General features: G+C 47.4%; 3 protein-coding genes across 3 annotated transcripts in view; all 3 read right to left on the bottom strand.

Moving 5' to 3' along the window:
• Positions 1-12,893: 12,893 nt before the first annotated feature.
• CRYBA2 (crystallin beta A2) lies at positions 12,894-22,848 on the bottom strand. The gene is made up of 5 exons (XM_056850958.1): positions 22,830-22,848; positions 21,074-21,242; positions 19,312-19,453; positions 14,524-14,666; positions 12,894-13,169 (listed from the first exon to the last, which is right to left on the bottom strand). Exons 2-5 carry the CDS (start codon positions 21,229-21,231, stop codon positions 13,022-13,024), a joined length of 591 nt encoding a protein of 196 aa, XP_056706936.1. The 5' UTR covers positions 21,232-21,242; positions 22,830-22,848; the 3' UTR covers positions 12,894-13,021.
• A 71,951-nt stretch (positions 22,849-94,799) lies between these two features.
• CFAP65 (cilia and flagella associated protein 65) lies at positions 94,800-239,481 on the bottom strand. The gene is made up of 36 exons (XM_056852046.1): positions 239,407-239,481; positions 239,016-239,200; positions 227,101-227,203; positions 226,307-226,473; positions 223,654-223,850; positions 222,063-222,208; positions 203,011-203,233; positions 202,087-202,352; positions 198,059-198,259; positions 197,224-197,586; positions 196,665-196,802; positions 174,088-174,333; positions 172,593-172,817; positions 172,136-172,294; positions 171,015-171,180; positions 170,801-170,929; positions 166,629-166,845; positions 166,279-166,407; positions 160,381-160,557; positions 152,670-152,736; positions 150,650-150,760; positions 149,240-149,431; positions 145,495-145,653; positions 142,689-142,832; positions 142,182-142,298; positions 141,034-141,171; positions 134,486-134,578; positions 131,457-131,543; positions 124,944-125,158; positions 124,311-124,475; positions 111,726-112,007; positions 110,818-110,955; positions 98,318-98,429; positions 96,715-96,912; positions 95,913-96,051; positions 94,800-95,155 (listed from the first exon to the last, which is right to left on the bottom strand). The coding sequence occupies exons 1-36, from the start codon at positions 239,479-239,481 to the stop codon at positions 94,800-94,802; spliced, it is 6,225 nt and encodes a 2,074-aa protein (XP_056708024.1).
• A 10,567-nt stretch (positions 239,482-250,048) lies between these two features.
• The window catches only part of LOC130479654 (motor neuron and pancreas homeobox 1-like), a 15,087-nt gene continuing 9,018 nt past the window's right edge, over positions 250,049-256,117 (bottom strand). The window contains exons 2-3 of the mRNA XM_056852047.1: positions 251,866-252,026; positions 250,049-250,360 (exon numbers count right to left, since the gene is read on the bottom strand). Of these exons, the coding sequence (XP_056708025.1) occupies positions 250,049-250,360; positions 251,866-252,026 (473 nt within the window). The remainder of the gene's footprint in view (positions 250,361-251,865; positions 252,027-256,117) is intronic.

Consider the following 256,117-nt stretch of genomic DNA (forward strand, 5'->3'; position numbering starts at 1 on the left):
AGAACTCCTGCGCTTGCCCCTTTCGGGTCCAAGCCCAGGTGTTCTGGGGTAAAAAGGGATCCAAGCGGCCACTCAACCCTGCAGTCGTACTGCGGCATGCGGGAGACACAGTCCGCCAGGCAATTCTCCCTCCCGGGAACGTGCTTAATGGTGAAGCGGAATCTAGAAAAGAAATCCGCCCACCTCAGCTGTTTGGCTGAGAGTTTCCCAGGATGGCCTCGTGGTTCCAGTGGTCCGTCCAAACCTCAAATGGTACCACCGCCCCCTCCAAGAACTGGCGCCAGACCGTGAGGGCATGTTTAATCGTCATGGTCTCCTTTCCCCCTATCGGCCAGTTGAGTTCGGCCCCAGAGAACTGCTTGGAAAAATAGGCACAGGGTCGGAACCTCCCCTGAGCATCCCTTTGTAAGAGTGCCCCCCCATCGCCCTGTCGGAAGCGTCCACTTGCAGGGTAAAGGGTTGGGAACAGTCAGGGTGAGCCAAAACGGGCCCAGTAGTAAACCGGCTCTTCAGCAGATCAAACGCCACCTGGCACTGGTCATCCCATGCTACCCGATAGTTAGTGGCACTGGCCACCTGGCCCCTCCCCTTGGTCTTAAGGAGTTCCGTGATCGGGAGGGCTATTTCAGCAAAGTCTGGAATGAAACCCCTGTAGAAATTTGCGAAGCCTAGGAATTGTTGAACCTGTTTGCGGGTCCGGGGAGGTTCCCAATCCTGGACCGCCTGGACCTTCTCGGGGTCCATAATTAAACCATTGGGGGACACCACAAACCCAAGAAAAGTAAGTTCATCTTGGTTAAAGGCACACTTGGATAGTTTGCCGTACAGGTGGTGTTCCCGCAGCCGGCGCAGAACTTCCCGCACCAATTTCCGGTGTTCCTCCGGGTCTCATGAATAAATTAAAATGTCATCTAGGTAGACGATGACCCCCTTAAACAACAGATCATGCAATATTTCGTTGATAAGTTGCATGAAGCAGGATGGAGCTCCAGACAACCCGAAGGGCATTACACAGAACTCTAAAAGCCCAAAGCAACACGAGAAATCAGTTTTAGCCTCATCCCCCTCCTTAATCCGGACCCGGTAGTAAGCTTCCGCCAAGTCCAGTTTAGAAAACACCCTGCCCTCTTGTAGCTGGCTGAGAAGGTCAGGGATGAGGGGGATGGGGTACGCGTTTGTTTCTGTAACAGCATTAAGCCCCCTATAGTCCACACATAACCAGAGGTCAGAAGTCCCCTTCTTCTTCACGAAGAAGCAGGGTGAGGAGAATGCAGCCTTGGATGGACGGATGAAACCCCTGGCTAGATTCTTATCCAGAAACTCCCGTAATACAGTTTTTTCCTGAGGGCTCATGGGGTAGACTCGGGCCTTGGAGGGTTTCATGTCTGCCGTTAACTCAATGGCACAGTCCGTGGTGCGGTGAGGGGGTAGTAAGTCACAGTCCTTCCCTTCAAAGACCTCCGTGAAGTCCTGGTATTCCGGAGGTAGCGTTATGGGAATTGCCATGGCGGCAGTCACCCTCCCCCCATCGGGCATGTCTTCCCTTCAATGCCACTTGCATTGGGGAGACTCAAACACTACTTGGCGCTGTGCCCAGTCGATGCTGGGATTGTGACCCGCCAACCAATTGCTTCCCAGAACCACCGGGTAAGCGATCCCCGGGGCTATGGTGAGGCTGATTTGTTCCCAGTGATCCCCCACCCCTAGCAACACCGGGTCAGAGCGCAAATGAATGGGGCCCCCCTGAAGGTCCCTCCCATCCATTTGACGGAAGCGCAAGGGCTGGTCCAATTCCACTGCCCCCAATTGTAATCGGTTAAATACGTCTTGGTCAATTAAAGTTCTGGAGCAACCAGAGTCCAAAATGCCCACTACTGCAACTGGATCCCCTCCCTGGGGATTCCTTAACACCACGGGCACCAGGAGAGTCTCCCCCTGGTCACTCACCCAGGTCGGAACCGGCTCGTTTTCTTGCAAAGTAGCCTCCTGTGCCGGTTCACTCACAGGTGTGAGAGTCCCCAACCTAACTGTGCTAACTTCGCAAAATCACTTGCTCAGACTTGGATGCAGAAACAAAGGATTTATTGAAGGCTTCAGATGGTACAAGGCAGACACGAGTTTAAAGTTGCAAGTGAGCTTACTATCAGGGTTACAGAATATATCTCCTACAGGGCACTGGGGTTCACACTTCTGTTATGGGAAGCTACAAGATAGATTGGTACATTACAGACATCAAACGGTCCCAGAGAGACTGTTAGGGCTATCAGATCTTCAAGGCCGAATCTGGCCCGAGGGAGTGAATACAGAAAGCGCAGCAGGGAAGGGGAAGGCGGCACCTGGGATAGACGGATGTGGCGCCTGAACCCAGGAAAGCGTAGGGAGGTGTGAACTGCTTTTACGAGTTCAAAGAATGCTGGGGATAAGGATACACAAAGGAGGGAGGGGGGTCAGAGGTACATGGCCCTCACATTCTGCCTCCCTTAAGGCCCCCCTCCCGCTCGGTCGGGCGGGCGAGGCTTATCAGGGTAGGCACAGTGGAATTCCTGAACCAGACGGGGGGCTGCCATGTGGGTGGCTGCCACCCATTCATCATGTGCAGGGCCCAGATGTTTCCATCGCACGAAGTAGAACAACTTCCCTTTTTTCCACTTGGAATCTAAGACCTTGGACACTTCCATGTGTGTGTCCCCGCCCACTACCGTAGGAACCTCTGGTTTGGGGGGGGAATGGAATTGAGGAGCGGCCACGTATGGTTTGAGCAAACTGATGTGAAAGACTGGGTGAACACCCCTAAGGGTCTTTGGGAGCTCCAATTCCACTGTAACCTCATTAATTACCCGGGATATGGGGAAAGGCCCTACATATCGATCATTTAGCTTTTTGCAGGGCCGGAGTGAGCGCAGGTTCTTGGTGGAGAGATAAACCTGCTCCCCTACCTTGAGCTCCCATCCCGGGGACCGATGTTTATCGGCCTGCCCTTTGTATTTGCGCTTGGCCCTTTCCAGGTTCTTTTGCAGCCAGGGCCAAGAAGATTGGACCACCTGCACCCAATCCTGGATCTCCTGAACTGCTTCAAGCTCAGGAGTGACGGGGGTGGAACCGAAAGGGCCGAAGTCAGTCCCGTACACCACCTTAAAAGGGCTAAAACCAGTGGAGGAGTGGGGGGCATTGTTGTAAGCATATTCGGCAAAAGGCAGCAGATCTACCCAATCGTCCTGGTGGTAATTGACATAACAACGGAGGTAACACTCTACCACGGCATTTACTCGCTCAGTTTGACCGTAGGTTTGGGGGTGATAGGCAGAGGAGAGACCTTGTTCCTCGACTCCCATGAGTTTCAGGAAGGCTCGCCAGAACTTGGCGACGAACTGGACCCCCCTGTCGGAGAGGACCTTCCTGGGAATCGAGTGGAGCCTCAGGACATGAGTGACAAACATTTTGGCCAACCCCTGAGCCGAGGGAAGTCCGGTACAGGGAACGAAGTGAACCTGTTTGGAGAAAAGATCTGTGATCACCCATAGAACCGTTTTACCCCGACTGAGTGGAAGGTCGGTGATAAAGTCCATGGCAATCACTTCCCACGGCCGGGTAGGCGTCTCCAAAGGCTTCAAAAGCCCCGGGGGTTTTCCCATTCTCTTTTTGGCCGTGGCGCAGATGGGGCAGCTACGAACGTATAGTTCCACATCAGCCCTCATACCCGGCCACCAAAACTGCCGCCTCACCAGATGTAGAGTTTTCACAAAACCGAAATGACCTGCCAGTTTGGCTCCGTGGACCAGTCCCAGGGTCTCTTTGCGCAGAGATACTGGGACGTACAGCTTTCCCCCCCGCACCCACCAGGAGTCCTGCTGTTCCATGCCGGCGGGGAGAGTCTGCTGCTCAGCCTCCTGCAGGGATGCGTCCCGGAGCCGTTGCTGAAACGCCTCCGGGACACCTCTGAGCAGGGGACTCTCCGGTTGGCGGGCCTGGGACCGGGTGGTGACGGCCAGTCCTGGAACGTCCCCCCGTTGCTCGGGGGTGAACAGGGAGTCCACGGGCCGGTCAAAGTCATTGCGATATTGGGGAAGTCGGGAGAGGGCATCCGCCAGGGCATTGTCCTTCCCGGGTACATGTTTGAGGGTAAAACGGAACTTGGCAAAAAATTGAGCCCACCGAATTTGCTTGGCGTTGAGCTTCCTTGCCCCCTTGAGAGCTTCCAAATTCTTGTGGTCGGTACATACCTCAAAAGAAACTTCCGCCCCTTCCAAGAAGTGTCTCCAGATGATGAGAGCATGCTTAACAGCCGCCGCCTCCTTCTCCCAAATAGCCCAGTTGATTTCAGACTGGGAAAACTTTTTGGAGAAGTAGGCGCACGGTTTCAAAGCCCCGGACTCGTTCCGCTGCAGGAGAGCCCCCCCCCCCATGGCCACATCCGAGGCATCCACCTGGACCACGAACGGTTTGTTGCAGTCCGGGTGGGCCAGTACGGGTTCGGACGAAAAGAGCAGTTTCAGCGACTCGAACGCCTGCTGGCAGGGGGGAGACCATTGCAAACGGGCGGAGGGTAGGGCGGCGTTCGCTCCCTTCCCCTTGGTACGCAAGAGGGAGGTGAGGGGCAGGGCCACCTGTGCGAAATTGGGGATAAAGTTGGGGTAAAAATTGGCAAATCCCAAAAACTGTTGAAGTTGCCGGCGCGTAGTGGGGGGTTCCCAGTCCCTTACCGCCCGAACCTTTTCGGGGTCCATTTCTAAGCCCTGGTGGGAAATCACATAGCCCAGGAAGGTGATGGAAGGTTGATGGAATTCACATTTAGAAACTTTAGCAAATAACTTATGCTCCCGCAGCCGCTGGAGGACCTCGCGTACCAGTCGGACATGCTCTTCCATGGTTTCAGAATAAATGAGTATATCATCCAGAAATACCACCACCCCCCGAAACAATAAGTCATGTAAAACCTCATTAATCAATTGCATGAATACACTCGGAGCCCCGGAAAGTCCGAACGGCATCACCAAATATTCAAACATGCCAAAACAACTTGAAAAGGCCGTCTTGGATTCGTCCCCCTCCTTAATACGGATGCGGTGGTAGGCTTCCACCAAATCCAATTTGGTGAAGATCCGGCCTTCCTTCAATTGTGCTAGAAGGTCTGGAATAAGAGGGAGGGGGTAAGCGTTAGACTGAGTGACAGCATTCAGTCTACGAAAGTCAATACACAATCTCAAGTCTCCCGTTTTCTTTTTGACAAAGAAAGCGGGGGCTGAGTACGGAGCCTTCGAAGGACGGATGAAGCCCCTTGCCAGATTAGTGTCCAAATAGTCCCGCAATACCGCCTTCTCATTGGGGCTCATGGGGTAAACTTTCCCCTTGGATAACTTGCCATCTCCCACAATTTCAATGGCACAGTCAGTCTCCCGGTGTGGAGGCAGTTCATCGCATTCCCGCACATCAAACACGTCTGCGAATTGGGAATATTCGGAGGGTAGATGGGGTGATGTGGTAACGGGCACGGGGGACCCCACCAAGGCGGCGGCCGGGGTCGGGCGAGGAGGGGCCGGTCGTCCGGAGCGGGATGGGCATTGCGAGGCGAAGTGACCCTTACCTCCACACACAAGGCAAACGCCTGTTTCAAAGCGCTTGCGGCGTTCGGCCATCGAAGGACCACCCCCGCCCTGAGCTCGGGTTCCCTGCTACCGCCAGGTCTGTCTCCTCGAGGTTTAAGGTCGCGGCCCGTGCGTTGTTTGGATAGGGTCAGGAGTTGCTTCCGATTTTCAATGTCAGCAGCATGGCGCACCCAACCCTCGACGTCCGGGGGGTTACCTTGCATGAAGGCCCAATGTTGTAGGTCCGGGTTCAAACCTTCCCTGAAGCATTGCACACGGGTTGCTTCGCTCCAATCCAAAATTCTGCTTGATAGCGACTGGAATTCACTTGCATACTGCGCCACCGACTTAGTCCCTTGGCGCAGTTGCATTAGAGTAGCCTTGGCCCGCTCCCCCAGGTTCGGGTCCTCGAACCGGTTTCGGAGCGCAATCATGAATTCGTCAAGGCTCCGCAGTACCGGGGAGCGGAGCTCGTACTGTAACACCATCCAAGCGGCCGCCTCGCCTTGGAGAAGGGAGGCCACATATTGGACCTGGGATTCCTCGGAGGTGAAGGTCCGGCCTTGCTCTCGCATAAAAATGTCCACTTGGACCATAAAGAAAGTTAGCTGGTCTCCCGACCCATCGTACGTGATCTTCAAGTCACGGCGGGCCGGGGTACCGGGAGGAGCGGGAGGAGCTGCCGGTGTCCCGTCCGGGGGATTGCCGGGGGGGGGGTTGCACCTTCAACGCATCCAATGCGGTGGCCATTTCGAACATTAGGGTCTGCATGGTATCCATGCGTTCCAACAAACCCTGGCGTTCCTCCTGCCATCGTCTCCGCTCCTCGTCCATCTGGAGTAGCGTCAGGACCTCCTTCCGTGCGGGGTCGTCCTCGAGCCCAGCGCTGGGGAACGCCATCCGGCGTGCCTTTGCCTCGGTCCGGGAGAGCGACCATCCCTTGGGAGAGTCCAACCAGGAGTTAAAGGTGGTCTTGGGCTTCGTACCCCCACCGCTGGGCACCTTTAGTTTGGTGTCACCTTCCGGCGGTTCGGGATCGGGTAGCTCCGGGACCGCAGGCTCCTTCGGTTTCTCGGGTGAAGAGGGTGTCTCCTCCTCGTCTCGCATGACTGTCCGGTAGGGTACAGGCGTAGAACGAAGAGGCAAGGACTTGCAACTTAATGTGAGAGTCCCCAACCTAACTGTGCTAACTTCGCAAAATCACTTGCTCAGACTTGGATGCAGAAACAAAGGATTTATTGAAGGCTTCAGATGGTACAAGGCAGACACGAGTTTAAAGTTGCAAGTGAGCTTACTATCAGGGTTACAGAATATATCTCCTACAGGGCACTGGGGTTCACACTTCTGTTATGGGAAGCTACAAGATAGATTGGTACATTACAGACATCAAACGGTCCCAGAGAGACTGTTAGGGCTATCAGATCTTCAAGGCCGAATCTGGCCCGAGGGAGTGAATACAGAAAGCGCAGCAGGGGAGTGGAAGGCGGCACCTGGGATAGACGGATGTGGCGCCTGAACCCAGGAAAGCGTAGGGAGGTGTGAACTGCTTTTACGAGTTCAAAGAATGCTGGGGATAAGGATACACAAAGGAGGGAGGGGGGTCAGAGGTACATGGCCCTCACAACAGGAAGCATTCGTCGTTTTTTGGCGGTGAGACATCTCTGGAACAACAGCGATGTTCACACGGGACAGGCTCCAGGTCTGCACTTAACGCCGCCGTCCAGCGCCGGGTGGGTGTCCCCTCCATCTTCTTCAGATCCGGAACCCGGTAGCCGGTTGGAGTTTTCTTGTCTGTCGCCTGCCTGGGCGATCCGCTGGTGCAATTGGCGGCAAAGTGTCCCATCCTACCGCAACATAGGCAGGAACCTTCCCTGAAATGGCACGCTCTCTCGTCCGGAAAATGGCCTCGATTCCCTTCGCCTCGGTGTACCTCTGTCGTAGCGTTCCCCTTGGTCGGGCCTCTGGAGTGGGGTTCCCTCCCCGGGCAATCCTTGGCGAACTGCAGGGTTAGCTTATGGTGTTCTACTTGTCCCGCCAGCCGGATCCAGCCCTCCACAGTGTCAGGGTCTCCCAGAGTCAGGCAGCCCTCCAACACTTCCCAGCGCAGTCCCTCGCGAAAGTGTTGGACCTGGGTGGCCTCGCTCCACTCTCGCACCTTGCACGCCAGGGACTGGAATTCCTGGGTATATTCTAGCACTGACCGGGACCCCTGCCTCAATCTGCGTATAGCGATCTTGGCCCTCTCTGCCCGGTGAGGGTCCTCAAACCAGCGGTGCAGGGCTTCCAGGAAATCATCGAGGGAGCGCAAAAGTCCAGGGTTAACTTCTGTCGCTGCCACCGCCCACTCTACTTCCTCCTTCTTTAGAAGCCCGATGGCGTACCACACCCGGGCTTCCTCGGAAGGAAAAGTCTCACCCTGATCGTTCATGAAGCCTGAGAGTTGCAGTAGGAAGTGGGGTAACTGGGTGCAGGTCCCATCAAAAGAAATCTGCAGGTCCTGGGTGACTGTGTGTGGGGGACGAACCGGAAGGGTAGTTGCAGCGCCGATGGAGGATCGGAGTCCTCGCACCGTCCCTGCTAGAGCCGTCATCTCCCTCCTTAGGGTCACCAGCTGGTCCTGAAGCTCCTGGTTCTGTCGGGTCAGGTCGTGGTTCTGCTCCTGCAGAAGACGGCGTTCCTCTTCTTGGCGGTACAGGGTAGAGGTGACTGCAGCTCAGCTTCGGAGCGGTTCCTCTTCCCTGGAGTATAGGTCCTCTAGCGGGCCTCGATACAGATGATCGAAGTTTGGCCCCGTGGTAGGTTGGTGGACATACTGTCCTGCGGTCCGTAGTGCCCCCTCTGCAACCTCTGCGGGGCTCCTTCCCGGGGTTACTTCCTCCCGGCTTGGGACTGTTCCTCTCGGGGCTGCTTCCCCCCGGGGACGGGTCGCTCTCTGCTATTCTGACAGGCAGAGGAGTTCGTAGCGCCGGATCAGTTCGGCGAATCGGGTTGACATCTTTCTCAAGGACTAACTAGTAGAAAATAAAAAAGATGTATTCCAGCCTAACGTCAGGCTTCTGCAAATAGACGGCGTTTCTGGTAATAGAACTTGAATCCAGGCAAAGCAGCGATTCAAAGATTTATTCCGAAAGTCAATGATTTCAGTAAGGAGGCAAACAAGGCTGGAATACATTACTGGGGTGGAGAGGATACATATATAGGACGGATACAATAGGGCTATGGGAACAAAGAGACAATGTAGTCGTTTCCTGCCGGTAATGACTTAAGTAACACTTAAACAGAAACCATTAAGAGCAATCAGTGGGGGAGATGGCCGAGCTCTCGGCTTTGTGCGCTGGACCAGATATCAGATGGAAGATTTACCCGGGCAGGTCCCAATACAAATGTAAATCCCTTGCAGGAATTCGTGTGCAAAACGGAGGGGAGGAGTGCATGGAGAACCCCATCTTGTTTGCGGGGAAACCATCTTGTTTGGGACTGGGGCTGTCAGAAGCCCTATCTGACAGATTGCTAGCCAGAGGAACTACTTCCTGAAGCCAAAATAGTAGATGCAGAACACCCAATAATTTTTAGAACCGCTGCATGAAAAAAGATATCCTGTTTGTATCGTGATTGAACCCAGGTCTTCAGGGACTTTTGCCATGGCGTCCATGGGCACGTGCCCTTTGTCAGGGATAAATGTGACTGTAAGAGCAATTGGAGGCTGTGTGTGTGCTTGTGGCCATTAGCAAGGGCATGCCATTTCAGTAGGGTTGCCAGGTCCCTCTTCACCACCAGCAGGAGGTTTTGGGGGCAGAGCCTGAGGAGGGCGGAGTTTGGGGCAGGGAGGGACTTCAATGCCATACAGTCTAACTGCCAAAGCGGCCATTTTCTCCAGGTGAACTGATCTCTATCAGTTGGAGATCAGTTATAATAGCAGGAGATCTCCAGCTAGTACCTGGAGATTGGCAACCCTACATTTCAGACTTAGTATGACCGGGAAGATTCAATAGGTTCCAAGGCTCACTCTTGAATCATGGCAGATCTGTTGTATTTGAAGTTAAATGACAATAAATAAATAGTTTTTAGTTGCAGCTGCTGAGATTATTTGTCAAGTATGTCTCAAACTAACTATTATGGTGTAATGGACCACCTTTTCTGATTCTGGATCATGGCCTTTGCCATGAATATCCCATGTGAACAGTTTATAATGGTGTATAGGACTTGTGAGGTGGCCGTGAATTCTAGGTGTTCCTCAGGAATAACAGCATGGCCCTGAAGCAGCAGGAGGATTTGGGCCTCCTGTGATGTCTCGAAAAAAGGCCCCTGCTCTGGCTCAATGACTGAATGAATCAGGGGAGGTTTGTGGCAGGGGGCTACTCAGAGAAGGTGGTTCCAGAGGGCAGAGGCCCATGTTGGTCTCCGCAGTTAGAAGAGTGAGATTTGAGTCCAGCAGCACCTTAAAGATCAATATGATGTTTAGAGGTTGTGAGCTTTCAAGAGTCGAGGGCTCCCTTTGTCAGATATCTGACTCTTGAAAGCTTATATCTCCTCCCCTCTCCCCCCCAAACAAAAAATTCTTGTTGGTCTCTAAGGTGGTACTGGACTAAAATATAGCTGTTCGGAGAAGATGCGCTCGTGGGGAAATGGCTCAGGGAGCGTGCCTCTACCCACATGACCCTCCCCCAGTGCTTAAGAAGGGGTCTGGCTGGTTTTAATTTTTGGAAACCCCATTGCCAACTCCTTTACTGAAAAGCAATATAAAATCTTGAAAAGCAAAATAGAGTTAGAACACACTGACAGACACCCGAGGCATCGCCTCACTGTTGTCAAGCAGTTTCCTCAGTTCAGGCATATGTGGGGTGCCCCTCAAGAGAATAATTGTGAGGGGGAAGCATGGAGACTCCATATGACCGCTTGTGCCACTTTTAAAACTTCCATTAATAAAAATCAATACATTGCAGGTACTTGGTAGGAATTAATGTATCTTCCTTCACTTGTTCAGTAGGGGTGGGGAAGATTTCTACTGTAGACTGGGCCTGTGACTGAGAAAGTTGAGTTGTTTTCAGTGAATAGCTGGGGGAAGGAGCTGCCTGTTTCCTGGGCCTGGCATTTTCTTGTCCCCTCCAGAATGAGAATGACAACGCTGCCGATGAAAGATGCCTCCCCTGCCGGATTTCTAGGCGGATGTGACTGCGTGGCTGCGCTTGGGTGGTGGTGGTGGAGGGTGGAGTCTGGCATGTTCTCCCTGCAGGGAGGGGCTCCGGCCAAGTCACAGGCACAGCTATGTAACTGTCATGCCAAAGTCACACCGTGAAGGTTGCTGAGGGAGGAGGGAACACACACACACACACACACAGAGAGAGAGAGACACACTTCCATTGTCATCCCAGATCTTTCCACCAGAGGCCAGGTTGGAGATTCTATTGTTTCTACTTTGTTGCAAAATTGAAAAAAATTGCTGCGGTATTTCAAAGGCTAATAATAATTTGTTTATTATGAATCCACCTGTGGCCAAGCTAGTTGCTAGAATCTATGGTGGCTTCAGTCTGTTACTGAGAACTGGTGGCTATAGCCAACATGCTCAGAGGCCGAGAAAAAGAAAAAGGACTGCTAATTTCAGAGCTGCCAGTTCAAGTTCCCCTGAAATTTTTCACAAGCTGATTGGCTGAGATCTGGCACAAATGAAGGAAGATAAAAGTACATCTGAATATCTGCAGAGGGCATTTCCCACATGACCAAGCAATTCTAATGTTTCCACAAGTCTAGAATTAGGGATAAGGCCCTTCAAGAAGGCTTCTGTCCGAGGGCTTCTCATTTTAGGGCTTTCAGCACAATCCTAAGCATGTTTATTAAGACATAGGTCCTATTGACCTGAGTAGGGCTGCTCCCCGGTAGGTCTGTTTGGGATTGCAGTGTCTATTGGCTGGAATTCCTGAGAGTCGGCTTTAGCCTTGGCAATCTCACTGCGGCACAGTATCTCCTACGGTGTTTTAATCTCCTGCAAAAATAGGAGGCAGCTCAGCTTGATGGTGGTATTGTTTGTTCTTTCCCAGATTGAAGCTTTATAAGCCTATTTCAGTTTGGATCGTTCTCATATTTCCCAGTTGGGGTTTTCATGAATAATTACCAACTTATCAACCAACCTTTGTCACCCTTCAAACAGCTGCTGGATGCCCAGGGCATTAAACCACCAGGGGAAAATCTTCACCCACAGACTGAGTGGCTTTTAAAGGTGCAAGAACAAGCCAGGCTGGGGGGTGGGGGTAGCTTTGGGAGAGGCCGGGGGGGTCTTTGATGGTTCAGCAGGTACACTTCTGTGCAAGTAGCTGTGATCATTAAACTTGTTGCTCACTTTGACCTCTTTGTACGAGCTACATGGATCCAGATCTTCTACCCTCCTTTTTGTAGTATCCTTTTTGTTTTGTTGGTTATGGGACATTTAATATAAGAAAGAAGACCCCCCCCCATAAAAGGAAGCCTGCACACAGACATTACAAACAAGGGTGACTAACCTTACCACTGACCACAGTAACTGCATGTTTAACAGCAATGAAATGTACAGGCAGTAAAAGTCCCCTCTGCAAGCACCGGGTCATTCCTGACCCATGGGGTGACCACATCACATCCTGACATTTACGAGGCAGACTTTTTGTTTACTGGGTGGTTTGCCAGTGCCTTCCCCAGTCATCTTCCCTTTACCCCCAGCAAGCTGGGCACTCATTTTACCAACCTCGGAAGGATGGAAGGCTGCGTCAACCTTGAACCGGCAACCTGAAACTGAGTCAGGATCGAACTCAGGTTGTGAGCACTTCTGACTGCAGCCCTGCAGCTTTACCACTCTGACCCTGCTGATCCCCCACACATCTAAAGGCTGTCAAAACCAGGCCTGGTCCATGGAGCTTCGTTGTCTTATACAAATTATGACTTTGGTGGCTCCCCCCCACAATCAATATAGAGAAACACAAGAAGCCTAGAGATAACTGTAAAAAATGCAGAAAGGAAATCAGCTTCCATTTAATTTGATGCCCTTTAAAGCCTGGGGTCCCAGGTGACCACCTATTTCACCTGTATGTTTGGGCTGGCCCTGATTAGAACCACAAAAGCAAGCCAAGACAGGCTTTATTTTCCTGGACAGTGGGCAAGCCTCTCATTAAGCATGGTGAAATGTGAGTGGCAAAGTTAGCCTTTGATTCTCATTGAAGGCAACATTTGGTGATGAACTGGGCCTGGCTTCCTCAATTCCCTGCTGATGGCCAAGCCAACCACTCCACAGCCAGCAACCCCAAACACAGAGGCTTCCACTGACAGATGACCAAAAAGAAAGCAGGGTTTGGTCAATGCCTTTATTGGCTACTGGGTGAGGGTCTACTGCTTGATGGGCCCTTAGGCAAATAGGCAGGCATGTCAGGGGATGGAGATGTCCAGGAGGATCAGTCATGATGCCGCTAAGACCTGGCTCAGTGCTGGACACGGCGGATGGACTGGATCTGGTTGGTGTGGGCTTGGGTGCTGTAGTCGCTGTATTTCTTGTATTCGCCATTCTGTTTGTCCCGCTCCAGAATATACTGGTAGCCCCGGTAGCCTGGATACTGATAGGCCACCCACCTAAGGCAAGAAAGCAAATCATTGGCAAGAATGGTAGCCCCAGCCCCCCCCCAGCCCCATTCTGACCTTCATTAGGAAAGGAACGAACAATGCATCATTACTACTGAATCAATTTTTGTGGTGCCAAGCCTCAGATGGGATGGGGCACAAGTGGGAAAGAAACAAGGGGCTTGCAGGGAAGCTTCTGTCTAGAAAAGGAGAAAGGTTATCTGATGGGAAAGACCCTCTGGGTTAGCCCTGTCCAAGTCATTGCAATATTTACACCTGCAGACAGGTGGAGATCACACACAAGAGAAGCAGCTCCCCTCCTGGGTTTGTGTCTGTGTAAAGGGGGGAGGACATAAAGGCAGGTACCCAACTTAGCATAGTTCCTTCCACGGAAGGATCACTGCACAGGCAGTGTCATGTGATCCTTGGGCAACCGTGAGCACTGACCGTTTACTTCCATCAAGTATCATTGCATAAATGCATTGTTAAATAAATGACTGTGGTGCAGATGCACAAACACAATCTGAGTCCACAACTGTAGTCCTTGCATTATGTCTTGTGCAGCTGGATATAACTGTTAGGATGCAATAAAGTTTTCACAACAGGGTGCCACAAATTTTTAAAAAGCAACACTTCCATTATTGATAGATAATGATGGGAAGCCGTGTTAGTCTGTCTGTAGCATTAGAGAAGAGCAAGAGTCCAGCAGCACCTTAAAGACTGACACAATTTCTGGCAGGGGGTGAGATTTTGTGAGCCACAACTCACTAGGTGCTACTGGACTCCTGCTCACTTCTCTTAGTGTAAAGGCAATTATGCTTGTGGAAGTGGTGGGCAGGATGCACATGCCAGAGTCACAGAATAACAGTCCTAGATTGGCCCCCAAAGACTCTAATGTCGTGACTAAAAGCTCAGACTGTCTGCCCATTAGACTGCCACAGAGCAGCCTGCACAATCCAGAGGGTACATGGCACCACAAATACAGTCAGGAGCACCCCAAAATGAAGCATGCTGAGCCTATGATTTGGAGGAAGATCACTCCTTTTGGTGTGTACACTCAACCTACTTTTGCATCTACTTAAAGTGTTTGGCAGGGTTTATTTTATTTTATTTTTTTGGCATTGTTTTAAAAATCTGCAAAGCCAGTTTGACCAGAAGCAAAGCCAGGACAAAAGAAATGTGTATATAAACCATAGAAAACAATGCCTCTCTTGTACTACTCCAAGAGAGCAATCCTGAGCAGGTCTACTCAGAAACCTACTCAGATATATTCAGTGAGGCTTACTCCCAGGAAAGTGTTCTCAGGATTGTACTGTAATTCTCTTTAAATGATTGTCTGCTCTCCAGCCCAGAAGGTTTCACTTACGCTCCAGAGTGGACCTTGATGGAGCCCACTTCCTTGTTGACCCAGCCCATGGCCTGCAGGGAGGGGTAGTCATCGCTGAGCTCAAACTTGCGTCCCTGGAAGTTCTCTGTCTCGTACAGGGTCACTTTGCTGTCACTGTGGTTCTGCAGTGTGGGATGAGGTGGAGGGTGAATCAGTGTGGGAATGTCAACATAAGCAAAATTCATTCATGCCCCACCTACAACCAGACTTCCAATTTTTGCCTCTCAGCCGCTCCCACCTCTTGATCCCATTTCACTATATGTCTAGCCTGTCCTTATATTCGAAGACACCCATGCATGCATTTGAAGGGAGAGGAAGGATCACCTCCCAAGTTGCATAATATAAATTATTGACTACCTTCCCTGTCCATTTCCCCTCCCAGTCTAGTGTTCTGCATGGAGTAGCAGGGGTCACTTTGCTTTGGGATTCTTTAGTGTCTTCCTCCCTCCTTATCTAAGAAGTGGCCCATATTTGAAAGAGTTGTCCTTAGAATATCACAACACAAGATCTGCCTCACTGGGTTGGCACCAGGTCCATTTTCATCTAACAGCAGCCAGCCATATACCTCTGAAACAGTGATCCCGAACACAGTGCTCACTTGCTTCTTTTATCAAGAATTTCTTCCCCAAATCAAATAGCCAGTCCTGGGGGTTCCTTGCACCTTGCTGGTGTGGGAAGTACTTCTGAGGACTGTATCTCTTTTGTGTCTGCATGGAGCATTCATTTGGAGACAGCTGCCTTTGTTATAGGATGACATCTGACTTGGAATTTTCCAACATTTTGCAAAGCTTCCCAACATGTTTTGATTGACTCCAACCCCCACAGCAGGTCATTCTGTTGTAGCACCCACACTCTCAAAAATCTGGAAGGGCCCACAGGTTGAACACCCCTGATCTAGAGGTTCATACACAGGACTTCAGAATGGTTACTACAGCCAGTTCCCATCCTCTAATGTTTAGAGTGGTATATTATCTCGATGCTGGAAAGTTCTATTTAGCTACCATGTGTGTGTAAAGGGCCTTCAAGTCGCAGCCGATTTATGGCGACCCCTTTTGGGGTTTTCATGGCAAGAGACTAACAGAGGTGGTTTGCCAGTGCCTTCCTCTGCACAGCACCCCTGGTATTCCTTGGTGGTCTCCCATCCAAATACTAACCAGGGCTGACCCTGCTTAGCTTCTGAGATCTGACGAGATCAGGCTAGCCTGGGCCATCCAGGTCAGGGCTTAGCTACCACAGCTAAAATATAATTCCACATGACATAGGGAACGCCTTTCTCAGAGTGGCATCAGAATGTCCCTTCATTTTGATCTGACCATCTTACCCATCAAGAAAGGACAGTAGGGTGAGTGAATGAGTCAGTAAGCTCCCATTAGGGAAGGCAGAGTCCCCATTTAAGGAGAAGAGATGGATGGTGGTCATTTAAAGCCCCAAGGAAACAAAAAGGAAGGAATGAGCATCCAGCCCCTTAACACTGGAGAACTGCAGTGAAGATCTGCACTTCAACTCTTCTTCTCTTTCAGCTCTTCTTTGCCACCGGCTCCTGTTTTGTTCCCTTGGCTGTTTCACTGCCAAGTTAGCAAGAGTATTTTGTTATTACTATATGTACAAAGGACAGGATTTGCTTTTAATGCATGACCTTTTGTCTTTGTGACCCACTTTCTGCATTATGGTACGTCATGCCTTAGACAGGTTTCTTTTTCATTCCTTAGTTTTTTTGTATTCCTTTCCAATTCTGTAATCCTAGTCCTACTGCATTGTTAACTGAGTATTTTATGTTGTCTCGATCAGATTCTTTTCTGTATTTTGTAATCCTCCTTGAGTGCCAGTGACAAAGGTAGACCATAAATGGTGTAAGAAAGTAAACAGAAGAGCAAGTTTTAGCAAATGTGGTTTCCTGCACAACAATCTGTACCAGTCAAAATCCCTCCTCTTGTTATTCATAGAATCATAGAATCATGGAAGGGGTCTTACAGGCCATCTAGTCCAACCCCCCCCCCCCACTCAATGCAAGATCAGCCGAGAGCACCCCTCTGGCCTTGCTCACCATTATTTTTCCCCAACAGATCCCACTGTATCCTTTTCTACAACCTTTGCTTTGCATTCCCTCCACCTTCTTAGCCAGCCAAAGGTCTCTTGCTCCCATAGACTCCCACACCCTTTCCCCCTTTCTGCCCTTATACTAGAATGCCCAGGGGGTTCCACCTCCCTCAAATCCCTCTCCAAAAACCCCAAGTTTCTGAGAAGCCCTTGGCCTCACTTTTCACTCTCCACTGAAACTAAACCTAAGAACATACAATTAAGTGGAATGCATGCTCTTCCTCTATTGATTCTAACCCCCAGCTCTTTATCTGTTGTCTCCACTGTGGTGAATTTTAGACTCTGTACTCCTTAAGGCAGAGACCTATCTTTTTGTTACTGTTACATAAAGCATTATGCACATGGATGGTACAATAAAATACCACAGTCCTGTATCCTTTTGTACCTCAATCACGGTTGGTGCATGAGGCCACCCAGTTATTCTGGTGTCTGGTTTAAGGACACTACCACCGGATCCTTTGCACTTAGAGCCCTTTATTTTCTCATGTACCTGCCAAATAGTTGTGGTAGATGAAGGTCAAATCACTCCATGTGCGCTTTCACGTGCCTGCTGATCTGGTCCCCAGAAAGCAGGAAAAAAGGGCTTGGAATTCTATGACTATAAAAGAAAAGTCCTCCCACCTTTCCAAGTAATCAGGATTTGTAAACTCCGGTTACCCCTGGACTGAAGGGGTTAAATTGTTTAACTTAAATCTGAAACTGGGCACAGCTGCCTCTCCCTCCCTCGCTCCTATCACCCATTCCTGCAGCCTGCGCTCCGCCAAGCGATCCTGCCAGCCAGGAACGAGATGGTATCTCACACCCCTTTATTAAAGTGCGGGCGTAATCTGACTGCTTGTTATTAAAGCCTAGAGCTTGGGACGTGCAGAGATTTTCAACCCTGGTGAGGAAAAGAAGCAGCCTCTCCTGAGATGGAGCGATATGCCCCACCAGTTATAGCCTCTTTGCAAAGTGTGTGATAGATTATGTCCCGATTGACTGTCACACGCCTCTCCCTTCCTTCTCCTTGTCCCTTCCCCACACCTCAACTGGCCCCCTGACTCTTCTGTCAATGTATTGAACACCCCCCCATTAAACACTCCCTTGCATTGCTTACTGATTTGCATCTGGCAGCTTTTAAATATATGCAGTTTTATAAATTGCTTTCCATCTTCTATTGAGGCTCTCCAGGCATCCAAAGACCAGGTGGAAACCTTACCTAACTGTCTCCCTTTTCTCTCCGAGGCTGGACTACCATGAGCACATAATCCTCTGCTAGGATTGCCAACAGGGCTGGAGAAAAATGTCATATCCCTTTAACAGAGGCTTAATGTGTGGAAATGGACAGCTGGAGCTTTTCATGGCAGGGAAGTAAATAGCACGATCTGGAAAATGGCATTCTATCACTCCTCTATTAAAGGAACAGGACATTTTTTTCTCCAGGCAGTTGGCAACCGTAGCTCTTGCACAATCTAAACCTGGCAGTTCTAACTCACATGAGCACAGGAAACTCCCTTAAACTGAGTCAGAGCAGCGGTCTATCTAGGTTAGTATTGTGTACTCTGACCGGCAGCAGCTCTCCAGGGTCTCCAGTAGAGGTCTTTCACATCACCGACTGCTTGACCTTTTTAACAGGAGATGTAACCTGGTTCCTTCTGCATGCAAAGTAGATGCTCCACCCCTGACACACAGCCCCTTCGCTTCTACTTTGACTGGCAGGGGTCCTCCAGGGTCTCAAGTAGAGAAAAGATCACCTACTACCTGATTCTTTTAACTGGAGATGCTTGAGACTGAAAAGCATTTGTAAAGTGTTTGCTCTGTTTTCTAAAGCCAGTCTCCTTCAGGGTAGGTCACTAAACTGAATGGGGCTATAATTGTGTTTGGCTTTATCCTTCCCAATATATAGTTAATTGCTTGGTTATATCCCTCCTCAGATTTGCCAGGTCATAACCTGGAGAATAAAACACCTTTAAACTCCTTAATGATGTAAGAAATTAGTTAGATTAACTTCTCTAATGTCTTCCTCCCCTGGCCCTTCTGACTACATTCTCCCCCTACATTCCACACTGGGTAGGATTCCCCCAGCTACATGTTTCACAGGCTATTGGCCATAATTCCCAGAGAATAAAACACCAAGAATGAAAAAAGCAGCCCACTTCAACTAGACCAGCAGGAGTGCGCAGGATATTGTTTACAGAATTTTTGAACAGCCTACAGAGTTCTGATTATGTAATTCAAAGGTTAGTTTACTCCTAACTGCACTTTCCCCATCACCCATTTTGCATCTGTAGGATGTCAACTTGTCAGTGGCCCTGTTAATTTCATTTTAGCACAGCTAATTTCACTCCCTCGGGCAATTTCATTTTAGCTTCCTTTGTCCTTGACATCTTCCCTGTCATGCTTCTATATAATTTATGATAAATAAATGAAATTAATATATATTTGTTAGGACAGTGTTTTCCGAAGGTTGGGTGTTTGATCGATGCAAGCTGGTGTTTGCCCATTGGACCTCATCATTTGGGTCTCCATTTGTGTAAAAACCTTACCAAACCCTGTTGGTTCCCCTTTACTTCGTGCTCTCTGGAAAACCACTGGGAGGAGATCAGGAGGTCATCCTTTTCAACTGAAAGGTGGGTCCAGAGAGTCCCATTCAGGTGTGGTTTAGAGGCAGGGAAAGCACACTGAACTCACAGCACACTTGATAGCCCGGAAGGAGAGAAGGTGCTCAGTCCTGTAGCCACTGTTTCCACTCCAGGCCTCCCAGCGGGGATAGTCCCCTTTCTCCAGGATGAACTGCTGTCCTTGGTATTCAGGATACTCAAATCCTATCCAGCTGCAGGAGAATTGGGCAGTGGGAGGGGGAATGAGAGGGAGAAGACCGTGAGTTCTGGAAGTTGCAAATTCTGAAATGAAAATCAAATCCTGCGCAGATCACAAAAATCCCCTGTATGGCTGGAGGAAGGCAGGCAAGGTCGCACACAGGGCTCCCCTCTAACTATCCCATCCCTAACATAGCAATTTTTTGGTATGGATTCTCCAGATTATAACCTTCCCCCCCCCCCTTCAACTGACTTTTAAACACCACATCTCCCTCAAAGGAGCTCAGGATAGTGTGCACACCTCCCCCCCTCCCCCCAAGGTGGTTTAGGCCAAGAGAGAGGGGATCGGCCTCCAGTCATCCAGGGAGCTTTATGGCAGAGGGGTGATTGGAACCCCTGGTGTCCACAGCTGAATCCACCAACAATTTTCTTTTCAAGACAGCTTTGCATATGTTGCTCAAAGAAGAGGGAACTTGCTGTGCCTTCTGATGTAGCTGTAGCTTTAAGAGTTAAATAGAAAGGACAGTCCCACTAGGTGCCATTTCCCTTTGCTGCAGTTCTCTGATAGGAAAAGCCACATGTGGTGAAATTCTCTCTTCTCTGCAACTCCTTTTTAAACCGACTGCTTATTTTTTTAAAAAAAAATACAGAGACCTCCCAGTTTACAAAGATATTATTCAAATATTTAAGTGATAAGTCTCATGTTCTCACAAAAGATGCATGGATCATATGCTCCTGGAAACATCTAAAGCGCCATTGATTAAATCATTTGAGTTGCTAAGTTTAAAAATTAATTAGTTAATTTGTTCTATTTAAATATTATTGATAATTTTCCCCATCCAAAATAACCCTGTAAGGTAGGTTAGACTGATTATTAACATTAGACAGTTAACTTTAGATTATTAAAAATTGGTTTTCCCCTGATCAAACCACTAAAGCTTTAATGAATTAGTCTTGCTGCTTGTAATTAATATACATTGTATCTCCTGGGAAAGTGCACAGCTGAACTTTTCTATCAAATGCATCTGTTGACTTTCAACCTTCAGCAGTAGCTAACCAAGCTATAACTAGTATAGTCCCAAATAATTCAGAATTATTGGAATTACCATGCTCTCTTTCACCAGACATAAAAAACATACTTTTAAAAAATGCTACTGTGTCCTGCAATGCTCGAGCTAGCCTGGTGAGTGGGAGACATGGAAGGGTGTCAGGCAAAAGGCAAAGGATCGCAGCAGCATCCGGAAAGGCCGCAGGCGAGCAAGGCTCCCGAGAGTGAAGCCAGTCGCACCCCTCCCGGGCTGTCCCGATTGGCACCACCAGATTGAATTATAATGCCCTTGCCAGGCAACAGCCTGATCTGCGCCCATGAAAATTCAGTTTGGGCTGTGCTGATTTTTTCCTTATCTCTCCTTGAGAGACAGGTAGGTTGACAACAGCAGCCCTGGAAGAAAGGTTGTGACAACAGCCCAGAAACTCCTGCAGGGGACAGCTAGACAAAGTCTTGGTCAGGGCTGAATACAGAGCAGTGAGGGGAAGGCATTCCTGGCTGTTGTGGATCGGGACTGAGGGGCAACATAGGACCAGTTTTGTCACAGGGGAGCCCTGGGTACCTATGGCTGGCTGGGGTCACTTACGGGCCACTTTCCACCTTGATGGAGCGGATCTTGCGGAAGCCTCGTTCCATGATGCTGTGACATTCCATCAAGAATTCGCAGCGCTTCCCTTGGAAGTTTTCCTCCTCCCAGACGGTGATCTTGTATTGACCTAAAGTCTCCATGTGCTGGGTGGTCATGGGCAACTCTCCTGTTATTAAAATAATTCCAGATATGTTAGGCTGTAGCAACAGAATAAAGCAGGAGGGGCAATTTAAAGATCAACAGAATTTATTCCAACCTTAATGCTGGGATGCCAAATCTCCCATGGAAGTTTATGCTAGAATAAATTTTGCCAGTCTTTAAGGTGCCACTGGACTCCTGGTTTAATCTGCTGTGAAAATGCAATCTAATGCAAACTGAGCATCTGCCAACACCATGGGGGGGGGGAATCACTCCCTCCTGTTCTGCCCATATTGCTACATGGTGCAATGGCTAAAGTACATCCATCTCAATAACCATTGGCTAGGATGCACCATGCAAGCTTGCTAAGCAGAGAAATGCATATAATCCTGGGCTCCTAGAATTCAGGTTAAGGCTCCTCTGGAAGGCAAAGTACTGGGAGAGCTGTCAAAATTATTAGGTGCTGAACAGGATGGCAGGGGATGGAGTGGGTTCCTAGAGGTGGAAAAGACTCTATGGCCTTCCTTTTCAGCCACCCTTCTTCCTTCTGGTCACCTCCTTCTGGTGCCACTTTCCCCATAGCCAGTCCAGACAATGGGGCACCTGACTAGAGGCTGGCTGGATGCAAATAGAGTTCCAAGGTGGCCAATGAATATTCTGGATAGATTACTTAACCCGACAGCGTAAGATAGCTCATTTCAAGGAGCAGGGCATCAGGACACCATTAAAAACAGCACGTTTACAGCCAGCTGTCCACTGCTCAGTTCACAGTTATACTTTTACTACTATGAGAGGTTTATTTGGATTTTACTCAGGACCCGTGATGCCTTCGGCTCCTCCCTCTCCCCATCCACAAATCCCACTCTAGTCCTTCCTTTCACCTGCATTTTACCCAGTGCTGCAGTATCATCTAAGAATTACAGGTCCCAAAGTTGCTAAGATCGCAATATTTTTACTAGAAGAGGGACGGGTATATGGGGACAATCAGCCGTTTCCTGGCTTTGTGGTAATTAGGAATTCAGAACTTCAAGTGACCCAAATTTCCCTGCCCCAATAATTTAGAGAACTATCCTTGTCATCTTTCATGTAAACACCAAAGTGCCACAGCCCCATCAATGAAATGCTCTGATGCCCCTCAATCCTCACCTGCAACAGGCTGTCTATGCTGTTTCCCACATCTCCACCAATGCATTCCAATTGATTCATGTATATCACTATTGCAAATGATGGTTATATGATACAAGTAGATGGGATCAAAGGGCCCTCTGATTCCATCTTCTGCACAAAGGTAGGAAAATCCACTCACCAATCAATCAATGCAATCCAGACCATAGTAAATCACAAGCAGAAAGCAGTGCAAAAAAAATTATGCTTACAGAGCAAACATCTCCAAATGGCTCATGGAAGTCAACCAAGCTATTAGGGAATGTGCTGATCCTCCTCTTGCCCTACACAACCACTTGCCGGCTGGCCCTGCAAGTGTTCAGAGAGAGATCCCTACCCAATCCGTCAAACAAGTCCAGCATACTCTGTGGGAAGCAGAGTCCTCTGGATAGCAAGATAACCAGAGTGAGCACACTGGGGGGCTGTTTGGGGGCAGGTTCCTGGTACTTACTTGGCTGGCAAGGCACAGAGGTGAGTGACCGTGCTGGGCTTTTGGGGGGGGCAGGGTTTCAGCAGCATTATATAGCCAGGCTTGGCCAAGTGTCAAATGAATGTGCACAAACAGATTGTGCTGAGTCAGCAGCAGCAGATGGGGGAGGAGAATCAGCCCAGGTCAGTTTGTGCTGTCCATGTCCATTCCTCTTAGCTATCCTGGTGAGATGCCTCCCCTCCCTGGAGGTCAACAATGGAAAACACTGAGCATGTTTGCTTAGCAGCTGAAGGGCACAATAGACAAAGGCCCTGACAGGCCATTTTCCTTTCACCCTCAGAACAATGTATCTGTTCAGCCAGAGGATTAAGAACACGGCCCTTTCCCAGGACACTGCCCGGCAAAGGCTGGCAGCCGTTCCATGGGCACAGGAGGAGCTGCCATTGGCACCATCAAAGGCAGGAATCTAGAGAAATTCCTTTCTTCTTCCACGATGCCTTGTCCTTCCCTTTCCCCAGCACCGTGCCTGGGGTTGCCTGGGGACTCTGGCATCTCCTGCTTCCTGCCGCCACAGAGGGGTAAGCCAGCAGAGCACACACTTCTGCTCTGGTTTTTTTGAATTTTTATTGCAGTCCAGTCACATCTGACTTATGGTGACGCCGTAGGGTTTTCAAGGCAAGAGACATTTGGAGGTGGTTCTGCCATTGCCTACCTCTGCGTCACAACCCTGGCATTCCTTGGAGGTCTCCCATCCAAATACCAGCCTGGGTCAGGGCTGAGAGTGTGTCCCTGGCCCAAGGTCACCCAGCAGGCTTCCATAGCACGAGTGGGGATTTGAACTTGAGTTTCCTAGGGGAAGGGAAGGTGATTGTAAGCTGCTCTGAGACTCCTTAAAGGTAGAGAAAAGCGGCGGGGGGTGGGTTCAGTTCAATGCAGCTCTTGGCTCAAAGTGCTTTCCCCTCTTGGCTCAGGGGTTCAAGTCACAGCCATCCTATCTGCTTTGCAAGGATGGGCTACCCTTCTCGATTTCACGTTACCCACTGTGGGAGCCGCACCCACTTCAGCATTCCACACACACACTTTCCGTACGTTTTCCCCATTCATATGAAGACTCTGTTGTGGTTATTGAGACTCCCGACATGTACCACTAGGGGGTGCAGGAGGGCAGGGATTGCGCTGGCCACTGCAAAAGAGGGAAGATCAGCAGGGGGTGTGTGGTCAGAATTTGGTAGTGGTCAGAGAGGTAGTTGTGGAAGTTGTAATCCTGAGTGGATAAGCTAATAGGGTTGTCAAACTAATAATTTTAGCATTGGTTATTTGGCTTTTAATCAATGAATTGCCTTAATCAATGAATCTACTTAAATAATGGTACATATTAAATTTGCCACTTCAAAAGATAAGGTACATAGGCTATACTGCAAAATATACTGCAAAATCTCAATGAAAATGCTTTTTTCAGGTTTGCAAAAGGATGGTTTCTTTTAAGAGTAAGGTTTATATCCAGCATTTCTGAGATTGCATTGTTTATGGGCAGAAATTGATATGCAGTTCTCAGAAGAAAAGATGCTTAGAAGATAACCCTGAGGACCTTCCCAGACCTCCCTGGAGGAGGGGTGGGATATGAATCCAACAAATATATACACTACTCATTCCAAAGCTTGTTGCCTTTTCAACTGGAGCACAAAGAGTGACAGATCTGGCCGGGGCTCTCTCCTCACATGGCTTTCTACAGCAGGTGATGTGAAGAGCTGCCAATAATGATGCAGCCATAGAGCCACTTCACCTGATTCTTTATGCTCACGCTGAATCTTCCTTTTCTATTCAGACTCCAAATAAGCTGGCAATGAAGTGATCATGGCATGAGTCATTTGCATTAAGAGCAAAGACTCCCTTTGTCCAAACTGTCCCTCAAACCACTTTTGGAATGTGTTCAGAGGTGTTTTATGGGTGATTGTAGCCCATGGGGAAGCCACCTTTCTGTGAGGCAGCCCCACATATTAGAATTAGAAGCTGTGTCCAAATAATGCAACCCTGCTGGTGGTAAGGATGTTTGAACACCTGTTGGTTCAACTCACATTCTGCTTGCTGGTCACGAGCAAGGAACAGGTTTTTTGCTGAGCCGTTTGGCTGTTTATGAGCAGCTTGAGCTTGTTTGGTGGGTTTACTATCTATGTATTCAAACAGTACACATTACAGTGCAATCAGTAGCATTTCGCACATGTATATTCTTATGCAGCACAGTGGGAGTGCTAGTCTCCCCTTCCCCCTCCAAAAAAAATCTGTAACCTCAGCACACAGCTCAGCAGCCATTTAAATAAAGAGTAAGCAAACCAGTCAGACAGTGATTGTAAGTAAAAACAGTGTTGTTGTTTTTTAAACTTACCTTTCCATGTTCATCTAAATCCATATGATCAACTATTTCATCCACAGCCTTAAGGGAGTCATACCCCCTCCCCCCCACACACACAATTTACACAACTGATTTGACCACCAATGACTCTTGGGGAAGAGTTGATTTCACCTACTGTGCAAGGGGGAAGTACTGAAACTCTAGCACAGCAATGACCACAGCCGCACAGTTGTTCAAGTCAGATGGGCAACAAGGAGATCCAAGCAAGGCTCAGCTCACAAGGAATATCCATGATTATCAAAAATGGTTATGCTCACCTCCCAAATATGCTCACCTTGATGCTCACAGCACCGCTAGCCCCAGGCAGGCAGTTCATGAGCCAACCATCTAAAGATCTACTAGACCATGTTGAGTTAAGGAGAACTCCATGTTCAGAGGTAGTATATCAGTGGATATCAGTGCTGGGAGGCAGCATCAGGGAAAGGCCTCGGCCTTCTGTGCCCTGCTTTTTGGACCTCCAGAGCAACTAGGTGTCAGCTGTGAGAAACAGGATGCTGGGCTAGATGAATCACTGGTCTGATCCAGTCACCAAACAATGGCACGTCAAGTGAAGAACATGCCTGTGTAAATAATCCACAAACCAATTTTTAGGCATTTTAAAATATTTTACTTTCCCATTAATTCAATTGTAATTAGTAGATTTGTGGCTCTTAGTTTTCCTTGGGGACAGAATGTTTGAAATGAACCCAACAGGGGAACAAGTGGATGATGATGATTATCCTGATGATAAAAACAATAATCATATTTCAAAACTCCAGTAACACAGCAATGCCCCAGAATAAGGTTGGAAGACACGTGAACTGGTAAACGTGCTTAAAGCAAAACAGGACTGCATCTGGTCAATGCCTGGATGGGAGAGCAGAGAATCCTGTGAACGCACCCTTGACTTCCATGATGGAAGAGAAGTGTGATATAAATTAAATGATTAATTTTATCACTTCTTCTGCCAAAAAGTTTTTTTTTGCCAAAAGTAGGATCAACATAAAATCGGTTTAGTGCATGGTAAAAATGTAGTGGTACAGCTGAATTAATTAATATTTTAGCACATCCCACCATGTTAATTTGTTCAGCTTATGCCTCCACACTTTTATCCTGCATTCGACCTATTTTTATGTTGATCCTACTATCAACTGTTGGGAGAGGTCCTCCCCTCTGAGTGGAGTGATTACAGTTTTGCTCAGATAGTGGTTTGAACTGGCCTTTTTGTCTAATGTCTCCCTTGTACCATGACCTTTTTGTTTCCTACAGCTTGCAGTCTAAATACATCTGTGAAATGGCCGAACACTTCTTGCATCTGATGCAGTAAATACGCTGTGGCTCTTGAGACTTGTGCTGGAATAAATTTTGCCATCTTTAAGGTGCCACTGGAGTCGTTTTATTTTTGCTGCTACAGACTAGCTACCCATCTGCATGAGAGATGGTGGAGGATCCATTTTGAGAATGTGCACACAGATGTGTGTTCATGCAACACAGCTTGCCTACAGCCCCCGGATTGGCATACTGAAAGGGTCCCAAATGTACTAACATGCCTCTCTCCGTGACATGGCTTACTTACTTTTGCCATTTGGACAAGTTTGTACTAAACGTATTCCCTGCAATGAAATCCTCAGCATTCTTACTTGAAAGTAATTTTCATTGAATTCCATGGGAATCACTAGTGTGAGAGTTTAGGACTGCAGAGCCACGCAATCCAGCACTGTATACTTTGGGTCCACCGGCTTTCTCTTGCTCCTGCCATTCTATGATTCTCTTTGACAGGCTGTTAATGGCTCAACATCACATTAGGAATGGCTTTGCTAGCTGGAGCCTAACCCCACTCCATTAGGATGCTGAAGCTGGTGTTCCTCCTAGCCAGTGAGGAGGGCCACAACTCACTCCACTGGGCTTGCCAACATCCAGGTGGGGGCTGGGGATCTCCCAGAATTGTACCTCCAGACTACAGACATCAGTTCCCCTGAAGAAAATGGTACCTGTGGAGGGCAGACTGTATGGCACTGCATCCCTGCTAAAGTCCCTTCCACCCCAAACCCCACCCCCTCTAGGCTCCACCCCCCAAACCACAGGAATTGGCAACCCTAGCCTCCAACGGGAATGCAGAGATGAGTCTCAGTAATTGTGCATCAGTGGGAAAAGGGAAGTGGGGAGGTGATGAAAAGAGAAGGCACAACCACGCTCTTTAGCCCCCTGAGGTGCTTCAGCTTCTTAAGACCCTGGAAGGGACAATTGCCTCTCCTGTCCGGCTCCCAGCTGTCTTTTGCTGGCCAACTGGGGCTGTCTCCAGGGGTTCTTAGCTAATCTGCCAGCCACACACCTGCAGGAGGGGGGGGTTACTGCAGCTGTTCTAGTTGCTGCCTCTCCACACAAAGTGTCCCTGCTGCATAAGCTAATTTGATCTGCCAGACTGTTCCATGCTGCAGTGACAAAGATCATGTTTTGCTGTCCCCAACAGGCACTGCTTAAATATCTTTTCCTTGTGAGGGCATTGGGACAATTTAGACTAAATACTGAAGAGATGCTACACCCTCAGGCAACCTCCACGTTGGTCTCCACCAGCATCTGGCCTGCTACAGCAGTTCAGGGTGGCCAACTGCCTTGAATTCAGTTATCCAGGATGATTCTTTCCTATGACCAGTCAGAGTCTGAAAATGAAAGTCCCTTTTGTTAGGAACAGCCCAAATGACACAAAACAGTGTACAAGCTTTCAGCGTCTCCAGAATTTTTCATCAGGCTGGATATTTAAACGGGGGGAATGTAAAAAAAAAAATCCAGGTCCACAAAGAGTTCTAGAGAACTCACAAGCTGTTTCATGCCATTCTGGTTGGTCCTAATAAAAATTATTGTGAGGCTTTTGGTTTACAATTTTGCTTTCGACCAATGCAACTGTTAATTCTTTCTAGAATCATAGAATCATAGAGTTGAAAGGGACCACCAGGGTCAACTAGTCCAACCCCCTGCACAATGCAGGAAATTCACAACTACCTCCCGCACACACACCACCAGTGACACATACTCCATGCCCAGAAGATAGCCAAGACGCCCTCCCTCTCATGAACTGCCTAAGGCCACAGAATCAACATTACTGACAGATGGCCATCTAGCCTCTGCTTAAAAACCTCCAGGGAAGGAGAGCTCACCACCTCCTGAGGAAGTCTGTTCCACTGAGGAACTGCTCTAACTGTTAGAAAATTCTTCATAATGTCCAGATGGAAACTCTTTTGATTTAATTTCAACCTGTTGGTTCTGGTCCTACCTTCTGGGGCAACAGAAAACAACTCAGCACCAAAACTGAACACAGTACTCTAGGTGAAGTCTAACCAGAGCAGAGTAAAGCGATACCATCACTTCACGTGATCTGGACACTATACTTCTGTTGATACAGCCCACAATCGCATTTGCCTTTTTAGCTACCGCATCACACTGCTGACTCATGTTCAGTGTTTGGCTACTAAGACCCCAAGATCCTTTTCATACACACTACTGCTCAGACAAGTCTCCCCCATCCTATAATTATGCATTTGATTTTTCCTACCTAAATGCAGAACTTTATATTTATCTTTGTTGAAGTGCATTTTATTCGTTTTAGCCCAATTCTCCAGCCTGTCAAGATCATCCTGTATCCTGGCTCTGTCTTCTACCATATTTGCTACCCCTCCCAAGTTAGTATCATCTGCAAATTTAATTACCATCCCCTCTATTCCTTCATCCAAATAATTTATAAAGATGCTGAAGAACAAAGGGCCCAGGACAGATCCCTGAGGCACTCCACTAGTCACTTCTCTCCAAGTGGAAGAGGAACCATTAACGATCTGTCAACCAGTCACAGATCCACCCAACAGTAATAGGATCTAAACAACATTTTCCCAATTTGTCAACAAGAATACTATGTGGAACCTTATCAAAAGCATTACTGAAATCTAGATAAACTATGTCTACTGCATTCCCCTGATCCAGCAAGGTAGTAACTTTCTCCAAAAAGGGAGATAATGTTAGTCTGACATGACTTATTCTTGAGAAACCCGTGCTGGCTCTTAGTGATCAGATCCATCCTTTCTAAATGCTCAAGGACTGACTATTTGATTATTTGTTCGAAAACTTTTCCCGATATAGAAGTCAAGCTGATGGGTCGGGAGTTACCAGATCCTCCTTTTTCCCCTTCTTGAAGATGGGGACAACATTTGCCCACCTCCAGTCTTCTGGCACCTCACCTGTTCTCCAAGACTTCTCAAAATAATGGACAGAGGCTCAGAAATTACATCTGCAAGTTCTTTGAGTACACTTGGACGCAATTAATCTGGCCCTGGGGACTTTGTTTCATTTAAAGAAACTAGGTGTTTGTGCACTACTCCAATGCCAATTCTAGGCTGCAAAGCTCCCTTCCCTCATCATATGTTCTGTTTTTGCCATGTTAAGCACTGCTTCCCTCACAAGAAAAGACTGAGGAAAAGTAGGAATTGAGGAGTTCTGCCCTCTCTTCATCTCCTGTTACAATTTCACTTTCCAGTCCCCGCAATGGGCTTGTCCTTATTCTTATTCTATGTACTCTGTACATAGGAAAAGAACCCTTTTTGTTGTGTTTAGCATCTCTCGCTAGCCTAAGCTCACACTGAGCTTTAGCTTTCCTAACACTCTCCCTACAAGCACTAGTTATTTGTTTATATTCCTCTTTTGTTATAAGGCCACCCTTCCCCTTCCTAAATGAGTCTTTTTTATTTCTCAAATCTTTAAAAAGCTGTTTATGGAGCCACCCTGGCCTCTTTAGGCTCCTCCCATTTTTCCTTCTCATAGGGTTTGTGATTGCGCCTTCAGTATTTCATTTTTAAGAAACGCCCACCTTTCTTGAACTCCCTTCTCCTTAAGTATTTCTGACCATGGGATTCTACCCAGCATAAGTTTAAGTTTGTTAAAATTTGCTCTCCTAAAGTCCAGCCAATATGTCTGACTACGTACAGTTTTTCCTTTCGCCAAGATTGTAAATTCCACGATTACATGGTCACTATTACCCAGCATGCCTACGACTTTAACCTCATCATCAAGTCTAAGATAGCAGATCCCCTTGTTTCCCTGACCACTTTCTGGAATAGGAAGTTGTCAACAAGACAAGTCAGGAATTTATTGGATCTTGCATTTTTAGCGGAGTTGGACTTCCAACAGATATCCAAGAAGTTAAAATCTCCCATGACCACCATTTCCTGTCTCCTTGAGAACTTTGTAATCTGGTCTAGGAGTGTGTCATCCAAGTCCTCTGCCTGGTTTGGTGGTCGATAGCAGAGTATTTCTTACTCCTTTTATTTTTACCCATAGACTCTCGACTGGACTTCCATTCTCAGATTCATGTACTTCTTCACAAGTGTACTCATCTTTGACATACAATGCTACTCCTCCCCCCTTCCTTATCTGTCTGTCCCTTTTAAACAAGTTGTACCCCACAATCGTAATATTCCAGTCGTGAGTGACATCCCACCAAGTTTCAGTAATGCCAATTAGGTCAAAATCCCCTTCCTGTAGTAGGGCTTCAAGTTCTTCCTGCTTGTATCCCATACTCTGCGCATTAGTGTACAGACATTGGAATCCATGGTTTATGTGCCTTGAGGTTTTCGTTTCTGAACTTACCCTCAAGTTTATGCTGCCTCACATACATGGCACTCCCCGCAAATCTTTATTGTCCTCATCTCCAGTTATTGTCATCATGCTAGGCTTTAAGTTCTTGTCTCACTCCCCCATAGAATTTAGTTTAAAGCCCTCCTTATCAGGTTGGCAAGGCTCTTACCAAAAACATTTTTTCCTACCCTCGTGAGGTGCAAACCATCTCCCGATAGAAGAGCTTCATCCCGAATGCGTAAGCCATGGTTCAAAAATCCAAACTTTTCTTGACGACACCATCTACGTAGCCAGTCATTAATTTGTAGTATTCTTCTTTCCCTTACTAAGCCACAACCTACCAAAGGAAGAACTGACAAAAACACAACCCTCGCCCCCAGGTCCTTCACCTTCTTACCCAGAGCCGCATAGTCTCTTTTAATATGTTCTGGGCTGTGTCGGGCAATATCATTTGTTCCCACATGAATGAGCAAGAATGGGTAATAATCTGTGGGCTTGATGAGTTTTCCAACCCTTTCAGTCACATCCTGGATGCATGCACCTGGTAGGCAGCAGACATATCAAGACAACAAGTCCAGTCGACACACTTTAGACTCTACCCCTCTCAGTAGGGAATCCCCAATTACCAAAACACGCCTCTTCCTAAACTGGGGAGCAGAAGATGGAGTCCTCTCATATGCAGGAGCCTGATAAATTTCTTTCAAGCATTTTTTTGGGGGGTAGCCCTTGTTCCAGTGGTCCAGAATCAGTATCTATGGGGAGATCCTGGAACTGACTGCTGAGCAACAGAGGATCAGAATGACTCCTGATTTTCCAGCTCCTGTGGGTCACATTCTTCCATGCACTTTCCTCCTGTGTTGCTTGTGCCTCCATTTTTTGAGATTCCTTACTCTCCTCCTGTGTTGCCCCCTCCTCTTGTTGGCTTCTCCTCCTGTTGCTTTGTAGGTTCGGTCCATGGACTCTTCACCCTCCTTTATAAAATGGAGTGTGGACAAGCGTACCTCAAGTCCCTGTATCTTCTCCTCCAGCAGGGCGACCAATTTACACTTGCTGCAAGTATAATTATTGTTACCCTCAGGAAGAATACAAACATGCCACAGACCTTGCATGTTACTGCCTCAGCTCCCTCACTAGCCACACTGCTGTGATCCATAGCTGAAGTTGTTCAGTGACTTTCCTGCACTTCCCTGATAGCTCCCCTTACAAACTGCCTCTCAAGACTCCCTGCTTGAGAAGCAAAAAACACTCAACAGATGTAAAATGTAGAAACTTGTCAGCTGCTTACAGGGCCCCCAGGCCAGAGCCCCAGGGCAAGAGTGAGAGTAGCCTTCTTAAATACTCTCAGCCCCACCCCTCAACAGCCAACAGCAGAGCAATTAACTTCAGCCACACCAGCCCTCCCTGACTCAGCAACAGCTAGATAAAAGAAAGAGAACCACTCAGAAACCCATTCAGAAACCCCTCTCCAGTAGGCTCCAACCACCCACTCACGCTCACACACAACCTCAACTACTGCTCCCCAGCCACTAAGGAAAAACAAAAACTAAAAAAACTTTCACTGACCTTTCTCTAAGCTCCTGCTGTGTCTCTCAGCCCAACTGCCTCTGTGGAGTGTCTCTGATTTGTTCTGCAGAGTCCAGCTGCTGTTTCCTTAGTGTCTGGCACCAGAAAGACATGGCCTGCCATGCAGAGGTGAGAAAAGTTGCACCCACCCAAATTCCTTCTTCTGCTCAACTTCTGAGAGCACAAGAGCCCTATCATCCTAAACAGCTGGCCAAAATATTTATTTATTTACTTTATTTATTTCATTCACACCACCTTCCTCTCCAATGGAGACCAAAAGCAGCTTACATTGTTCTCCTCTCCTCCATTTACACCTCACAACAACCCTGTGAGGTAGGTTAGGCTGCATGTTTGTGACTGGCCCAAGTTCACCCAGTAAGTACCATGGCAGAGCAGGGGTTCAAACCTGGGTCATTAGGGTTGCCAGCTCTGGGTTGGAAAATACCTGGAGGTTTTGGGGGGCGGAACCTAAGGAAGGCAGGGTTTGGGGAGAGGGTAGGACTTCAATGTCATAGAGTCCAATTGCCAAAGCAGCCATTTTCTCCAGGTGATCTGATCTCTATCAGCTGGAGATCAGTTGTAATAGCAGGAGATCTCCAGCTAGTACCTGGCAGTTGGCAACCCTATCGGTCACCCACACCCTTCTCTGAAACTCTAACCACTGCAACACAGGGAATAGTTATGAAGGTGGGCAAAATGGTGGGGGGGAGGGGAGATATAACGATCTAACAAGGTAATGAGTGGCTCCTTTCCCAGCAAAACCATGTGTAAAAAAAGATGTTATAAACATGAGGTGACACAGAAATTAGTTTGGCTGATCTAATTTGTGAATCAAATATGAACATTCATTTCAGTTAATAATTTTCCAGAGCATCTACAAAGAACCTGTCCCCATTAACTTTGCTTCATTTGCTGTTTTTATAACAGGCTGGAGTGAAATTAGTTTGTTGAGCAGCTAGATTGTTGAATAACCAAACCTGATCTTTGACTTCATCGGAAGACTCTTAATCCAATAAATGACCTCCATGACACCCTGTGACAAGAGGTCAAAACCTTCCCAACCCTCAAATGAATCATATGTTACAACAATAGTAAAACAGATTAATGGTGAATTGGGAGTCCAGGCAATTATAAGAAACACTAAACTAGATCAATTCACCATTGCGGTGATATTTTTAAGTCATCTGTCTGTTCCCTCCACCCAGCTGCATGGTAAGGTGGATTTGCTAAGAGTTGGTTTGTATTCCTTTACTTTGAGCGCCTCTTGCAGGGGCATTGACGGAGTAGGGGGGACTCTCTGGCAAGTTACATGACCACAGCCCATTGCAAAGTGCGGGCCCTGAGTCCCCACATCTGTGTGCCTCTCTGCAATCAGAGAGACTATTTTGCTCTCTAGCCCCATCTCCCCCTCCTGCCTAGAGCAGATGGAAGCAGCACCAAGCCCTGTTTATCTTGCCACCCGTTGCCTGGTGCAGTGTTTGCTCCAAGGACCGTTTCCTGCTGCAGGCGCAGACACAGCTGGGTTTATTTGCCAGGCCTGGTTGATTAGATCAGGTATGCCCTCCCCCCTTTCCATTTCATTTCACTACCAAATCATCCTGCACCCTTAGGCAGGGAATGCAAATACAACAGGGAACATGTTATTTTTCCCATTATGCCAGTGCGTTGGGGGGGGGGAGAGAAGCATTCCCTGCAAGGAGAGCTAGGAGATGAACAACACCCAGGACCATGGCCTGACCCCATTCCAGATGTCAGGAAAGCTGATGTCACTACAATGCCCTCCTTGAAGCCTACATTACCTATATTTGTATCTCTGCCACTAATGATCACCAGGCAGCGCTTTGCTGACATCCTCCTGGGTGCAAATTCACTGGAACCAAATGTTAAGGAGCAGCCAGGTCCCCCTTCCTGAAACACACCGTCTCAGGCTCCTGTTCTCCCCTTGCCTCCTCACCTTCAAAGCTTGTCTGAATTAGGGTTGTGCATAACAATATCCTCGAACTGAAAATAAACCTGAAATTAGCCGTTTCGGCAATATTTGGGTTTTGGGTTGACCGAATACCAAAACCTGGGAATCTTCCCGAAGCCAAATAGATATTCAACTTTTTCGGGTTCTGATGTGTCTCCATTTTGTGGCCCTTGTTGCATTTAAAGGAGAGCTTTCTTTGTAATCCTGCCCCCTAGCCCATTTCCAGGGCAGCAGGAGGGAGGAAGCAGGCATCTTGAAGTGGCTAATAGGAAGGCTCACTGGAGCTTCCCATGTGGCCAGCTGGTGCAGTCTACCTGGATTGCAACAGAGAACAATCTAGAGAGGGGACGAGAGGAGGGCCATGAATTCTCAGTGGCCAATAGGAACCCAGGTAAGAACAGTGTTCTTTCACCAATCACAGAAGGTGTTTTTGCCTGGAATTATTTTCGAACTTATCTGTGCTTGGCCAAATACTAGGGCTGTTGATTCGGTTCAGTCCAAACTGAAAAACAGCTGAATTTCCTGCAATTCGGCAGTTTTTTGCTTCGGACGAACCGAACTCAAAAAGGGGGGGAAACCGGGGAGCCGAATTCACCGAGTTCGAGGTGTTCCTGAATTAATTCGGTGAATTCAGCCCCTTTAAACAGATCTGCGCCTTCCAACTGGAAGGCGCAGATCTGTTCCCCCCCCCCCCCACGCGCCTCCAGGGAGCTTCCCTGGAGGCGCGCGGCAGGCCCTTTAAATAGATCTGTGCCTTCCGGCTGGGAGGGGGGGAGTCCCAGCTGGGAGGGGGGAGTCCCGGCAGGGCTGGGGGGGGGATCTGGAAGCCCTCTGTGCTGTCTGCGCAGACAGCGCAGAGGGTCTTGCCAGCTCCCCGCCAGCCCTGCCAGGAGTCCCAGCAGGGCTGGGGGGGGGTTGGAAACCCTCTGTGCTGCCTGCGCAGACAGCACAGAGGGTCTTGCCAGCCCCCCGCCAGCCCTGCCGGGAGTCCCGGCAGGACTGGGGGGGGCTTTAAATAGATCTGTGCCTCCCGGCCGGGAGCACAGATCTGTTTGAAGTCCCCTCGCACGCCTCCAGGAAGCTTCTATTTAAAGCCCCCCCCCCCAGCCCTGCTGGGACGTGCCCGTAGGTTTGCAGGAACTTTATCCGATGTACCGGATGATTCCGATGAGGAGGACCTATACGGTGGGGAGTCACTCTGGGCTACCAACCTACGGGCCAGCCAATCTCGCCCCACTGGCGGTGCCGGCGACGATGTGTTTCTGTTGCGAAGCCAGAATCGGGACCTTATGGAACAGGTGGTGTGCTTACAAGACCAACTGGCCCTAGTACTCCGTGATAACGACCAGTTACAATGGGCCCAAACCGCGCCCGTTGCCCCGGCTCCAGCTACGCCACAGCAGCCACCACAACAGCCGCCATAGCAGCCAGCTGCGCCGGTGGTTCCTCCTGGTGGAGGGCCCATTGCCCCTGGCAGCGGAGGGCCCGTTGCTCCTGGCGGAGGGCCTGTCGCCCCTGGCGGAGGACCCGTGGTGCCAGGTGGCGGTCCCGTTGTGCCAGGAGTCCCTGCCCTACCGTTGCTACCGGGTGCACCGGGAGTACCAGGGGCACAAATTTCTGGACACCCACCTGCACCCCCAATGCCATGGAGGCAACCCAAGTTGAAGGTTACTTATGATGGTTCAGTTGAGACTCTGCCCCGATTCTTGCACCATGTGGATAGTTACATGAGGGAGCAAAGACAATTCTTCCCTACCAAGGATAGCTGTGTCCGTTTCGTTGCCTCCCTACTAATGGAGAAAGCGGCCGACTGGATGATTCTCCAGTTCGATACGCGGTCCGGCTCCATTCGCTCCCTCAACAATTTTATGTTTGCCTTGAGGAGGCACTTTGAGGATGCCTTCATGGGAGAGAGAGCCAAAGTGTCAGGCTTCTTTGCTGTATCAGAAACACTTTCGTTTTTCACAGACTCTGTTCAAGGACTCTGTTGCTCTGCTGCCCGCATTCCTTTCCCCTCCTTTTCCCTTTGAAGCTGACAGGTGCCTGTGGGAGCCTCTCTGTACTGTTGAAGGTTATCTCATGAAACTGTATCGCCTCTGCCTTGCTAGTGTACTCATATAATCCAGTGTTTGCTACTTTTATTCCATTCCTGCCTTTGGGTTTTGTGCTCTGCTTTCCTGTGAAGCCGTTAAAGTCATCTCTTTTGAACTTAGTTTCCTGGTGTGACTCTGTGGTTCTTCTGGGGAACAAGTGCTCACATTAAGGCAGGAATAAATATTTCTATTACCTGCCTGGCTGGAGGGCTCGCCTGTTCACAGCCCCAAGCCCCCTGTGTGGAATCCTGGAGGACTTGGACCACTGGGCCCGGCTTGTGGGAACGTCAACTTGTCCTGACGACCCTACTCTCCTGCGAGATGTGCTACTGGAAGCTGTACGGACTGATGCAGAAATCAACCGCCTAGTAGAACTTATTCGGGTCCAGTGGCGGTCACTTGCAGCTGTGCAACCTTGGACCTCTGAGGACTTGGATCAAGACGCCTACCACGAACTTTTGATCCTGGACTGGCTTCTGGATGAAGTACGTGCTGCCCAGGACGACCTGGTCACCTTAACTTGCTTATTGGCGAGGTTAACTTTGCAAGAGGCTCAACAGCAACCTTTGGCAGCGGCCCCAATCTGCCCCGACGTATCCCAAGCCATGGCGGGAGCACCGCCGGAGGGTGCTCCACAGGTGCCAGATTCGGCTGAATGTCAAGCAGAGGCACAAAGGGTCGCTATCCAAACGGCGTTACTGTTTGTGGACCTACCCACCGATACCACGGTGGCCGATCTAACACGGTTGTTGACCCCAACGTTCGGGGTTGGAGCATCCGCACTAGCAGTCCAAATCCAACCACTACTGGGCGGGGAATCAACTCCGATCCTCGCCCTTCTGGAGCAGGAGCTCCTGCCGATCGTTACCACCACCGCCGCTTTGAAACTCGAAGCTGCCCAGACTCTTGCTGACCAAAAGAAAACAACGGAGGCGGCGGCCAAAGCTCAGGCCGAGCGGGACAGGGAACAGCGGTTGGCCGCCGAACGGGCGCGAGCGGATGTACGTCCCAAAGACACCTCAAGAACCGGTCCCTCGTTAGGGCCAACGTTTTCTCCGGTCTTTGCTCCCTCTCGCACCACACAACACGCATGGAGCCTTGCAGAACATCTTCAGGACTCCGATTGCTCTGACGAGGAAGACTTGTATGGGGACGGTTCCCACTGGGCCACTGATCTTCGAGTCAGCTGAGCGCGTTGTACGGGTGGTCCTGGGGACGAAGTACATCTCTTGCAGAACCAAAACCGGGACTTAAACTATTGTATAAACCACCTCCAGGACCAAATGGAACGTTTGTTCAGGGAAAATGACCGCTTACAACAAGCACTGACGACTCCAGCCCAACCGATTCCAGAGCAACCCGTTCTCCCTGGCCCAGGGGTGCCGGCTCAGCCACCTCCACCAGCTCTGCCCACCCCTGGGGCTCCGGTGGTGCCAGCCCCGGGAGTGCCGCAACAGCCACTCCCAGGGCAACTGCCGGCCCCTGGAGCACCAGGTATGCCAATTCCTGGGGCACCTGTGCAACCAGGACAGCCCATACCCATGCAGTGGAAGCAGCCTCGGCTGAAGACGACCTACGATGGTTCACTTGATACTCTGCCTTGTTTCCTACATCATGTGGACAGTTACATGAGAGAACAAGGACAATACTTCCCCACTGAAGACAGCCGAGTTCGTTTCGTAGCCTCCCTATTGACAGGAAAAGCAGCCGACTGGATGGTCCTCCAATTTGACACCAGGTCCCGATCCATACAATCCCTCAACTTCATGTTCGCTTTGCGGAGACGGTTTGAGGACCCCTTCATGGGGGAACGTGCCAAAGCAGAACTGTTACAACTCAGGCAGGGCTCCTCTCCGGTCCGGGAATTCGCGGACAAATTCCAGAGACTTGCCAGTAAAATAGTGGACTGGCCAGAAGCTACCTTTATTCATTATTTCCGGGAAGCCTTACACCCTGACATTTTGAACTGGTCATACACGCGGGGTGATCCTGAGACCCTTGAAAATTGGATTTTACTAGCAGAGGAGGTTGAGAGCCGCCGACGTTTCATTTCCCTGGTCCGGCAACGAACCAAAGAAAAAAGCAACCAAAAACCCCCACCGAAAGCGTCGCTTTCCAGCCCGCGGAAATCCACGCGGCCCCCTCTGGATCGCGAAACTCGGTTCCAGAGGGGTGCTTGTCTCGTTTGTGGTGCCATGGGTCACTTCGCGGCAACTTGCCCCCAGCGCCCCGTTCATCCCAGATCGGATGCACCACCTCGGGCTCGAGGACAACCCCAACGCAGAGGCACCGCGGTCGCCCGCAGCACAGCGCCGGGACGACCCACACCCTCTGCACTCCACATTGGGGAACCGTCCACCCTTTCTATGCTCATCAACCCCTCAGAGTCTCGGATTACAAGTGCCCCAGTTGGGGACAACTCTCCATCCTCAGATGAGGATCGTCATTGGGATTCCCTGGCTCTTAACCTGGAATCCCCTCTCGACCTGTCAAAAAATGAGCATGGTCTGTGGTGAGCAGAGCGTCCCCGCAGACCCATGCAGCTTCTTCTGCAAAGCCCAACGCTCCAGTTATGGTGAGTGAGGTCGAAAATACTGTATACATAGACGTGGTATTACAACACTATAAAATAGGCCCCCAATTACGTGTCAAGGCTCTCATAGATTCAGGATTCGTGATGGGGACGAACCCCTCACAGCCTTCTCGAGCTGCTTCGGAATGTATGAATTTCTTGTGATGCCTTTTGGATTAAAAGGGGCCCCGGGGGTCTTCATGTAACTCATTAATGAGGTCCTCCATGATTTGTTATACCGGAGCGTGGTGGTTTATCTGGATGATATCCTTATTTACTCTAATTCCATGGATGAGCATGTTGCTCTAGTCAAAGAAGTGTTGCAGCGCCTCAGAGACAATCAACTTTATACTAAGTTGTCTAAATGTGAATTCCACCAAAAACAACTGGCTTTCTTGGGATACATAGTTTCACATCAGGGCCTCACCATGGACCCTGCTAAAATACAATCGGTACTTGATTGGGCTCCCCCCTCTACCCACAAGCAAGTGCAACAATTTCTTGGCTTTGCCAATTTTTACCGCGGTTTCATTCCGAACTTTGCGCAAGTGGCACTGCCACTCACTGACCTAAAAACTAAAGGTAAAGGAGTCTCGGCCACATTGCCCACCGCCAAGATTCATTGGACTGCTCAATGTCAAGCTGCCTTTACAACCCTCTGTGAGGGTTCCCAACCTTCCTGTGCAAACTCCACAAAATCACTTGCTCAGACTGTCATGCAGAAACAAGGAACTTTATTGGAAGCTTCAGGTAGTACAGGCCTTACACTGGTAAAGTTGCAAGTGCTCACAGTTTCACAAAGACAGAATTATAACCCCTACAGGGAAGCAGATGTCAAACGTATGTTATGGGAATCTATGAGATAATTGTGCATGGTACAAAACATCAAAGAACTCAGGGAGCTTGTTAGTACTATCTACCCACCAAGGCCATAGCTGGTGGAAGGGAGTCAGTGAGAGCAAGGGAGGGACGTGGGAAGAGGGAAGAGACATTCCAACCTGGGGCCTGTCAGACGCCGTGCCTGAACCAAGGAAAGGCAAGAGGCCTGGACTGCTTTTACGAGTCCAGGGAGGGGGGGGAAACATACAAGGCAAAGGCCTTACCCAAGGTAAAGGCGTACAGACCCTCACATTCTGCCCCCCTTAAGGCCCCCCTCCCCCGAGTCTGGGCGGACGAGGCTTGTCAGGATAGGCAGAGTGAAACTCTCGAACCAGGCGGGGAGCCGCCACATGGGGAGCGGCCACCCACTCATCCTGGGCGGACCCCAGGTGCTTCCAGCGGACCAAATAGAACAGTTTTCCCTTTTTCAGCTTAGAGTCCAACACTTTAGAAACTTCAAGATGCGATTCCCCTCCCACAACTGTAGGAATTTCGGACTTAGGGAGGGGGTGGAACTGAGGGGCAGCGACGTACGGTTTAAGTAGGCTGATGTGGAACACTGGATGCACCCCTCGAAGAGACTTGGGAAGTTCCAACTCTACCGTGACGTCATTGATCACCCGGGTGATGGGGAAAGGGGCTTGTCACTAAGCTTTTTGCAAGGCCGAAGTGACCGTAGGTTCTTTGTGGAAAGGTAAACCTGCCCTCCCACCTTGAGTTCCCACCCCGGAGACCGATGTTTATCGGCCTGGTCTTTGTACTTGCGCTTGGCCCTTTCCAGGTTTTTCTGCAGCCAGGGCCAAGTGGTCTGCAGTACTTGTACCCAATCCTGGACCTCCTGCACCCCTTCAAGTTCAGGAGTGATGTTAGGAGAACCAAAGGGCCCAAAGTCCTTTCCATAAACCACATGAAAAGGACTGAAACCTGTGGAGGAATGGGGGGCATTATTATAGGCATATTCAGCAAAAGGCAGTAGGTCTACCCAATCGTCCTGGTGGTAATTGACATAACACCTTAGATAGCATTCTACTACAGCATTGACACGTTCGGTCTGGTCATCGGTCTGGGGGTGGTAGGCTGAAGAGAGTCCTTGCTCTTCCACCCCCATGACTTTCAGGAAGGCCCTCCAGAATTTGGCTACGAATTGGGCCCCTCTGTCGGAGAGGACCTTCCTCGGGATCGAATTATGCTTCACCACGTGATTAATAAACAGTTTAGCCAACTTCTGGGCCGATGGTAGCCCCGCACAAGGAACAAAGTGAACCTGTTTAGAGAATAAGTCTGTTATCACCCACAGTACAGTTTTTCCCCGACTTGGGGGCAAATCGGTGATAAAATCCATGGCGATCACTTCCCAGGGCATGGTCGGGGTCTCCAGAGGCTTTAAGAGTCCGGGGGGCTTTCCCATCCGTTTTTTGGCCGTGGCGCAGACGGGGCAGCTGCGCACGTACAACTCCACATCGGCCCTCATACCTGGCCACCAAAATTGACGCCGCAATAGATGCAAAGTCTTTACAAACCCAAAATGCTCCGCAAGTTTGGCCCCGTGAACCAGTCCCAGCACCTCTTTTCGGAGCACTTCGGGGACATAAAGCTTACCCCCCTGCAACCACAAGGAGCCCTGTTGGTCGAGATGTGCGGGGAGAACCTGCAGATCCGCCTCCCTCAGAGAAGCGTCCCGGAGCCGCTGTTGAAAAGCCTCCGGGACTCCCTTGAGGGGAGGAACATCCTGGCAGTGGGACTGGGACCGGGTGGTGACTGCAAGTCCCGAGACTTCCCCTCTCTGTTCAGGGATAAACAAGGAATCCACCGGCCAGTCAAAGTCATTGCGGTATTGGGGGAGCCTAGAAAGAGCATCCGCTAACGCATTGTCCTTCCCTGGCACATGTTTCAGGACAAAGCGGAATTTGGCAAAAAACTGTGCCCAACTAATCTGTTTCGCGGTGAGCTTTCTAGCCCCTTTTAAGGCCTCTAGGTTCTTGTGATCACTGCAAACCTCAAAAGGGATCTCTGCCCCTTCCAGAAAATGCCTCCAAATGGTGAGGGCATGTTTAACAGCAGCGGCTTCCTTCTCCCAAATGGCCCAGTTGATTTCGGATTGGGAGAATTTTTTTGAAAAATAGGCACAAGGTTTCAGCTGACCGGTCTCGTCCCGTTGCAAGAGGCCCCCCCCCCCATGGCGACGTCAGAGGCATCGACCTGGACCACGAAAGGTTTTTCACAATCAGGGTGCGCAAGAACGGGTTTGGACGAGAAAAGCAGCTTGAGCGTATCGAAAGCCTGCTGGCAGTCCGAAGTCCATTGCAACCGAGCAGAGGGCAAGGCGGCTCCCGCCCCTTTCCCTTTCGTGCGCAGGAGCGAAGTGAGGGGGAGCGCTACTTGGGCAAAATTAGGGATGAAGTTTCGGTAAAAGTTAGCAAAGCCCAAAAACTGCTGTAAATGTCTGCGCGTGGTGGGGGGGGTCCCACTCCATTACCGCCCGAACCTTCTCGGGATCCATCTCTAAGCCTTGATGGGAAATCACATACCCCAGGAAGGTGATGGACGGTTGATGGAAATCACATTTAGAAACCTTAGCAGTTTGTGCTCGCGCAGCCGCTGCAGCACCTTGTGCACCAGTTGTACGTGCTCCTTCATGGTTTTCGTATAAATGAGAATATCGTCCAAGAAAACCACCACCCCGCGGAACAGTAAATCATGAAGCACTTCATTAATTAATTGCATGAACACACTCGGAGCCCCCGAAAGTCCGAACGGAATCACTAAATACTCAAACATTCCAAAACAACTGGAGAAGGCAGTCTTTGGTTTGTCCCCTTCTCGTATGCGGACTCGGTGGTAAGCCTCCACCAAATCCAATTTGGTGAAGATTCGGCCCTCTTTCAATTGTGCGAGAAGGTCTGGAATGAGAGGGAGGGGTATGCATTAGACTGAGTGACAGCATTCAGTCTACGGAAATCAATACACAGTCTTAAGTCTCCCGTCTTTTTCTTGACAAAGAAGGCGGGGGCCGAGTATCGAGCCTTAGACGGGCGGATAAAGCCCCGCGCCAAATTGGTGTCCAAATAATCTCGCAGCACCGCCTTTTCATTAGGACTCATGGGGTAGACCTTCCCCTTGGACAATTTGCCATCCCCCACTATCTCAATAGCACAGTCCGTTTCCCGGTGGGGGGGCAGTTCGTCGCATTCCCGCACGTCAAACACATCGGCAAACTGGGAGTACTCGTTGGGGAGCTGGGGCAGCAGAATCCCGACAGAAGGGGCCCCTACGAGGGCGGCTGCGGGAGTGTGCAGTACTCGGTCTTTATCATGAAGTTCACACGGGTTGCGGGGAAAGGTGAGCGTCCGCTCAACCCAGTCTATGGAGGGATTGTGCCCCAGCAACCAATTCATCCCTAACACAATGGGTGCGGTGATGGGGGCAATGGTAAAATAAAGTCGTTCCTATTGCTCCCCTATAGCCATGACGACCGCGACGGTGCGGTGAGTTACAGGTCCTTTTTTAAAGTCACTGCCATCCATCTGGGAAAAGCGGATGGGTTCAGGTAGCCGCTTTCGCTTAACGCGCAATTGTTGGGCAGCCTCTTCGCTTATCAGGGTGCGGGCACAACCCGAGTCAACTAGGGCCGTAAATTCTAACATGGGCCCCCCTTTAGGCAGTGAGAGATTGACCTTTACATACACATTGTCTTCCTGAGCGCTTACCATCAGTGGAGCTCCTTGCACAACGTTCGGAGCGGTCTGCTGAGGAGCCCCCTTTACAGCAGACCGACGGCGTTTTTTGCTGGCATGTCCCAGTCCTCCTCCTCGCTGGAGGAAGCAGCTGCGGTATTTGTAATCCGTTACTCCGATGAGTCAAAGGCTTCATTTGTAATCCATGGCCCCGATGGGCCGGCAGAGTCCGAGGCTTCGACCTCGGCGCGTGCGTGCAAGGCCGAGGGTGTGCTCCGTCGGCTCGGTGCGCCGCTCCGGCGGCGAGGTTGCCCCTCGGGAGGGGGCTTCTCAGGTTCGGTCGTTGCCGGACGAGACGGTCCCGGACGTCCGGGTCGTGAAGGGCATTGAGAAGCAAAGTGTCCTTTCCCCCCGCAAACGAGACAGACCCCGCTCTCAAAGCGTTTGCGGCGTTCGGTCACGGAGGGTCCTCCCCCCGAGGGGGGACGAGAGTCCTTGGACCGCCGGGCCTGTCTCCACGGGTCTTGGTCTCCAGTCCGGTGCGTTGTCGGGACAGGAGCAGCAGTTGCTTTCGGTTTTCGATGTCAGCAGCGTGACGAACCCACCCTTCAACATCGGGAGGGTTACCTTGCATGAAAGCCCAGTGTTGCAATTCCGGGTTCAAACCTTCGCGGAAACACTGCACCCTGGTAGCTTGACTCCAGTCCAAAATGCGACTCGAGAGCGACTGAAACTCAAGAAGACTGCGATGTCAAAACAGTGTTACTGAAAGTCTGGAAAAGATATAAAAAGAGAATAAGTCCCTCTCCACCATCTTTAATGTCACCAACTGAAGCTTATCACGATAATGTTAAACTAAAACCTGGTGTTCACTTCACCTACAATGATATGATAGAGCCTACGGGAGAAATCAAAGATATGATTAAACTTCAAGAAAAATTCCAAAAGTTGAATTGGCTAACTTTTTTACAACTGAGATCAAATTTGAAGAAAGACTGCATATATCCACAACCATTCCGTGAACTAACTGAATTCGAGCAGTTAATATCTAAAAATGACTCACACATATTAGGAAAAATATACAAACTTCTTTTGAAATACGATACAGAAGAAGAACAAGTGAAAACAAACATGATAAAGTGGATGCAAAATTTCGGAGAAATGATTAACATGGATTCATGGGAAAAACTTTGTTCCTCCGAAATGAAATATACAGTCTCCCAAGAAGTGAAAGAAAATTGGTATAAGACTTTCTACAGATGGTACCTGACTCCCAATATGCTTTCCCAAATGACAAATCCAGGGAAAAAAGGTGCATGCTGGAAGTGTCAAGAATCAGACGGTTCTTATTTTCATGTTTGGTGGACGTGTCCAAAACTACAACTATACTGGAAAAAAGTTCATCGTGAATTACAATTGATGTTAGATATGAAGTTTATGTTCGACCCAAAATTTTATTTATTCAGTATAGTACCGTCAAATTTACCTCAAAAATCGCATGACGTATTTAAATACGCCACAACAGCTGCCAGAATAATCATAGCAAGAACATGGAAACAACCCCACATACCCGAAATTGATGATTGGAAAGAAAAACTACTGGAATATGCAGCAATGGCTAAAATGACCGACGAACTAAATCCTAAACTTAGTGAATTTCCCGAGCAATTTCAGGAAAAGTGGACATCTTTTTATACATATATGAAATCCAACTAACACAAATAATTTATCCTAAAATACCGTAATATTCTGTATATTCATTATCTCAAATAATTGGTAAACAAGAATAAGAATTTTTAAAATATAAAAGACTACTATCAAGTAAGAATAACAAACTAAAAGCAAAATATTGTCGAAGGCTTTCACGGTCAGAGTTCATTGGTTCTTGTAGGTTATCCGGGCTGTGTAACCGTGGTCTTGGAATTTTCTTTCCTGACGTTTCGCCAGCAACTGTGGCAGGCATCTTCAGAGTAGTAACACTGAAGGACAGTGTCTCTTCAGTGTTACTACTCTGAAGATGCCTGCCACAGTTGCTGGCGAAACGTCAGGAAAGAAAATTCCAAGACCACGGTTACACAGCCCGGATAACCTACAAGAACCAAACTAAAAGCATTTTGTAACTTTATTCTACTCAGAAAGCATTTTATAATACTGTATTGTTTTTACAATGTTAACATTTGTCCCTTTCCCTTTTTCCTTTCCTGTATCCCTTAAACTCTTAAAAGAAAAAAGAAAAAAAGAGAGAGAGCGACTGAAACTCGCTTGCATACTGCGTGACAGATTTAGTCCCTTGGCGCAGTTGTTGCAAGGCAGTTTTTGCTCGCTCACCCAAATGCGGGTCCTCGAAACGGTGTCGAAGGGCGATCATGAAGTCATCGAGACTTCGCAAGAGCGGGGAGCGGAGCTCATACTGCTGTACCATCCAGGCGGCTGCCTCACCTAGTAGGAGGGACGCCACGTATTGGACCCGGGATTCTTCCGAGGTAAAAGTCCGGGCCTGTTCACACATAAAAATGTCCACTTGCACCATAAAAAATGTCAGCTGGTCACTCGACCCGTCATACGTGATCTTCAGATCTCGGCGGGCCGGTGGAGCGGGACGGATGGGAGGTGCGGGGACCACGGGTGGGCCTGGTGGTTGCCCTCCGTCCGCCGGAGCCACAGGTGGAGTCTGAACCTTCAGGTCGTCCATGGCTTGGGCCATGTCCAGCATCACTGCGTTCATGGCATCCATCCGGTCCAGTAACTCCTGGCGCTCTTTCTGCCAGCGCTGCCGCTCCTCATCCATCTGGTGAAGCAGCAGGGCTTCCTTTCAGGCGGGATCGTCCTCGAACCCCAACCCGTGAACCGCAGTCCGTCTTGACCGCGCGTCGCTCTGCGGGAGCGACCAATGCCGGGGAGATTCCAGCCAGGTCTCCAAGCGGGTGGGCTTGGGCTTTGCACCCAAACCCGATCCTGAGTCAGCTCCACTGGGCGTCTTCCCAGTCGACTTCCCTTCCGAAGGGGCCAGGTCGGGCTGTTTGGGTACAGCGTCGTCCTTCTTGTCGTCGTCATCCCCGTTGCCTGCCATAGCTGTCCAAGAACGGTACAGGAGCAGGACAACGAGGCAAAGGACTTGCAACTTAATGTGAGGGTTCCCAACCTTCCTGTGCAAACTCCATAAAATCACTTGCTCAGACTGTCATGCAGAAACAAGGAACTTTATTGGAAGCTTCAGGTAGTGCAGGCCTTACACTGGTAAAGTTGCAAGTGCTCACAGTTTCACAAAGACAGAATTATAACCCCTACAGGGAAGCAGATGTCAAACGTATGTTATGGGAATCTACGAGATAATTGTGCATGGTACAAAACATCAAAGAACTCAGGGAGCTTGTTAGTACTATCTACCCACCAAGGCCATAGCTGGTGGAAGGGAGTCAGTGAGAGCAAGGGAGGGACGTGGGAAGAGGGAAGAGACATTCCAACCTGGGGCCTGTCAGACGCCGCGCCTGAACCAAGGAAAGGCAAGAGGCCTGGACTGCTTTTATGAGTCCAGGGAGGGGGGGGGAAACATACAAGGCAAAGGCCTTACCCAAGGTAAAGGCGTACAGACCCTCACACCCTCAAGCAGTTATTTACTTCTGAGCCTGTGCTGCAACATCCTGATCCTGACTAAATGTTTGTTGTATAGGTAGATGCGTCTGACGTAGCCATGGGAAGGGCTCTTTTGCAGAGGGGGCCAGATGGTCTCCTTTGCCCCTGTGCATATTTTTCTAAGAAATTTGCACACTCTCAACTGAACTGGCCAATTTGGGAGAAGGAGGCTGCGGTCATCCATCATGCCCTCACTACATGGAAGCAATTTCTGGAAGGTTCTCAGGTCCCCTTTGAGGTCTGGACCAATCACAAAAATCTAGAGGCCCTCACGGGGGCCCACAAACTCTCCGCGAAACAACAGCGTTGGGCTGAATTCTTTGCCCAATTCCGGTTTGTGCTCAAATACGTCCCTGGAAAGCAAAACATGCTAGCCGATGCTCTTTCCAGGCTTCCCCAATACCCGGTAAAGGTTGACCGTCCAACGGTCTCCTTATTCACCCCATCGCAAAGGGAGGCTCTACCAGTTTTGGCTGTACAAACCCGGTCCCAAACTCTGCTCCAGTCCCGACCCCACAGAGCAGATGGCACAGCCTCAGTTAGGAAGGACTCAATTCCTTCCCCGGACCCACCTGCGCCTCCTGCGCCTAGTACCACACAGCAATCAGCCCTTCCTCCCACCCCTTCGCCACTGCCAGCAGATCCCGCTACACCCCCCTTCACGGGAGGGGTGATCCTGCCCGACTCCTTCCTGGACTCCCTTTGCACCCAGTGCCTGGCCGAGCGCACTGCTCAAGCACTGCCCCCAGGCCTACTAGAACGGGGTGGTTATTGGTACAAGGACTCAAAATTATATGTGTCTAAGATGCTTTGGAAGGAGGTCCTCCAATTGGCCCATGGAGCCAAAACGGCAGGGCACTTTGGATTTTTAAAAACCCTTCACCTGCTGCGCAGACAGTTTTGGTGAGCAGGCATGCACACTGACATGGACTCCTTCGTTTGCAGCTGCCCCATCTGTGCCACTGTCAAACGATCCCAGGGTAAACCCCCTGGACTGCTGCAGCCGCTGGAGGTTCCCACCAAACCCTGGGAGGTGATTGCAATGGATTTCATGACTGATCTCCCTCTCAGTGAGGGTAAAACTGTTCTATGGGTTGAAACTGACTTGTTTTCCAAACAGGTGCATCTTGTTCCGTGTGCAGGTATACCCTCTGCCCCAAGGTTGGCCCGCCTCTTTATGTCACATGTTGTCTGTTTGCATTCCTTTCCACGTAAGATAATCAGTGACCGCGGGGGTACATACGTGGCTAAATTCTGGAAGGCCTTTCTTAAGTTGGTGGGGGTGGAACAGGGTTTGTCTAGCGCTTTTCACCCCCAAACCGATGGACAAACTGAACGTGTAAATGCAGTACTGGAATGCTATCTCCGTTGTTATGTGAATCACCATCAAGATAATTGGGTTGAACTGTTACCTTTTGCTGAGTATGCTTACAATAATGCTGTACATCAATCCACAGGCTTTAGCCCTTTTTATGCAGTGTATGGTCATGACTTTGGTCCTGTTGGTTGTGTTGATGTTGCGGGGGAGGAGGGAGGTGATGATGTGGCATCTTGGGCTCAAGCTATCCACACCACCTGGCCCTGGCTAGTGAAAAATTTAGAAAGAGCCAAATGCAAATACAAAGCCCAAGCAGATAAACATCGCTCCCCCAGCAAAGACTTCAGTGTTGGTGATCTGGTGTACCTGTCCACCAAAAATCTACAGTCTTCCCAGCCGTGTAAAACACTCAGTGTCAAATACATTGGACCGTATCCTGTTATTAACCCCGTCACTGTGGAACTGACCCTTCCTAAGGCCTTGAGGCGAATCCACCCTGTCTTCCATGTCAGCCTCCTCAAGCCTCACGTTGCCGCAGCTAACTGGCACCCGGAACCACCTCCCGAACAGCCAGTAATGGTGGGGGGGGGAGAACATTTTGAAGTGTCTAAAATCCTGGACTCCCATTTGCATCATGGCTCTCTGCAATATCTTGTTCGTTGGAAACATTTCCCCCCTGCCTATGACGAATGGGTACGTTCCCACGATGCGTCCGCCCCCCCCCCCGACTAGTACATGCATTCCATCACACTTACCCCGACAAACCCACCCCTCGCGGCGGGAGGGAGCCCTAAGGGGGGCAGAATGTCAGGCTTCTTCACTGTATCAGAAGCACTTTCGTTTTTCACAGACTCAGTTCAAGGACACTGTTGCTCTGCTGCCCGCATTCCTTTCCCCTCCTTTTCCCTTTGAAGCTGACAGGTGCCTGTGGGAGCCTCTCTGTACTGTTGAAGGTTATCTCATGAAACTGTATCGCCTCTGCCTTGCTAGTGTACTCATATAATCCAGTGTTTGCTACTTTTACTCCATTCCTGCCTTTGGGTTTTTGTGCTCTGCTTTCCTGTGAAGCCGTTAAAGTCATCTCTTTTGAACTGTTTAGTTTCCTGGTGTGACTCTGTGGTCCTTCTGGGGAACAAGTGCTCACACAAAACGGAACTTTTGCAACTCAGGCAAGGCTCCTCTCCAGTTCGGGAATTCGCGGATGAATTCCAGCAACTTGCGAGTAAAGTAGTGGACTGGCCCGAAGCTACCCTTATCCACTACGTCCGAGAAGCTTTGCACCCAGACATTCTGAACTGGTCTTATATGCGTGGCGACCCAGATACCCTTGAGGATTGGATTTTACTGGCAGAGGAAGTAGAAAGCTGCCGGCGATTCGTTTCCCTAGTCCGAAATCGGACCAAAGAGAGGGGCGGTCAGAAACCTCCCCCCAAACCTTCGGCTCCTAATCCGCGGAGACCAACTCGGCTCCCTCTGGATCACGAGTCCCAATTCCAGAGGGGAGCATGTCTCGTTTGCGGTGTTTTGGGCCACTTTGCAGCGGCTTGTCCTCAACGTCCAGAACTTGCTTGACCGGACACACCGCCCCAAGCCCGGGGATGACCTCAATGCAGAGGCACCGCGGCCACCCACAGCGCAGCGCCGGGACGACCCACACCCTCTGCACTTCATGTCGGGGAACCGTCTAGTCTCCCTGCACCTATCGACCCCGCAGGGTCCCGGATTACAAGTGCCCCATTGGGGGACAGCTCTCCTTCTTCAGACAAAGACCGTCACTGGAATTCCCCAGCTCTTAACCTGGAATCTCCTCTTGACCTGTCAAAAAACGGACACGGTCTGTGGTGAGCGGAGCATCCCCGCAGACCCCTGCAGATTCTTCTGCAAAACCCAAGGCTCCTGTCATGGTGAGTGAAGTCGAAAATACTGTATATGTGGGCGTAGTGTTACAACATTATAAAAGGGGCCCCCAGTTATGTGTCAAAGCCCTCATAGATTCCGGCTGCGGCCGCTCTTTAATCAATGAGGCCACTTTTGCAGCTCTTCAAAACAAGTCCGAGACTCTACCGTCTCCCGTCCAATTTGCCCAAATGGACGGCAGCCACTTTAAAGGGTGTCCGGTCGACCATCGCACACGGGGAGTAGCGATGGGCATCGGTTCCCATTGGGAGCAGATAGACTTTACCATAGCTCCTATCCGATAAGAGGTCATCCTGGGAATCAACTGGCTCAAAGGGCACAGTCCCTCCATGGACTGGAAGGCTGATACTATTACATTTACTGACCCTGTTTGTGACCAGCATCGACACGAGGTCGCGGTAGTCCTTCCACCCGCCTCGGCCTAAGCCTCCGATGCCCTGCCGTCAACCCAATTACCTGATGAATACCGAGACTTTGAGGATGTTTTTGATGTAAAAGAATGCAATGCATTCCCCCCCCCCCCACTGTGTGATTGAAGTGGTGGGAGACTGCAAACTGTCGAAAAGTAAGATTTACCCTATGAGCATTTCCGAGCGCGCTGTACTGCGAGACTTTCTGGATAAAAATCTTGCTCGAGGGTTCATTTGACCATCAACCGCTCCCAACTCCGCCCCCGCTTTCTTTGTCCGAAAGAAGACGGGTGACTTGCGCTTGTGCACTGACTTTCGAAAACTCAACGCAGTTACCCAAACCAGCGCCTACCCCATCCCTTTAATCTCGGATAACTTGGGACAATTAAAGGAGGGGCGCATTTTCACCAAACTGGACTTGGTCGAAGCTTATTACCGAGTCTGAATTCGGGATCGGGATGAACCTCTCACAGCCTTTTCCAGCTGCTTTGGAATGTATGAGTTTTTAGTGATGCCTTTTGGGTTAAAGGGGGCCCAGGGGGTCTTCATGCAGCTCATTAACGAGGTCCTCCATGATTTATTGTATCGGGGCGTAGTGGTTTATCTTGATTATATTCTTATCTACTCCAACTCCATGGAAGAACATGTTGCTCTGGTCAAAGAGGTGTTACAGCGTCTCAGGGACAATCACCTCTATGCTAAAGTGTCTAAATGTGAATTTCACCAGAAGCAACTAGCGTTCCTTGGTTACATCATTTCACACCAAGGCCTCACCATGGACCCTGCTAAGATACAATCGGTAGTTGATTGGGCTCCTCCTACCACCCGCAAACAAGTGCAACAGTTCCTCGGTTTTGCCAATTTTTACCGAGGCTTCATTCCCGACTTCGCTAAAGTGGCACTGCCACTCACTGATCTCCTTAAAACCAAGGGTAAGGAGTCTTCTGCCATGTCGCCCACCGCCAAAATTCAATGGACAACTCAATGCCAAACTGCCTTTGACCACCTCAAACGGCTATTTACGTCTGAACCAGTGCTAAAGCACCCCGACCCAGACCAGACGTTTGTAGTACAGATGGATGCGTCCGACCTGGCCATGGGGGGGGTGCTCTTTTGCAACGAGGTCCGGACGGTCTTCTTCACCCCTGCGCTTACTTTTCTAAGAAATTTGCGCACTCCCAACTGAACTGGCCTATTTGGGAGAAAGAAGCTGCAGCCATCCATCATGCCCTCACTATGTGGCGACAGTTTCTTGATGGGTCCCAGAGCCCCTTTGAAGTCTGGACAGATCACAAGAATCTAGAGGCCCTAACGGGGGTCCACAAATTGTCCGCGAAACAACAGCGTTGGGCTGACTTCTTTGCGCAATTCCGTTTTGTACTCAAACACGTGCCTGGGAAGCAAAACGTACTGGCAGATGCTCTTTCCAGACTTCCCCAGTATCCTGTGAAGGTGGACCGTCCTACAGTGTCGTTATTCACCCCACCCCAGAGGGGTGCCTTGCCTACCTTAGCAGTACAAACCCGGTCTCAGGCTTCGCTCCAGACACAGTACCAACCAACTGACCTTAGCACCCCGCAAAGGGGGGGGGGTCGTCTGCGCAAACGGTCGGCTCACCTCCCTCACCCAACCCTCCGGTGAGCTCAACTCTGCCAAACTCCCCACCAACACCACCGTCGGGCCCCGATTCACCCCGTCACCTGTTGGGATGGACTTGCCTGATTCTTTTCTAGACTCTCTTCATGCCCAATGCCTAGCTAAAGCTAATTCTCAGATGGTACCCTCTTCCCTGCAGGAACGGGGTGGTTGTTGGTACAGGGACTCTAAGCTATACGTGCCCAAAGTGCTTCGGAAGGAGGTCCTGCAATTGGCCCATGGAGCCAAAGCTGCGGGGCACTTTGGATTTTTGAAAACCCTTCACTTGCTACGTCGGCAATTTTGGTGGGCGGGCATGCGTGCTGACATGGATTCTTTTGTTTGCAGCTGCCCCATCTGTGCCACTGTCAAACGAGCCCAGGGTAAACCCCCTGGACTGTTGCAGCCGCTTGAAGTTCCCACCAAGCCCTGGGAAGTGATTGCCATGGATTTTATGACTGATCTTCCTCTCAGCGAGGGTAAAACTGTCCTGTGGGTGATAACTGACTTGTTTTCCAAACAGGTACATCTTGTTCCATGTGGAGGCATACCCTCCGCCCCGAAGTTGGCCCGCCTCTTTGTGTCACATGTTTTCCGTTTGCATTCCTTTCCGCGTAAGATAATTAGCAACCGCGGGGGCAGTTACATAGCCAAATTTTGGAAAACTTTTCTCAAGTTGGTGGGGGTGGAACAAGGTTTGTCTAGTGCTTTCCACCCCCAAACGGATGGGCAAACTGAACATATGAATGCTGTGTTAGAATGTTATCTGCGTTGTTATGTTAATTACCATCAGGATGACTGGGTAGAACTGTTGCCTTTTGCTGAATATGCTTACAACAATGCTGTACATCAGTCTACTGGTTTCAGTCCTTTCTATGATGTGTATGGTCAAGATTTCAGTCCTATTGGCCAGGTTGATGTTACGGGGGAGGTGGGGGTGAAAATGTGGCTTCTTGGGCTCAAGCTATCCACACCACTTGGCCCTGGTTAGTTAAGAGTTTGGAGAGGGCTAAACATAAATACAAAGCTCAGGCGGACAAACACCGCTCCCCCAGCAAGGACTTTCAGGTTGGTGATTTGGTGTACCTGTCCACCAAGAATTTACGATCCACCCGGCCGTGTGGTAAACTCAGTTCCAAGTACGTGGGACCTTACCCCATTGTTCGGATAATTAACCCAGTCACTGTGGAACTGACCCTCCCTAAAACATTGAAACGCATCCATCCTGTCTTCCATGTCAGCCTCCTCAAGCCTCATGTTGCCGCCCCAAACTGGCATCCGGGCCCGCTGCCTGAACAGCCTGTAATGGTGGGGGGGGGAGGAGCATTTTGAAGTCGCCAAAATTCTGGACTCCCGTTTGCATCATGGCTCTCTTCAATATCTTGTTCATTGGAAACACTTCCCCCCTGCCTATGATGAGTGGGTGCGCTCCTGCGATGTATCCGCCCCCCGCCTGGTGCGCGTATTCCATCACGCCTATCCCGACAAACCGGCTCCTCGAGGTGGGAGGGGGCCTTGACGGGAGCAGAATGTCAGGCTGTCTTTGAACTTTGGCTGCCTTAGCTGCCTTTGAACTTTTGTTTCGGTTCGGATTCCAAGGTTGCTTATCTAAACTGCTAGCTTCGCTATGCTTCCCAGGGTCGAGGAGGCTTGGGGGAGACTTGGTGCTTCTAAGCTGTTTGGTATTATCTCATGAGACTGTACTGTGCCTGCTTTTGTAGTGTTCTCATATAATCAAGTGCAATGCCATCCCCCCCCCCCATTGCTGCCTTTCGATTTCTAAGCTCTGCTTATCTGTGTTACCAATAAACCAACTCTTTTGGACTACTAGTCTCCTGGTGTGGCTATTGGGAATCCTATGGAACAAGTGCTTACACTTAGGGCTGTTGATTCGGTTTGGCCCGAACTGAAAATCAGCTGAATTTCCCCTGATTCGGTGGTTTTTAGTTCGGGAGGAACCGAACTCAAAACTGGCGGGCAACCGGGGAGGCCAAATTCAGCGAGTTCAGGAGTTCGCGAATAAATTTGGCAAATTCGGGGCTGTCAGTAAGCAGCATAACCGTCAGTAAGCAGCATTCTCCTCCCCCGGCCAATCGGTGGCCAAGCTGGGTCTTCTTCTGGCCAATCAGTCAGGATTGAGTACTGGAGGAATCAGCTGATGTGCGGCCCGGCCAGGGAGAGAGAGAGAGAGAGCGAAATCCTCGTGTGTGTGTGGGGGGGGTGCTTGTGCACATTTGCTCCTTTCTGTGGCTGCAGGGGGCGTATTTTTTGGGGTACAGACACAAAACTTTCACTGGAGCTTCAGAGGAAGCTTCTTAAGATACCCCCCAAGTTTTGTAAACATTGGGTCAGGGGGTCCCGAGATATGGGCTCCCCCCTTTCTCTTTCCATGGCTGCAGGGGGCGCATTTTTGGGGGTACAGATCCCAAACTTTGAACGGAGTTTCAGACCAGTGTTCTTAAGATGCCCCCCAAGTTTTGTAAACATTGGGTCAGGGGGTCTCGAGATATGGGCTCTCCCCCTTTTCCCTCCCCCCTTTTTCCATTTATGTGGCTGCAGGGGGTGCTTTTTTGGGGATATAGCCCCCAAACCTTTAGCATAGCTTCAGTCAATTATTCTTAAGATAATACCCAAGTTTTGTAAAGATGGGTTCAGTGAGGGCAGAAATATCGCCTCCCCCCTTTTCTCTTTCCATGGCTGCAGGGGGGGCATTTTTGGGGGTGCAGATCCCAAATTTTGAGCGGAGTTTCAGACCAGTGTTCTTAAGATACCTCCCAAGTTTTGTGAACATTGGGTCAGGGGGTCCCGAGATATGGGCTTTCCCCTTTCCCCTTTCCCCTTTTCCCTATTGGGATGAATGGATCAGCCGATCCTGTGCATCTCCAGAGCAAAACGTCCTGTGCCTAATTGGAATCATCTTGGATTACAAGTCCTCTTCAGCCCCTCTTGATGGAACAGAAGACAGCCACAGTAAGACCCCTTTGGGGGCTTTAATCTATAATTTTTCTCCTGTGTATGTGTGTGTGTGTGGGGGGAAAGCAGAGTCTGTGTGTGTGTGGGGAGGGAGCAGTTTCTGTGGGTGGGGGGGAAGCCAAAGGGGGCTTTCGTCGGTTCTGCCTGGGGTGTGTGTTCCCCCTCGAGTCTCTCGCTCCCTGGTTTGAGGGGGGAGGTTTCAGTTGTGTGTTGCAAAGGTGTTGTTTAACAAGGTTGTGTTGTTTTGCAGTTGATTTGCAAATTTCTCCGCTGTTGTCGGGGCTGGGAGCTTTGTGTGTGGGCGGCAAGCTCTGCTGAGAGATGCACATTAAGGGTGGGGGGACCCCTTTCAGGGCCCATATCTCAGCCCCTCCTGACCCAATCTTTACAAAACTCGGGGAGTCTTTCAATAAACGTCCTTTGAAGCTCTGCCGAAAGTTTGGGACCTCTAACCCCAAAAATGCCCCCCCAGAGCCGCGGAAAGGCGCGATTGTGTTTTTAATAGCTTTATTCGGCCGAATTTTTGTCCGAACTTTGAATTCCCGCCGAATTGAACGGATCCGAAGTGGGGGAGTTCGGACTTCGGCATATCCCAAATCTAAACGGCTGAATTCGGCCGAATCCGAACTATACCAAAAAAAATTTAATTCAACAGCCCTACTTACACTGAGAGAACGGGTTCTAGAGAGAGGGGGGAGGGGAATGCATATGCATCATAGAAGACATCGAAGGGTTTGAGATACCATTGTTTTCCTTTTAAACAAGTTGTTGTATTTGGGGCTTAATGGCTTGTTGGTTAGTGGTGGTGGTGGAGGGGGGGTTTGCTAGTTTGAGAGGGTTATTTTATTACCTGCTTCCATTTCTCCACTGCTTGCTGTTTCACAGTTCCACTGTTTGAATTTGGGGGGTCTCTCTGCCTCATTGCTGGCATTCACCTGAAAGGAGGGGGTGATTTGATTGATGGTTTGGAGGGGGGGACAGGACCTGCTTTGTTGTTGTCGTCATCGTTCTCATTGTTGCCTTTAGAGAGCTTTGCCACCGATGGCAAAGAGGGACCAGGCAACACTACCAGCTCCAGAGCCACCGTCCACCACTCCGGCCTGTGGCTGGAGTGGTGCGATGAAGAATCCACGCAGGACTCTCTTTGTCAAGGAGGCCTCTGGAGTTGCCCCACCTGCACAGGTGACCACAGGTGCTGGCACTGGGCAGGGGTCTGCTGCTCAGGCTCTCCCTCCTCCTCCAGCAGCAGCAGGAGGAGGAGGAGCAGCCTGGGCTGTCTTTGGGGCTGAGCTTCATGGACACGAGTCTTTCAGAGCTCACCCCAGGATCCAGGAGGGTGGTGGAGGAGCTTGCAGAGGTGCTGGGCCAACCATCACCTTCGCCTCCTTCACACCCCAGCAGTCCTTCCAAGGGGAGACAGGAGGAGAGGGTGGAGGAGGTGCAAGAGGAAGAGATGGAGGTGCACCCAAAGGTGCAGCCATCTCAACCCCTTATCCCACCGCCATCTCCCCCTGCATCCCCTAGACACAGTGTGTCTGCCCCGAGCTCCTCAAAGGAGGCAGCTCCGGTGGTGTCCATAGTTCTCAGCAGCACGGGTGCCCCCTCACATCCTCGGTCTGGAAGCGCTTCCAGGTGGCGGAGGACAGACATTGCACACTGTGCCAGCTGTGTAGGGCCCGGATCAGTCGAGGGAGAGATGTTAATAATCTCTCAACCTCCGGACTCCGGAACCATCTGACGAAACACCACCACTCACTGCTTCTTCAGGGGGAGGCTGGTGCGCTGGTGGCCAAGGAGCCAGGAGCCAGCCAAGGGAGGAGTTGATCACCACCCTCACCTCGTGCTCTCCCTGCTGCATGCAGCACAGGGTCTTTGGTAGGGAAGGGACCCCAAACAATTCTGTCCAAGATGCTTGGTGAGGGTGGCACTAGTAGGGTGCCAAGAGGTGGGAATAAGGTGGCAGCAAGAAGGGCCACTCATCTCATCAATGAGATGCTCACCCTTGATGGGCTGCCCTTCAGCGTTGTAGAGAAAGTCGGCTACTGACGGGTGCTCTGTGACCTGGCTCCCTGGTACACGCCCCCTGCTCATACCAAGAGGAGCAGGGTCGTGATACCCTCATTGTACAGGGCTGCCAGGGACTATGTTGAAGGCACAGATTTCCTGTGCTGCTGGGAGAACTGTGCACTTCACATCTGACACCTAGAGTAGCCCACAGTCCCAGCATGGGTTCCTCTCCCTAACTGCACACTGGTGGCAACCCGACAAGGTTCTGGGTGGGGGTGGGGGGAGCAACCCTAGGCAGGGTGAGGGCCAACGGGCCAGCTATTGCCAGGTCCTGGTCCACACCAAGCAGTTCAATGTGGCGTGTACGTCGGCCAACATCACCACCACATCAGACACCAGTTGCCATCCTGGGTGGGCAGGGGCATCACCGTGGGCTTCATGGTGACTGATGGTGACAAAAACATCAGGGCGGTGGCAGTGGCATTGGGCCTGGAGTAATGGATTTACTATGCAGCCCACCTTCTCCACCTTGTGGTGAGGGATGCCCTGGGTCTGGGCTCTTCAGATGAATCCAGACTGGATGTTGCAACTCGTGATTTATGGCATTATCATCATGAAATGCCAGCCTCTTACGGCTCACTTCTCACGAAGTTTGAAGGACAAATTTCTGCTGCATGAGAAGCAGCCCCAGAAAGGCATGCCAGAGCACCACCTTTTTGGAGATGTCAGCCCCTTGGACCTCCACCCACACCATGCTTGAATATTTGGTGGAGCAGAGGAGAGCCCTCAACGCATTGTTCCATGAGAGCGATGCGTTGCAGAAAGAGAGCCACCTCAACCAGGACAAGTGGATGACAATCTCTCAAACTGTCAAGGTCCTTGAGCACTTTAAGGACTATACACAGTTGCTCTCACCTGACATGGCAACGCTGGATCTGATCATTTCCATGATGCATACGCTTCATGAAAAGGTGGCCAAGTTTCTGGAGCCAGCCGAAGGACATGCAGACTACATTCCAGCAGTGCATGTGCTGGTGCAGAGGCTGCAAAACGGTGTGACAGCCTGTCTTCAGCCCCTCACCCAGCAATGGGTCTACATGTTGGCAACCATGTGGGACCCAAACATCAAGTCAGAGTGGTTCCTCAGTGGAACAGGCTTCCTCAGGAGGGGGTAAGTTCTCCTTCCATTGAGGTTTTTAAGAAGAGGTTAGATCAGGGGTGTCAAACTCATTTGTGAGGAGGGCCGGATAGAACATAAATGTCTCTTGATCGGGCCGACTATGTGTACCAAATAAATAAATAAATACCATACAATATAATGTCAGGTACTGGGGATACCCCAGCCCAGATCGGGAAGGGAAAGGCTGCCTTGGCTGGCGAGCTCGCAGCGGGCTCGCCAGCCCAGATCTTGAAGAGAGAAATAAAAATGGATAAAGAAGGAGAATAAAAGAGAGGGAGAAAAAAACAAAGAGGGATTGGGAAGGTGTGTGGGTGGGCTTGCTGAGCATTGCAGCCCCACTTTGCCCAGAAGGGGATGGGGTGGCTGGGTGGGTGAGTGGGCATGCCAGGCCCCTCTGGCCTGGCTGTGCTTAGGAAAGACAAGGCGAGGTGGGTGGGTGGTCGCGTGGGGCTGCTTGGGGCTCGCAGCACCCAAGAAAGGTGGGGTGGGGTATGGGTGCGCCGGGCCTCTTGGCCCTTGCTACACCCTGGAAAGCCGAGGCAGGATGGGGAGGGCAGGTGTGCCGGGCCGCTTGGCCCTCGCTGCCTGCAGGAAAGGCAGAGTGGGGTGGGAAGGCGCGCCGGGCTCCTTGGCCCTCACAGCAAGCAGGGAAAAAGAGGCGAGTTGCAAAAAAAGGCGAGGCGGGGTGGGCTGGTACGCCAGGCCCCTCAACCCTCCCTGCATACAAGAAGGGAAAGGCAAGGCGAGGCAAGGCGAGGCAGGGTGGGTGGGGTGGGGAGGGGAGGGCCGGCGCGCCAGGCCCTTCAGCCCTCGCTGCATGCAGGAAAGGCAAGGCAAGGTGGGAAGGCACGCCAGGCCACTTAGCCCTCACTGCGCCTGGGAAAGACAGCGGGGAGTGTGGTTGGGTGCCCTGGGCTCGCTGCACGCAGGAAAAACAGAGCAGGGTACGTGGGTAAGAGCGCGGAGCCACTCCGGCTGGAAATGACGAGAGCAGGCTAGGAAACCAAAGGGAGGGGGGAAGGGGGCTGGAGAAGAGCCTTCTGGGGGCCGGATCCGGCTGTGGGCTGCCTGTTTGACACCCCTGGGTTAGATGGCCATCTGTCAGCAATGCTGATTCTGTGACCTTAGGCAGATGATGAGAGGAATGGCATCTTGGGCATCTTCTGGTCACTGGGGGTGTGTGGGGGGGGGAGGTAGTTGTGAATTTCCTGCATTGTGCAGGGGGTTGGACTTGATGACCCTGGTGGTCTCTTCCGACTCTATGATTCTAAGGTCAGCATCGCCAAGCGGACAGACCAGCTGGTGAGCTGGAGAGATGAGGTCTCCCAGCATTTGCAGCAAATGCAAGCCAAAAGGTGGACCTTGCCAGTGGAGGAGGAGGTGGGGGGCAAGCAGCTCCTCTGCTGTTTTTCCCCCACCTCCCCCAACCTGCCACACACACACACACACCAGGGCAACTGCCAAGATGAGCCTGGAAATGGAGGTCATTGGGCAGGCACTCGGCCCCTTTGGGAGGACAAGGCACACGAGAAAGGACATGGGGGCTGCAATGGTGAGGGAGTACCTTGGGGAGCCCTACAAGTTGCAGTCCTCGAGTCCGCTGAGCTACTGGGCCCTGAAGGAGCCAGTCTGGCCGGACCCCTCTCTGGTGGCCCAGAGGCTCCTCTCTTGCCCTCCGATGAGCATCCAGAGTGAGTGTGTTTTTCCCCATCTGGTCAACATGCTCAGCCCACATCGCTCACACATGGCACCGTTAGGGCTGTTGATTCGGTTCGTCCCGAACCGAAAAACAGCCGAATTTCCCCCGATTCTGCGGTTTTTAGTTCGGGACGAACCAAACTCAAAAAAAGGCGGGAAACGGGGGAGCCGAATTTACCGACTTTGGGGGTTCGGCGAATAAATTCAGCAGATTCGGGGTTCCTCCGCGCGCCTTCACGGGGCTTCCATGAAGGCGCGTGGGGGGGCTCTTTAAACAGATCTGTGCCTCCCAGCTGGGAGGCGCAGATCTGTTTAAAGAGCCCCCCTTCAGGGGAATTGAGGGGGAATTGTAGGGGAACATCTTGTCAGCTGCACAACTTCTCAGCTGTGCTTCTGTCTCCTTTCTCTTTACAGGTCTAAAGGCCGGGCCCTCTGCCCAGAGGCACAAGCTGAAGAGCAACAGCCAAGGGGCTCTTGGCCTGTGGCTATTGAATGAGCCAGCAGCCACGGCATTCAAAACTGGGCCAGGGTGTGTTTTTGTGGGGGTTTGGTTTCCTTTGTCTATTTATTAATTGTAGTTTATGTTTATAACATGAGTGTTTAAATTAGGTACTGTTATAAGCTGCTTTGATCCCTACCAGGGAGAAAAATAAGGTAATAAATCACCTAAATAACTAACAGAATTGATACCCCATGCCCTGACCTGGATAGTTCAGGCTAGCCTGATCTCGTTAGATCTCAGAAGCTGAGCAGGGCTGACCCTGCTCCGTATCTGGATGGGAGACTACCAAGGACGTCCAGGGTCATGATGTGAAGGCAGGCAATGGCAGAACCACCTCTGCATGTGTCCTGCCTTGAAAACCCCACAAGGTCGCCATAAGTCAGCTGTGACTTGATGGCAAAAAAAAGAGATAAACCCTACATATGGTTGCCAACTCTGGGTTAGGAAATGCCTGGAAACTTGGGGGTGAAGCCTGGGGAGGGGAAGGTTAGGGGAGGGGAGGGACTTAGGTGGGATATAATGCCATCGAGTCCACCCTCAAAAAACAGCCATATTCTCCAGCAGCCATATTATGTAGTCTGGAGATCAGTTGTAATTCCAGGAGATCTCTATGCCCCACCTGGAGGGTTGCAACTGCTGCTCTTTGAAGAAAACCAGTATCCTACTATGCATATATCACCGTGCAGGGAAGAGGCTGGGAGTCCTGCACCAAACAGCTTCCCGTTCACAGTGTATTCTGCTAGCCACACTCTGGGCAAGGGCAGGGGTACCTTTAATGTCCCTATTCATTTGGATGCTAGACATCCCGCTCCTGCCCTCTAATCCAAGTACACTATGTGAAAGTAAACAGAGCTGCTGCTGCAACCCTGAGCAGAGCAGGGTCCCTCCCTCCCCACTGGACATCAGGTTACCTGTCTGGGTTCTCTGATTGCCATGGGGACTAATCCACCTGGAAGGCCGTGAAGGATCAGCCAGCTGTTCCCTCACAGATGACGACATCTCTCTGTTCAGCTGCCGGGATCGAAACAAGGGCCTCTAATGGAAGGTCGCGGCCATTATGGGGGCCTCGCCGCTCCACAGACCCCCATCTCGTAGACCACAAATGGAGATTTATGGAGCCTCAAAGAAGTAATAATAGTCCATGGTTTTTTTTTTTTAGTGTGCCACTTTTCTTGTGCTCAAGACTTGTAGTATTCCCTAAAACAAGTCTGCCAGCATTATACAGTTCTATGAAACATACAATCAAATCCCAGCACCATAAAATTTTAGCTGCTATTACAACTGATCTGCAGACAATAGAGATCAGTTCCCATTGAGAAAATGGCTGCTTTAGAAGGTGGACTCTATGGCATTCTACCCTGGTGAGGTCCTTCCCCTCCCCAAACTCTTCCGTCCCCAGGCTCCACCCCTGAAATCGCCAGCTAATTCACAACCCAGAGCTAACAACCCTACTCTTATATGTAATTTTTCAATAATTTGTTCTGTCTGTTTAATTTAGACAACATTTTTAACCTGCCTTTCTCCAACACTGGACTTAAGCTGGGTCACAATGATCATTAAAATAACATATAATTAAACATCTGTAAAAACAAACAAACAGATCTAACTACCATAAAAAATGATCAGGTGGCAGCGTCAAAAGCCCTTATGAATAACACCACCTTATATGACTTATAGCATCTCAAGCAAGAGGACCCCTTCTGAATAGCTTCAGGAAGGCTAATGCATAGAAGAGGAGCAGCCACAGATAAAAGTCTGGATCTAGCAGTGGTGGCGGAAAGCGCCCATCACTTCGCAGCTGATTTATGGGGGTGACCTTGTAGGGTTTTCAAGGTAAGAGACAAACAGTGGATGTTTGCCTCTGCATAACAATTCTGGATTTCCTTGGTGGTTTCCCCTCCAAGAACTAACCAGAGCCAACCCTCCTTAGCTTCTGAGGTCTGATGAGATTGGGCTAGCCTGGGCCAACCCAAGCGGTGGCCAACCTAAAATCCCTTCAGGAGGGAATAATCAAAAGATGTTGGCCAGTGGAACAGAGCTGTCTCACAGGTTGATACTGAGAAGGTGGTCCTGCTGGTATTTGCCCCTTAATTTCTTCACCTATCTTTTGAAGAAATATAAAGTGAAGAGTAAGCACATGGATGAACAGATCAAGCAAATGCTATGATGAAGGTGGCAGCTTTTTCAACAAAGCAGAAGAGGAGGACTAGGTCCCATTCGGATATAATAAAGGGAACTGGTGTTTGTATAACATGAACACAACAGGCCACTTTTCTTTTTTCACATCCAGAGGGTGAAGGTCTGCGATTTGCATGTCATTTGGACATGGATTGCCACTTGACTACCTGACAGACAAGCTGTGTGCTTATGTTTGCAGGCAGGCGGGTTGACCAGCTGCAAAAGCAAACAAGACTCCTGTACCTTTAACAGCTGCAGAGAAGTGGGGAGGTCGCAGGGGTTGGTTGCCATACATGAGTGAGAAGAGCCGCACCTGTAGAAATTCCTTCTTCTGTTAATAAAAGATACTTGTATTAGGTATATAAGTGGTTAATATAGCAGAGTTTGCCCAGTCATAGAAGCATGATATTGAGAGCAGTAAAAATCAATCCTCCCAAGGAGTAATTTGCAAAAAATAAAATCTATTCAAGTAGATTCTGTTCACATTCTTGTTGCAGTTGATAAAAGAAATAGAAAGCCTATTCTAAAGAATACATTTCCCTATACAAGTCACTAGCTGATCCAGTGTCACGTGAGTGCAAGTATGATATATTGTTTCTACAGGAGAGACCTGTAGAAATGTCTGCCTCCAAGCAGGTCCATGTGGGAAAAAGAGAGAAAAAGACAATGGCTAAAGACGAAGACGAAGAGTTGGTTTTTATATGCCGACTTTCTCTGCCACTTAAGGGAGAATCAACCCGGCTTACAATCATCTTCCCTTCCCCTCCCCACAACAGACACCCTGGGATGTAGGTGAGGCTGAGAGAGTGTGACTTGCCCAAAGGTCACCCAGCTGACTTCATGTGTAGGAGAGAGAAGGAGGAGGGGTCAGAGTGCAGTCCCCAGGTTCAGACAAAGAGGGGCATCCCATTCAAGAGATAACACCTACACACTTAGAGTAAATAAGCGCCCCTCAATGTCCAGGCATGCTGAGTCGATCTCACTACAACAACCTGTTCACTCTTGTTCTCCTTACATGCAGGATGTGTGTGGGTGGGTGGGGAGTTATGAAAGTATTCAGGTGATAAAATGCAATAAAGGACAGGGATTTTTTATCTTGAATATATGTGCATTTATTTAAAACATTTATATCCTTTCTCTCCAGGTGCTCAAGGAAGCTTACAGTAATATATTAAAAACAAATGACCTAAGAATTAAAATGATTTCATAATTTAAAAATCCAAAGATTTTTAACCAATATTAGCTGCTGATCAGACTAATAATACTTCCTCCAAAAACCTCACCAACTAAGGCCTTGGACTTTATTTACTTCCACCCAACTTTTCTCTCCAGTGGGGACCCAATGCAGACTTTTTTAAAAATTTCATTTGGAGCTCACTTTCCTCTCCAAAGCGTTTTACCCAAAGTGTTTTTCAACATTATCTATTTTATCCTCACAACAACAACCCTGTGAGGTAGTCTAGGCATGAGGTGTGACTGGCCCAAGGTCCCCCAACAAACTTCCATGGCTGAGCAGAGATTCGAACCTGGGTCTCCCAGATCCCAGACTGATACTTTAACCACTACACCACACTGGGTTACAATTTCATTTTCCCCTCTTCCACCTTATCCTCACAATAAAAAATTCTTGTGAGGTAGGTTATGAGTGACTAGCCCAAAGTCACTCAGGGAGCCTCTATGGCACAGATAGGGCAAAAACACATGGGAGGTTTTGCCTTGGATTTGCCGCTCTCTAGATGCACATTTCCCCCATCTGAATTCTCAAAACTTATTTTTGAGTTTTGAAAATTTGGCTGAGGAAAACGTGCATTTTAGAGAGCGGCAAATCCAAGGCAAAACCTCCCATGCGTTTTTGCCCTAAGGATTCAAACCTGGGTTTCCCAGATCTCTACCACTACACCACACCTGCACTCATAGAATCATAGAATCATAGAGTTGGAAGGTACCACCAGGGTCATCTAGTCCAACCCCCTGTACAATGCAGGAAATTTACAACTACCTCCCCCCCACACACCCAGTGACACCCAGTGACACACACCCAGTGACCCCATGCCCAGAAGATGGCCAAGATGCCCTCCCACTCATGAACTACCTAAATGCAGAACTTTACATTTATCTCTGTTGGAGTGCATTTTATTAGTTTTTAGCCCAATTCGCCAGGTGTCCAGCCTGTCCAGATCACCCTGTAACCTGGCTCTGTCTTCTACCATATTTGCTACCCCTCCCAATTTAGTATCATCTGTAGATTTAATAAGCATCTCCTCTACGCCTTCATCCAAACCACTTATTCTTTAGAAGTTAGGGGCAGGGGGACACCTGAGCATCTACTGGGATAGACCCTTCCAAAAAAGAGAGTTCAGCTAGTGCTGCTTTTCTTACTCTTCCAGCACTATGACAGGTCAAGCTTCACCTGCTGATATGTAGCTTTCTACAACACTGTGATCACAGCTGCCGGCTCCCTTTCCCTTGGTGATGGATGTCGCCTGTGTGTTAGGAGAGGGTCAGGGTTCAAAATAAGTCCTCTTTGTAAGCAAATATTCCTGCAATTTTCAATGAGTGGAATAGGAGGACAGCTGCACTTTGGGACTGAGGGAGCATTAGCCAAGCGGGAGGGTCACTTTCTATTACCAGTATGTTAATAGTGCTCTGACAGGCAGAAATCCACAGGTAAAACCTTTGTCCATCTGGGAGAGGAAGTAATGGAAAACATTTCACTTGTCAATTTCTTCCTGACAAGCACTTGTTAAAACCCTTGTGTATTTTTCAAAAATGGAAGCCCTAAAGGGAGAATCAGAGGATTATGTGTGAAGGAGCGCTGCTCCACCACCACCTTTGATGCCCTCTGCACAAAAGCCTGCCTGTGATGTCTCATGAAAGAAACCGTGCCGGTGACACAAAATGAGGGTTGTGGCACAGTGATGACAGAACGTCCTGCCACCCCCCTGCCCCAGGGCTCCCTGCCTGAAAACCAGGCTGGCAAGAACAGCTGCAGCCCTGATGCAGCCACTTAATATTTCATTCCCCTCTAATCACTTGGTGAGCCCAGGGCGAAAGAGAGGTTTGGACCAGAGACAATTGCCATAGACCATCTCAACTATATGGTAGAGCTACTGACTGGCTGTTGTAGAGGTGACTCTTCAGGTTCAACAAATTTCATGGGAGTAAAGTTCAACAGCAATTAACTAAGCTCAACAGTGCTCACTCCTAAAGATGCATGGTATAGCAACATAGCATGGCTGCTGTAGGCAGCGTATTGAGAGAAAAACGTGTCGTTCCTTCAATAAAAGTTTAATGTGTGCAATTGGCAGCTGAACCTTAGTGGTAAACAACATCTCATTAAGCTTCTCCTAAAGGGAGAGGACTCCCCTCCCCCGCGCAGTTGGCCACCCTAGCTCTAGGCTTTGTAGCTGTAGACCCCCTCCTTTCCTTTTATCCAATAAAAGCTCTGTGATACATAGATCTTGAGCAGTGAATAGTTGTTGTTAATCGCTTATCACCCAATAGATAAAAAGAATAACAATATTTTGCAACTGCTAGAGTTCTTTTTTCGATCCCTGTCAGTGAGTAGATATGTGACTAGGTCATAAGAATATATATCAGTCTGAACCTGCAAACACAGTGAAATATAATGCCTCCTGAGATTAGTATACAAAAGACACTCTAAAAGAATATGTGCAATCGTGTCGATCTTACGTAAGGAACGGGAGGCAGATTCGATCTGGATAAGGTAAATGTAAGAACCTTTCCATAACTGCTGAGCAGTGGGTGCTTAGTCTGGCCAGGATGAATGCTCTTGAAAGGCTTTGGGAAGTCAACAGATAAGTATAGGAGGGAAGAGAATTTGGAAGGGAGATACGAAAAAATTGGGCTGAGCAGGCACAAAGCAGAACTTTGGTAATCAATTAATCTTACATGATTTCTCACCAAAGCAAATGCTGCATGAAGGCCCCAAGTCCTGGACAGTGGCCAGGTTAACACTGAGTGCCTGGAGTTCCTCAAAGACAGCCTTAAACCATCTTGACCTGTAAGGGTCCTGTTTCAGCAGTGGCTTTACTGCTCAAATATAACTTGATAAACAATCTAAGCATTTGTAATGAAGCTGTTACCTCAAGGGAAGGTTGGTCCATAGCTGCAGCAGACCTGAGCTGTAAAGTCCTCTCTTCTGATATTCTTCAGTATTCCACATTAATGCTTCTCTGAGCAATATGGCCACATCCCTGACATGGTTTCCTACTGTCTACATGTTTTTTGCCCTAACATAACCTGCAGGACACAGACTCCTTCTGCATTCATGACTTCCTTTCTTTCCATGGTGGTAGCAGGAGCCAACCTTTGCTTCATCTTTCATTCCCAGGATCTATAACAAATCCAGTCTCAATTCCCTAGCTTCTCAGGCCTTATTTCTCAAATTTCTCATGCTGTGATCTGAAGGAGAACCCTTCAAATACAGTGAAAATGTCATCTTTATGCATGTAAGTATGTGTATTAGTTTTTAGCAGAGATGTGCATTCAGATATTTCAAAGCTGAAAATACACCTGATATATGTTGTTTTGGAGCAGCTCAGGGGTATCTGAAATGACTATGGCTGTTGGAAAAAAAATTCAGTTGAATTAAGATTCGGCAAAATTCGGCCCGTTTTTATTCAGGCCGTGCCGAAGTCCGAACTCCCCCGCTTCGGATCCCTGAAATTCAGGGGGGATCCGTAGTTCGGGGGGAAATTCGCCCCCCCGTGGGCCTTCAGGGGGATTCCCTGAAGGCGCGCGCGGGGGGGGGGGGCTTTAAACAGATCTGCGCCTCGGCACAGATCTGTTTAAAGGGCCCCCTAACAAGCACCTCTGCGCTGTCTGCGCAGGCAGCGCAGAGGGGTCTAAAGACCCCCCCCAGCCTTGTGGGACTCCCGGGAAGACTGGCGGGGGGTTGTCAAGCCCCTCTGTGCCCTCTGCGCACAGAGCGCAGAGGGGTCTAAGGACCGCCCCCCCAGCCTTGCCGGAACTCCCGGGAAGGCTGGCAGGGGGCTGTCAAGACCCTCTGCCCCCTCTGCGCACAGAGCGCAGAGGGGTCTACAGACCCCCCCCAGCCTTGCCGGGACTCCCGGGAAGGCTGGCGGGGGGCTGTCAAGCCCCTCTGCCCCCTCTGCGCACCTCCCCAAGCCTTGCTGGGACTCCCGGGAAGGCTGGCGGGGGGTTGTCAAACACCTCTGCGCTCTCTGCGCAGAGAGCGCAGAGGGGTCTAAGGACCCCCCCCCAGCCTTGCCGGGACTCCCGGGAAGGCTGGCGGGGGGCTGTCAAACCCCTCTGCACTCTCTGCAGGAGGTGCCCTTTAAACAGATCTGCACCTCCCAGCTGGGAGGCGCTGATCTGTTTAAAGGGCCCCCCAACAAGCACCTCTGCGCTGTCTGCGCAGGCAGCACAGAGGGGTCTAAAGACCCCCCCCCAGCCTTGCTGGGAAGGCTGGCGGGGGGTTGTCAAGCCCCTCTGCGCTCTCTGCGCAGAGAGCGAAGAGGGTGTAAGCACTTGTTCCATAGAAATCCCAAAAGGTGTATTGGTAACATAGGCAAGCAGAGCTTAGAAATCGAAAGGCAGCAATGGAGGGGAAATGGCATGCACTTGATTATATGAGAACACTAGAAAAACAGAAGCAATACAGTCTCATGAGATAATTCCAAACAGCTTAGACACACCAAGGCTCCCATGGGCACCCGCTAGCTTCAAAGGGAACAGGAATACTATCGTTAGGGAAACAGACCTTGAACGGGAGTCTGTGAGAAAACGAAACTAACTCAGACACAGAGAGCAGGCCTGACATTCTGCTCCCCTCAGGGCCCCCCCCCATCCTGCAAGGGGGAAGGCTTGTGAGGTAGGCGATGTGGAAGGCGCGCACCAGGTGTGGGGCGGAAACATCCCGTGAACGAACCCATTCGTCATAGGCAGGGGGGAAGTGTTTCCAATGAACCAGGTATTGGAGAGAGCCGTGATGAATACGAGAGTCCAAGATCTTGGCAACCTCGAAATGCTCCTCCCCTCCCACCATCACTGGCTGGTCTGGAAGTGGTTCGGGATGCCATTGCGAGGATGCAACATGAGGTTTCAAGAGGCTTACATGGAAAACTGGATGGATGCGCCTCAGAGTATTTGGAAGGGAGAGTTCCACGGTTACTGGGTTAATGATCCGTGAAATGGGATAGGGACCCACGTATTTGGCACTGAGTTTGGTACATGGGCAGGTGGATTGGTTGACAGGTAGACCAACTCCCCCACTTTAAAGTCCTGGCTAGGAGATCGGTGCTTGTCGGCTTGAGCCTTGTATTTACGTTTAGCCCGCTCCAGATTTTTCTCTAGCCAGGGCCAGGTGGTATGAATCGCGTCCACCCAAGCTGCCAATCTTTACCACCCTCCTCCCCCGAAACATCGATATGGCCAATAGGACCGAAGTCCTGGCCATATACAGTTTGAAATGGACTGAAACCTGTGGATTGGTGTACAGCATTGTTATAAGCATACTCAGCAAAAGGCAACAACCCAACCCAATCATCCTGGTGGTAGTTCACATAACAACGGAGATAACATTCCAAAACTGCATTGACCCGTTCAGTTTGTCCATCAGTTTGGGGGTGGAAAGCACTAGAAAGACCTTGTTCCACCCCGACCAGTTTGAGGAAAGCCTTCCAAAATTTGGCAACATAACTACTTCCGCGGTCGCTCACAATCTTGCGCGGAAACGAATGTAGTCGGAAGACATGTGACACAAAAAGGCGGGCCAACTGTGGGGCGGAGGGAATACCAGCACACGGGACGAGATGCACCTGTTTATAAAACAAGTCGGTAATAACCCATAAAACCGTTTTTTCCCTCACTGAGGGGGAGATCAGTCATAAAATCCATAGCAATTACTTCCCAGGGTCTAGAAGGGACCTCCAACGGTTGCAATAGTCCAGGGGGTTTCCCTTGGGATTGCTTGACAGTGGCGCAGACTGGACAACTGCGGATGAAGGAGTCCACGTCGGTACGCATGCCCGCCCACCAGAACTGCCTGTGCAATAAGTGGAGAGTTTTTAAAAAGCCAAAGTGTCCCGCAGTTTTGGCTCCGTGGGCTAATTGCAGGACTTCCTTCCGAAGTACTTTGGGCACATACAATTTCGAGTCTTTGTACCAACAACCACCCATTCTAGCAGGCACGGGGGCAGTGCCTGAGCAGTGCGTTCAGCCAGGCATTGGGCATGAAGGGAGTCCAGGAAGGAGTCGGGCAGGGTCACCCCCACCACGGAGGGGGGTGAAGCGGGGCTCGCTGGCAGTGGCAGTGGGGGGGAGGGGAGGACTGGTTGATTTGGGGCACTAGGCGCAGGAGGCGTAGGTGGGTCTGGTGAGGGAGTTGATTCCCTCCTGACAGAGGCTCTGCTGTCCGCTGCTTGGGACTGGGACTGGAGCAGAGTTTGAGACTGAGTTTGTACAGCCAAAACCGGTAGAGCATCCCTTTGCGCCTGGGTGAATAAGGAGACCGTTGGACGGTCGATTTTCACCGGATACTGGGGAAGCCTGGAAAGAGCATCAACCAGCACGTTCTGCTTTCCAGGCACATGCTTGAGCACAAAACGGAATTGAGCAAAGAAGTCAGCCCAACGCTGTTGTTTTGTGGACAGTTTGTGGGCCCCCGTGAGGGCCTCCAGATTTTTGTGATCAGTCCAGACCTCAAAGGGGACCCTGGAACCCTCCAGAAACTGCCTCCACATAGTGAGAGCATGGTGGACGGCTGCAGCTTCCTTCTCCCAAATTGGCCAGTTCAGTTGGGAGTGCGCAAACCTCTTTGAAAAATAAACACAGGGGTGAAGAAGACCGTCTGGCCCCCTTTGCAAAAGAGCCCCCCCCCCATAGCTATGTCAGATGCATCCACTTGTACAATGAACATATGGTCAGGATCAGGATGCTGCAGCACAGGTTCAAAAGTGAAAAGCTGCTTGAGAGTTGTAAAGGCAGTTTGACATTGATCTGTCCAATGAATCTTGGTGGTGGGCAACGTGGCAGAGACCTCCTTACCTTTGGTCTTTAGGAGGTCAGTGAGTGGCAGTGCCACTTGCGCAAAGTTGGGAATGAAACCACGGTAAAAATTGGCAAAGCCGAGAAACTGCTGCACTTGCTTGCGGGTGGAGGGAGGAGCCCAATCAAGCACAGATTGTATCTTAGCAGGGTCCATGGTGAGGCCCAAGAAAGTTAACTGTTTTTGGTGGAACTCACACTTAGACACCTTATCGTAGAGTTGATTGTTTCTGAGACACTGTAACACTTCCCTGACTAGAGCAACATGTTCATCCATGGACTTAGAGTAAATAAGGATATCATCAAGATAAACCACCACACCCCGATATAATAAATCATGGAGGACCTCGTTAATGAGTTGCATGAAGACCCCCGGGGCTCCTTTTAACCCAAAAGTCATCACCAGAAATTCAAACATTCCGAAGCAGCTAGAGAAAGCTGTGAGGGGTTTGTCTCCGTCACGAATCTGGACCCGGTAATAAGCTTCAACCAAGTCCAGTTTGGTGAAAATGCGCCCCTCCCTCAGTTGTCCCAAGATGTCCGAGATCAGTGGGATGGGGTAGGCATTGGTTTGGGTGACTGCGTTGAGTTTTCGAAAGTCAATGCACAAGAGCAAGTCACCCGTCTTCTTACGGACAAAGAAAGCGGGGGCTGAGTTGGGAGTGGTTGATGGCCGAATGAACCCCCGAGCAAGATTTTTGTCTAGAAAGTCTCACAGTATGGCATGCTCGGAAACGCTCATAGAGTTTGCAGTCTCCCGCCACTTCAATCGTACAGTCCGTTTTGCGGTGGGGGGGGTAATGCATCACATTCTTTTGCATCAAAAACAGACCTTGAAGGGGAGTCTGTGAGAAAACGAAACTAACTCAGACACAGAGAGCAGGCCTGACAGAGGGGTCTAAAGACCCCCCCCAGCCTTGCCGGAACTCCCGGGAAGGCTGGCAGGGGGCTGTCAAGCCCCTCTGCCCCCTCTGCGCACAGAGCGCAGAGGGGTCTACAGACCCCCCCCCAGCCTTGCCGGGACTCCCGGGAAGGCTGGCAGGGGCTGTCAAGCCCCTCTGCCCCCTCTGCACACAGAGTGCAGAGGGGTCTAAAGGACCCTCCCCCCAAGCCTTGCCGGGACTCCCGGGAAGGCTGGCGGGGGGTTGTCAAACCCCTCTGCGCTCTCTGCGCACAGAGCGCAGAGGGGTCTAAGGACCCCCCCCCAGCCTTGATGGGACTCCCGGGAAGGCTGGCGGGGGGCTGTCAAACCCCTCTGCACTCTCTGCGGGAGGGGCCCTTTAAACAGATCTGCACCTCCCAGCTGTGAGGCGCAGACCTGTTTAAAGGGCCCCCTCCCCACGCCTTCATGGAAGCCCCGTGAAGGCACGGGGGGGGGGCGAATCTGCTGAATTTATTCGCTGAACCCCCGAAGTCGGCAAATTCGACTCCCCCGTTTCCCGCTTTTTTTGAGTTCGGTTCAGCCCGAACCGAATCAACAGCCCTAGAAATGACCACAAACACTCCCAAAATTCTGAGAGTAAGGAGAATTTATCTCCAAGAATTTGGGGGACTGTTTTGGACTTTGGGGAGGCCAGGCATGGGGAGGAGGTAGAGGAAGTTTAGACATCATGACAGAATGCACTTTATATTCTTATAAATCAATAGGGCAAAAAGCCCTGCCCATATTTTAAGACTTTGTGATAGGGCTTGGTCATCCTCTTCGCTCTCCTCTGCACCCACTCTATTCTGTCCACATCCTTTTGAAGTGGGATCTCCAGAATTGCACACAATACTCCAGGTGAGGCCTGACCAATACAGTGGAACTATGACACCGTGCAATTTGGATGTTATGCCTCTGTTGATCCACCCCAAGATTGCATTAACTTTTTTGTCACTGTGTCATGCTGGCTGCTCATATTTAACTTACGGTCCACTCATAACCCACACAATGTGCACACACATTGCTACCCAGAAGTATATCCCCCATCCAGAATGCCTGTCCCTCATTTTTGTTACTCAGATGTAGAATTCGGCACTTATCCCTGTTGAATTGCATCTTGTTCACATCTGCCCACCTTTCCAGTGTGTGCAGATCTCGTTGAATTCTATCTTTGTCTTCCGGTGTGTTCACTGCTCCTCCCAATTTCGTGTCATCTGCAAATTTAATGAGCAGTTGGTTCTTGTAGGTTATCCGGGCTGTGTGACCATGGTCTTGGTATTTTCTTGCCTGACGTTTCGCCAGCAGCTGTGGCAGGCATCTTCAGAGGAGTAACACTGAAGGACAGTGTCTCTCAGAGTCAAGTGTGTAGGAAGAGTAATATATAGTCAGAAAGGGGTTGGGTTTGAGCTGAATCATTGTCCTGCAAGAAGTATCAAAGGTAATGTGCTAATCATTGTCCTGTAAGTATCAAGATAATGTGCTAATGAGGGTGTGGTATGTTAATATGGAACCATTGTATCCTGAAGTGATCTGTTAATGTGTGAAATCCAAAGCTAATCTGCATGGCTATTGTGGACTGTAGTCTTTGTTAGTCTGGAGGTTTTCAGGACAGGAAGCCAAGCCTTATTCATTCTTAAACTCTCTTCTTTTCTGTTAAAGTTGTGCTGATGTTTATGAATTCCAATGGCTTCTCTGTGCAATCTGACAAAATAGTTGGTAGAATTGTCCAGTCTTTCAGTGTCTTGGAATAAGACCCTGTGTCCTGTTTGTGTCAGTCCATGTTCAGCCACTGCTGATTTCTCAGGTTGGCCAAGTCTGCAGTATCTTTCATGTTCTTTTATCCTTGTTTGTATGCTGCGTTTTGTGGTCCCGATGTAAACTTGTCCAAACTGCAACGTATACTATATACTCCTGCAGAGGTGAGGGGGTCTCTTTTGTCTTTTGCTGATCGTAGCATCTGTTGTATTTACCAAGACCACGGTCACACAGCCCGGATAACCTACAAGAACCAATGAACTCTGACCGTGAAAGCCTTCGACAATATTAATGAGCAGTCCCTCCACACCCTCATCCAGATGATTTATAAAAATATTGAAAAGTACCAGGCCCAGCACCGAACCCTGTGGCACCCCATTGGACACCTCCCTCCATTCAGATGAAATGCCATTGACAACTACTCTTGGAGTACGATTCTGCAACCAGTTCCCTATCCACCTAACTATCTCAGGATCCAGTCCACAGTCCTCTAGTTTACCCATCAGAACATCATGGGGAACCCTGTCAAAAGCCTTACTGAAATCCAGGTAAACAACACAATCAACTGCATTTCCTCTATCCGGCAGCACCTGTTGGGGACAAATCCATGTTGACTTCCTATAATAAAAATTTTATTTTAAAAAAAATCCATGTTGACTTTTCCGGATCACCAAGTTGTCTTTCAGATGCTCTCTGGTTGATCTTTTAAATATCTGCTCCTGTATCTTCCCTGGGATAGAGGTCAAACTGACTGGCCTGGAGTTTCCTGGGTCATCCCTCCTCCCCCTTTTGAAAATTGGGATAATGTTCACCTTCCTCCAGTCTTGTGGCACATATCTTGTCCTGCAAGACGTCTGGAAGATGATGGACAAAGGCTCTGCAAGCTCTCTGCAAAGTTCTTTGAGTACTCTTGGGTGCATACCATCTGGCCTGGGGGATTTGTACTCATCCAATGCAGCCAGGTGCTTCTCAACTACCTCCCTGTTCATGTCAACCAGCAGCCTGGATGCTGTGGCTTGCCTACTATCATCTCTAGATGAGGCCATTGACTTTTTCAGGGGAAAAACTAAGGCAAAACAGGCATTGAGCCTTTCTGCTTTCTCTGTGTCTTCTGTCAGTTACTCCATTTTCACCCAACAGTGGGCCTATGGCTTCTGCTCCCTTGCATTTGCTCCTCACATATCTGAAGAAATGTTTCTTGTTGTAGCGAGCCTCCCTATGCTAGCCTCATCTCACTGTGAGCTTTGGCTTCCCTGATGGCTGACCTACAGTGCCTAGCAACCCACAGATGCTCTTCTTTAGAGATAAGCCCTTGCCTCCCTTTCTTGAAGATGTCTTTTTTCTCCCTTAGCTCATCATGGAGTTCTCTGTTCATCCACATTGGCTTCTTGGATCCCCTACCATGTTTCCTTCTTGTTGGAATAGTGAGGGCTTGAGCATTCAAGAGCTCTTGTTTTAGGACAGGCCACCCTTCACTTGCTTCTTTCCCTTCCAGCAGTCTTGCCCATGGAATGATTCTCATTCCCTGCTATGAAAAACCTGCTGATATCTACAGATCAGACCTCTGTTAAAAGGCCAGGCCAAATGTTTTCTGCTCAGTTGGGAATCTTCAGACATCACCATAATGATGGGCCAGCCCCATGTGCGAGCCTTGTGATTTCACAGAACCTATCTTGAGATGCATTGAAGAAAGGATCCATGCATTTAAATTGGGGGGAGGGGCATGATAAATGGCAGTACCTGCCAGTGCTGTTTTATTTCCCATTGTGACTCCATCCTAGGCAGAACATTTATTGTCTAGATCCTGTGTCCCTCCTTTGTCTTTATTAAAAATCTGTTAATACGAGACCAGTTCCATTGTCTCAGGTGCATTAAAGGAGCTACGCATTGAATGGGACTTAGGTTGACCCTAAAATGGTTCATGACTGCAACCACTCCCTGTCTCTCCATCCAGTTTTTGTCTTTCTCTTTCTTCCAGCCTTATTCTCTGCTTTCATTGATGTCTCTGGAGCCAGGATGTTGCAGCTTTTGGAACTAGGAGGGGCAGCGCCAGGCCTTGGCAAGCTGAGGTTAAGATGACCTGCGAAGAATAGAAAGGCTGTTTGTCATCTACAGGAAACTTCTCACCCAGGCTTCCTAGGAGCTCAGTCCAGCAGCACTCGTTGGTGGGAAAGAGCTAAAGTTTCTCAGGCTCCCACAGCACAGTCCTGCACCGTAACTACCTTTGGCTGCTTCTGCCAGGAACGGCAGCATTAAGGGATATACACCAAAACTAAGGGATATACTCATCTATTTTCATGTTCGATTCATTTGCTTTTTTTCAAAAAAATTCTATTTTGTTATTTACTAACACTCTTCATTTTTGTTATTTATAGGGTTGCCAACCTCCAGGTAATAGCAGAAGATCTCCTGCTATTACAACTGATCTCCAGCCGAAAGAGAAGATTGTCACTTTGGCCATTGGACTCTATGGCATTGAAGTCCCTCCCCTCTCCAAACCCCACCCTCCTCAGGCTCCGCCCCAAAAACCTCCCGCTGATGGCAAAGAGGTACCTGGCAACCCTAGTTATTTAATTCATTTCTGCTTCTGTCGCTTAATAGGAACCATGTCTTTCCCCTATAACATTTTCCCTCTCCAATTGCAATAACATTCTCAGGGACTGTACCCCCCCATAAGGAATCCTCCTTGCCAGGTTCCAGATAGATAAGAGAATCTTCCATGTTGGATAGAAAATTAAAATTCTCATCTGCAGAACAGGCACAGGGAGGCAACTGGCAACCCCAGGAAGAGAATAAGGGGCACCAATAATATATAATAATAAATAGGGAGATCTTTGTGCGTTTACAGGAGTCTGCCCATTCATACGAAAAGGAAGTGAGGGATTGGAAAGTCTACTTTGTTAGTGGAGTGCGTGAGCAAGGAGTGGCGGTGGAGGGGGGTGGGGAACGACGACACTCTCTACATCTTACTGAGTCCTGATGCTGCAAGCATTGCCCCCAGTCTGACTCTGCTATTGGAGGATTGTTTTTTAAAAATAGATCTTGCCCCAACACCAGGGTTGCCAACAGCCCTGGAGAAAGATTACCTGACCTTTGCTAGAGATCTAATGTGTGGAAATGTGCATATGAAGCTTTCATGGCACAGAAGTAAATAACATCACCTGGTAAATAAAGTACCATTAAATCTCTGTTAAGGGGACAGGGCACTTTTCTGCAAGCCAATTGGCAACCCTGTATGGAAAACTAGAGTGGCAGATTAATCCTCCCAATCCCTCCTCTGCATTTGTTTTTCAGGGAAATTAATGATGTCAAAAGTCCTCCGTTTCCTCTCACTGACTTGTGCCTTGGCTGGCTGGGCCTTGAGCGTGCCCGTCTTTCTCTATGTTACTGCAATGTGTGCGAGTGCAAACAAACATGTTTTCGAGAGAAGGTGACAGGTGCTACCTGGAGTATGAGGGGTGGATAGTGTTTGCTTCTATCTTTCCCAAGTCTGTAGCCCTGCCTACTGTGTGTGTGAGCCAATAATTTACCCCAGTTCCTAAGAGGCTCTGCACCAGAGAGAACAGAATAGCCCGTTTGAACAGAATCAAATCCAAACCATTCCAAAAATAGATGAGCCAGCAATGTTATTGGAAAGACAGAGCTATCAAATTGTAGCTATGCTGACTGGTTAATGACCTTGTCAGTTCTCTGCTGAGTCCCCTTCCTCTCACCCCTCTTAAACTATAAGCCAAACAGCAAGGCATCAGAATAAAAGCCAACCCCCAAAATTCCTGAATGTTAATTGTTTTCATTTGGATTACTTAAAATAACTCTATTGCCAAATAAATTAACATTCTTTTGAGGGGAGGGGTTATTAGATAATATCCAAATGCATTATCCCTACACTAACGAGGCAGGGCCTTCTAGGCGAAATTATCTAAACTGTCAGTCTACACTAAAACCCATGCTGTGCTGACCACATGCTGCAGTGGCTCCGGTTGCTGACTCTTCAACAAGCCACTTTGCACCAGTCAGATGTGCAGCAATTAGCTGGTGATCACTGTCAGCTCCATGTCACAAAAGACCTTCATCTATTGATTGCTGAGATGAAATGGTGATTAAAAGGAGCAATTCAGGCCAACTTTTATTTTTCCAGCCAGTTGGATTAAAGTTGATCGCTAATGTAATGTCTGCTCAACCAAGCACATTTATTACCATATGAGGTGTGGCCGTGTAAACAGTAAAGAAGAAAAGTACTTTTAATGCTAGATAAAAACACATGTATGAACTTGCCCTAATTTAAATTTGCACTTTAGACCCTCCCCTAATCATTCCTTAGATAAAGACCCCCCTTCTCCCTCCCTGATTTTGGTGGTGCAGGAGAAAGACATCTGCACTTATCCCAGGGCCCTGGTAGAGACTCAGTCCTTGTAACTGGTGTATATCACACAGGCTCAGTTCCCCCTCCCACCCCCCATCACCATCATATGTTAGATGTTCTCCTCCAATTTTGCTCTTTCTAGCCAGTCAGGAAAATCCATATCTGTGTATCCCCACATCCATCTAAGATTGTCAAGCTCAGTTGTAGGAGAGTTCTAGATCTTAAAGAATTACACTAGCTTCTATCAGATGCATGCACGCACACACACACTGTAGTTTATGAAAGAAGTGGTCCTGATCAAGTTTTCCTTTTATGTAGCTCTTAAAGGTACAGGAGTCTTCCCAAAATCTAGATCTGACAACACTAAAATGTCATATTTAAATGTTAAAATGTGCGTTTTGTAGTTATATTGAAATGTATATTATGAAGCAAATACTTTAACATTCTTTGGCATGTATACTGTGCCTTTAACAGCCGGGTGGCTGTCAGAATTTAAATAGGTATATGCCTGCTTTCTCTATTAGTGCCTCTGTATGAATAACTGGCTGCTATGCAGCTGTTAAAAGACACAGAAAGCCCTGGTACAGAAAGGAAAAGAAAGGCATACCTTAAACAGGCTCCTTGGCACTGTGGAAATGGCACCCTTCCCCCCCCCCACCCACCCAATTTTGGAAAAAACTCACATGTGTGTTTTCCTATTACAAAGGTTGGTGTGCACACCTGTGTCCCAAAAACCCCAACATTACTCAGACTAAAGGCACAGGTACCCAATTTTCTTTTGCATCTGATCACCCCAGGAAGCTCTGTTTGCATCCCCACTCCCTATTTGCTCAGGGTAATGCCAAGCAGACTTGGAGTAACTACAGGTATCACATTCTTGTTCCCCACCCTGCCAACCGGGATATGCTCATTCCCTGATGGGGCAGCCTTTTACCTTGCCCTGAGATGCCAGATCAAATGCTTAAAAATGCAAGAGCTAGAGTAGGGATGGGTTGTCAGATTCAAACCCAGAGAAAGCTTCCTGTATCTTTAAAAATTCCACTGAACAGGGGTGGCCAGAAGGTAATCCCAGGCTGGGTGAGGTAGCTCTGTAAAAGCACCTAATGTAGAAGTCATAGGGAGTCTTCATGTCTGGTGCTCTTTGGTTTAAATATTGAATTCATTTAGTCTTCCCTGCTCGTTCTGTTGTCCAAAAAGTTCCCATTACTGCAAGAACAACCTATACCCTCCATTTCTATGGCAATCAGTCTACTTGGCCACCCTGCAACTACTCCTCTTGAGTAAAATCCTACATAGGAATACGGAGACAAATTGCAAATACAGAGGAATAATTGCTGCTCAGCCTCAGTGTTCCTGACCTGTAAAATGGCCCCTTATAAATTGGTTGCCTGTTTTCAGATAGCATTTTAAGGCTTGATGTTGTAGTTCTTGTTGGACAGTAACTTAGATGTGAATTTGTATTTGAACAGGCAGATACCCCCATGTACTGCATTGGTAACTGTGACTGGTACTGCTCTCTAGGGCAGCCATTCCTGGGAGGAGCTGAGCACTGGGGGGGAAAGGTAGATTCCTCCAGACTGTGAATTCCTGGTATAGAAGACTGAATTCAGCCAAGGTGTACTTCTCCCAACAAAGTTGTACAGGAGCAGAGAAGCCACACTTGGTCAGTTTTTCCCTTTCATGCAACCCTTATGGGCACAGAAACCTCCACTGGGAACAAGCAGAAATAAAGAGACCTCCACTATGTTCTATACAGCACTAATAATTTGTAGACTAAGGGAAGCCCTTTGTAACAAAGCGTATTTCACAACTCTATAGTACTCTTTGCCATGCCAAAACCTCAGACATAAAGGACTTTGGGGTTGTGGTATCTGAAACAACAAGAAGAGTAGGTTTTTATACCCTGCTTTTCTCTACCTTAAGGAGTCTCAAAGCAGCTTACAATCGGATTCCCTTCCTCTCCCCACAACAGGCACCTTGAGAGGTAAGTGGGGTTGAGAGAGAGTGGAGAGTGTGACGTTGGCCCAGGGGTCACCCAGCAGGCTTCATGTGGAGGAGTGGGGAATAGAACCCAGTTCTCCAGATTATAGAGTCCACTACTCTTAACCACTAATGTATTATTGAATTTAATTTACGGATGTGTTAATTTGTTGTTCTCTGCTCAGAGCCCGGCTCTGCCAGGGAGAGCGGGATATGTGAATGATGTTGTTGTTGTTGTTGTTGTTGTTAATATTATTATTATTACACCATAGTGGCTCAGCAAGAAATATTATTATGTTACATAGAAGTGTAGAAATAAAGAACATTGATTAACGTATCTGTGGCACTCTGATACTCCTTCTCGAGTAAGAGGTGTGTGTGTGTGTGGCCCAAGCGCTGCAGCCTTACCCAGCACTCCTGTGCTCGTGATCTTGTTGTTGTCTGTTTCAAAACTCTTTTTTCTCGTTGCAGGACCAAAGGAGAAGCAGTGAAATAGCCAGATCAATGATCCTAAAAATGGGTGCTGGTCAGTGAAATGTAGTGGAGCTGCAATAGCTAGAAATAATGATCATGCATTATGTTCAACGTAATACTCTGGAATAGAGGTAACATTGTAAAGGTGACGTCACATCACTAGGCAGACTTTGTTTACGGGGTGGTTTGCCATCGCCTTCCTCATTCATCTTCCCTTTACCCCCAGCAAGCTGGGTACTCATTTGACTGACCTTGGAAGGATGGAAGGCTGAGTCAACCTTGGGCCGGCTACCTGAAACCAACTTCCTTTGGGATCAAATTCAGGTCCTGAGCAGAGCTTGGACTGCAGTACTGCAGATTACCACTCTGCAATGGAGCTCATTTGGAATAGAGACAACTCAAGATATCTCTGAACAACCATTTGTGTGCATTCCAGATGAGTACCCATGTTACGTCTGCAGCCACAAAATAAAACCATAAAGATTACCGAAATTTATGTGATATACGTGCTTTGGATTCTTATTTGTGTGCAGCAGTCATCATGTTTTCCTTCCAGTTAGTTTATTAATTCTAAGGTTATCACATTTTCATTACATTTAAAGCAGAATATTTTGTACAGGGGGAAATAAAATATCCCGAAATAGCAAAATCACTGCTATATTGTGATTGCCGTGTGTATGCTGATTGTGCAAATGTCAAGGCTATCTAATACTCATTGTGGGTGATTTTGTGATAAGCAGCAAAAATTACTCACACAACCACCAATGGGACCTTTTGTGAACAAATGGTTTTGGGTGTTTTAAAATTATTTGGAAGCTCTGCATTCCACTTCTATGGTAGTACAGACACAACTTATGTAAACAGTAAACTCAGTTTGCCTCCAAAGCAATGTCTCTAGCATCTTGGGATACTTTAATTTTAGGTATATTTTAAAATTTTGGAGGAGGATTGCCAACTTGTTTTTAAATGTACTTTTATAGGAAGAGGAGTTATAGCTTGATTACAGACCTTAGTAAGTAGTAAGATTAGCCCACTGCATCTCAAGCTGCTGTTAATGATAATTAAATTAGTGAGGTTTCGTTCTGGTGAGTAGGCAACCTTATTAAATGCTTGCAGCATAGTTTCAGTGGAACAGAGGAGAACCCAAAGGACAATCCACACAATTGGATGGACATAGTATTCTCATTGACAAATTGAGAAAATGTGGTTTAGATTTTATTTCTGTTAGGTGGATCTGTAACTGGTTGACAGATCGCACCCAAAGAGTGCTTGTTAATGTTTCCTCATCCACTTGGAGAAAAGTGACTAGTGGAGTGCCTCAGGGATCTGTCCTGGGCCCTGTGTTGTTCAATATCTTTATAAATGATTTGGATGAAAGAATAGAGGGGATGCTTATTAAATTTGCAGATGATACTAAACTGGGAGGGGTAGCAAATGCAGTATAAGACAGACCAGGATACAGAGTGATCTTGACAAGCTGGAGAACTGGGCTAAAACTAATAAAATGCACTTCAACAACGATTAATGTAAAGTTCTGCATTTAGGTAGGAAAAATCAAATGCATAATTATAGGATGGGGGAGAGCAGTAGTGTGTGCAAAAAGGATCTTGGGGTCTTAGTAGACCAAACACTGAACATGAGTCAGCAGTGTGATGCGGTAGCTAAAAAGTCAAATGCGATCTTGGGCTGTATCAACAGAAATATAGTGTCCAGATCTCTCGAAGTGATGGAATCGCTCTACTCTGCTCTGATTAGACCTCACCTAGAGTATTGTGTTCAGTTTTGGGCACTGCAAATTAAGAAGGATGTAGACAAGCTGGAACATGTCCAGAGGAGGGCAACAAAGATGGTGAGGAGTCTGGAGACCAAGTGCTATGAGGAAAGGTTGAAGGAGCTGGGTATGTTTAGCCTGAAGAGGAGGGGATATGATAACCATCTTCAAGTACTTGAGGGGTTGTCATATAGAAGAGGGTCCCGAGTTGTTTTCTGTTGCCCCAGAGGGTCGGACCCGAACCAATAGGTTGAAATTAAATCAAAAGAGTTTCTGCCTAGACATTAGGAAGAATTTTCTAAGTTAGAGCAGTTCCTCAGTGGAACAGGCTTCCTTGGGAGATGGTAAGCTCTCCTATCCTGGAGGTTTTTAAGAAGAGGCTAGATGGCCATCTGTCAACAATGCTGATTCTATTACCTTAGGCAGATCATGAGAGGGAGGGCACCTTGGCCATCTTCTGGGCATGAAGTATGGGTCACTGGGGGTGTGGGGGGAGGTAGTTGTAAATTTCCTGCATTGTGCAGGGGTTTGGACTAGATGACCCTGGTGGTCCCTTCCAACTCTATGATTCTATGATTCTATTCTTGTTCCAGATTTGTAGATTGACCAAAAGGCCTGGAGAAAAAATGTCTTGTCTCTTTTACAGAGGCTTAATGTGTGGAAACGGGCAGCTGAAGCTTTTCATGGCCTAGAGGTAAATAACATCTGGCAATAATGTCCCACTATGTGTCTATTAAAGGGACAACTTTCCTCCAAGCAATTGGCAATCCTAGTATATGTGGGTGTGCAGGGGAGAAATATACAGAATGGGGATGAGAGGATATATTTTAAGTCTGAGTAGATGGGATAGATGTAGTTTGTTTTATAACTTGGACATCCCAATAATGAAAAAAAGACAGAAGCATTTGTTATTTTACTGGGAGGAAGGGCTCCTAAAATATACCTGACAGGCTGAACTGGAGAGAGAATAACGTATCTGAGAACTGAATTGGCTGAATCAGCCATGGTTGTCTCCATACTGGACTGTGCTTGAAGGCACGGCTACAGTAACCACCATACTTTGGAGAGCCTCTTGTGGTGCTTATGTAGAAAAATCCAAGTGATTCAGAAGTGGAGTCATCCCCCCACCCAAATGGGTAAGAGAAACTTTTTTTATATTACTCCATGCTGGGAAAAAGCTTCATTTCACTGTACAGGAGGCATAAAGGGGAAAAAAACTATTTAGAAGTTCGGACGTGTATTTATTACATTTACACTCCACCTTTCTTCAATCACAATAGGGCTCATGTGGCATACTTGGATTCCTAGATCTCCATCTAGGCACAAGATCAAACCCAGAGCTGCTTAATGCCAAGTAAGGTGGCTTTATCATGTGCCCTTAGACCATTTTACCAGGTTGATAATTGCACACATTTTATATGGGAGACATATACAGCCCAGCATAACAACTTGAGACAAGCTTACCAGATGTTTGTAAAATTGGTAACATATTATACAACCTGTATACATGCCTGGTCTGATATATATTATCTGTATATATGTGTGTGTGTGTGTGTGTGTGTGTGTGTGTGTGTGTGTATATATATATATATATATATATATATATATATATATATAATCTGTATATGTGTGTGTGTGTGTGTGTGTGTATATGTATGTATGTATATATCTGTAAATGTGTGTTTGTTTTACATGGGTTTCAATTGACCACTGAGGAAGTCCAAACAGGCTGAAACGCGTCTGGCATGGGGTTATAGATATCAACCTTAGGAAATGCTATTGTGCTGTTTTAACGTTTTTTAAATAATTTTTATCTTGACATAGCACTTTAAATAAATTATATTTTCATTATCTATGTATTTTATTGATCCCACCCAACCTTGGGTACCCAGCTTCTGTTTTCTAGATGGGGTTTCATTCCCCTCTTTTTTCTTCTATCATTTTTAAATTAATACATAGTATATGAAATTAATACATAATATATGACTGATGGCCCTGACCTGGATGGCTCATGTTAGCCTGATCTCGTCAGATCTCAGAAGCTAAGCAGGGTCAGCCCTGGTTAGTATTTGGATGGGAGACCACCAAGGAATACCAGGGTTGCTGTGCAGAGGAAGGCAATGGCAAAACCACCTCTATTAGTCTCTTGCCATGAAAATCCCAAAAGGGGTCGCCATAAGTAGGCTGCGACTTGACGGCACTTCACACACACAACTATGACTGATGTCTAAAGTGGTATGCTTGGAGATGAGTTCTACCTGAAACTAAATATACTTGGAGGTACTTTCAGGTGGATAGCCATGTTAGTCTGTCATGGTGGAACAAAATTCAAGTCCAATAGCACCTAAAAGTCCAACAAAATCTTCTAGGGTATAAGCTTTTGTTGGCCAAAGCTCACTTTGATAGATACTTGACAAAGTGGGATTTGACTCACAAAAGCTTATACCCTGGAATTTATTTATTTTGTTTGTTTTTAAGTTGCTACTTGACTTGAATTTAGTCCTAAATACACTGGACCTCTTTAAGTGTCCAAAAGTGAAACTCGTGCAAATGAACAATTTGTCTGTTCCTAGTTGCCAAAAAGTTAAAACACTCATACAAACAAATAAATGCTGTGCTACCTTATTTAATCAATGGGAGTTCAAGGAAGACACCCCAATATCTGGATAGTTGGGAATACAGGACTATTTAAAAGGAAGTTCTCTGGAAAGCAGAGCTCACCTCCTGGTCTTAAGCATGTTTCCTCAGGAATAAGTTCCACAGAATTAAATGGGACTTACTCCCAAGTAAGTGTACTTGGATTGCAGTCTTCATCAAAAGGTCTGCACAATCAGAGGAGGGCAATTCCTCAAAAGTCCTATTTATTTAGTTGCCCCCCCCCCTTTACAGGTATTCCTCTCTCATTTTTATCATGGGCCACTTATCCTGCTCAGACTTTATCCAATTTAAAGGACATCATGCAGTTGAATGATCATTTTCTTTGGTTGTCTTCCCTCCCACATGAGTGGCAAGCTAATGAATTCTTTGGCTACACCCCGGTTATTTCCAACTCCCAGATAATTTTTATTCAAATGGAAGTTGGCTCTGCATCCTTCTCCTTTCCCAGATGCAGAACTCTTCTCCAGTTCCTGCCAACAGGGATTGAGCTGGAAGATAATGTTGTTGAGGACCAACCTGTACCCAATAAGCTTCCTCAAACCTCAAACCTCAAGCAAACAGGAAACATTGGACATGAGGGCTCATGCAGACTGGCTTTCCAATAGATGCTGCTATGGATCCCTCCATAAGGAAACAGCTTTCTTTCAGCAGCCCCAGCCTGTACTAATCTAATCTCACACACATATTTTAATTACCCGGATATCTGTTGGAAGTCCAACTCTGCTAAAAATGCAAGATCCAATAAATTCCTGACTTGTCTTGCTGACAACTTCCTATTCCAGAAAGTGGACAGGGAAACAAGGGGATCTGCTATTTTAGATTTGATTCTCACCAACAGGGAAGAACTGGTTGATGAGGTTAAAGTCGTAGGCACCCTGCATGTAATGTTAGAATTTACAATCTTGGGGAAAGGAAAAACTGTACAAAGTCAGACATATAGGTTGGACTTTAGAAGAGCTAATTTTAATAAACTTAAACTTCTGCGGAGTAGAATCCCATGGTCAGAAATACTTAAGGAGAAGGGAGTTCAAGAAGGATGGGAGTTTCTTAAAAACGAAATACTGAAGGTGCAATCCCAAACCATTCCTATGAGAAGGAAAAATGGGAGGAGCCCAGAGAGGCCAGGGTGGCTCCATAAACAGCTTTTTAAAGAGTTGAGAAATAAAAAAGACTCATTTAGGAAGTGGAAGGAGGGCCTTATAACCAAAGAGGAATATGAACAAATAACTAGTGCTTGTAGGGAGAGTGTTAGGAAAGCTAAAGCTCAGTATGAGCTTAGGCTAGCGAGAGATCCTAAACACAACAAAAAAGGGTTCTTTTCCTATGTACAGAGTAAGAATAAGAACAAGGACAAGATAAGCCCATTGTGGAGACCGGAAAGTGAAACTGTAACGAAAGAGAGGGCAGAACACCTCAATTCCTACTTTTCCTCTGTAGTGGTTTTCAATATATTTAGTGTTAAAAGTATAGATTATTGACAAACTTCAGCATAGATTTGAATGGATTCTTTTGATTTTCCTGAATAAGACATTAAGTGACTGGCTGGGATATGTGAATGGCTGGGAAAGGATGCTTGGAGGGACAGAGAGAGATATCACAGGGTGCAATTGGCAGAAATCAGATGCTTGGGAACAGGGGCCAGACAAGCTTGTGGCTTGCTGATAATGCAAGGCAAGGAGAGAAAAAACAGAAGACTCTTTAAACTCTCTCTCACTCCCCCACCCCCATGTTTTTATTTAGCCTTTAAAGTATATAGAAATGCATTATATGTGAATTAAATAATGATTTGTTTTGTCTTCGTGGTCAATAGCCTTTGAAGAAGGATGTGTGAAGTGGAAATTTTATTTTGAGAATACATTTTGATATCTGAATTTCATACATCATGTGTCCATCTGACATGAGATCAAAGTTAAAGATAAATGTTCATTAGGGAAAATGTTGTCTGATTAATGCCTTTTATATCTTTTGATGTATGAGAATATGTATTTTCATGTATGGGAATATTATAACTTTCTCAAAACAATATTGCACTGATTCTTATGGTAAACAATTTCTAGAAGGTATATATATGCCTCCAACATTGTAAGAAGTTGGAGATCCTTCTCAGGCAGGCTCATGTGCTGTCTGAGTAAGACTCTCCGTCATGACTCATTAATGGTATGTATCTTTGAATTTTTTATTGCGTAACTGTATCCAGATCTGTACTAATTTGCTAGATTTTTTCATTTATACATTTTACATTATTTCACTTTTTCATTTTTAATACTGAAGCATTTACAGTCAAAAGGAATTTTTTAATTCAAAGTTTGTATCATTGCTTGGGGTGGCTAGTTAAATAAGATAATGTATTTTCCAGTGAAATACAAGATCTAGAAACTTAGCCACTTATCACAGCAATTTGACCACTTCACTTCAGTCTTTTCTTGCAAGGAAAGTGGTGCTCAACATGGCATAAACAGAACACATGATGAGGGAAGAGATATGCAGCCTAGGACTGGCATTGGGGTAGTGCACAAACACCTAGTTTCTTTAAATGAAACAAAGTCCCCAGGGCCAGATGAATTGCATCCAAGGGTACTCAAAGAACTTGCAGATGTAATTTCTGAGCCTCTGTCCATTAGTTTTGAGAAGTCTTGGAGAACAGGTGAGGTGCCAGAAGATTGGAGGTGGGCAAATGTTGTCCCCATCTTCAAGAAGGGAAAAAAGGAGGATCCGGGTAACTACCAACCCATCAGCTTGACTTCTATACCAAGAAAGTTTTCGAACACATCATCAGTCAGTCCTTGAGCACGGGTTTCTCAAGAACAAGTCATGTCAGACTAAGGTTATCTCCTTTTTTGACAAAGTTACTACCTTGCTGGATCAGGGGAATGCTGTAGACATAGTTTATTGGATTTCAGTAAGGCTTTTGGTAAGGTTCCACATAGTATTCTTGTTGACAGATTGGGAAAAAATGGTTTAGGTCCTAAGATGTAGACAAGCTGGAAACTATCCAAGCAGCAAGGTTAAAACCCCTGCTTTGCCATGGAGACCCTCTAGGATTTTGAACAAATTGCTTAGCTTCTGTTTTCTTTTGTGAAATGAGTGCAAATAGTACCTGCAAGGGCTGGAACCAAAAGCCACAAGAGTCTGTAACAGGAGTGGTTATATTAAGCAATTTGGCACAGCAGGTGAAGGACCAGAGGGACAGCAGTGTCACAGATAGCCTTTAAATCCTACGCTTCCTTTCAAATATATGACTGCTGAAGATGCTGCCAAACCTGGTCCTAAGTGTGACTCCCATATAATGGAAGCCAAGGGTTGCCAGCCTCTATCTTCAAGGAGTCTCACTGTAGCCACACTTGAGAAAAGGCACATGGGGGGCAGTCCCACCATTTTACAAGGTCTCTGGGCCATTTGTACCTGTATTCTTGGATGAGCTACATTGCCAAGCTTACTCAGTGTTGAGTAAGTAACTTGATGTGGCATACATAGGACACAGGTGTGTGGTACTGTATATATATGCCCCGAAAGTCCTCTACATGCACAGTGCATATGGGTGAAAATGCCATCTGGATGTCACCCATTGCCATAACACACGCTTGCCAAACACATGTTTCTCACGCACACCATATGTTCGCAGACCGGCTGGACCTGCCTAACGCGAGCCGAACGAACAAAACATTCACGTCAGGTCTTGTGCGTGGGGCTCGACGCGAGGCAAGCACAGCAATCACACAGGGACAAGCTGCGAGGAGGGCTGTGTGAGAGGGCCCCATTCCTGCTAAGTCCTTCAGCCACCCAGCACTTGAGAGATGCTGCCGCCCCTGTCTGCCACATGCTGCTCTAGTCAGTATCACCTGGAAGGGGACTTGTTGGCATCTGTAGAAGAAAAAAAGACAAACCGGAAAAGTGGGAAAAGGAGAGAACGAACAAGAAAAGAGCAGAAAAAGAGAGGCAGCAGCTAGGACCGGCAGGCAAACAGATAGTAGAGCTTACGGATTCCGTACCGGATACTGCTTTTGCGCCTTGAATATTCAGTGCCGTGCGAGTGCCGTTTTAGAACAGCGTAGGGTTGGGTAGAATGATGTTTGAACTTTAGAAGCCCAAGTTTAATCTCTCCCCAACAATGAATCCTAACGAAGCTTAGACTTTAGGTTCTACGAAGTTGCCAGCGTAATGAAGATTCATGGGACCATATTGGCACTTGTCGTGTGTTTTTTCACCTCCTCCTAATTGGGATGGGAGCAAGGCCATTCATTCAGATCTAGGAGGCAAAACTAGTGCAGGCGGCCGAGCGAGCGAGCGAGCGAGCGCGGTGCTGAATCCAGCCAGCCGGGCGGCTCCTCTGTCCCGCCTCCTTCCCGCCTGGGTGCCCGGTCAGGGCAGAGCCCCTCCACCTGCGGACCTTCAGCCCCCGCTCCCCCCCCCCGGGGGCAGCCTGCCCGGAGCTCCTCGCAGCTGCCCTCCACCTCCCGAGAAGCGCTGGGCCGCCCGCCGGAGCGTCTCTCTCACCTGGCTCCAGCGCCACGTCGGCAGCTCCAGGTGAGCGCCTCACCTTCCCGAGCGCGCAAGGGGGAGTGGGGCCGCTGCCGGCCCGCCGGCCGCTTTTATAGGCCTGGTAAAAATAGCCCTTGGCGCGGGGGGCCGGCGCGTCTCCCCGGCAGCACACCTGTCAGGGGCTCTGCGTGGACTCCGGGCAAATATTGACACAACAGGGCAGGCAAGGCGGGCACGGGGGGAGGGGCATCAGCCCCCCCCCCGCCCGCTGAGCACCCGCGCCTCTTGCTAATGGGGCCGATGAGAGCCAGCAGCAGCAGCAGCAGCAGCGGGGGGGGGGGGCGGCGCAGGGCAGCCTGGCGGGCACAACACCAGCTGTCGCCTGCCGCCCCCCTGCCGCTGGCCCTTGGCTGCCCCGGGGCCTCGGGGGCCCCGGCCTGGGCGGCCGCCTGCAACCTGCTGGGCGGCCCTTGCCACGCCCGTCGAGCCTCTGGGCTGGCCTCGCTCGCTCGCCCCACCGCCGCCGCTCCCCCTTGCCCTCGTGGCGAGGCGGGGGGCGGCAAGGCGCGCGGGGGCTTGAGCCGCCCGCCGGGAGTCCGCGGGGCAGCCGCCAGCCAGCCGGGCCCAAACGGGGGCCCCGGGCGGCTCCAGCGACCCGTGGAGTCGTGGACGGACGGCGGGGCGCCCCGGGCGGTCTCGGGCCCCCTCTCTGCCCCCGAGCCCCAGCCGTCTGGAGGCCCCATGGCCGAGCCACACGTCGGCCAAGAGGCGGGCCTTCCGAGGGGGCGGGGGGAGCGCCGAGGCCGGGCACAGGTAGGGCGGCCCGCAGAACCCCGACGAGGCTCGTCCGCAGACTTCGCCCCCAGGATGGGCTTTAACCGGGGCGGCCTCGGCCTCGGGAGTCCGCGGGCCTGGTCCTTGTGGGGCTGCCCTTGAAGGGCCTGGCGGAGGGGAAGCGGAGACACCCCCCAAGCGGGCAGGACGGCCCTGCAGGGCGCCAACGGAAAGAAGCGCCGGCGGGGGGCGGCGGGCTGGTGCGGGGTGGACCTGGTCATGCCAGACGGCGCGCTGCCTTTGATGGCTTTGCCTGAACTGAATACTCCCAGAATCCCTTGCACAGCCACAAAAAATAAGATCCTGGATCTAGCCAGGTCAGCCCTTAAGCCAAATAACAACCCAAATGGGGGGTGGCGCGTGGGGGGGGGGGTTCTCACTGTGCCCTTTGTGACATCAGCAGCTATTCTCATGTGCATTTGCATTAGTATGGCTCCCAGCATTAATTAACCACTTGCTGAGCTGGATAGCCCAAGCTAGTCTGGTTTTGTCAGATCTCAGAAGCTAAGTGGTATCGGGCTTGATCAGTGTTTGGGAGACCACCAAGGAATACCAGGGAGGCCGGCAATGGCCAACCACCTGTGGATATCTCTCCCTTGAAAACCCCACCCCCCCGGGGGTCACCATAAGTCAGCTGAGACTTGACAGCAGAGGGGGGGGGAGAGAGAGAGAGAGAGAATTCCATGTGCTAAATCAAAAGTTGCCATTTTTTACTTTCCTTAATTCACATAGTGTGAAAGGGGCACATAGTTTCTTGGTGGATCTGTGTTGGAAAGGGAGTTGTTTGCTTAATGGACTCCCTCCCCCAAAAGGAAGGTTAGAAAAATGGCAGGTGAATCTAAATCCTGGTGTGTGTGTGTGTGTTTAAAGCAAGTACTGGATGATTGCAATTTTGAGGCTGTCCAGCACTCTCCCTCAGCCAATAACAGGAGTTATTCTTAATTGACTTATCAATCAAGATGGGAAATGGTCCCAGTCAAGGGTGGTCATCCTCACACTTAAAAAGCACATCAGGTTGACAGGAAAAACCATGAAACTGATCCAACCACAGGAAAAAAATATTGACCCTCAAGTGCCCTGAATTCTGATTGTGCAATTGTCAAGACTTCAGCACCTCGTTGCATATCAGTAATAGTAAACTTCACTCCAGACGGTGCAGTGAGTTAAAAGTTTTATTAAGAAAGCAAAATGAGTTCAGTAGGTCCATACAAACCTAAGGTCAGAATTCAGATGGGGAAAATACTGGTCATCTTTATAGGGAACATACAATAGAATTGATTACACGTGATGGCAGAACACAAAAGGATGAGATGCAGCAGAGCTGCCCCGAATGAGAAAACATACAAGTTTACAATAAGGAAGTATTTGCTGGTGATTGCCCATTAAGAGACATACTGGTGAAATTGACTATTAGACGACCGGGCGGTCTCTTGGGCTCCCAGGCATAGTCCTGCGGCTCCAGCTAGCTCACAGCAGATGTCTATTCAAAGGCTAATGCCGAGCGAGAGAAAGAATAAGCACGGGGGGGGGGGGGAGAGAACGGAGCTTGCTTATCCGGGGCCCAAATGATGCCCTGGCTGATACTCCCGTCCCCAAAGACCCCTCCCCGGGTTTCCCGGCTTGGCAGGGTAGTGCCGATGGAATTCAGCTACCGCGGACACCCACTCATCGTGGCTGGAGCTCAGGTGTTTCCAATGCATGAGGTACTCCAGCTGACCCCTCCGTACTCAAGAATCCAACACCCTGGAGATCTCAAAGTGCTGTTCCCCTTGTACCATAATTGGGGTCACAGCTGTGGGTTCGGGGTGCCATTCAGGTGCCGGTACAAAGGGTTTTAACAGACTCACATGAAATACCGGGTGCACCCCCTGTAAGGTTTTCGGCAGTTCCAACTCCACGGTAACCTCATTGATAACCCGGGAGATTGGGAATGGCCCCACAAATTTCTGACGCAGTTTCTTACATGGACGTAAAGACCTGAGATTCTTGGTGGAGAGGTATACCTTCCCCCTGACCTTTAACTCCCATTGGGGCTCCCTGTGTTTGTCTGCCTGTGCCATGTATCTCTCCTTCGCCTGTTCCAAATTTTTTACAAGCCAGGGCCAAGTGTTCCTCACTGTGTTAGCCCATACTGACACCTCTGGGGGGTCGCCGCCCCGCGGGAGGGGTACGGCCCCCAAGGGTCCGAATTCCATTCTGTAGACAGCCTTGAAAGGGCTTATGCCAGTAGCAGAGTGTACCGAGTTATTATAGGCGTACTCCGCCAATGGTAGCAGGTCGACCCAATTGTCCTGGTGGTAATTTACAAAACAACGCATGTAACATTCTACCACCGCGTTAACCCTTTCGGTCTGCCCATCTGTCTGCGGGTGATAGGCCAAAGATAAACCCTGTTGCACACCCACAATTCCTAAAAATGCTTTCCAAAACTTAGACACGAATACGGACCCCTTGTCACTCACGACCTTCCGCTGGAAGCCGTGTAATCTGAAGATTTGGTGCACAAATAAGCGAGCCAGTTTGTGTGCAGAGGGCATCCCCTCGCACGGAACGAGATGAACCTGCTTCGAGAAGAGATCTGTGACCACCCACAAAACTGTCTTCCCCTGGCTAGATGGGAGGTCGGTGATAAAGTCCATCCCAATCACCCACCAGGGTGCCTCTGGAGTCTCTAGGGGTTTTAACAACGCAGGAGATTTTCTCATCAAGCGCTTACTCGTCGCACACACAGGGCAAGATTTAATGAACACATCGATGTCTTGGCGCATCCCTGGCCACCAGAACTGCCTTCTCACTAGGTGCAAAGTTTTCACAAACCCGAAATGTCCCCCCGTTTTGGAACTGTGGCTCCATTCCAACACCTCCCGCCGCAGTTCCTGGGGGGTGTAATGTTTATCCTTGTGGGAACCCTTTTCGTCCGTCACCTGGGACGGGAGAGACTTATCCCCCTGCTTGTGCTGAAGAGCCTCCCCCCACCTTTTCTTGAAAAGATCTACTCTGGAAGATCTACTGGGATTGCTAAGGATCGGGGGGTAGATGCAGTCAACCTCTGAGAGGGGTCTGGGATTGGCTCCTCCGCCTTACCCCCCCTCTCGCTGAAAGGTTTCTCCCCTGCTTTCTGTGACTGTCTCCAGAAGACTTCCTGGGATCGCCAGGGATGGGGGGGTAGAGGCAGCCTTCTCCTGAGGGGGGTCTGGGACTGGCTCCTCCGCCGCTGCGTGGGCTTGGGCTCTGGTCAAAACCCCCACACTTGTCCCCTCTGGTTCCAAACCCAGTGTTCCCAGGTAAAAAGGGATCCTACCGGCCGTTCGTTCATATTGCGACATCTGGGACAGCTCTTTGGCCAAGCAGTTTTTCTTCCCTGCCATGTATTTAATGCTGAAACAGAACTTGGAGAAAAGTCCGCCCAGTGAAGCTGTTTGGCCGATAGCTTCCTCTGACCCAATATAGCCTCAAGATTCCGGTGGTCCGTCAAACCTCGAAAGGCTCCGCCGCCCCCTCTAGGAATTGCCGCCAAACCGTAAGGGCATGCTTGATAGCCATGGGCTCCTTTTCCCCAATCGGCCAGTTGAGCTCGGGACCAGAAAATTTCCTAGAAAAATAGGCACGTCTAAGCACCCCTTGGTTATCCCGCTGAAGGAGAGCGCCTCCCATGGCCTTCTCCGAGGCGTCTACTTGGAGATTGAATGGCTTTGAACAATCTGGGTGAGCCAGAATGGGTTCGGAGGTAAAATGCTTTTTCAGAGTCTTGAATGCCGCCTGACACCAATTAGTCCACGGCACTTGGTATTGCGCAAAGGTAGCCTCCTGTCCCTTCCCCTTAGTCTTGAGCAGATCGGTGATTGGTAAGGCTACTTTGGCAAAGTCCTGGATAAAATTCCTATAAAAATTGGTGAACCCCAAGAACTGCTGAACCTGCTTGCGAGCTCTGGGGGGCTCCCATTCCCTGACTGCCTGGACCTTCTTGGGGTCCATGATCAAACCTTGAGGGGACACAACATACCAGAGAAAGGACCATTGGCTCTGATTGAACGCACATTTCAAAAGCTTGGCATACAAATGGTTGTCCCTTAAATGACGCAAAACTTCCCACACCAAATTTCGGTGTTCCTCGGGATCCCTGGAGTAGATCAGAATATCGTCCAGATAAACGATTACCCCTTTAAACAGTAGATCATGCAGGACCTCATTGATTAATTGCATGAAGCATTACGGCGCCCCCAATAGACCGAATGGCATAACCATGAATTCAAATAACCCATAACAACAAGAAAAAGCTGTTTTTGCTTCATCCCCCTCCTTAATACAGACCCGGTAGTAAGCTTCCACCAGGTCAAGTTTTGAGAAAACACAGCCCTCCTGGAGAACACTCAGGAGGTCCAGGATTAGAGGGATGGGGTAAGCATTAGTCTCAGTAATTGCGTTAAGTCCCCTATAGTCCACACACAGCCTGAGATCACATGTCCCCTTCTTCTTCACAAAGAAGCAGGGAGACGAGAATGCGGCTTTGGACGACTATATGAACCCCCGCTCCAAGTTCTTGTCCAGGAATTCCCGCAGTACCGCCTTCTCTTGGGGGCCCATGGGATAGACCCGGGCTTTGGATGGCTTAATGTCTTTAGTAAGTTCTATGGCACAGACCGTCTTGTGGTGAGGGGGTAATAAGTCACAGTCCGTCCCCTCAAACAAATCCACAAAGTCACTATATTCTGGGGGCAGCGTGAGTGCCTCAATCGCAGCGGCATCCCCCCCTTCGCCTCTGGGTATGTTGTCCCGGCCGTGCCTCTCACATTGGGGGGCCCCAAACACTATCCGCTGCTGATCCCAGTCGATACTAGGGTTGTGTCCCGCCAGCCAGTTGCTACCGAGAACTACCGGATAAGAGATCTTAGGCACTACTGTGAAGTGGATCTGTTCCCAGTGGTCCCCCACCCCCAACAACACCTTGCGGGAGCGCAAATGGACTGGACCCCCCCCCCGTAGATCACTCCCATCCATCTGATGGAAATGCAAGGGCTGGTCCAGTTCTAGAGTTCCGACCTTCAGTCGTTCCACCACAGCCTGATATATTAAGGTCTGGGAGCACCCGGAGTCCAGGATAGCAACAACAGCAATAGGTTCCCCTCCCCGGGGGTTCCGCAACACAACAGGCAGCAGTAAAGTTTCCCCCTGGTCACTCACCCTACTCGGAGCCGGTTTGGAATCTTCCGAGGGTGCCCCCCGTGCCAGCTCGCTCACAGAAGGCTGTCCTCGTTTTTTGCCAGCAAGGGGTCTCTGGAGAGGCTTTGAGGGCTAAAGCTGTACGAACCAGATGCCGGTTCCGCTTGCAGGGCCGCCGCTCCATGTTGGCTGGCTGTCCCCTCTGCTCTTCTCCGATCCAGGGTCCGAGTTGGGGTGGTTTCCCACTCCCTGGGCGCTCGGTTGCCTGACAACTCCGCCAATGAGCGAAATGGCCCATCCTCCCACACTGGAGACATGCTCCTTCCTTGAAACGGCGTGCCTTTTCCAGGCTGAAGCCCCCTCAGTTCCTTCTGTCTCGCCATGGTTCCGCTGCATTGCCCCCTTTGGCGGGACCCGTGGGGGGCTCCTTTGACGGGCGATCCTTGGAGAACTGGAGGGTCTGCTTACGAGTCTCCACCAAGGCCGCCAGTTTAATCCATTCCTCTACCGACTCTGGGTCTCCCAGGGTCAGGCAGCCGTCCAGCACTTCCCAATGCAGTCCTTCGCGAAAGTGCTGAACCTTGGTGGCCTCACTCCATTCCTTTATCTTACAGGATAGGGATTGAAAGTCCTGGACATATGCAATTACGGAGTGGGCCCCCTGTTTCAAACGATGCATGGCAATCTTGGCCTTCTCTCCCCTATGAGGGTCTTCAAAACAGCATCGCAGAGCAGACAAAAACTCATCCAGGGACCTCAAGACCCTGGACATAGCCTCTGCCGCAGTCACTGCCCATTCCACCGCCTCTTTCTCCAGTAGGCTGATCACGTACCTGACCCGGGTTTCTTCCGAGGAAAAATCTCCCCTTGGTCCTTCATGAACCCGGAGACTTGGAGTAGGAAATGGGGTAATTGCGCACTGGATCCATCAAAGGACACCTTCAGATCCCTGGCAGTAGGGAGCCTGGGTAAGGGCTCCTCTCCACAGACAGATGGTTCAGCGGCGGGCAGCGAGCTGGCTCGGGGTTGCTGCAAGGGCTGTCTGAGATCCCTCACTGCTCCCAAAACTGCAGCCAAGTCCCTCTGCAGAATGCTCATCTGTGCCTGTAGGTCCCGGTTCTGTCGAGCCAGCGCCTGGTTCTGTCCGCGTAGCAAGATGGCTTCCTCTATGGCGATGGGGGCTGGGGTGACCAGAGTGTGGGTGATCGAGGGTCCTTCCAACCATTCCCTAGGAATGACTTCCCGGCTCCGCTCTTCCCCCTGGCTGTACCAATCGGTTAGTGGTCCTCAGTACAACCCGCCCCAAGGTTCCGACGCTGCCCGTTCGCTGGCTCCGTCGCTGCTCGGCTTGCGTGGGTAAGGAGGTCCACGTCGGCATCCCAGGGAAATTGGTAAGCCCGGGCGGGCACTGCTCTGGGGTCGCTTCTTCCAGGCCAACATCAATATTAATGACGGTCTGACGGAGGTCCTCTCCCACGGAGAGCGGATTTGAGCATCGTGCAGACATATTAATACTAACTATTCACTAAACACACAAAAAAATAAACTAAAATAAAAATAAAAAGGAAGGCTACAGAAAACTGATTCTGACCTACTGTCAAGACTTCAGCACCTCGTTGCATATCAGTAATAGTAAACTTCACTCCAGATGGTGCAGCGAGTTAAAAGTTTTATTAAAAAAGCAAAACGAGTTCAATAGGTCCATACAAACTTAAAGTCAGAATACAGATGGGGAAAATACTGGTCATCTTTATAGGGAACATACAATAGAATTGATTACACTTAATGGCAGAACACAAAAGGATGAGATGCAGCAGAGCTGTCCTGAATGAGAAAAGATACAAGTTTACAATAAGGAAGTATTTGCCGGTGATTGCCCATTAAGAGACATACTGGTGAAATTGACTAGTAGACGACCAGGCGGTCTCTCGGGCTCCCAGGCATAGTCCTGCGGCTCCAGCTAGCTCACAGCAGATGTCTATTGAAAGGCTAATGCCGAGCGAGAGAAAGAATTAGCATGGGGGGGGGGGGAGAGAACGGAGCTTGCTTATCCGGGGCCCGAATGGATGCCCTGGCTCACAGCAATGACAACATATGGAACAGAGGACTTGTTGCCTGCCGAGCAAATGGCAAATGCATCGAAAGAGGCATAATATGGCTCTGTCTGTTCACTAATTCATTCAAGACTTGAAATAGCTTAGATAGGCAGCATTTTAAGAAGAGTTCTTTGCTGCTGCCATTAACATAATTTGCCTTTAATTAATTATCTATGCCACTGGAGTAATCTCCTCTCCTCAGACCTCCTCTGCCTTTGATATTCTGTGACCCTGAGAGATGTCACAGTGAAGCAGTATTAGATGATCTCTGGGAGCCAGTGGTTCAAGGCAGGTATTCCACAGGTTAGTGTGGACTGAGCCACCACCAAAGCCGGTGGGACTAAAAGGAGAGAGGGAGAGGACCCCTTTGCTTCTAATGACAACAAGAGGGCAATGGGATGATTTTATTAACATTTACATAGTACCAATCATATGCATAGTAGATTGGCAAGTACAAGTAGACAGTCCCTGCCCCAAGGAACTTCCAGTCTAAATTCTGAAATAAGGCTGACAATAAAAGGAGGAGAGGCAGATGGAGGCAGGGGTAAACCAAGGAATAATACATGTTCATTCCGATGACACGTGCTTAGGCATAGCTGGAAGTAGGGTAGGGGGACTAAGGAACTATGCCCAAAGGCTTCACGCTGAAGATGGGTTCTAGGAGGGAGTTGAAGGAGATGAGACAGGTGGCATCAGGCAGTGTTCTGGGGGGTGGGGCAGCCGGATACAAGTGACAACAGGGAAGAAAGGGTAAAATTGTTTGAGGAAGCAGGAGACCTTGAGAAGGAGGAGGGTGAAGGAGCTGCAGGAACAATGAGAGAGGAAAGGTAAGGATGATGACTTGGCCAGGGGGTTGTTGAAGGTAAGGACCAGGAGTTTGTGCTGAAATCTGGGAGTGGACAGGAAGCAGTCAATGTAGGGAGTAATGAGGGGCATCATAGGGTCATAACAACAAGAGGTGAATGGTTTTAGATGCAGAGTGTGGGATACAGGTGAAGGGGCTGAGATGTGACAGTGGAAAACCAGGGGGGAAAAGGTTGCATTCGTCAAGGAGAGAAATCACTGGAGCATGAATCATAAGGGATAGAGAAGGAGCACCATGTTTTTTGCAATACTGTAATGTGGAGCAAAAGAGGGGGGGGGAGAGGAGAGTCAAAGATGAAGCCAAAGCTTGTATCAGTCCCACAGGCAGGAATCAGGAAGACTTCTCTCTGATCCCCTTGCTCCAAGCAACCAAAGCCCCCCCTTCAGCATTCCCCCCCCCACTTTGTTCTGGACACTCCGCCTCCTCCTTCCCTGGCCCAGGCACTCCATTTCAGTGGCGGGAAAAGGAGGAGAGCGGAGGTAGCAGTGGCAGCCATGGGGCAAGAAGTCTTAGGCAAGGGTCGGCAGCATTTGTGGGGGTGTGTGTGTTACAATCTGGAACAACGGAGCCAGCTCCCCCTCCCCTCTCTGCACACACACATTTAAGATCTGGGAACAACGGAGCCGGCTTCCCACCCACCCCCGACCTTACCTCATAGGCACGCTCTGTGGTCTCTAATCAGTTTCAGCAGTGAGTATGAAGATCCGCGTTTTAAAGGCGGGAGGGAACAATCCGCATTTTCACTGCGATCTCTTCATTGCAGAAATTAACTCCTGGTTGTCCTGGAACTTCTTCGGGGCAAATGGGCACCCATATGCACGGGGCTTTTAGAATTCGGTTTAGAAAACTGTGCATTTAACAAGCAGCAAAATCTTCCCTGCATAAACGGCCAGAGTGCCAGGAACTGAGGCAGCTCTATAGGGCTGACAGGAAAGTTGCGTGCACTTTGTGTGTGTGCTGACTGTGACTGTGGTCATAAATATTGTCACCAAAGAGTTCTGCACCATGTTGAATCCCATCTCCTCTTCCCATAGAATGTAATTAAATGAACATATGTGATGTCATGTATGTTTCCCCATGCTGTTGCATGGGAGGGGGGTGTTTGGGGAAACACAGGAAAGGGAGATGGGGGGATTTTACATGGGAGTGGTTTTTTTTCAGAGGCACTCCTTGGACTGTACTAGTAATGAAGGCCATTTGTAAAATCACGACATTACAATGTTGACTTTGACACCATCGAGTGTGACCTGTCAAAATTGAAACAGAAATCTCCATACTAATGGATCACTAATCGGTGATCTCACAAAACAGAAAATTACAATCTATGTCACAGGTCTTACGATCACTGTAGTGTGTGACACCCGGGTGCAAAGGATGGAACTTCTTAACAGAGGTTCCTGCAGGAGAAGAAAAATAAATCGGTGGGGGGGGGGGGTGAGTTACATGCGTAACAGAGTAACTCTGCTAAGGACTGCACTGTCAATCTCTCCCACAGAAATAAAAAAGGAATAGTAGTTAGCTTTGGCTTCACCGTGCCCTATGTTTCGGGATGGTGTGGCGCTGGAATGGTCGAAACACACAAGAGCGTGCACAATGCTCTTTTGTCTTCTTATTTGCACAACACTTATCTACATAGCACTCTACAATGTATATTAGTTCATTATGTCTATGTGGTAGGTAAAGGTAAAGGTCCCCTGTGCAAGCAACGGGTCACTGGGGTGACGTCACATCCCGACGTTTGCTAGGCAGACTTTTTGTTTACGGGGTGGTTTGCCAGTGCCTTCCCCAGTCATCTTCCCTTTACCCCCAGCAAGCTGGGTACTCATTTGACTGATCTCGGAAGGATGGAAGGTTGAGTCAATCTTGAGACGGCTACCTGAAACCAACTTCAGTTGGGATCGAACTCAGGTCATGCGCAGAGCTTGGACTGCAGTACTGCAGCTTACTGCTCTGCGCCATGGGGCTCTTGTGTATGTCTTGTCTGTGAGGTATATCACCATTATTCCCATTTTATAGATAGGGAAACTGAGGATGATTAGTGACACATAAGAGCATGCGGTGGCTGTATATTTCCAGTGCATCAGTACTATATTTTATTCTCTTTGAAGTGATAGTTTGGATCACATTCATTTAACTTGTAACTGTAATTTACCTTGTGTGGCGATAGCAGCAACAGAATTATTGCAGTTTTCATTAATGGGAACTCAAAAGGCTGCATGTTTTTGATGGCAAATATATTTTGCGAAACATAAACTGAACCATACAATACAGGACATAAGCATATTACAAACCTCCAGCTTTGACTTTGTAAACAGAAGAAGAAAATCTACTTGGTACTGGTTTTGGTTGGCACTATCATGAATAACATAAAACATGTTATATAACTGGGATAAATGGCTTGCCGTTTGGATGTTCTTTCTCAGTTATATACTGTGATCATGGTACCTAAACATGCAATTTCTAAAAATGCCTTCAAAGAAGCTCAGCGGTCCTTGTTCTGTTACTACTGCTCCTCCTGGAGTCCCTTCCAAAGAACCAGAAAGCCTCTCCCAGTAGCCACAGTTGGACCCTGATGTTCCAATTGCCCAAGGAAGGGCACCATAATAGGGCTGGGAGCAGCAGCCTCATACCAGGTGATCACATTTGCTGCTTTTGTTCCTCCTTTTTAAAGGAAACCAGACAATGGAGAGAATCAGCAGGTATTAAAATAAAGATCACACCTGGCCCAGACAATGCACAGTTCTCCCTCGTATGTTTTATTGCTGTTGGGTGGAAAACACACTAAATGCAGGTCTCTTCTGGTAGCGGTGAGAAGGAACCACGCCCAGAGAGCGAGCTGCCCATGGTGAAATTCTCCTCCCAGATAAGAACAGGCTTCCTACCCAAGTTCCACAAAAAGACAACTTGGTAGATGATATGGTTCATTTGATTTAATTTTGTACCAAATCTTGAATATATTATCCAGAATCCAATTAGGTGATGTTTTCATTACAACAGTGGTCAAGGTTTTTCAGTCAATTTTGCCATCATCCACCCAGACCTCGGCACAGAACCCTAGAACTACTTTTTAAACTAAAAAGATGGGGGGGGGAATAGTTTGGGGACTCCATATTGGGAGTTGCTGAAAGAGAAACTGACAGAAAAACACTGCTTACATGATAAATGTACAAATAAACAAAAAAAAGCTCCAATCCAACCTGTCACTGGGACTTTGTTCTACTTCTAAATGAACTATTGAATCGGTTGTTGAGGAGGAATCCAAAATATCAGCCTTTTGAAATTCATCAGCAAAAGATGGTGGTGCTCATGCCCAAAACTCATGCTGCCATTTTAAAACTGAGAGTCGCCATCTTGGATTTTCAATGGACAAGTAATTTATATGGAGCACCAAGAATATTAATATTGTACCTTCTCTTTGAGGCTTGGTTGGAGATCTGAAGAGCTAGTTTGAGGCAAACATTTGTGTGTGTGCATTTCTACTATGGGATTTTCAGACATCTAGCAGATTTGCCTTTATTATTTCTTATGAAAAGCAAGAATGTTAATTATTATAATTTAATGAAAATGACCCTTGATTAAGTGTACTTATTGTTGTGAAAATTACCTTAAATATTTTACTTATAGGCAGGCAGCCAAGAAGGATCTGGGGTTTATTTCTGGTCAGATTTTGCTTGCACGTGATCGTTTAAAAATGCTGACTATTAACCTCAATCCTGAAGTGATCAAATTACAACAGCATTTAAATGAACCTTACTGCTATAAGGAATAGACTCTGTTCCTTTTTTTAAAGTTATGGGGAAGATGTTTGTTCCAGTTCTGCAAAAGAAAAGGAGCTGCTTGGGGAGTGAATGGTACAGCGGGAGAGGTGGTTGCTACATTTTTCGTGATTCTCTGGAAGGAGATGTTTTCATTGGGGAATCTGTGGTGTATGGGGGGGGGGGGGGTTTTGCTCAGAGCTTCCTGTATACCTAAGCAGATTTTGCCAGCATAATCCATAGCTGGTAAAACCAGTTTTTCCAGCCACAAAGTGGAAGAAGGATGACTGTGCCCCAAACTTTTGTGTGGTGATTTGCCAAAAAGTCCTGAATGTCTGCACATACACTTCAAACAAGGCCAACAATGGTAATTTTAGGAAAGCTAAAGAAAGCAGTTGGAAGATAGGCCAAGTTCCTAACAGAGTGTGATGCCTGATCATCTCATTTGGTTAAAGAAATGTTGTCTTTTGTCAGTGGCCTAGATGGTCTTGAGGCACCCTTTCACATTGGGATTGTGAATAACAGAAAATGATGAACACGTCTGGACTTTCTCAACAAAATTCTAATATGCTTAGAATAGTCACTGTACTTTTTTTTGGGGGGGTGATGAGTCCCAGATTGTATATTATCACCTGCATACTGAAATACTGCATGCTCTGGTGCAGGACTGCAATATTCAGGCATGTCCCCATAGTAGATGCAAAAATATGACTTCTTTTCTAGCTGTGAAGAGATGCTATGTATTTTTGGAATGGTTGCCTGGAGAAAAATGTCATGTTTCTTTAATAGAGGTTAAATGTGCAGAAATAGACAGCTGAAGCTTTTCATGGCATGGAGGAGGTGCAAATAACATCACTTGGTAAATGACATCCCATTAACACTCCATTAAAGGGACAGGAATTTCTTCCTTCAGGCAGCTGGGCTACACTACTTTTCATAACATCAAGCCACAGGCTTCCAAAACTTCTTTACATTGTCTGTGTGTCTAAGACTATGAAGGATCAGTATCCTAAAGCAAATGTAAGTTTAACTCTGGACACTAGTTCAGTTATTTGTGTCATTTCCCCCATTGATTAACAAGACAAAACATACAGATAAGAACACTCAGAATTTGGTTCCTGGGTCATTATACAGAATCTGTAAAATGGACAGAGTATCAGAAGGAAGAAAAGTTATTAGATGTCATGAAATCTCCCTCCCTTAATTCTGGATTAATGAGTCATGTAACTCTCATTAAGAAATAATTCAAAAATTTCAGAAGAGTGGGCCGTGTTCGTCTGTTGCAGCAAAAACAAACAGCAGTCTTGTATCACTATAAAGACTTTAACACATTTGTATTCTAGCATGTTTCGCAAACTAGAGCCCACTTTGTCAAATGCATGTAGCGTGGCCAGACTAGGCAGTCATTTATATGTTATTGTATAGGGGGTAGGAAATAGGATATCATAGATATCTGCTAAGTGAGAACTCATCAAATGCACCTGATGTTTATGCTAGTATAAAAATGTCTGTAGTGTCACAAGATTCCTGTTAGTAATTCCAAAATGTAGCTGGAGATAATGTAGCTGTATATCAATTAACCCTTAACACATTTTCAACATCTATTTATCCATACTAATGGGCAACATTTTTACACTCTCATGTGTAACGTGAGCACATAATTACGTAACAAGAAAAAATCACCAATGCATTCTTATGCTCTTTGGACAAGAGAATACAACATTGAGTGAGTTTGCCCCGTGCATAAAAAGGGAAAAGGGGAAAAATCACTTGGGATGCGCGCTAAAGCAACCCGCCCTGATTCTACTCTCTAAGGCATTGCAGATTTTTGTCGTTTTGGACAGTGAGAACAGGCCTGCCTCTTTTTCTGTCTATCAGGGCTTCTGTGCTTTTATCAGGTACACGACAAGCAGATCAATATGTGACACTGTTCTCAACAGGAACAGCTATGATGGCTAATGCTCTTCTGATACCCTTCCATGATAGGAAGCCATTAAGGCCCATCAAACTCAATGAGATTTACTCTGTAGTATACATGCTTAGGTGTCACACTACATGATATTCACAGTTAGGCCTTTTCTCTTCTACAGATGAAGAGGAAGGAACTGCACTTGATAAAGAGCCTGTCCTGGCTTCAGTGCCTGAGCATCTTTTCACGTTTTCTGCATTTACCACCAGAAAAGAACCATGCTGCTAAATAGAACCAGTGTGGTGTAGTGATTACAGCATTGGACTAGGATCTGGGAGACCCAGGTTCAAATCCCCACTCAGTCATGGAAGTTTGATGGGTGACTTTGAGCTAGTCACTCTGTCTAAGAGACCTCACAGGATTATTATTATTATTTTGAGGGGGGGAATGGAGGAGGGGAGAGTAATGCTGTAAGCCACTTTGAGTCCTCTTCGGGGAGAAAAGTGGGGTATAAATATCCCTCAATAAATAGAGCTGTTGCCCCTGATTTGCAGGTGGATAAAAAGGTCCAGGAAAAAACAACAACAGCAGCCCTTCTACATATGCCTACCAAAGAAAAGTACCTGGATTACAACAAATTCAATACCACTGAACTAAAATTAGCTTCATTCCACGTATTTCACTTCCAGATTTATCGGCAGACACCAGACTGAGCCATGGCCCGATCTCCTAAAGCTCCTGACTCACTCAGAAGTCACAGAGTCTTCGCTGCCCAGTGCCCCCTGCGTTTTGAAGATAGCACTACCCTAACTCTTCACCAGCTTTCTGATTTCCAGAAACTCTACTCATTCTTGGAATACCCGGACCCTGCAGCTCTGACAAAAAAGAAAAAAAAAAAACCTCTGCCCAATCCTAGTTTACAGGAATTCCTCTGTAAGAGCATGTTTCTTAAATACCTTATAGTAAAAAGGGGGATGTGTGGTCACTAGCTTTAAAATTATGAGACATGCCCTTTAAAAAGGATGTTTTTAAAGCCAGCGTGGTGTAGTGGTTAAGAATGGTGGTTTGGAGCGGTGGAGTCTGATCTGGAGAACCGGGTTTGATTCCCCACTCCTCCCACATGAGCGGCGGAGGCTAATCTGGTGGACTGGATTTGTTTCCCCACTCCTACACACAAAGCCAGCTGGGTGACCTTGGGCCAGTCACACTTTCTCAGCCCCACCTACCTCATAGGGTGTCTGTTGTGGGGAGGGGGAGGGAAGGAGATTGTAAGCCGGTTTGATTCTCCCTTAAGTGGCAGAGAAAGTCGGCATATAAAAACCAACTCTTCTTCTTCTTTTTTAGTCAAAACAAACCACTTCTCCCACATGGTTCATAATTTTATCTACGGAATTTGTTCCCATCAGGAGAAAGCCTTTAGTACATAAGAACATAAGAAATGCCATGCTGGATCAGACCAAGGTCCATCAAGTCCAGCAGTCTGTTCACACAGTGGCCAACCAGAGGCCTCTAGGAAGCCCACAAACAAGACAACTGCAGCAGCATTGTCCAGCCTGTGTTCCACAGCACCTAATAGGCATGCTCCTCTGATCCTGAAGAGAATAGGTTTGCATCATGACTAGTATCCATTTTTACTAGTAGCGATGAATAGCCCTCTCCTCCATGAACATATCCACTCCCCTCTTAAAGCCTTCCAAGATGGTAGCCATCACCACATCCTGGGGCAGGGAGTTCCAAAATTTAACTATGTGCTGTGTGAAGAAATACATCTCTTTTGAATTTCTCGCCCTCCAGCTTCAGCAGATGACCCCGCATTCTAGTATTATATGAGAGGGAGAAAAGCTTCTCCCTCTCCACTCTCTCCATACCATGCATAATTTTATAGACCCCTATCATGTCTCCCCTTAAGCGCCTTCTTTCCAAGCTAAACAGCCCTAAGCGTTTTAACCGCTTCTCATAGGGCAGTTGCTCTAGCCCCCTGGTCTAATTATGGCCAGCATGGAATTTGCCTTTTTCACATCAGCCATACACTGAGTTGACATCTTCATCGAGCTATCCACTACCACCTCAAGATCCCTTTCTTGGTCTGTCACTGCCAGCACAGATCCCAGCACTGTATATGTGAAATTGGGATTTTTTTTTTTGCCCCAGTATGCATCACTTTGCACTTGCTCACATTGAATCTCATTTGCCATTTTAATGCCCATTCTTCCAGTTTGTAGAGATCCTTTTGGAGCTCTTCACGGTCCAATTTTGTTTTAACCACCCTAAATAATTTAGTGTCATCTGCAAACGTGGCCACCTCGCTGTTCACCCCCAACTCCAGGTCATTGATGAACAGGTTGAAAAGCACCAGTCCCAACACAGATCCCTGAGGGACCCCAATGCTCACATCCCTCCATTGGAAGAACTGGCCATTGATTCATACTCTCTGTTTCCTATTTTTCAGCCAGCTCTGAATCCATAAGAGGACTTGTCCTCTTATCCCATGACAATGAAGTTTGCTTTGGTGGGGGACTTTGTCAAAAGCCTTTTGGAAATCCAAATACACAATGCCCACAGGCTCATTCCTGTCCACATGCTTATTGACACTTTCAAAAAACTCTAAAAGGTTAGTGAGACAGAACCTATCTTTACAGAAGCTATGTTGGGTTTTGCTCAGCAGAGCTTGCCATTCAATATGCTTGACAATTCTATCTTTAATAATGCTTTCCATAAATTTACCTGGAACAGACGTTAAGCTAACTGGCATGTAATTTCCTGGGTCCCCCCGGAACCTTTTTTTTTATAAACAGGTGTTACATTGGCCATTCTCCAGTCCTCTGGTACAGAGGCTGATCTAAGGGACATGTTACATATCATTGTTAGGAGTTCAGCAATTTCCCATTTGAGTTCTTGAAGAACTCTAGGATGAATACCGTCTGGTCCCAGTGACTTGTTAATTTGAAGTTTGTCTAGGACGTTCTAGGACTTCCAGCCTCGGTACCACTATTTGCCCCAGTCCATTCTCCCCTCCCCAAAACATCTGTTCAGAAGAAGGTATCTGCCCTATACCTTCAACAGTGAAATACAGATGTTTCTGCAAGTTTAAGAGCAGGGTCTTTAACTAAAAGAGATCTATGCAGGATGCAGGTTGAACAGTTTAATATGTGTATTTTGGTGCTGTCTATAAACCTACAGAACAGTGAACTATGATGGTGCTGCTGCAAAGGCTCTGATGTGTGGCAAATGTATGTTGTGCTGGTTTCGCTTTCCCCACCCCCCCATGCTGCAACATGGTAGAACTTCCTGTTCAGTGTTTACAAACCTCTGGCTGTTGGAGGCCAGAAAAGACAGAAAGGACGAATGGGTCTTTTCATAAATGTCCTGTCCCTTTGGTCAGCTGCACGGTGAGCATGTGGTAGATACTGCAGCTGGCTTACCTCCAAGCCTGTATGACTCAGATTTTCGGTTCCTAGGGTTCTACATGGCTCTGTGGCTTGCATATTTGGCTGACACATTACATTATATCACCAGCAAGGAAAATACCCTTTTGCGCTGTCTCCTGCTGGATTCACATCCCTGCCAGATTAGACTCGAAGCCTGTACTGCCCCCTGCTGGAAGAAAACTTGAACACTAACACAAGAAGACGTGCAGAGATTAAGGCGGTTATCTTCATTTCAGAAAAACCTCGTCATCCACCACAACTGGAACCATCTTGCTTTGCTGCAAAATTGAATCAGATTCTGAAGACAGCAGGGATACAACCTCCCCCCCCCCGCACTCCCACTATTACTGTAAAAGGCAGGGTCCACATCACAGTTCTGCTGCAAGTTATTTCTCCTTTGACCGAGGAGACAGCTGTCTAGGGGGGCTAAGACTCACACACAGGCTAGACTGCTACAGATACTGTCCTTGGATGGTGTCAGAGTACATCGGACTCCTAAGAGGGCAAGGTGACATGCCGCTGCCCATCAGATTCCTTCATCTCACTCGAGATACAGCTCAGCGGCACTACAAAAGGCTGGGGCAGTCCGTCGCAGGACTCGGCAGAACTGACATCTCTGAAAGAAAAAGTTTCCTTTTCATTTCCTACCTATTTCATCCCCACCCAGGGCCATCTTAATGCATATGGGAATGCTGGGCAGTTCCCTGGGGCCCCCACGAGGCTAGGGGCCCTATGCTCTGTATCTATGTATGCTGTGAGTTGCTGTCACTGAATAAATAAATACTATACTAACCTATAAATATCTGTTATTGGAAAATGCATATTTAGCATGTGTTTTACTAAAGATAATGAACAATATTAATGTTAATTGAATCTTATAAAAAATCAGCTTCACAGTACAGTGGGGCATCAGCATTTGAACTGGTTTTCACTCATGTGTATGGAAAATGACATCTTGAAAACAATTGACTTCAAGCCAATTATAAAGCGATTCTCTGCAAAGAAATGTCGCAAATGTTTGTGAAGAACACTTGATTAATAATAATTAATTCATAGTAATTTCACACTGTGCCATCTCCGTCTGTATGGTTTACCTTACAGTATCATGTATACGTTGAAAGTTTTGTGTTTTTCAAGGCTCACATTATATTATTCAAACGTTTGCGTTGATTAGTCTTTGCTTTACAGCATGTTTTTTTAATGTTTAAACACTGATTTTGTTGCAAGTATCATTAAATATATCTTTAATTTTATCAACCATTTACATTTTTATTCCTGTAAGTGGTTTTGTAGGTAGGGGGCCCCAGTGCGCTGTTTTGCCTGGGGGGCCTGTAATGCTGCTAAGGCAGCCCGGTCCCCACTATGTGGGGTATTCTTCACGGAGATTTGCTGCTGTTTCGATGCTGATTTGCGTCAGAGGCAAATTTTGGTTATTCACTCCAGATCCGTGTTTTCCCCCACTGAGCAAAATAAGCCGGGTTAAAAGAGAGGCAATCCAAACCACTTCTGAGCCGTACTTTCCAGTAGAAGAGCGTCTTGTTGCTCGGATGCCCATGAAAAAATGTTTGCTTCGCTCCCCGGGACGTCTCCTTTCTCCTCCCCCAAGAACGGTGATTGGCTGGGGGAGTTGCCACTCTAACAGCATCGCACCGGCAGGAGGGATACCCAAAGCAGACTGGCTGCCCCTCTTCAGAAGGGTGATGGGGGTTTTGGCTTGGATTTGCTGCTTTCAGGATGCCCCCTCCAACACACACACACATAGGATCGCACCGGCTGGAGGGAGACCCAGAGCAGACTGGCTGCCCCTCTTCAGAAGGGTGATGGGGGTTTTGGCTTGGATTTGCCGCTCTCAGGATGCCCCCCCAACACACACACACATAGGATCGCACCGGCTGGAGACCCAGAGCAGACTGGCTGCCCCTCTTCAAAAGAGTGATGGGGGTTTTGGCTTGGATTTGCCGCTCTCAGGATACCCCCCCCCCCAACACACACACACATAGGATCGCACCAGCTGGAGGGAGACCCAGAGCAGACTGGCAACCTCTCTTCTGAAGGGTGATGGGAGTTTTGGCTTGGATTTGCCGCTCTCAGAATGCCCCCCCCCAACACACACACACACAGGATCGCACAGGCTGGAGGGAGACCCAGAGCAGACTGGCAGCCTCTCTTCTGAAGGCTGATGGGGGTTTTGGCTTGGATTTGCCGCTCTGAGGACGTCCCCCCACAACACACACACACATAGGATCGCACCAGCTGGAGGGAGACCCAGAGCAGACTGGCAGCCTCTCTTCAGAAGGGTGACGGGAGTTTTAGCTTGGATGTGCTGCTCTCAGGATGCCCCCCAAAAAACACACACACACAGGATCATGGGAAGAGTGGGCGGGATTAGGCGGATTTGGAGCGGTGAGTCATGAGCGGCAGCAGACGTAAGCAGTGCAGAGAAGTGCGCTGTTTCTCCTGTGAAAAATTGAAAATGCCTCGGGATGGGGGGAGAATCTGCGCTGCCATGAAAAAGCTATTTAAATCGGTTTATTGTTTGCTCCAATTCGAAACCGAAGCAAAATCCACCGTGAAGAATACCCCTCAGACTGAATGTACTCTACCTATATAAAACAGACCTCAGTAAAGCCCTGTGATTCAGAGTCAACAATTCGTATGAGAAAGATGAATAAGGTTAACATTGGGATTGGTTAATTTTAACTGATAATTTATTGGTTTTAACTGTTTTTTAAATTCCAATATTTTTAAACAAGCGATATCTTACTCTTTTCTAGGTTGTAATTGGATGAGTTGTGCTGGCTCTTGCTGTAAATAAATTCACTCATTCATTCATTCATTCAGAGTCAACAATACAGAAAAAAGAATACCTGCATTCCTCGTATCCTGTCCTGACTTTCTTTCTACTGCAGGAGCTGCCAGGAAAATCTTGTATTCTGGTCGATATATCCTGGTCCTTCATGGAGGAGCTGTAATGGCAGAGCACTCTCCAAGTTCAGTGCAATCGTCAATGCCTTACTGCTTTTGCTACCCCAGACCTCTGATCATCCTCCTCTGGCTGCCCACACTCATCCACTCCCCTTGAGACCCCTTCCCCCTGGGCTCCCAAGCAAACTGCAGCGAGTCCAGTAAAAAAGAGAACCAGCCAGGCAGCAAGAGAAAAGATGGAAGAACATTTCTGCCACACATTAACAGTGTTCATGGTTGCTGAAATGGGCATCACCCAAGTCCCCCTTTCCTTTGCCCTAACCTCATACTCAAATCTAACATTAATTTGTAAGTGTAGCTTTTACTTCCAGAGCCTGTACCCCCCGTCCACTTACGTTTGGCAGAGAAGAGGAGGGAGTGCGATGATTCTGGGTCTTGCAGTCAGCACCACCTCGCCACGACTGGCCTCCACCAGAATGTTCTGGATGGTATTGTCGAGTACCATTTCTGTCAGATTTGCATATGCCGGCATCCTTGGAAGAAAAAACACTTCAGTTCCCCCTGGCTAGCAAAGCTGGTATCTTCCAATATGATCACAGGATGCTACTGTGGTACATTTATCTCCTTTATAAGATGCACATCTACTACAGTGGAAAAGAGCAAGCCCAGATCTAACCAGCCAGGAACACACTGGTCTGGAAAAGATGGCTCAGTCTACATATGTAATCTATATGAACTCGTGGAGGAGAGGAGAGGCACAAAGAGACCCTTTGACTTTTCACACTCTCCTGGGACCACCTACAGTATCAAAGGAGCAGTGGTTACCACCATGATGGACTGTATTCACTTTCCCCTGTAGCATTGATGGGAGGTACTCACTTCTATGACAGAAAGTAAGGCAAAGGAGCTGCCACCAGAGATATAGTCAAGATGGGGGCAAAATCCATTCCCTGGCACTTGTGAAGAAGGGGAGCACGCTTTATCCGTTCCCTCAACTATTTGCTGACTGCAGCTCCTTTGTTTCTTCAATAAGAGTAAAGAGGCCCCTTTCACTTCTGTGGGGAAAAGTAACAGGGGGAAAGGCATATGGACCGAATACATTATTGTCCATGTATAGCTATTCTCAGTTTCTATGAGCCATGGGAGGGAGAGGGGAACACGGCAAGCTGGCAATTAGCCTTCCCACTTCTCATATGGTTCTGTAGACATGTTTCTGTTCTGTTTTGTCTTGCAGGAATATTAGCCTCAGAATATGGCTGGCAACTCCTCCTCAAAGGTGAGCCCAGTGATCTCTTTTGGTTACCTGAGAATGGTTTCTCTCTCCTCCCGGAAGTGTTCCTTGCGAATGATGACACTCAGGCTCTCTACAGCATCTGAAGTCCCTGAAGGAGATACCTCCTCTCTCTGAGTGTCTTCCTCTCCTCTCCTGACCTCTGGGGAAGGAGTGGTAGGGGAGGTACCAGAACTCTGTTTCTTGTCCTGCAGCTTTGCAGACTCCTCACTCCAGAACTGGCAGAAGTAAGGTGTGGGCTCTGCAATACTTCTCATCACTGCCTCATGAAACTGGGTCTCCTCCAGCAAGCCCCTACAATATCAGGACGGAAGGTAACACTAGAATGAGACACAGGGATGGGCCATGTTTGTCATGTCATTGACCTTAGCCTCCAAGTCCAGGAAGCCAGGATAAATAAATATACCCCGAGGGCTACTTCAGTGTGCGTCAGAAAAGGGACAGAGTAGAAAAATCCCTGGGATATAGTCTTAAATGGCACACAGTACATCCCAATAATATTTGTTACAGTGAGACTTCATGGGGAATGATCACCCATTCATGAGGCAAGAGTAGGACTCAAGAAGCATATTTACCATATAACTACCTCGATTATACAGTTTATAATGTGGCAAATAAAGTCCTCCTACAGGAAGGAAGGATCGTCTATAGCCAAACCCGTCCAACAATAAGGATTTTTTCTTCTGGCCGGAATCTGGACTAGATTATTTTGTCTCAGAAAGTCAGCATGCTGTAGTGGATGGACCACTTGTCTTGCTGACAACTTCCTTTTCCAGAAAGTGGACAGGGAAACAAGGGGATCTGCTATTTTAGATTTGATGCTCACCAACAGGGAAGAACTAGTTGATGAGTAGTAGGCACCCTGGGTAGTAGTGACCATGTAATTTTGGAATTTACAATCTTGGGGAAAGGAAAAACTGTACGTAGTCAGACATACGGGCGAGCAAATTTTAACAAACTTAAACTTATGCCAGGTAGAATCACATGGTCAGAAATACTTAAGGAGAAGGGAGTTCAAGAAGGGTGGGAGTTTCTTAAAAATGAAATACTGAAGGTGCAATCATAAACCATTCCTATGAGAAGGAAAAATGGGAGGAGCCTAAAGAGGCCAGGGTGGCTCCATAAACAGCTTTTTGAACAGTTGAGAAATAAAAAAGACTCATTTAGGAAGTGGAAAAAGGGCCTTATAACCAAAGAGGAATATAAATAAATAACTAGTGATTATAGGTAATTCACAGTGGGTAGCCGTGTTAGTCTGTCTGCAGTAGTAGAAAAGAGCAAGAGTCCAGTAGCACCTTAAAGACTAACAAAAATATTTTCTGACAGGGTATGAGCTTTCGTGAGCCACAGCTCACTTCTTCAGATACAGCTAGAATGTGAATCCATCTGTCTTTAAGTAGAGGAGAGTGAATTCAGACAAGCATTAATATGTAAATGTTAACAGTATGTAAATGTGAATAGCAGGCGGGATGGGATTAGGTGTGGTATGCAGAATAGTCTGTGATGTCCAGGGGAGAGATGGGTGTGGAGAAATCAGCATTGATAATGAGCCATGAGGAGCCCCGTGGCGCAGAGTGTTAAGCTGCAGTACTGCAGTCAAAAGCTCTGCTCACGACCTGAATTCGATCCCGACGGAAGTCGGTTTCAGGTAGCCGGCTCAAGGTTGACTCAGCCTACCATCCTTCTGAGGTCGGTAAAATGAGTACCCAGCTTGCTGGGGGTAAAGGGAAAATGACTGGGGAAGGCAACTTCAAACCACCCCACAAACAAAGTCTGCCTAGAAAACGTCAGGATGTGACGTCTCCCCATGGGTCAGGAATGACCCGGTGCTTGCACAGGGGACCTTTACCTTTACCTTTTTAATGAGCAATGAATGCAAGGTCTTTATTCAGCCCAGGTAAATGCATTGTCTTTAGTTTGAATATCAACTGTAATTCAGCAGTTTCTCTTTCCAATCTACCTTTGAAATTCCTTTGTAAGAGAACTGCTACTCTTCAATCTGCAACAGAATATCCTGGAAGGTTGAAATGTTCTCCCACTGATTTTTGAATATTGTGGTTTCTGATGTCAGACTTAGGTCCATTTAATCTTTGTCTAAGAGACTGACCTGTTTGTCCAATGTAGATTGTGGAAGGGCATTGCTGGCATGTGATGGCATAAATCACATTAGAAGATGAGCAGGAGTATGAACTTGAGATAGTATGGCTGACATTGGTGGGTCCAGAGATGATGTTCCTAGAATCTATACGAGGGCAAAGTTGGCACCTTGGTTTGTTGCAGGCCTTGGTGCCAGAGTCCATGTTCCTGTTAAGTAGTTTATCATCATGGGCGAGAAGTTGTTTTAGGTTAGCCGGCTGTCTGTAAGCAAGAAAGGGATGCCCCCCCCCCCAGTGCTTCAGCAAGGGAAGTGTCACAATCCAGCGTTGGTTTTAGGTCCTTAATAATACGTTGGACTGGTTTTAGTTGGGAGCTATAAGTGACAACCAGAGGTGTTCTGTTGTGATACCCAGGCACAACCTACTACAAGATAAGCCCAGAGAGAATGACAACCAGAGGTGTTCTGTTGTGATACCCAGGCACAACTTACTACAAGAAAAGCCCAGAGAGAATGACAACAGAACTCTGGCACCAAGGCCTGCAACAAACCAAGGTGCCAACTTTGTCCTCATATAGATTCTAGGAACATCATCTCTGGACCCACCAATGTCAGCCATACTCTCAGGTTCATACTCCTGCTCACCTTCTAATGTGATTTATGCCATCACATGCCAGCAATGCCCTTCCACAATCTACATTGGACAAACAGGTCAGTCTCTTAGACAAAGATTAAATGGACCCAAGTCTGACATCAGAAACCACAATATTCAAAAACCAGTGGGTGAACATTTCAACCTTCCAGGACATTCTGTTGCAGATTTAAGAGTAGCAGTTCTCTTACAAAGGAATTTCAAAGGGAGATTGGAAAGAGAAACTGCTGAATTACAGCTGATATTCAAACTAAAGACAATGCATTTACCTGGGCTGAATAAAGACCTTGCATTCATGGCTCATTACCAATACTGATTTCTCCACCCCTATCTCTCCCCTGGACATCACAGACTATTCTGCATACCACACCTAATCCCATCCCGCCTGCTATTCACATTTACATACTATTAACATTTGCATACTAATGCTTGTCTGAATTCACTCTCCTCTACTTAAAGACAGATGGATTCACATTCTAGCTGTATCTGAAGAAGTGAGCTGTGGCTCACGAAAGCTCATACCCTGCCAGAAAATATTTCTGTTAGTCTTTAAGGTGCTACTGGACTCTTGCTCTTTTCTACTAGTGATTGTAGGGAGAGTGTTAGGAAAGCTAAAGTTCAGTATGAAAGAGATGCTAAACATAAAAAAGGGTTCTTTTCCTATGTATAGAGTAAAAATAAGAACAAGAACAAGATAAGCCCATTGCAGGGACCGGAAAGTGAAATTATAACAGGAGATGAAGAGAGGGCAGAACTCCTCAATTCCTACTTTTCAACAGTCTTTTCTTGTGAGGGAAGCGGTGCTCAACATGGCAAAAACAGAACACATGATAAGGGAAGGGATTTGCAGCCGAGGATTGGCATTGGGGTAGTGCACAAACACCTAGTTTCTTTAAATTAAGTCCCCAGGGCCAGATGAATTGCATCCAAGGGTACTCAAAGAACTTGCAGATGTAATTTCTGAGCCTCTGTCCATTATTTGAGAAGTCTTGGAGAACAGGTAAGGTGCCAGAAGATTGGAGGCGGGCAAATGTTGTCCCCATATTCAAGAAGGGGGAAAAGGAGGATCCAGGTGTCATGGTCTCTGACATAATTATGGTATTTTGTGTACATATGCAGAATTAATTCCATGTAGAGCTTGAACACAACATATAAAACTGAACCACAAACTGTAGAGGTTTAGGTAATGAAAAGCCTGGCAACAGCATGCAAAATGCAAATGTCCTTAGAACAGGCTGACTGAATTCTCTCAAGGTCTGAATTCTTTCAAGAGCTAACTATCTTGCCCTGGTCTTGTCCTTGAAGAGAGAAGAACAAAGTTATTCTTCACTATCTGCCAGAAAGGTGTATCTAAAATTACCCTTTCTGATTCAGCTGTCAGCTGCTCATATCTCGAGCAGAAAAATCCTGCTATCCTTGAGGAGGTCTACTAAAAAACCTCAAGGCTATAAGTGCAGTAAGATTCTTGCTTTCTATAACCTTGCTGAGGGCTGTTTCCTACTGACCAGATGGTTAAATGTTACAATGTAAGCAATAATTGTGTTTTATGATTTATATAGTTATATATTGTATTGTAGATTTCTAAGTAGTCTCATTTAATGCGTATTGTACTGATGATGAGAATGGTATGAAAATTGAGTATATGGCGTGATCATGGAGCTCAGAGACACTGTCCTTCAGTGTTACTCCTCTGAAGATGCCTGCCACAGCTGCTGGCGAAACATCAGGAAAGAAAATACCAAGACCACGGTTACACAGCCCGGATAACCCACAAGAATCAGAAATGATTGTTTATACTTTAAGCAAAATAGACTGAAAGGAAAGGAAGCCCATATTTGGTCATGGGGAGAAGCTGAACCTGAACAGCTGCAACTAAGACATTATTGCACTGCTCATGTTATCTGAAAGTGGGGAGAAAGATATCCCTCCTGATGGTAAAATCAACACCCTTAATGAGTCTGAAACAGTATAAATACAGCCATAGTAAGCCCAGAAAATCAGAACCTTCCAAAGGCTCTCAAGAAAAGGCTGACTGGCTTAAATACATTACTCTAGACTTTATGAATTAGATACTTTTAACTGAATCAGAATAATTTGACTGTTATATTTTAGAAGTTGGATTTTGAAACTGAATAGTATGTAAGACTTGCTTGCTTTTACTTCATACATTGTAACTACATACATTGTACTTTCACAAGAGTTTTTATAGAAGTGTTAAAGACTTGATAATCTGCATTTATACATATTTTACTAGAAGTATATCAATAAAAACACTTGCTTTTTTAAAGTAGGTAAAGTTGTTGAGTCCTGCTTACTCGACTGGCTGAATAAGATAACTTCTCAGTAAGTGATACAATCTAAGAGCCTGTCATCTGAACAGCACGACACGCATCACAGGTAACTACCAACCCATCAGCTTGACTTCTATACCGGGAAAGGTTTTTGAGCAAATCATCAGTCACTCCTTGAGCATTTAGAAAGGATGGATCTGATTACTAAGAGCCAGCATGAGTTTCTCAAGAACAAGTCATGTCAGACCAATCTAATCTCCTTTTTTGAGAAAGTTACTATCTTGCTGGATCAGGGGAATGCTGTAGGGCTGTTGGGAAAAAAATCGGTTCAATTTGGATTCGGCTGAATTCGGCTTGAAATTCAGCGTTCCCGAATAAATTCGGCCATTTAAAGCCATTAAAAACACATTTGCACCTTTCCGCGGCTCTGGAGAAGGCATTTTTGGAGGTAGAGGTCCCAAACTTTCAGGGTAGCTTTGAGGGACCCTACTTGCAAGAACCCCCAAGTTTGGTGAAGATTGGGTCAGGGGTCCCGAGGTATGGGATCTGGAAGGGGTCCCCCCATCCGCCCACTGGAATGAAGAGGAGCTGGCAATCCTTAATGTGTATCTAGAGAGCGGCAAATCCAAGGCAAAACCTCCCATTGTTTCTCGTTGGCTATTTATGCATGGAAGGTTTTGTTTTGGATTTGCTGCTCTCTAGATGCACATTTCCCCCAGCCAAATTCTCACAACTCTGCAGGGGGGCTTATTGTTGAGATTTGGAAATATGGATGGGGGAAATGTGCATCTAGAGAGCGGCAAATCCAAGGCAAAACCTCCCATTCTTGTGGACTGATAAAAGGCGGTGTTGTTTACAATTCACTCTGCTTTACCTTGGGAGCAAATCCCCACCGCAGCTCTTACTTCCGAGAAAGCAGGCCAGAGGCTCAAGACTGCCCGCCCTTTTCTCCACATTTCACTTCCTCCTGTCACCGCTTCCTCAGCCCCGGGGGCACCCAAAAACAACAAAGACCCGGGGGGTTGAGGGAGGAGACAATGTGGCTGAGCTGTCAATGTCAGGGGAAAAGAGAAATCCTGAGCAGGGACACCCGCGGGGGGGGGGGGCAGGGAGGGGAGGAATAAGCAGGATGCTGCATTCCTCTCCTAAATGCTTGTTTTCCATAATGTTGTTGCTGACATTCCTAATGTATTATTAGAATTTAAAAAATCTTTTAGTTCACCCTTGACACTGCAACATTATATCCTTGTAAAGTAATAAGGTATCATTCAACAGCCATCTTCTAAGACCGTTCAAATCAGAATGAAAGAGAATCTGGGGAGGCTTGTGATCTGCAAATGTCCCAGAAAGAATGTTTGCTTGATCTAATTTGCTAATCAAACTTTGGAGATCCAACCCATATCAATCCTTGAATAGGTATTGTGTCTGTTAGAATAAAAAGTATAGTCTCTTTCTTTGGGATGCTTATACCTCCATGCATCAATTAAATTCCAGTCTTCAAAAAATTTAAAAACAATTTTTGGTAGCTTACTTCTTTTTGATTGCCCCGATTTATCCAATTTTAAATCCATTACTCCATTCATGTCACCAAAAATCATTATTTCTCCTGTAAAGTCCTGTAAAATGTCAACAAAAATCTTGAAGAACTTTTCTTTCACATTGTTGGGAGCGTATGTTTGCAAAAGTTAGCTTCTCTCCATTCGCGCCTTGCGTTAGCAAGATTAAATATCTTCCTTTTTCACCTTTTATAATGTCGAGAACCGTCCACTTATTACCCTTAATGTAAGTGGCCACACCTCTTTTTTTAGATGATGATGAAGAATATAGCAAACCTAATCCTCTTGCATTGAAGATGTCCTTCGAATTTATGCTTTGTGTGGGTTTCTTGTAAGAAAATGACATCTGAGGATAATTTCATAAGTTTTTGGAAAAAATTCCTTTGAATTGGCAAATTCAGGATATTAATTGATGTTATGTTGAGTTGATCCATCCTAACTTAAGGCACTCGCTTCATCTACTTTGGAACTTTCATCCTCTAGTTCTTCTCCTTCAATCACAAAGGGTTGAACTTGATCTGAATCCTGTTCTTGTTCAACCACCTGAAGCGATTCTAGGGAAAGTATCTGTTTAATGGTATTTAACAAGAACTTTATTTCTTGTTGCTCTTTTCTTGGGATCAACGGCTCCAGTTGTGAAAGCTGTTTGACTACCTCTAATAAGTCTTGTCTTTTCTGCATTTTTAATGCTTGAAGTAGTTCATGAGACTGTTGATCTGCGCCTTCAGGTTTTCTACTTGGAGATGTCGATGGTTGAAAGGAAAGTTCTTCTATGAGATTATCTGCTTCTTCTTAATTTTTACAATTCTCATCCCTGAGGGTAAGGAAATCCATAAGGCATAAGGCACAATCTAAAGGAATTTGTTTTTGGTGAAGTAGAGTTCTTAGTTCATCAAATTGTTTTCTTTTTTGTATTACACTGGCCGGTAAATTGGAAAAGACTTGGATCTTTTTTCCTTTATAGGTGAGTGGATCATCTCTTTGCGCACAAAGAATTTCATCTCTCACTCTTTGGTGTGTAAATTTAACCAATATGTCTCTGGGTATTTTCTTTCTTCTGGCATATGAAGAATTTATTCTGTACATTTTCTCTATCTGTAATAAGTGATCTCGTAGTGCATATTGTTCTTGAAGAAGAGCATGTAATTCCTGCTCTAGGTCAGGGGTCTCAAATTGCTCTTAGAGGCCTCTAAATTTAAGGTTGCTTTCATGGGTTATTATCTCCTGAAGGTCAAACCATTCTTCTGATTTCTTATGCTTAAGCTCATGGAGTTCCAGCGTATCTCTTTGTTCAGCCAATTCCTCTTCAAAGGCCTTCTGTTTTTGTTGAGTGCTTTGATATCCTTTGCATTATCATCTATCTTTTTTCAATTCTTGAGAGGGTCATTTGTATTCTATCCTCTGATTTCTTTGTATTATCTTAAATTAAATGTTGCATAAATTCTTTCAACTCATCTATCTGTGGAATGAAGTCAAATGTATGCATATTTGGTAACTCTTTTTGCTTTGCTTTTTTAGTTGTCTTTGGTTTCATTATCGGTTGGGGTGGGGCTTCCAACCCAGTTTCAGGTATTTCAAGAAGTTTCTCTAAAGATGTTAGTAGTTCCTCAGCTGAACCTCCTGTCATTACAATAATTCTTGGAGACTGTCTTCTTTTGGATAAGTTCAGATACTTTTTCATACTACTAACAGATATATATCCCCCTTCTGGATGCACACCTTAACGTGGTGAGGGGGGTTGAGTGTGTCAGGGAAGCCGAGAGCAATACCGTAAGGGGTCTAGACTCTATCAAGAGACTAAACTCCTAACAGAGTCACTCAAGACGGAATGGTCACAGCTGAGACACCAGACGAAGATGCATCCACCCCCTTAAGGGATTAAGGGCCACATCTGCAGAAGAGAACAGGCAGTTCCAATGGGGATGGGGGCAGAGGAATCCCTGAAGGTTAGCTACTGGGCAGCAGCAGTAGTGGAAGGTGACACTGGCGGAGGATCTTTCTTAGACAACGGCAGTGCCACTACGGCTAACCCTGGTTAATACTGTGCAGAAGAAGGCGCTGGTAAACCACTTCTGACCAACCCTTACCTTGAAAACCCTATGATGAGACAATCCGAAATGAAAAAAGATATAGTGCTGGAAGATGGGACCCCCAGGTCGGATGGCACTCAATCTGCTACTGGAGTAGAGCAGAGGACAAGTACGAGTAGCGCTGTTCTTAATGATGCGATTGGACTAAAGCCGAAAGGACTTTCAGTGGTTGACATGAATAGATGCAAAAGGAAAGTCCGAAGCTGTTCGATGCATATAATAGGAACATGGAATGTGAGAAGCATGAATCAGGGTAAGCTTGAAATTGTTAAACAAGAAATGGAATGTATGGACATTTCAGTCCTGGGAGTAAGTGATGCTCAAAATCTTACAGCAAAGGCTGTTACCATATATGGAATGAGAAATGCCTGATGTTCAAGCTGGTTTCAGAAAAGCAAGAGGCACTAGAGATCATATTGCAAATATACGCTGGTTACTGGAGCATACGAGAGAATTTCAGAAGAAAATCAGCTTGTGTTTCATAGATTACAGCAAAGTTTTTGACTGTGTGGATCATGAAAAGCTATGGCTGGTTTTAAAGGAAATGGGTGTGCCAGTACATCTGATCATTTTGATGCGCAACCTGTATTTTGGACAAGAGGCCACAGTTAGAACAGAATATGGAGAAACGGAATGGTTTCCAATTGGCAAAGGTGTCAGACAAGGATGTATTTTATCTCCCTATCTCTTCAATCTATATGCAGAACATATAATTAGGAAAGCTGGATTAGATTTAGATGAAGGTGGAGTGAAAATTGGAGGGAGGAAAAACAGAGTTGCACTTACCTGTAACTGTTGTTCATCGAGTGGTCTTCTGTGCAGGCACGCATGGGACTGCGCTTGCGCAGGCCAGCCGCGGAGAACTGACTAGAAAGCTTTTACGAGCTTCAGAACGCCTGGAGCGCTCCCCCTCCCCCCCGTCCCAGGCAGAGAGCAACGGTCCGCCCAACGGTCATGTGACGGAGGGAGGAGGGGCGCTCCCCCCTCAGTTCTCTCTTCGCCGCCGTGGAAGACCACCATAGCCACCAAGCAGTAGCCCACAGCGGGGAAAGGAGGGAGGGATGCGTGCCTGCACAGAAGACCACTCGATGAACAACAGTTACAGGTAAGTGCAACTCTGTTTTGTGCCATACTATTTCTACATTTGGCACAGTTGTTAAATAAGATTATATTGGCAAAAAAGAAATAAAATCCTAAAGAGAAATTTTCTCTGAGGTAACAGAAAAGACGCTCTGAAACCAAGCTAGTGCTCTCTCCACGGCGGCGAAGAGAGAACTGAGGGGGGAGCGCCCCTCCTCCTTCCGTCAACTGACCGTTGGGCGGACCGTTGCTCTCGGCCTGGGACGGGGGGGGAGGGGGAGCGCTCCAGGCGTTCTGAAGCTCCTAAAAGCTTTCTAGTCAGTTCTCCACGGCTGGCCTGCACAAGCGCAGTCCCATGCGGGACTGCACAGAAGCCACGAAGATGAACATTAATAATTTGAGATATGCTGATGACACTACATTATTGGCAGAAAATAGTGAAGATTTGAAACGACTACTGCTAAAAGTTAAAAGAGAAAATGCCAAAGCAGGACTACAGCTGAACATCAAGAAAACAAAAGTAATGACTATAGGAGAATTACACAACTTTAAGGTTGACAATGAGGAAAATGAAATTGTTCAAGACTTTCTATTCCTTGGCTCCACCATCAACCAAAAGGGAGACTGCAGCCAAGAAATCAGAAGGAGATTGAGACTGGGAAGGGCAGCCATGAAGGAGCTAGAAAAGATTTTGAAGTGTAAGGATGTGTCACTGGCCACCAAGACTAGATTAATTCATGCCATTGTATTCCCTATTACTATGTATGGGTGTGAAAGCTGGACAGTGAAGAAAGCTGATAGGAAGAAAATAGATTCCTTTGAAATGTGGTGTTGGAGGAGTGTTACGAATTCCGTGGACTGCCAAAAAAAAACAAATCAGTGGGTTATAGATCAAATCAAGCCTGAACTGACCCTAGAAGCTAAAATGACTAAACTGAGGCTATCGTATTTGTCACGTCATGAGACGACAAGAGTCACTGGAAAAAACAGTCATGCTAGGAAAAGTTGAGGGCAGCAGGAAAAGAGGAAGACCCAACAAGAGATGGATGGACTCAATAAAGGAAGCCACAGCCTTCAATCTGCAAGATCTGAGCAAGGCTGTCAAAGATAGGACATTCTGGAGGACTTTCATTCATAGGGTCGCCATGAGTCGGAAGCGACTTGACGGCACTTAACACACAACAGATATATGCCTACAAAAATGACTGCAAATAACTCAATTGAAAGCAAACAGTTGCTAGAATGAATTCAAGATAAAAGTCACTAAAATCTCTGAATATAATATAATCAATGGGTCATTGCTTCACTAGTACCATAATATGATTCTAAAATAATAAAAATTGGATCTCATAATAGGTTTAGTTAAAATTTTAATAAGTTAGCTAAGTTAATATATTTGTTTGGTAGGGGTAGTAAAATATTATTAAAAGCCTGTTATGTTCGCAACTGATTAGTATAGATACAGAAAATAAGAAAGATAAGCTATACGAATAATAGATATACTAAAACCTGGTGGTACAGTGTTAGTGCAAGAGAGTGAAAGGAGAGTTAATCAATAAGAATTGCTGAAAATTGGCTGTTCTTTTTTAATAATTGTTGGCCAGTAGATGGCAGTATAGCTCCAAACTGTAAAGTTCATGTCTCTCTTTGATTATGAGCTTCCGCTGATGAAAAGGAAAAGAAGGAAGGGCAACGATGGTGCTGCCTCGAAACGAAGTCCACACCAGTCAAAATAGAAAGTCTTACAAATTGTGACCAAACTAGTCTCCAATACTGTAGGGGGGAGGGACAAGAGGCTGCCAGGCCTTCATCTCCTGAAACCACTCACAGGGTCAGCAACTTTCAGTTCCAAGAGCCTGGCCCCAAGAGTCACAGCGCTCCATGCTGGCACCTGGCCAAATCCCCAGCCAAGCATTTGTGAATCTCAGCAGCACCGCACTCGTTCGCTTGCTCACTCCCTCACCTGCTCACTCGCTTGACTGCGGGCACCCTACTCGCCCTGTCTCCCTAGCCGTCAGCCACATCTTTCTTCACCCGGCGGCATCCGCCTTTGCTCAACAGCCCTTCAGCTCTGCTCCCTCTTCTATCTACCACGGAGTCAGTCACTACTCACTCTCCCAGTTATAATCCTGGTTGATCAGTTCTTCATTTACTCGTAGCTTTATAGTTTTGTAGCTTACAGTCTATTAGCCCTTCACGGTGCTAAATCACTTTCACTGCTGTCGCCCCCCCCCCCCCCACTCTCATTTCAAGTAGAGTCACTACTTACAGTCTTCCAAACAGAAGGTGGGCTGTGAGCAGCTAGGATCGCCTAAGCTGCTCTTCAGCCATCTTCCGCCGGAAAAACCAACTCCCACCCTTCTTGAACTCCTTTCTCCTTAAATATTTCTGACCATGGGATTCTACCCAGCATGTTTAAGTTTGTTAAGATTTGCTCTCCTAAAGTCCAATTTATATGTCTGACTTCGTACAGTTTTTTCTTTCCCCAAGATTGTAAATTCCAAGATTACATTACTACTCAGCATGCCTACTAATTTAACCTCATCAACCAGTTCTTCCCTGTTGGTGAGAGATCAAAGATAGCAGATCCCCTTGTTTCCCTGTCCACCTTCTGGAATATGAAGTTGTCAGCAAGACAAGTCAGGAATTTATTGGATCTTGCATTTTTAGCAGAGTTGGACTTCCAATAGATATCCGGGTAATTAAAAATTTTCATGACCACCATGATAAATGTGATAAATGTCTCCTCCAAACCCTATGGTTCTATGACTCTGGGTATACTTCTGCCTTTTGTAAGACAGAAATTCTGACAGAGAGGGGAGAAGCTGCTCACTTGATCACCGTAGACAGCACATCTGTCACTAGCTGTGCCTCCTGTTTTGAACAGTTTGTTAGTTCCTGCCAACTTGGAGCCAATGCAGTTCGTTGCTTGTTCCTGCTATTGCTGAGAAGTGTTTTATCTGAAGCATTATTTCGTGCTGCTGTTGTTTTAAGTTGTCTGGAAAGAGGAAAGTGAGGAGCATTAAAGCACTGCACTGAATGACGCAGTTAGTGCACCAATGTCTCTAGACAAAAGGGGCTCAGATATTGTCCTGTGGCTTAGTTGCTAAATTTCCCCATATCACAGGAGTGAAATGGAAGGTTTCACTTGTCTGAGCCTGTGTAGCATAGGGGTTTCACCCATGCAACATGTTACTTGGCCTTCAGGACATTCTCACATACTGCTTTTCCCAGCCACAGCATACCTATGTTAAGAAAAAATAACATGTAAAACAGCCTTCAAATAGTAGAATCACAAGAGTATGATTTGCCCAACATTTATTATTTCCTTATTCCTTCAAAATGCACTGTAGTACTGTTAGACACTAGCAACAAACAGCATCCTGTTTATATATTTTGATAGAGAGCCAAAATCCTTTCTGCTGAGTTTGCTACAGAGGAACGGGAAAGGGTTTTTTTGTCTTACCGGTAGAGGAAATGCTGGGGCAATTCACCAGAGAAGTTGTCCAGGAAATCATCAACTGAGTGAGACCTGGCTGTGACCCCCAAGTGCATGAGGAAGGGCAGGGGGGGCTCTGGCTTGGCCCACAACTTTCTGGCCTCTTTGTGCCTCATTTGTCTCCTCTGGCTACGGCTGGCAGGGGGGTTAGGTACGCTGTTGTTTTTAATGGGGGGAAGAGTCTGTTGGGAAGGAATTGAAGGCATTCTTTATTGAGTGGTTCCTCTGAAACTAACCAATAGAAATATCCTGAATGCAACAATTTTGAGAAAAGGGGGAAAAGAGAGAGAGGATATGCAAAGGAGTGGGGTTGAGTTTCTTTTTATTTCACACAATATTCTGCATTTCTCTTGATTTCCTTATGAATTAGGCTGTTAATCCTTTTAGGGTAAGAACTACCAACCCCACCCATACCACACAATCCATTCTGAAACTTTAAAGATTAAATAATACAGAACCCAAAGCATACCATTCCGAGGGCTCAACAGAATTCTCTAGGACACAGAGGCATTTGGCAACACCGAGGACATGAGCTTCTCCCAAGTTTATCAGCAGGACTCATAACAGATTCACTGAGAGTGTGACTAACAAATGCTTTCAGACATCTCTAACAACTGAACTCCAGTTAGACATGATTCTCCTTCTCCAGAGCCTAACTTAGGGGGAAATGGCCAATTGGAAACAGAAGCTAGCGGTGAACATTGCCTGGCAGCTGTCATACTGTCTCCTCTCACTCTCCCTAGAGCAGGGGTGTCGGGGTCATGAAAGGAAGGAAGGAAGGAAGGAAAGGAAAGGAGGGACAGAGAGAGAGAGAGAGAGAGAGAGAGAGAGAGAGAGAGAGAGAGAGAGAGAGAGAGAAAGAAAGAAAGAAAGAAAGAAAGAAAGAAAGAAAGAAAGAAAGAAAGAAAGAAAGAAAGAAAGAAAGAAAGAAAGAAAGAAAGAAAGAAAGAAAGAAAGAAAAAAAAGGAGGGAGGGAGACAGAGAAAGAAAGACTGGGAAACAGCCTCCCCCTTCAGCCCGGGCCGCGCTAGCGGCTCTGCGTCCAGGCAAAAGCCTCCCACCCCCACTTGCGCCAGCGGCGCCACAACCCAGAATGACTGGGAAAGGGCCTCCCCACCCCACCCCCGGCTGCATTAGCAGCCTCGCAGCTCAACGCAACCGGGAAATAGCCTTCCCCCCCACCCCCAGGCACGCCAGCAGACTCACGGCCCTGCGCAACTGGGAAAGAGCCTCCCCCTTAGTCGCTGGCCACACCAACGGCCTCGCGGCCAGGAAAGACTCCCTCCCACCCCCGTCCACGCCAGCAGCCTTGTGGCCCAATGCGACCGAGAAAGAGCCTCACTCCTGCCAGCGGCCTTGTGCAACCGGGAAACACCCTCCCCCTTTATCCCCAGCCACACCAGTGGCCTCACGGCCTTGTGCAACCAGGAAATAGCTTTCCCCCCCCACCCCCAGCCACGCCAGCAGACTCGTGGCCCGGCGAAACTGGGAAAGAGCCTCCCCCTTAATCACTGGCCACACCAGTGGCCTCGCAGCCAGGAAAGAGACTCCCTCCCACCCCCAGCCGCGCCAGCAGCCTCGCGGCCCGGCGCAAACAGGAAAGAGCTTCCCCCTTAATCACCGGCTGTGCCAGCAGCCTTGTGGCCCAATGCGACCGGGAAAGAGCCTCCCCCCACCCCCCCAGGAGCCTCACGTAACCAGGAAACACCCTCCCCCTTTATCCCCAACCGCACCAGTGGCCTCGCAGCCCGGCGCAACCAGGAAAGAGCTCCCCCCCCGGCCACGCACTCAGCAAAGCGGCCCGGCCTAACCAGGCAGAAGTTTTCTCTATTCCTTCCCGGCCACGCACGGGCCTCAGGAAGCCCAGAAAAGGCCAGGGGAGGGGGAAAAGGGGAACTAGGTGCCTTGGTTCTACGGGCCGGATAAAAACCCTCCGTGGTCCGGATCCGGCCCGTGGGCCACATGTTTGACACTCCTGCCCTAGAGCAGTTTTGCAACTTTAAAAAACTGCCTTTTAAAAAAAAATTATGCACAATTAACTTTTTAAAAGTTACATAAATGTTAAGGTGGCCAGCCAAACCAAAGCATGTGGTGAGGGGAAAACTCAGCCACTGAAGCAGTCAAAGAAGAGGTCTGTCTAGTATTGTTTATCTGGTCCTTCTCCAAAAAGATCAGCAACGTACATTTTTTCTTTTTCTCCTCACAACAAGCCTTTGAGGTAGGTTAGGGTGAGAGTGTGCTACTGGCCAAGGTCACCCAGTGAGCTTAATGGTAGTGTGGAATTTGAACTCAGGTCTCCCAGTTCCCAGCCCAACACTGTAGCTTGTACACCATACTGTTAATTGTAATATGAATATGAGGGGAAGCTGGGTTCATCCAGCCAAACAAAAAACTGAGAACTCCTGTTGTGTGGTATGCCTGTACCAATATGTATCATGCATGCCTACTAGGGAAAGACCAAGCAAACTTGGATATTGCTACCCACTCTTTCTCCTTGTTCCAGCAGCAAAGCGCCATCAAACACTACAGAAAGGCAATCCAGCCCAAACACAGCCAACAAATGCTTTGACACCCAATTATTCCATAGGCATGGCATTTCCATTTTATCGCAAACATGTTTTGAATACATGTTCTGAATAAGCACTCTATCAACCATCCTATTCAATCAGTCCATTTGAGTTGGGAGATACAACAATGTTACCTTGTAGTAGTTTTGTTACGGTCATAGACCAGCACATATATAGGCAATGTTACCTTGTATTTCCGGATCTCTGTAATTGACATAGAGGGCTGTGCTGACTCCAAGGATTTTGAAGAACTCTAAACAAAAGTTTGCACATAAATGTTTTAGTCTGTTTTCTGCTCTCAAGGAGGCTCACAGGAATGAAAAAAATACAATTAATATTAAAATTCAATACAAATATTTTGTGGCAAAGGGATTTTCGTGATGGAGGGGAACCTGGCCGCTTCCTGCTCTACCTCTGATGGTTTTATAGGTGGCAACTGCAAAACAGCCTGAGAGGTGCTCTCAGCTATAGCTGAAGTCAGGCACAATGGAAGGGAGACTGGCTGCTTCTTCCCCTCCCTCACATGACCCCATTCATGGCAACAAAGGATACAGAAGAAAATAAACAATGATGTAGTGTTGGATAAATTACATGCAACCAGGTTTTGATGTTCTGTCAGCACAGCACAGCATTCAGATCAGCAGTCAGGGGGAAAGAGAGCTTTACCCTTTCCCTGTCATCTACTTTTCTGATCAGTGTCACATCCTTCCGTATTGCTGTTCCCCCAGTGGGATGGGATTCAAATTGTATTACACAGAAATGCACAGGAAAGAGCATCTTAAAGAGGAAAAACAGCCTGCCAGGAAAGGCTTAAGGTTTCCCATTTTCTGTGCTGTTCCTCTAATCAAACCTACAGACACCAAAGTCTTAACTATAATAAAAAAGTGTTGGTGCTTCATTGTTTGTGCATAGTGTATACTGTATTTACCCAAGAGAAAGACTATAGTCGTCCCCTGCAAAGTCTGCTGCCAAGAAAAAGACATGGTCATCTTATATTCGCATCCAAGTTAAAAGTATGTATATTATTTTTAAAAAAACTTTTTGTTTATATTGTTTGTATCTTACATTCAGGATCATTTTCCTTTCAGTTAAATATAGTGGTTTACTCCTGGGACTCCCACATGACCAGTTGCTCCCATATCCCTGAGAAGGCTGCATTAAAAATATTCAACAAGCAGAAAATCCTGAATTATACATTCAGAACATTAACTGCAAATGAAGGTAAAAGTAAATCAAGGTACACTAGCTTAACTGATATCCTTCTGAACCTCTATGTTGCTTTACTTTTCCCTGGAAAGGGGATACTGAAGACAGTGTTGACATCACTCAAGGAGGATTTTAACTATTATCCTGGCTAGCAGCAATACCTCATTCTTTGTTCTATAGAACCCCTCCATACATTACATTTTAGGTGTATACTGAGATATATTCAGTGTACTCCTTAAAGTGGGCCAAGTCCTATGAGGAAAGATTGAAGGAGTTCGGTATGTTTAGCCTGGAGAGGAGACGACTGAGAGGTGATATGACAGCAATCTTCAAGTATTTGAAAGGGTGTCATATAGAGGATGGTGCATAGTCTTTTTCTGCTGCCCCAAAAGGTTGGACCTTCCTGGAGGGTTTTAAGCAGAGGGTAGATGGCCATCTGTCAGCAATGCTGATTCTATGACCTTAGACAGTTCATGAGAGGGACGGCATTTTGGCCATCTTCTGGGCATGGAGTAGGGGTCACTGGGTGTGTGTGGTGGGGGGAGGTAGTTGTGAAATTCCTGCATTGTGCAGGGGGGTTGACTAGCTGACCCTGGTAGTCCCTTCCAACTCTATGATTCTATGACTGGAACCAACAGGTTGAAATTAAATCAAAAGAGTTTTTGGCTAAAAATTAGGAAATACTTCCTGACAGTTAAAGCAGTTCCTCAGTTGGAACTGGCTTCCTTGGGAGATGGTGGGCTCTCCTTCTTTGGAGGTTTTTGAGTAGAGGCTAGATGACCACCTGACAGCAATGTTGATTCTGTGAACTTAGATAACTCATGAGAGGGAAGGCAGCAAGGGATGACAATGCTCGGTTCTCATGGCCCTTTCTTACATGTCCAGGGTAATGCTGATCACCACTTTGGAGTCAGGAAGGAATTTTCCTCCAGGCCAGATTGGCCAGGAATCCTGGAGGGTTTTCGCCTTCCTCTGGGCATAGAGCAGGGGTCACTGGGGTGGGGTGTTGTGATTTTCCTGCGTTGTGCAGGGGGTTGGATTAGATGACCTTGGAGGTCCCTTCCAACTCTATTTTTCTATGTTTCTGTAAAGAATGTAAAGTGTAAATGCAGCAAGCATACATTTGTAAACATGCATCCCATGTCAGGGAATCATGATTGACTGCAACTACCAGGTTTGTCTTAACATAACTTGTGAACTGGCCTTCAGCATCTGTGACTATGGATGGAAAACACCTACAGTTCTGTACCAATAGTGAAACCTGTCAAACCATTGAAGTGTTTGCAATCACAAAACTGTAGGAGAAACACAGACATTGTTTTTTTCTCAAAATTCCCCCGACTTTGCTCTGCTTAAGTATGCTGGTTCCTCTTTCAAGGTGCAGATGGCCATGTGTAAGACTACAATCTGATATTCATAAAGGGAAAAACACTTGTCAAGGACGCAGCACTGGTATCAAACATCTAATGTCCGAGAAAGAAATTTTCAGGACTGACATGTGGCTAACATGAATGCCACCAAGGGAAAGAGCTTTTATACCAGCATAGAGGTCATCCATATGCTCATACGACATAGCGTCCTTTGTCCTCTTCCCAAACCACCTTAATGCTTCCCTACAAACCAGAGGTGGCCCTATCGTGAGCACAGTGGGGACTAGGGCTGTCAATTCGGTTCGTCCCAAACTGAAAAACAGCCGAATTTCCCGATTTGGCGGTTTTTAGTTCGGATGGAACCGAACTCAAAAAAGGCGGGAAAAGGGGGAGCCGAATTCAGCGAGTTCGGGGTGTTTGGTGAATAAATTCAGCAAATTCAGGGTTCGGCACAGCAGCATAACCGTTAGTTAGTAAGCAGCATTCTCCCCCGGCCAATCGGTGGCCAAGTGTCAGATAGGGCTTCTGACAGCTCCAGTCCCAAACAAGATGATTTCCCCGCAAACAAGATGGGGTTCTCCGTGCACTCCTCCCCCCCCCCGTTTTGCACACGAACTCCGGCCAGGGATATACATTTGTATTGGGACCTGCCCGTGTAAATCTCCCATCTGATATCGGGTCCCGTGCACAAAGCCGGGAGCTCGGCCGTCTCCTCCACTGATTGCTCTTAATGGTTTCTGTTTCAGTTTTACTTAAGTCGTTACCAGCAGGAAACAACTACATTGTCTCTTTGTTTCTATAACCCTATTGTATCAGTCCTATATATGTATCCTCTCCACCCCAGTCATGTATTCCAGCCTTGTTTGCCTCCTTACTGAAATCATTGACCTTCGGAATAAATCTTTGAATCGCTGCTCTGCCTGGATTCGAGTTCTATTGCCTGAAACGCCGTGTATTTGCTGAAGCCTGACATTAGGCTGGAATCCATCTTTTTTATTTTCTACTAGTTAGTTCTTGAGAAAGATGTTCCCCAGTTCGACCCGATCCGCCGAACTGATCCGGCAGTATGAACGCCTCTGCCTGTCGGAACAGCAGGGAGCGGTCCTGCCCCGGGAAGAAGCAGCCCCGAGAGGAGCAGACCCAAGCCAGGAAGACGTAACCCTGGGAAGGAGTCCCTCAGAGGTTGCAGAGGGGACACCACGGTCGCCAGACAGTACGTCCACCAATCAACCACAGGGCCAAACTTCGATCACCTATATCGAGGCCTGCTGGAGGACCTATACTCCAGGGAGGAGGAACCGCTCTGTGGCCGAGCTGCAGTCACCTCTACCCCGTACCCCCGAGAAGAGGAACGCCGTCTTCTGCAGGAGCAGAACCACAACCTGACCCGACAGAAATGGGAGCTTCAGGACCAGCTGGAGATCCTAAGGAGGGGGATGACGGTGCTAGCAGGGATGGTGCGAGGACTCCGATCGTCCATCGGCGCTGCGACTACCCTCCCCATTCATTCCCCTCACACAGTCACCCGGGACCTGCAGATTTCTTTTGATGGGACCTGCGCCCAGTTACCCCACTTTCTACTGCAACTTTCTGGTTTCATGAATGATTAGGGTGAGACTTTTCCTTCCGAAGAAGCCCGGGTGCGGTACGCCATCGGGCTTCTAAAGAAGGAGGCAGTAGAGTGGGCGGTGGCAGCGACAGAGGTTAACCCTGAACTTTTGCGCTCCCTCGATGATTTCCTGGAAGCCCTGCACCGCCAGTTTGAGGACCCTCACCGGGCAGAGAGGGCCAAGATTGCTATGTGCAGATTAAGGAAGGGGTCCCAGTCTGTGCTAGAATATGCCCAGGAGTTCCAGTCCCTGGCGTGCAAGGTGCGAGAGTGGAGCGAAGCCACCAAGGTCCAACACTTCCGCGAGGGACTGTGCTGGGAAGTGTTGGAGGGCTGCCTGACTCTGGGAGACCCTGACACTGTGGAGGGCTGGATCCGGTTGGCAGGGAAAGTAGAACACCGCAAGCTAACCCTGCAGTTCGCCAAGGATGGCCCGGGGAAGGAACCCCCCTCCAGAGGCCCGACCAAGGGGAACACTACAACGGAGGTGAACCGAGGTGAAGGGAATCGAAGCCGTTTCCTGGATGAGAGAGCGCGCCGCTTCAGAGAAGGTTCCTGTGTACGTTGCGGTAGGATGGGACACTTTGCCGCCAAGTGCACCAGCGGATCGCCCAGGCAGGCAACAGACAAGAAAACCTGCGGACCTGGAACCTGTCCCGTGTGAACATCGCTGCTGTTCCAGAGATGTCTCACCGCCAAAAAACGAAGAAAGCTTCCTGTGAGTGAACCGGCACAGGAGGCTACTTTGCAAGAAAACGAGCCGGTTCCGACCTGGGTGAGTGACCAGGGGGAGACTCTCCTGGTGCCCGTGGTGTTAAGGAATCCCCAGGGAGGGGATCCAGTTGCAGTAGTGGGCATTTTGGACTCTGGTTGCTCCAGAACTTTAATTGACCAAGACGTATTTAACCGATTACAATTGGGGGCGGTGGAGTTGAACCAGCCCTTGCGCTTCCGTCAAATGGACGGGAGGGATCTTCAGGGGGGTCCTGTTCATTTGCGCTCTGACTCTGTGTTGCTAGGGGTGGGGGATCACTGGGAGCAAATCAACCTCACCATAGCCCCTGGGATCTCTTACCCGGTGGTTCTGGGAAGCAATTGGTTGGCGGGTCACAATCCCAGCATCGACTGAGCACAGCGTCAAGTAGTGTTTGAGTCCCCCCAATGCAGGTGGCATTGCAGGGAGGACATGCCCGATGGGGGGAGGGTGATTGCCGCGACGGCAATTCCCGTAACGCTACCCCCGGAATATCAAGACTTTGCGGAAGTCTTTGAGGGGAAGGACTGTGACTTGCTACCCCCTCACCGCACCACGGACTGTGCCATTGAGTTAACGGTGGACATGAAGCCCTCCAAGGCTCGGGTTTACCCCATGAGCCCTCAGGAAAAGACTGTATTAAGGGAGTTTCTGGATAAGAATCTGGCCAGGGAGTTCATCTGTCCGTCCAAGGCTGCATTCTCCTCACCCTGCTTCTTCGTGAAGAAGAAGGGGACTTTGGACCTCCGGTTATGTGTGGACTATAGGGGGCTTAATGCAGTTACTGAAACAAATGTGTACCCCATCCCCCTCAACCCTTCTCAGCCAGCTACAAGAGGGCAGGGCGTTTTCTAAACTGGACTTGGCGGAGGCCTACTACCGGGTCCGGATTAAGGAGGGGGATGAGACTAAAACAGTTTTCTCGTGTTGCTTTGGGCTTTTTGAATTCTGTGTAATGCCTTTCGGGTTGTCTGGAGCTCTGTCCTGCTTCATGCAACTTATCAATGAGATTTTGCATGATCTGTTGTTTCAGGGGGTCATCGTATACCTACATATTTTAATTTATTCACGAGACCTGGAACAACACCGGAAATTGGTGCGGGAGGTTTTGCGCTGGCTGCGGGAACACCACCTGTACGCCAAACTGTCCAAGTGTGCCTTTAACCAAGACGAACTTACTTTTCTTGGGTTTGTGGTGTCTCCCAACGAGTTGATTATGGACCCTGAGAAGGTCCAGGTGGTCCAGGATTGGGAACCTCCCCGGACCCGCAAACAGGTTCAACAATTTCTGGGCTTCGCAAATTTCTACAGGGGTTTCATCCCAGATTTTGCTGAGATAGCCCTCCCGATCACGGAACTCCTTAGGACCAAGGGGAGGGGCCAAGCAGCCACTGCCACTAACTATCGGGTAGCATGGGATGATCGATGCCAGGCGGCGTTTGATCTGCTTAAGAGCCGGTTTACTACCGGACTCTTCTTGGCTCACCCCGACTGTTCCCAACCTTTTACCCTGCAAGTGGACACTTCCGACAGGGCGATGGGGGGAGCACTCTTACAGAGGGATGCTCAGGGGAGGTTCCGACCCTGCGCCTATTTTTTCAAGAAGTTCTCTGGGGCCGAACTCAACTGGCCAATAGGGGAGAAGGAGGCCATGGCAATTAAACATGCCCTCACGGTCTGGCGCCAATTCTTGGAGGGGGCGGTGGTACCGTTTGAGGCTTGGACAGACCACCGGAACCTCGAGGCCATCCTGGGGCAGAGGAAACTCTCGGCCAAACAGCTGAGGTGGGCAGGTTTCTTTTCTCGATTCCGCTTCACCATTAAGCATGTTCCCAGGAGGGTGAATTGCCTGGCGGACGGTCTCTCCCGTATGCCGCAGTACGATTGCAGAGTCGAGCAGCCGCTTGGATCCCTTTTTACCCCAGAACACCTGGGCTTGGACCCGGAGGGGGCAAGCGCAGGAGTTCTAACCCGGGCCCAAGCCCAAGCAGCGCCCCCCTCACCTGCCCTGGCTCTTCCGCAAGGCGGAACGAGCGGTGCCACTCGTCTCCCAGGGGTTCGGACCCGGGCCCAGACCCGGGCGGCTGGTACCGCACCTGTACCAGACCTCCAGCAAGAGGAAACACCCGATGCCTCCCCCCCGGGGAGTCTGAGCCCGGACGGCGGGTTCTCCGCCTCCCTCGGCCCTTCCACAGAGGGAGACTCATGATTCCCCCCGTTCCAGGAGGTTCCTGGAGATCTGCCCTCTGCCGCAAAGACCAGGTGGGAGGAGGCCCTCCGCGAGGAACGAGGGGATGGCCCCCTTGGGGTGGAGGAATCTGGGACCCCGGAAGGAAAGACTTATGTTCCCCAGAAGCTGCGCCGGGAAGCGCTAGAATGGAGCCACAGCTCCAAGACTGGGGGTCACTTTGGTTTCGTGAAAACCCTACACCTGGTACGGCAGCGCTTTTGGTGGCCAGGGATGCGCCAGGACATAGATGGTTTCGTAAGGTCCTGCTACCAATAAACATCTCATGGGAAAGCCCCCTGGACTACTGAAACCCCTGGAGACCCCGGAGGCTCCCTGGCGGGTGATTGGTATGGACTTTGTAACCAATCTCCATCCTAGCCAGGGTAAAACCGTACTTTGGGTCATCACGGATCTGTTTTCTTAGCAGATCCACCTTATTCCATGCGAGGGGTTGCCCTCAGCCCACAAGTTGGCCCGCCTATTTGTTCAACAGATCTTCCGCCTGCACGGTTTTCCTCGGAAGATCGTGAGCGACAGAGGTTCGGTGTTCCTGTCTAAATTCTGGCAGGCTTTTTGGGAATTGTTGGGGTACAAGGTTTATCGTCAGCCTATCACCCCCAGACGGATGGGCAGACGGAAAGGGTGAATGCTGTGGTTGAATGCTATTTGCGCTGCTTCACCAATTATCACCAGGATAATTGGGTCAACCTGTTACCCCTGGCGGAGTACGCCTACAACAACTCTGTGCACTCTGCTACTGGGCAGAGTCCCTTTAAGACTGTTTATGGGATAGAATTCGACCCTTTGGGGGCGGTCCCCCTCCCGCCGGGAGGCGACCCCCCTGGAGGTGGCGGCATGGTCTAGCACTGTCAGAAATACTTGGCCGGGACTTGTTAAACAGTTGGACCAGGCTAAGGAACGATACAAGGCGCAGGCTGATAAACACAGAGTGCCTCAGTGGGATCTAGTGGTCGGGGAAAAGGTGTACCTTTCCACCAAGAACTTAAAGTCCTTGCGTCCGTGTAGGAAACTATGCCAAAAGTACGTGGGTCCGTTTACCTTATCCTGAGTAATCAATGAGGTCACTGCCGAACTGGACCTCCCCAAGACTCTGCAAGGGGTACACCCTGTGTTCCATGTGAGCCTTTTGAAGCCCTTTTCTCCTACTCCCGGTTGGCACCCTGAACCCCCGGCGGCGACGCCCATCATGGTGCAGGGGGAACAGCATTTTGAAATTTCCAGGGTCCAGGACTCCAGGCTGCGGACAGGTCAGCTGGAGTACCTGGTGCACTAGAAACACTTGAACTCAAGTCACAATAAGTGGGTCGCAGCAGAACACGTGATCACCGAGTTCCATCAGTGTTGTCCCGACAAGCCTGGGAACCCAGGGAGGGGGTCTTTGGGGAGGCGGGATGTCAGATAGGGCTTCTGACAGCTCCGGTCCCAAACAAGATGGTTTCCCTGCAAACAAGATGGGGTTCTCTGTGCACTCCTCCCCCCCGTTTTGCACACGAATTCTGGCCAGGGATTTACATTTGTATTGGGACCCGCCCGTTTAAATCTCCCATCTGATATCGGGTCCCGCGCACAAAGCCGGGAGCTCGGCCGTCTCCTCCACTGATTGCTCTTAATAGTTTCTGTTTCAGTTTTACTTAAGTCGTTACCAGCAGGAAACAACTACATTGTCTCTTTGTTCCTATAACCCTATTGTATCAGTCCTATATATGTATCCTCTCCACCCCAGTCATGTATTCCAGCTAGGGCTGTTGATTCGGTTCGGCCCAAACTGAAAAACAGCCGAATTTCCCCTGATTCAGTGGTTTTTAGTTCGGGACGAAGTGAACTCAAAAATAGAGGGCAACCGGGGAGCCGAATTCAGCGAGTTCGGGAGTTCACGAATAAATCCGGCCAATTCGGGGCTGTCAGTAAGCAGCATAACAGTCAGTAAGCAGTATTCTCCTTCCCTGGCCAATCGGTGGCCAAGCTGGGTCTTCTTCTGGCCAATCAATCAGGATTGAGTACTGGAGGAATCAGCTGATGTGCGGCCCGGCCGGGGAGAGAGAGAGAGGGAAATCCTCGTGTGTGTGAGGGGGGGTGTTTGTGCACATTCGCTCCTTTCTGTGGCTGCAGGGGGCGTATTTTTTTTGGGTACAGACCCCAAACTTTCAGCAGAGATTCAGACAAGCCTTCTTAAGAGACCACCCAAGTTTTGTAAACATTGGGTCAGGGGGTCCCGAGATATGAGCTCCCCCCTTTTTTCTTTCCATGGCTGCAGAGGGCGCATTTTGGGGGTACAGACCCCAAACCTTCAGTGGAGCTTCAGATGAGCCTTCTTAAGGTACCCCCCAAGTTTTGTAAACATTGGGTCAGGGGGTCTCGAGATATGGGCTCCACCCCTTTTCCCTCCCCCCTTTTCCATTTCCGTGGATGCAGGGGGCGCATTTTTGGGGGTGCAGATCCCAAACTTTGAGCGGAGCTTCAGACAAGCCTTCTTAAGAGACCACCCAAGTTTTGTAAACAAAGGAAAGGCGCGGTTGTGTTTTTAATGGCTTTATTTGGCCGAATTTTTTCCCCGAACTTTGAATTCCTGCCGAATTGCATGGACCCGAAGCGGGGGAGTTCGGACTTCGGCATATCCCAAATCTAAACGGGCCGAATTCAGCCGAATCCGAACTATACCGAATTTTTTAAAATTCAACAGCCCTAATTCCAGCCTTGTTTGCCTCCTTACTGAAATCATTGACCTTCGGCATAAATCTTTGAATCGCTGCTCTGCCTGGATTCGAGTTCTATTGCCTGAAACGCCGTATATTTGCTGAAGCCTGACACCAAGCTGGGTCTTCTTCTGGCCAATCAGTCGCAATTGAGTGCATGAGCCCAGCTGCTGCGCGGCCCAGGCGGGGAGAGAAAGAGAGAGTATCTGTTTGTGTGAGAGAGAAATCCCCGTGGGGGGTGCTTGTGCACATTTGCTCATTTCCGTGGCTGCAGGGTGCGCATTTTTGGGGGTACAGCCCCCAAACGTTCAGCATAGCTTCAGAGGAGCCTTCTTGAAAGAATCCCCACGTTTTGTAAAGATTGGATCAGGGGGGGCTGAGATATGAGCCCCAAAAGGGGTCCCCCCTTAATGTGCATTTTTATTCCATTTACAGCACACATTCGCTCCTTTCCATGACTGCAGGGGGCACATTTTTGGGGGTACAGCCCCCAAACTTTCAGCGTAGCTTCAGAGGACCCTTCTTGAAAGAATCCCCAAGTTTTGTAAAAATTGGATCAGCGGGGGCTGAGATATGCCCCCCCTTTCCCTATTGGGATGAATGGGATCAGCCGATCCTATGTGCATCTCGACAGTGGCAAATCCAAGGCAAAACCTCCCGTGCTTAAATGGAACTGTATTGGATTACCAAGTCCTCCAAGTCCCTCCTGATGGAACAGAAGACATCCACAGTAAGACCCCTTTTGGGGCTTTAATATATAAGTTTTCTCCTGTGTGGGGGGGGGGGGCAGAGTCTGTGTGTGTGTGGGGAGGGAGAAGTTTCTGTGGGTGGGGGGAAGCCAAAGGGGGCTTTCGCCTGTTCTGTCTGGGGGTGTGTGCCCCCTCGAATCTCTCTCTCCCTGGTTTGAGGGGGGGAGGCTTCCTCAGGTTTTCCCTCATTCATAAGATCGGTTAGGTCTATTTTGATGCTTGCTCAAAAATTGTTTTCAAATTGTGACTTAAAGAATGCATTTGCCTGGTCCCGAGTCCAATGCAAAAGGGGAAATTCCACCCACTCCTGCTCCTGATGCTTAGCTAGCATGCCTCTGTCCCTTTCCATGGTTTGCAAACTCCCAGGCGTCAGGTGTTGCTTTGCATGGTTGCAAACGTGTTGCTTTGCATGGTTGTGTTGCTTTGTATGGTTTGCAAACTTCTTCTGTCCCTTTCCATGGTTTGCAAACTCCCAGGCGTCAGGTGTTGCTTTGCATGGTTGCAAACATGATGGTTTGCATGGTTGTGTTGCTTTGCATGGTTTGCAAACTTCTTCGCACCTGCCCCGCCCTTGCTCCCCGCAGCTCAGCTGTTTGTCGGGGCTGGGAGCTTGGATTGGGTGGCAAACTCTGCTAATTGCAAATGCACATTAAGGAGGGGGACCCCTTTCGGGGCCCATATCTCAGCCCCCACTGATCCAATCTTTACAAAACGTGGGGGTTGTTGCAAGAAGGGTCATTTGAAGCTACGCTGAAAGTTTGAGACCTCTACCCCCAAAAATGCCCCCCCCCCGGAGCTGCGGAAAGGTGCAGTTGTGATTTTAATGGCTTTATTGGGCCGGATTTTTCCCCGAACTCCGGACCTCATGCCGAATTGCACAGACCCGAAGCGGGGGAGTTCGGACTTCGGCATTTCCCGAATAAAAACGAGCTGAATTTTGCCAAATCTGAATTTTACCAAAAAAAAATTTCAACAGCCCTAGTGGGGACGGCAACTTCAGGTGGCAGGTTTTGTGTGCCATGAAGGGTAGTGGACTAGATGGTATACAAACCTGAGCCATGTGTCACACACATGAAGCTGCCTCTTACTGAATCAGACCATCGGTCCTCCATCAGTGTTAGTATTGTCTACTCAGACTGGCAGCGCCTCTCCAGGGTCTCAGATAGGGGTCTTTCACATCACCTATTGTCCGGTGCTTTTAACTAGAGATGCTGGGGATAGAACCTGGGACCTTCTGCATGAAAAACAGAACCTCTTCCACTGAGCTGCAGCCCATCCTCTAGGAGGGACAGGTTCACTGTGAAGTTCTCCTTCAAAAGCAACACTGAAATTAATCAGTCTTATAAAAAGGTAAAGGTCCCCTGTGCAAGCACCGGGTCATTCCTGACCCATGGGGTGATGTCACATCCCGATGTTTCCTAGGCAGACTTTGTTTGTGGGGTGGTCTGCCAGTGCCTTCCCCAGTCATCTTCCCTTTACCCCCAGCAAGCTGGGTACTCATTTCACAGACCTCGGAAGGATGGAAGGCTGAGTCAACCTTGAGCCAGTGTGAGCTCTAGTCCTGCGGCAAACCCATAAACAGATTCCAGCAGACGGCAAGTCCACGAAAGCAGTTTTATTGATTAGATGCGACAGGTTACAGAAGCCATATTCAGAATGACACTAGTAAGGGGCTAAGGCAAGGCACATGGCATATATGGAAAAGCAAAAGGAGATAAGCTGTAACCCTAGGCAACCCCCCTCCCAGTGGCAGGAAGGAGTACATGGCAATTCCCACACTAAAGGAATCTATGAAGGACTCTATGAAGTCTAAACACGGGGCACGGACTGGCCTTGGAGAGAACTGCAAAACAACACCTGGGAGCATAACCATGAACTGTCTTCATGGCCTGCTCCTGACAGCCAGCTACCTGAAACCAACTTTCGCTGAGATCGAACTCAGGTCGTGAGCAGAGCTTTTGACTGCAGTACTGCAGCTTAAAACTCTGCGCCACGGGGCTCCTAATCGGTCTTATAGGTTCCATTTATTTCATTGGGATTTGTACAGGAAAGCTTTCCATTACAATTAGTGACCATTTCTTTTTCTTCTAGGGCTGTGCATATTGGTAAAGCCAAACTGAAAATAATCCTGGAAAAGGACTTTTGGGCTTTTTTTCTGGTTTAATTTAAGCCAGTATTAAAACTGGGACTCAAGCCTAAAACGGATAGCCGATTGCAGCTGAATACGTATTTGGCTTTTTTCAGCTTCGGCTTTCCCCAGGCTTTTCCCTAGGGGAATTTTTTAATGAGCTGGGGGGGGGGGCATTTTCTGAGGAAGACACCAAATTTGCAGCATAGCTGCAAGGGACTCTCCTTGCATGAACCTCAAAGTTTGGTAAAGTTTGGGACAGGGGATCGAATTGTATGGTGTCCCAAAGGGGTCACCCCTTCCTCCATAGAAAAGCATGGAGGAGGGGAGACCCCTTCAGAGGCTCATAAAATTGGACCCCTATACCAAACTTTACCAAACTTTGGGGTTCATGCAGGGACCCTTGCTGCTGCCCTGAATATTTGGTGACTCTACCTTGAAAAATACCCCCCAGCTCCTAAAAAAATATTCCATATAATGGAATAATGGACCTGAAGTTTGTTGGGAAACCCAGAAATAAAGCCGAAATACCCATTTACTGGTATGGGTATTTGGCTTATTCAGGTTTATCGAAAAAATCAGATCCAATAAACCTGAACCTGAAATTTACCTGATTTTTTATTTTGCACACCCCTAATTTCTACCATGGGCGCTAAAATATCTTCAGTTATCCCTGCAAAAAAATCATCTGTTCAAAGGATCGGAACTCCATGTAGCAGGCTTGACTTACCTTTGCATGTTCTTCTCCATTCTTCTTCATGTTCAGATCCTTTTCTGTGATTGTGAACTCCACAGCCTGCCGAGCCTTCTCAGTTTCCCATTCTTTCAGTTCTTTTTCATATTGATCCAGTGGTCGCTGTGTGAAAATCTACATAGCAAAACTCTACAGTTAGCTCACCATGTTCCAGCTTGGCATGACTACTGCATTTCTTCTTCAATGATCTGAAGCTTTGCTTGTCTGCAAACATCAGGTGCCACCTGAGTCTGAAATTTTGGCAAAGCTCTCTATATTAATGTCTCAACTTTGAAAACAAATGCTGGGAAATAAAACCTTGTCCAATCAAGAAGAAACTCAACAGCAGTAAGCGGAGGTGTTTTTACCAAGGACAAGCCCCAACGGTGGTGCCCCAAGAAATTACAAAGAAAAGAGGGATAAAATTGGAGCCATACATATACAACAGCAACTCATATGGTATGACAAAATTTGAAACACTCTGTCTTTTTTGTTAGGCAGCACATCACTTCCATAGTACCCGTACACTCTATGCAGTTGTGTCCTTTGCAAGAGTCGACGTTGCTTAACTCCAATTATACTATTGCATTGACCTGTATGGCTCAGGCTAGACCAATCCCATCAGATTTCAGCAACTAAGCAGGGTTGGCCCCAGTTAGTATTTGGATGGGAGACCACCAAGGCAGCCCAGAGTCTCTATGCAGAGGTAGGAAATGGCAAACGACCTCTGAACGTCTCTTGCCCTGGAAACCCTACGGGGGTCACCATAACTCAGCTGCAACTTGATGGCACTTTTCACCACTGTGAAGAAACAGGCTTCTCTCCCCCCCCCCCCCCCCACGTGATGTTTACAGGGAACCTATTAACCATTTTTTCCCAGGGCAGGAGGAAGGCGGGACGCATGACAAACTGCTCCTGGCCCCACTGGAGCCACCTTCTTAGAAATGCAGATGGAGGTATCAGGAGACAAAGAAGTGGGTCAAGCCCCATCCCCAGCAGAGACTTGGAGGTTTTAAAATGCTAGAAGGGGCTCCAGGAAGAAAATTTCTGGAGGCTCCAGGAAAAACATTTTTGACCCAGGTTGACCTGGTCACTGGGTGGAGGAAGGGAAGGATTAAAAGTTGCTGAGATCTGCTTAGTCTCACCTCACAGACCAGATCAACATCGTAGAAGCAAGGGGTTTCACTCGCGTGTAGTGTGAGAACACAACAGGTGCTCTCCCCAGCTAGAACAATTCCAGTCTCTGGAACAATGTTCAACACCTAAAAACAAAACAAGAGGTGATTGCATATATAACAATGCATCCCCACCAAACATTGTAAGAGCTGTTACCTCCTATTCTGAAAGCAGGTACCATCCCTCATAACATGCAAAGGGAGAGGCATGCGGTTAAGAATCAAACTACTGCAACATCAGAGTGGGAAACAGGCTCCCAGCAGAATATGCAAAATATAATTGAATACATCACTGTAATGAGTGCCACACTTCTGTCTTTGATATTAATACCTCCCCTCAGTTCAGATGTCAAATCTTTCAAAGGTTACGATAAGATGCTCAACTAATCTGATATAGCCAAGCTAAGTTATATAGAAAGCTGAAATGAAACAGAATAGCAGGGAGGGAAAAAAAGCAATCAAACAGATGAAGCTCACCACTGTGGCATTTGAAGTCCCAATGTACCAAGTGAAAACTATTGCCTCCTTCTCAGAAGTGTTGTTCAGAAAGAAGAGGCGGCTGCATTTGCTGTATACTGGGATGTTGCCAAAACAAATCTGGGGCTGAGATAAATATACTGCCTGAAAAGAAAGAAACAAGTGATCTCCTAGCCTAAAAAAAAAGTGAGTTCCTTTTACTTTTCCACCCTGTGAGTAGAAGGAAGACCTACAGAGGTGCCTAGCAAAGCTGTAGCACCAAATATATTAAACAGTAACAATCATACTGTATACACAAATCAGAAATTAACTGATTTATACATGAACTTCCAAAATACTGATTTAGACTACTGGTCCATCTAACTCCATATTGGTTCTCTAAAGTTTCAGGAAGAAACCTTTCCCAGCTCTGCAGACCGTGACCTGAGATTCTGCATGCAATGCACACACTTTAGCACAGTTTTAAGACTTTTCTGGAGGAAGATTCTAAAATGCCAGATGTTTGCACAAAACTGGATTAAAGAACCAGGGATCTTTAATTGGACAATCTAATGTGTTAACCGAGTCTTTTCCTCAAATTTTTCTTCTCCATTCTCTATTCAGAGGGGAAGGAGAAAGTACTGGCAGCACCATTCTGGACTTTATAATGCCTATTGCTTTTCTAATGCACGGACACGTAATGGATACATAAAGAATCATGTTGTGGCAATTTTCTTTCAGGCTGTGCCTTCAGAGTTCAGAACTGACAAAATAAAAAAAGCAAGAACTAGCAAGTATCAAACTATACAACATACCTTCTAAACCAAGCCCAGCAGGATTTGGCATGCATAGAGCAAAATGGCAGCCAGCATTGCTCCTGACACCACGTAGATGACACAGAGCACTGGCAGCAACCATTTTCCCCATATTATCCCTGTAGTTCTCATAACTTGACTGCATCTTGTCAAGTAATTTGTCTGCTTTTGAGAAAAATGCTCTAGCGAAACAGGTCCAGATTAATTATATGCCTATTTCTAATTTAACATTTAATGGGGAAATTATAGAGCAGCTGGTAGAAGAACAACTGCAGGGGTTCCTAGATAACCTTTGACACTTCTCAGTCTGGCTTCAAGCCTGGTTTTAGGGCAGATACTGTCCTACTAGCTCTGGCAGATAATCTGCGCAAACCGATAAATGGAAATGCCTGTTTGGCAATACTAATCTTGTTGTTGCTTCATATGGTCAACCATACTTTATCATTGCATTCTTTGAAAGCAACAGTAAGGATTACAAGCACAGCTCTGAAATGGTTCAGATTGTGTCTATTTAACAGTATCCAAAGAGCAATGACAGGCAAGGAAGAATCCACAAGCTGAATTTAACCTGGGGTGTTGCCCAGGTTTCCATGTTATTTATATGAGATTGCCTTTCCATTGCCTGTAGCTTTGGGATTGGGTATCGTCAATATGCTTCTGATATGCAACTATACATCTCTTTGACTAAAAGCCCCCAGATGTGTTAGCCTCTGTTCTGAATCAGCGCCTGGCAGCCTTGGTGAAGCAGTTGAGAGAGAAAACATTGAAACTGAATTCAGGTAAGATGCAGGTAGTGTTGGTTGATAAGGCTGAGGTTTCAGATGATGTTGCACTGCCGGCTAGAGATGAGGCTTTCTTTGGCAGAATCCTTTTGGATCCAACCATTTTGTTTGAAAAGCAGATGAAATGTAGTAACCAAGAGTGCATTTTTTCCTATGCACGTGGCACACAAAATAGCACTTTTCCCTTTACTCAGCTGAACCAGTCTTAATGATCCATGCTTTATTGAATTTGAGGACTGAATACTGTAACATACTCTATGTGGGCTACCCCAGAAGACAAATTTGGAAATTAAGTGCAGAATGTTGTGGTCAGGGTATTGAGAGTTAAACTTACCACCCATATTATTCCAATATTAAGACTTTTGCATTGGATGCTCATTTTCCCCAGTAATCCAATTCTTGGTCCAGTTCAAGGTGCTGCTTATAACCCTTGCAGGGCCTGAGACCCACATACTGGAAAGAGCATCTTGCATGGAATCCATGTGACCAACTGCATTCCTCTGACCATGCTTTGTTTTCTGTCCCTTTGTGCAAGTAGGGATGGTGCCGTGTTCTGCACGTTCTTACTCTGTGGCAGCCCATATTTCATGGAATAGACTTCCCAAGAATGTGAGGAAGACCACGTTTGTAGAAATCTTGTTCAGTGTGAGCTCTTTCAAAGGGTTTGCAGGACCATTTAATTGGGGCACAGTATCCTAAAAGTGGGCAGTACCCTTTCTTTTAGTTTGCTGTATTTTGTTTTATTTGTTGGTACCCAACTTCAGTCTCCATGCTGGAGAAAAAGATGGGTTTATAATATTAATTAATCTTTGCACAGACTGATTATGTATCGATATAATATATTCAATATAAAACTGATTCTTGGATTAGGCTGGCACACATGCAGCCTAAAAGATGTTTGCACAATATGCAGCCCTTGAAATGCATGCAGCATGGGAGGCTAACATATTGTGACTGACCAAGTGGTTGAAAAAAAAATACCCACTGGTTCTGTGGGGCTCGTGGGTCACCTGTTGTACAGGTCTGATTTAAACGAACTGGCTGCACTAAGATCACCTTTGCATTTCATGGGAAAGTATGTTCTATAATCGCCACTACTACATTAAAAGTGCCCCAGAAAGAGAAGAAAGGCTCTTCCCGTGTCAAGGACTCACTTTCAAAGGAAATTTGAAATGCCTGCTCAACACCCTCTTGAACATTACTGGGGACTCAGTAACTTTTGGTACTTACCAAGCCAGGTACTGTTAATTTTGCAGATCCTGGTGCTGTGACAGGAGACACCACTTTATCAAACTGTGCTGCCTCTCTCATAACATGTGGATCATAGCCTACTCCTTGGAAGGTGATCAGAGCAGAGTCTCCCTCAAGGATGTGGATGGGCACATCCACCTAGGCAGAGAGTGGGGAGGGAGAAAGAGCTGTAGCAGAAAGAGCCCTGTTATTCCCACATATCTTCCTTCAAGGCTGTGTGTTTCTGTTGTAGTTATGTCTTTCTCGAATACAATCTGCAATATTTTGTAACTGAAAAAAATTGGACAATTCTCCAAGATAGCTGTAACTGTAGTATAAAATGTGGTTGTGTGGGTAGTGTTCACTCACTAGATTCCTGTGACATAAGTAGAAATAACCCAGGTTGCCTCACCCCATAGCATCAACATATTGTGAACTTTTCAAAGCTAATTATTATTATCTTCCAAGAACCAATATACATCCTCACTATTCAACTACCAACTCAGAGGTTCTCATCCACTTTTTTTTTAATGTCAAAGAAGGGTAAATGAAGGGAGATGAAGGAATGGTGATTGTAAGCTGCTTTGAGACTCCTTAAGGTAGAGAAAAGCGGGGTATAAAAACCAACTCTTCTTCTCCAAAATCTACCCCACTGCACTCACCACAGAGAAACTTTGCTTTACGAAACTTTGTTTTAACGTTATTGTAATTCCCTAGTTAGGATTCCCGTGGCGCAGAGTGGTAAGCTGCAGTACTGCAGTCCAAGTTCTGCTCATGACCTGAGTTCAATCCCAACAGAAGTTGGTTTCAGGTAGCCGGCTCAAGGTTGACTCAGCCTTCCATTCTTCTGAGGTTGGTCAAATGAGTACCCAGCTTGCTGGGGGTAAAGGGAAGATGACTGGGGAAGGCACTGACAAACCACCCCATCAACAAAGTCTGCCTAGTAAACGTCCGGATGTAACATCACCCCATGGGTCAGGAATGACCCAGTGCTTGCACAGGGGACCTTTACCTTTTTTAATTCCCTAGTGATTGTGTGCTCCCCTTCTCCTGTGCATGAGCGCACATCTAGCAAGGTTTATTCTTTTAATAGACAGAACAAGGTTCTGTACCCACCATCATCTATACTAAGCAAAATGGATGTTATTGATGAAAATCAGTTTGGAGGAATATTATGCAAAGGTTGAAATAGAACTTGGGCACACCGAATGACTGCTTACAATCCCAGATAAAAGGGTGCTGATTCAGCTTCGTGCTATTATACAACTGTTCTCTGCAATATACAGTGCTGCATTTCAGCCCCAAGCAGTGGGGTTAGGGGGACTGGAGAGACCCAATTAGCTGGTCTCAGAACACGTTAAAACATTAGTAGTTATGGGGCAGTGAGACAGATGTAAATGTATTACTGGGATAAGAGCAGTTGAAGAAACATAAGTCCTAATGTGGATGGCACTGGAAATGTTGTGGAATATCTGAACTTCCGGTGGTGCTGCTGGGGAGAGCACTCCATTTCCCCAGGCTGTCCTGGGAGAAATCCAAGTTTGCGTTATTTCTGGGGTACATAGATACCCCAATCCGACCCTTGCAAGTGGGTTGGAAAGCAGGAATTCCCTGCAGCCCGCAAACGCGGTTTGACCTCCTAGGTACTCTGAGGGGGCTTTTTAAGCCCCTCGGAGTCCTGGACGCCGGTCCTGCGAGGGCACTAGGGAAGGACATCGCCAAAACGCAACTTAGGCATCAAGCTCCACCCTCCACCACCTTAATACCAACATAAGGACTACATAAAGAAAAGAACCTCACCTCTTGACACCCAAGTGAGTACAAAAGAACTCTTCGTCTACTTACTGGAAACTTGAACAGACGGGGGGCTGATAAGAATATTTCTGGGACCCCCATTCCTCCTTAATCCGAACTGAAAAAGTTTGATCTGAGTTAGCCATCGGGATTAGCGACAGGAGCCTTATCAATCCGATCAGCCTAAACCATAATAAAGAGTCGGAAGGATACCTTTTGATTGACAAGAACTATCACCAATGGGTCCAAGGGAAGGGGAGGGTGATTTTTCTTCCTGATTTTCCGGCGAAGAATATCCTGCCACGTTTGCAGTAAGGGAGCGCCTGGAACGGAAGACCCTCTATAACAACCTATCTATCATCGGAACTAAAATAACAGGAAGTAGTTGTAGGACCGATTACGCGTCGCACTCGAGTTACTTGGAAATAATTCCTGAAGGAACAACCATCGAGAAGAGGCGGTAGAAGGTCCACGGCACTAGCAACTTCCTGTATACTTCCTGATCAGCCCGACCTAGAGCGACCGAAAAAAACTCACTGGTATTTCAAAACTTTAAAACGCAATTCTAGAGCCAATTTCGACTCTTTTCAACCCGAAAAAATTATAAGGCTGATGTTTGAATTATTATCTTTTAATTAGAACTTTAAAGGCCCTGTCTGTGGACATGTATTTTATCAGCTTCTTTTGGCTTAATACATAGCCCTGCTCCTATGAAATCAAAGGGAATTTTACAGAATTCAAACATGGAAAAAAAAATACAGGACATGCTTGCTAAACATTCTGAGGCGACAATTAAACAATTAAAACAGATTTCAACACAGATGGCTCAACTGATTTCAATGATGACGACTCTTGACCAATCATCACAGGTAGGCAATCAGAAGTTGGATCTGGTTATAGAAGACATAAAACTCTTGAGAATTCAAACGATGACCACAAATACAGACATACAAGCAATGGACTCTTCTGCCCAAAAAGTCATGGAAGAATACAAGGATACAAAGAAGAAGACAGAAGTTCAAGAAAGCAACCAGCCGGCGATAAAGAGATCAGACATACAAGAAATAGACTTTTCATTTAAAAAAGTCATGGAACGACGTGTGGATATAAGGAAGAAGAGAGCAGGTCAAGGAATACAGATTGAAGCCACGATGGAGATGAAGCCCAGAAAGAGTTATTTTTGGATATGTATCCTGTCTGAGGAAATGAGAGAGAACAAAGAAATCCTGTTCCCATACCTGACTGGCCTATTTCAGTTACAGAAGGAACTATTAGACCATGGTTAAAGGATTGATTTAAATAGGATTGCTGGATCCAAAGGCTTTGATAGTGTGGACGGGTGGCATGGCTATTAATGATGTAGTGGAATTAAGATTAAGACATCATTTTGGGAATAAAGGGCTAGAAATTCTTGAGAAAAAAGACTGGATTGTTAAAATGTTTGAAGTGGCAGAAATGGCAAAACTCACAGCTATTCTAAATGAAGAAAATGACGTTCGGTTTCTGGGGGAATGGGGGGCGTGGATGCATTATTGTGAATAGGAGTTAAAATTGGGAAGAATGGAAGAATATTTTCTAATCTGATCCAGAGGATTATTTTTGGGTTTTTTTTAATAATGAATAAGCATAACTATATTTACTAACAGATTATGGTTTTTTTTATACAGGATATTGATAGTTTATTAAGATTAGATTAACTACGACGAGATGAACTTTTTATTAAGAGGAAGATAGAGGTGAAGGGGAAGTCAAAATTTTCCATTTCTTTTTTTTCTTTATTATATGTTATGGAACTATAACAACTTTAGGTTAGAATTGAAATTTTATATTGTCATAGATGTTGTTTAATGCAATGGAAAATTTTTAGTATAAAATCCAATAAAATCTATATATAAAAAAAAAAGAAATGTTGTGGAATATCTGTCCACTTCTTATAAGAGGAAAGCCTTACGGAGTACATTTTGGCTTCCAGTGGGGAGAAGATCCACTCAGTATGGGCAGTCAAGCCTGGGCCAATCTCTCCTTTTGGCTGCAAACAGAGAAACACTGCATGCTGGTGATTTTCTTCTTGAACCTTCATCAGAGCGTCCACCTGGATTTCATAAACTACTTTTGTAGCACCTCCATTGTACAGTTCATAGATCTACAAGAAAAAAAGGCAAGTTTACTGCTGGAAGACTAGTCTGCACTGCCTGCTAGGATACTCACATGGACCACCCATTTTTCCATTCATCACAATTCTATCTGGGATAGATCCTCTTTGTAGCTACAGATGAAGAGAATATTTTGAGGTATTTCCCTAGCAGAATTACCAAGTTCTCTCCTTTATTCACTCTCTACCATATGCAAATAAAACTCGCAGGGACAAGGCATATTTTGCAGTAATGAATTTCAAACAGACTGGATACTCAAGTTTGTACAAAATGCCATACTTTCCCCAAAGATGGACAGCTATGTACTGTCTAAGCCTAAGGGCACTGACTCTGGGCAGAATGGGATGGCATGTTACCTCAGCAAAATAGGATACCCAAATACACATTAGCCAAGTTACTGAAAATACAGGGATGGGATCATTTGTATGGAAAAGTCAGTGAAAGAGAGGAGGGGTGCTTAATCCTCCCTGTCCCTACTGATTATCCTATGCAAATGTCCCATGCAAATGCTCCCCCTCCAAGGGCTTTCTTTAATTGGACATATTTCCAGTATTTCTAGTCTCACAGATAGATGGACTTATTAACACCTTGGCAGACCTCCTCAGCAAGGACACATCATTGGAGCTGGCCATTGAGACAGGGACCCATCTTTGCTAAATTGGGGTTTTAAAGTTTTTATTATATGTTTTAAATGCTATCCTATTTCATGTATGTATCCTTTATGCTTATTGCATATCTATTGGAAGCCGCCCCTGAGCCCAGATAGATAGATAGATAGATAGACAGTCAGACAGACAGACAGACAGACAGACAGACAGACAGACAGACAGAAAGAAAGAAAGGGAGGGAGGGAGGGAGGGAGGGACGGTGTTTAAATGTCCCATGCTGGGGGGGGGGACAATCAGCAAGTGGGGAAAGGCTAAGCAGACCCCTGACCTCTAGCAATTATCCCCTGAAAATGCCCCCCCTGCTTTGGCCTTCCAAGGCACGGATGCCCCTCCTACTCTGTTGCCCTTGGCCATAGGTTGGTGCTTCTCCTGCCACCCCTTGTCCTGGGTTTGAATTCCCTCTTTTGAAGGGTTGCCTCTTATATATCAAAGCCTGGCCACTGAAGGTCTCTTTTCTTTACAATGTTTTTTAACATTCCATTGTGGGAGGTGAGGCTGGGGGGCTAGAAAAAGACAGGAATTTTACCTCTGATGTCTCACCTGTTTAGGAGGGTCACAAGTGCCAATAGCAATGGGTGTGAACACATGCTTAGTTGAAGTGTAGTGAATGTAGTGGTACTCCAGTTCCAATGTCACACCAATAAAATTCAGCTGCAGAATTTTTAAAAAATTGAGAGAAAAGACTGTTAAGTCTATATCATCACAAGTACTTAATGTCTCTCAAGCTTTTTTCAAAGAGGAGATACAGAAAGAAGGGAAGTGATTAAAAAAAAGGAGTATCTTTCATTTCCATGCTTGGAAAAAACCCCAACATGACAGTTTGGCAGCACAGCCAGAGGGTCTCCTCATTAATTCCCACACAGATTTGCCCTTTGGTTCAAAGAATAAGAGCTTCTGGCCTTCTCCCTAGATAGAAGTAGGTGTGTGCATACTGATAAACCCGAACCAAAAATAAACCCAAAATTAGCCTTTTCAGTAAATTTTCAGTTCAGGTTTACCAACTGCACAAACCTGGGGAGAAAGCTGAAGCCGAATAGGCAATTCCAGAAAAAGCTGCCTTTTTCCGGGGAGGGGGAGGGGGCATTTTTTGAGGTAGAGCCCCCAAATTCACAGGGTAGGGTGAAGAGACTGTTCTTGCACAAACCCCAAAGTTTGGTGAAGATTGGGTCAAGGGGTCCGATTTTATGGGGTCTGGAAGGGGGTGCAATGGTTGTCAATGGAGAAGGGGGGTGACCCCTTCCGAAGCCCATAAAATCGGACCCCCGACCCAATCTTCACCAAACTTTGGGGTTTGTGCAAGAACAGTCCCTTAAAGCTAAGCTGTGAATTTGGGAGCTCTGCCTCAAAAAATGACCGCCCCCCCCCCGGGTTGAATTTTTTTGGGAAACCCGGAAATAAGCCAAATGCCCATATTTACCAGTATGGGTATTCCGCTTATTTCAGGTTTCCTGAAAAAAACCGGGCCCAATAAACCTGAACCCAACATTTAATGAATTTTTTTCTTGCACAGCCCTAGATAGAAGGCCTGCACTCCAGGCCAGGACTCCTACTCTCCAATATCAGCTTCTCCACTGGGCAGCCACCAAGACTTGTGCCAAGTGGGCTGAGTCAGCCCAGCCACAGGGGCTTTGCACGAAGGCACAGTTAAGCCTGTGTTTTCACAGCTTGCTCAACAAGCTGAATTTTCAGCTGACAATAGTCCCTGAAAAGGAAAAAAGGAAAAGAAAAGAGGGCTGGGAACACATTGTTCTCACTGGTAATCTTGGGAGAATGATGGGCACCTAGTGGAGGCTCAGTGGAGCATAAGAAGGGTGCCCATTAGATCACTGGGTAACTGATTCAATCTGACATGCTGTGGGGAGAGGGAGGGAAAGCAAGCTGAGATCAGTTTTCAAGCCCAATCTGATAATGGAAATACTAGAGATAAACGGGGGAAATGATATCAAGTAGTCAAGGGCCTTTTATGCAGGGAAGCTTCCCCACAGTCACCCCACCAATTGCTTTGGGACTTCCTTTTGATTATGCATGCCTTTTCTGCCCATCAGATGTCACCTAATCCTCCCTGCACATTTTGCCTGCATTTTCCAGATTGTAGCTAAAACAGCATCTGGAAAGCAAGGGCAAAATGCGAGGCGAGGCGACCTCTGATGGATGGAAAAGACGATGCACAATCAAAAGCAAGCCCCGAAGCAGTCAGCAGGGGTGACCATGGGGAAACATCCCTGCATAAAAGGCCAAAGACTGTGGCTTTTATTTTTGCCCAGAAAAGACAGACAGTGATCTAATCTGTTCCCCAAAAATGCCACAGTATCCCTATTTGGCAAAGACAGACAAGAATTGAAATGAGAGGACAGTTTCCTGAAGACAAAATTACTGCACAACTGTTGTCACACCGAGTAACAAGCAGACAATAAAGAAGCTTGTGGATGAGGCACTCTAGGTCTTGAATACATTGTGAAGGGTGGGGATTTTTAAAAAATCTATGCCTCCACATGAGTGAAAGCACTTCCAGGAAAACAAGGCCCCCATTGGCATACAGGCAGTGGAAACAGGATCATACCAGAATTTCTCGACCGTGGGAGACCTTCAGCAACACTGGGAGTCGGTCAGTGCCAATGAAATCATGTCTGGCAGGACAAGAACAAGCACAAATATCAGAATTGCACATAGATGAAATGGTTCCAAAGTTTGAGGTAGAATATTGTGCCTCAAACAGTAAACTCAATTTGCTGACAAAGAGCTGCACTGCTGTATAAAGATTGGCCAAGCCAGAACAGCAACCGTGTCTGGATGGGGAGGAACAGTAGAGAGACCACAGCTGTTGGCTGTTGAGAGGTGGGGCTGTGAGCCGTTGATTAACAAGACTCCTCTTGCCAGAGGCAGAGCTGAGGCAGCCGGGCTGAGAGGCAGAGCAGGAGGCAGAGCTACTAGAGAGGTGATGTAGTGGAAAACTTGCGGAAAACCATTATAATACGAAGAGCTAGTGGCAAACCACATACTTCTCCACTTTCATATAGATCGTCCTATGACAGCACTGGGGCTGAAGGGGTTAATGGGGCTGAAGGACTCGGTCTTCTTCCCTAGCAATTTGCACTTTTGGGGTGGGTAAGGGAGTAATTTTGCGCCTGGCATTAGTATGCCAAAGCGGCCTTATCTCTTGGCCTTGGAGATAAGTTGCTAGGCAGTAGGACACACACACACACCATTGCTTTTCTATAAGAAGTGGGGGCTACTTTCTGGGGGACCCCGCCTGCTTGCCTGGCTTATTCTTGCTTTTTGTTCCAGACCGAACTGTACAGACCGAGCTGAGTGTGTTGAAGTCTACCTACAGCTGTATTTTGGGGTCCGTGCAGAGCAAGGGACGTGGGTATTCTTCTGTCTGTAATTCTGTTTGTTTAAAGCTACTGAGCAATTAAACCACTTAAATTCTCCCAGTGATGTACTCATTGCTTTTGAAAAACCTAAGGGAAAAGAACCTTTTGCCCGTTTGGCAATACAGGTGAGCGCTAGCTTTTTGTTTTCCCTAAGCAGCTGGCGAGCAGTAGCTGAGGTTGCAGTGTGAGAGGATAGTGTGTGAGGATAAGTGGGTGCTTGGAGCCTGCTGGAGAGGGGTTTCTGATTGGTTCCCTTTGTTCTTTTGTCTAGTTGTTGTTGTGAGGGAAGAGGGTGTGTTTGACTGGGGTTAATTACTGGCCTGCCCTCTGCTGTTGGCTGTTGAGAGGTGGGGCTGTGAGCCATTGACTGACCTGGGGCTCTTAGCCTGGGGATCAGCCCTGGAGACCATATAAGTAGTTAAGAGGCCCTTACATTGGTGTTCTTGTTACCACTTTTGCCTTTTGTAGACAGTGTTTATGTCTGCTAGTTTCATGTTAGATCAACACACCAAGGTCTTTCTAGCCTGAAAAAATTCACTGCAAGGGTGATGATGGATGCTCATGAACCATTTCCCTGAGGACAAGGTGGGCTTCACCTGCCACAAGTATAAATTGGAAGGAAAATTGATAGGTCTCTTAGAAGACAAGGTTTGGAGCCCAGAGAAGAGGATTGCTACTCTCCACAACATCAAAGAAGGGGAGGGTTTTATTAACAGAAACCTGGAGGCCCTGGATAGGGAAGGGGAGACGATTCAAAGGGACAACAGTGTGGCTGCCTGCCATGACGAGACTCTTGAGAACGTTGCCGTACGCCCCCAAAGGCGTAGAGTGAGACGGCACTCTGTGCCATTAGAACTCAGGAATCTATTCCAGGCCGGAAACACGGCCACGGGAAGAATCACAAACACAAGGAAGACAGAGGGAGGAGAATAGAGGGACACAAAGAAACAGCATGGGAAGGAAAAGGCAAGTGTTGGTTGTCAGCGTCTCCCTGCTGAGGGGTATGGAACGTCATGTGTCCAGGCCTGACCCCCCTGGCCCGAGAGGTGTGTTGCTTGCCAGGGGCAAAAATTAAAGACATTGTAGAGCATATACCAAAACGGGTCAGACCAAAAGATTATTACCCATGTGTGATGGTCGTGAACCAATGACACGTCCACGAAAACCGTTGAAAACATTGAGGACTATGAAGCTCTTGGGAGGAAGCTGAAGGGAATGGGGGCACAGGCGGTGGTCTCTTTTATTTTATTTTGTTTTGTTTGTTTGTTTATTTATTCAACTTATAACCCACCCTCTTCAGCAAGCCGGCTCAGGGCGGGTAACATCAATAAAACACATCAAAACACAATCCTCAATAAAATCAAGAATAAAACTCTAAAATCCTAAACACAATGGCACACAAATTCTAAACAAACTGTAGGCACAATACGGTGGCAACCCTTCAAACTATGTTATTCCCACTCAAGGGAGGGAAGGGGGGGGAGAGACCAGTAAAGATGGTGTAAGATGATATAAGCTGATATAGGCAGCTGTCCTCAGTTGTAGGCGGTGTGGAAAAGCTCTGTCTTACAGGCCCTGCGGAAAGCTTTCAGATCCCGCAGGGCCCTGATGTTCCTAGGCAGAGCCATTCCACCAGGCCGGAGCCAGGACTGAAAAAGCCCTGATTCTTGTCGAGGACAGCCGCACGCTCTTAGGGCCAGGGACCACCAGTAAATTCTCATCGGACAATCTTAGTGTCCTTCAGGGGGTATACCAGGAGAGGTGGTCCCAAAGATATGAGGGTCCCAGACCGTGTAAGGCTTTAAAGATCAAAACCAGCACCTTGAACCTGATCTTCAATCCTTCTTGTCAGAGGAAGGGGAATACAACGGGAACATAAGATAATGGAGGTGAACCACTGGCTGCGTTGGTGGTGCAAGCAGGAGCAATTTGGGTTCTGGGTAGGTTTTCTTGACGACAACCTATTAGCACATGATGGGATTCACCTTTCAAGGTCAGGGAAGAATGTTTTTGGAAAAAACCTGGAGAGATTCAACAAGAGGGCTTTAAACTAATACCGTAAGGGGAAAGAGATGACCAACGTAGGGATTTAAATGAAGGAGAGCAAACAGCAGAGGCCCACCTGGGAGGGACGGTTCTAAAGGAGATGAAGGTGCGGTGCTTCAAGTTACTATGTACCAATGCCCAAAGCTTGGGCAATAAGAAGGAAGAGCTTGAACTTCTAATGCAGTCAGAAGGATATGATTTCGTAGGTATTGCAGAAACTTGGTTCGACGATTCCCATGACTGGAATGTAGTAGTGGATGGATACGAGTTGTTCAAGAAGAACCGAAAAGGTCAAAGAGGTGGTGGGGTGGCACTGTATGTGAGGAGAGGGACTGCTTGTCAAGAAATACAAGAGGAGAGGGTGACAGCCCAGTGGAAAGTATCTGGGTGAGGATAAGGGAAGAAAGGACAAGCAGTATTGTGGTTGGAGTTTGCTACAGACTTCCTGAGGAGGAGGTTTCCTGACAAATTGGGAAAATGTGGTTTAGATCCTATTTCTGTTAGGTGGATCTGTAACTGGTTGACAGATCACACCCAAAGAGTGCTTGTTAATGGTTCCTCATCCACTTGGAGAAAAGTGACTAGTGGAGTGCCTCACGGATCAGTCCTGGGCCCTGTATTGTTCAATATTTTTATAAATGATTTGGATGAAGGAATAGAAGGGATGCTTATTAAATTTGCAGATGATACTAAATTGGGAGGGGCAGCAAATATGGTAGAAGACAGAGCCAGGATACAGGATGATCTTGACAGGTTGGAGAATTGGGCTAGAACTAATAAAATGCACTTCAATAAAGACAAATGTAAAGTTCTGCATTTAGGTAGGAAAATTCAAATGCATAATTATAGGATGAGGGAGACTTGTCTTAGCAGTAGTGTGTGCGAAAAGGATCGTGGGTTCTTAGTAGACCAAACACTGAATATGAGTCAGCAGTGTGATGCGGTAGCTAAAAAGGCAAATGCAGTCTTGGGCTGCATCAACAGAAATATAGTGTCCAGATCACGTGAAGTGATGGTATCGCTTTACTCTGCTCTGGTTAGACCTCAACTAGAGTATTGTATTCAGTTTTGGGCACCGCAATTTAAGAAAGATGTAGACAAGCTGGAACGTGTCCAGAGGAGGGCAACAAAGATGGTGAGGGGTCTGAGACCAAGTCCTATGAGGAAAGGTTGAAGGAGCTGGGTATATTTAGCCTGAAGAGGAGAAGACTGAGAGGGGATATGATAACCAGCTTCAAGTACTTCAAGGGCTGTCATATAGAGGAGGGTGACGAGTTGTTTTCTGTTGTTCCAGGTCGGACCAGAACCAACTAGTTGAAATTAAATCAAAAGAGTTTCCATCTAGACATTAGGAAGAATTTTCTAACAGTTAGAGCAGTTCCTCAGTGGAACAGGCTTCCTCGGGAGGTGGTAAGCTCTCCTCCCCTGGAGGTTTTTAAGCAGAGGCTAGATGGCCATCTGTCAGCAATGCTGATTCTATGACCGTAGGCAGATCATGAAAGGGAGGGCACCTTGGCCATCTTCTGGGCATGAAATATGGGTCACTGGGGGTGTGGGGGGGAGGCAGTTCAGAATTTCCTGCATTGTGCAGGGGTTGGACTAGATGACCCTGGTGGTCCCTTCCAACTCTATGATTCTAAGATTCCTTGATGCTGCTGTCCGTGAGCAGCTTGAAAGGTATCCAAACGACAAGAGCGGGTAGTTATGGGTGATTTTAACTTCCCTGATGTGTGCTGGGTGACCAATTCTGCAAAGCAACCACAGTCACTCAAGTTCCTCACCTTACTGGCAAACAACTTCATTCATCAAATGGTGGAGGTAGCTACGAGGGGCTTAGCCATACTCGACTTAATATTGACCAACAGGCGAGAGATGGTAGATGAGGTGAAGGTGGTGGGGACCTTAGGGGGAAGTGACCGTGTCCTCCTGGAATTCATTTTGTTGTGGGGGACCAAGGACGTTTATAGTCACACACGTGTCTGTTAGATTTTGGTAGGGCATTTTTTAATGAACTCAGAGGCCTGATGAGAATAATTCCATGGGCAAGACTGCTGGAAAGGAAAGGAGCAAGTGAAGGGTGGGTTCTCCTAAAACAAGAGCTCTTGAAAGCTCAAGCCCTCACTATTCCAACAGGAAGGATACATGGTAAAGGATCCAAGAAGCCAATGTGGATGAACAGAGAACTCCATGATGAGCGAAGGGAGAAAAAAGACATGTTCAAGAAGAAGAGCATCTGCAGGTTGCTAGGCACTCTGAGTCAGCCATCAGAGAGGCCAAAGCTCACAGTGAGCTGATGCTGGCCAGGGAGGCTCGCTACAAGAAGAAAAGCTTCTTTAGATATGCGAGGAGCAAACCCAAGGGGAAAGAGGGCATGGGCCCACTGTTGGGTGAAAATGGAGAAAGTCTGGCAGAAGACAGAGAGAAAGCAGAAAGGCTCGATGCCTGTTTTACCTCAGTTTTTTTTTTTCCTGAAAAAGAGAACAGACTCAACTAGAGAGGATAGCAGGCAAGCCACAGCATCCGGGCTGCTGGCTGACATGAGCAGAGAGGTAGTTGAGAAGCACCTGGCTGCACTGGATGAGTACAAATCCCCCGGGCCGGAGAGTTTGCACCCAAGAGTGCTCAAAGTACTTTCTAGAGAGCTTGCAGAGCCTTTGTTCATCATCTTTCAGACCTCTTGGAGGACAGGAGATGTGCCACAAGACTGGAGGAGGGCGAACGTTATCCCTATTTTCAAAAAAGGGAGGAGAGACAACACAGGAAACTACAGGCCGATCAGTTTGACATCTATCTCAGGGAAGATACTGGAGCAGATATTAAAGAGATCAATCTGCAAGCATCTGAAGGACAACTTGGTGATCCCGGGAAGTCAGCATGGATTTGTCCCCAACAGGTCCTGCCAGACCAACCTTTTTTCCTTCTTTGATCAAGTGACCAGCTTACTGGATCGAGGGAATGTGGTTGATGTTGTTTACCTAGATTTCAGTAAGGCTTTTGACATGGTTCCCCATTGTAGTGGAAACTGCGGAAGACCATTGTACTACGAGGAGGTAGATGGTGGTCAATGCAGCTCTTCCCCATGTGAAAGCAATCTCAGGTCATTAGGGAGTTAACTTTCACACAGCACTATAAATGATGAGCACCTGGTGACGGGGAAAAAGGTTAGTTTTCACTCTGTTAAAAGAAGGGGAGGGCTTCAGATAAGGAGCCAGCCAGCCAGGAGGAGGGCGTCTGGACGGCTGCCAGAGAAGAAGCGGCTTGCTTGCCTCCCAGGAGACAACTTCCCATCCTTATTTCGGATTCAGCCTGGATAAAGGGTATTTTTTGTTAAAAGATTACTTAGCCTGGGTAAAAGGGTGCATTTTTTGTTTAATAAAACTGTGTACTTTGTTTTCCCCCAACACTTGCCTGTTGGAATCATTTCTTTACCTAACCATGGGTAATACACCCATGATGTTCTGATGGGTAAACTAGAGGACTGTGGACTGGATCCTAAGATAATTAGGTAGATAGAGAATTGGCTGGAATTGGCTGGAGAATGGCACTCAAAGAGCAGTTGTCAGTGGCATTTCTTCTGAATGGAGAGAGGTGCCCAGTGGGGTGCGGTTCTGGGCCCGGTACTTTTCTATATTTTTATAAATGATCTGGATGAGGGTGTGGAGGGACTACTCATTAAATTTGCAGATGACACCAAATTGAGAGGAGCAGCAAACACACCAGGAGATAGAGACAGAATTCAATGAGATCTGAACACAATGGAAAAATGGACAGATGTGAACAGGATGCAATTCAAACAAGGATAAGTGCCGAGTTCTACATCTGGGTAACATAAATGAGGGACACGCATACTGGATGGGGGGTACACTTCTGGGCAGCAGTGTGTGTGAACAAGATCTTGGGGTATGAGTGGACCATAAGTTAAATATAAGCAGCCAGTGTGACGCAGCAACAAAAAAACCTAATGCGATCTTGGGGTGCATCAACAGAGGCATAACATTCAAATCACAAGATGTCAAAATTCCGCTGTACACGGCATTGGTCAGGTTGCACCTGGAGTATTTTGTATTGTGTGCAGTTCTGGAGGCCCCACTTCAAAAAAGATGTGGACAGAATGGAGCGGGTGCAGAGGAGAGCGACGAGGATGATCAGGGGCCTACAGACTAAGGCCTATGAGGAAGGCTGAGGGAGATGGGAATGTTTAGTTTGGAGAAGAGGAGGTTTGAGGGGGACATGATGGCTCTCTTTAAGTATTTGAAGTTCTGTCACTTAGAGGAGGGCAGGGAGCTGTTCCTGTTGGTAGCAGAGGATAGGACTCACAATAAAGGGTTTAAATTACAGGCAAAGAGGTACCGGCTGGATATTAGGAAAAAGTTTTTCACAGTATGAGTTGTTCGACAGTGAAATCAGCTACGTAGGGAGGTGGTGAGCTTCCCCTCACTGGCAGTCTTTAAGCAGAGGCTGGACAAGCACTTGTCAGGGATGCTCTATGCTGATCCTGCATTGAGCAGGGGGTTGGACTAGATGGCCCGTATGGCCCCTTCCAACTCTGATTCTAGAACTACAGTGGTTTCTGAGCCCTACACATAAGCTCAGGACATCCAAAAATCAGGCTTTACAGAAAGCAGAATCAGTGTTATTGTTTTTTTTTTAAAAAAAATTGTGGAGCCCTTGACATGTCCTAGTGTGGAAGCATCTGGGTCTAGATTAATATGACACTGCCCTTCCACATCAGCTCTCACATGCATGGGAGCTGTGTTAATGAACCCTGATCAGTACAGCAGCTGACCTTGGCATATGGTTTTGAGATCAGCCCCCGTTTGAGGAAGAAAGGAAAACAAGGTTTGTGGATACCTGTGGGACAGACGTATCGTTTGCACTTGCCCTGGAAGAAGATTTCCTGCCTTGGGGCAAATGCTAAAAAGTTGGTTATCCTGGATCCGCATCTGCTGCAGCTCGTTGGGGTCAAACTCGGCACTTTCTGCCCAGTATTCCACGTCTATCTTCTGGTCAGAAGGAAACAGAAAGGCCCTGGGAAGCATCCATCAGCCAAGACAAGAGAGAAACAGGCATGACTCACCATTAAAAGGCAAAGACTACTAAGATCTCATATCCAGGAATACAGCAAGCAAATGCTGGTCACACAAACAAAACTCCACAAATCTGGCCATGCTTGAGTGCGTGTGGCTTTTTAAAGACAATTTTTTTAATATTAGCAATCCAAATTCGGCACCCAAAAGCTGTATTCTGTACCTATATAAATAATGTGCACATTGAGCAAATGTACAAGACTTCCCTTATACGACAGAAATTTATTCTGTATTTTTACCATCTTGATACATCAGTTCTGGTTTTGCTAGTCAGAAGGAAGGGCAAAGGAGTCAGCCTGTGAAGCCTTCTCCCTGTGAGCTCTTGACCCATAGAACCAGAAATCACCACAGAGACAATCAGATTCCAAGCAGATGGCTTTTATTGGTCAAATAGGCAATACAGTGCATTGAGGATAAGATGACAGCTATGAGTGTCTTGCTCGTTAGTTGGAAATATAAAGCATAGAAACGGCGGGAGATTACAAAGCATAAACAGAGCACTATTTCCCAGGAGTAGCGTTCCCAGGCTTTGGTATGTGGAGCCGTCCTTGAAGTCTGGACGGTTCAGCAAAGGAACAGAGGAAACATCTAAACCGAGATAACAGCCTGACATCCTGCTCCCCTTAAGGCCCCCTCCCATCCAGCAAGGGGGCTGGTCTGTCTGGGTAGGTATTGTGAAAGGCATTGACGAGTTTGGGGGCGGAGACATCTCGTGCGCGAACCCATTCGTCATAGGCAGGGGGGAAGTGTTTCCAGTGGACCAAGTATTGCAAGACCCCATGGTGAATGCGGGAATCTAGGATTTTGGAGACTTCGAAATGTCCTTCCCCCCCCCACACCATTATGGGCTGTTCAGGAGGCAGTTCCGGATGCCACTGCGGGGAAGCAACATGGGGCTTTAGGAGGCTGATGTGGAAAACGGGTTGCACACGCCTTAAGGTTTTGGGGAGAGACAGTTCCACCGTGACAGGATTTATGATGTGAATGATGGGAAATGGGCCAATGTACTTAGCGTTGAGCTTATGGCACGGACGGGTGGAACGTAGGTTCTTGGTGGAAAGGTATACCAGGTTACCCACTTGCAGGTCCCCACCGGGGGACCGATGCTTATCAGCCTGCGCTTTGTATTTGCGCTTGGCTCGGTCAAGGTTGCTAACCAGCCAGGGCCATGTGGAACGGAAGGTGTGTGTCCAAGAGGCAATGTCGGCATCCCCCTCCCCTTCCAAACCTTCTATTGGGGTGATAGGACCGAAGTCCTGTCCATACACCGCATAGAACAGGCTGAAACCTGTGGACTGATGTACAGCATTATTGTACGCATATTCCGCAAAAGGCAACAGTCATCTACCCAGTCATCTTGGTGGTAGTTGACATAACAGCGTAAATAACATTCAAGTACAGCATTAACACGTTCGGTTTGACCATCCGTTTGGGGATGGTATGCACTAGACAACCCCTGTCCACCCCCACCAATTTGAGAAAAGCTTTCCAAAACTTAGCAACGAAACTACTTCCGCGGTCGCAGATTATTTTGCGCGGAAACGAATGTAGTCTAAAGACATGTGACACGAAGAGGCGGGCTAACTTCTGAGCGGAGGGGATCCCCGCACATGGAACCAAATGTATTTGCTTAGAAAATAAGTCAGTGATAACCCATAATACAGTTTTCCCCCCACTGAGAGGGAGATCCGTCATAAAATCCATAGCAATCACTTCCCAGGGTTTGCTGGGTATTTCAAGTGGTTGCAGTAGTCCTGGGGGCTTGCCTTGAGATCGTTTGACTGTGGCGCAAACGGGACAGCTGCGAATAAAAGAGTCAATGTCAGAACGCATTCCCCCCCACCAGAATTGTCTGCGCAACAGGTGAAGGGTCTTTAGGAACCCAAAGTGTCCAGCCGTCTTTATTCCATGAGCCAAGTGTAAGACGTCTTTTCGGAGTGCCTTGGGCACATACAATTTCGAGTCTTTGTACCAAGAGCCTCCCTGTTCGATTACACCAGGAGGCAGGGTTTGATTAGAGTGTTCCATAAGACATTGTTCCCGAAGGGAATTTAAGAAAGATTCGGAGACGGGGACCGGGGACCCCCCCCCCGTTTGTAGTGGCAGTAGGAGCAGCTATGGGGGTCGGCGAGGGGGAAGCGCTTACGTGCGGCGGTGCGCAGACTGCAGGCGGCTGGGCAGCCAGTTGGGTTGGAGGAGCTGGAGCGCCGGTCATCGTGGGTTTCCATTGCGGGGGCAGCTGGGTAGTCAGTAGTGTTGGAGGAGTTTGCACGCCGGTGACTGTGTGCTTTCGCTGGGGCAGCGTTTGGGATCGAGTCTCTACAGCCAGTACGGGCAGGGCTTCTCTTTGTGCAGGCGTAAATAAAGAGTTTGTTGGCCGATCGAGTTTCGCCGGGTATTGAGGCAACCAGGAGAGAGCGTCTGCGAGGTTTTGTTTTCCTGGGACATGCTTCAGGACAAAACGAAACTGAGCAAAGAATTCCGCCCAACGCTGTTGTTTCGCGGATAACTTATGGGTTCCTGTGAGGGCGGCTAGGTTCTTGTGATCGGTCCAAACTTCGAAGGGGACTTTCGATCCTTCCAGGAATTGTCGCCATAGAGTAAGTGCATGGTGAACAGCTGAGGCTTCTTTCTCCCAAATAGGCCAGTTCAATTGGGAGTGCGCAAATTTCTTTGAGAAGTAAGCGCAGGGGTGAAGGAGACCATCTGGTCCTTTTTGGAGTAGGGCCCCTCCCATAGCTACGTCGGAGGCATTGACTTGTACAATGAACATTCGATTAGGGTCTGGGTGCCGTAGCACAGGTTCCGATGTGAAAAGGCGTTTGAGGGCTACAAAGGTGGTCTGGCATTGGTCCACAGTATTTTAGCGGAGGGTAATGTGGCAGAGTTTTCTTTACCTTTGGTTTTCAGAAGGTCGGTGATGGGCAGTGCTATTTGGGCGAAGTTAGGGATAAATCCGCGGTAGAAATTAGCAAAGCCCAGAAACTGCTGTACTTGCTTGCGGTTGGAGGGAGGTGTCCAATCGAGGACGGAACGGACCTTGGCCGGGTCCATACTAAGGCCATGGTGGGAGATTATATATCCCAAGAAAGTTATTTTGCTCTGGTGAAATTCGCATTTAGCCAGTTTTGCAAAGAGTTGGTGGTCGCGTAGGCGGTGTAAAACTTCTTGGACCAAAGCGACGTGCTCGTCCATGGTTTTTGAATAAATAAGAATGTCATCTAAATAAACTACCACCCCGCGGTACAGTAAATCATGAAGGATTTCGTTGATGAGTTGCATGAAGACCCCCGGGGCCCCTTTTAACCCGAAAGGCATCACAAGGAATTAGAACATCCCAAAACAGCTAGAGAAGGCAGTGAGGGATTCGTCCCCCTCGCGGATACGGACGCGGTAGTAGGCTTCTACTAGGTCCAATTTAGAGAAAATACGTCCCTCTTGCAGTTGTCCCAAAATATCTGATATTAGCTGTATAGGATAGGCGTTGGCTTGAGTAACTGCATTGAGTTTTCGGAAGTCAATGCAGAGGCGTAGGTCGCCCTCCTTTTTTCGGACGAAAAACGCGGGGGCTGAGTTGGGAGCATTCGAGGGGCGAATGAACCCTCTGGCAAGGTTTTTGTCCAAAAAGTCCCGTAGTACAGTGCGCTCGGAAGTGCTCATAGGGTAAATTTTACTCTTGGTTAATGTGCAGTCCTTCACCACTTCAACAGCACAGTCAGTGGCCCGGTGGGGAGGTAAGGAATCACATTCTTTAATGTTAAAGACATCTGCAAAGTCCTGGTATACAGCAGGGAGGGATGGTGGTGATGGGACATCGGAGATTAATGCGCGAAGCGGGTGGAGACAGAAGCGCAACTTGCTGTCGATGTTGGTCGCATTTGGGGTTGGCAAAGGAGATGGTGTTCGTTTCCCAGTCTATACTGGGACTATGACCTTTAATCCAGTTAATTCCCAGGACCACTTCAAATCGGATAGGGGCTATGGTAAAGTCTATTTGCTCCCAGTGGGAGCCAATTCCCATTGCCACCCCTATAGTGCGATGATCAACTGGGTAAAAGTTCCGTTTCCAGGAGTGTGAGTATGGGGCCGGGTTCCCCGCCTAGCAATGGTTGCATTCGGACCGCAATCGCAGGTGCATCGGCCCCAAACGTCGAGGCCAAACGTTGAGCCAAGGTGGCTACCGTGGTATCCTTTGTACAATCCGCAAAGAGGAGAGCCGTATGGATAGCGACCCGCTTGGCTTCAGCTTGACAGCTAGCTGCATCGGGTATCAAGGAAAAACCTGCCGGTGCGGCTCCTGCCATGGTACCTTTTCCCAAGGCAACAGGACGCGTTAGAGCCATGGATGGGAGAGTCTCACGGGCAATAAGCTTGTCCAATAATCCGGTTAATACTTGTAAGTCCTCAGTTGCCAGCCGGGCATCGTCCAGCAACTGATCGAAATCCTGGAGGTCTAAACGAGTATTAGTATCCTCCGACGTTAACATCCAGAGAACTCTCACTAGAGATTGCCACTGTGTCTGTACCAGTCCCCTTAAGCGGCAAACCTCTAAACTAGTCCTAAAGAGTTCAGTGACTATGTCCTGTAGAAGGGTAGGATCCTCAAATGAGGACTCCAGGGTTCCAAGATGTAGTAGTCACGGTTCACTCGGAGAGCGACCTCCTAGCTCCCATCCGAGTGGCAGGCGAACCCTCCAGGGCTCCAGCCTGACCAGGGAATCATTGAGGAAGAGTTGTAGAGATAGCTGTCATAATGTGAGCTCTTGACCCATAGAACCAGAAATCACCACAGAGACAATCAGATTCCAAGCAGATGGCTTTTACTGGTCAAATAGGCAATACAGTGCATTGAGGATAAGATGACAGCTATGAGTGTCTTGCTCGTTAGTTGGAAATATAAAACATAGAAACGGCGGGAGATTACAAAGCATAAACAGAGCACTATTTCCCAGGAGTAGCGTTCCCAGGCTTTGGTATGTGGAGCCGTCCTTGAAGTCTGGACGGTTCAGCAAAGGAACAGAGGAAACATCTAAACCGAGATAACAGCCTGACACTCCCCCATCTCTGGAAATCTTTTTTCTGGAACTTTCTAGCTTCTCAGACTTAAGTAGGCATTGCCTATACCTCCAAGCATAACTATTCCCCACCTTCTGTTTAGAAAAACGAGACAGGAATAATTTTAATAAATAAACCTTCAAAGTCATATAAGTTAGAAATTCCCCCCCCTTAAAATGAGAACTGAGATTCTCAAATCACATCCTTAACACCACATTGTGTGCTTTTCTGTGCTCCTTTAATAATTGTAGTATATGTTCAACTCTGATCCACACCCACAGTCTTGCCACTACAACAGACCTTGTCTCTACAGACATACGTATACAGCTCTGCTGGTTCTTAATACTGCAACCTCCCTTGCTACCTCCCATGAGTGCTGACAGAGAATTCCGGTATTTTGTTTCAGGCTCTATCCAGAACCAGATGCCTGAGACATTCTAAACCATCACAGGCATATTCCATTCCCTGACTTCCCGGATTCAGTTGAGCCATAAAGAGGGTCAAGAAGACCCTGTTTGACTCTAAACACCCTACTGTCAGAGCAATATGTGTTGTTCATGGAGCTCTCAGAACTATTCCTGATTAGTATCAGAGAATGATTACTCACCAGTTCACAGGCATCGCCCCACTATTTTGCAGCATCAGCACCACTGTAGAGGGCTCACTTCCGACAGGAGCAGCACCAAAGTTGAAATCCAGCATGACAGGAGTGTAAACCGTGGGGATTCGTTGTGTGCTACAGGTTAAAAAGAAATGGATGTGAAAAAAAGTCCTGAAGAAGTATTCCATGGTGGACTGCAAAGCCCCGTCTACACCACAACATGTTGACTTCTGTGTGCTGGAGAAATGAAAGACAGGAAGGTGCCTTTCAGACTCTGAAAAACTTTGGAGTGTTCCTGCATGTGAACAGAGAAGGCAAGAAAGTGTGAAAATGAACAGAAGGGCACAAAAATGTACCTGTGTCTGGTAGGCACTCTGAAGGTGAGCTCCTGAGAAGTTGGATCTCGCTCCAGATACCTATTCAGAGTCTCCAGAGAAAAAAGCCGCCAAAGATGTAGCTTGTTGATGCCACGGGCACTGCCTGTCCCACAGACATCGGTGACGCAGATGGATGGATAGATGCCTGTTGCTGTCACACGACAGACTGGTTGCTTTTCCACAAGAGGCTCCATGGCTTGTGGGGAGGGTGGAGGAGAGACACAAAAGCCAGTACACAGTTGAGATATCAAGGAATACGGTACTGTTACAGGGAATTTTGTAACTAAACAAAACGCACCCCCCCTGCCCCCCTTCCCTCATTTGCATTGGACAAACCATGCTTTCCTTTTCCCCACTGCAGGCATACTGCATTTCTCCAACACTCCCAACAGCAATATACTGTTCCTGGGGAAATGCACTTCTCCCCCCAGATTCATTGCTATTAGGATTGTTGATTAATATGGTTCTGCAAATTTCACAGGGCTTTCGTTGACTATTGCTCGTAACATGAATAATTACAAGAGACGAGAAGGTCAGCAGAAGGAAGCACTGATTATCATGACTGGGGCCTTAGATGAGAAAAAAGCTCATGGAAAGGCTCTGATCTAGGAACTTTGGGCAAAAGACAGTGGGGAGGAAACTTTGCCTTGAAACTTGATAATACAGAATCCAACTGAAAATTCAAAATTATTGGGTTTCAGCTAGACATAAATGTGTGTGTCTTGTGTGTGTGTGTGTTTGTTAAGTGCCATCAAGTTGCTTCTGACTCATGGCGACCCTATGAATCAATGTCCTCCAAAGTGTCCTATCATCCAACAGCTTTGCTCAGGTCTCTTGCAAACATGGCTTCCTTTACAGAGTCAATCCATCTCATATTGGGTGCTCCTCTTTTTCTGCTGCCTTCCACTTTTCCTAGCATTACTGTCTTTTCCAGTGACTCTTGCCTTCTTATATTGTGACCAAAATACGATAGCCTCAGTTTAGTCATTTTAGCTTCCAGGGACAATTCAGGCTTGATTTGATCTAGAACCCACTTATTTGTCTTTTTGGCTGTCCACTGTATCTGTAAAACTCTCCTCCAACATCACATTTCAAAGCAATCTACTTTCTTCACTGTCCAACTTTCACACCCATACATAATAATAGGGAACACTATGGCATGAATTAACTTAATCTTGACTTGGTTGCCAGTGGTACATCCTTACACTTAAGAATCTTTCCTAGCCTTTCCCAGTCTCAATCTCCTTCTGATTTCTTGGCTGCAGTCTCCCTTTTGGTTGATGATGGAGCCAAGGAATAGAAAGTCTTCAACAATTTCAATTTCCTCTTTTTCCACCTTAAAAGTTGAGTAGTTCCCCAGTAGTCATTACTTTTGTCTTCTTGATGTTCAGCTGTAGTCCTTCATTGGCACTTTCTCCTCTAACTTTCAGCAGTAGATGTTTCAAGTCTGCTATTTTCTGCCAGTAATGTGGTATCATTGACATGTCTCAAATTGATAATGTTCCTGTCAGGCATATCAGTGTTGTTCACTCTTTGTACATCCTGCCATCCAGAAGCAAGGATGTACTGAACCGCAGCCAAGGTTGCAAGGGCTGTTATGCCTACCACTCTCTGTTTGAAGTTCTGGGAACCTACTTTGTTTTCAATATGTAATCTCTCACCCTTCCTGTGCATCTATATTACCAAGTTTCAGCAAGACAGCCCCATAGCTGTCACCTTTCCTTTATGCTCTGTTATTCTATTTGACCAGTAAAGACCAGCTTCTTTGGACCTAATTGTCTATGTCGTGGTTTCTGGTTCATTTGGACCAAGGGCTTACATTGTGACAGCTATCGGGCTGTAGCCCTCTCTGCCGGGACGCGCGGCTCAGCTGGGTGGCGGGGGCTTTGAATGGTTCAAAGCCCCCACCCCCTTCCCCGCACTCCCCGCCGCCCAGCTGGGCAGCAGGGGCTTTGAACCGGCTTGGCCTCTCTTTCTCTCTCCCCTCCTCCTTCTCCTCTTCTGCCGCAGCCCGCGCCCCCCTTCGGCTCGCCTCCTCCTCCTCCTCCTCTCGCCAGGCCCGGCAGCTCTTCCCCCCGGCCCCCAACTTTCCCCACCAGCGGCCGGCCGCTCGGCTCGCGCCCCTCCCCGCCTCCCCAACCCGGTTGCCCCCCTTCCTCCGGCCACCGGCAGCAGCCCCGATGAGCTGGGCGGCTCAGGCTGAGCTGCCGCCGCTCCGCCCAGATTCTGCCCCATTCTCTCCCCCCTCCTTCCCGAGCCGGGACTCGCTGCTCAGGCTTGTAGCACCGCCCGGCCGGCCGCGCATGAACAGGGCGGCCAGCTGCGCGTCAGTCCCCGGCGCAGGCCCCGAGCTGCCGGCTTGGCTTCTCTTTCTCTCTCTCCCCCCCTCTCCAACCAACCATCCTCCTCCCCCTCCCCCTCCCTCGCCAGCCTCGGCTCTCCGAGCTGCACACGGCTCTTGCTCGTCTGAATTAGTTACAGACCCGTGCGCAGCAAGGCAGGGAGATCAAGCTCCCCCCACCCCCATTGCAAATATTTTGGAATGACTGACTGGGGGGAAAGAGGAGAGGTCCCAACAGCGGCGTGTGTGTGTGTGTGTGGTGGAATACTCTTTCTACTCGCCCCCCTTTTGCAACAAAGGGGAACCTCCCTATCGTGGCAATGTGATTTCCATCTACAGGGGGGGCGTTAAATTAGGGTTGCCAACCACCAGGTACTAGCTGGAGATCTCCTGCTACTATTACAGCTGATCTCCAGCCCATAGAGATCAGTTCACCTGGAGAAAATGGCCACTTGGGCCATTGGACTCTATGGCATTGAAGTCCCTCCACTCCCCAAAGCCCGCCCTCCTCAGGCTCCACCCCAAAAACCTCCCGCCGGTAGTGAAGAGGGACCTGGCAACCATAGGTTAAATCCATATCTTTCTCCCTCTTCCCCCCCCCCGAACCATCCTCCTCCTTCCCCCTCCCTGTGTTACAGACCAGCAGGCAGCATAGAGCGGTTCAAAGCCCCCACCCCCTTCCCTGCACTACCCGCTGCCCTGGGCAGGGGGAGTGCAGGGAAGGGGGCGGGGGCTTTGAACTGCTCGGTTCAAACCCCCTGCCGCCAAGCTGTGCCCTGTTGGCACTTTGCAATAAATAAGTGGGTTTTGGGTTGCCGTTTGGGCACTCGGTCTCTAAAAGGTTCGCCATCACTGCTCTAGGCTGATCCTGCATTAAGCAGGGGGTTGGACTAGATGATTCTATGATAACAATTCACTGAGCTTTCTGCAGTAAGCTCAGCCCAAAGCCCACATTTACCAGCAGCAGGAGAGAAAAACGGGGGGGGGGGGAGAATGAAGACAGCATCCCCGTAACTCAAGGTCCTTGCAATAAAAAGTCTGTTGTCCCCCCTTCTATGGAAGTGTGTGGACTCTCCAGCTCTCCATTTATTGAAACATTTATAAATCGCCCTTCGCATAAATTCTGTTTCAAGGCTGAAGAGAGATTTCAGGTCATTAAAGATTACTGAAGCCCATTTGTTTATGTCCCTAGTCAGTATGTTTGTCAGGCAAAACCATAGGACTGAACTGTTAATTCCAACAAAGGCACCATTTTCCATACCAAAACGGAACCCCTCCAAGCTTGGCCAATGGTTCCCACTGCCCAGATTCCTTGGAGGCTGCATACTTCTCTTCTCCCATTCCAGAGCATACAAACCAGTTTATATCTTGGATGAGCAACAGCAAAGATATTTTCTCCTCTTTCCAGTATGTTGCATGGGGGTGTGATATCACATTGCTACCACTCCACTGGAGTTTGCAGCGATATTCCACAAAGAATAAAAAAAAAGTGTGAAGAAACACCTTTGGATTAACAGGGGAGACCCTGACCCCTAGTACCAGAAATTTACCTAAGGTAGTTCAAATGGCAGATGAGGGGAAGCAATAGGTGAGCTCTCTTCGCCTCAGAAGCCCAATGGCCTAAGGCCAGGCCTTCCACTAGCTCATCACTCAGCTTGAAGCCATACAAGCTTTATTGAAAGTTAAATATGTAGTGAAGCAAGGACAGTCTTTTTATCTGGTATGGAATCCTTGCTACCACCCCTGCACTCACACAGATACATAGTTATGGAGACTGACTTAGTACTTTCCAGTTCCCCTAACTGCTCACCTTTCACAGTGGAGAGGGCATAAAAGACAGTCCAGGTGTAGTGCAATCGATGGACCAGGCTAAGAACTGCTTGCAACAAGATCTTTCCCCGAGCAGGAATCGTTCCTCTGTAGTGGTCAAGTGTTATTGCTGGGTGGGGGTGGGAGAGAGAAATGGTATGAGCATGGAGCAGAGAACTCAGGCAGCTACAAAGATTTGCATTTCTAACAAATACCTAGTGGGTCATTGGCAAATTCTTCAGGGTCACATGGTCCAGTAATTGTCTGCTCCACGCTGAGTATGTATTTTAGGGAACAGGCCCCATTGTTTAATAACACAAGTTCACACGACTGTGTTCGGCCAACCAAGATACTGCCAACATCCACCTGCTCCTCTAGTGCCTGCAGCCCAAATACAGAAGGATCATGTCCATCAAGTAAAACAGAGTACAGGAATTTCTTCTAAATATACCCTGCTACTTAGGTCAATAAGGGGAAAAAAGACTACTTGTGGACAGGTCAGTGTTCTCATGAGGGTTGATATTCAACTCACTATGGCCTACAGATCTGCTTCAGAGACTTGTGTCACTACTAGCGGTGCACACCCCAAAACAATTGGTATTTTTCAGATTTGGATATAGTGAACCCGAAAATCTTTGGCATTTCTGAAAAAAAGTTGAATCCCCATACCGGAATGAGTTTTTTTCAGCTGTTTTTTAATAGCTGAACTTTTTCGGCTCCATTATACTACATGGGGAAATCTCTGCAGGGATCACGGGGGCTGTTTTTGAAGAAAGAGACACCAAATTTGCAGTGTGGCTGCTGGTGACTCTCCTTCAAAGAACTCCTGAGTTTGGTAAAGTTAGGATCAAAGTTTGGTAAAGCTTATTGACCCCCTGTCCCAAGCTTTACCAAACTTAGGGGTTCTTCTAAGGAGAGTCACCAGCAGCTAAGCTGCAAATTTGGTATCTCTATCTTTAAAACATAAAGCCCCCCCCCCCCCCCCCGAGCTCCGCAAAGATTCCCTATAGGCTATGAGGAACTCTGAAAAGCCAAAAAAAGCCGGATTTTTTAGCTTTTCCCAGATTCAGCTTTTTTCAGCTTCTGTTTAAAGGGGCCTATTTTTCAGTAAAAAAAAAAATTGCTAGAAAATGCTGGAAAGGTATTTTTGGCTTGGTGGGGTCAGCAAAGCCGAATGCACACACCTAGTCACTACCAAATGAGAGGGGTACCCACATTATAACTGGAGCTTTCATGGATGCCAGGGTGCCTTCTAGGTTTGCTTTAATAGACAGCTGTATAATAGTTCTTCCATTTTCCTCCAACATCCTTTACTTCCCCAAACATGGCATCTTACCGTTATGGTGGCCAGAGCTCCCTCCCCAATAACCCTCAGTGGATAACGAACGCTCTCTGGGGACTTGTCGCCCAGTGTCTCTTGATCTCTCCACGCAGTCACCCAGGCTCGCAGAAGGTATTTTGTCTCCTCACGAGGGGTGAAGGTCCACGTCTGAGCCTAAAATCACACATGTGCAAAGGGAAGAAGGTGGGATCACAGTGCATTCTGTCTTAGAGTGCAGAATCCAGATAATGAAGGTCAGTTAAAGTTACAGGGAACCTCTAAGAAGATTTCAGTGGCCAGAGTCACCTACTACTTCTCAGCCCTGTCTGGAATTGTGTATATGTGAGTGTGCCTATCTAGTTTTTTTTAGGGAAAGCGGAAGCCTACTCATCATCCTTGGCTGAAAGTGGTCTGTGTTACTGTTCCATGTAAATGCTACAGATTACTCAGTGGAAACAGCGTGCCTACTCACCAAAGCTTCGTTGGGCAGAATAGTCCCTTCAGCAGGCTGGACAGATAAGAACTTTTTGTCAGATTGCTGGATCTTCCACCTGAAGAACATGGGTAACCGGGTGGAATTTTTTATAGTGAAGGTGTGTGAGGAAGAGAGACCCACACACGTGGGCTTGAAATAGAGGCTGCCATCACCTTCTAAGAGTAGCACAAGGGGCTCAGCACTGCTCTGGAGAATGATTTCCTGAGGAAGCAAGCATCAACAGCAATCTTTAGCCAATGTGCTTCCAAACAGGGTGTTTCCACAAAGTAAAATTGAGCTGAACTCTAGCCTAGCACAGACAGGCCTGAAAAGAGCTAGGACCAACATAAGAATGAGTATAAGGGCAAAATTACCTCAATAAAATCATAATGGGGTGGATCCAAACAGCTTTTTTGAACCATCTGACCTTTCCCTATTGTACCATTTCCATGTAAAAACCCTCATCTAGGCTGTTTAAAAATATGGGGCATAGAACTAGTGCTTAAACTGAAGATGCAAGAGAAAGCTTTCTCCTGCACTGTGGCTCAAAAAATGGAGATTATGTGCAGTTCCTTAGGAGAAGATAGCAGTGGCCACACCTACTGACTCGGCTTCCACCAACGAGAAATGACTTTGCGGTTCAGGATAGGGTTTGGATACAGAGTATGGGAACAAACATAGAGAAAGAAACATTACAGTAATGCATACTCCTTGGATTCTAGCTCAATTTGACAAATCTATATATCCTGTCTTGGCCTGATTTGCCTGGCTTTCGGGGGGCGGGGGGGGGGGGCGGAAGTGGCACAATATGGTGGGTGGAGCCAGCTGTGATTGTAGCTGTATACTGTACACCTGGAAATTTAAAGGCACAGCACAATCATGCACTATTAACATTATGCCTTTGATCACAAGCACCAGAAACTTGGGCTCTTCTTTCTACAGCAAAATGCCCCTTATATTTCATACACTTTTTTTTTTGCTTTCTTTTTCATTAATTGTTCGATGTTTGTGCTCGCTTCCTCTCCAGTACTGGACAGCTCACCTACTCATGCCCTCCTTTTTAATGGGGCAAACAGCAATACATTTGTCAGCTCTCCATAAATTATATTTCTGCTGCACATTGCACAATTGCATTGTGGGGGTATTGCATGATGGCTAAACTGTGGCTGTGATACATTTTTATATTTCTAATCCATCTTTCACCAAAAATGGGACTTGGAAAAAATCATTAAGAAGTCAGACAGACAGTTTGGTTTAAAACAAGCAAGACTTTTTAAAAAATCAATTACATTTGACAATCAAAACAGCTAGCTGAGAGATCACATAACAAAGTAGATAAACACGGAAAGAACGGACAGCTAGTACTATACCTATCCACCCTCCCTTCCTTCATGTTCTGCCTGGCATCTTTGCAAATCCCTTCAAGGTTTGCTGTCAACTATCAAGGAAGAAAACCATGTGCCAGTAATCTAATGAACAAATTTGCCCCCACCTTTGTGAATGATGGAGAAAAGTTGAGGTGCAAGGACAAGCTATGCTGCAGGACAGATGTTTCCTGTGGACAGGTTGAGAGGAAAAAGATCTGGTGGGCTCCAGGTGCAATGAACCCAGACTGAGGCTTGACCAGAACAGAAGGGCACTTCTCCAGGCTCATGTTGAAGACTATGGCGGTGGTGCCTGTGTTGCACAGGAGCATGCTGCTATATGTGTTGGTGTTCTGGCAGACTGGAGGAAAGACCTAGAAGACAGAAAGACGCTTGGACTGAAAGAATAGCCATCTGCATTAGCCTTGAGGATACGATTGATGAGAGAAGTAACTATTTCTAAAGACACAAACAAAACAACTGATAACATGGATAACTCCAGGTTTACCACCCACAGTCAGCTCTGTTAACTGAATAATCTTAATCTTATCTACTACATATTTATCTTGTCCTTCTAAGAAGTCCAGGGTGGCATGTACAGTTCTCCCTTCCCCATTTGATCAACACAACAACCCTATAAATTAGACTGAGAGAGAGCACGACTGTCACTGGCTCAAAATCACCCAGTGAGACTCACAGCAGAGTAGGGATATTAACTCAAGTAACCTAGTCAAACCACTACACTATACTGGCTCTCTTCTGTAGATGGGTGCAGACCCAAAATGAAAAGACCAAACATGCACTGTGTGAGCACTTGTCCCATGACAATCCCATAAACAACATCCACAGACAAATAGTCCAAAAGAGAGTTGATTTATTGGAAGATCCACAGGTTTACAGCAGCTAAGAGTCAAGTTGGCACTAATGAGAACTAAAAGCACGGAGCAGGGCATATATCAAAAGCATAGAACAATTCAGGATGCCATGGCAACCCTCCCCCCATTGGGGTAAGATTCCCACAGAGTCCAGAGTCAAAACACACAGTTGGCAGTTGTTAGAGCTGACCTTGGCCAGCACCTGGAGAAAGCACAACATCCTCTGTCAGACCATGCCTGGCATTCTCTGCACACTGTACAGGCTGGGCCTGACACTCTGGTAGAATTGTAGAATCATAGAATCATAGAGTTGGAAGGGACCACCAGGGTCATCTACTCCAACCCCCTGCACAATGCAGGAAATTTACAACTACCTCCCCCCCACACCCCCAGTGCCCCATATTCCATGCCCAGAACATGGCCAAAATGCCCTCTCTCTCATCATCTACTTAAGGTCATAGAATCAGCGTTGCTGACAAATGGCCATCTAGCCTCTGCTTAAAAACCTCCAGGGAAGGAGAGATTACCACCTCCTGAGGAAGCCTGTTCCACTGAGGAACTGCTCTAACTGTTAGGAAATTCTTCCTAATGTCTAGACGGAAACTCTTTTCATTTAATTCCAACCCGTTGGTTCTGGTCCGACCTTCTGGGGCAACAGAAAACATCCCCTATATGACAGCCCTTCAAGTACCTGAAGATGGTTATTGTATCCCCTCTCAGTCTGCTCCTCTTCAGGATAAACATACCCAGCTCTTTCAACCTTTCCTCATAGGACTTGGTTTCCAGACCCCTCGCCATCCTTGTTGCCCTCCTCTGGACAAGTTCCAGCTTGTCTACATCTTTCTTAAATTGCAGTGCCCAAAACCGAACACAGTACTCTAGGTGAGGTCTAACAAGAGCAAAGAGGTACTATCATTTTGCGTGATCTGGACACTATACTTCTGTTAATACAGCCCAAGATCACATTTGCCTTTTTAGCTACCGAATCACACTGCTGACTCATGTTCAGTGTTTGGTCTTCGAAGACCCCAAGATCCTTTTCACACACACTGCTACTCAGACAAGTCTCCCCATCCTATAATTATGCATTTGATTTTTCCTAGCTACCGGTAAATGCAGAAGTTTACATTTATTGATGTTGAAATGCATTTTATTGGTTTTAGCCCAATTCTCCAGCCTGTCAAGATCATCCTGTATCCTGGCTCTGTCTTCTACCGTATTTGCTACCCCTCCCAATTTAGTGTCATCTGCTAATTTAATAAGCATCCCTTCTATTCTTTCATCCAAATCATTTATAAAGATGTTGAACAACACAGGGCCCAGGACAGATCCCTGAGGCACTCCACTAGTTACTTCTCTCCAAGTGGATGAGGAACCATTAACAAGCACTCTTTGGGTGCGATCTGTCAACCAGTTACAGATCCACCCAACAGTAATAGGATCTAAACCACATTTTCCCAATTTGTCAATGAGAATAATATGTGGAACCTTATCAAAAGCCTTACTAAAATCAATATAAACTATGTCTACAGCATTCCCCTGATCCAGCAAGGTAGTAACTTTCTCAAAAAAGGAGATAAGATTAGTCTGACATGACTTGTTCTTGAGAAACCAGTGCTGGCTCTTAATGGCCAGATCCATCCTTTCTAAATGCTCACAGACTGACTGTTTGATTATTGTTCGAAAACTTTTCCCAGTATAGAAGTCAAGCTGATGGGTCAGTAGTTACCTGGATCCTCCTTTTTCCCCTCCTTGAAGAGGGGGACAACATTTGCCTGCCTCCAGTCTTCTGGCACCTCACCTATTCTCCAAGACTTCTCCAAAAAAAAAAAAAATGGACAGAGGCTCAGAAATTACATCTGCAAGTTCTTTGAGTACCCTTGGAAGCAATTCATCTGGCCCTGAGGACTTGGTTTCATTTAAAGAAACTAGGTGTTTGTGCACTACTACAATGCCAATCCTAGGCTGCAACTCCCTTCCCTCATCATGTGTTCTGTTTATGCCATGTTGAGCACCGCTTCCCTCACAAGAAAAGACTGAGGAAAAGTAGGAATTGAGGAGTTCTGTCCTCTCTTCATCTCTCGTTACGATTTCACTTTCCGGGCCCTGCAATGGGCTTCTTATGTCGTTCTTATTCTTACTCTGTACATAGGAAAATAACCCTTTTTTGTTGTGTTTAGCATCTCTCGCTAGCCTAAGCTCATACTGAGCTTTAGCTTTCCTAACACTCTCCCTACAAGCACTAGTTATTTGTTTATAATCATCTTTGGTTATAAGGCCCTCCCTCCACTTTCAAAATGAGACTTTTTTATTTCTCAAATTTTTAAAAGGCTGTTTATGGAGCCACCCTGGCCTCTTTAGGCTCCTCCCATTTTTCCTTCTCATAGGGTTTGTGATTGCGCCTTCAGTATCTCATTTTAAGAAACGCCCACCCTTCTTGAACTCCCTTCTCCTTAAGTATTTCTGACCATGGGATTCTACCCAGCATGAGTTTAAGTTTCTTAAAATTAGCTCGATGTCAGGCCTGTATCTCAGTTGATGTTTACTTTCGCTTTCCCGCCACCAGACTCAAGGACTGTTATGCCAAGGCCTGTTATGCCTACTGAACACTGTTTGAAGCTCTGGGAACAAAGCTTTGTTTTTGATATGTAATCTCTCGCCGTTTCAGTGCTTTATATTACCAAGTTCTAGCCAGCCAGCCCCATAGCTGTCACCCTTTTCTTTATGCTCTGTTAACCTATTTTGACCAAGTAAAACCAGCTTCTTTGGACCTGACTGTCTCTGATGTGGTTTTTGGTTCAAGTGGGCCAAGGGCTGACACTCTCCTAAAGTCCAACCTACATGTCTGACTACATACAGTTTTTCCTTTCCCCAAGATTGAAAATTCCAAGATTACATGGTCACTACTACCCAGGGTGCCTACGACTTTACCCTCATCAACCAGTTCTTCCCTGTTGGTGAGAATCAAATCTAAGATAGCAGACCCCCTTGTTTCCCTGTCCACTTTCTGGAATAGGAAGTTGTCAGCAAGACAAGTCAGGAATTTATTGTACTCAATGATTACATACATCCTCAAGTCTTTTACAGTCTACACCCATGTTAGAGGTTATTGTGGGGGAGTGAATGATTTGGGGCTAAATATTTCATTTATTTAAAATATTTATTTTCACCCTTCCATCCCACGTAGGCCAGTTTACAGAAAAAGCCAGAAAAACAGAGCAAAAAACCAAAACCAAAGCCAACATTGTTGTCATCATCAGCTGAAGGCAGGTCATTAGCAGAAAAAGCAAATCAGAGAAGAAAAAAGAGGGTACAGTGGGGGGGGAATTATATTCCACTCAAAGGTGTTTCTAATGCTGCTTCATCAGGGGAACTGAAAAGCAACCTTCTCTCATTATGTTCCCTCAGTAATAAGTGTTGGTGTTTAGAAGAAGTATCAGACACCACAGCAGCGAGTAAATACAGCAGAGTCAGCACGTAGTATAAAAGTGTTATTTTATTATACAGTGACAAAATGCTACGCAAAGCATCTACTTCTCACAACCCACAACCCAATACATATATGATACACTTATATACATATCTGGCATAGTCTCCCAGCCAGTCAACTGTTGGCTGCCTTGTCTCCAGGACCATCTAGCTCAGTCCAGTACAAGCCAGTTTTTCTGCTCAGTCATTGAGCTGTCATGTGACACCACCAATCACCTGGCTGTCACTTAGATCCTTTACATCTGTTACATCTGCTTGCCATGTGCAGTCTTACATGTCAACACTCCTCCTAGACTGACATTGCAAGCCCCAATGAATCCCGAAATTTCACAAATTTCTCCACTGGTAAACATTTAGTAAAAACATCAGCAATGTTGTCACTTGAAGCACAATGTTCCAGTTTTATAAACCCATTGTTCACCGCTTCCCTGACATTGTTGTATCTTATTGTTATATGTTTACTCCTAGTTCTGATGCCTAGGTCTCCTGCCAACTGATGCGCTGCTGTATTATCACAAAATACCCTTACAGGCAGACTCCATTGCAGGTTTAAATCTTTAACCAGTTGTTGTAGCCACTCCAACTGTATCTCACAGTCACTAATGGCTGAGTATTCAGCTTCACACGTACTAGTGGAGACGTGAGTTTGTTTTAAAGACTTCCACATGATGAGGGCCCCATGCAGATACACCGCATACCCTGTAGTGGATTTCCCGTCTTCCCTGTCTCCCCAACTAGCATCACTGTAAACAGTGACTGGCTCCTCCTCATCAGCTTTGAGTTTTAACTTAGCTGAAGAAGTGCCCTTCAGATACCGCAGCACTCTCTTTGCTGCTATCCAGTCTTTTTCATAAGGACAAGCACACCTTTGACACAATAAATGTACAGCCATACAAATATCAGGTCTAGTCCAACAAGACAAGTATAGCAATGACCCCACCAGGGACTGATATAGCACCTTGTTGTGGAACTCTTTGTCATCCACCTCCCGGGCATACCCTGTTGTCATGGGGGTATCAGTGCACTTGGCTTCTGCCATTCCAAATTTCTTTAGAAGCTGTTCAATTTTCTTGGTTTGGTTCAATTCAAAATACCCCTCTGAGTCTCTGGTTATTTCAACCCCCAGATAGTTTTGAATATTCCCCAAATGCTTCATTTTGAACACACTCCCAGCAGCCTGTTTGAACCACTGCAATTCTTCCTCTGTGTGGAACATCAGACAGATATCGTCCACATAAACCACTAGCACACATTCCGTGTCACCCATGCATTTAGTGAACATGCAAGGATCTGCCACTCCTTGCTTGAAACCTAGTTTAATTAAGGCCTTGCTAAGACATTGTGACCATGCCCGAGCACTTTGTTTTAAACCATAGATGGCCTTATGCAGTCTCAGCACTCCCAGCTCATCTTTGCTTGCAAACCCAGGAATTTGTTCCATATATAATTCCTCACTCAGATTTGCATTCAGGTAGGCAGTAGTAAAATCAAAATGATGCACCTGCATACTGTCCCTTGCAGCCTTGCACAGTGCAGCTTTTAAAGACTCTGATTTTACAGTTGGGGCAAACACCTCGTCAAAATCCTGTCCCTCCCTCTGAGAATAACCCTTGGCCACTAACCTGGCCTTCCTAAGGATTTTCCCATTAGGCAGATATTTGACTTTGTATAGCCACCTGCACCCAATTGCTTTCCTTTGATCAGGCAGGTGAGTCAGGGAAAATACCTTGTTATCCTGGAGAGAGTCATACTCTGACTTCATGGCTTCAAGCCAACCCTCCTTTTCTTTCCCTTCTAGCAACAACACCTCCTGGTAACTTTGTGGCTCCTTCACATACACATGGTTAACATCATTTGTTTCAAAACCATATCTTACAGGAGGAACTCCCTTGTTGCTCCTGCTTGACACTCTAGGCACAGACCTTCCACCTTGTTCACTCTCTGATGAGGCCCTACTAGGAGATCCCTCCAGTTCCACCTCATTCTCATCATGAGAGCTGTTAGACAAAGGAAGTATCTGCTGAGACACCTGATGCCCATGGATCTTATCCCAATTACTATTTTCACAGAAATTGGCTGATCTGCTGTAACTCAGACAATAGTGTTCATTGGCAAACCTGTAGGCTTTCATGCCTGTTTGATACCCTAGGAAAGTGAGCTTTTTGGCTCTAGCTCCTCCTTTCCTTCTCTGGTTTAAAGGCACATTTACCCAGGCTTTCACCCCAAACACTCTGAGATAGCTCAGACTCGGGTCCTTTTTGTACAGTGCCCTGTATGGGATATCATCTATGGATCTGGTCCAGATCCGATTAGAAATATAACAAGCTGCCTTTAAAGCTTCAGCCCAGAAAGTCATAGGCAGTTCTGCATCTCGCAGCATGGCATACATTTTTGTTTGCAACATCCCACCATGCCTTTCTGCAATACCATTTTCCTGAGGGGTTGAAACATTAGCCACCCTGTGTTGCACACCTTGCTGCTGCAACCACTTGGCAAATGCATTGGACATGTACTCGCCCCCAAAGTCTGTCTGTAAAGCACTTAGCTCTTGACCAAGCTGCTTCTGTACTCTTCTAGCCCAGTACTTGAAGGTCTCAAACACATCTGATTTCTTTTTGATGGGAAACACCCAGGTGAATCTGCTGTGATCATCTGTTAAAATTAATGCGTACCGGTTCCCTGAATGGCTCTCTCTAAAAGGACCTATGACATCGCTGTGACATAACTTTAGAGCTCTTTCAGACCTTCTATCACTGTGCCTAGCCACTGGGTAGGCTTTAGATTTGACACACTTACAGACCTCACAGTCTAGAAACCTTTCACACTTTTTCACTTTCTCTTTACCCAGTAGAGATAGTGTTTTATTTATTGCCTCATATCCAGAATGAGCTAGACGTCTATGCAATAAATGAATGCAGCTGTCATGCAAGCTTTGATTAAGTACTGTCTTAGCCTTCACATGAACATTCTCCACCACATATACATTATGGCATAGCTTCCCTCTCAGAAGCACTTCTCCATTCTTTGCTATCTGGCATGATTTTTCAGCAAAAGTTACAGTAAACCCTGCATTATCTAATGCACAGACACTTAGCAAATTTGTTTCAATAGTGGGCACACAAAGCACCTTTTTAAAGACATAGTCCAGTGCAGGGAACCTCACACTTCCCTCACACACCACATCTGCGTTGCTTCCATCAGCCAAGCTTACATGCTTCAGGCTTGAACTGTGTGATTCCTGTAATAGCTCCTTACTCTGGCAAATTGTTTGTGAAGCTCCAGAGTCTAGGATCCACATGCCAGTAGAGTCATTAGTCTCTGTCCTCACTAATGACGCTGTCTGGCTTCTGGCTGCGCCTGCTGATGACTGCTCCCCTCGACTCTTTTTCTTGACGTCAGGGCAGTCGCGTTTTAAATGCCCTTTCTGACCACACAAAAAGCATCTTCTTACATTTAAAGCCACATGTTGTAAATCCAACGACAGGTGCTTTTTCTCTGCAAACTTTTCTCTGTTATCTTTTCCTCCCTCAGACCGGGCAGGCTTCCCAGATGCCGACGCAATCAACCTCCGTTCAAACTGCAACAAACGCCCAGCCGTATACTCCCATGTCAGCTGGCCTGTGTCCAGAGACTCCAAAGAAGTGATTAACATATTGTAATCCTCTGACAGAGAGCTTAATAGTATGAAGACTTTGTCTTCCTCCAACACAGCTTTCCCCCTCTGTTCCAGCATTTGGAAGCACTCTGCTAAAGAGTTCATGTGCAATCTCACTGGCTCTCCACTTTTCAAAACCGTCCGATACATCCTTCGGGTGATAGCCATCAAAGAGCCAGCTGTCTTTTGTACATAAACTTGTTTAAGGGAATTCCAAGCTGTTTTCGCCTTCAAAGCTCCCGTAATATAAACAAGCTGGTCGTCTGCCACGCTCAGCACTATGGTCGCTAGTGCCTTCTCATCTTTAATTACGTCTTGAGCTGTTTCTGGGTCTGGGGGGTCAGCTACATAATTCCACAATGCCTCTCTCTTGAGATAGTGCTGATTCGCAATGCCCAGACCTCATAGTTGGTGGAGGTGAGCTTGTCCACAAGCAACGCTGTAGCCGCCTGTGCCATGTCGTCAGCACCCGGCACCTCAAGCTCTGTATCACTCTCCTCCTCCGCCCCCGACAACTCACTGCCAGCAGATAGGCTCGCCTCCTCCTCTGCTCCCGACAATTCACTGCCAGCAGATAGGCTTGCCTTCTCCTCTGCTCCGTCTGAATTCACCTCAGACATTCACTCGCTCCCACTGCAGTCCACGGCACTTGTTCCACAGATAAACCTCTGTTCAGAACCTCCAGCACCTAGCGCAGTCGTTCTGGGCCCATAGCCCTGTTGGTGTTTAGAAGAAGTATCAGACACCACAGCAGCGAGTAAATACAGCAGAGTCAGCACGTAGTATAAAAGTGCTATTTTATTATACAGTGACAAAATGCTACGCAAAGCATCTACTTCTCACAACCCACAACCCAATACATATATGATACACTTATATACATATCTGGCATAATCTCCCAGCCAATCAACTGTTGGCTGCCTTGTCTCCAGGACCATCTAGCTCAGTCCAGTACAAGCCAGTTTTTCTGCTCAGTCATTGAGCTGTCATGTGACACCACCAATCACCTGGCTGTCACTTAGATCCTTTACATCTGCTTGCCATGTGCAGTCTTACATGTCAACAATAAGATGCTTATTTTTCTCAGCTTTGACTCTGCATTGGTGTGCCCCCTCTCCATTTTAAACTCAGCAGAAAAAGCAGCCATAAAATCAATTATAGCACTGGCAAAGTAATATTAACCATTCAATAAAACCATTCAATTCTTCCACTCTGGAAGAATAACAGTTCATAATTAGAAAAACAATTCAAGTCCCTATAATTCCAAGTGTCTCTTAAAAAGGGTTGTTTCAGCAGCCATTGAACATTTTACAGAGAAGAAACCATATGAACCTTTCTTCAGGAGCACATTCCACAATCTTAGCACTACTACCAACAAAGCCCTTTTTGTGGCCACCTGTCATATATCCAGTGGCAGCAGCACATAGAAAAGAACACCCAAAGATTACCTTGGTGTCTAGGTAGCTCTATGGGGAGAAGATTACCCTTACCATGTGCTGTTCCCAGACCATCTAGGGCAGGGGTGTTGGACTCGATTATTACAAGAGCCAGATATGACATAAATGTCACTTGGTCAGGGCAGGACACGCCTCGCCAGCCCAGACTGAGAGTGGGGAGCGAGGCTGTCTCGGATAGCTTGTGGGCCAGATAAGAGTTCTCAAGGGGCTGGATCCGGCCTGCGGGCTTTATGTTTGACACTCTTGATTTGGGGCTTTAAAGATCATCATCAGCACCTAGAACTGTTTGTTTGTTTTCTCCCTGAGGACAGGGTAGACTTCACTTGTCAGAAGAAAAGGTTTGGAGCCTGGAGGGGTTTACTTACACTTTGAGTGTTGTTGGATGCACTTTCAGCGTAGTTACATCGGATGGGGGGATGCCATAACTCGGGATCCCCTGACCCAATATTCACAAAACTTGGGGGTTCTTGCAAGAAGGGTCCCCTCAAGCTACACTGAAAGTTTGGGACCTCTATCTCCAAAAATGCCCCCCCCCCCGGAGCTGCGGAAAGGCACGAATGTGTTTTTAATGGCTTTATTCCAATGGGCGAATGGGGGGAACCCCTTCCGGGCCCCATAACTCGGGACCCCCTAACCCCATCTTAGCAAAACTTGGGGGTTCTTGCAAGAAGGGTCCCCTCAAGCTACACTGAAGGTTTGGGACCTCTACCTCCAAACATGCCCCCCTAGAGCCGCGGAAAGTCGTGAATGTGCACACGCACACACCCACACCCACGAGGATCTCTCTCACACAGAGACACTTTCTCTTTTTCTCCCTGGGCCACACAGCGGCTGGGCTCATGCACTCAACCGTGACAGATTGGCTAGAAGAAGACCCAGCTTGGCCACCGATTGGCCGCAGGAGAATGCTGCTTCGGGGGCACCGAACTTGTACGAATTTATCCAGCGTCCGCCCGAACTCGCTGAGTTCGGCTAGTCATTTCCCCACCTTTTTTGACTTCGGTTCTATCCAAAGTAGAAACCGCCGAATCGGGGAAAATTTGGCTGTTTTTCATGTCAGATGGAACCGAATCGACAGTCCTATGCGTAAGGATGGGGAGACTGCTCAAAGGAACAACTGAGTAGTTGACTTTCCCAATGAGCCTCTGAGAGATATAGCACAAACCCAAAGGCGAGACCTCAGTACCTTTGGAACTCAGTAATCGATTCCAGGCCCTTGCAGTGGACACAGAGACAGAAACAGTGGTGGAGGAAGAACTACGAGGACAAGAAAGACAGAGTGAGGAGGGCATGGGGATACAATGAAAGGGCAGTGGAAGGTCAAGGAAAAGGTTAATCATCGGTGACTCTCTTCTGAGGAGTATGGAACATCATGTGTCCAGGCCAGACCCCTTAGCCTATAAGGTATGTTACTTGTCAGGGGCAAAGATTAAAGATATTGCCGACCAGATGCCAAAACTGATCAAACCTACAGATCATTACCCATTTGTGATGGACCACATGGGAATGAATGACACGGTCATGAACACCATCTCAAGCATTAAGGCAGACTATAAAGTTCTCGGGAGGAAGCTGAAGGGAATGGGGTCCCAGGTGGTCCTTCCTGCCAGAAAAAGGGGAATGGAATGGGAACAGAAGATAGTGGAGGAGAACCACAGGCTGTGTTGGTGGTGCTGGCAGGAGTGGTTTGGATTTTGGGACCATGGGCAAGGTTTTCTGAAAGATGGCCTACTAGCACATAATGGACTTCACCTATCACAAGGGGAAGGAGATGACCAACATGGGGGTTTCAATTAAGGACAGCAAATAGCAGAAGCCCACCTGGGAGGGCTGGGTCAAATGAAGCCAAAGGTTCAGAGTTTCAGGTGACTATTTACCTGGCTTGGGCAATAAGAAGGAGGAGCTTGAACTTCTGATGCAGACAGAGGGATATGATTTAGTGGGCATTACAGAGACTTGCTGTGATGATTCCCTTGACTGGAAGGAAGGACAAACAGTATTGTGGCTGGAGTCTGCCACAGACCTCCTGACCAGGGTGAGGAGGTGGATGCTGCCTTTGATTCCCCTCTCCTCCACATGAGCAGTAGAGGCTAATCTGGTGAACTGGGTTGGTTTCCCCACTCCTACACATAAAGCCAGCTGGGTGACCTTGGGCAAGTTACAGCTCTGTTAGAGCTCTCTCAGCCCCACATACCTCACAGGGTGTCTGTTGTGGGCAGGGGAAGGGAAGATGGTTGTAAGCCGGTTTGAGTCTTCCTTAAGTGGTAGAGAAATTCAGCATATAAAAACCAACTCTTCCACTTCTTCTTCTCTTTGAGCAGCTAGACAAAGTATCCAGGCAACATGACCTTGTAGTTATGGGTGATTTTAACTTCCTGTAAGCACTTGCCCTATCGAGAACCACTAACCACAGCAGGAGACGAAGTTGTCCAAAGAAGATGATTTAATGGTAGCATAGGTAAGCAGAGCATAGAGAACCCAAGACAGCAATGGAGGAAACTGGCTTGCACTTGATAATATAAAAGCATTGAAAAAAGCATTCAACAGTAGTTTTAAGAGATTACATATTACAAACGATACAGAGGCGCCGCTGTTCCCACGGACCTCTGTCGCCTTCAAAGAGACCAGGAATGCAAAACAATCCTTGAAGGCAGGTTGGTGAGAAAACGAATCTGAGACACAGAGCTGACATTCTGCTCCCCTTAGGGCCCCCTCCCATTCTGCAAGGGGGATGGTTTATTGGGGTAGGCGGTGTGGAAGGCGTGCACTAAGTGTGGGGCGGAGACATCTTGTGCAAGCACCCATTCATCGTAGGCAGGGGGGAAGTGTTTCCAACGAACCAGATACTGCAGAGAGCCATGACGTACACGAGAGTCCAAAATTTTTGACACTTCGAAATGCTCCTCCCCCCCCCACTATCACAGGCTGCTCAGGAGGCGATTCCGGGTGCCAATCTGAGGAGGCGACATGAGGCTTGAGGGGACTGACATGGAAGACAGGGTGGATACGCCTCAAGGTCTTAGGGAGAGTCAGTTCAACAGTGACGGGGTCAATTATTTGAGCAATGGGATATGGCCCCACGTACTTGGCACTGAGCTTATGGCAAGGTCGGGTGGACCACAGGTTCCTGGTGGAAAGGTACACTAAGTCACCAATCTGAAAGTCTTTGCTGGGAGAGCGATGCTTATCTGCTTGAGCTTTATATTTGTGTTTGGCTCTGTCCAGATTTTTTACTAGACAGGGCCAGGTGGTGTGGATAGCTTGAGTCCAAGAGGCCACATCGACATTTCCCTCCTCCCGTTACATCTACACGACCAATAGGACCGAAATCCTGACCATACACAGCGTAGAAAGGACTAAAGCCTGTAGATTGATGTACAGCATTATTGTAAGCATATTCTGCAAAAGGCAACAGTTCAACCCAATCATCTTGGTGATAATTGACATAACAACGTAAATAACATTCCAATACAGCATTGACACGTTCAGTTTGCCCATCCATTTGGGGGTGATAAGCGCTAGACAAACCCTGTTCCACCCCCACCAACTTGAGAAACGTCTTCCAAAATTTAGCCACGTAGGTACTTCCGCGGTCGCAATGTAGGAATGTAGACAGAAAACATGTGACACAAAAAGGCGGGCCAACTTGGGGGCGGAGGGGATACCCACACACGGAACCAAATGTACCTGTTTGGAAAACAAGTCAGTAATAACCCACAGTACAGTTTTCCCCTCACTAAGTGGGAGATCGGTCATGAAATCCATGGCAATCACTTCCCAGGGTCTGCTGGGAACTTCCAGTGGTTGTAACAGTCCCGGGGGCTTGCCTTGGGATCGCTTGACAGTGGCACAAATGGGACAGCTGCAAACAAAGGAATCCACATCTGTACGCATGCCCACCCACCAAAATTGCCTGCGTAACAAGTGAAGGGTTTTCAGGAAACCAAAGTGCCCTGCCGTCTTAGCTCCATGGGCCAATTGCAGGATCTCTCTCCAAAGTATTTTAGGCATGTACAACTTCGAGTCTTTGTACCAACAACCACCTCGTTCAAGTAAGCCTTGGGGTAGAGTCTGAGCGGTGCGTTCGGCTAGGCATTGAGTACGAAGGGAGTCCAGGAAGGAGTCGGACAGGAGCACCCCCCCTGCAGAGGAGGGTGAATCAGGAGCCGTCGGCAGTAGCGACGGATGGGAGGGGGAACCGGTCGATGTGGGGTGCTGGTGACAGGCGGCGCGGGTGGGTCTGGTGAGGGAGGCGGCTCTGTTGTGCCCGACGCTCTGCTGTCCACTGCTTGGGTCTGGGACTGGAGCAGAGTTTGGGACCGAGTCTTTACAGCTAGCACGGGCAGAGCTCCTCTGTGCGCCGGGGTGAACAAAGAGTCCGTAGGATGGTCGATCTTTACTGGATATTGGGGCAACCTGGAAAGAGCATCAGCAAGCACATTTTGCTTCCCAGACACATGTTTAAGTACAAAACGGAACTGAGCAAAGAAGTCAGCCCAACGTTGTTGTTTCGCGGACAGTTTGTGGGTCCCCGTGAGGGCCTCTAGATTTTTGTGATCGGTCCAGACTTCAAAGGGGACCCCGGACCCCTCCAAAAATTGTCTCCATAGAGTGAGGGCATGATGGACGGCTGCCGCCTCCTTTTCCCAAATTGGCCAGTTCAGTTGAGCGTGCACAAATTTCTTAGAAAAATAAGCACAGGGGTGAAGAAGACCTTCAGACCCCCTCTGCAGAAGAGCCCCCCCCCATGGCCACATCAGATGCATCAACTTGCACAACAAACATTTGGTTTGGGTCAGGATGCTGCAGTACAGGTTCAGAAGTGAAAAGCTGCATGAGGGTTACAAAACCAGTTTGACATTGATCAGTCCAATGCACTTTGGCGGTAGGCAACGTAGCAGAGACCCCTTTACCTTTTGTTTTAAGAAGGTCGGTGAGTGGCAACGCCACTTGAGCAAAGTTGGGAATGAAACCGCGGTAGAAATTGGCGAAGCCTAGAAACTGTTGCACTTGTTTACGGGTGGAGGGGGTAGTCCAATCAAGTACTGATTGGACTTTAGCAGGGTCCATGCTGAGGCCCCGATGGGAAATTATGTATCCCAAAAAAGTCAATTATTCCTGGTGCAACTCGCACTTAGACAACTTTGCATAGAGCTGATGATTACGTAGACGTTGGCAACACTTCTCTGACCAGAGTAATGTGTTCCTCCATGGTTTTAGAATAAATAAGGATATCATCAAGATAAACTACCACGCCGCGATATAATAAATCATGGAGGATCTCGTTAATGAGTTGCATGAAGACCCCCGGGGCCCCTTTTAACCCGAAAGGCATCACAAGAAATTCATACATCCCGAAGCAGCTAGAGAAGGCTGTGAGGGGTTCGTCCCCGTCACGAATCCGGACCCGCTAATAAGCCTCAACTAAGTCCAATTTAGTGAAAATGCGCCCCTCTTGTAATTGTCCCAAAATGTCTGAGATCAACAGTATGGGGTAGGCGTTGGTTTGGGTAATTGCGTTGAGTTTCCGGAAGTCAATACACAAACGCAAGTCACCCTCCTTCTTACGGACAAAGAAAGCAGGGGCTGAGTTGGGGGTGGTTGACGGCCGAATGAACCCCCGAGCAAGATTTTTATCCAAAAAGTCTCGTAACACAGCACGTTCGGAAACGCTCATAGGGTAAATCTTGCTTTTAGCTAGTGTGCAGTCTTTTACTACTTCAATTGCACAGTCCGTGGTACGGTGGGGGGGCAAGGCATCGCATTCCTTTATATCAAAAACATCTTCAAAGTCTCGGTATACTTTGGGTAATGGCGTCGGCAATAAGGTATCGGAGGTTAAGGCTGGCGCGGGTGGAGATACAACTGCGACTTCACGCTGATGCTGTTCACATTTAGGGTTGGTAAACGTAATTGTGTCAGCTTCCCAGTCTATGTAGGGACTGTGACCCTTGAGCTAGTTAATCCCTAAAACAACTTCGTATCGGATGGGAGCTATGGTAAAGTCTATCTGCTCCCAATGGGAACCGATACCCATTGCCACCCCCCGTGTTCGACGGTCGACTGGCCCCCTCTAAAATGGCTACCGTCCATTTGGGCGAATTGGACAGGAGCTGGTAGATCTTCGGATTTGACTTTTAGGGCTGCAAACGTGGCCTCATTGATCAAAGTGCGTCCGCAGCCGGAGTCTATGAGTGCCTTGACACGTAATTGGGGGCCCTTCTTATAGTGTTGTAACACTACGTCCACATAAACAGTGTTTTCAACTTCACTCACCATGACAGGAGCCTTGGGTTTTGCAGGAGATTCCACAGGGGTCTGTGGGGACGCTCCACTCACCACAGACCATACCCGTTTTTTGACAGGTCAAGAGGAGATTCCAGATTTAGAGCTGGGGAATTCCATTGATTATCCTCGTCGGAAGAAGGAGAGCTGTCCCCCACTGGGGCACTTGTAATCCGGGACCCTACGGGGTCGATTGGTGCAGGAAGGTTAGACGATTCTCCGACGTGAAGTGCAGAGGGTGTGGGTTGTCCCGGCGCTGCACTGCGGTGCCTCTGCGTTGAGATCATCCTCGAGCTCGAGTCGGTATGTTCGGGCGAGTGGGTTCTGGACGTTGAGGGCAAGCCGCTGCAAAATGACCCATTCCACCGCAAATGAGACAGTCCCCTCTCTGGAACCGAGACTCGCGATCCAGAGGGGGTCGGGTTGGTCTCCGCGGGTTGGGAGTCGAAGGTTTGGTGGGCGGCTTTTGTTCGCCCTTCTCCTTGGTTCTATTTCGGACTAGCGAAACAAATAGCCGGCGGCTTTCAACTTCCTCAGCCAGTAAAATCCAATCCTCCAGGGTATCTGGGTCGCCTCGCATATAAGACCAGTTCAAAATGTCTGGGTGCAATGCCTCACGAAAGTAGTGGATAAGGGTAGCTTCAGGCCAGTCCACTACCTTACTCGCGAGTCGTTGGAATTCATCTGCAAATTCTCGAACTGGAGAGGAGCCTTGTCTGAGTTGTAAAAGTTCCTCTTTGGCTCTCTCTCCCATGAAAGGATTTTCAAAGCGCCGTCGCAAGGCAAACATAAAATTGTCGAGGGAACGAATGGAGCGGGACCGCGTATCAAACTGAAGAATCATCCAGTCGGCCGCTTTTTCCGTTAACAGAGAGGCAACGAAACGGACGCGGCTATCTTCGGTAGGGAAGAATTCTTTGCTCCCTCATATAATTATCCACATGATGCAAAAAACGGGGTAAGGTTTCAACCGAGCCGTCATAAGTAACCTTCAGTTTCGGCGGCTTCCATGGCATCAGGGGCACAGGCGGGTATCCAGGAACTGGGGCTCCTGGTAATCCCGGTGCACCCGGTAAGGCAGGTGCAACAGGCACTCTGCCGGGCTCTGCCGGGCCAGGAGCGACGGGACCCCCGCCAGGAGCTGCGGGACCTCACCCCGGAACCACGGGTCCTCCACCCGGCGCAACGGGTCCCCCGCCAGGAGCTGCGGGGCCTCCGCCGGGAGAAACCACCGGAGCAGCTGGTTGTTGTGGTGGTTGCTTCGGTGTCGCGGGAGCGGGGACAACGGGCACAGCTCGAGTCCGTTGTAACTGGTCATTGTCCCTGAGTACCAAGGTCAGTTGATCCTGCAAGCATGCTACCTGCTCCATAAGATCCAGATTTTGGTTACGTAGCAAAAATACCTCGTCGCCAGTGCCGCCAGTCCGGCGGGACTGGCTGACCCGTAAATTAGTGGCCCAGAGAGATTCCCCACCATACAAGTCATCCTCGTCGGAATTGTCTGGTCTCTCAGACAAAGTCCCCGCCAACCTGCAGGAGCGTTGAACGCTACGAGATGGGACGAAAGACGGGGAGAACGGGGGTAATTCATAGCCCCTGCGCTGTTGGGGGCGCGCGCCACTCCGCGCCCGTTCGACGGCTAAGCGTTCCTTCTCCTCTTGCTCCGCCTGAGCTTTTGCCACGGCTTCAGCTGCTGTCCGCGCTTGCTCCTCCGCTTTTTTGCGCTCAGTCAGGGCCTGGCACGGCAGAGCCCGTTTCCTCCATTGCTGTCTTGGGAGGCAAGGACTAACCTCTACAGAAGAGCATCTGCGGGTTGCTAGGCACTGTAGGTCAGCCATCAGGGAAGCCAAAGCTCACAGTGAGATGAGGCTAGCTAGGGAGGCTCGCTACAACAAGAACTCGCTACAACACTTCTTCAGATATGTAAGGGCAAAACATAAGGTAAAAGAGGCGACAGGCCCACCACTGGGTGCAAATAAACAAACTCTGACAGAGGACAGACAGCAAGCAGAAAAGCTTAATGTCTATTTTGCCTCACTTTTTCACTAAAGAAGAGAATGGACTCATCTAGAGATGACAGTAGGCAAGGCACGGCATCCAGGCTGCTGGTTGACATGGAAAGAGAGGTTGTTGAGAGGCAACTGGCTGCATTGGATATGTACAAATCCCCCGGGCTGGATATTATAGAGAGCTTTCAGAGCCATTGTCCATCATCTTCAAGAGCTCTTGGAAGACAGGAGATGTGCCACAAGACTAGAAGAATGTGACTGTTATCTCAATCTTCAAAAAAGGAAGGAGGGATGACCCAAGAAACTACAGGCCACTGACCTCTGCCCCAGGGAAGATATTGAAGCAGATTTTAAAGGGGTCAGTCTGTGAGCATCTGAAGGACAACTTGGTGATACAGTGAAGCCAGCATGGATTTGTTCCTAACAGGTCCTGCCAGACCAACCTAGTTTCCTTCTTTGATTGAACGATGAGCTTACTGGATTGTGGAAACACGGCCAGCATTGTTTACCTGGATTTCAGTAAAGCTTTTACCAGGCCCTCACATGATGATCTGATAGGTAAGCAGGAGCCTACAGACTAGCCTCTAGGATTGGAGGGAGATGTCCAATTGGGTGTCACAGGGCTTGGTTCTGGGCCAGTACTTTTCAATATTTTAATAAATGATCTGGATGAGGGAGTGGAGGGACTACTCATTAAATTTGCAGATGACACCAAATTGGGAGGAATAGTGAAGTACCCGGAAGATAGAGATAGAATTCAATGAGATGTGAACATACTAGAAAAGTGGGCAGAGGTGAACAAGATGCAATTCAACAAGGACAAGGGCAGAGTTCTACATCTGGGTAACAAAAATAATAAGCATGCATACTGGGTTAGCACGCATTCCGGGTAGCACGCATTCTGGGTAGCACTGTGTGTGAACAAGATATTGGGGTACGAGTGAACTATAAGATGAATATGAGTAGTCTGTGTGATGCAGCGGCAAAAAATGGTTAATGCGGTCTTGGGGTGTATCAACAGGGATAAAAACATCCAAATCGCAAGGCTGAACTGGGCGTACTCTGTGCAGTTCTGGAAGCCTCACTTCAAAAAGGATGAGGACAGAATGCAGCGGGTGCAGAGGAGAGCGATGATGGTGATCAGGGGCCTGGAGACCAAGCCCTACAAGGAAAGGCTGAGGGGAGCTGGGAATGTTTAGTCTGGAGACGAGGAGATTGAAGGGGGACATGATTGCTCTCTTTAAGTATTTGAAAGGCTGCCACTTAGTGGAGGGCAGGGTTCTGTTCCTGTTGGCAGCAGAGGCTAGGACTCGCAATAAAGGATATAAATTATGGCCAGAAAGGTCCCAGGGCTGGACATTAGGAAAAAATGTTTTACAGTGAGAGTAGTTCAACAGTGGAATTGGCTGGGGAAGTGGTGAACTGCCCCTCACTGGCAGTCTTCAAGCAGCAGCTGGACGAACACTTGTCAGCGATGCTCTAGGCTGATCCTGCAGTGAGCAGGGTGTTGAAGGCATGTGTGGCCCCTTCCAACTCTATGATTCTATTCTAATCTAACTGGGCCCGGAAATTAACTGACAACCAGGGAAGATTAAACAAAATAAGAGAAATAGGCTCCTATTGACTTGCCCCAACCAACAACTGTAATTTAGAGCTGCTATAATTTTCGAACACTCTTCAACCCTGTGTGAAATATATAACAGCAAACATCTCGGCATTGAGTTCACACCCAAACTTGGAAACATCCTTGCTTAAAGATGTTTAAATCTGCCTTCTATCTTCACAACAGGAAGATTAATAAAATTGGACCACAGTATTCCAAGAACTAACAAAACAGGGCTTCCACAGAATCATACACACTGACAATACTATAAAAATGCCAAGTGTTATTCATATGAAATTATAAGTGAGTCTCTGCTGACCTCTGCTGTCATCAAGCTGGATAAGGCACCAGCCAAGAAATGCTGACTCAGAACCACAGGCTGGATTTTTCTAAAGCAAATGAGGAAAGAGAGCAAAAAAAACAAAAACAAACCCATTCCCCTTTCAATAGGGAACAACACAATGCAAGCCTCTGGATACATTTGCAAGTTTGCAGAAATGGGAAGAAAGCCAGTGTGGTCAAATGGAAAAAGAGATTGCCACAGATAAAAATGGCTTTTTACACTACTCATTCACGCCTGAAGAAAAACATGCCGTTTAGCCAATTTTTATGTTTAAAAAGAAATGTCTCCATACAAGACTTTGAAACAGCTGCATCTAATTTAACAGAGCAGTTTTATGATAGAGGCTACCCTCCCCATGTGATTCAAGAGGCTAAGAATAAAACAAGGTTAAAAGATAGATCTACATTATTTTCCAAATCTCATAGTAAACCGGGTCCTAACAACTTAATTTTTTTCTTCCTTGACCTATACCAAGTATACAGCTGATATACAGTGTATTGTGAAGACACAATGGCATCTAGTGCAACATATTCCAGGTTGCACACAATATCCTATGTTTGGACTCAGAAAAAATCTGCATTTAGAGATGTTGTACATTCTGATATTAGTCATCGTGAATCAGGACCTGAACCCCATTTAAAGGGTCATTACAAATGTGGACATTGTTCAGTTCCTTTCCCGTTAAAATTTTTGAATCCATCAGCACAGGGTTCAAATTCACATTACAGCATTTTTCTACGTGTGCTACTAAGAGCATAGTATATGCAATTTTATGCCATTGTAATTTGTTATACATTGGCATTAGCACTAGAGCAGTGTGCACTCGAGTGAAAGAAAACAAATCCAGAATATGCTCACATGTTATAGATGCTCCATTGGTTACCCATTGAGAAAAATAATTCAGAAACAGATATTTGTTTTTTTATATTATGGTGCCTTAAAAAACCTAGACATAACCGCATCAATTCTAAACGTATTTTGCTACAGAAAGAGGCTAAGTTCGTTTACATGCTTAAAACAGTAGCACCATCAGGCCTCAATACAGAGTTTGACCTTTCACGTTTTCTATAATGGATTGTTATACACAAGGCAAAGTTCCTTTTATATTAGTTAGCAGCATTCACCATTTTGTATAATAAGAGATAAATGTCCCCTTTGCAACGTCATCATTAGGTCTCACTTTGGAGTTTTCCAGTCTGTGTTCTCTATAACAGGTAGTTAATCAACAGGTGAATTTTTTGTCACACTAGGTAGTTTTTTTTACAACAGGTAGGAATGTTCCTTTAATTAGGCCTCATTAAGGACCTTATATGCTAGTGAATAAACGCCTCTTTCCTGTCTCGTCTGCTAAACGCATCTCTAACAGATTGTTATACTACAGGTAAAGTTCCTTTTATATTAGGTAGTGGCTTTCACCTTTTTGTATAATAAGAGATAAATGTCCCCTTTGCAACATCATCATTGGGTTTCATTTTGGAGTTTTCCAGTCTGTGTTCTCTATAACAGGTAGTTAATCAACTGGTAGAGTTGTCTCACAATAGGTAGTTTTTTACAACAGTGTCATGAGTCAGCCTGCAGAGAGTCAGCCTGCAGAGACCTCCTCTGACGAAGAGGAAGTAGAGGCCAGAATAGAGGATCAGCCAAAGTCAGGAGATGACTCACCATGCCTGCAGCCTGCCAGCTCAAGGACTCCAGTTGGACCTGACACCTTGCAACATGCAGTGTCTCCAGAGGCCTCGCCAAGGCCACTGGAGCAGAAAACAGGTTCATCTGGCAATGCAGCAGAGACGGCAGAGTGCTAGACTGAAGGCTTTACAAAGGAACCTCCCCAGTAGCAGTGATGAGGAAGAGCAGGGATGAAGCACCACCTGTGAACTCAGCCTCATCAGCATCAGCTGGCTCTGCTACAGTAGCAGGGGAAGGGATTTAAGCCATCAGTTAGGCTTGGCTGTTGTGCAAGCAACTTGTCACCAACCTCCTGGTGTACCGGCCTTGTTTCCCTGCTATCCTTTGGATTCCTGGTATCCTTACTTCTTGGACTGGCTCTGACTAACATCTTGGACTTCCCTTGCCTGTATTGATATCTCGGACTCTGCCTTCACTGTGAATGACCTTGGACTGTTCCCCAGACTACACTTAGAGCTTACAGCCCTCGCTCCTTGCCTGCACCACGACAAACAGCTAGGAATGTTCCTTTAATTAGGCCTCATTAAGGACCTTCTATGCTAGTGAATAAATGCCTCTTTCCTGTCTGTAGTGTTAAACGCATCTCTAAAGCTGTGAATTTACACTGTGAATTCTAGGGAAGATGTTTTATGCATGCACATATCCTTTCTAGTGGTAAGATCCATTATTATTTGGTCATGTGTTGTTATCCTATGTTTATAATTTATGAATATAATTATGCATTACCTGATTTTTTTTAAGGATACAGTCAGAACTGAGGAAGCTATGCGAAACGACTGAATACCGGGGGTGTCGTCTTCAGCTTGTGACCTTCATCTTCAATTCTATCTCCAATTTTCAATCAGGTTGTTTCAACCAGTGTCTTTCATGCACATTAGACTTGAATTAGACTGATTATATACGTGAAGGATTCATGGAGTATTCTGTGTGGGTTTTGAATGGCATCTGTAATGTTAACCTTAGTAGAATTTGTATAGAGTGGTACACTGATATTTTGAGATTGCATTAAAAATGTTATTTAGGATCTTTTATATACTTGGTGGCCTTGTGGTGCTGTTGTTTCTTTACTGTTATTTCTTTACTATCAGATGTCCTTGGGCATCACCTGATTTTCGAGAATTATTTTCTTTTTTGTTAACTGGAAACAGAAATTAATTTAACAGTACTGTGCCTGAACTAAAAGCCTGTAAAGTGCTTTTCCAAGAAAGAAATGGAAATTAATGATGAATCCCTTCCACTCTGAAGTCAGATAGAGGTGGACTACAAATAACCCACCCCAGGGGAAGAAAGCTACACTGCTCACCTTGTAGCAGTCCAAAGTATACTGTGGGGTGAAGTGCTGTCGCCCGGGTTCAAAAGTGTGTCCACACAAGCGGATGGTGAAGCTCCAGGATGGGCACATGGTGGTGGGCTCTTCAATGTTGCTGTAGTGCCGCAACACCTAACCAGTGACAAGAGAGATGGGGGGGGGGATAAAGGGCAAAAGCCTGGTTGGATTAGAAGGATATACCACAGCAGAGTTTCATCCATTAGTTATCCAGTCAGAATTTTATTTTGTATTTATTCCTGAAAATATATATGCCTCTCCTCAGCCATAGGCTTTCAACAGAAAGGGAAGATTAACTGCCCTTTCGTAGAAATCCCTAAGTTGATTGTTAGCTCCATTTTTAAGCTTGTCTTCTTCCCAGTGGATATGGATGATTCATGTTCTGATCAAGGGAACTCTTACACAGTGTCCCTGCCAGCCAGTCCCCCAGATCAAGCTGTGAACAATCTTTTCTCTTAGCACCTTCACGATCAGTTAGAAAGACCACATTGGAATTTCCATGCCACAAATGCCTTTGACACAGATTCCTACCCACCTTGTAGAAGGCAAATCCTTCTAGTTCTGCTGCATACAAAGAGTTGAGCTGAGGAGGCTGGAAAATGACACAGAAAGCCATAGATTTCAGAGGCGGGATGTCACAGCTCTCTGGGGCCACCTGGAAGGGACTCTCTGGCTTGTTGGTCCATTTGACAGTGATCTTTCCTTTTGTGCAATTGGTCAGGCAGAGAGGAAGTGGCTGTATATTTTGAAGCTTTGCGCAGCAGCCAAAATCAAACTCATTGTTGCTCAGATTGACATGAGGAGGGAACACAGTGAGGTCACTGTTGACACCATCATGGAAGTATTCAACCATGGGCTCAAGAGAAGGATATTCCTCAGGTGGCTTGTCCTCCAGCATCTGGGGGGGGGGGGAGAGAGAGAGATCTGACTAAACAGAAGATATACTAAAGATAGCTGACCACTCAGAATAGATGGGAGTTCATGTGACCCTGGCAAGTTTCTCTGGCAACTTTAGCAGAAAGAAATGAATGACAGAAGGATGCCCATCCACATCCCTACAGCATAAAAATCCAGATCCCTACAGCATTTCAACCTTAAATAATTTCCTGATTTCACATTGATACAGGCCCAAAAAGGATTAGCAGTAGGTTTAAAGCCCCAGATTGCTTAGCAGCTTCACAGAAGACATCCTTTAATGATAGTGCACTCAGAGTCAGCACATGGCTATCATACAACTGCAAAAACATAATGAGCAGTTTGGGCCTCACCATGGGCACCTCCATGGGGTACCAAGACAGCAGTCATATTGGACATCCATAGACATGGGAGCAGAACAGGGTAACTTTGGTCCTTCCACAGACATGGTTTACCTCTGGTGGGAGTGTGAGAGCTCCATTTTCATCCAGCAGCAGTTTGTCTTCCTTGAGCATGGTACCCAGGACATCTGGTGGGTAAAATGTTAGTCCTCGGGCCATGTGCGTCCTATATCGGGTAAGGTCCTTCAGTTTCAGAATTTCTGGTTTCATTGTGTCTGAGTGGCATGTCCCAAACATATCTAGGAACAATGGGTCCTAAGAGGCACCAGAAATACAAAGAGGGAAAAACAACAACTTTGCCTTCAGTCTATTCAAGATTATAGCTCTGTCACTCTTCTTTATTAATATGTTGCATCACGGGCCGTTTAAACATTACCGTATCTGTATGGGAGCTATTTTTCCAATTTAAATAACTCAACCGCATGGCTAAGGACAGGTCATAAATACAGAATCAGTATGTTGTCAGGACTGGGTGTACCAATTCCACGGGAAAGAGCTTGGTGATAAGCCCTTGTGCAGATGTGGTTATCATTTGAATGTTGTACCAGCAATACAGAAGCTGGTCATGGAAAAGCAGCTCTCATGTAGCTAGGGTAGCATTTAAAGGGTTCCTCGTTGCTCACTCGTTCTGATTCTCATCCCATTGATACACTTTCCAGATCTGGGCCAATGTTTTTGCTAAAATGAGAAAGCCAAGGTAGAGCACACTCTGGGCCAAAGTCACCCAATGAGTTCTTGTAGGTCAGGGGTGGGGAACCTTTTTCCTGCCAAGGGCCATTCGCACATTTATAACATCTTTCGGGGGCCATACCAGGTGTAGATCTCCTGGTGGGGGGGAGAGGCTAGGGTTGCCAGGTCTCCAGCCACCACCTGGAGGTTGGCAACCCCAGGAGAGGCCACACAGAGAAGGCCTGCAGGGCGCCCTCGCTCCCCCTCCCAGGTGGGAGGGCAGCCAGCGGTGAGCCCCAGAAAACGAGGCACCAGGGGGGCGCAGCCCACAGTCGATTGGCAAGGGAGGAAGGAAAACAGAGAAAAAGGAAAAGGGAGGGAGAAAGAGAGAGAAAGGGAGAAAGAAATGGAGAGAGGGGGAGAACGAAAGAAAAGGACGGAGGGGGAAAAAAGGATGGAGGGAGACAGAAAAAGAGGAAGAAAAGAGAGAAAAGCCTCCTCCACACACACACACACACACACACACCCGCGCATGCCGGCCTGCGCGACCGGGCCCCAGCCTCCCCACCTCCCCCGCCCACACACACACACACCCGGCGGCGCACGGAGCCCCAAGCAACCGGGCCCCAGTCTCCATGCCCTCCCCCCCAGAGTCCATAAAAAAAACAAGCCCAATTGGCTCCCGCATGCATGCTCTGCCACCGGGAGCCGCCGGCCTCTCCCCACCCCCCCCGGTTGCTCAACAGTCGACAGGCAGAGAGAGGGGCTTACAATGTGTTGTAGCATTCCTGTACGCCGCAGCTGTAGGGGGCAACCTTGGGGGAAGCGTCCCTCCCCCTCACCTCTTGCCAACCAACAACCGACAGTCGGTGAGAGGAGGTCCAAAGGGCGCTACAAAGGCGCTGTAAGCCGTGGCCACAGGAACACCTTTGGGGAGGGCCGCCCTGTGCCCCGCCTCCGCGGCAGGGTTCCCGGAGCTCCCGAGGGCCACAAAAAATGTCCGCATACGGCCCCTGGGCCTGAGGTTCCCCACCCCTGTTGTAGGTTATCCAGGCTGTGTAACTGTGGTCTTGGTATTTTCTTTCCTGACGTTTCGCCAGCAGCTGTGGCAGGCATCTTCAGAGGAGTAACACCAAGACCACGGATACGCAACCCGGATAACCTACAAGAACCAATGAACTCTGACCATGAAAGCCTTTGACAATATTTTTTCACCCAATGAGCTTCATAGCCAAGCTAGGATTTGAACATGAGTGTTCCCCATGTCCACAGTCCAAATTCTAGCTGGAGAGCCAGCCTGGTGTAGTGGTTAACTCTAATCTGGAGAACCAGTTTTGATTCCTCACTCCTCCACATGAAGCCAGCTGGGTGACCTTGGGCTAGTCACAGTTCTCTTTGAACTCTCTCAGCCTCACCTGCCTCACAAGGTGTCTGTTGTGGGGGGAGGAAGGGAAGGAGATTGTAAACTAGTTTGATTCTCCTTAAAAGGTAGAGAAAATTGGCATAAAAAACCAACTCTTCTTCTGGTGCACAATACTAGATGTGTATGGTTACAAACTACCACTTTAGAAGTGGAATAAATTATTTTATCCAATCCACATAGTATATGCAACCTAGGTATTTTGGCTGGCACTGGCTCTCAAAGCCAATAGGAACCATTGCAAGAATAGCAGTGTTACACATTTTGGACAGATGCCTTCTCTTTAGAACACACTGGTGTCCTGGAGGAAAGACAATACAATTTTTTAATTATGTTATTTGTTTACAAAATGTATATCCTTCCTTTCTGCTTTCACAAGGGCCATCAAGGGAGCTAACAATTTAAAACAGGCATGATAAAATCACATTTAAAAACCATTAAAAACTAACCAACACACATCATTAAAACCAATTAAAACCAGAGTTCAATAAATACAAAGACATAAAAACAACTATTAAAACATTGGTCCGGAAGGGGGACTCATTGAGGGAATGACAAACACCTGCTGGCAGAAAATGCCTTCACCTACTGGCAGAAAATGGCAAGAGAAAGGGACAGACAAATCCCCCTGAGGTTAAGTTTCAGTTTATTAGCTCACACCCAGTCTAAAACCTCACTGAGATAATCTGGAAGCGCATGGTAGAGCTGAGAGATATCTGCATATTGGTGACAACCCAGCCCAAATCTCCAGATGACCTCACCCAGCAGTTTCCTGTAGATGTTAAGGAGAATAGAGGACAAGATGGAACTTTGCAGAATCTCATAGACCAAAGGCTAACGGGCCTGAGCAGCAGTCCCCCAGCACCACCTTCTGAAAGTTACCCTCCAGGTAGGACTGGAACCACTGCAAAACGGTGCCTCCCAATCCCAGCCCAGATAGGCAGTCCAGAAGGATACCATGACCGGTAGTATCGAAAGCTGCCAAGAGTTCCAGGAGAATCAACTAAGTCATACTCCCTCTGTCCATTTCCTAATGCAAGTCATCCACCATGGTGACCAAGGCTGTTTCAGTCCCAAAACCAAGGCTTATCCCAGACTGGAAGGAATTTAAATAATTTGCTTCATGCAGGAAAGCTTGGAGTCGTCCATCTGCTCCAAGAAAGTCTTTCCAAAAAAAGCTCTTCGCTTCTGGTTTTCTGCTACCACTATGAACTGATAATACAGCAAAATACTTTATGGATATGACCTGTTCCTCTATTCCAAAATCTGCCTAGAGCCTGCAAGTCTCATCCCCATAACTGAAGACAGGGTGACGAATCAAAATCAAACCTGCAAGACTGAGATGTTACGCCAGGCCTATGGTGGAGGACAGCAACCGTCTCCATCAAAACTGGCCTCCCTTCTCCTGCATTGTGTATAATCAAGTCTGGTCCATCTTGCCTTCCCGCCATGCCTCTCCTGACTGAGGGTTTAAACATGATTCTATTGATGCCTTGGACTGATAATTGTACAAATTGTGGAATTTTATTGGATTTTAAAAGAAACTGATAGGTATTTGTTGTGTTTTAAATTGACTGTATATGATTGTTGACCATAGTGATGTAAGCCTCCCAGAGCCCGACCTTGGTCTGGGAGGGATGAAATATAAACCTAATAAATAAATAAAACATCTCTGCTCACTGGGCAGTTACGGGGGGAGGGGGGCACAGAGCAGAGCAGGTCTCAAAGATGAAACACAACCTGCAGAGAAGTAGAGCTTGCGGATCAGATAAATTCATTGTTTTTGCCTAGCTGACAGGCTATGTAAGATAAATCATTCAGACAGCAGGGATTATTCTGTGTAAGCAGAATTGCTTGATACTGCCTAGGCATCCAGTCAAAAGAGATAATCCTGGTCTCTTGGTGGAACACTTCTCAACCCCCACATCTTTGACAAGAGGGATATACAACCAAGAACAACACTTCAGTGGAAGCTGGACCCCAGTACTCTTACCTGGTGATGTACAAGGCAAACCACTCTTCGGTAATAAATCATGGGATTCATGGGCTGGAAGGTCACCTTCAGTGTAACAGTGGACATCCCAGCCAAGATTCCACATGGGTGGTCAAAAGAAAAGATACTCTGTCTGCAGTCAATGTCAAATTGATAATAGGCTGGGACATCCGAAATATTTGTGATGTCTAAGGGCTGAGTTAAGCTCTCCCCAAGGTTAATACAGCTGAAGTAGACAAAGGGGTGCTGAAGAGAAACACCAGGACCTGTAACGACAGACAAGGCACTTGTGCAGTTTTCACACTATAGCACACGTTGCTGCTGACTCTAGGAAAGCAATGTGTTTGTATGCTAGAAGATCCTGTCTTTCTCTTACTCTGAGCTTGGTTGTTATGCAAAAGTGATTGCTCTGGAACACCTGTTTCCATGGGTATGCAGCAGCCCTCCCAAATACTGCTACAAACACATTCTCACACATACAGTAGCAAAGACACAGTATCCCTTCCACTGACTAGTGAGAGGGTCAGCTTTCTTCTGCTAAAAGTGCAGGATTTTGTTTGTTGCTGGGAGGGGATGCCAGAAATGGGCTACAGTTGCCCTATATCACAGGAAGTAACCTGCAGGCAAGTAGCAATAAAATGTTGCAAATCACAAAAGCAGAAAACAGTATGAATCCAAACAAAACAGTCTGTAGCTGTAATTTCTCCATGGAGAATTTAAAAGAGCTAGTAATCATTAATTGTGGAATACATGTAGCACATACACATAATTGAACTTTCTATGCAAAATTTCAAATATATACCCTGGCTACAGTCCAATATTCAGAAAGATTATACAACCTACATCTGCAGGAATTGCTAGAAACAAAGAGAGAAATGCCAGTGCATATATGCTTTAATATAGCATGGGGAATCGAAAGGGTACCTTTGCATGAGCCTGTCAGCTTCAGCACAGACTGTGTCACATTCCCAGCAGGTGCAATAGTGAAATAGTCCACACTATTCATACCCACAATCTGTGGGCTGAAATGCAAGGGGATGAGAAACTTCCCACCAGCTGAAACAGTGGCTTGGGTGACGTCACAGCAGAAGTCACAATCACGAAGCATTAATTCCTTTGATCTTTCAATCCGGAATGGTGCATTTACCTGTCAAAAAACAAACAGGGTTACATTCATCACTCTGAGGAGAGAAAGGTCTGCCCTGCATCTGGTAGCTTAGATCAGCAGAGTCTGAGCCAAAGGGACATCTGCGAGATTCCCATGCAAGCCACTCATATCCCCTGTGACTAACTGGTGGAAATGCACCAGGAGACAAGCAGATCAGCATTCTCAGTTCCTGGGTATTGTGTTGGATGAATAAGGTGAATAGATAGTTTTGTGTAGTTCTGTGTAAAAAGTTTGCCCTTAAACATAAGTCAGCTGCAACTTGATGGAACTTTATACACACACATAAACGCAAAACAGAAATTGGGAGGGGAATTGAAATGCATGCAATACTTTATTTCTTATTAAGCCTAAACTTATTTTACTGCTTTAACAATATAAAACACATCATTTATAACTTATACAAAATTGTACTATTTGTCATGCCTTTTTTTTTTTTTTTTTTACAAGAACTCTCTGCTGCTTTGGCACATGCACCTTCATTTTTGCCATCCAAGAAGCATGGAAAAAGTTGAAAATAAGAAACACAAATGTTTGTTTTTGCTGGTCAGTGACCGTATTAATAAATTATATTGTATTAACAAAAGGAAGTGAGTTATTTGGACACAAACTCAAGTCACAACAGACCTAGCAGCATTATTGAATATAGAACTCCATAGCAGTGAACACTTTATAACAACACTTTATACTACTGAACTCTTCAATATTGTATTCTCATCATACATTTTATAGCATATTCTTTGGATCAAATTAGTTTGGTGCTGGGTGGAGCTAGAGTTTGAGAGGCAGGGGCTGTGAGCATTTAAATTGCTAAAGCTCCTCCTCACCAGAGGCTGAATGTAAATCGGCTGGGCTGGGAGACAGGGCAGAGCTGCTGGCAAGGTGAGGTAAGTGCTGGTTTTGCCTTTCCTAAAACGTCTGGGGAGCATTAACTGAGGTTGCTGTGAGAGGACTGTGTTTGAGGGAGAGTGGGTGCTTGTATCCTTCTAAAGAGGGTTTTTTGATTGGTGCTGGGTGGAGCTTGAGTGTGAGAGGTGAAGGCTGTGAGCATTTAAATTGCAAAAGCCCCTCCTTGCCAGAGGGTGGGGAAAGAATCCTATTATCCGGGCAGAGTAGATCTGTGGGCCCTGCAGGAGTACTGAGCGAGTTAAGAAGAGTGTGAGTTAGAAGCAGAGCAAGCAAGCCAGGGCACTAGGTCTTATTCAGTACAGGAAGGGCACAGGGTATATAGGGCAGGACACTTTTCATTTCCAGGGTTAAAACACCCAAAATACATAATTAAAATACCATTTATGAAGATAGAAAGCCAGCAGGTGTTGGGGGGGTTATCCAGTGTGCTGCATGGAGGGCCACATGTATGACTAACTGCCTGCTGGACGGAGGTCAGGGGTGTGTGCTCGGGTGCAGGGAGCTCCTGGCTCTCAAGGAGCGAGTTCAATTCCTTGAGACCAAGGTAGCTTAACTAGAGGAGCTGAGAGGCAGAGAGAGAGGTGGGTAAGGACTCCAGAGGTGAAACAGTCACATCCCAGTCCCAGGGTGATGGATCCCTGCCAGTCACAAATGATGGAGACTTTGGTGAAGGAGGTCATCTCTCTGGGGTAAGGGGATTTAGTACCTTAGAAAGGACCCCTTCCTTGGTAGATGAACAGATATCCTCTCGTACTGAGGATATGCCTCAGAGGGAAGGGGGGCTTCTTGTAGTGGGAGATTCAATCCTTAGAAATGTAGACAGCTGGGTTTCTGGCGGGTACATGGACCGCATGGTGCCTTGCCTGCCTGGTGCAAAGGTTGCAGACATAACCCATCATTTAGGTAGTCTGGTAGATAGTGCTGGGGAGGAGCCAGTGGTCGTGGTGCACATTGGCACCAACGATGTGGGGAAGTGTAATCTGGAGGTCCTGGAATCCAAATTGAGGTTGCTAGGCAGGAAACTAAAATCCAGGACCTCTAAGTTAACTTTCTCTGAAATGCTACTTGTTCCACACGCAGGACCAGCTAGGCAGGTACAATTGGGGAGAATCAATGAGTGGATGAGACAGTGGTGTAGGGAGAAGGGCTTTAGTTTTGTTAGGAACTGGGCAACATTTTGGGATAAGCTGGGCTTATACAAAAGAGCCCCCTTCTGGATGCACACCTTAACGTGGTGAGGGGGTTTGTGTGTGTCATGGAATCTGAGAGCAATACCGTAAGGGGTCTAGACTTTATCAAGAGACTAAACTCCTAGCAGAGTCACTCAAGACGGAATGGTCACAGCTGAGACACCAGACGAAGATGCATCTACCCCCTTAAGGGATCGATGGCCACATCCGCAGAAGAGAACAGGCAGTTCCAATGGGGATGGGGGCAGAAGAATCCCTGAAGGTTAGCTACTGGGCAGCAGCAGTAGTGGAAGGTGACACTGGCGGAGGATCTTTCGTAGACAACGGCAGTGCCACTACGGCTAACCCTGGTTAGTAGTGCGCAGAAGGCGGCACTGGTAAACCACTTCTGACCAACTTTTACCCTGAAAACCCTATGATGAGACAATCCAAAATGAAAAAGATATAGTGCTGGAAGATGGGACCCCCATGTCGGATAGCACTCAATCTGCTACTGGGGTAGAGCGATTGGACTAAAGCCGAAAGGATGTTCAGTGGTTGACATGAATAGATGAAAAAGGAAAGTCCGAAACTGTTCGACGCATATAATTGGAACCTGGAATGTGAGAAACATGAATCAGGGTAAGCTTGAAATTGTTAAACAAGAAATGGAACGTATGGACATTTCAGTCCTGGGAGTAAGTGAATTAAAGTGGACTGGATTAGGACATTTTCAATCAGAAAATTACAAAGTGTTTTATTCAGGGAATGACAAAAAGAGAAGAAACAGAGTTGCTTTAATAGTGAGGCAAGATGTAGCAAAGGCAATCAGGAGCTATAATGAAAAGTCTATCAATCAGACGTCAGGGAACGCCTATCAACATAAGCATCATTCAAGTTTATGCCCCAACTACAGATGCTGATGAGGAAGAAATTGAAAGTTTTTATGCCAGTGTTCAGGAAGAAATTGATCACACACCTAAACAATACACTGAAGAACTATATAGATGAGATGAAAGGATAAAAGATTCTTTCCAAGAGTCAATGGAAAAGACCGTCATGCTAGGAAATTTGAGGGCAGCAGGAAGAGGAAGATCCAACAAGAGATGGATGGACTCAATAAAGGAAACCACAGCCTTCAATTTGCAAGATTTGAGCAAGGCTGTCAAAGATAGGGCATTTTGGAGGACTTTCATTCATAGGGTTGCCATGAGTCGGAAGCGACTTGACAGCACTTAACACACACACACACATACAAAAGAGATGGGCTCCACTTGAACCAGGATGGAACCAGACTGCTGGTGCATAAAATAAAAAAAGTGGCAGAGCAGCTTTTAAACTGAACCTGGGGGAAAAACCGACAGGAGGTGAGAAGCATCTGATTTGGGCAGACTCAATGCAAATGGACAAAGGGAAAATTGCTTCTGATTGCCCACACAGGAATGGCATAGACATGAAAGGGAATGGTTAAGTAAAGCAGGATAGCCACTAAAGGATGCCCAAGGGCACTTGCCAGGCAAGTCGAAAGAGAGAGACAATGTGGAGGTGTTTCTATGCTAATGCTAGATGCCTCCAAGCAAAAATAGGGGAGTTAGAGTGCATGGTTTTAAGGGAAAACATAGATATAGCGAGCATTTGTCAGGCCTAGCCTGTGCAGTGTGCAGAGAATGCCAGGCATGGTCTGACAGAGGATGTTGACTTTCGGAAACTCAATGCGGTCACCCAAACCAATGCCTACCCCATTCCTCTGATCTCAGATCTTTGGGGGCAGTTAAAGGAGGGACGCATTTTCACCAAGTTAGACTTGGTCGAAGCCTATTATAGAATCAGAATACGGGAAGGGGACGAATCCCTAACAGCCTTTTCCAGTTGCTTTGGAATGTTTGGATTTTTGGTGATGCCTTTTGGATTGAAGGGGGCTCCGGGGGTCTTCGTGCAACTCATTAACAAGATACTACATGACTTGTTATATAAAGGAGTGGTGGTTTATTTAGATGACATTCTTATTTACTCGAAAACCATGGATGAACACGTCGCCCTGGTTAGGGAAGTGTTACAACGTCTGAGAAACAATCAACTCTATGCTAAGGTGTCCAAGTGTGAATTCCACCAAAAACAGTTAACTTTTCTGGGCTATATAATTTCACACCAAGGACTCACAATGGACCCGGAGATGGTGCAAGCTGTAACCAATTGGGAACCACCCTCGACCCATAAACAGGTTCAAAGATTTCTCGGGTTCGCAAATTTCTACAGGGGATTCCTTCCCAACTTTGCTCAAATTGCCCATCACAGACCTCCTTAAGACTAAAGGTAAGGGAAGCGCAGCCACCCTGCTTTCTGCTAAAGTGAATTGGACACCTCAGTGCCAAACTGCTTTTGACAGTCTCAAACGACTGTTTACCTCCGAACCGGTATTGAAACACCCTGATTCAGAACAAATGTTTATAGTCCAGGTAGATGCTTCGGATGTTGCAATGGGGGGTGCATTACTACAGCGAGGGAGGGATGGTCAACTCCATCCGTGTGCTTACTTCTCAAAGAAGTTCACGCAGTCTCAGCTCAATTGGCCGATCTGGGAAAAGGAGGCAGCCGTGGTCAAACATGCCCTCACGGTGTGGAGACAATTTTTAGAGGGTTCTAAAGTCCCTTTTGAAGTGTAGAGCGATCACAGAAACCCGGAAGCATTAACGGGAGCTCACAAACTGTCCGCGAAACAGGTACGATGGGCGGACGTCTTTGCCCAATTTCGCTTTGTATTGAAATATGTGCCAGGGAAGCAAAACTTGCTGGCTGATGCTTTGTCTAGACTGCCCCAATATCCTACCAAGATTGAGCACCCCAGAGTCTCTCTTCACTCCTGCTCAGAGGGGTTTACTGCCCAACTTGGCAGCGCAAACCCGGTCGGAGACCTGACTCCCAACGCAGCCTTCACAAGGGGGGAAAGCCCAAAGCCCGACCACGTCGGTCGGCCCGTCCACCCCCTTCCCACGCTGCCTTCACCGGCTCTGGCTCCACCCCTCATGCAGAATGCCAGTCCCGACGAGCAGGGGCCCGTCCACCCGAGCGAACCAGCAACCCAAACCCCCCCAACGGCGCCGACACCTTCTCCTGCAGCGAAACCTGCTAGCGTGGTTCCCACAACGCCGGCCAGGGAAGGTCTAACTGATTCCTTTAGGGAATCTCTCCATTGCAGTTGCCAAGCCGAACTCTCTGCGAAAACCCTCCCTACTTCTCTGATTGAACGCGGGGGTTACTGGTATAAAGATTCGAAGTTGTATATACCTAAAACACTGTGAAGGGAAGTTCTGCATCTGGTGCATGGGGCCAAAACCACAGGACACTTTGGTTTTCTTAAAACTTTACATCTACTAAGGAGACAATTTTGGTGGGCAGGCATACGAACTGACGTGGATTCGTTCATCTGCAATTGCCCAGTGTGTGCTGCTGCCAAAAGACCCCAGGGCAAACCACCCGGACTGTTGCAACCTTTGGAAACCCCCACTAGACCCTGGGAAGTGATCGCAATGGATTTTATGACTGATCTACCCCTCAGCAAAGGGAAAACGGTACTTAGGGTAGTCACGGACCTGTTCTCGAAACAGGTGCATGTTATACCTAGCGCAGGTATCCCTTCCGCCCCAAAACTGGCCCGCCTCTTCATGTCACACGTCTTCCGATTGCACGGATTTCCACGCAAGGTGGTCAGCGACCGCGGAAGTTCTTTTGTGACTAAGTTCTGGAAAGCTTTCCTAAAATTGGTTGGGGTGGAACAAGGACTGTCAACCCCCTTCCATCCCCAAACGGACGGCCAGACAGAACGAGTGAATGCTGTATTGGAATGCTACTTACGCTGTTATGTTAATTACCACCAAGATGATTGGGTAGAACTGTTGCCCTTTGCTGAATATGCTTACAATAATGCTGTGCACCAGTCCACTGGGTTTAGCCCTTTTCAAGCTGTGTATGGACAAGACTTCGTCCCCATTGGCCATAGTGACATGCCTGGGGAGGAAGGAGGTGGAGATGTGGCTACCTGGGTGCACACGATTCAAACAACCTGGCCATGGTTAATAAAAAATCTGGAATGAGCCAAAAGTAAATATAAGGCTCAAGCTGACAAACACCGATCGCCGGGTAAGGAATACGGGGTGGGGGATACAGTTTATCTATCCACCAAAAACCTATGATCAATCCGCCTGTGCGGCAAACTCAGTGCCAAGTATGTGGGTTCATTTCCCATTTCCTGCATCATCAACCCGGTCACTGTAGAACTCTCGCTCCCGAAGTCACTAAGGCAAATCCATCCCGTGTTTCATGTCAGCCTGTTGAAGCCGCATGTTCCCTCCCCAGAGTGGCATCCCGAACCACCGCCTGAGGTGCCTGTGCTGGTGGGGGGGGGGGAGGAACATTTTGAAGTTGCTAAAATCTTAGACTCGCGTATCCATCATGGTTCCCTCCAATATCTAGTTCGTTGGAAGCACTTCAGTTCTGCTCAAGATGAGTGGGTGCGCTCGTGCAATATTTCCTCCCCTCGCCTGATCCATTGACTTCCATGATGCCTACCCACATAAACCAGCGCCCGGAAAGTGAAAGGGGGGGCCTTTGGGGGGCAGAATGTCAGGCCTAGCCTGTGCAGTGTGCAGAGAATGCCAGGCATGGTCTGACAGAGGATGTTGTGCTTTCTCCAGGTGCTGGCCAAGGTCAGCTCTAACAACTGCCAACTGTGTGTTTTGACTCTGGACTCTGTGGGAATCCTACCTCGATGGGAGGGGGGTTACCGTGGTTCTATGCTTTTTCATATATATCCTGCACCATGCTTATAGTTCTCATTAGTACCAACTTAACTCTTAGCTGCTGTAAACCTGTGGATTTTCCAATAAATCAACTTTCTTTTGGACTACTTGTCTACGGATGTTGTTTATGGGATTGTCATGGGACAAGTGCTCACAGCATTACAGAAACCTGGTGGAAGGGAAAGGAACAGTGGGATACTGTCATCCCTGGATACAAACAGGAAGGAGCGTATCGGAGGGGGTGTTGCTATATATATCAAGGAAGGCATAGTGTCTATTAAAAGGGCAGACTCATCCACAGTATCCTTGTGGGTGATGATTCCAGGCTCTGAAGGTAATTTAGTACTGGGGACATTCTATCGGCCCCCTGACCAAAAGGCTCAGGGTGATCTAGAGATGGAGAATGAAATTAGGGAAGCATGTAAAGCATGTAATGAAGTAGTAATAATGGGAGACTTTAACTACCCTCATATTGACTGGATAAATGCATGCTCCAGTGAAGCCAAAGAGATAAAATTTCTAGACATAGAATCATACAGTTGGAAGGGACCACCAGGGTCATCTAGTCCAGCCCCCTGCACAATGCAGGAAATTCACGACTACCTCCCCCCCATACCCCCAGTGACCCATACTTCATGCCCAGAAGATGGCCAAGATGCCCTCCCTCTCATGATCTGCCTAAGGTCATAGAATCAACTTTGTTGACAGATGGCCATCTAGCCGCTTCTTTAAAAAACCTCTAGGGAAGGAGAGCTTACCACCTCCCAAGGAAGCCTGTTCCACTGAGGAGCCGCTCAGTTAGAAGATTCTTCCTAATGTCTAGACAGAAACTCTTTTGATTTAATTTCAACCTGTTGGTTCTGGTCCGACCTTCTGGGGCAACAACTCAGCACCATCTTCAATGACTGTGCCCTCAAACAGTTGGTTATGGACCCAACCAGAGGGGAGGCAATCCTGGACTTAATACTCTGTGGTGCTGCCAGTGACTTCGTGAGGGGTGTGGATGTAGTTGAGCCAGTTGGCAACAGTGACCACACTGGCATCAAATTTAATTTATATGTATGTGGGAAAGTGCCTGGGAAATCTCACAAAATTACATTTGACTTTAAAAGAGGGAACTTCTCTAAAATGAAAAACCTGGTAAAAAGCCTTCCTTCAGAAACTGGAAGGATTGCCCAAATGAGGCAAACAAAAGCAAACACAAACTTGCACAAAGGAAATGCAAGTGAACAGTTAAGAGATGCAAAAAAAAAAGATTTGGGGGGACATATAGCTAAACACATCAAGACCAACAATAAGAAATTCTTTAAGTACATTAGGAGCAGGAAACCAGCTAGGGAAGCAGTTGGACCGTTGGATGACAATGGGAGTAAAGGAACACTAAGGGAGGACAAAGCGATTGCTGAAAAACTAAATGAATTCTTCTCATCTGTCTTCACTGTTGAAGATTTAGGGCAGATTCCTTCTCCTGAACAGAGGTTTTGGGGAGGGGAGAATGAGGAACTGGGGGATATAGTGGTAACAAGGCAGGAAGTCCTAGAACGTCTAGACAAACTGCAAACTAACAAGTCACAGGGACCAGACAGCATTCATGCTAGTTTTTACAAGAACTCAAATGGGAAATTGCTGAACTCCTAACAATGATATGCAACATGTCCCTTAGATCAGCTTCTGTACCAAAGGACTGGAGAATGGCTAATGTAACACCCGTTTATAAAAAAAAGGTTTCGGGGGGACTCAGAAAATTACAGACCAGTTAGCTTAACATCTGTTCCAGGTAAAATTTATGTAAAGCAGTGTTAAAGATAGAATTGTCAAGCATATTGAAGGGCAAGTCCTGCTGAGAAAAACCCAACATGGCTTCTGTAAAGATAGGTCCTGTCTCACTAACCTTTTAGAGTTTTTTTAAAGTGTCAGTAAGCATGTGGACAGGAATGAGCCTATGGGCATTGTGTATTTGGATTTCCAAAAGGCTTTTGACAAAGTCCCTCACCAAAGACTGCCAAGAAAACTTCATAGTCATGGGATAAGAGGACAAGTCCTCTTATGGAGAGCTGGCTGAAAAATAGGAAGCAGAGAGTAGGAATCAATGGCCAGTTCTCACAATGGAGGGATGTGAGCAGTGGGGTCCCTCAGGGATCTGTGTTGGGACCGGTGCTTTTCAACCTGTTCATCAATGACCTGGAGTTGGGATTGAACAGTGAAGTAGCCAAGTTTGCAGATGACACCAAATTATTTAGTGGTTAAAACAAAATCAGACTGCGAAGAGCTCCAAAAGGATCTCTTCAAACTGGAGGAATGGGCATTAAAATGGCAAATGAGATTCAATGTGAGCAAGTGTAAAGTGATGCATATTGGGGCAAAAAAATCCCAGCTTCACATATACACTGATAAGAACTGTGCTGGCAGCAACAGACCAAGAAAGGGATCTTGGGGTGATAGTGGATAGCTCGATGACGATAACCTAGTGTGCGGCTGATGTGAAAAAGGCAAATTCCATGCTGGTCATAATTAGACGACGAATGGAGAATAAAATGGCTGCTATCATACTGCCCGTGCCCTTGTACAAATCTATGGTGAGACCATATGTGGAATACTGTGTACAGTTCTGGTCACCACACTTAAAAAGGGATGTTTTAGAGCTTGAGAAGGTGCAGAAAAGAGCAACAAAAATGATCAGGGGGCTAAAGCAGTTAAAACACTTAGGGCTGTTTAGCTTGGAAAGAAGGCGGATAAGGGGATAATAGAGGTCTATAAAAGTATGCATAGTATGGAGAAAGTGGACAGGGAGCTTTTCTCCCTCTCTCATAATACTAGAACGAGGGGTCATCTGCTGAAGCTGGAGGGTGAGAGATTCAAAACAGATAAAAGGAAGTATTTTTTTCACACAACGCATATTTAAATTGTGTAACTCTCTGCCCCAAAATGTGGTGATGGCTGCCAATTTAGAAGGCTTTAAGAGCGGAGTGGACATGTTCATGGAAGATAGGGCTATCCATGGCTACTAGTCAAAATGAATACTAGTCATGATGCACACCTATTCTCTCCAGGATCAGAGGAGTACGCCTATCATATTAGGTGCTGTGGAGTACAGGCAGGATAATGCTCCTGTAATTGTCTTGTTTGTGGGCTTCCTAGAGACTCCTGGTTGGCCACTGTGAGAACAGACTGCTGTCTTAAGAAGCATTTCACTCACTTAGAAGGTTTTATCAGTGCCTGGAACACATTAGTAAAAACATCCTTGGGGAAAAAAGTTTTTTTCTGGGCCTTCACATCTCTAGCCCTATGTCAGGGGATACTGCAAATAGGCATGAGTGATGAGCAATAAACTTTCCCAGGATTGAAACAGTTGCAGGACAGGGGAGGTAAAAGCTGGGAAGATCCATGGCCATCAACGCCTTTCATTGATGGATTGATATACCCAACCCAATGTTTACCGTGGCAGTCTGATGCACTAATCTCAAACATGCAGTGGCACAGATATTCAATAAATGAACCATGCTTATCTCAATTTCCATAGAAATCAGAAGTGAAAGATGCTAAATTATAGGAAATAACTTAATGTCAGCAGAAAGTGAACTGGAAAATTGTTCAGCCTAGTATGGTAAAACTGACCTGGTGAAAGGTGGAGGGAAAAGACTTTTGGAAATTGGTCATAGAGTAGGGTTTACCATGAGAATGCTCCCCCTGAAGCAGATTATTAGTCTAATCCATGGAGTAGCTATCTTTTACAATGTGGCAAATACACCTATTATAAACATGTACCTGGGAGACTGCAGTTCCACCAGCCGACCGCTAGTCAGTCTCTAGTAAGCTACCGAATACTTGTCGATTGCTGAAATATTGCAAAGAATGTTGGACAAACAGCCCATTCCTGAGGTTAGGGGCTGAATGAGGTTAGGCGGCACGGAAAGCCCAACGCAACTTGCGTGCAACTTGCGCTGACCAGAAAGGGCCGGACACTGGCATTAGTGGAGTTAGGCTGGCGCTCATAGGCTGCAGATGGGGAAGGCAGCTTAAGGAGCACACCAGTGCCTGAGAGGCGCAGAAGCTGCCAGCAGCAGCCGAAAGGGTGCTCCTGGGGGTGTTTCCCAGGCTAGGAGGATTCCTAAGTTCTTTCGGGTGAAGAACACCCACTTTTGCCAGCGGAAAGTTACACCAGGTATTTATCTGGCGCAGCCCATGCAGTCTCAACCACTCAGCAACTATTCTGCCCCCAAAAGCACCGCCGATCTCTCCCTGGCGGCTGTGGAATCTGACTAGGTGGCTGTCCAATGGGGACTCCCAGGAAGTTGCTGCTCCCCTGTGGTTGGACCTCAAGGCCAGTCCACATTTGACAGGTAAACCTTACATGGGCTGGACCAAGGTAAGCCTTGCATGGGCCGCTCCCCCGTGGCTGGACCTCATTCGACAGGTAAGCCTTGCATAGGACAGCATGCTGCCAGAGAGCTCCCTGGGGTGGGGACTTTGTGACTTTCCCCTCGCACTCCTTACTTTCATGGGACTCTGCCTGGCCCACTCCTGGACACAAGGGGTGAGATAACTCGGGCTCAAGTCTCCCTGGTGGACTTGGCATGTGGGTGGGCGAGCTCAAACTGGTGACGGGAGCCTTGGTCGCAGCAACCATCTCCAGTGAAACAATGGACGCACTGACTGGCCGTTGCAATAACGATAGGCACTTCCGAGCCCCTCTGGGAGCCGGCCAGTGATCTCTCTTTGTGATTGTTGCAGATGCCGAGGTCTGGCTGCCAAGGAGAGCGGGTTCCCAGTGGGGCACAGTTGCTCTGTCTGCCCGTCCTTCTAGCCGTCCTCAGGTGATACCACTCTGCTTAACCTCCGCCCCATTGGATTGCACTGCTGCCATTCCCCCCCGTTGCTGTGGTGGCAGCCCTCACACCTCCCTAGCCTCCATGGCCAGCCTGACACTGATCCTGTCTGGGTCAGAGACAAGGCAGGGACTGAGACCAGCATCATGCCACAGACGCCAGCCCTGGGTGCTTGGCGCCCCCACGCTCACAGCCGATTTTATTGTTCCAGAGACCACTTGTTGCCGGGCCGAAGGCTCGCTGCCCCCCCCCCCCATGCTGCCTACTCGCCTGGTGTCTCAAGGAGGAAGCCACAGATCCGGGACCAGAGGCCAGCACCCCCAACAGAATGCCAGCTGTCCGTGGCAACAAGTCCTGCACTCCTGCGTACACTTCTCCTGCCTGACAGCACTGGCCCCAATCATGCAAGGGTCAGCTGCCAAGGCAAGGCCATCTACCAATCTCAACATGAACCAACACTTGGCTGTTGAGGGGGCACGAGGTGCCAGTTGCTTATAGCCAGCCCCGACGGCCGGGAATTCCTGTGGGCTAGTCAGCATGGAGGGGTCACCATCACATGAGTGACTGCCTGGGGGCCTGCTTCTCCCCTACACCCAGACACTGCACCGCCCTGGAACCCCGTGTACTTGCCTCCCCATCAATCCTGGGGACCTCCCTTGTGCTCTGCAGATTCGAATAAATGCTTGACGCACACTGTTGGCCAGTCCTGTCTCTTGGAAAGGGGGCCGGGGGCTCTGTGGAGCACAGTTACCTGGGGCAGCTAGGGTGGGGTCACCGAGGACCCCAGCAGGGGCGCCATCATGGCTCACGTTGATATGCCTCTTTGCTCTGGGGGTTTGAGGGCAGCCCCCTGCCTGTTCTGGCTGTCGCAGCTCAGCTGACCATGCTGGGTCAACAGCAGGGCAGGAGGTTGTGGTGAGAGAGCCCCTGGTGCTGCAGCCAAACGCCTCAACACAGCCTACCCCCGCCAGGAGCCTAGTCGGCATTTGAATGTGAGCCCAGCTAGCTCTCAAGATGGCGGGATGGCCCATCCATCCATTTCGATGCTGGTCCAATGGCACATGAGACTCATTGGCGAGGTCCTTCACACACATGCTGCTGCCGGGGCCTCTCCCTGGGCCACCCTACTTCCACCGGGGCTCCCCTCCATATTGCCTGGCCACTGGTCGCCAGGTTCAGGCAGTCAGCTGTAGCTTTTGTTGCAGCTGCTCCCTTTTCGTCCACCACTGCCCGACTTGGGCATCGCACAGCCATGGGAAGACCCATCCGAGCAGAGGGGCCATGCCCCTGGCATGGGCGCATGGGGTCCAGGCCGCCAATTTCCAAGCATAGGTGTAGAGCCAAATATCCATCCATTATGCAGAGCGCAACCTGCTCGCAGAACCATGGAACCCGAATATTTGCTCTCGACTGGTGTGATTTGGCCAAGCTCTGCTGTCATCGCCAACCTTCCCCCCTGGGGATGACTCCCACTCCTTTGTCAAGAATAGAGAATCACTTGGCCTCACTACCGGCAAGGCGCACCTTGGTGGGGGACAGCCCCCGGCAGGTGTCAGCCCTCACCATGCTTTGACGCTCCCGGTCAAGTCTCACAACACGTCCAAACCTCTCCCACATGTGTATGTTGAGGAGTCCCTGGGGGCCTGCCCAGCTCACAGGGGTGATAGGCCTATGGAGACCACCCATGAGGCTGCCACACACATCAAAGTGTTGGCAGCCCGACTCTCTTAAGCAGCCCCTCAGGGATGACACCTGGGCTCTGGAGGTCTAGGGCGTTGCTGATGAGCCATCAGCCAGGTCAGATGACAGAAGATGACCTGCTGCCTGGGGACTCTGATGCCATCTGGTCCCAGAGGGAAGGCCACCTCCTGTCCATCCAGGGACAGGGTCTTCGGCCATCACCCAGTGCAGCTGGCACATGCTTGGTGGTGCCGTCTGAGGGTGGGGCCACCAGTTTGTGGCCTCCTGATGGGCACTCCAGCCCCATACGAACTCTCGACAACCAGGGAGCGCCGCCTGGAGGCAGCGCTCCACAAGTCCCAAGCTCAACGAGGGGGGTCATCAATCTGTCCCTTACCTCGCAGGAATGCATGCTGCCTCTCCTAGGATCCTCGAGGTCTCGGTCAGGCCCTCAGCCGATGGCGCATCATGGGCTTTACTGCCTGTCTGGCTCGTCCTGTCTCCAGACCATCCAGCAACAACGGTGCATTCTGACGCTGGAGAACTGTCGCCCGGATCCTGTGCTGGACAGACGACCCTTGAGAACCGGCCCTTGCTACAAAAGGCAGAGGCACGCATCTGGCTGGCAAGGTGGGGGCGCTGGTTGGGAGGTTGGGTGGCCACTCCAGGCCCCCCTCCTCAAGGTCTCTCCAACCTCTGCATCATCTCTTATTGCAGGTGTGACCACTCATCATCCAGGAGAGATCCCTTGCCCTTGCATCCAGCCCACACTCCACCCAGGAGCCTGGGAGAGGTTGCAGCCATTCCAGCACATCACTGCGGCGGCCCAGTCCTCGAGGGGCGCGTGTCGACATGGGAGCCACCCCGCCAGCCAGAGGGCCCGAGGTGAGCCCCCACTGATGGCTGACCCCAAGCCCCCCCCCATCATCCTGCCCACCATGACCTGTTGGCCATCCCAGCCCACACCAGTGCCACCTCCTCTGCCCTTCCACTCCTCATGGGATCTGGCTGCCATCCGATCTTGGACGTCCCACGCTGTCGATGCTGGGACCCCCAAGGACTGCACGGGCACAGACACAGCCATCTGATCAGACGAGTCATTCCCGTGGCCCCCCCTGGTGGCGAGATGCTTTTAACCAGATCCTATCATTTAGTGGCTGACGGAACGTTCCGTCAGCCTCGCCCCTGTCCAGCTTTGGTGTGAGTCAGGAAGGGCTGGTGTGGCTGAAGTTAATTGCTCTGCTGTTGGCTACTGAGGGGTGGGGCTGAGAATATTTAAGAAGGCTCCTCTCACCAGAGGCGTGGCTGAGGCAGCTGGGCTGAGAGACACAGCAGGAGCTTAGAGAAAACTGTTGCTGAGTCAGGAAGGGCTGGCATGGCTGAAGTTAATTGCTCTGCTGTTGGTTGTTGAGGGGTGGGGCTATGAGTATTTAAGAAGGCTCATCTCACCAGAGGCACGAGAGCACAAGGGCTCTTAGTATGGGGATCTGGCCTGGGGACCCTGTAAGTAGCTGACAAGTTTCTACATCTTATATCTGTTGAGTGTTTTTTCCTTCTCAAGCAGTGAGTCTTGAGAGGCAGTTTGTAAGGAGAGCTATCAGGGAAGTGCAGAGAAGTCACTGAACATCTTCAGCAACGAATGACAGCAATGTGGCTAGTGAGGGAGCTGAGGCAGTAACATGCAAGGTCTGTGGCAAGTTTGTATTCTTACCTAAGGGTAACAATAATTACACTTGCAGCAAGTGTAAGTTGGCAACCCTGCTGGAGAAGATATAGGGACTTGAGGCACGCTTGTCCACACTTCATTTTATAGAACCCATGAAGCACTCTTTAGGGGGCAACAGGAGGAGGAGAGTAAGGAATCTCAAGAAATGGAGGTGCAAGCAACAAAGGAGGAGGTTGCATGGAAGAATGTAACCCACAGGAGCTGGAAAATCAGGAGTCAGTCTGATCCTCTGTTGCTCAGCAATCGGTTCCAGGATCTCCCCATAGATATTGATTCTGGACCACTGAAACAAGGGCTACCTCCCCACCCCCCACCCCAAAAAAGCTTGACATTTCTCAGGCTCTTGCGCATGAGAGGACTCGATCTTCCACTCCTTAATTTAGGAAGAGGAATGTTCTGGTAATTGGGGATTCCCTACTGAGAGGGGTAGAGTCTAAAGTGTGCCGACCGGACTTGTCGTCTTGAGAGGTCTGCTGCCTACCAGCTGCACGCATTCAGGATGTGACAGAAAGGGTAGGAATACTCATCAAGCCCACAGATTATTAATCTTTCTTGCTCATTCATGTAGGAACAAATGATATTGCCTGACACAGCCCAGAATGTATTAAAAGAGACTATGTGGCTCTGCGTAAGAAGGTGAAGGACCTGGGGGTGCAGGTAGTTTTTTTCCTCAGTTCTTCCTGTCGAAGACTGTGGCTTAGTAAGGTAAAGAAGAATACTACAAATTAACGACTGGCTGCGTAGATAGTATCATCAAGAAAGGTTTGGATTTTTGGACCATGGCTTACGCTTACGAGATGAAGCTCTTCTATCGGGAGATGGTTTGCACCTCAAGAGGGTAGGGAAAAATGTGTTTGGTGAGAGCCTTGCCAACCTGATAAGGAGGGCTTTAAACTAAATCCTATGGAGGAGCGAGACAAGAACTTTAACCCTAGCAAGACGACAATCACTGGAGATGAGAACAATAAAGATTTGCAGGGAGTGCCATGTATGCGAGGAAACATAAGCATCTCTGCAACCTCGCCTCCGCGGAGAAGCAAGCCAAGGCTGGAACAGCAGCACCGGAGTCACTGGCCATCCTGGGGTCTCACGGGCCGGTGGTTGCACAGCAGGCGACACCTCTCGCCTCTGGGAGCTCATCAGGGAGGAAGGCGGCAGCTGCCAGCGATGGCCACACTCCTGTCAGGAGCTGCTCCACTAGCCCTCAAGGCCAGGCCGTCCCCCCCCGCCGCTGATGAGGAGGCAGGACCCGCCCCTGGGGCTCACGCTAGTGGCCCCCAGCCTGCGCAACCCATCCCCCTAACCTTTCCTCTGTATGGGCTACTATTGAGAGGAAGAGCCTAGAGGCCAGGTGAGAGTGGCATGAGATGACCGACTGGGCTGAACGGTGGATGGAGACACTGGCTGCAGAGGTCACCATCTCCAGAGGCCATCTGTCAATGATGCTGGATCTGACCTGGACCATTGCGGAGGACCAGGCAGGAGTGCTGGGGATGTTGGAAAACCTGCCCCAAGCAATGGCTGCCGCCCCCGACTCCTAACCCCCCCATGCCCCACAGAACCTGCCCACCCGCGGACGTGCATGGGGTGGCCCCCATGCTGTCAAGTGAGACAGTAGCCTCCCCCCTTCAAGCGCCCTCAGGGCTGGTGCCAATGCCCCCAGAAGCAACATGGTGTTCGTGGTAAGGGATGGGCTGGTGAGGGGGTGCTACTGGGGGCAGGGCGGGGACCACTAGAGGTGGGTGCTGGCTGGACAGTGGTCCATCTATCCATCACAGAAGACCCTGTGCCCAGTGAGACTCCCACCCACTGTGGGAGCTCTCTTGGACATCCTCTCCCAGCCTCGCCCCACCTACTTTCTCCCAGGCCCTTCCCCCACCCTTCCCACAGCACTGTCCACTGAGGGAGTGGGCCCGTGGGCCCGCCCACCCCAGCCCCTCTCACCCTGTTCCACGCTCCTCCCATGCCATGATGCCCCTTTCCCAGATGTGGGCCTCGATCTGACGCCTCTGGCTTGGGCCAGCCTGCTCGCCAATGGCATTTTGCTGATGGCATCTGCAACCCACTTATTTGCGCTCTTCCTGCATATTTCCTTGGCCATGAATGCCACCACAACCTCCTTAGGAGCCCTCCCAGCTGTGCCATTGCAGCACCTCTCCCCACCCCAGCGCAGCTCCTTGAGCCTCAGGAACGGGCTGTAAACTCAGTATCACCTGACATAGATTTGTTAAGTCTTAACTGTAAATAGATCCTGAGAATGCATTCTTGCTTTAAAATTTGAAACCCATTGATAGACCGCTGGTAGTTTACTAACAAAAACAAAAAGAGATACAATGCAACACTGAAAACATCCCACCCATGCTCTAAAAGCACAATGAGTAGTGCGCTCCCTAACATGCTATTCTGAAAAAATGCCTGAACCCACTATAGTTGGTTTTGAGACTCAACAGTATGAAGAAAAAATTGTATGGGTAATTGGGTACCAGCAATGCTTCACTCTCTGAAATTTGGCCAATAAGGGAACTATGGGATGGTGTCTGGAATAAACAAAACACTGGCAAAAAAAGACCATGCAAGAAAAAGAATCTACATGGCTTCAAAAATAAGTTCACAGAATCATTGTGTTAATTGGCCTTGACATGGTTATGGAAATGTATTTACACATGAACTGTACAAATCATGTAGAGACTGTGAAACAATCTGGATGCAAGCCAGATTAATCCTTCATTATATGACATATGCCCAACATCTAATTTTTCAGAGCGTGCCAAAATTTGACCACACCACTATCATCAAATTATTGGAAGCTTCTTTGGAAAATATTAGCATTCTGTATGTACAGACTTGGACATGTATCATTGAATATGTGACCATGCATGTTGTCATGGCCCCAGACTCCGTCACGTGAGGAAGAACCAGAGCAAGTAGCAGTCTCGCCAGAGACTGCAGCGGCCAAACCTCCTGAAACATCAGATGAAGGGAAAGAGCCGATGGAAACAACAAGGCAGACAGAGGGGTTGCAGGCCCCCTTGGAAGGCCGGCAAACAGAGGAATGCTCCCCGGAAAGAGCCGATGGAAACAACAAGGCAGACAGAGGGGTTGCAGGCCCCCTTGGAAGGCCGGCAAACAGAGGAATGCTCCCCGGGAGAACAAAGACTAAGAAAGATTAGGCAGCTAATGAGCGAAAGACGTAAGTCAGCACGCCTTCGGGAGAGACAGGAAGTAACAGCTGCAGACAAAGACAGTGATTAACGGCCAGACCAGCCTCGCTCTGGGAACCGGCATGATTTAAGAAACAGAAGAGAGTACGCTGATTATGGAAGCAACTTACTGACCTCCGGTATCAGATGCTCCACTCTCGGATTGCCTTGCCTGCTTTTGACTTCGGCCTGGATTTGGAACTAACAGACTGCCTTGCTAGTGACCTTGACCACGGACTGCCTACTCAACGACACTATTGCCCTACTCCTGGTAAGTACTCCCCAGGCTTGACTTCTAGACGGGACTTGACCTGTGGTTTCCCTGCGATCTCTTTCACCTGGTACAGCCAGCCGGCTGCAGAAGCAGCTTCAGTTTCCCCCCTCAGCGACCTGCCACACCCTTCCTCAGCTCTCTCCGCACCGTGCTGCAGCCGCAGCCCTGCCTGCCTGCCCGGCTAGTACACATGTAATCTCTTGGTAAAACTCAGTGATCAAATTCCTGTACCACAGACATATTGCAGATCTCCACATATCTTTCTGCAGTGCTACCAACAGCAGCAGGGCCAAAGCAGAGCACATCCCGGAAGTGTCTACGCCCAGCATCTTCACATGAGTCTCCTGGCACATTCACCACCAGATGGGGATATTTGGCTGCAAAAAATAAAGATTCATGTTAAAAAAACAAAAAGCAAACCAGGACTACTGGAGCTTCCTACTCTGAAAACATGTGGAAATTCAGGTTGCATCAAAGACTGGGTGACCAGGACATCCTAGGTTAACACCCTGCATAATGAGAGCAGTCTTAAATTGGAACAGCCAGACAGGATTATCCAAAGCACAATGCCTACTACAGACATGGTCCAGCCACATCCAGGAAACTTGTGGTGGAAAGTGCCACACAGTCATTGCTGACTTATGGTGACCCCATAGGTTTTTTAAGGCAAGACATGAACAAAGCTAGTTTAACATTGCCTGCCTCTGTGTAGCAACCCTGGACTTCTTTGGTGGTCTCCCATCCAAGTACCAACCAGGGCCAACCCTGCTTAGCTTCCAAGATTTGACAGGCTAGATTTCATAATCTGTCTTTTGTATGTTATTGATTGCAATATACACAAATAATGGATTTGTCTGTGTATATGATTGATTAAAATGCACACATCCTCCCTTCCTGACTGCTCATCTTCCCGAGGATGCAAGCAAAACATCCAACTCTGTGCCCCTCCATAACAGTTGCTGTGTTCCTAGGCAGTGAAATGCCAGCCTCTGCCTGCTATGCCTGTCTTTGTGGGGATCCAAGCAAAACTTCTGTCTCTGTACCACCTCCCCAAAAGCTATTCTACCGGGCTTATGGTTGAGGCCAGCAACAGTTCTCATTATAATTACTGGCCTCCCTAGTCCTTTCCCCGCTGCTGAGCACCACCCCTTTATACCACCTTAGGGTGTGGTTAGATTAATTTCATTACAAATTTCTGTCTCTGGAGTTTTAGCGCCATTGAGGGGCATTATTGGGCTATTTTAAATTGTATTTTAAACTATGTTAATGGGTTATTGTTTTATTGTGTTTATAAGCCACTCTGAGCCCGACCTTCGGGTTGGGGAAAGCGGGGTAGAAATGTAATGAATAATAATAATAAATAAATAAGTAAAAGATCTACCTTTCCCCCCTCTTTGTAACATCACCTACTTTTCTGGGGATGCTAAGTGTCCATCTCTACCTGTTGTGCTTTTCCTTCCTGTCTTCCTTAGGGTGCTAAACGCAAGTCACTGCCCCACTGCATAATGCCTCTCTTTGCCTACGGTGCAGTGTTGTCTGCCTTCTTGGGATGGTTAAATTCCTCTCTCTATCTCCTGCAAAATCTTGATCAACTCCTGGGGATACTAAATTTTTAATGCCTTCCCATTCTGCCATATAAGAACCCCATCGCAGTACAAACACCTGTCCATATTTCATGTTAACTGTATAAGTAACTTTATAGATGCTATAGAGTCCTGTTTCTTCTAGATTCACAAGCCTTTATTTTGCCTAAGATCCTTTTCTCCCATCTCTCACACATCATGTTGTGCACCCCTTGCTTTCAGAGTCTGCACATCCTCACCAACAGCTGTCAGTCTCATGGACTTCTGCTCCTGAGTTTCTCCAAAGCTGCACGTTGCTGACACGTCATGCACCAGAGCTGCATGAGGTTGAAAGGTCACCTTTATTTTGCACTCTTGTCCTGGATCCAACATGCCACGGGAAGGAATAAAGTTGAAAGGAGTTGGCGCTTCCCAGCTAAAGCACGTATGTACATCCCTAGAAAAAACAGAACCATGCTGAAACTACAAGTACTGGAGATGGTACATCATGCCATTGGGTTCCTTACCAAAACAATAATACAATATAGAGATTTCTCCTATGCCTCTGAGCATCTCCTCACAGCACAAAGCAGACTTAACTGATCATCCTGATCTGGCAATCAGAGAAAGCTGCATAATCCCTGCAACACTCTACTAAACTTAATTGTAGGAGATGTTGGCCTGAATCTGCAAGTACTATGTTTTGTTTGGGTTTGTCTGTTTATGTTTACCCTCGCCCTCTGGATCCACACCATGATGACACTGAGGCGACATGACTGTGCTGAGAACTCCCACTTTCTTTGATGATATGCTAGGGTTGTGCAAAAAAATTTTTTTGGTAAATTTCGGGTTTATTGGGCCTGATTTTTTTGGTAAATCCAAAATAAGCTGAATACCCATACTGGTAAATTTTGTTATTTGGCTTATTTTCGGGTTTACTGAAAAATTTGGGCCCATTATAGTTTGGAGATTTTTTCAAAGCTCCTGGGGGGCCATTTTTGGAGGCAGAGTCCCCAAATTTGCAGCATGGATGCAAGGGACTCTCCTTAGATGGTCACCAAAGTTTGGTGAACTTTGGGACAGGCAATCCAATTTTATGGGCCCACAAAGGGGTCAACCCCAACCTCCAGGCATTTGTGAGCCAAGCTATCCATCGGTTTTCAGGTTCAAAGGTTCAGGGATGGCCCAATTTACAGAATATTTGATGGATAAAACAAAAGAATACCACCAAGAGAAATGGAAACCTTTTTTATAAGTTTGTTAACAGAAGTTGAAGTACAAGACAGCCAAGTTACATATATATAATTACAAATTCAAAGTAACTAGAGTAACTTGGAATATTGTATTAATGTATTAAATACATATAGATTTAGACACAAACAAACAATTATTCTATTTTAGGAATAACGTAAGTTTAATTAAGATTAAAAAGTAATATTTCATAACCGATAGAGGGGGTAGAAAGGCATCAGAATGATATTGTTATACACAGTTTTCTTTTTATTATTTCCCTTTCCTTTCTGTATCCTTATATATGAAACATAATTAAAAATAATAATAATAATAAAAAAGTTCAGGGTTGCCAAGGACTGATGGAAAAAGCCGATTGCCTGGCTGGCACCTCAAAGTCTGGGGGCTGCCTTCATTTCTGGGTCACTTTGCATGATGTCCATGCAAATTAGCTTCCAAATGGAGGAAAAAGGCTTAAATGCAAGAGAAATAAGGCACAGAAAGCATTCCTTTTGGTGGCAAATGACATCCTGTTAACAGTCCTTTATTGTGGTCATGAAAAATCTGATTCCAAGAGATGGTTACGGTGCTGGGAAATGAAGCCTCTACTCAAGACAATCTTCTTTTGGAAAACAAGTTTTCATGGGGTGGTGGTGGTGATATTGGAGCTGGCTGAAGTCGTGACCACGGGGGCTGTCTGAAGGAGATTGCTCATCCATGTGGATGAAGAAATCTCCTTCAGAAGCCTGGTGGGTGGCTGTTGAAGCCTGCTCTTTTAGTTGGAGGTTATTTCCCTCTGGACGGGACTGGGTGAGCCCTGTCTTTTAAATAACCCTATCTCAAAAGGGCCCCAACTATGGGGCCCAACCAAAGCTGTAAAAAAAGGAAAGAAAAAAGGGAGAAAGCACAGAGCCATGCCTCTGAGCAAAGGCGAATAGCCGAACCCAAAAAGCTGAATATCTATTTGGCTTTTTCAGGAATCGCCTATTCGGCTTCAGCTTTATCCCCAGACTTTGGCATTCAGTAAACCCGAAATTTACCGAAACGGCTAATTTCAGGTTTATTTTCAGTTTGGGTTTATCGATATGCACAAGCCTATGCTAGACTGTTCATCACTAAAGTGGAATTCTTTCTAGAAATATTACTAATTTACTTTCTAGAACTAAGACTCTCTCACTCCTCGGTTTCAAAATTTGAATGTTACTATGGATATGAGGACACACAAAAACATCTAGGATGGAACACCCTCTTATTAGCTAGACACATCCATCCATTGCTCTCAAACCCCGATTACGATAGGTTGTAATTTTATATTTAGTATATGTATATCGTTTATGTGTTCAATGCTTTAACTGCAATATATCTATAAAATTTACAACAATCATGTAAGGAATATTTGTATTATTATTCCTATAATAAAAGGGGGGGCTTGAGGCTGCAAGACAGTGGCTTGTCTGAGGCCACCTAGTGAATTCATAGCACAGGCAAGATCTGAACAGGGGACTTCTGGTTCACAAATTCCTACAGCATCCAGATCAAATGTAATTTCAAGCAACTAGAAGTATTCTGTGTCTTAACTACTATGTTGAACATTTAATGGCAATCTCGAATGGAATGGGCCAGCAAATGGGTCCTACAACAAATTCAGAAATGTTTGAAGGCAAAGGACAACCGCACACTCACCCATCGTTGTGCAGGATAAACGAAGCCCAGGTGCAGTCATAGACAGCACAGTAAGGGAGGTGAAGGCTGTCTGGGAAAAGCAGACTGAAGCGTGGCAGCTTAGCACACAACACAACAGAGAATTTTCCCTCTGGTTTTTCAAAGAGGATGCTATCTTCATACTCCTTCTACATAGGAAGTGAAGCAAACAATTAGGCTGAACCACTTCTCCATGGCAAATGCAAAGAATATTCACAGCACTTCTGCATACCATAAAGCAGGAGATCCACATTCATGCATCCCAAGCAGAAAACAGAGGACTGACCGCACATGAAACTATGCCATGCCAGCGGAAAGGTCTGTTTCTCCATCAGTTCCTTCACTGCAATGTTTAAAGATAAGCTGGGTAATGTTAGTACTTTATCTTTTCTAAGGACATTTGTGTGGCTGTCATCTAGCCTTGACAGTGTTGTGAATGCTACAGACTATTGACACTGCACTACTATTTTGGCTGTGCTCAACAAGTTATACCCTCCATTTTCTAAAATTGGTTTCCTTCCAGTTAGGAAGAAAGGCAAGTCCTAAGTCCTGGAGTTTACACATCGATGACACCGAATTAAAGAATAGCTTTAAGAAAACAGCAGGGTGTATAGTGCCTCCAGTTCCAGCAGGGGCAAATGCATCACCTTTGTATACACACACACACACACACACACAAATCAGTTCAAAATCCTCCCTCCCTTAGCAGGAAATGCTGTTCCTATACACAGCTGTACTGGTGGTGTTAGAAAAAAAGGCAGTACACCCTAGCATACCTTTTCCAAAGGTCGGAAGATGATAGGCAGAGTTAAGGACATCCCAGGGCTCAGAATAATTGACTGTGGAAAAATAGTAGTGAAGAAACGTGTAGCAGGTGGTCTGAAAAAACAAAGGCATCAAGGAAAGTGGAGAGGAAGTGATAATGCTAAGATAAAAACAGACCAAAATCCTAGGTATGAAATTTCAAGATGTTCTGTGCTACTCATGTATGAAACAAACTAACACTGTGAAAGGTCACACCCCATATAATATGGTCACACCCCATATTATAATCCTGTATAAAGAATGTTAATTAAAATGTTTAAATGATGAAGAAAAATTAATTTCTGCATAACTGAAAAATAACACAATACACAAAAGTCAAAGGATGCTAAACTAGTACAGAAAAATTCAATTGGTAGTAATCTGTTAGAAGTTCTCATACAGGCTACACAAGGAGATAAATGATATAAACATACAACATTATATTCCAGCCAAGCAAACTGGAAAAGTATATTACGGTATTATAACTACATTACATCAGTGGTATGCCAACATTATTTATTTAATATACTTAACACATGCTTTATTTAATATGTTTTACGCCCCCCACACTGCAAACTGTACAAGAGACAGTTTGCAGCCATAGTATATAACAAAAACCAACAGTTCAAAGGATAACATCACTAAAATTAGTGCCTGTTTTCCTAAAAAACAGCCTATCAGCAATAACAGTAAACAAACCTGAATAAATATGATGCCCAACAGCAATATAACAAACATGATATCATATTATACAGAATAGATCAAGGCAACATAAAAGATCAATGAACACCATAAATAATTCCACAACTCAGGCAACAAAAATTAACACAGAATCTGGAGGGGGGGCAGTAGTCCTGCATCCTAGCCCCTGATAATTTAGGGCTTTATGAACAATAACCAGAACCATTAATTGGACCCATAAGTAAACTGGCAACCAGTACAGCTGTTTCAAAATTGGAAAGATATGTTCTCTGTAAGTGACCCCAGCAACTAATCTTCTTGCCACTACTTGCAATAACTAAACTTTTTCAACAATCTTAAAAGGTAACCCTATATAAAGCATCTCTATGACATTTTTTATTTTTAAAATTATACCCCATATTTCTGTTCTCATAAAAGCCACCAAAGCAGCTAACTAATTAAAAACATACATAATAAAATCATATCTTTAAAAAAATTAAGACCAACACAAGCATATCATTTAAAAATATTAAACCTTTAAGAAGTAAGGCCTACCACTTGTGTCCTTTACCCTTGCCCTTCCTGGCTGATAAAAGCTGCCTGGGGTGGGGGGGGGTGGCTGGCCAAGTGGGCAAGAGGAATGGTAAATGCTTCCTTGAGAGCAGGAGCTGTACCCCCTGTGCCCAAGGAGGAAGTGATTAGGCCTGTTCTGTTAAAAAAACAGCCCTACCATGTTGGAAAACTACCAGCCAGCCTCCACTCTTCCATTCTTGGGCAAGGTGCTAGAGAGGGTGGTTGCTTTTCAGCTCCAGGGGTTCTTGGAAGAGACTGATTTTCTGGACCTATTTCACTCTGGCTTTAGGGCACAATTTGGAATGGAGGCTGCTTTGGTCACCTTGGTTAATGACCTCTACCAAGAACTAGATTGGGGGAATTGTGATCCTCTTCTGGATCTCTCAATAGCCTTCACCACCATCACCCAAGGTAATCCTACTAGACCTCCTCTCAGTGCTGGGACTAAGGGGCACCATGCTATGGTGATTTGACTCCTATCTGGGAGGCCAGTCCCAGAAGGTGGTTGTGAGGGACATGTGTCTCTGACTCCCCTTCCCCTTGTTAGCATCTTCTATCTCTGTCCCTTTGAACTCGTAAAAGCAGTTCACACCTCCCCATGCCTTCCTGGGCCCCGGCGCCTCATCTGCCTTTCCCAGGTGCCGCTCTTGCCCTCCCCTGCTGCGCTTCCTGCATGCACTCCCTCGGGCCGAATATGGCCTTGAGGATCTGATAGTCCTAACAGTCTCTCTGGGACCCGTTTGATGTTTTGTATTACACCAATCTATCTTGTAACTTCCCACAACAGAAGTGTGAACCCCAGTGCCCTGTAGTAAATATATTCTGTAACCCCGATAAGCTAGCTCACTTGCAACTTCAAACCCGTGTCTGTCTTGTACTATCTGAAGCCTTCAATAAATCCTTTGTTTCTGTATCCAAGTCTGAGCAAGTGATTTTGCGAAGTTAGCACAGCTAGGTTGGGACTCTCACATTAAGTTGCAAGTCCTTGCCTTTTCGTTCTGCATCTGTACCTTAAGGGACAGTAATGCCAGGCGAGGAGGATACCTCTTCCCCCCCGGGTTCACCGGAGAAACCCGAGGTTCCGGAGAAACCTGACCCTAAGGAGGAGGGTGCCAAGCGGAAGGTACCCGGTGCCCCCCACCCGGGACCGGGCTTGGGTACGAAGCCCAAGAACACCTTTAACTCCTGGCTGGACTCTCCTAAGGGCTGGTCGCTCTCCCGGACCGAGGCGAAACACCGCCGCATGGCTTTGTCCGGCACGAGACTCGAGGACGACCCCGCGCGTAGGGAAGTCCTGATGGACGAAGAACGGAGGCAATGGCAGGAGGAACGCCAACGCCAAGCTGGAGCGCATGGATGCCATGCAGACCGTGATGGGTGAGATGGCTGCCGCCATGGACGCGCTGAAGGTACAGCCTCCCCCCCGGCAACCCCCCGGATGGGACACCGGCGGCTCCCCCCGTTCCTCCCAGCGCTCCGGCCCGCCGTGACCTGAAGATCACGTATGATGGGTCGGGGGATCAGTTGACCTTCTTTTTGGTCCAAGTGGATATTTTTATGCGGGAACAGGGCCGGACCTTTACCTCTGAAGAGTCCCAGGTCCAGTATGTGGCCTCCCTCCTGCAAGGCGAAGCGGCCGCGTGGATGGTGTTACAATACGAGCTCCGCTCCCCTGTGCTGCGGAACCTGGATGAGTTTATGATTGCTCTCCGAAACCGGTTCGAGGACCCGAACCTGGGGGAGCAGGCCAAGGCTACTCTGATGCAACTACGCCAAGGGACTAAGTCGGTGGCGCAGTATGCGAGCGAATTCCAGTCTCTGTCGAGCAGAATTCTGGATTGGAGCGAGGCTACCCGGGTGCAGTGCTTCAGAGAAGGACTAAACCCGGACCTGCAACATTGGGCCTTCATGCAAGGTAACCCCCCTGACGTCGAGGTCTGGGTGCGCCACGCCGCCGATATCGAAAATCGGAAGCAACTCCTGACCCTGTCCAAACAGCGCACCGGCCGCGACTTTAAGCCGAGAGGGGACAGACCAGGCGGTACCAGAGATTCCCGAACCCCGGGCAACGGCGGCCCCTCAACAGCCGAACGCCGCAAGCGCTTCGAATCCGGGGTGTGCTTGGTGTGTGGAGGTAAGGGTCATTTTGCCTCGCAATGCCCGTCCCGCTCCGGCCGTCCGGCTCCTCCTCGCCCAACCCCGACCGAACCGGAGAAGGCCCCGGCGGAGGGCCAACCTCGACGCCGAAGCGGCGCTCCTGGACGCCGGAGCGCGCCCTCCGCGCTACACGCGAGCGCTCAAGATGGAGCCTCCACCTCTACTGGTCCATCGGGATCCCGGATTACAAATGCAGCTTTTGACTTGGCCGAGTCACGGATTACAACTATCACGTCTCCTTCATCCAGTGAGGAGGAAGAGTGGGAGATGCCGGCAAAAAACGCCGTCGGTCTGCTGTAAGAGGGGCTCCTCAGCAGACCGCTCCAATCGTTGTGCAAGGAGCTCCACCGATGGTAAGCGCCCAAGAGGATAATGTGTACATCCGGGTCCACCTATCCTTACCCAAAGGGGGTCCGGTGTTAGAATTCCCCACGCTAGTTGACTCTGGGTGCGCCCGCACCTTGATTAGTGAGGAAGCCGCCAAGAGACTACGCGTCCGACGTAAACGGCTCCCGGGTCCCCTCCGTTTCTCTCAAATGGACGGTAGTGACTTTAAAAAGGGGCCCGTCACTCACCGTACCACTGCGGTGGTCATGGCTGTGGGAGAACATTGGGAACGACTGTACTTTACCATCGCCCCCATAGTTGCCCCCGTAGTTTTGGGGATGAATTGGTTACAGGGACACAACCCCTCCATTAACTGGGTCAAACGGACACTCACTTTCCCCGAGGACTCCTGCGGAATGCACGACAAGGACCGAGTACTTTGCACCCCGGCCGCCGCGTTGGTGGGTTCCCCCGGGCCCGTCTCCGCGACACCCCATCTACCCTCGGAGTATTCCCAGTTCGCGGATGTGTTTGATGTGAGGGAATGTGATGAACTGCCCCCACACCGAGAAACTTATTGCGCAATTGAGATCGTGGGAGATGGCAAGTTGTCCAAGGGGAAGGTTTACCCCATGAGCCCTAATGAATAGGCGGTGTTGCGGGACTATTTGGACACTAACCTAGCAAGGGGCTTCATACGCCCCTCCAAAGCTCCGTACTCCACCCCCGCCTTTTTTGTCAAAAAGAAAACGGGTGACTTGAGACTGTGTATTGACTTCCGTAGACTGAACGCTGTCACTCAGTCTAACGCTTACCCCCTCCCTCTCATTCCAGACCTTCTAGCGCAATTGAAGGAAGGCCGAATCTTCACCAAACTGGATTTGGTGGAAGCCTATCACCGCATCCGCATTAAGGAGGGGGACGAATCCAAGACGGCCTTTTCGAGTTGTTTTGGCATGTTTGAATATCTAGTGATGCCGTTCGGACTTTCAGGGGCTCCGAGTGTATTCATGCAATTAATTAATGAAGTTTTACATGATTTGTTGTTTCGGGGGGTGGTGGTATTTCTGGATGATATTCTCATTTATTCTGAAACCATGGAAGAGCATGTCCGACTGGTGTGCGAAGGCCTCCAGCGACTGCGGGACCACAAATTGTATACTAAGGTGTCAAAGTGTGAATTCCACCAGCCTTCCATCACTTTCCTGGGCTATGTAATTTCCCACCAGGGGTTGGAGATGGATCCCAAAAAGGTTCAGGCGGTACGGGATTGGGAACCCCCCACCACCCGCCGGCAACTGCAACAGTTTTTGGGGTTTGCCAACTTCTACCGCAACTTCATCCCCAATTTCGCACAGGTGGCTCTCCCTCTCACTTCCCTTTTGCGCAAAAAGGGGAAGGGAGCGAACGCCGCGCTACCCTCGGCCCGTTTGCAGTGTTCACCGCCCTGTAAGCAGGCGTTCGACGAGCTAAAATTGCTCTTTTCGTCCGAGCCAGTACTAGCCCACCCGGACTGCACTAAGCCATTCGTGGTCCAGGTGGACGCCTCGGGCGTGGCCATGGGAGGGGCTCTCCTGCAGAGAGACGAAAGTGGGGGTTTGAGACCATGCGCCTACTTCTCCAAAAAGTTTTCTCAGTCGGAAATCAACTGGGCAATTTGGGAGAAGGAGGCGGCGGCGGTGAAACATGCCCTCACCATCTGGAGACACTTTTTGGAAGGGGCAGAATTTCCGTTTGAGGTGTGTACCGACCACAAAAATTTAGAGGCTCTCAAGGGGGCTAGAAAGCTCAACGCTAAACAGATTCGTTGGGCTCAATTTTTCGCCAAGTTCCGTTTCACCCTCAAGCACGTCCCCGGGAAGGAAAATGCCCTGGCTGATGCCCTGTCCCGACTCCCCCAATACCGCAATGACTTTGACCGTCCCGTGGACTCCCTATTCACCCCCGAGCAACGGGGGGAGGTCTCAGGTCTAGCCGTCACCATTCGGTCCCAAGCCCGCCAACCGGGTAATCCCATGCTCAAAGGGATCCCGGAAGCTTTTCAGCAAAGGCTCCGAGACGCATCTCTGCAGGAAGCGGAGCAGCAAATTCTCCCCACCAGCATGGAACAACGGGACTCCTGTTGGGTGCGGGGTGGAAAGCTTTATGTCCCAACGCCTCTCCGTAAGGAGGTCTTGGGACTAGTCCACGGGGCCAAACTTGCGGGTCATTTCGGCTTTGTAAAAACTCTGCACCTGGTGAGGCGGCAATTTTGGTGGCCCAGCATAAGAACTGATGTGGAACTGTACGTGCGCAGCTGCCCCATCTGCGCCACAGCTAAAAAGAGGATGGGAAAACCTCCGGGGCTTCTGAAACCCTTAGAAACACCCACCCGACCGTGGGAAGTGATCGCCATGGACTTTATCACCGATCTACCTCCCAGCCGGGGTAAGACGGTCCTATGGGTGATCACGGACCTTTTCTCCAAACAGGTCCACTTCGTTCCCTGTGCCGGACTCCCCTCGGCCCAGGGTTTGGCCAAACTGTTTATCACACATGTCCTAAGGCTTCACTCGATTCCCAGAAAGGTCCTCTCCGACAGGGGGGTCCAGTTCGTCGCCAAATTCTGGCGGGCCTTCCTAAAACTGATGGGGGTGGAGGAGCAAGGACTCTCCTCTGCTTACCACCCCCAAACCGATGGTCAAACTGAACGAGTAAATGCCGTGGTCGAGTGTTACCTCCGGTGTTATGTCAATTACCACCAGGACGATTGGGTGGACTTACTACCTTTTGCTGAGTATGCCTACAACAATGCCCCTCACTCCTCCACTGGTTTTAGCCCTTTCCAAGTAGTATACGGGACGGAATTCGGCCCTTTTGGTTCCACCCCCGTCACTCCTGAGTTCGAGGCAGTCCCGGAAGTCCAGGAGTGGGTGCAAGTGGTTCGGTCTACTTGGCCTTGGTTGCAAAAGAACCTAGAGCGGGCCAAGCGCAAATACAAGGAACAGGCCGACAAACATCGGTCCCCGGGCTGGGAGCTCAAGGTGGGGGGGCAAGTTTATCTCTCCACCAAAAACCTGCGCTCACTCCGGCCCTGCAAAAAGCTAAACGACCGATACGTGGGACCTTTCCCTATTTCCCGGGTAATCAATGAAGTCACAGTGGAATTGGAGCTGCCAAAAACCCTTAGGGGCGTTCACCCCGTCTTTCATATCAGTCTGCTCAAACTTTACGTACCCGCTCCCCAATTCCATTCCCCCCCCAAACCCGAGGTTCCGACAGTAGTGGGCGGGGACACACACTTAGAAGTGTCCAAGGTTTTAGACTCCAAATGGAAGAAAGGGAAACTGTTCTATTTTGTCCGATGGAAACATCTGGGACCTGCACACGATGAATGGGTAGCAGCCCCCCACATGGCGGCCCCCCGCCTCGTTCACGAATTCCACTGCGCCTACCCTGATAAGCCTCGGCCCCCCGACCTTGCGGGGGGGGGCCTTAAGGGGGGCAGAATGTGAGGGACATGTGTCTCTGACTCCCCTTCCCCTTGTTAGCATCTTCTATCTCTGTCCCTTTGAACTCGTAAAAGCTGTTCACACCTCCCCATGCCTTCCTGGGCCCCGGCGCCTCATCTGCCTTTCCCAGGTGCCGCTCTTGCCCTCCCCTGCTGCGCTTCCTGCATGCACTCCCTCGGGCCGAATATGGCCTTGAGGATCTGATAGTCCTAACAGTCTCTCTGGGACCCATTTGATGTTTTGTATTACACCAATCTATCTTGTAACTTCCCACAACAGAAGTGTGAACCCCAGTGCCCTGTAGTAAATGTATTCTGTAACCCCGATAAGCTAGCTCACTTGCAACTTCAAACCCGTGTCTGTCTTGTACTATCTGAAGCATTCAATAAATCCTTTGTTTCTGTATCCAAGTCTGAGCAAGTGATTTTGCGAAGTTAGCACAGCTAGGTTGGGACTCTCACAGTGGTGCTGGGAGATTCCTGCTCTGCTCCATGATCATTGGCCTGTGGGATTCCTCAGGCTCAACCTTATCCCACATGCTATTTAATATCTACATGAAGCCACTGGGAGAGGTCATCAGGAGGTTTGGACTGTGGTGTCACCAATATGTGGATAATACTCACTTCTACCTTTCTTTTCCACCTAATTTTGAGGAAGCTGCTAATGTTCTAAACTAGCACTTGGAGGCTGGATGAGGGTGAAGCTGAAACTCAATCCAGAAAAGCAGAGGTGCCTTTGGGTTAGTAGAAAGACAGACCAGGAACTTGAGATCTCCCTTGTCTTGGATGGGGTTATATTCCCCTCAAAAAGCCAGGTTCACAGCTTGGGAGTGCTGCTTGACACAGTTGTCACCTTAGAAAATCACGTGGATGCTGTGGTTCAGCATACTTTGCCCAGATTCAGCTAGTGTGATAGCTGCACCTATTCCTAGCTCAGGCTGATCTACCCACAGTGATCCACATCTTAGTTACATCAAGATTGGACTACCGCAATACACTCTACTTGGGGCTATCCTTGAAGAGTGTTCCAAGGCCACAGCTAGTGCAGAATGCTGCAGCTAGACTGCTAGTCAGAGCCAGTTACTAGGATCATGTGACCCCAATCCTACAGCAACTATAGTGGATTCCAATCCACTCTCAAACCCAATTCAAGGTGCTGGTGTTCACCTTTAAAGCCCTACATCTGAATGGCCCTATACATTCCTGCCCAGGAACAAAGAACACAAGGAGAGACCCTCTTGACTGTTCCAATGACAAAAGAAGCTCATCTGGCAGGTACACGAGAGAGGGGGCATGTTCTTTGGCAGCCCCACAATTATGGAACAACTTTCCCCAGGGAGATGCACCTGTCCCTCTCACGCTTCATCTTTAGGAGGCAGCTGAAGATAGTTTTAATCATGACAGCATTTGATTAGTCCTTCTGCCAACTGGCAGTTTTAAATTATTGATTTTAGTGGGTTTTACATATTTTATGGTATTGTATTATTTACATTGTAAGGCTCCTTAAGTTCCTATAAGGTCGAAAGGCAGCTAATAAATCCTTTAAATAAAATTAATTAATTAATTAAAACCTAAGCTGAAATACACATAAAAACAACAATTTAAATATAGTTAAGGAAAGAGGAATCACCGAGAGAATGCCAAATGAATTTTTAAAAAGTCTTCATCTGCTGGCAGAAGATAGCAATAAAGGAGACAAATTTCTCTGGGAGAGAGTTTGAGTGTTTTGGTGCCACGACTGAGAAGGCCCTCTCCCAGGTTTTCACCTGCCTAATCCCAGAAGGCAGGGGCACACGAAAGAGGGCCTCCAAAGATGACCACAGTGGTTGGATAGGCTCATAAGGGAGCAGGCAGTCCTTCAGTTATGTTAGTCTCAAACTATATAGGGCTTTAAAGGTCAACACCAGCACCTTGAATTGTGCCTGGAAACAAATTGGGAGCCACTGTAGACAGACCAAACCTGGAGTGATATGGTCGCTACAACCAACTCCAGACCTCATCTTGGCTGCAGCATTCTGAAACAAATGAAGTTTCCAAACATTTTTCAAGGGCAGCCCCCACATATAGTGCATTGCAGGAATCTAATCTAGATGTAACCTGGGCATGCACCACAGTGGCCACATCTTTTATGTCCAGAAGGCTGTAGCTGGCTAACCAATCAAAGCTGGTAAAAGGTAACAAGCTGCCACCTGCTTATCCAACAGTAGGCCTGGGTCCACAAACACACCCTGAATACAAACCTGTTCCTTCAAGGGGAGAGCAACTCGGTTCAGTATGAGTGACACCTTAATTCCTGGCTTAGACCTTCTACTCACCCATAACATTTTGTCTTGTTGATGGTTCCTTTGTCTTGTTAATTTGTAACAAGAGTGCTTGTTAATGGTTCCTCATCCACTTGAAGAGTGGATGGTTCCCCGTCCACTTGGAGAGAAGTGACTAGTGGAGTGCCTCAGGGATCAGTCCTGGGCCCTGTGTTGTTCAACATATTTATAAATGATTTGGATGAAGGAATAGAGGGGATGCTTATTAAATTTGCAGATGATACTAAATTGGGAGGGGTAGCAAATACGGTAGAAGACAGAGCCAGAATACAGGATGATCTTGACAAGCTAGAGAATTGGGCTAAAACTAATAAAATGCACTTCAACAAGGATAAATGTCAAGTTCTGCACTTAGGTAAAAAAAATCAAATGCATAATTATAGGATGAGGGAGACTTGTCTTAGCAGTAGTGTGTGCGAAAAGGATCTTGGGGTCTTAGTAGACCAAACACTGAGCATGAGTCAGCAGTGTAATGCGGTAGCTAAAAAGGCAAATGCTATCTTGGGCTGTATCAACAGAAATGTAGTGTCCAGATCACGCCAAGTGATGGAATCATTTTACTCTGCTCTGGTTAGACCTCACCTAGAGTACTGTGTTCAGTTTGGGGAACCACAATTTTAGAAAGATGTAGACAAACTGGAACATGTCCAGAGGAGGGCAACAAAGATGGTGAAGGGTCTGGAGACCGTCCTATGAGGAATGGTTGAAGGAGCTGGGTATGTTTAGCCTGAAGAGGAGAAGACAGAGGGGATATGATAACCATCTTCAAGTACTTGAAGGGCTGTCATATAGAGGAGGGTGACGAGTTGTTTTCTGTTGCCCCAGAAGGTCGGACCAGAACCAACTTGTTGAAATTAAATCAAAAGAGTTTCCATCTAGACATTAGGAAGAATTTTCTAACACTTAGAGTGGTTCCTCAGTGGAACAGGCTTCCTTGGGAGATGGTAAGCTCTCCTTTCCTGGAGGTTTTTAAGCAGAGGCCAGATGACCATCTGTCAACAAAGCTGATTCTGTGACCTTTGGTAGATCTTGAGAGGGAGGGCATCTTGGCCATCTTCTGGGCATGGAGTAGGGGTCACTGGGGCTGTGGGGGGGTACGTAGTTGTGAATTTCCTGCATTGTGCAGGGGGTTGGACTAGATGACCCTGGTGGTGCCTTCCAACTCTTATGATTAAGCTTCAACTTATTAGCCAGCATCCACTACAAAATTACCACCAAGCACCCATTCAGGATTTCTGCAGCCTCCCTGGGATCAGCCAGAAACATGAGACAGAGCTGAGTGTCTTCTGCATATTGGTGACAACACAGCCCAAATCTCCAGATGACCTCACTCCAGAGCATAGGGGACAGGAAGGAGACATATGGAATCCCACAGACCAAAGGTCAAGGGAATGAGCAGCAGTCCCCCAGCACCTACCCTCTGAAACCCACCCTCCAGACAGGACTGGAACCACAGCAAAATTGCAGTTCCCAATCCCAGCCCAGAAGGGTACCATGACTGATAGAACTGAAAGCCATTGCAAGGTCCAGGAGAAGCAACAGAGTCATACTCCCTCTGTCCATCTCCTGGCACAGGTCATTCACCAGGGCGACCAAGGCTGTTTCAGCCCCATGAACAGGCCTAAAACCAAACAATCTGCTTCATTCAGGAAAGTCTGAACTTGTCCAGCCACCATCCATTCAACTGATCAAGAATGGAACATTTGAGACTGGTTGATAGATATTATCTCCTGGCTTATTTAGAAGTGGACACCACAGGCTGTTTCAAGGCTGGGACAACCTCCCCTCCCTCAAAGACACATTAACTACCTCTTGAACCTCGTCTGCTCCAAGGACCTCAGGGTGGGATGCATAGCTTCCCCCCCACTTCCATTACACCCCAACAAAAACTCTATGAGACAGGTTAGGCTTGTCATGGCTGAGTGGGGATTTGAACCTGGATTTAACATTCAAACCATGCTGTCTTACTCACAGTGCAGTACTCCCATGTTAGCAGCTATTGGCAGAGCCAAGACCATAGCATCACTCTGCCCAGCAGCAATCCTACGAAAGAGTTCCATTGAAACAATTTGTGAGTAAAGCACACACAGGATCAGGGCTACGCAGTGTTTGAATGTTTGGGCAGGGTGTGAATTGAACTTGCATGCATTTGTGTAAATTCCACACAGCTACAGTTTCAAGTGAACAGCACCTTATTTCATCAGTATTTTGCAAAATAAAACTGGGCTGAGTAAGAAGATTCAAACAAGCACTGGCAGTGGTCACTACCCCAGTAGAAAGAAGCTGCTGCAGCATGGAGAAAGCACAGGCCCTCTTGCCTTTTTCATGGCCTACCCACCTGAACCTCAGCTTCTGGGTTTTCAGACAAATGTTTTTCAAAGTTAAATGTTTGATGAATTCTTTTCCCAGACACCATCGATGCCAGCAGACAGCCTCAACTACTTCAATGCCCCAGAAAGTACTCCTCTCCTTGGTTTTCCTCAGGGTGGAGACTAGAGGCCTTCGTATGGGCACTGCCACCTTCTGAGGGAACAAGGAAAAGTGAGGTGTAAGTTCATTAGTTCATCAGAATAAAAAGTTATCTAAGTGCTCCTGAAGAATTAACAAAAGAAATCATGTTTACAATGCAATATGCTGGAACAGCTAGAATAATGCCAGTGGAAAAATACTCAGGTCTTCAAACTGGTCAAGGTAACTCTTGTTCCACCTTAGCTACAAAGACTACACACCTGAGTGGGACCACCATGACAGAGTCTCTGAAGGGGGTCTGAGCTGGATGTACAACTGTGCACCTGAGTGAGCATCTTTGCACCTGGGAGAATAAAGAACATGTTAGTTGTTCAGAAAATGATAGAATATCTCAGTTGCTGGTGGTAGAAGATAGCCTTCTATGATTAACATCCAATCACACTGAAATTATTGAGCTGATTACTCACCAAAGCTGAAAAGAAGGGTGTGAGCTTTTTTTCTGTTACATTTACTACATTGCCTGTGAAATATTTTTATTTCAAGACAGATCACCTTAACTCCATAAAACATCCTAGAACATTCAGCACAATCTTCTTAATAATGTTTACTCAGTAAATCCCAGGCAGTTGTCTCTAGATAGAAGGAACCTTACACCCAAATAAGTGTGACTTGGCTGTATATTCAGGATAAACTGCAAGGAAATTGTTGTTGGTGTGTATACTGCTGTTAATCAGTTGCCCTGTTATGTTAATCAGTTGCCCTCTATCTGTACAACAGAAGGGAAAGTCACTCTGGCCACGGAAGAAAGGATCTAATTACATGTGACACTGGAGTTCTGTGATTAGAACTCTGGATTTGCCAGTGGGGGCAGGATCTGGCTGGGTTCACAGAGGGGAAGGGTTAACTGTCCCACCTGTGCAGTTTCCCCAACCAAAAATGTCCCCTGACTGTTTTAGGTCCCAGTAAGAGGAAAAAAAGACACCTGTTGTTGTTTTTTCCTTACCATGGCTTAAAGCACCTTGAGAGGGGGAATCATCGGTTGAGGAAATGGCAGAGCACAAGAGCTAAACCCTCCTCCTGCCATTCCCCAGCACTGTATCCCCTATTGGTGACTTTTTAAGGTCAAATTAGAACATATGGAATTCTACTCACCAGACTATATGTAGTCTGATCCTTAAGAGCTACAGGCTAGTTGTACCACACAAGAGAAAATCAATATGCAATTGCTAACAATTCATTGCATAAATACACTCAGTCTCTACTTGCCTTCCCTTGTGTGTTTTTACTTTGGAAACACGAGGGCACAGCCAGGGTCCTCTTTTCATCTGTGCACAAGGCTGCAGAATGTTAATTGATATGAGTTACTTTGGGAGATAGTTTTTGCCTGAAAAGCCACGTGTGGTTACCAATCCTGGAGGAGCAGCCACGTTAGTCTATTTGCAGCAGAAATTTAAAAAAAAAGTGGTTGTGGCACTTTCAAAATTAACAGCCTTATTGTGAGCCACCAGCACGGAGCATCAGACTTAAGTGTCTCTGACATGTCCAGGTTTGAGTCCCTCCCCTGCCATGGAAGCTTTCTGGTGTAGCGTAGCGGTAAACAGGGGTTCATGGGGGAAATAGAGACCCGAACCGTTATTTCAAGAAAACAGTTTATTCTGGCAGCTGCGACCCAGACGCCCTAATGGGCAGAAATCTCTGAGTCCCGATCATACTGAGGAAGGGATATTTATCCAAATTCAAGATATGTCAGCCATCAATATTCAGGGCATATCTTATTGTAATACAGACAGAGAGGCGGCAGTATAGTAACAGTTTCACCCAGTTCTTGTTATGGTTGATTGTAACCCTCCGTGACTTTTTTAAAAAAAAAAGATTTTTTTTTATTTTCTTATTAAGTCACATTCAATTTCAATATTATCATCTTCAGAGTTACATAAAATAAAACAATTTCAAACTAATCAGCCTAATCAGTGTTGACTTTTCTGACTTCCCCTCTCCCCTCCTCTATCAAATTAATATCTATATGTTATACAGAGGGGATAGATATATATAATATATAGATTATATATATATAGATTATAGATATAGATATATATAATATCTATCCCCTCTGTTTGTTTTATATTCATTATAATTCATTATATCATGACTCTTGCCCCAATTACTAGCACACAGACACAGAGATACCCTGCCCAGCAACAAGCTGTCCTAATACATTTCAATACATTTACAGAAAGGAAAAGAGGTTATTACAAATTGCAAAATCAGTGGATCTTCCACAGTCAGGGGAAGTCTACCTTGCTGTCTCACCGGGCGACACAGAACAAAGCCGTAAGCTGTTTCTTCTATTGGGGAGAAAAGCAGAGCACAAATACCTAAAACAGGTAACTATGGAAACGTCAGCACGCGGTTTCGTGGCCTACAGGTAGGGTTGCCAGCCCCCCCACCCCCCACCCCCCACCCCCAGGTGGTGGCTGGAGACCTCCCGCTAGGACCACGGATCTCCAGCCGACAGCGAGCGGGCTCCCCCCCCCGGGGGGGGGGGAACGGGCCGCTCTGGGCCGCTGGGACTCCACACGGCACCGAAGCCCCCCCCCCCCCTAAACCACCACCACCCGCCGCCGGTGGAGAGGAGGGGGCTGAGGCGGGCCCCGCGGCGCCTTCCGTGGGCAACCGGGGGGGGGCGCCTGTCGCAGCGCCGTCCGGCGCTGCGACAGGCGCCCCCCCCCCCCCCGGTTGCCCACGGAAGGCGCCGCGGGGCCCGCCTCAGCCCCCTCCTCCGCCTGGGAAGCAAGATGTGGGGAACACTCCCCCCACACACACACCGTTGGCTGGGGGGGGGGCGCTGCGGCCTGGCCCCGAAGCCCTCCAAACGCCCCGGCGTTGCTATGGGAACAAGACGCGCGAGCCGCGCCACGCCGTCGCTCTGAGCAGCCAGCTACGGCGAGCGAGGAGGGACCCGCCTTTCAAAGGCGGGAGCGTCAACGGATTTCAAACGGTCAGGAATATCACGGGAGGGGCCGGGTGGTCGCGGGACCCGTTTCTTGACAAACTAATTCCGTAGGTATAAAGTCCATTTGGAACACCTTTGATAAGACATACCCAGGCTGATATACAATTCTATTTGTTTAATCTCTGTGTACGCGTGCCTAATATGTTGTCACCAGACCACTGAAGAAGGCCTGGGGACCAACACATGTTTGGCATGTAGTTTTAAATCATCAACCCTGCAGTAGGCATATGGTTTTAGATCATTATACTGAACCCAACCATTTGTTCATCGAGGTCAGCATTGTCTCCTTGGGCTGGCAGAAGTCTCTGGCGAAGGTCTTTCATAGCGCCTGTCGCTTGTCCTTTCAACTAGAATGGAGCCCGGGGCCTTCTGCATGCTAAGGAGATGTTCTGCTACTAAGCCATGGCCCTGCCCCTAAGGTAACCGAGTGAATGTCATGGCACAGTGAGGATTTGAACTTACAGTGCATTGCTGAAGGGGGGGCTGAATACTCTTAGGAGCCGGCAGGACCCCTGTGCCAGCATCCGTGCCATTTGTGCTGTGCAAACTGGCACAGACACCGGCATCGGGGCACTTACAGCAGCACCCCTGGACCACGATGGCAGAGCGGCGCAAGTCCCCATGGCAGCATCCCTGGGAGGTGTTCCCGGGGCATTCCGGGGGGCGGAGCTGCCTTCCAAACCCCTTTTGCCCCGAGAATGCCTCCTGGGATAACGGCGGTCCTGCACCTCCTTTTTCGGTGGTGCAGGCCCACTTTCCCCTATGTTTTTATTTTGGGGGAAAGGCATTTTTTCCCCTCCGTGGTGGCCGGGAAGCCTCTGAAGAGGCTTCTTTGCTGCGCGGTCCCGGCTGCCTCGGTTCACCTCCCCTCAGGAATGCACTGTTAGGTTTCTTTAGTAGGCCAGAACTCTTAACCACTATAGCATATTGGCTCTCAGATTCTTACAGCACAATCCTGTGCAGAGTTACACCTTTACAAATCCATTGAAGTCAATGGGCCTAGAACACTTTAACTTCACTAAGGATTGCTCTGTCAGGAAATATCAGTCTCTCAGACACTCTTGAAAACCCAGTATTGTGCTGGATGAATTTCCAATGGAATCCACTGGAAATTCCAATGGAACCCATGGAAATGAAGTACTACCTCCTCCTCCCATATTGTCCAGACTGCCAGTTAAGATCTGCCTCATAAGCCCTACTCTCTTTGCCCCCACCTTCAGAGGTGAGGCAGGTGGCAACCAAGGACAGGGCTTTTTTGATAGTGCCACCTCACTTATGGAGTACCTTTCCCCTTGCCCAGCACCTATGTTGTTTCTTTTAGGTTCCAGTCCAAAATCCAAGCTTTTATTTAAGGGGTTGATCTTTTAACACCATTTCAGTGTGCTTTTTTGGTTTTTTTAGTCTGAAAAGTTATTTTAAGCTGCTCAGTGGTCTGCTCTTTGGCCTATGTTTTTATGCAGTAGCTGGGTTTTTAATGCTGCCTGTTAATCAATAACTTTTGTTTTTATTGTGTTACATTTTGTATGCCTCCTTGAGTAGGTTCCCTGGAGAGGCAGCATAATTTTTTTTCTAAATAAATAACTCAGTGGTTTTAGATTTGTCCTAAAAAGAAGCCTTTGCCCTGATGGCCATGACAACTGCCCAAGCTACTGCGTCAGCATCCCAAAGTGAGAGAGAGATCTTTGCAGGTACCCTTGGTGCTGCGGTTTTGAGATATGTGCAGAAGGGTAAAAATGTGCCTTTAATGGGGGGGGGGATGTCTGTTTACATTCTGAGGCATGCAGCTAAATGATCATAACTCAAACCATTTTTCCTCTCCCTGCACTAGCACCCTCCCTGCCAACCTGGGCAGGTGCCCAGTTGCTGCAGAAACAATCTCATAAATAAGAACCACTAAATAACATGCTTTGTACCGCAGCAGGAAGCCATAAACAGACCTGGCAAGAGCTGAATGCCACCATCCATCACTTTAATGGGTGTACTATGGAAATTAAACCTGTCATGGACTATCAAGGAGAATGTTTCAACCTGTGAGTTCCTGATACACACACATCTTGCATCTTTTTTCTTGCCTCATGCCACCTTCCCCATGTGCTTAACCTATGGCTTTTGCTACTTTGGATCTCTGATGTCAAGAAGGTGGCTCTAAGAATGTCGTCATAAAAATTAGGCCGTCATAAAAATCCAATGGAATGTGCCTGAGAGGGTATTTGCTAACTGATGTTGTTTGGTATGTGCATGACAATGGGCCTTAGGACCTGCAGAGCAAAGGCAAGTGAAAGCTCATTTATTCCCGCTTGGTCTCAGAATATCAAAAGGCTCTGTTCCTTTTTTTCTTTCTTACTTTCTTGGTTCTGGTAAAAATCTCTGAGGGGAGAAATATCCACAGGTTAGATGATAAGAGCAAGAGTTTATATGGGGAAAGCTAAACTTGTCTTTATGAGATTTGTAGTTGCTGGGAAACTACAAAACAGAAAGCAAGGACCTTTTATTATTAGGAACGTGGTTCATTTGATCCTAATTTTCAAGCTACTCCTCATTATCTTTGGTTCCCAAACTGGGTTCCTGCTCTTCAGGGTTTGCATGTATTTGTGTGTTTATGGCTGTTAGGACCTTGTATACAACCCACTTTATATATCAACACAAGCCAAGATCGAGCAATCCAAGTGCAATATTTCATCAATATGTCAGGGATGAGGGAAACAGGTGTGTTGCTCTTTGCTGTCCATGTACATTACAGCAAATCTAAAGGTGCCATGTCAAGACTATGACAGGTCTTTTGTGTCTGTAAGAGCTAGTGAGGGGGCAGTGAAGATTTCCTGTCATTGCTGCATTCAGATTTGAAAAGCACTCTTGATGGAATGCTGTTTCCCTTTCCATTCTTAAAAGGTACAGAGGTCTTCTTGTGGTCTAAATAGTATAACATTAGGCACAGAACTGGGGGGAAATGCACAACAAGCAATTAGCAAAATAGAAAACTAAAGAACTGGGGGGAAATGTGAGTCAGTAAGGGAAGGGACAGTCTTGCAGCTTAAAAAATAGAACCTGTTATTTGTTATATTTTATATTGAAATTGTTGAAGACTTTATATTCCTTGGCTCGATCACCATCCAAAAAGGAGACTACAGCCAAGAAATCACAAGGAGATTGAGACTGGGAAGGGCAGCCATGAAGGAACTAGAAAAGATTCTGAACTGTAAGGATGTGTCACTGGCCACCAAGATTAGGTTAATTCATGCCGTCGTATTCCCTATTGGTATGTATGGGTGTGAAAGCTGGACAATGAAGAAAGCTGACAGGAAGAAAGTAGACTCCTTTGAAATGTGGTGTTGGAGGAGAGTGTTGTGGATACCATGGACTGCCAAAAAAACAAATCAGTGGGTTATCGATCAAATCAAGCCTGAACTGACCCTAGAAGCTAAAATGACTAAACTGAGGCTATTGTATTTTGGTCACGTTATGAGAAGGCAAGAGTCACTAGAAAAGACAGTCATGCTAGGAAAAGTTGAGGGCAGCAGGAAAAGAGGAAGACCCAACAAGAGATGGATCGACTCAATAAAGGAAGCCACAGTCCTCAATTTGCAAGACCTGAGCAAAGCTGTCAAAGATAGAACCTTTTGGAGGATATTGATTCATAGGGTTGCCATGAGTCGGAAGCGACTTGGCGGCACTTAAAGCACACACATTTGTTATATTTTACAACATTTATAGCCCACCTTTCTCCAGAAAACCCAAGGTGGGTAAGTGCTACAATAGTGATATGGCACAGGCCTTCATTTAGAGCAATTTCCCCCTCATCTTTGATGCTTTAAGAGATTGTATGATTAGATGTCAGTGTGACATTGAACCCTGAATATACTTACCTGGCTGAAAATCAGTCCCTTTGAAATAAATGGGTCTTATTTTTGAGTAGGCAAGGTTAGATTTGGGCTGCAAATGCTCATAAAATAGGAAAGGTTAAGGGGATTAAATAGTAGAGATGTTGTTTTATTCAATTCTTGGTATCGTTTTTAGCTAAAGGTTTCATGCAGAAAAGACAATTGCTTGTGTCCGTGGCAGCCTCTGGGTGTCACTGTTGCTCTGCAGAGTATTTGTGTATTACAGAGGAGCTGCCTCATAAATCTGGGTTAGGCCTTCTTAGGAAGTTGAAGGTTTAGTTAGGGAATAGTTTCTCTCTCACTCCAGAAGGTGTAGTACAACTCCCCTCCTGCCCGTTTCTTTGATGGGCAGCTGAAGCTTTCATGGTATGGAAATAAATACCACTTGGTAAATAACATCTCATTAAACCTGTATCAATGGAGATCAACTCCTTTCTCCAAGTCAGCTCATAGTACTGGGATGAAAGGGAAGATTTTAAAATGAGGCTGCCACTAAAAAGTAATTGTTTGCTGAAAACTTTTTTTTTTCACTGAGAGATAGTTTAGGAGATATGTGGCTTTCCAAGTCACCACATCTTCATTGAAATCAAATCCATTACCTTTGGAAAAGTATTTCCCCCCAGTCATTTGGACTTTGTACTATTTTATCAGCTTCTCAAGATCTTTTAACAGCTCTGAAGATATCTTCTCTCTCTAAGACTAGTGCTGCATTTTTGCTGCATGTGTGGCATACATTAACCACGAGCAATGTAACTGCCTCCTTTAACACCTATCAGGAAAGATTCTTCTGAGCACTGTCTTCCCCACTCATGATTTAGCCTTTATTAAATGGGGTAGCTGACCAGTCCCCCATTGAGAAGTGAAAGGAGCAGTCTTAAGCAGGTATATTCAGAAGTAAGTACCATTTTATTCAACAATTAGCATTGCAGCCAAAATGTACAGAGATTGGAGGACTGAACTGTTTCCGGATCCTTTATAACAAGGTGGGCGGGTCTCAGTTTTGCACGGTCTACCTTGGCTATTTTAAATCCACCACCACCTCTTTTTCAGCTGATATGTCCGAAACTTACAGTGCATCAGTGCGCACTCAGTGTCTCTTAAGGCATAACTAATCCATTTTAAATTACCTTGAGCATGCATATAAAACGTGCCATTCTGGATTAGTCCAAGATCTTTATAGTCCAGCTTTTTTTTCTTTTCAAGATGCCCAACACCTAGCAGGTGGTTATCAGCGCATCACATGCTATATCCTGCCCATCCCTGATTTACAATATACAGTATCTGGTGTTATATTGCACTGTTCAGCAGAGGTTAGCTCTGTGTCTTGTACGGTTATGTCTCTGTAAGTGGCAGTGGTTTACTGCACTTAATCCAGTACTCTCAATACATTCATTTATTAGTATTGATGAGATTTGTTTTTTGTAGCACATATCAATGGCTATTATTAACAGAGTTGTAACTTAAATTCTTCTTCCACAGGCAGAAGGGCACTTCCACATATGCCACGAAGGTGGTTCACCAAGCCCCAGACCCACTGCAGACCTCTACTTCATACCTCATTTTGTTCTGAAGTATGTTCACCCCATCCCCAGGAACCATTTTAAGGACATTTAGAGGCTTACGGCAGAAAGGTGGAGGAGGAAAATATCTATTCCATGAGTCGAGCAGATCTCACCATCCTTTCGATTCAATCTATACCATCGTAATCAAATTTGGGGATGCCTCTGTCAGTTCATGTGCATACACACACACATTTACACGCACACATGTGCATTTACACACACATTTACACGCATTCCTTCTTTCCTTTCACATCAGTTTTTTTTAATGTGACTGATTGGAATGTGGAATGGTGGTTCTGAACATGTATGTATGAATGGCTCAGTGAATGACTTCAAGGGTTTAGCTCTATGCCTTCATTGCACATGCAAAATAACTGAACAGAAGAAATGCCTAGACTGGAAAAACCATTTAGACTGCAATATTTAGAACACTTTCCTGAGAGTAAACACCATTGAATAAAATACAACTTACTTCTGAATAGTCCTGCTTAGGATTGTTCTTTGAGTTTGTTACTTGGATGGGTGTTTGAATAGTTGGAACCTGCCAGGCGACAGGTGTCGTCATGTGCTCAGCGGGGTGATTGGCTGCTTGTGGAGAAGGAAGTCTTTATTTTGTAGCACAGGGGAGGAAAACGGCCTGATGAATGTTGTGGTTGGGGTGACTAATGAACCTTGAGGTTAGTGGGTTTGTGGGCTGAATGGCATTTGCTCAGGTGAATATTAAATCTATTATTTGACCAGCTCTAGTTACTTGGCAGGCTTTGGGATGCCACTGAACCTTTCCTTGGAAGCAAGCGTTCAGAGCAAAAATAAAATAGATTTGTTTCCCCATATGTTAGCAGAATTCCTTTGATTTGCTCATGGGAAATGGTTGAGGTTTGGAGTTTTCTTGTTGACTTTTTGTTGTTCTCCAAATAAGCAACTGTTCATCCATCAAGTCTGGATATGTAAGAAAATTTCTTCCTTTTATTTTTGCTTTGATATTTTAGGTCATTCAGAGGGATTAAGATTGCCTAGATCTGTTGTGTTATTCTAGTCTTCCGCTTATTGGGGAGTTCCAGGACAGCCAAAACTCCTTGTTAGGCTAGATGTTTTTAAAAAGCAGGCAGAAAGAGATCTCTCAGGCCATGATCCTAAGGCCTCTTGGTTAGCATCCTGTACAAAGTGCTTGTCAAGTTTCAGTGGGTACAGGATGTGGCTAGTATGAGGCTGACATGCAGCAAAAACTGGAAGCCATCCATTTGAAAATATAATAGCCACTAGTTGATCAACAGTCTCTCTGATGCCAAATGGAACACACTAACCTCTTAAAATGCCAAGAGCAAAGGAAAAACATAGCCATCCTTACATTAACAATACTGAAGATTAATTTTAGTTGATGCACTAAGTAAAGAATCAACAGGTTGGATCCAACCAGTTTTTCTGCTAGTGAATAAGGGAGGAGGGTCCCCTTTGACCTTCACAAAGACTACTTCTAGGATAATGGGTCCTGCATGGGCAGAAGGCTTGTGGGACAAGGCCTATAGTAAGCAAGAGAGTTAAGTAAGAGTGGAAAAGCTGGTTGGATCCAACCTGGTGTGAGCCAAATTGTGGTAGTCTTTCCTCGTGAAGCTTCCCAGTGGCTTTTTCTTCTGGATGAAGTATCCCTTTATTTATTACCTAAATTTTGGGGTTTCCAAGGTAGACAAAATATTATGCATAAGACTGCATCATTTGATTCTATTTTTAGTTGGTCATGTCAGCCCAGAAGTACCAAGTGGGCTGTTGAGTGCACCATAGAACCCACAAATGTCAATTCCTAGTGCCTAGATCTGTACTGCTACCCAGCTTCCATGCATGTCATATTTACAGGTTTATCTAAATATTGTGCTTAGATGGCACCAAGTGCTACCCGCGGTCATGGTTTTTTTTTTACCAGTTTGTGAACTTGGCCAGCTTAGGACCAGCTTTCCATCAAGGTGTGATCTCTTTCAGTCTTCCTCCAATGGGATGTATCTGAAAGGGTGAAATGTCCTCTTTGAAACCAGTGTTGTTGAGATAAAGGCCAGAGTGTCCTCCTGCTTGCCCTTCCTCAGTAAAAGATGTAGGGATCAAAATGGCATTCACCGCACCAGTAGTAAAACGTGGGATGGGAGGGCTTCTAATGTAATTTCAGGGAGTTTGGGAACCATTCTCAGAAAAGCAAACCATAGTTTGCTAATTTGCTAAGGTTAATGTCTTTATAACAAGGTGGGCAGAATACCAGGCAAGAACACCAAAATGGAGAGCACTAATGAAACAATGACAAGATAAATATATTCCAACACACATAAATTAATTGACAGTCTCTCACCAGGGACACAAGCCCAGGCATTGTCTTTTTAGTCCACCAAGAGAAGGAGGGCACAAACCCACTTTTGGTGGGCTATGGGATGCACACACTGCCCTACTTCTTGGGGTTAGGGTCTGCTCATAATAGCAAATTCATCTCCCTGTTGGTGGAGCTCTGCACGTCCTCGTCCTCCTCTGAGCATGAAGAATCTGGACTGTAGCTGAAGGTGTCGGCATTGTGGTGCAAAAATTCCACATTGGCACTGTGCCTGCTAAGCTCATCATCACCATTCTCCCCTTCCTCTTCCTGCCCTTGGGTTTCTCTAGGCAGCAGTTTCTCTGAAGCCTTGCTTGTTCCCTTCTGTTTCTCATTCTCCGCTTGTGCCACTTGCTCCTTGGCTTTCCGACTCCGCTTCCATTTCATTCTACGGTTCTGAAACCAGATCTTCACCTGCAAGAGATGGACAGACTGTGACAGGGACTCCATTGTGAAGGGATTTCTTAAGCTCTTGCATGACCAAAAGGCTTTTTTGACCAGGGTGTGTGAATAAGAAATCCTCCAGCAGGATTTAAAACCTCCCAAAGAGGTGCTAACAGCTTCCATGAAGATCATGCATAGATGATACCCTTTCTCAGAGCAAACAGAGGGAGAGGGACTGATGAGACCAGCCCTGCAACAGTTTGGAATTCCTCTTCCAGAGTATGGTAGTGAATCACTTTGATTCAAGTATCCCAGAGAGACATCTCACCTCCACCCCTGCAAGAATAAGCCCAGCAACCCATCAATATTCCTCTATTTCACACCTTCTGTCATGTCTTTATATCTCCCCAATCTTCTCATAGCCTGTGCCTTCATCTCTTGCATAGTTCCCTGTCTTCCTACTTTGGTTTCAACTGAACTAACTTTACCTCATATCATTATCACACTGTCCTGTAAATTGTATCTCCTCCTCCTCCTTTTGAAGCCATTAAGCATACTAGGAAAATATGCTATTTTCATTCCCCTGCTTGTGCAATTTTTTCTTTGTAGATTTCTGTAGCCAATAACTCCACAGACATGGACCTAAAACGCTCTCTGTGAAATTCTCTGTTAGTTAAAGATACAGGGCCTTCAACCAGATTTTGCATCCTGGTGCTTGGAGAGTTTAAGACTAATTTCCACAATGCTTATCTTGTTGTCAAGGTGTCTTAGAATTACTGAAAGAGATCCAAAATGTATTTTAAAATGTATTAAAATAATTAGTATAAATATCATAATGTAATTAAGAGACAAAACGTATATAACAATCAACCCAAATTGTTCACCAGCACAAATACATTGTTCACAGAACTCAGGGTTTTGGCCTAAATAATGCGTGGTATATGTCAAAATTTTCCTCCTGTAGTTTTATGGTCCTGTGGAACATTAGCCATACCTCTATCGTTAAATCCCTTGAGAGAAACATACCTCTTCTCCTTATGTCTCACCACTAAGGCACTTTACATGCCATTCTGTCTTGTAAGAAGAAAGTACCCATGTGATGTTTTACACATCCAGTTTAACTGGGCCTAATCTGAACCACTATGCATTCAATCTCACCATTCATGCAGTGTTAGCGGACCAGTTCAGCATCCACCTAGGCTCCAGATCTCTGGTGCTCTAATGCTGCTGCATTGTCTGTGGGCCCAGTTTAAACGAGATACTAGAGGTGGGCAACATCCCAGGGGTGAGAACTTCCTGCCATTTAAGTCAGGCCCAATATTCACTGCTCCAAGCAGTTATGTGTGCTCCACTGTAACTCTGCAAAGCATTTGGAGAACAAATACATTAGTATTTACAGTAATTTATTTAAAAATAATGATGGTTGTGTGTGTCAATTTGGGCAACCATGTGGGCTGTTGGTGCCTGTGGCACCTACACCAGCTTCTCCCTGACAGTTCTGAAGATCATACACAGTTTCCCTTGCCAGGCTATACCTGAGTCTCGGTTAGCATCAATGAAGTAGCCACCTCAAAACGTTTGGGTCGCGATAAGTACTTGTTGATCTTGAACTGGTTCTCCAGCTCAAGAAGCTGCTGGCTGGTAAAAGCTGTTCGTGGCCGACGGCATTTTCCCATGAGGCCAGACTGTGGGGCAGCTGGAAAAGAAACCAAGAGTATGGGCAAGGGTATGTGACCCAGAAAGATACAGCCAACATGTAGGCTACACTCTATGCCCGAGAAAAAGGGAACACGTGAATATATATTAAACCCTCCTTCTATTGCCACCTAAGCAAAAAGAGTAGCAGCATGGAACAATCGCATTTGCAGATGATGGTGTTTAGAAATGTCGTGGGTTGTGTGGCATCTGCCAGCCTCAAGTGAAACCGTGTGTGCATTGTGAAGTTCAGGAAGGGTGAAATGGTATTGTAAACCAACCTTCCTTCATCGCCATCAATTGATTCAGAAACCTGGCAAGAGCACATATAGAAGGGCCTTTCCATTTTCTGCATGTTCATACCAACTGCAAAGGGCTGGAAAGGACTTTCAGGGGCACATGCAAATTCAGCCTTTCACTGGTAGGATTTTCTAGTGTGTAACAACTTTGGAAATATTTATTTACTTCATTTATATCCTACCTTTCTCTGCCATTGATGTATTATCTACACAGCACTATGAACACACCCAACACTTATAGACGGACATAATACTTAATGGGAAGTTGGGAAGGACACATCTGCAGATACCATCACTTCTTCTTTTTTTAAGTGATCCTCCTCCTTAGCCAGTGGCCTGATATGCAGACAGGGGACAGATTAAGCCTGTCGCATCGTTTTTCTCTATGCCAGGAAAAAAGTTTCACCTGCTAATTATTATCAAAGCAGAGGAACAGGAGCAATTTTTTCAAGGGCAATGCTAGATGCAGATAGGGTTGAATGGAATGTCTGCATATGAACAAAGCCAATTCAGGATGTGGAAAGAAAGCATCATCCTCACTCTGAATGGGTGGAACACTGTTGCAGATAACCCCCAAATCTCACTGGCATGTATCCAACTGTGCAGTTCTGGAGGTTTAATGACACTTAAGGCTGCAGAATAGGGTTGTCAACCTCCAGGTATTAGCTGAAGATCTGCTATTACAACTGATCTCCAGCTGATAGTTCCCCTAGAGAAAATGGCCGCTTTAGAAATTGGACTCTGAGGCATTGAAGTCCCTCCCCCTCCCCAAACTCTGGCCTCCTCAGGCTCTGCCCCCAAAACCTCCTGCCGGTGGCGAAGAGGGGCCTGGCAACCCTGCTGCAGAATAATGAGGAAGTTACTTCCACCAATTTTCTCCTCCTGCTGTAGACCTCCATTTGGCCTAGACTAGGGTCCAGGAACAAAATTTGAGGGAGGTCAGAGGGAGAGGAAAGCAGGCCAGTCCTGCTCTGCAAAGTCCATGAATGGCTGAGTGCGTGCCGATGAGAGGAGGATTCTTTTCACACAGGTGACAGTGTTTGTGTGCATCTCCCTTTCAGCTTGCACCAAATTTGCTCCTCTAGAAAAGTACCCATCCACCCTATTCTGTTTTTATATCTTACCAGCAGCGGCATCTGTGAGGCCTAACAGATTCTGTGAGAAGACACAGGCCTGACATGTTGAGCCAGTCACTTTCCCTTCCAGTAATGATTTTATTGCTTGGCTGATATTAAACGGCTTGATAAGTTATCAGCCTTCATTTTAACAATCACAATCAATTCCGTTGGTGAAATTAAACCTCCTTTATTAGTCTAAGGTGTATTTAATTACCCCCAGCTGTCCCCAGCTGTGATAAAGGCAGTCCTGCTCCACAAAGGCCTCAAAGCACCTATCTTGCTAATGAGCCTTTATGGAGCAGACTGCTGAATCAGGAGGGAGGCCAAACAAAAGAAGCTTTGAGGGGGACGACGCTTGCCCTACTTGGGCAGGGTGCCTCTCATGCCTCCTATTATCATCACCTTTATGGGCTGCCTCCAGGATTAGCTTTTACTACCCTTCATTAAATAGAGAACAGACACTCAGTGGCGTGGGTAGGAACCGACAGGTACAGAGTACCAGGAAAAACATTATGGGAGTTGCAGGAAAACACCCAATCCACTTTGATCACTAAGTAAAACACGGGGTGGTCTGCAAAGGGAAATTGCCATGCCCCACAGTGGGTGGCCTGTAATGTATTTGCCATCCTGGTTCCGAGTAGGTAAAACTAGGATTCTAAATCCTAGTTGCTGCATTGAATGAATAAGGGAACAAGAAACTCATCTGCCTGATATGGGCCATTTATGCACGGGTACTTGGACTCATGTTCGCCCCCTGTCTGACTCAGTTGTTCCTTGGAGTTTTGCATGAGTTTTCCATCCATGAGAATCATAGAATCATAAAGTTGGAAGGGACCACCAGGGTCATCTAGTCCAACCCCTTGCACAATGCAGGACATTCACAACTACCTCCCCCACACACACACCCAGTGACTCATACTTCATGCCCAGAAGATGGCCAAGGTGCCCTCCCTCTCATATTCTGCCTAAGGTAATAGAATCAGCATTGCTGACAGATGACCATCTAGCGTCCTCTTCTTAAAAACCTCCAGGAAAGGAGCACTTACCACCTCCCAAGGAAGCCTGTTCCACCTTCTGGAGCAACAGAAAACAACTCAGCACCCTCCTCTATATGACAGCCCCTCAAGTACTTGAAGATGGTTATCATGTCCCCTCTCAGTCTTCTCCTCGTCAGGCTAAACATACCCAGCTCCTTCAACCTTTCCTCACAGGACTTGGGTGAGAGGGTGTTTTTTCCCCTCCAGGTGGTTTTCCCTCACTTACTGTTATTAATCTTCCCTGCATTTCTGTATTTATATTTTTATTTTAAGTGTTTTATATATATTTATATTCTAAATGCTGTTTAAATGTTTTAATGTATGCCACCCTGGGGACCCTAAATTGGACAGAAAGACAGCATATAAATATTTAATTGTTTGCTGCCTCGAGGACCCCTAAGCTGGGTGAAATGGTGGCCTAAAATGTTTCAAATAAATCTTTTAAAGGATGTCCTCACAGCCCCTCCCACTCAGGGTGTTGTGCACATTTTTGTTTTTGGTAACAAAGGTAATACACCTCTAAGACATCCTCTACATCAAAGGGGACTTACCTATGGTGGGGAAAGACACTAAGGATGTTTAATGGGCTGTAATAAAAAGGCCAGAAAGAAGAGTTGCTCGCCCATTGCGACACCTTAATCTTCTATTAAAGGGACAGAACATTTTTTCTCCAGGGCCATTTGGTGGCACTATAGAAAGGTCAAGTACTAAGCATGAGCCTTTTTCTGTGCTTTAGATCCCTTAAAGAGAAAATGAATATGTGCAAATATTCAAAACTGACCAATAGTTCCAGTTTCACCCTTAGCTGTTTACATGCGAAATTTCAAACTGTACCTGGATTCTAAATTAGAAGTTTTTATCTCAGAATTTGAATGTTCTTGACATGTTGGCAGGGAAGAACATGCAGGTACTATATCAAATATCCTTGGCTAACAGCTGCTTCATCTTATTTACCTCAACTGAAGTAACTTTTCTGGGGTAGTACTTCTGTGGTCAGCAAAGTGTCCATTTATTATTTTCTTTTTGGTATCATTTTCTGCCTCTGGCATTAAAACTTTGGGAGGTGTCTCTGAGTATACATACAGAAAGCCCCAGAAACATACAGCTTGAATATACCAATTTTTTTTAATGAAAAACCAGACTGTATTGCTACTGCCTTGGCCTCACTGTCCTGCACAACTGTGAATGTCTACGTTGTCCAGTTTTGTTTTTCTGTGCCTTTTGTTGTCTGTACAGCCACCAACACTGCAGCAAATGCAGGCAATTAATACATTCTATCACCACTTCTTGAGTGGCAAGCAAGAAAAAAATGTCCTATATTAAGGGGGGCCCTGACCTACAAAGAAGATAAATGGCAGTTTCTCACCTGATCCTTACATGTTTAATTTCAGGGGTCAATGATAACAGGGCTTTTAATTTAACTTTCCATTTTTCATCTCATTATTCACCTAGCTTCCCTTTTCAAATGACCAGAGCACCCTGGCCTGTGCATTTTGACAGGGGCTCCAAAGTTATTAAAGGGGTAAACTTTACCCAGCAAACCTGAGGCTTTAACATCCATGATGCTCACCAAGATGATAGGATTGTTTGCATGTTTAGCAAGCTATTATTTTGTTTTCTCATTTCATCAGGTTAAAA

The sequence above is a fragment of the Euleptes europaea genome, chromosome 6 (assembly GCF_029931775.1).
Source record: "Euleptes europaea isolate rEulEur1 chromosome 6, rEulEur1.hap1, whole genome shotgun sequence".
NCBI lineage: Eukaryota > Metazoa > Chordata > Lepidosauria > Squamata > Sphaerodactylidae > Euleptes > Euleptes europaea.

What these genes read in the sequence shown, in the direction of transcription:
- CRYBA2 (XM_056850958.1), bottom strand. Translation starts at nt 21,231, where the DNA reads ATGACCACCCAGCACATGGAGACTTTAGGTCAATACAAGATCACCGTC. An exon ending in ATCAAGGTGGAAAGTGGCCC is followed by an intron (nt 19,454 to 21,073) that starts GTAAGTGACCCC and finishes ATTCTCCTGCAG; the next exon opens with CTGGATAGGATTTGAGTATC. An exon ending in ATCAAGGTCCACTCTGGAGC is followed by an intron (nt 13,170 to 14,523) that starts GTAAGTGAAACC and finishes TTCTTGCCTTAG; the next exon opens with GTGGGTGGCCTATCAGTATC.
- CFAP65 (XM_056852046.1), bottom strand. Translation starts at nt 239,481, where the DNA reads ATGCTCACTCAGGTGCACAGTTGTACATCCAGCTCAGACCCCCTTCAG. An exon ending in TTTCTCCATCATTCACAAAG is followed by an intron (nt 172,818 to 174,087) that starts GTGGGGGCAAAT and finishes TTGCTTCCTCAG; the next exon opens with GAAATCATTCTCCAGAGCAG. An exon ending in ATTTGCCAATGACCCACTAG is followed by an intron (nt 170,930 to 171,014) that starts GTATTTGTTAGA and finishes ACCCCCACCCAG; the next exon opens with CAATAACACTTGACCACTAC.